Genomic DNA, 277,198 nt, shown 5'->3' on the forward strand with positions numbered 1-277,198 from the left:
CCTGTTTTGGCAAGTTCCAGCTAATAACCTTGGCTGTTAATACAAACCTCAGAGATATTTGCCTTACTCTGAAAATAAACCCACAAGGCTCTAAATATCACCACTGGAGAACTGCAAATTAGCATTTTAAATGTATTTTTTCTCTTCTCATCATGGAAATTCCCTTTCCTGGGTTTCAGGGTTTGTGTGTGCCAAGGAAATGTGTTCCTTGTTAATCACAAAAGGTGAGGAAACCATAATCCAGTGTATTTCCAATGTGTGTGGGGAGTTTTTATAATTCTGACTGAGATAAAGTTTTCCATGAAGGACAAAGTTCTACCCATCAGAGAGAATGAAAATGAAGGGAATCCATTTCGTGGATGACACTGTGTGATTTTTTGTGATTTCCAGAAGAAAGACTTGAGGAAGGAGCCTTGTACCAACTCTGCAAAGGTGCAGTACCAACATTACCCACTGTAATTAATAAAACAAGCAATAATTAAGTGCAGCTCTGTAGCTAACACTGACATTTCTATCAAAAGCAGACAAATTTAATATTTTTATCAATAGAGTTTTAAGGACCTCCCTACAGAGAAGCTCTGTACATTTGCACATTCTCAGAGCTGCAGATACAATTCTTCATCACGGGAATCTAAATGCCCACCCACAGTCACACCAGAAACCTTCCCCAAGCTCAGCTCCTCACTCCACTTCTTGGTAATGCTTTAATCTCAGAGAAAAGAGCAGAGCAGTGAGATGGAAACGCTCAAGGGGGGTTGCATGAAACCACATGGAGATATTCCCATTTAGCTCCTGGGTCAGCTCATCCCCCAGGCCCAATTAGGAGCAAAGTTGCAAAAGTGCTCTGGGAGTGTCTCTGCTGTGTCTCAGAATCAGATCCAAATGCCAGCAGATGTTTTAACATTTGCAAAGGAGGGAAAGGAACACAGCCCCTTACAAAGCTGAGCCTCACTAAAGGGCTCCACTTTCAAGGAAGGAGTCATTGAAAAATGACTCCGAGAGCGTTATTGAAGTATAATTGACTAGAATCTTTGGGTTATTAAATTCACTTCTTCATTGAACACTGTGATTCATCTGGATGAAAGGAACTCTCATGCCATGGATCCTATCTGCACTTCTCTGAGCAGGTGTCTTTGACTGGCTCCAAGTGCCACCTTAAAGCTGTGGCAGAAAAGTCCCCTTTTCTCACAGTGCCTATTCCATCCCTCCCCTCAGGCAGGCAAAGAGTTAATGCTGGTGTCTGAGTTTCAACACATTTGGTTCTCTTACAGCACCTGCTGCTGAAGATCTCAGAGCAATCTGTGGGCATTCACCAGCTCAGGCTCGTGATTATCCAGGGCTTGTTTTTGCATGCCTGCTGAGCAGGGCTGTGAGAACACACCTGACTCCTGCAGGGGCTCTGGGACATGAGCCACAGCTTTGTCTTCCTTTGGCCCCTGGAATGGGATTTTTCTGTCTGTTCTTTCCTCCAGAGGGGCGCAGAAAGCAGCACCAGGAAGGGAAGCAGACTGGTCCCAGTACTGAGCAGATGTTTTAGTCCAGCCATGAGCACTCAGGATCCATTCCCTCCCCTCTGCCCTCTCCTCTGCTGTGGGCACCGTGTCCTGGAACCAGCTGACTCCTGGAAGTGGCTGCTGAAAGGCTGTGGAAAGATCTGGTTCCTTGGGACTACAAAGTCTGCTTGGCGTGTGCCAAAAGCCAAGCAGCAGTTTCAGGCCACTCTGTCCCCCCTGGCAGGCCGGGCATGTCCCACACGGTGCCAGCTGAAAACCGGAGCGGGGCAGTTCACACCCTCACAGAGCTTTTCTTATCCAACCTCTCACATTCTGTGCTGATCAAATTTTCTTACGTAGCAAAGGCTGTAACAGGCTTATGGCTGACCTAATGATCTAATCGAACTATTTTTAATGGGTGTAGCTCAGCCCCCGGGAGAGGGAGGGCGCAGGACTCCGTGCCCTCTGTGCCACCAGGACTGCACGGGCAGAGCTGTGGCCCCAGGACAGAGCCCCCAGCCTGAGGAATTCACAGACAAGGCACAGAAACACGGTCAGAAGTCACAGACAGAGCTGAGAGTGGAGCCCAGAGGAGCTGGAAGTGTGAAGGATGAATGCCCCAGGTCCCAGCTGCTGCCTGCCTTTTCAGCACTGAGAACTCTGCTGTGGACAGGGCAGGGCAGAAAAGCTGAGGTGAAGCTCATAAATCCAGTGTTTGTTCCTCTTCCCTTCAGCGACTCCATGGCATTATCCTGTCATTCTTGTGAGCATTTCAAAGGGAAGTTTCTGAACAACAAAGCTTTGCCACATCCCTGCTGCTGGGAAGGGCCACACCAACATCTGCCACGCACTCCCTGAGTAAAATTCAACTTTTGATTACAAGGTTTGTCCTCAAAACCAGCAGTCAGCTGCAGCTCTCAGCCATAGCTGCCTTATTAAATATGAAGTTTTTATTTTAAACACAGTACATTTTGTAACAGAAAAATCAATATAGAGTAACCCAGAGTACAGCAGACAACAGCTGGGAGAAGTAATCTGATGACAGAAAGTTGAGAAGAAGGATTTTGGCAGTTTTTTATTCAGCAAATCTCTCACTTGTTGTTTTTCATGGCACTGAGTTCTAAAGATCTGAGATTTCTCCCCAAAGCGTCACAAGATGAAGAAACCAAGAAACCACTTTTGACATTAAAGGCTATTATCTACAGAATAAATCATTACTTATATTTTGCTTTATAGGCTACTGTAAGAGGATGACTCTTCCCAGAGCTACGATGAGTTAACAATATCAGCGACCTCAGAGCCCTGAGCAAAGACTCAGGAAGATACTTCAACATCAGAGGACTAAAGGTAAAGTATTTCCTAAAGTAAATCCTTGTCTCTGCCTTCCCTGGGGCTGTGGGTGGGGGTGCTCAGTTCTGCTCAGGGCTGGGGCTCACAAGAAACTCTGCCTGGAAAAGTTACAGAGGTGGAACCGAGAAGATGAAGCCACAGATGTGCCCAGTGCAGAGTACAGAACAGCATCAAGATTTTGCTGATCTGTTACAGTTTTATTTTACTATCAGATTCTTAATTAGAAGCAAACTCTATGCCACCATTGAATATTGAATACCAATACTGAATAATGAATAGTACAAATAGACCAGGGATTTTTGGAACCAAGTTATTTGTCCTTAGGAGATGATTAGCTCTCTAAAATGATACGTGACTCACAAAATAAACTCCAATATATTTCTTTAACGGGCAAAAGGCTAACAGATCATTTTGTCCCGAAATGATTTTGTCTCCTGGAATGCTTTTTTCACCTCGTCCCACCAAGGATATTCTTTCTCAGATAATGCAGCTGTTTTTTACAGGTGTGCACTGCAGGGTCCTGTGGCCAGCGCCGGGTTAAGATCGTGATGTTCCCCCGGTGTCACCCGGCCGGCATTGCCGTCTAGTGCTGTCCCCACTGCTGTCCCCACTGCTGTCCCCACTGCTGTCCCCTCAGTGTCCCCGCACCGCCACCGCAGGGTCCCCGCACTGACAGGGCACTGTCACGCAGTCCCTGCACCGCCACCGCACAGTCCCCAACAGCCGCTGGCAGTCACTGCACTGTCCCCGCACCGCCACCGCCACTGCGCTGTCCCCGCACTGTCACAGCCCAGCCACCGACAGCCCCTGCACAGCCACCGCAGGGTCACCGCACTGGCCCCGCACCGCCACTGTCCCCACTGCCTTCCTCTGTCCCTCTGTCTCTCTGTCCCTCGGTCCCTCCGTCCCTCGGTCTCTCTGTCCCCCGGTCCCTCTGTCCCCTGGTCTCACTGTCTCTCTGTCCCTCAGTCCCTCTGTCCCTCTGTCTCTCTGTCCCTGTCCCTCTGTCCCTCTATCCCTCTATCCCTGTGTCCCTCTGTCCCTCTCTCTATCCCTCTGTCCCTCTGTCTCTCTGTCTCTCTGTCTCTCTGTCTCTCTATCCCTCTGTCTCTCTGTCTCTCCGTCCCTCTGTCCCTGTCCCTCTGTCTCTCTGTCCCTGTCCCTCCGCCTCCGGCGCGGCCGCTCCGGGGCCAGCGCAGAGCCCGCCCCGTGTCAGGCACGGCAGCAGCGCAGCTCCCCCGGCTCCGGGCAGGATTGCTGCTCTGCTGCTCTGCTGCTGCTCTGCTGCTGCTCTGCTGCTGCCGCTCTGCTGCTGCTGCCGCCGGCAGCGGCTCCGATGGGCAGTGCCGGAGCCCGGAGCAGCCCCGTGCGGGTGGCTCCGGCTGCCCCGGGCTGCCCGGGCCGGGCGGGCTCTCGGTGCCGGGGCTCTCCGTGCTCTCCGTGCCGGGGCTCTCCGTGCTCTCCGTGCCGGGGCTCTCCGTGCTCTCCGTGCCGGGGCTGCGGCTCCCCGGGACCATGAATTCTCCTGCTCGCACTGCCCGCGGCTCTGCAGCCACTTCGCGGGTCCAGAGATGACTTTGAGCTGACTCGCCGAGAGACACGACCCCAGCTTGCTATGGAGGATGAATTTTAAGATGAATACCTACCTTGGCCATACATCCAATACATCAATACCGGGATATTTCAAAGGCTCTGCACTAAATTATGGCAATTTTTCTGCAAACAACTCCAACGAGACAGGAAGCGACCTGGATTCACCTGCCTTGGCCACCAGCAGGGCGATCATTGTGGGGCTGATCCTCGGTGCCTTTATTCTCTTTGCTATCATAGGTAATATCCTGGTAATTCTCTCAGTGGCTTGCAACAGACATTTAAGAATCCCTACGAACTATTTCATCATTAACCTGGCCATAGCAGACCTGCTGCTGAGTTTCACTGTCCTGCCGTTCTCTGCCACGCTGGAAGTGCTTGGCTACTGGGTTCTGGGGAGGATATTCTGTGACATCTGGGCAGCAGTGGATGTGCTGTGCTGCACGGCCTCTATTCTGAGCCTGTGTGCGATTTCCATCGACAGATACATCGGGGTGCGGTACTCCCTGCAGTACCCCACGCTGGTCACCAGGAGAAGGGCGATTTTAGCTCTCCTGGGTGTCTGGGTCCTGTCCATGGTGATTTCCATCGGGCCTCTGCTGGGCTGGAAGGAGCCGGCCCCGCAGGACGACAGGGAGTGCCGGATCACCGAGGAGCCCTTCTACGCCCTCTTCTCCTCCCTGGGCTCCTTCTACATCCCTTTAATCGTCATCCTCGTCATGTACTGCCGGGTCTACGTCGTGGCCAAAAGGACTACCAGGAACCTGGAAGCTGGGGTGATGAAGGAAATGTCCAACTCCAAGGAGCTGACCTTACGGATTCACTACAAGCACGTTCACGAGGACTCCTTGAACAACACCAAATCCAAGGGTCACAACCCCAGGAACTCCTTAGCTTTCAAACTGTTAAAATTCTCCAGAGAAAAGAAGGCGGCCAAGACGTTGGGAATTGTGGTTGGCATGTTCATCCTGTGCTGGCTCCCTTTCTTCATTGTCCTGCCACTGGGTGAGTTGGGGGTGCGAGGGCAGGGGTCAGGGTGGGTTTGTTGGATCCCACAGAAATATCTTGGAAAGGAATCAGATGGATGAGAAGGAGATACTGTTGGGAGAGCTGCAGTGAGCAGATGAAAGGAAGGGAATGAAAGGAAGGGAAGTCCTGATGTGCAAAGAGTCACACTGGAACTTTGGGAAGTGTGCAGCTGCCCAAAGATGCTCACCCGCAGTCCTCAGGGCCCGTGTCACCCCAGGGGACATATCTCCAGGGTTCATATCTTAAATCCCCCTTTGATGAATTGAAGTAGGTGTCAGAAACATTACCAAAAAGCTTTACCCCAAATCCTAGATGAGACCAGAGAGCTGCAGTGTTGGGGGTTCAGGTCAGTGCCCCAGGTCTGGGATAAAACACAGTAGGATTTTGGCATTTTAAGGTGCCCTGACTGGAAATGAACTTGGTTAATTGTGAGGGGCAAAATTCCTCTGAGCTTTGAGAAGCCGAAAAGTTCTAGTAGTGAGTTCAAACATTACTGATGAAGTCCCAAAAGCAAAGGAGATCCCACAGATCCCAAGGAAGGAGCTCGCTGGTGTCAGCAGCTCTTCGTTCAGGCGTTTTGGACACTGCCATGGGAGCTTTTGGCAGCCACTTTGTTCACTTTCAACTTCCAAATATTGTTCAAGCATTGACATAGCCTTAACACATTGCTCAGTGTCCCCAGAGCTGTGAAATGTTCTTGTATTGTTTTTAATATTAGCACTACCTCTGAAGGGGAGTATCTCAAGACATTCAATTACTGAGCTCTCAGAAATATCTGTCCAAAATTAATTTCTCTGAGACAATCTGGCAGCCTAATTATAGAAAGAGGTGGATAAAGAAAGGGGAGAAAAAGCCTTTATTAATGTTCTGTATTTGTGTTTACTTAGTTACCAAACCAAAACATTTCTGATTGAGTGGTAAGCGAATATTTTTAGAGATTGTTGTAGAAAACTAAACTGAGTTCAGCAGCCTGGTCCTGGTGGAGTATTATAAAACTATAATTTCTGTGTATTATTAAGAAGCTTTACTGCTTCAGCTACTGCAGGGCAACTTTGTCATCTCTAGCTTATTATACTGAATTTTAAAATCTTTATGACTCAAGACTTGCATAAAGGTCACGTTAAGGATGTGAAAAATTTCCAAACAGAAGGAAAACCGTGAGTAAAGTTCTCTTTGGCTACTGAAGTTAAAGTCCTTGTGCTGGCTTTTGGAGGGAGTTAATAACATAAAACAAGCAAAAACACCCAGCTGTGGATAGAAATGTATTCCACCATATGTAGCAGTACGAGATTTGTAACAGTAGGTCATGATCCCCTGATAAAGCAGATGCCCTCTTTGATTTTGAATTATTGAAGGGAAAAAAGCAGCTGTGAACACAGCAGCTCATGTGTGTGGGTGGCTGGAGCCAGGGCTGACACCCCTCACCCAGCTCAGGTGTGGAGCAGCCCACCTGGGCTTGTCCCCAGCAAAAACACAGACACAGGGCAGGAACAATGGGACACACCAACCAGCTCCCATAAAAGTGTCAGCTTTCCCTTTGAGGAGTTGTTTCAAATCTCCTGGGCTCTCTGGGAGGTTTAGTGAGAGGCTGTTGAACCACCTGAGGGAGAACTGATTGCTTGCCAGGATAGGATTTTATCTCCTGTGTAAACTGTGCCAAGGCAGCAGTGGGTGACAGGCTGGAGCCTCCAGCACAGCACCAGGGCTGGCACAGGGGCTGGGGGACAAACCCAGAGCTGGGGGACAAAACCAGTGCTAGGGACCAAATCAGTGCTGGGGACAAAACCAGTGCTGGGGGACAAACCCAGAGCTGGGGACAAACCAGAACTGGGGGACAAACCCAGAGCTGGGGGACAAACCCAGATCTGGGGGACAAACCAGTGCTGGGGACAAACCCAGAGCTGGGGACAAACCAGAGCTGGGGGACAAACCCAGAGCTGGGGGACAAACCAGAACTGGGGGACAAACCCAGAGCTGGGGGACAAACCAGAGCTGGGGACAAACCCAGAGCTGGGGACAAACCAGAACTGGGGGACAAACCAGTGCTGGGGACAAACAAGAGCTGGGGGACAAACCCAGTTCTAGGGGACAAAGCAGAGCTGGGGACCCCAGCCCAGCCCAAGGTTGTGACCCCAACACCCCCAGTGTGGGGGCACTGGCACCCAGAGCTGAGGGCAGGAAGAGCTGCAAGGGTGAGCTCTTGGCAGTGCCATAAAACTGCTGGAATCCTGTTTCTGTCAGAAACCCTCTAGCTGAAAAAGGGGAAAGAGGGTGTCCACAGCACCCAGGATCCAAATACATTTCCACTGTGAGTATTTTCCCTTTGCTTTGCTGACTAGGAATAGGCTGTGTTTATCCCTTGTCCCTGATTTTATTTTTTAAATTTATGATGCAGTACTGTCCAACCCCTGTATTTTTATCTCCATGTATCAGTGCAGAGCCAATTGAGGATGTCAGGCATGATTCAAGCATTGCTCACTAGGACAGGTGGGAAAAGTCCCTTTCCTGATGTGCACAATGCAGCTGCTCTCAACTGCAGCAGAGGGGAAAGAATTCCTAAGGAGCTGTGAGCTGCACTCTTCATAGCAGGAATCTTTTGCTTTGTGTCTTGAAGACACAAAATTCAGTGAAATGCTATTAAAAACCCTTTAGAGAGCACCCAGTGGTATGAAATCAATTTCTGAGAGAGGCAAACTGTGGAATCCAAAAGGTGCTGATGTTTTCCAAGCTCTCCACTGGTCCCTGGGCTGTCCAGCTGAGACAGCTCCTCTTCCTGCAAGGACAGGCTTCTTCCTCAGCTTCTCCTTCTCACACCTCCTGCTTGCCCCAGTAACCCAAATCACACCCTCACATCTGCATCCTTGCTATTTCTGTTTCTATTTCTCTGCTCCTTGTTCCCCTCAGTAATTCCATGACTCTGCAAGAGGGTGCTGGCAAAGCAGCTCTGGATTTCTGTGGTTCCAAGCACAAAACATTTGCCAAGCTGGTAAATGTTATTTCTGCAGCACCACAGCCCCAGGTCTGAACAAATCTACTTAGATGTAGCAGAGTTTCCTTGGCATTCTCAGCAATTTCCCAGTGAGTTTCCCAGGCAAAATTATCCTTTTTGCAGTCTGGCATTTCAATGTATTCCACAGCTCCCCATTTGTTATTCCAGCCCAGAGTTATTCCATCAGGTGGCAGCTATGCCTGGGAACAGCTGTGGTGCTGAAAGCAGGCAGATTGCTTGGAAAAATGAAAAGAAAGATTTTTTCAAGCAAAAATCCCAAGGAAATCTCTGAATCCAGTGCAGATTGGAATTCCAGCCCTGACACCACAGGCACTGAGCAGCATTAAATTCTCAGCACTGAATTACCCCCAGACAGGTCTGGGGCACTGAGCTGTGCTGCCTTCAGCACCTGGGGATGCAGAACTGGGATCAGAGAGAATGGTGTGAGAAATCTGGGTTATTCCTGTATTGGATATTCTTTCCAGGCAGCAGTTGAACTGCAGAACATCCTGGCTGCACATTTATAAAAGCTCCCTGCCTGTGCAAACAGTCACCCTGCCACTCAGAATTGTTTGTGATTCAATATAAAAAATAAACTAAAGACATTTGTGTCTTTGAGACAACTTCTTGGGCCATAAATTCAGTGACTCAGCTTTGAAGAGTAAATATCTTGGTTTTTTTTAAATAAATGTTTCTTTTCATCCCTTTCATACAAATTCTTCCTTAGGCAGCAGGACTACATTACATATTCATTGCTGATAAATGATGAGTGAAAGAGTTTCTTTTTATTTAAAGGCTAGAGCCCTGCAGAACTAAGATAACACTCATTAAAACTCCCCCCTTTAAACAATGGAGTGACCAATTTTATGTCAATACCTTTGTTTAAAAGATGAATACAAAATTAAGGATTGTATAAGGAGAGGTTTAGTGTCACTCCTGTAAATTGAGATATCAGAGCACAGTTCCCAGACTTCTCCCAGACATTCCCAGAGGGAAAACTCACCAGGCACTTAACCAGGGCACTGCCCCAGCCTGCTGCATCATTCCAGTGGAGATCAGAGCAGGATCCACTGCCCAGTTCAGAGCCTGCTCCCACAAACCCTGCAAAGAAAAATAAAACTCTTGGAACTTAACTGACATGGGAGAGGTCCCAAGAGCCCCAGGATGAAGATACACCTGGTGGGACTGTCACTATGGATCAGGCTTTGGTAATCTCTCAGTAAGTAATAAAAAATAACATAAAATGTTCTGCACCTCGTAGGTCAGCCAACACGAAATTATTCTTAAAATAAAATGCTGTTTAAGTCTAGAATGTGGATTTATGTTACGTCAGGCCAGCCTCTGAGAATACCAAATTAGGCCCCTTGGTTTCCATGGGAAACCCTTCCAGGCTTTAGGTCTGGTGCCACTGGGCTCTGCTCTGTGCAGGGCTTTAGGCCTGGCTTATCTTCACCTCATTTGCCTCCTCTTCCCCTCCCTGACCAGTCCAGCTCTCTGGAATCGATGACCTCGAGTTAATAGTTACAGAATTCAGATAAATTAATGAGATGTGGCAATCTGGCAGGTCAATCCTGGTGCAAAGTTCAGTTGACAGGAGACAGCAGGAACTGGACAGTCAAACATCCGAGGCCATTCACTGAGCAGCACAGAGTGTTTTGGCACGTGGGGAGCACCAGGTTACTTTGGGATTATTTATTTTCCTACTGAAATAGCCTCCCTTAAGCCCTGGTTTAAACCTTTGCTTTGCAAAGGGTATCAATTACCAGTCACTTACAGATGTCTGGGGTTTAGGAAAAAGTTGTTATCAAAGTAGGGGAAACTGCACAAATTCCTGCGTAATTCCTCTGTAGGCTTTGGATTTGTTTGTCAGAGGAACAAGGAGAAATCCTACAGTGGTCAGTATCACAGAAACAAATACACAGAGCAATGCAGAAAAGAACACAGAGAAATCACCCAGTGCTGACTCCTCAGCCTCTGGGAAGGCAGCAGCTCCTGGGTCAGGTGGTCAGAGAGATACAAGGGAAAAAAAATCAGTACTGAGCCACTGGGCAGTGAGAGGAAATGTCCCAACTCTTGAAATCAAAGGCAGGAGGGAAGGGAGCCTCAGAGGAAATGTTGCTTTTAGCAGGGCAGTTGGATGTGAGGGGTTTGCAAACACTTGAGCTGCTCAGGTTGGAGGGCACAGGAGCAGCACTGAGGAAAGGGACACAAATCCAGGTGCTCCTAAAGCACCTGAGGCCAGAGCTCAGGGTCTCAGGTGCTTCAGGTGAAATACTGCCAGGAGCAAAGGAGGTTTTTCACATCTTTACTAAAACAATCCTGCATGACGCACTGCAAGGTTTGGAGCTGCTTTGATGGGCTTCCAGGTGAGCCCTAGGAGCTGGAAAACAAGAACCATCCATCTCTGAGGGACCAGAGACAAAACCTGTACTGGAAGCTCATCCAGCACCTCTGAAACAGAGCTCAGCTCCATGCTGGAGCTATTTCCCACCAGCCATGGCCAAGACAGATTGGCTCAGCTGTCAGGCAGAAGCAAGGAGGAGAGAAAACACCAGAGCATGTTCAGTAATTGCAGATATTTAAGTACAATAAATGAAATGTCAGCAGACTCAGATTAGCTTTTCTAGGCTCCCTCAATCAGCTAATCTCTTGCAAAACAAGGATAACCTTGGCTTGTGTGCTGTCTACTCAGGAGCTGCTGGAGTCTGTAACTCTTTTGGGCTAAATAATAGCAACAATAACGCTGTGTTTGTGTCCCTATGCACTGCCAGCTTTAGAGACTGAACAGGATTCTGACCAAAACTGATCTTGGTTTATCATATTTGTCTGAGGGCAGCACAGTTTAAACGCAGGTGAGTTCTCTCAGTGGTGTAAGTCACAAAGCTGGGCTGGGCTGGGCTGAGAGGTGGTGCCCAGGGCAGTAATTCTGTGTTTAAATCCAAGGCACTGTCCCTTCAAAAATCAAATGTAGCTGCTGTGCCTTGCAACTGCTTGTAATGCAAGGAGGTGGAGCAGCTCTGAGGTTTAGGAAAAGATCTCATGCCTATCTGTACTCCTTGAAGTCCTGGTTTTATTTTGGCCACTCCAGATAAGTTTCTAATTTTGGAGCCCTTCAAAAGCTCTCAAACTTGAGTCATTGTGAATGGAGTTCATGCAGTTCTCATTGCAGTGATTTATTCATCTGAAATATGAGGCATCTGCTACAGCTTGTCAGTCCCAGGACATAAATTCCTCACAACCAGGACACTTTGGAGCTCTCAGCAACCTGGGATGGTGGAAGGTGTCCTGTCCACAGCAGGGGTGGAACTGGCTGAGCTTAAAGTCCCTTTAAACCAAAACATTCCATGATTCCAGGATATTCATGATGTACCTATCACTACTCTGTGAATGACAGCTGCTGGACTTGAGGCCCCATGAGATTTGTATGCTACCATTGTTACTTATAATTTATCCAGTTTTCCTTTCATTTTCCGTATTGAATTTGATTCTGCTTATTTTGGATGCTCTTCCTGTTTCTCAAGATCATTTTCACTGTTTTCCAGCTGTTTTCCCTGTTATCCTAATCCTCTTCTCCAGCAGCCTCCCAGCTTGACCAACCCTTAGTTTTATAACCATCCTCTCCACTTCATCATCTACTGTTTGTAAACATCTACTGTTTGGTTTTTTTTTTCCTACATTAAATAAGTCCAGGGGAATGTAAACAAACACTGGATGCTGGAAGGGAAGAAATCAGGAGCTTCAGAAAAATCCAATTAGCTCTAAAGCCTTGGCACGCTGGCTTGGCTGAGCCCGTGGTGAGAAGGGCTGCAGGAAGCTTAAACAAAAGGCAACCACATCCTTTCAGCACATTCTAAACTCACAACTCTGCTCAGGGGCAGATTATTGCTCCCGCAGGGAGGATTGTGCTGGCTGTGCACACAGTGGATGTAACTCAGCCACCAGCAGCTTCCAGGAGTTGTGGCTCCTGCAGGAATCCCAGCAGGAACATGGAACTTCTCAGCCTGGAAAGTCTCGTGCTGGTCACAGCACAGATCTGATCAATCCCTTTTCCCAGGGAAAAGCTCCATCAAAAAGCAGATTCCTTGACAGCAAGGCTCATTTCTGCACAAGCTGACTCCTGGGAGACAGATGGAGATGGGGGTTGATGCTGGTGAAGTTTCCTGTGTTCCCTGTCTCAGGGCTCAGCTGTTACCATTTGGTGTTTTGCAGCGCTTTCCCTCACCAGAGCAATTTTTAAAACCTTGGCATTTTCTCTTGAAAAGCTCACATTTAACTCCAGTCAGAATGGCTCCAATCTGCACCAAAATGGAATCTCTGAAAGAAGAGTGGCCCTTGAATTGCCTTCCTAGGGTACCTTTACCCAATCACTAATTACCAATTCTCTCTTTCTATTTTATGGTGTGCAAACAAGGAGGTTTGGAAACACTCTTTTTCAACTTGTTATCAATAGAGAGAAGGAGCTTCATGTTTTGTGGCTCTTTAACCTTCAAACAATGGCAAAGGCATGCAGGATCTCCAGATTCCTAGCTGGAATATCCAGTGGCACACAGCAAAGCCCTTACATGACTCTGTTGCACCACTGTATTGCAATAAATCCAGATGTTGAATTTGTTCCAGGAAAATGGAAAGGAACTCAACACACTCCCCCCATAGGTGTTTTCATCTCAGCAAAACTGGATTTAGAAGATTTTGAAATGCAATTCCTTTGTAAGGCACAGAAAACAGCACCTGACAGCCCCAAATTCATCCCTAGTGACTTGTCCTGAACTCCAGGGAATTCACAGTACTCCTCTCCAATTATTATCTAATCTAAGTATCAAATTCAGAGCAGAACTGATCATTCTATGAGTAATTTATTATACTTAATTGATATCAAACCCACAATGCATTAAAAATGAATGTTTAATTAAAACCTTCAGTGAAGAGTTTTTCCTTAATTAAGAGTACAGCAATTAAGCCGTCCCACCCTGATATTTTAAGGACTTTTCCCAGATCCACTGAAGTCCTTATGAGCCTTTTCAAAGGGTTTCAAGGACTTCCCTGACTCCAGTGGACTCTGAATTTTAATGTCGCAGTGGTGCTCTGCCTCCATATTCTGCAGAATATGTGAGGAGAATTAATGTGGCAAATTGTTTCCCACAGTGTTCCCTAATTTCATTGAGGAGACTTGACTGACTTTCTCTGTAATAAAGCATTCATTATAAAGAACCAGTCAGAGCCTAAATGAAATTAGTTCTTCCTAAATAAAATACTTCTTCATTCCTTTTTATGATACTTGCTCTTGCTCAGTGTATCTCCAAGCTCAGCAGCTCCAGCAAGCCTGGGAACTGTGGGCAAAAAACAGATCCCTCCAAACTGATCCAGCTGATTTTCTGAACTATTTCCTGTTCTCCACTTGTGCTTTGCAACAATCTCGTTGGTGTCAGTGGTGCAGTGAGAGGAAGATTGTGGTGCTGTGATTAATAAATCACAGGGTTAGTGCCAAGAAATAAAAGTGAGCAGAAAATCCACATCCCTTGGAGTGGATGTTAAACGTGGAACACCAGGAGAGCAATCACTTGGAGCAGGGAAATCCCTCTGGCCACCCCACCAGGAATAAATCACTGAGGAGAGAGCCACATGCAAAGTTTCCAGGCATTTTAAAGAGCAATTTAAATCAGCACAGGGCAATATTTAATCTCCTTATCAGGCTGCAGTGGGGAAGTGATTGGAGATTAGAGCAGGAAATATCAGTCTGGTGTTCAAGTGTGTCCAGCAAGCTTTGCTTTAGCATTTTATCAAGGCATCAAAACAGCCCACACTTGTTTGCTCCTGACAGGTTAATGCAGCTAAATAAAAGCTATTGTAGATAATTAAAATAAATAAATTAAACTAAAGATCAGCATTTAGCTACAATAATAGAAAGGTTTTGAAACTGAGAAATTCAGGAGTAAATTCTTGTGTGATATAGATTAAGGAAGCACAGCTTGTTTATCTGCATTGGTTCCCAGTTTTCATCTCTAGACTTCCACTCATTTTATCTGGCCTGTAAAATTCCTTATTTGTTTATTTATTTTATTTATTTATAGCATTTTCTCTGTCCACATTTAATCTGACTAAAAATATTTCAATTTGGTAGAGGAATTTCTCACAGATTTTCAGCTGTTACAGTATCAGACAAAGGCAGAGCTTTCAATGCACCTCTGTGGATTCAAATTTGCACCTGAGAAAAAATAGAGACTCCTGAGCCACTTCATGAGGTTTGCTGGCCTTTAAGAGCTAAAAATCATTTATATTTTAAAGGAATTCCAGAAAACAACTTATCAGTTTGAGCTCCAGAAAGTTCCTTGTACATTATAGTGCTTTGTAGCTGTTTTGTAAAGCCACAGAACTTCTCTTTTCCCTAAACTGAAGGGAAATATTACCAATTATCACTTACAAAATAAACCCTGCAAAGGTTTTGCAGCTGAGCATGGGGAAGATTCAGCATCCTCCTCATCTTGGCTGCAGTTATAAACTTAGATCAGCTTTTCCTAAAGCTTTATAAGAATGTAATGGCTCATTCCATGGAATCCCAGGAATTGTCACTGAATCCTTCACCTGAGGCATTCAGGAGACACAGTTTTGGGAGCTGCACTGATTTGGTGTATGCTGGAAATTTTTCGAATGCATTTCATGGTTTCTCTGATGTTTGACACGTTGTGCTCTGTAATTCCTGCAGCATCCATCAGGACAGAGGCAGGACCTGCAGGACCTGCAGGATCTGCAGCAGCTGCACAGAAAAGGCTCTGGCCAAACCCTACAGATCATTGCCAGCAGCACAGCCCTGAGGGACAGGGGCTCACCCTACAGGAGTCCTGAAAAACCCTAAAGTGCAGAGTTGTGAGGAAATCCCTTTAAACTCTCCATTTAACCCTGAGTTCCTCAGCCCCAGGGCAGAGCCAGCCCTGGCACCATTCCCAAACTCTGCCAGGATGAAATCTGGGATCTGGAGCCATAGGACCCTTCATGCAGAGAGTGCAGCCCAGCCCTGGCACCATTCCCAAACTCTGCCAGGATAAAATCTGGGATCTGGAGCCATAGGACCCTTCATGCAGAGAGTGCAGCCCAGCCCTGGCACCATTCCCAAACTCTGCCAGGATAAAATCTGGGATCTGGAGCCATAGGACCCTTCATGCAGAGAGTGCAGCCCAGCCCTGGCACCATTCCCAAACTCTGCCAGGATAAAATCTGGGATCTGGAGCCATAGGACCCTTCATGCAGAGAGTGCAGCCCAGCCCTGGCACCATTCCCAAACTCTGCCAGGATAAAATCTGGGATCTGGAGCCATAGGACCCTTCATGCAGAGAGTGCAGCCCAGCCCTGGCACCATTCCCAAACTCTGCCAGGATGAAATCTGGGATTCTGGCTGCACAGAACCCTCCGTGCAGGGCGTGCAGCCCAGCCCTGGCCCCACACACGCTGTGCTGGCTGTGCTGGCACCCCAGAGCTGTTACCCAGGAGCAGAGGAAGTGCTCTTGCATAGTTTTGAGGCCCCAGGCACGACCTCTGCGTTGCTGTGAGATGGGAACGGTGCCCAGAATCACATCCCGCCCCTCCTGACAGCCACCACTGACTCAGCTGCTTTCACAGCCCAGCAAATCCGAAACCACTCCAGAGGAAAAGGTTCCTTCCCAGCCAGTCTGGGCTGACAGCTTCCATTTGAAATGCTCTGCACGCCTAACTCCAGTTCTTGACAGAGGAATTCTCTCCTTGGTCACAGAGCTGGATCCCCACTCCTTGGTCACAGAGCTGGATCCCCACTCCTTGGTCACAGAGTTGGATCCCCACTCCTTGGTCACAGAGGTGTTTTTTCCCAGATGGATAACAGATCCAGCTCTGCTTGCCATAAAAATCTCAGACATTCTTTTCTCCAGCCCCAGTTGCTAAATTTAGCTGATCAATTAGCACTGTAAGTACAGGAAGTGGATTCCCCAGTGTGAGCTTTTCATTTGGGCAGCCTCCTTAGGGAAATTGTTTGGTTGTGAAGGGAAGGGGAAGTATTCACAGAATGACCTCTTGGTTTGGGTTACACCATTTTTATGAATGCCTGAGATGTGGGAAGTTCCCCAATTAACTTCAGGTTTCGGGAGGTTTGTACTCTCACAGGAATCTGGGTAAATGGAGGGGCATTCAGGAGCTGCCAGAGGATGTATTAGAAGTTTTGAGGTGTCTCTGGAAATGCTCTTTCTGAGGGGCCTGGGAACACTTTTCTTTAAAAATGACCTTTGAAAGCTCCTTGAAGAAGGCACAGCCTTATTTCTTGTGTGCCTCGTGCAACAGCCTGGACAAGGGAGGGTTGATCTGTCCCCGGGATCAGATGTTCCTGCAGCAGGTGTGGGCCTAGAAACACAAGGACTGCTTCTTATTTTTTAATCCTTCATCAATGATGTGCTCCTTTCACTTTCAGATGGGAAATATTTCCTTATTAGCTTTAAAAATAACATTTTAGTACCAGAAGACCAACACTGAAAGCAACAAGCATAAAGGAGTTTCAAGACACAGATTGTAACAGTGATCTGATGAACATGTTCCCTTCCTAAAGGCAGACAAGCCCCTTATCTCAGATATTCTCTGCTTGTTTCCCCTGGACAGGATCCCTGTTTTCAGCTCTGAAGCCCCCTGAAACGATCTTCAAGGTGATTTTTTGGCTTGGCTACTTCAACAGCTGCTTGAATCCCATCATCTACCCCTGCTCCAGCAAGGAGTTCAAGAGGGCTTTCATCCAGATCCTGAGATGCCAGTGCCACCGGCGCAAGCAGCTGGGCTGGTGGCCCTACAGCTACAGAAACTGGAACCGCTGCTCCCTGGAGCACGCCCGGAGGGATTCCCTGGAAGACAGCGGCAGCTTCCTGAGCGGCAGCCAGAGGACTTTATCCTCGGCATCGCCCAGCCCCGGCTACGTGAGCAGGATCAGCCAGCCGCAGCTGGAGCTGTGCACGCTGCACGAGTGCAGGAACTGCAGCTCCCTGCTCAGCCCGGCCCGGGAGGGCGGCGGGCAGCAGGGCCACAGCCAGTTCTTCACCTTCCAGCCCCTGCCCGAGAGCAACGGGCACGGCCCCCAGGGCTCGGGGCGTGAGCCCACGGGCACGCCCTGAACGGCGGCGCTGCCCGCAGGGCGAGCCCCGCTGGAAGCGGCGGTTCCGAGCGCTCCGTGCCCTCCGGACACTGCCCTGCCTCACGCCAGGCCCGCGGGAAGCCGTGGAGCCGTGCTGGATCCTCGGGAGAGCTCGGGAAAGGAGCAGGGAGGGACAGGGGGCTTCGTGTCACAGCAGTGCCCAGGGCAGGGAATGCCCGTATTCCCCGTGAATTCCCAGAGAAACTTTGTGAGCGTGAGCAGAGGGCGGGGAGGGTGCTGCACACGCCCTGGGAAGGGCACGCGGGACCCCTCAGGTGTCCCCGGAGAGCTGAACAGCCACACACACCTGTATGGAGACAGCGTGAAATGGGGTGGGCAGGGGGGGCCCAGCTGTGCCAGGGATGGACGGGGGGTGGGGGGATGGATGGATGGATGGATGGATGATGGATGGATGGATGGATGATGGATGGATGGATGATGGATGGATGGATGGATGGATGGATGGATGATGGATGGATGGATGGATCCATGGATGGATGGATGGATGATGGATGGATGGATGGATGGATGGATCCATGGATGGATGGATGGATGATGGATGGATGGATGGATGGATGATGGATGGATGGATGGATCCATGGATGGATGGATGGATGATGGATGGATGGATGGATGGATGGATCCATGGATGGATGGATGGATGGATGATGGATGATGGATGGATGGATGGATGATGGATGGATGGATGGATGGATGGATGGATGGATGGATGGATGGATGAATGATGGATTGATGATGGATGGATCCATGGATGGACAGGTGATGGATGGATGGATGATGGATGGATGATGGATGGATGGATGGATGGATCCATGGATGGATCCATGGATGGATGGATGGATCAATGATGGATGATGGATGATGGATGGACAGGTGATGGATGGATGGATGGATGGATGATGGATGGATGATGGATGGATGGATGGATGGATGGATGGATGGATGATGGATGGGGGATGGATGGATGGATGGATGGATGGATGGATGGATGATGGATGGATGGATGATGGATGGATGGATGATGGATGGATGGATGATGGATGGATGGATGGATGGATGGGTGATGGATGGATGGATGGATGATGGATGGATGGATGGATGGATGGATGATGGATGGATGGATGGATGATGGATGGATGGATGGATGGATGATGGATGGATGGATGGATGATGGATGGATGGATGGATGGATGGATGGATGGATGATGGATGATGGATGGATGGATGGATGGATGGATGGATGGATGGATGATGGATGGATGGATGGATGGATGGATGGATGGATGATGGATGGATGGATGGATGGATGGATGGATGGATGATGGATGGATGGATGATGGATGGATGGATGATGGATGGATGGATGGATGATGGATGGATGGATGGATGATGGATGGATGGATGATGGATGGATGGATGATGGATGGATGGATGGATGGATGGATGGATGGATGGATGATGGATGGATGATGGATGGATGGATGATGGATGGATGGATGGATGGATGATGGATGGATGGATGGATGGATGGATGGATCCATGGATGGATCCATGGATCAATGATGGATGATGGATGGACAGGTGATGGATGGATGGATGGATGGATGGATGGATGGATGGATGGATGGATGGATGATGGATGGATGATGGATGGATGATGGATGGATGGATGGATGGATGGATGGATGATGGATGGATGATGGATGGATGGATGGATGGATGGATGGATGGATGATGGATGGATGATGGATGGATGATGGATGGATGGATGATGGATGGATGGATGCATGGGGGTGGATGGAGCAATGAGGAATGCACTGAGGTCATTCCTTTCCAGGTTGTCCCCGGCTCTGCCCATAATTCCTGATTATTCTGTACATTGCTGTACACTTGCACTTTAGAGATGGAAAACAATGATTAAAGTCATTTCTCAACAATTGAAACACTTGCTCCTGTTCCTGTAGGGCTGGAATTCAGCCATGATCCCTCATCAGGATTCTCACTACAAAATAAAACACTCATGGCCACTGAATTTGCCATTGTGGCTCGTGGGATGTCGTTGCTTCCCTCATCAACAACACACATAACTCTTCCATCAGGAATTAGTTACAGGAGTTCCTTCACCAGGATCTCTTTGTCAGTTTGAAAATTGGGGGAAAACTCCACATGGATCTGAAGGAGGGACTACAAAGGTTACAGAGGACAAAGTCTGATACGCCACCTTAAAATATGGAACTTTAGCAAGGCCACCTGACTTGTCCGGATGAGATCTATTCTGAATATCTTCATTTTTCCCACTGGAATCTTTTACAACCTCTACCAGGCAAAGCCAGCCTAACGAGGCTGTACAAATCACCCTCTTCCTTATGTTAGTCCTTCTTTTGATGCAATGTTTTCCTTTAAAGGAAAAACTATTTGGGCCAAGGCACACTCATAAGGCCTTGTGGGACAAACCCATTTTCTATTACAGCCAAAATGAATTTGCCAAGCAGAACATGCAGTGGCACATGGTGGTATCTTTTTTATGCTCATTCACAGACTGTCTGATGAATCCACTCTGTGGGCAAACAGATTTTCCTCTCTAAATGAATCGCTGCACTTTTGCACCAAAGGTGTTCATAAAACACTGCATTTCCCCAGGTTAAGCTGCCGTGTGGAGCTTCATCCCTGAGGAGGGGCTGCTCCAGAGCCACTCAGCAGAGAGGCACAGCTGGAATGGCTCAGGGAGCTTTGTCACAGCCCAGCTGTACAGAAATTAAACCCATTAGGCATCAGTGCACTCAGCTCTCAATGTGCTGCTTATTTGTGAGAAGAGTTATGGTAAAGCCAATCCAGCTGAATGAGGCTGGAGCTGGAGAGCATCCTGCATGCTTTGCTCTTTGGAAATGCAGCTTCCCATTATCTTTACAAATGTGATGTGGAGAGGAGAGGACATTGGTATTACAAAGTACAGTTCCAGTTTGGAAAATGTCATAATAGCAACTTTCTATTCAGCAGCTGAGCTCTGTGCTCTGGGCTTGTGTGCTTGACTTTCACCTCAGACAAATGAGCAGAGAATTGCCCGGCACAGGAGATAATCACAGCAGTTATGGGATGGAATTATTGGTGTGTGCTCACACCCAGTGTTCCTTATCCCACACACTGACCAGCTCATCCCCCTGGGAACGCACTGGATTCTGGCTTGACTCACTCCACAAGAGAGTTGCTCACCTTCTCCCCAGCTGCTCTCAGGCTCCCACATTCCCAAGGGCAGGACACGGAGCTCAGGGCTGGTGCATCACACAAACACCCCCTGCACCTGGGGAGGCAGAGGGAAACACCTCACAGCACGGGCACACACCACGCTGGGTTTATGGCAGTGGAACCCTGAAATGTTTGCACCCACTACGATTTTTTGGGGACTGAAAAGTTGCAGTTCCACCATCAGGTTTAACGATCCCAGGACAAGAGGTTTGTCTGCTTGGGTTGGAACTAAACTGAGGGGATAAACCGAGTGTCCCTGGGGAGAAAACAGGGCTGTGATGTCAATTTATGTCACTGTGACAGGGACAGCTCCCCCTGCACCCCTCTGCTCTCCTGCCTGGTTAAAGCAGAAAATTACATTACATTTTTACTCAGCTCTAATCTATGACCTGGCTTTTTCCCAGAATAGCCAAAATTCCACTGCCACATAAGTGGAAGGAGACAGGGAAAGTAAATCTGGGGCTGTTACTGAGAATTTCTTACAACAAAACACATTAAGCTGTGAAGAACACGCTCCCTGTCTAGCAATTCCCATAATCTTTATAGCACTCCAGCCAAGACATAGAGAAAAAGAGAATGGATATTCAAAATTAATAAGAATCCATCACTGTTTCTCTAATAAGTCAGCCTAAAAGCGGATGTAGTAAAACTTTAATTTATAGCTGTGATTAAAAAGCCTTTAATTGCCTATTTCACAATTTCCTTTCAAAACGTTCTTTGGGAAGCAGAATCATTTGATTCCACTGAGACTTGTGTGCAAATGTTTAATTCTGGTGAAGAACCTGAACTTTCTGTGACCTCCAGAAAACAGTAATTATTTTTCCCTTTGCCTGATTTGTTGAGCTTTGGTTTCTTCACTACGAAGATCAAAAAAAGCTGTCCAGAGAAGTAAATTTAACATGTGGCCTGGAGCCCGAGGTAGTTGTGCAACATTTGTCCCCTCTCCTGGGCGGCTGAGAGCCCAGTCCTGCTCTGCTGGACACGGGGGAGCTCCGGCCCTGCTGGCACCAAGCGGGACCAGTTTGACACGGAAAGGAGAGGGTTTGGAAAATCCAACACCGCCACCTATGGGGTTTCTGCGGCGGGGAGAGGCACAGATCCCCCGATCCGCTGGATTCCCTGGCTTTTACACGACACTAATCCAGCCTAAGGCAGCGGCGGGGGGTTGGATATCCTGCGGTCAATAATTGTAATCAATAAGGAAAAGGTGTTTTCCAGATCGCTGGGTTTTATCAACTCGAATTGTCACCTGGCTCACGGGCATCGTGTTGAACCTTCTGCTGCAGGCAGCAGTATTTAGGAATCTCTAGGGAACAAGGGCAAAGCCTCCCGAGTCTGTGGCTGTTTGCATCCAAGGGCGTTGTTCCATCCCCTGGCACAGGTCAAGCCTCCCTTTGGGCTCAGATTTGGAATGCCTCAACACCTCAATGTTGTATGAAACCAGAATGGGGTGTGGGGCTGAGCAAGAGGAGCATCATCCCAGAGTTCCAGGGGAAAACCCGAATGTTCCTGGGCTGTTTAAACATGAAGTGTTCATCGGGGAGAACAGGTCCTGGGGATCTCATGGGGGTGGACACGGCCAAGAGCTGGGGCCGCACCTGGATCGGGGACATTCCTGGGATCAGTGCAGGCTGGGGATGCACAGGTGGACAGTGAGGTGCTGGGGGAGAGCTGGACATGGGAACAGGAGCCCCCACGCCCTGGGCTGGTCCCCCAGCGCGGGCAGCAGGAAGGGCTTGGGACTGTGGCCCTCAGGGGAGCCCCAGCTGCAGAGCTGGCCCAGCCTGGGCCCCCAGCGCAGCGAGGGGCTGCAGCTGCCGGAGCCAGGCCGGGGTGAGCAGGGCATGGAGCAGCTCTGCTGGGGGGAAAGGCTGGGATCGCTCACCTGGCCAGGAGAAGCTTTGGGGGGAGCTCAGTGTGGCCTCACAGGGCCTGGAGGAGCTGCAGGAAACACGGAGAGAGAGGATTTACAGCAGTGCGGCCCTGGGGAGAAAGAGGCCACGGGTGGGACGAGGCACCTGCCCTCACCTGCCCTCACCTGTCCCCACCTGCCCTCACCTAGTCTCACTGCCCTCACCTGCCCACACCTGTCCCCACCTGCCCTCACCAGCCCACAGATGCCCTCACCTGCCCTCAACTGCCCTCAGATGCCCTCACCTGCCCTCACCTAGTCTCACTGCCCTCACCTAATCCCACCTGCCCTCACCTAGTCTCACTGCCTTCACCTAATCCCACCTGCCCTCACCTAGTCTCACTGCCCTCACCTAGTCTCACTGCCCTCACCTAGTCTCGCCTGTTCTCAGCTGCCCTCCGCTGCCCTCCCTCACCTGCCCTTTCCTGTTCTCACCTGCGCTCCCTGACCTCACACCAGAGAACCACAGTCCCCGGCATGCCCCGCGCGCACCCCCTCGCTCATTGGCTGTCGCTGCCGGAAGCGGCCCCCTCGTGCCGGGGCGTGGCGGAAGCCGGAAGCCGGAAGTGCGGCTGGCGCAGGTGAGTGCGGGCCCGGGGCTCGGGGGTCCGGGCCGGGCCCGGGGGGAGCCGGCGGAGCCGGGGGCGATGGCCCCGGTCTGCACCGACCCCTCCGCTCCGGGCAGCGCGGGGCGGGCCCTGCGAGCCGGGCGCGGCGCCCTGGGGGTGGTGGTGGGGCTGGAGGGGCCCGGGGGTCGCGCCGGGCGAGCCGTGCCGGGGGCGGGGTGTGGGCCGGGCCCGGGGACCTGAGCCCGGCAGGTCCCGCACTCACGGGCGCAGTGTCCCGGCCCCGTGTCTCTGCACGGGACGTGGAACCCGGGGAAGTTGCCCCCGTCCCGCGAGATCTGAGTTTCCCTTAGGGATGTCAGGAGCACTTTAAAGATTTGTAAATGTGGAGAAGAGACAGTAGATCGTTAAGTGCGTGTCGATGTGTATAAATATGCAAGGGGAGGGGGCAGAGCAGGGCCAGGCTCTGCCCCAGGCCCAGCAGTGGCCCTGGCCAGGAGGCAGAAGTGCTGCCCCGGGCAGTGCCAGCCCTGAGCAGAGCCCTGAGGGGCTGCAGTCTCCTCCCGGGGGCGTTCAGAGCTGCCTGGACACGCTGCTGTGCTGTGGTTGGGAGTGCAGGAGGTGGCCCCAGTGACCCTCTGTGGTCCCCTGCAGCCTCCCCCCACCCCCGGGCTGCTGGGATTTGTTTGCTGACGAGGCTGTTAGTGATGATTACTGAGTGCCACTCCTTCCCCATTCCCACAGCCCCCTCCCAGGAGTCCAGCATGGACGAATTTAAAGATGCAAGCCCACCTGTGGAGTCACTGAATCGCCTGGAGCTGTCAGATCAGAAAGCTCCAGAGACTGGCCCCAGAGATGCCCAGGATCCCACAGAGGAGTGTTTCCATGACTGTCACGACTCCTTTGAGGCCAAAGGAGCTGTGCTGGATGCTGAAGGGAACGTTCAGGATGACGGGAGTAGCTGCAGGAAGCAGACAGAGCTAGATGAAGAATACTTGCTAGAACTAGAGAAGGATATGCCAGAGGAGGAGAAACAGGTAATGCAGAGCACAGTGCTGGTGTGAGGTGATCTGTGTGCAATGATCTTTGTGCAGTGATCTGTGTGCAGTCAGTGTTGGTGTGAGGTGATCTGTGTGCAGGTGTGAGGTGATCTGTGTGCAATGATCTTTGTGCAGTGATCTGTGTGCAGTCAGTGTTGGTGTGAGGTGATCTGTGTGCAGGTGTGAGGTGATCTGTGTGCAATGATCTTTGTGCAGTGATCTGTGTGCAGGTGTGCAATGATCTGTGTGCAGTGATCTGTGTGCAGTGCAGGTGTGCAGTGATCTGTGTGCAATGATCTGTGTGCAGGTATGCAGTGATCTGTGTGCAGTGATCTGTGTGCAACGTTGGTGTGAGATGATCTGTGTGCAGGTGTGCAATGATCTGTGTGCAATGATCTGTGTGCAGTGCAGGTGTGCAATGATCTCTGTGCAGTGATCTCTGTGCAGTGATCTCTGTGCAGTGATCTCTGTGCAGTGATCTCTGTGCAATGATCTGTGTGCAGGTGTGCAATGATCTGTGTGCAGGTGTGCAATGATCTGTGTGCAGTGATCTGTGTGCAGTGCAGGTGTGCAATGATCTGTGTGCAGTGCAGGTGTGCAGTGATCTGTGTGCAGTGATCTGTGTGCAGTGATCTGTGTGCAATGATCTGTGTGCAATGATCTGTGTGCAGTGCAGGTGTGCAATGATCTGTGTGCAGTGCAGGTGTGCAGTGATCTCTCTGCAGTGATCTCTCTGCAGTGATCTTTGTGCAATGATCTGTGTGCAATGATCTGTGTACAGTCAGTGTTTGGAACGCTCTGGGGCTGCCACCTTTAAAGCCCTCGAGTGTCTGGTTTTACTGTTCCAAATTCCCTCTTTTAGGTGACAGTTGTTTGTGGCTTTCCTTGCTGCTCTTACTCCTCACGTTCCAGGGCAGATGCTGTGTGCCTTGAGCAGTGGGGGAGGTGGCTGTGGCTCAGAGATTACAGCCACAAAACTCTCCCTGTTCCTGCTCTTTACTGTCTGTGCATCCACTGGTTGCCCCTGAGTGCCTGCAAGGTGCTTCTCCAAAACTCAGCAGATTGCAGGGTGGTTTTCCTGAAAGGTTGTTTATGGGAATCCAGAGAGCAAGGGGTTCAGTTGGAACAGATCCCTGTGGGTTATTTTTAATCAAACAAAAACAGCTTTAATCAAACAAAAGCACATTAAATGTGGGGGGTTGTTTGCTTTCACTGCTGTCACATTGGACAAACTCATCCTGCAGCAGGGAGGAGACAAATGCAGTTTTTCACCTGTAGAACCAATCTTTGTGTTAATAGAGAAGTTCCTTGAGGTGGAGAAGCAATACTGGGGAAGGACAACATGGGGTAGAGTCTCCTTGGAGTAGGAGTGAGACTAAAAGTACTTCTGGTCTCTGCTGGAGCTGGTGAGAATCCCTTTGGATCTGTCTCAGTGTGGGCTCTAAATGGGCAGAATGATGCTGCCAGTGGTAATCCAGTAGTGAAGAATGGGGGTAGCAATGTCAGGAGGTGTTCTGGTGCATCCTTTGGAGGATTTTAGTGCAAGCCCCTGCCCAGGGCCAGGGGCATCTCTGGCACAGCCCCTCTGGCTCCCTGTGCTGCTGTTTAACTATCCTGGAAACTTCTGTTTAATTAGAATTTCCTTTACTGCAGAGCCCTGAGCATCCTGGACTCCCTCTGGGAAGTCAGGGTCTTGTTGCTGGTGTAGGAAGGAGTTTGTTTGAACTGGGGGTTTTTGCCCAAAACAGGGCATTCTCCAAATGCATCTCTCAGGTGCTGAGCAGAGGGCAAAAATCCTTCCTTGACCTCACACACAAAAATCATTTGATTGTCCTTGGGTTTTTTCCAGTCAGAGTGAACAGTCCCTTTTTTTCTCCTTGTGTTTATTCCTGTCCAGTGAGGAGCACTGTCATCATGAGTCACACTGGGGCTGCAGCACCAGCCTGGGACTTGAGAGCTTCAGAGAAAAACTGCTGAAAACTGGGGGGAAATTGTTCTGGAACAGAACTCTGAAAAGAGCAGCAAGCCTGGCAATTGGCTGTGTTAATTTTCCTGCTGCTCTTGGTTTGGGTGTATTTTTAGATAATCATCTCATTTTGCACATGGATCTTTGCCTGCTGTCAAATGACCAAAATAATTGGGAATGTTGAATCTTGGCGCTCAGCTTTGTGGAACTCCACTGAAAGGGGCTATGGGAGTGCAAAACAACAACTGCTTCAAACTGGGAAGGTTTCTTCAGAGAAAGGCTGGAGGCAGCTGCAGCTCTCATCTTTCTGCAGGTTTATTTCCAGTGGTGTTGAGCAATTCTGCCCTTCAGAGTGGTTTGTGATTTCAGCTAGCCAAACTGAGGGATTCTGTCTCTCACCAGCACCACAAGTACTGCATCAGCAGTTTTTTATGGTCCACGGAGAGATTTCTGAATTTTGCAGGTTTTCAAATGTAGTTTTTTTTTTCTCTAGCAAAATATTGCTGGTATGTGATAGAAGCAGAGCTGCAGAACTCTGAATGCAGAGCAGAATCAGGAGCTCAGACAGCTGTGACAGCCACTGCAGTCCCCCTGGACAGGCACTCCTCAATTGCTGCTCCAACTCTGCTCCTTCTACTTGCTACTGATGGCCGTGAATTTATTTTTCAAAGTGAAACATTCTGTATATTCTGATTATAAAAGACTCTGTTAAATCCTGCAGCTTTTAAGGAAAATCCTGCAGTCCCAGTCTGAAAACACTGCTTTACATTCATTTACTCAGAACTTTTAAAACCTTTTAAGCCTCCTTCCCATGACTCAAAAGGGTTTTGGTTTTTGTTGGGTTTTTGTTTGTTTGTTTGATTGTTTTGGGGTTTTTTTTGGTTTTGTTTTTTTTTTTTTTTTTTTTTTTGTTTTTTTTGAGAAGGGCAATGTGATTTTTTTTTTTTTTTTTTTTTTTTTTTTTTTTTTTTTTTATTGCAGCTGCAGCAAATAGGACAGAAACACTCAGAAGTGTTTTTTGGCTGCTGAGGTGGGGAGCAGCCTCTCAGCAGTCCTGGCTGGGTTCTTGTGAGCCCGTGCTGGCACACCTCAGGGGAGTGGAGCACTGAGGGTGGGGGTTCACAGGGATATCAAGCTGGGTTTTTAGATCCAGGGCAGTGCTGGTTAAAGGAGACATCAAACAGCAGCCTGGTGCTGGCACCTGGGGAGATGGATTTGATTTGGCTGTTTGTCTAAATCACAAAAGCTCCCCAGGGACTGGTGCTGCAGCACCAGCCATAAACTGTGGGCTCAGGGCACAAGGAGAGCTGGATGTGAGAGCCCTGCTCCACTCAGATTTATGGAGCTCCACCTCCTTAGGTTGGGGTTTTTGTTACCAAAACCCACTGCTGTGTTCAGCAGCTGGAGTAAGCCAGGCTCTGTGGAGTGATGTGCTCCAGGCTGTAGGAAAAGCCTCTCATTTTTTCTGGAGATGCAAAGGCAGATCCTGGGCCAGGCTCTGGGTGTTTCAGGTTCCAGCAGCTCAGAGTAAAACACTCACCTGTGCAGAGGCTGCTGAGAGCTCAGAGGGAAGGAGCCAGGGAGGGATTGTGTGTTTTCTCTAATTACATTTCAAGAGCCCCATACAGGGAGATTTTTAAGCAGCAGGAATTCCTTCCAGGGAGACTGCAGGGATACCCTCAGAAACCTTCTCTGCACGGAGAAGCAAAATAAGAACTTGCAGAGATATTAAGACACAAACCTGTAAGAAGTGTTCTCAAAACCAGAGCCTGGTTCCTTGCCTGGGCTTGCACCTCTGAGCTTTTTAAGGACTGAAATTCACCTTTGCAGGGTTTGGTTGTTGTTTCACAAGGCTGCTGCTGCTGCCTCAGCAGAGGCACTGAGCAGCAAATTGCTTTTGATGCATTCCAAGCAGATTTTTCTGGCTGCTTGTCAGTGGCAGTGATGGCTTTGACGTGGGGCTGCTCTGCAGAATTAATCTGAGGACAGCCAGCAGCTGTTGCAGGGTCATTGTCCAGCCTGCCCAGCCCTGCTCTGAGGGACACCCTTCAAAGAGGAGTTTATCCACTGCAGGACTGCCAGGCCCTCAGCTCCTCCATCGTGGCAGATGCTGTCCTGTCCTGTGGCAAGGACTTCAGCACCTGGCCTCTAATTTTGGATATGGAACCCTGTGTTCTGTGAGACACTGCAATAAATACCCAGTATTCCTCCTGAGCAGTTCCTTCTCTGGCCTCTCCATGTGCCCTGCACCTGCAGCTGGCTGGAATCACAATTCCTGTTCTGACAGCAGGAAATGTGTCACAAGACAAGCAAGAGGAGATTCTTGAGGAGTGTCTTGTGAGCAGCTTTGTAAGGATGTGGTAGAACTGAATTTAAGAAATAGGATTTTTGAGTGATGCCTGAGATTCTTGCTGGGCTAAAGAGTAAAATTTCCTTTTTTTAACCCCCTGTTTTCTGCAGGCTCTAGGATATGTTAGAGAACGTTGGCTTAGTGAAGACATTTCCTTTAAGCTGCCTCTTCCTCACCCTTTCTTCCCTGTGCCTGTGGTTGATCCCATTGTTTTCCTTAAGGGGAAGCTTCTGTATAGAATAAAACATCCTGTTACATGTTCTGAGTTAAAACCTGGAGAAGAACATCTGAGCAGTAAATCTGTATCTGCTGGAGTCATTAATTGCAAGAGCTGGTGAGAAGAATTTGAATAAAAGCTGGAATTAGAATCTCCCTGTGTGATTTATAATTCTTTGAGCTTTAAACAAACAAAACTCTTCTGCTGAGTGACAATTTCATAGGGAGAGGGAAAATTCTCCCCTCATGTCCCTTTGAGTGCTGCTGTCTGATTTGAGTCGTGTGTTCAGCTGTGCATTTCTGTGGCAGAGACTGCTGCTGTCACATCCAGGCCTTTCCCCTTGTGCTGATGGATTTGTGGGCAGCTCCTCTCCCTGCCTGAGGCTGCTCCTCTGGAGCACAGGGATGAGTGGCACTCCTGGCTGGGCTTAACTGGAGCTGTCAGGGAGGGCTGTGACCTCCTTCCCCGTGTCTGGCAGTGCTGCTCCCACTTCCATTTGGGAGGAGAAAGAGGAAAGTTGTTTTCCATGGAATCCCAGGGAGCAGGGACAGGCCAGGTCTATCCCTGGAACCTCCCAAGTGCAGCTTTGGGTGTTCTCAAGATATAAAAAAGGAGGTTTGGGGGTGACTCCAACCTTAAACTGAAATCAAAGCCTGGGATGCAGGATAGAGCAGTAGCTTCCCAAAACTGCAGGGGGAAGCAGACAGCTGCTAATGAGTGACTGAATGAGTGCTAATGAGCGAGACGTGGGACTGGAGGCTGAAAAATCCACTCCTGATCTGTTTAAAATTCCAGTTTCTGTGCCCCCCTCTGAACTGCAGGAATTTGGATGTCTCTGGTTTTGGTGACCTTCCCAAGGGACTGAGGGGCAGGTTCACTGGGAGTAGAACTGGAGCCAGGAACAGTTCCCAGCAAAGGGAAATCAAGGGATCAACCCCAGCACAGGAACAGCCAGAGGAAATGTTGTGGGCAGTGTCACAAACTGGGGCTGTTGTTCCTCAGCTCCCACTGGCTGTTCAAGGATTTCACTTCCAGCACTTCTGTTGCATTGCTCACTTCCCAAGGAAACAGGGAATATCTCAGTTGCTGTCTTCTCTAATAGCAGACTAATGCTTTTATCATTATTAAAATTGCATTTAATATCCAAATAAAATTTATTTAGAATTATATAGTTACAAATAAATCCTATAAAATTCTATTTTACGTAGTGCTTTTCTTGTTAACCCTGAGTGTTTTGGCAGAGCAGCCGAGGTGCAGGGGCTGTGTGGGATTTAGGTTTGTGCTTTATTGTCACAAGGCCAGGCTGTCCCTTGTCAAAACTTGAGATCATCTCCAGCAGCCCTGGCTTTGCCAGGCAGGTTTGGGTTAAATACTGATTTTTTCTGAATATGGGATTGGCATTCAGTATCCAAATTTAAGCATTTCCAATCAGGTCCTGTAGGAATCATCACCAGTTACATTCAGTTATTTCTTCTGAACTTCAAAAAATATTTAAACCACATCATAATCAGTGCCTGCCACGCAATTTGTCATCTTTGCATTACTAAAATTTGCAAAAAAAACCCAAACCTTCAGATTTTGCTGCCACTGAAGAGCAGAAAATGCTGCCCTGGGGAGTTGTGGCTGCCTGCAGGGCTGTGTGTGAGCAGCCCAGGATGGCTTTTCCTGGGATTCAGGCTGACCTCATTCCCTGCCAGGGCTGTTGTCATGGACCAGTTTGGGGTGACACTGCAAATCCCTCGGGGCTGATGGGTCCCAGAGAGCTGCAGGGAATTCACCAGGGCAGGGCTGGAGTGCTTTGGGGTTTTCCCTGGATTTGAAGAGGTTCTCCCAGCAGCAGTGCAGCTGAAATGGAAATCCTAAGAGTAGTCCTGTGTTAGGAATTTCTGTTCCAGGAATGTCTGGGTGGAGGAATAAATAATGCATTTATTTCACATCCAGCCTGCTTTGCAGGGCAGTGCCTTTAGCATGTGAGGGGCTCATCCATTTTTCATGCTCTTGCATCTTGTGGAAAAGCCAGAGGAATTGGCTTTGAGATGTTGCTTCTTGGTCAGTGATACCTGAAATGCAAATCCATCGATGTGCAGGAGGTTCCCTGCAGACTTCACCTTTTAAAAAATACTTTGGACACTCAGTTTGGAAGTGAAACTCATAACCAGGGATATGTTGAAAATGTTGGTCAGGCTTTCACAGAAATGCAAGTTTTGAACCATTGCTGCTTTGCAGGGAGCTGAATAAATTACAAAATCATACACAGAGCTCTTGAGAGTGCTGCTTTGTTGCTTTGTTGTTTTTCCTTTTACTCCTTTTTTAATATAAAGCTTATTCTTCTGAAGCTTTCTTGCTGCAAATCACTTTTTATATTAGCATTTAATGCATAATTAGGGTAAACGTGTAATATTTTTTTAATAATTTGGATAAAATGAAACAAAATATTGATGGTACAGGTGAAACTTTTCATCCAGCATCCCTTGGTTCCAGGGTTTCTGCCTCAGGACTGCTGTGAGCATGCTGTAGTTGTGTTGATAATAAAAATCCTTTCACTCTTGTGGAGCTGTAACTGAACCCTGTGCAGCAGAGAGTGCTCGTGGCACTGAAAGGCCACTTCTAAATAGGTCATGAGCAATGAAGTCAGTGGGGTTTGTGTTTCAGGCAGCCCTTCCCCACACTGAGGGCATCTGTGGAGATCTTTCCAGCAGGATCCCTGTCTCAGGCCTGCCCTGTGCTCAGATGGGGCTGCTTTGTTCTGTGCCACGAGAGGTTGGGATCATTGTCACCCTTTGTGCACTGCAGAATATTTAAAAATGCCTTTTTGCAGGAATTTCTGTCTGCTCCCTGGGAAATTGAGGTGTAGCAGTTCCACATTCCCTGTGCTGAGCAGCAGAGTTGTGCATTACACAGAGAATTTGGGATTTTCATGCAGCCTCAAGTGTGGAATTTGTATGTTCATGTTTAGAAAGCATCAAGTGTGTCCCTTGGGGTGTTGTGGAAGGGCTTGGGGGGGTTTGTCAGCTCCCCCTGAGCAAAGGCATTTCCTGAATAATTGGGCCTGGTTTGTGTGCCCTGTGTTTTGTGGGGTTCCTTTGAAATGTCAGCAGTAATTGCTACTGGAAAAGCTCTTTTATAGGCAGTAGGAACACATTTGATGGTCTGGGCATGTATCAAAGGGGTCAGATGAGATTCTGCTGTGGAATTTCGTGTCCTGACTCAGTGTCCTTCCACTGAGGCTGATCTGTTCTCCAGGTGCTGCCAATGGTCAGGTGAATCAATTCCCAAAGCCATAAAAGCAGGAGGGAGAGCCTGGGATTTTGAGCTGTTTGTCAGCTCCTTGGCATAGCTGGGAGCTGCAGCAGTGCTCCACACTCTGTACTATATTTAGCTGTTTCCAAGGAGATGTTCTGTGTGATATTGATAATTGCATTAATCCTTGATTCACACAATCTGCAGGAAAGGAAACTGCTCCTTTTCCTACTGTTGGCTTTTTAATTGCTCAGTGATCTGTCATCTACAGACACCTCCACTGAAGTCCTTTGTGTGCTGGGAGAAAAACCAGTGCTCCAGGGATGGTTTTTGTAGCACTCCTGAGCTCTGTGATGCTCCTGCCCTTCCCTGCTTTGTTTCAGGAGTGTCTGCAGTGTCAGGAGGTGGAAGGGATGGCTCGGTGACATCCTGAGTTTTCTGTGTCACAGGCTGAGAGCCTGAGCCTGGCCTCCCCTTGTGCCAGGACGTTCATGGTTGAGAACACAGCTCTGCTCACACGTGCAGTTCTCACTGCACAAAGAACCTGCTTCTGGGGGTTCACTTATCCCCCCTAAGAAATCTTTTAGGGCAGAAATCTTCCTCAGCCTGGACCTTTTCCTTGTGCATCTCTGAAAATAACTGGAATTGCTGAGGTGGAATTATTTCAAGCAAAACTTGTGAGACTTTACATTTAAAATATATTCTGCACAGTAGACCTGCAGTGAGTGAATTAAATGGAGTTGGAAAGGAGAAGCAAAGAGGCAGCTAAAAGCTGATGTGTTGGTTTAAAGCATGGAATTCTCCTGGGAAGCTCTCCCTGCATCCTGGTGGCTGTGGAGTGGAGCTTTTTAATTGCCTTGCTGTTGCACTCCAGTGTTTCATGGTATATAAAGTATTTCATGTTGCAGGGTCTACAAGCAGATCTTGGCAGAGTTAGAACTCTCCAGGTTATGTTTTATTCTGCTCCCCTTCCATCCTTTATTTGGAGCTGCAGCTGACCTAGTTGCTCATTTCAGTGAAATACTCTGAGACATTGTCTTTCCTTTTGTAGAAAAGAAGAAAGGAGAGCACGGGGCTGAAGGAGAAAGGAAATGAGCACTTCAAGAAAGGAGGTGGGTTGGTCATCTCTGAACACCCCGTGGATGTCAGAGAATCTCCCATTAGTGCTGAGCCAGTGGTGGTGCTGCAGGAAGCTCTGAGGAAGACCTCACACTGTCCTTGTTGAATTTTATCACCTCTTGCATTTTTCATCCAGCTCTAGAGGAGAGACAGAGATACAAGACCTCCTTTTGAGTTGTTTAAATCCCAAAGATTTGGATACTAAAGCAGGATTCCCATGAAAGCTGAGTGTTTACTTACAAAACCGTGAATTTTGGACTGCTTTTCAAGAGCCAGGGTTTCTTTTACTGATCAGAAAAGGCTTCCCTGGGGCTCTGAGTTGGGCTGATGGTTGTGCTTAGAATTGATGCAAGATTTGGGGCTCTGTAGCTGTCTTGTGCCTTTATACATTGATTTTAATGAACAAACAGAAGGGGGGAAGTGGTTTTGATTGAATCTGCTGTGGGTGGAGGATTCCCAGAGGAAGCAGGAATTGCAGGTTCCTACTTCCCTCAGTCTGCAGGACACAGGCAGGAATCTGTGTGCCCTGAGGAGCAGGCAGAGGCTGGAGGTGCCTCGTGGAATCCTGGGGATGATCTCCAGCTCTGGAAGGCATCAGAGAGGGCAGGAGGGAAGTGCTGAGCCCAGGAGAGGCACAGGCCTGGAGCGTTGCTGGAGTCTCACCCCTGGCCTCCCCTTGCCAAGCCCTCTGATCTTTCAGAGATGAAGATGATGTGGCCATAAAAGCTCCCTGCAGCTGCTCTGAGCAGTGCACTGACAGCCTTCAGCACTTCATCCAAAGGGATTCCACCTCTGCCCAGAGAGGAAACAGTGTCAGGGATGAGAATTACACCCACATCCTGCTGCACTTGTTGCATTCAGCTCAGGAGTATATTCCTGCTTTTATTAGCAAAATCAAGTAAATCTTAAACTAATTGATTGTATTTATGTACTCAGTAATGTTCTTTGAGAGCAGCTGCTGATTCTGGTGTCACATCACCAGATACTGAGAACTGTTTCCAAAGGAGCCTCAGCCAAGGGGTCAGTGATTGGAAATGAATGCTTTGGTTTGGGTTTTCCCTGTTGCTCTGCAGACTATGGAGAGGCAGAAGACTCCTACACCAAGGCTCTGCAGATCTGCCCAGCCTGCTTCCAGAAGGACAGGGCTGTTCTGTTCTCAAACAGAGCTGCTGCAAAAATGAAACAGGTGAGCGTTGCTTTCATTCTGTGTCACACTGGACCGAGGCTGGCACAAATGCAGTTGTGAAGTGATCAGAGCCCTCCAGGACCAGGCTGTGCCCCATCCCCACCTTGTCCCCAGCCCAGAGCACTGAGTGCCACCTCCAGCCCTTCCTGGGACACCCCCAGGGCTGGGGACATGAAGAAATATGACTTCAATGTAACAAAACTGTTTTGTGTTCTAGGACAAGACAGAGGCTGCCCTGAGTGACTGCACCAAAGGTACTTTTTCCTCTCTGTGCTGCTCTTGTGCCAGGTTTTTGTACATAAATTGTGTCATTTAGTGCCTTTACTGCAGAGCTGTAGTTTTGGGCATAAGGGTCTTTAAAGAATTGAACAGAAAACACCTGATTTGTATCACTTATTTTGTAAAATGTCTGTCAGACCTTTCCTATCTGCAGTAATTTACTTTCTGTTCTTTTGTGCCATAAGGCTGCAGTTTGTACTTGTTTTTAAGAGGAAAGGCCTTTCTGTGGAAACTGTTTCCCACACCTGTGATTTCAAACCCACTTCCACCTGCCATCCCCCCCAAATCCTGCTTTAATCCCAGGTTCCAAAGAGCTCTGAGGCTTTATAGGGTTAACAGCATTATCAAGTCCCTTTCCTGCACAGCTTTTGCTTTGTCACCAGGGCTTATGTTCCCCTGTTCCTGCCCTGCACAGTTCTGTCTCTGCACCTTCTGGTGGAATCAGTTCAGCTGTGCTTTGCTTTATTGCTTCCACCCACTCACCCACCCTCGAGTGTTTGTTAAACTCCCTGTGACAGCTGGGGAAAAAATCCAAATTACCAATCAGAGAACTAATCCAGTGGCTGTGTGCCAGCCCTGCCTGCTCAGAAATGGGAGCTGTGCTTGCTGAAAGGGCTCCTGGAGGGACCAAATCCTCCCTGGCCTCGCTCACTGGGGCTTTGCCTGGTTTTGGTGCTGCTGCTTTCTGAAAAACACCTTGAATTTTGCAGTGGCTCGGAGGGAATCAATGTGCTTTGAGCAGAGAGACTTCAGCTGCCAGGGCCTGACACTCCCCAGGGACTGGAGCACAGCAGAGCAATTCAGTCACCTGCAGCTTGCTGACTGTGCCATTGCCTTTGTCCTTGCCAGAAGATAAACTGGAATATTTACCTGGATAATCTGAGATTTAATTGTCCCCAGAACCATTTTAATGAGCTGGGAATTATAAAATGGACAGACCTCTTTCTGTGATGATAAATCCCTCACAGTCCCTCTTTCTGAGGTGAAATCTTTCATATTTTCCTCTTTCTCTGATGAAAAATCTTTCACATTCCCTGTTTCTGTGGTGAAATTTTTCCCTGTTTCTGTGGTGAAATCTTTCCCTCTTTCTGTGGTGAAATCTTTCACATTCCCAATTTCTGTGCTGAAATTTTTCACTGTTTCTGTGGTGAAATTTTTCCCTGTTTCTCTGGTGAAATCTTTCCCTATTTCTGTGGTGAAATCTTTCACATTCCCTGTTTCTGTGGTGAAAAATGGATGAAGGAATTCTTGAGGAATTACCATGTGGAGGTTGCTGCTGAGTTTAGCATTCAGTCTGAACTGCTACAGCAAAGAGCCCTGGCTGCCAAGGGAATGAGGAAAAGCTGAGATTCAGTCAGGATGCCCCTCTGCCAGCTCACAGGGCTGAAATCACTGTTTGTGCATTCCCAGCACAATCTGAACTGTTTGATATTAAATTCAAAAGAGCTCCAGAAATTCTCCTGGAGTTTGTCTCCACTTGAACTGAGATAAGCGTGGCAAGGCTGATTTTCCCTGCTGTGTGTGTCTGGAGGGATGTTTAACTTTAGCTGCAATCTAATAATAGCCACTTGCTAAACACACAAAAACTGAAATATCTTGCAGGTCCTTAAAGTTTCTGTAGCATCACTTAGAATCCCTGCATGGATAGGATTGCACATTTAAAGCTTTGTGATCATAAATCACTTCCATCTGTGAGAGACTGTGGACATTAAATGAAATATGATCATGAGACTGTCCCAGGCAGCTGCTTCTGAATTCCAGCTTAGCTTTAAGCTGTGCCTCTGCTTGATCCTGAGTTACATTCTAAGGACAACTTACAAATGTAATGCACACTTGAGAATCCATTTGAGAGCTGGGGAAATGTTTTAAGAACAATCCTGGGCTTTGCTTTTGTTTTGCAGCTGTGGAATTAGACCCTCACTATATCAGAGCTTTGCTGAGGAGAGCAGAACTCTACGAAAAAACAGAAAAATTAGATGAAGCTCTGGAAGATTATAAGGCAGTCCTAGAAAAAGACCCCTCAGTTCATCAAGCCAGAGAAGCTTGCATGGTAAGCTTAAGCCTTTCAGTGAACTTTGGCCTAACTTATTTATCATTATTTTAGTTCAGCTTCACACCAGTGAACCTGCAATGGATTCTGCCTCAGAAGGAAAAAGAAACTCACGTGCATCACCTGCAAATTTGTCTCTAAACCCACACTGGATCTGTTGTTACAAAAATCTTTTTGAAAGGCTTAATTGTTTTAAGTCTCCATTTGGGAAAATAAATCATTAGCAGTGATTCTGCCCCCCTTTTCCCCACACTGTGGTGTTGTAAGTGACAGATTAGGAACAGCTTTTATGGCATATTAGGCAAGAAACCTAGCCTGGAATGATTTCCTGGGGGACTGGATCAGTTGCACTGATGGCAGAAAATATTCTGCTTAACTGTGTGAGTGCTGTTGGTGGTGAGGGGTGATCCCATAAAACAGCTGAGCTCCCATAAAGGTCCTGCTGCCTCTGGAGCTGGGCTGGGGCTGCCCCTGGGCCAGGAACAGCTCCCCAGGGAATGGGCACAGCCCAGAGCTCCAGGAGGGTTTGGACACTGCTCCAGGGATGCCCAGGCTGGGATTGCTGGGGGTCTGTGCAGGGCCAGGAGCTGGGCTGGATGATCCTGGTGGTCTCTTCCCACCGAGGATAATCCAGGATTCTGAGTCAGACCCTCAGGGGTGGCTGGTTCTGTTCAGGCTGGTTGGAACCCCAACACTGTCCCTGGACCTCTGCAAAGCCAGGATTTTCTCTCAGTGGCTGTGCCCTGATGATCCCACAGCAGAGCCCTTGCCCAGCCCTAGAAGGGAATCTCCAGCAGTGCTGCTGCTCCTCTGGCCATCCTTCAGGCCCAGTTCAGAATGCTCAGTGTTTATTCCTGATCTCTGGGCAGTGCAGAGGGTGGGGGTTCACCCCCTCCTGCTCCCTGAGCTCCCTTGGCAGAGCCTTTGGCTGCAGAACCCTTTGGACAAAATCCCTTCAAATTACCCTGCCCTGGCATTTGGTCTGCTCTGCCTTGAGCTGGTCCTTGTCAGATGTGAGGGAAGAAGCAAACTATTGAGACTGAAGCTTAAAACTCCCTTCTTGAAAACCTGTTAAGGAAATCCTGACAGCTGTGATTTTACACTTTTCAAATATTTATCATAAATCTCTAAATTTCTTAATAAAACCCCCAAGTTTCAGCTGTTGACTCCACATACCTGGTTACATCTCTAACCTGGAGGAGGCTGAGAAGCTTTGCTCTGTTGTGAGGTAAAAGTGTCTCTGCTTTGCAGGAATATCACAGGATCTTTTCCCCCTCACTGGCAATGGAAATGATGCCTCAAGAAAATCTGCAAATGGGTTTCATTCACAGTTAAGCAAATCTTCCTCCTCCCTGCCCACAGGAATGATCTCACACTGCTCTAGGGAATGTCATGCCCCTGTTAAACAACAGATTAAAATATGAAATGCACAATAGTTCTTTGATTCCTGATTTGGTACCTGCTCCAATACTCGAGCACTGTTTGTATGTCAGGAGTGCAGAGCTGGGGTTCTGATTTCAATCCTCAGTTATTTTTGATTTTTTCAATGCCAGACTAAACAGTTTGGACTGATCATGTTTGTGCTCAAATCACCCCTATTGCTGCTTTCCCAGAAAGTTTCATTATATGGAAGCAATGGTTAGGTTTGGGTTTTCACAGGTGTGTAACTGTTGGGAGAATTTCAGCCTCCACTCAGTGTTTGAGGGATTTTAGGGGAGATGAAGTGATTTCCCAGAAGCAGCTGTACTTTGGGATAAGTATCACAGACACCAGATAAAAATGGGTGTCCAAAAGGGCATTCCTGGAGTGGGAGATGCTGAGGCTCTGCATTAGCAGTGTTCAGAGTCTGGAGTAGGAACTGCACACCAGGATTTGTGTCTGTCACTGCTGATGTCCAAAATGGGAGCATTAGTGAAAGCAGGGATCTGATTCCAGTTTTTCTCTCTCTCCACAGAGATTACCACAGCAAATTGAGGAGAGGAATGAAAAATTAAAAAAAGAAATGTTGGGTGAGTAGTGTGTACTTCCATAAAAACCCTCATGATCTACTAGAAAAAAACCTGCATTAATAGAATCTCTTGTATAAAATTTAAAGGAGCTAAATCTGAAAGGAAATATTTGTTCAGTGTTAAACAAAATTCCTGATCTCTTTGTAGTTCTCAATTGCTTGGTTTCACCTTCAGTAAATTGGAGACAAGGAATTCTCCCATGCAGAAAAAGCCATGAGTTCCATTTAAAGAGAGAAAACTTAAAACCTTCTAGAACAATTTCATATTGATGTATGTAAGAGCTGGGGAAGATTGTTTGACACAGCTCAACTGCTCAGCCCTTTCTCCCTGCAAATAAACCCTCAGAGCAAACATTCCCATGAAAGGGATAAACCAGGGCTTTCACTAAACCTGTGCCTAAAGGAACTCCCCCAGCTGGAATAACTGGGGATGTTTGATCTGGGGGCTGAAGGAATAAATGTGATTCTTTCTGTAGCACTTCCAGCCCAGAGACCTCCAAGTGTTCGTGTTTGTCTTGATTTATTCAGCATTTCACTGCCTTGATTTATTCAGCATTTCATTGCTGTTTGGTTGGAGGCTGAGTTGGATCTAGCCAGGGTTAGCACCAGGAGTGGAATTACAATTCCTAAGGCAGTGTTTGGTGGGAAGGGAAGGCAGTGTTTGGCTGTTCTGCAGAAAATCAGGTTAAACAAACTCAGCCTGTCTTTCACATTGATTCTTAATATATTTGGGAAGAAGAGACTGTTTCAGCTTATGCTGACGTTTTTCTGTAATTTCTTTCCTGCAGCCTCTGATTTGCTCTGGCTTTGTTCTGCTCTGACCTAGCAGTGTCAGTGAGGCTTTGCAGAGCTTTACAGGATCAGAGTCTGCTTCCCCCATTGTGCTGAGAACAAGCCCCAAATAAATCAGGTTAGGGGTGATGGGGCTATAAATAAATGACAAATGCAGAAAATCTCCGGAAGGATCAGGCCCATTGGTAGGACATGGCATGGGTTTCAGCACAAAGTAATATGAAAATAAGTCCTGATCTTTGCTGAACTCTAAAGGGCCTCACTAATCACAAGGGATTTGGCTGGAACAGTAAATCCAGCCCCTGCATTGCTGGGTTTTTTTCCCTGGATGTCAGACTAGGTGGGATCTCTTTTAACAGTGTTAATACTTTAAAAGTGGCAGTTGGGATTTCAAAACTGGGCTGGGCTTTTGGGAAGCACTTCAGACTGTTTCTGTCGGGATTCTGGAGAGAGAAATCCCTTCTCAGTGATGTCACACAAGGAGTTCAAACAGCTGGAGAGCCAGAGTGAGAGCAGGGTAGGACAACACAGAACCTGTGTTCACCCCCAGCCTCGTGTGTGACAGGGTTGTCACAGCTCTGGTTAAGTGACAGTGATGGTGGCAGTGGTGGCTGTGGCTGGCACACAAACTGAGGGGTTTCTGTAAAACATTCTCCTGAAGTGAAGTCAGGAGTGTGGGCAGCCCCTTCTCCCGAGTGCTCCAGGTTCCCTGAGTGCTGTTAAGGGAGGCAGTGGTGATGCCATGGAGGAAGGAAACACTTCCCAAGGTTTGCAGAGTGCTGCAGCTCTGTCTGAGGTCAGGAAAGCCCTGGAGAGGATGGATGGGAGTTCAGGAAGGAGTGGGAGAAGAGAAACTCGATGGAATGTGGTGGTTCCAAGATTCCTTTGGATTGTCTTGTTGTACAGTGAATTTGTTTGAAGCTGTTCCCACTTTTCCACCCTTTCTGATGGCATTTCCCACTGCCAGGATGGACCTGGCTCATGGCACTGTGGCTGGAGCTGGGTGACTGGGCTTGGGCAGTGCCAGGGGGACATTCCTGCCTTCCCAGGGGGCAGCTCAGGTGCCTGGGTTGTGTTCCAGACTTTTGGGCTCCAGCACAGCAGGTCTGAGGCATCCTGACAGTTCCAGGCCAGGCCTGCTCCAGGAGCACTTACTCCAAACTGAAATTAGGAACAGTGTCCCAGTTTGTGCTTTGGCTCCTTTGGATATTGAGCTGATCCTCAGTCAGTGAATTGGCCTGTCCTGGTTTTGCTGAGCTTTTATTCTTTCAACTCAAACAAGGCCTGGGTTGCCCAACCATCTCCCACTGTCATGAAACTGGAGCTGTGTACAAACAAAGCCAGATAAATGGAGTGCATCCTCCTCCTTCCCAAGTGTGTTTCCTGTTTCCCAGGGCTGCAGCTCATTTCTGTCAGAGGCTGAACCCCCTGTGCAGTGCTTGTGTGTAAATAATCCAGAGCACACATTCCTGGCTGGATTTTCCTTCTGGCCCATGTGACTGCTGAGGCTGATGTCACCAGAAAAATCCTGGTTTGTGGCCAGGCCAAGCCCACTGGTGCTGTGTGTCCCCAGGGATCTCTTTTTTGCAAGGCTGACATCTGTATCTCAGTTCTTGCCATGTTTTGATCAGCTCCTCTGCCACTGAAGTCAGGATGAAGGGACCTCTGAGTTCTCATCAAAGAGAGCTGGACTTGGAGCAGGAGCTTTCAAATCCAAGTGGCTTTTCCCTCTGTACCTCATGAGCATCCTCTGCCCCAGTGACTGAGGATGGGAGGTTTTGTGGGAGGTTTTGTGTTTCTCTCCTTAAAGCCAACGATTTGCAGTCTTGTTTAGAGACTTTTATAATTATTGTGATATCTGGGACCCCTCCTCTGGGGAGAGAGTGTGAGGAGAGGGGAGCTTTGGAATGGTTTTAGCAATTTGGGGGCCAGAGCTCCTCACCTGGGCCTTCCTGTCCAAAAGAGATTTTTCCATCTACCTGAGATCAGCAAAGACATTTATTAAGCTTTGTGCCTAAAGAATTATGGGGTTTGTTTGTTTTTTTTTTTTTTTTTTCAGCTATGTTGTGTTTGCAGCTGAGCTGCTAAACCCCAACCCTGCACAAGGTGATTTTAAGTAGTTAAATCAGAGCCAAATTACAGTTACAGTTCAGTCCTCATTTACCATTTAGGGAAGGGAGAAGGATTTGTCCTTGCTCTTTTAATTGCTTAAAAATGTTGGTAATACAAGAAGTTACACAGAGAAGAGACCTCATCAGGAAATTTGTCTTTTCTCCAAAAGAATTCTTTACACAAGCAAGATGGAGCTTTTCAACTTCCAAACCCCACATTAACACCAGCAACTAAGCCAGAATTATTGCCAAAAAGACTGAATAGCAATTAATTTTGGCTGTTACATCTTAATGTAAATTGTGAGTAATCTTTTCCTGCATCTGCCTCTTTCAATAGGGTGTTGAATTGCAGTTTAGGTGAGTAATGAATCACAGACTTCTGAGCCCTAAATTGATTTTTACAGATCTGTTTTCTTGTTAACCTCTGAATATTTGCTTTGATGAAAAACCTGAATGTGCTGGAGTTGCAGGTGGAAAATAAACAGGGTGTGTTTGAAAGAAAAAGAGCAAAATGTGTGAGAATAAGGGCAGAGGGAGGAGAGGCTTGGGGACAGGCAGTGTTGGAGGCTGGGCAGCCTCTGCAGCTGAGTCCCAGCTCCACGTGGTGCCTTTTCCTTCCTCCCAGCACAGGCTCTGAGGGAGCTTTTCTTTGGGAGGGGGTTGCAGTTCACTACAGCCCTTAATTTAGGGCTGAAAGGAGCTGTGGGAGGAGGAGACAGAGCTCCCCTACAATGCTGGCTCTGTGTGTGCCAGGACAGCAGCAGCAGCTCCGGGCTGGAGTGCCCGGAAAAGCCAAGGCTTTCTTCTGCCTCATTAACAATTAATTCAGTGTGGCTGCCCCAGAGCCTGCCTGGGGAGGGACAGAGCAGGAAGGTGAGCTGGGATGTGCTGCTGGAATTATCACAAAGCCCCAAATCCATGCTGTGCTGGGGAGCTGCTCCAGCTGCAGGGTGGATCCCGAGGCAGTCAGGGGCTGTTTATGGGTTTGGAAAAGAGCATCCAGCTCCCTGCAATTGGAAAAAACCTTTCCAGTGTCCTGCCAGGCAAGCTCTGCTCTCCTGCCCAGCTGCAGGGCTGGGGGGCTCCAGCCATGCCAGATTCTGCAGGATTCTCCACTGAGACACTGCTCACCCCAGACCTGAAGCTCAGCCCTGGCCAAATGTTTGTCCAGAAGTACCAAAAAACCTCTTCACATCACTCAGACAGATGTTACCAAAATGGTTTTATAGCCAAAACACTTTCAGGGTGCTGCATAAAGGGATGAATATCATAGTTAATTTATCTTCATCAGGTGTACTTTAAAAAAACCCTCAAATATACACAAAGAGGTTCATTCTACCTGAGCTGCTGCTGGACTGATTTTGGCCACACATCCCTGAACCACCTCATCTGTGAATTCCCATTTAAAAAATCAAGTTGAAGGAAATTTGTGTCTCCCCACCCATTTGCTTGGTGGGCCCAGGGGTAAGGTTATCTTTTTCCAGACACTGGGAAGAAATCCTTCCCTGGCAGGGTGGGCAGGCCCTGGCACAGGTGCCAGAGCAGCTGGGGCTGCCCCTGGATCCCTGGCAGTGCCCAAGGCCAGGCTGGACAGGGCTGGGAGCAGCCTGGGACAGTGGGAGGTGTCCCTGCCATGGCAGGGGTGGAATAGATGATTTGTAAGGTCCCTTCCAACCCAAACCATTCCAGAGTTCACTGCTCCAATGTGTCCTTGCCCCAGAAGCCCAGGTGAGGTGAGCACAGTGCCAGGGGGTTCTCAGGACTCCAACCCCTCCAGGCAGGAATAGCTGTGGCATTCCCAGGTGTTGTTCCAGGCCTTTGGCTGCTGCAGCTGCTCAGTGGATTTTCCATGGCAGCAATTGCTGTTGTCACACTCAGCTCCCAGCAAAACAAAACCCATTCCCTGAGGATCAGTGCAGGTGGGAGCTTTTGCCTGGAGAGGCAAACCTTGAGAAGGCTTCAACTTGTCCAAATTTCTGCTTTTCCTTTGGGAAATCTACAGTTCTGCATTGAAACCAGGAGGAAAAGAATGTTTTTCTATGAAAACTGACCATTTTCTTCCCTTGTGTTGTCATGCCAGGGGGTTGTGTTCAGCCAGCAGTGAAGTTCCTAGCTCACTTTATCTATTCTGTAATTTCTATATAGGATCTTTTTAAAGGATGTCCTTTTGTTGTCCTTCCCCTCTTACAGCTGTAGCAAGATCCATTTTCCAGAGTCAGGAATCACATGTGATCCATATACTGACAGGACTTCATTAACTCTCATACTCTCTGGATATTGAACAATGATTTTTAATTCCTGCTAGGAGCCTAAATAATAGAGATTTCCTCAGCATTTACCTGTGCTGGATAAATCAGCAGGGCTGGGCTGTAGTTGGGTGTAATTCCTTGGGAGTTTTGCTGTGCTCAGCTCTCACTGTGTTCTCTTGGAATGTCACTGCAGGCAAACTGAAGGATCTGGGCAATTTGGTCCTGCGCCCCTTTGGCCTGTCAACAGAGAACTTCCAGATCAAACAGGATTCATCCACTGGCTCCTACTCCATCAACTTTGTTCAAAACCCCAACAACAACAGATAACATGGATTCAGTGTGGCTCTGCACATCCCATGCCAGGATCCAGCAAACCAACACCCCTCCTCCCCCAGGGCAAGAGGAGACTCAGCAAACTCATCTCCCAGCTTGTGAAATTATTTGCAATGTGGGTGTAAAGCAACTCACTCAACTTCTCATAGTGATAACTGTGTCCAGTGTGTGATTTATTCTTTTTTTTTAATTTATTTTTTCCCCTTCCCTTGCGGTGTTTGGCTTTTCCAAGAGGCAGTTCCTTGGTTTGGCCCACTCAGAGCTGGCAGCAGCAGCTCAGGGGAATCCAAAGGCTGGAACAAAGGCTGGTGGTGTCCTGGGAATGGGGAGATGCAGCAGCAGCACTGCCCCACCTTAGCTGGGTGGGACTGGCCCCCCTGGACACAGCTCTGCCCTGGAATCATGGATCTCCTAATAAAGGCTTGGTACTTCTGCTCTTGGGCTTGTGAGGTTCTTGCCTGGGCTGAGCCCTCCCCGAGGGGGGGTTTGCTGTCAAAGGTCCCACAAATAACACCTGGCAGGACATCCATAGGAAGCAGTGGGTTTTTTGGCCCTGCTTGCAGCAGTGTTGTCATTTAACTTCATGCCACCCTTCCAGCAGTTTGTTTACTGGGTATTAATTTTTTCTGAAGGCAGCAATGACATTTTGTGCCTCCCTCTCCATCTGCACACCTTGTAAAGGTACCTCCAAATGAAATGTGATTGTCTGAGATCCATTCGTGTTGCAGGGATGCACGGGAGCTGATTGCAGAGGGTCTCCACAGTAACTGCACCTGGAGGACTTGGAAGTATTTCTAGAATGAGATGACTTCTGAGGTCCCTTCCAGCCCAAGCCAGGCCTTGATATAAATATAAATATAAGTATAAATATAAATATATGTGTATATATATTTGTATGTTCTGTTGTGGTTCATTCAGGTTTTGGAGAAGGTGCCTTTTGTAATTCCTGCTTTCCTGGGGTTTATCAGTGCTGAAGTGCTTACACTGGAGGCAGATTCTGCAGTTGTCTCCATGCAGATTTCAGTAGATGATTTAATTAAATAATTAGCAGTGGCTGCCTTGGCTATTGGGTGTCATCTCCAATTCATTTCAGGAAGTCTCTGTGTGTCTGAAATTCAGGAGCTTCAGCCTTTCACTGAAAGGAAAAGCCTTTCCAGGCACAGCAGGTTTGGTGCTTTAATGTCATTTTTGTCTCTGCAGCTGTGCAGAGGTTTTTTTGATTGTTAAAACTCTGTCCTGCTGCATTTTTAGTTTAGTTTTAGTTTAGAGCTGGGCTTGGAGTCAGATGAGCTGTGAAACCTCTGCGGCCTGAGCTGAGCTCTGCAGGGAAGGCTCAGTGGCTTGGGATTAGTAGAAATGTTAATAATCCTCCCTAAAACCTGGAGCAGTGCAGAGCAAAGGTGCCCAGGTGCTGCAGGGAGCCCTGGGCAGCACCAGCTGGCCCTGGTTCCACTCACCTGCAACATCCAGCACACCCCTGGCACGGACAAAACTGGAACCACTTTGGAACCACTCTGGATGCTTTAAATTTTAATTTTTTTTTTTTAATTAGTTAACATTTCCTTGCTCTGACCAGTGGGTTTCTGTCCCTGCCCACACTGTGTGCAGTGTCACTCACCCGTGGCTGGCTCTTGTGCCCAGTTACACCAGTGGCCTTTTCCAACCTGCTGCTTCAAGGACATGATTTCTCTTCCTTCCACTCTGTTCCTGCTTCACCCCTTTGAAGGCCTGGGGAGCTGCAAATATTCCTTCCCAGCTGGAGACTGGGGAATTTCTGGGAAACAGAAACACAACAAAGCTTTTGAATTTCCTACCTGCTGTGCAAACACATCATCAAATGATTGTGCAACTCCCCTGCAGGATGCCTGATGTGCACCTGGAGTTTTCCAATGAAGGGAAGGGCAAAGGAAGCAGGACTGCAGCTGATTAGTGTTTGTAATTTAATTGGATTGTGTGAAAGTCACTGGGAGTTGGGCATGCTGGTACTGAGAACTCAAACCTCCAGGTCATCCCTCCCTCCTCAGGGCCACTCTCCAGCTGGACCAGAAACCTCTGGCAGGTGTTATCTGCCACCACAGCAAGTTCTCCTCTAGGCAAAATTCCAGTTAATTGCCTGAAAGTCCTTTTGCATTGTCCAAATCCTGAACAAGTGCATGTGTCTTGCTTTTGATTTTTAAGTGTTTTTTTAATGTCTAAACTAGTCCTCACAGCTGCCACCAGTAAAATAACTGGTGCCTCCTCCTGGTGTTACTGGCCACAACCCAGGGAGTGCCAGGGAGCTTTGAGTCACACTTGTTGGATTTACAACCTCTAATAGGAAAAAACTGTTTTATGAAACACAATCTTTTAAATATAAATGCTCCTAACCCAAACAGTTCCTTGCTCAAGTGTTCCAACAGTTACTCACCCTCCTGGTAACCAGCATGTGCCTCCTTTCCAGCTGGAGTTGTCCATCCTCAGCTCCTGCCTTTGTTCCTCCTTCCTTTGCCTGCCAAACACAAAACCTTTCAGTAGCTGGCCTTTCCCCTGAGGTGTTTGCACAGAAATAAAGGCAATGTTGGTCCTGCCCATGAGCTGGGTTAGATCTCTCCCTACAAAGAACTTTCTCCAGTTGTGACACTTGTGGCTCAGACCTTCCATTTTTTGACACCAGAACTGACAGTGGGGTTTGACCCTGCTTTATGCAGAGCTTCCCACTCACTCCTCTGTTTGTCCCCTCAGAGACTTTAATCCTTTTGGCTGCAGATGGACTGAGGTTAGGAATCCACGGATTGCCAGGATGGTTTGGGCTGGAAGGGACATTGAAGCTCATCCAGTCCCACTCCCTGCCATGGGCAGAGACACCTTCCAGAGACCAGGGACACCTTCCAGAGACCCTGGAAGATGTTCCAGTTTCCTCCAAGCCCTATCCAACCTGGCCTCATTCCAAATCCTGCTCATGAGTCCCAAGGCCTGGCCCTCAGAGGAGCTGAACACCTGCAGTTCCCTCCATCCCACCAAAGATTTGGAGCATTTAACATCTCCTAAAAGATAGAAAAAGCAGCTCCCCAGTTCACATCTTCAGCTCTGTCTCCCAAAACCCCAGGCCCAGCAGGATCCAAAATCTCCCCCAGCTCATATCGTGTGACATTCAGGATTTGACAAAGCACCGAGCTTGGAAGTCCAGTCCTTGCCTCCTTGATTAGCACAAAACTTCCTGGGATCTACCTGCCCCTGGTTAGCACAGCCCCAGCCTGGGAGAGAGGAGAAGCTGCTGGTCACCAGTTCCTGGGCTTTAATTAGCTGTGTTATTCCCAGGGGATTACTGCTGCAGCCAAGAACCAATTACACCCCAGTGCCCCCTCTCCAACACGGGCAAAGATGTGCTGGGGCACATTTAATGTGCAGCATTCATAGGTTGCTCATTCACAAGCTTTCCCTGTTTGGATGAATCCCAACATTTTCTTGCTCAGCAAACTTTTTCCCACCCCGGGCAGGGCTGTGACTGCTGGGGGGGCTCTGGACAGTGCCTGGCACAGGAATTGTGGCACTAAGCCAGAGGCATCACTGCCTACCCTGACAAAGATTAAGGGCTCTAAGTCAACTGAAAATTAAAATAAACCCGTTTTTCCCTGATTCTGCACGTTCAGTGGGAATCTCCCAATTGGAAACCATCTGCAGCTGCAGCCTGGACTCCCCAGAACTGCGTATTTCTCCCCCGTTGTTTCTCAAGGAGACAATTTACAAATCCTGCATTCCCTAAATGGATGCAGCTGGATTAGGTTTGCCTTTCCCGGCCTGGCTGGGCCCAGTGCTCTGCTCCTGCTTCCCAGGACTCCCTGCCTGCTGTCCCTGGGCTCCGGGCAGTGTCCGGGAGGGCGTCAGGCTCCAGGAGCAGCTGCTGAGCAGGACTGAGCCCCGGGCAGCCACGGAGCCGGGAAGGATCCGGGAGGAGCCGTGCCTGCTCTGGGATAAGCACTCGCTGGCCGGTGTGGCTTTTGTTCCCGTCCCTGGCGAGTGCAGTGCAGCACCCCCTCCTGCAGACACTGCAGGGAACAGGGATGGCAGGCAGAAGGGGAAATGCTGGTATCTGGTCTGGGCGGTGGCTGCTGGAAGAGCTTCCCAAGTGTATTCCCGAGTGGTGCTGGCGAGTGCCCAGCAGGTCCCTGGAGAGGCAGCGGGGCCAGGGCTTTTCTAACTGTGTTTGTCCTATTTCCACAAGCTCCTCTGGCTGTGACCCTCCATCCTGGGGCACTTCTCTGTCTGAGGGAGGGAGAACTGCAGTATTTGGGAACTCAGGGAAAGGAGGAGGCTGGGAGCTCACGGATTTCCTGCCCATGGCTCCAGCCCTGAGCTGCCCTTGAAGTGGCAGTTCTCGCTGTGCCCCAACACATTTGTGTCCCTGCTCCCAGCTGGAATGCAGCTGAGGCCTTGGAACCTGGAGCCAGCAGCAGGTTTTCCAAGGCAAGATGCAGTGATGGCTCCTGACAGGATCCTGCAGTGTTAATGCAGAGGGGTGTGAAGTCCAACCCCCCCAGTTCTGCTCTCACAGCTCATACCCAATGCTGCCTTTTTAAAGGCAACCACAGCCAAGTGAGAGAATCACAGAAGCATCATCCCCATCCATCTGAGCAGTGTCAGTATTCCTGGGGTTTTATCCTTAGCATGGCCCAGTATCCATTCCTGAACACTCTGGGGCCCCCGGCCCCTTCCCCTGACAGCTCAGAGCCTTCAGTGTCTGGATGAACCCTCCAGCAGGAACAGCCTCACTTAATATTTAATGACCAAGACAACCACAGTCAGAAATTCCGGTCCCCAAGCTCTTAAGATGCAGAGCTCAGCTGAAAATCTGGATTTCAAAATTGGAACTACCCCTCCTGGGCTTGGAATATTTACCCCGAATACAGAACATGCCAAAAACCTCTGCAGGGGTGCCCAGTCTGCCGAGCTTGTGCTGCAAACCCAGCAAGGAAGGCAAAACAAAGAGCAGAGAGACACTCAAGGGAAAAGCAGGAGCAGAACCATAAAAGCAGGATATGGAATGTGAACAAACCCCACGGCATGACCAGCAGACAACAGGAGCCTTTTCCTGGCTCCCTGCTCTGCCTGCAGAACACGACAAGGAGAACAAATCCCAAGACAACTGGAGCAAGGACAAGGGAGGAGGACACAAAGCCACGGCAGTGAGGGGGAGCTGGTGCCAAGGGCTGGGTTCTGCCCAGGGGCTCGAGTTGGTGCCAGGGGCTGGATTCTGCCTGAGGGGCTCGAGTTGGTGCCAAGGGCCGGGTTCTGCCCAGGGGCTCGAGTTGGTGCCAGGGGCTGGATTCTGCCTGAGGGGCTCGAGTTGGTGCCAAGGGCCGGGTTCTGCCCAGGGGCTCGAGTTGGTGCCGAGGGCCGGGTTCTGCCCAGGGGCTCGAGTTGGTGCCAGGGGCTGGGTTCTGCCTGAGGGGCTCGAGTTGGTGCCGAGGGCTGGGTTCTGCCCAGGGGCTCGGCGCTGGCGCTGCTTCCCTTGGAGCAGAGGGATGAGCCCTTCCCCAGGTGCCGCAGGCTCAGCACCCAGCACACCTCCCCTGCCACGGAATCCTCCCAGCCTGGGCCGTTCCCAGCTTCCCACAAAGTCCTCAAGCACAGAAGGGCCTCTCCACGCAAACCCGGCACTGTCCGTGAGGCAGATGAGCCCAGGGACCCCGAGGGAATCGGGAGCCCCTCGAGCCCGGCCGGGCCTCACCCGAAATGCTCCCAAACAGCCGGGGTGTGACAGCGTGAGTTCCCAGTGCCACTGTCACCATTCCCTTCAGCAATGGCCCTGTTGGTCTCACCCTGCAAGATCTAAGCTCTGCCCCCTCACACTTGGGATGGGAATCTCTCCAAAGGCCTCGTGCCAGAGCTGCACTTTTGCCCGCATTAAGCGTCGCCCTTTTGATGCCCGGGGGCAGCAGCAAACGCCGTTCGAGGGGCCTTGTGTGGGCCCTGGGTCACCTTTATCCCTTTGCCAAGCGCTGGAGTGAGGATTAATCCATGGAGTAATTGCAGAGCTCTGAAATCTGCCCGGCCAACCTCTCTCGCGGCTCCGTCCGCACAGCGCTGCTGCCAAGTCCGTGTCACAAAGGAGAAGCCATTAGCGAGCAATTACACTCCAGCAGGATTTCCCCGCCTAATGAGGATCGCCGGCTCGAGAGGAACTGCTGAAGGCTGAGGGAATAATGAGAGAAAGGGGATGGGAGTTCCTGTAATCCCGACAGAATGAGAAACAACCATGAAGGAAAAGAAAACCATCTGCCGGAGCCGTGCTCGGGCCGCAGCCAGATGCGGGTGTTTGTCACAGCGCTCCCAAAGCACCCCAGGCTGAGCCAGCAGCACTTCACAGTAAATTCGATTTTGGGGAAAACCTCCTCATTATCCACAGCAGGTCACTGCAACAACCCCTTCCCAGCAGGGTTAGTACCTCTGGGTGACCCACCAGCTCCTGGCATCCTCTGTGCCATAAAACCACCCTGTGCCATAAAACCACCAATGCTTCCTGGAAATCTAAACTTCCTAGAAATCAAGTTAACTCGAGCAGCATATTTTTTCTTTAGCCCAGGAGCTCAACTCATCTTAGGGAATCTTTCTTTACAGTACCAAAATGCAAGTGGAAAAAAGGTGTATAAATGTTGCCTTCTATTTGATGGGAAAGGGCAGTTCCAGAGTCTGCCATTCCATAGAATCATGGAACCACGAAGGTTGAAAAAGAGCCTTTCAGATCATCAAGTCCAAGCACCAACCCAACACCACCAGGTATTCTGGAAAAATACTTGCTGGCATGGCCCTCCTTTGAGCGCAGTGGGATGGAGCTCTGGAACAGAAATTACCTCTCCAGCACCACCTGATCCCTGCTCCAGGGCAAGGAAACACAGCTGAGGACAAGGCAATTCCTCCCTGGATGGAGAAATCCCCTGTACACTTACCTGTGAGGGCAAGCCTTGTCTGAAACTGTGAGAACTCCATAAAAAACAGCCCAAGGACTGCAGGAGCCCCTTCCCACGGCATCCCCTCCTCCTCCTGGGACTGTGGAGCCACCAGGGCTTCCTTGGATCTGTCTCTACCACACCATCTTTTCTTACTAATTACAATTTTTCCTACTGCTTTGGGAAGCATCCAGCTGGCTGAGCATGGCTTGGGATCTTTCAGCCACTGTGGTGAAAGGTGAGGTTAGGTAGAGACTTGTCAACGTGATGGAATTCCAGCAGTGGACCAGCAACCTGAGTTTAATCTTTGTTTAATCCAGAAAAACCACTTCTGACATAAATCAAAGGCTTTGGGGTCAAGGACTAATAAAGCCAGAAAGTTAAAGACATCAAAACATTATTTCCCTTTAAAAGAGCACTGAAAAAAATCAAGGCTTTATTTGAATAAATGTTACACAACATTCTTTATCATTTTTACTTCTCAGCAAACCTTAAAGGGTGAATCAGATTTTCCTCATTCAAGTCTACAAAATGAAAGAGGCATAGTGACCATTCAATATACAGACAAGAAGGTAGCACGGAGCAAAGCTTAAATATTAAGCAACTAAAGCAAAAAAGTGAAAAGCAATACATTACTGTCACTCTCTCTCATTAGAATATCCCTGACAATTTCATTTCCAAATGAAAATGTGGTTTCCAACGCAATGCTGGGAAAAGCAAGGCAGACATGAGCTCCCTTGGATGCTATTTGCTCTTTACCCATATTCTCCAGTGCACACCTGCATCCCTTGGGTTAATCCCTCCTGGTTCAGCTGCTGTGCTCAGGGAGGGGAGGAGAGCCCTGGGGGATCCGGGGGCACAGCCAGGCACTACCGGCTTCCAAAACAACAGCAGGCACTCCTCAATGCCATGTGCAACAACCCTGCCACCACAGTCCCGGGCCTTTTTCCTGAGCAGAAACTGGTTTGTGCCATGTGGTTTGGTGGCTTTTCTGTTTGGTTTTTTAGGGGGGGGGTGCTGGGGACAATGTACCTGATTAGGCCAAGCCCCCATCCATTGTCAATCCAAGCGGAGGTGAAAGGCTGGCACGGACCCGGCACCAAGGCACCCCTTTCCTCATTCACATGTCTCAAGCTTTCAGTTCTAGTTCACATCCCAGGCCCTGAGCAGGACCAGACTGCTGGGCCTCTTCCACTGGTGAAAAGGAAAAGCACTGTAGAACAAATATTCATCCAAATTTAAAAAAAAAAAAAAAAAGTTTGTACTTAATGGTGAAATCGTTATGGCAAACGGTACAATTTGAATGCACTGCACAGCATTGTACAGCCTGTTTTAAAAAAGTAGGTAGTGAATATTCAATTTCTGCATTTATAAATAAAGAATTTAGCTCTGAAAAGCAGACACTGAAGCAGCACAAAGCACGAGCTGCCACACACTCAGTGTGTGAATCCCTGATGGGCCTGGCTGGGGTTTGGGGGCCTGTCCCAGCCTGTCACTTTCCCCCTCTCCGATTGTTTAACGAGTATAAACCTGTTGCCAATGACAGAGTTGTCCTAACTTCAAATTTTATGTGGTTCATTCAGGCTCCAGACACGAAGAAATTGTCTTTGTGCTGACCCAGAGGCCCCCTTGGAAAAGTCCCTCTGGTTTTAAACGATCCAGACAAAGACACTCTATTTTCTCCAATTGAATCAGGATATCAGTAAGGAGGAAAAGAGTCTCCTACAAGTCCTTTCATCTCTACAGAAACAGAAATTTGATTTTTAGTAGATTATGTGCACACTTTCATATCTTCAAAACAAATATTTATTTTCCTGGGTTACACAATAAATCCCCTGCTAAGAACTTTAAAGAAATGGTTCTGCCAAGACAGTGTGCACACAATGGAAATAATTAGTGACAAATAAATTAATATTTAATAACTCAAGATTTCAGCAGCGTGTCCAGCATTCCCAAGCTCCATTGAAGTCAGTCTTACCCAAGACCTTTCTGGGAGGGGAATAAAATGGATAAAAACCCAGTGGGTTTCTTTTTTTTTGATTTACAGCTTTTCAAAGAAGTCAACGCAACTCAGATCAACAACCATCAGAAACTCTAATAAAACCTTTGCTCTCTACTAGTTACCTATCTGAAAAATATTCATGTCAAAAGGAAAAAATAACCCATGATTTGAAATAGAAATGCCATCCCAATGAATCACTCTCCATTCATGATTCCCATCCTGTTATGGATTATAAGCAAAACGCTGCTCTCTGCCTTGTAGCCCCTCTCAAGGTTATTTCACAACCCTCAATTCCCTAAGTGTTACAATAGCATAAATAAAATGCAACCATATTCACACAGAAGGAGCTTTCCCATAAAACAGAGATCCATGGAGTTTGTGGTCACTGTCCTTTCCATCAGCTCTATGGGAAATGTTGGTCTCAATAGCAGGACTGTTCATATTTCACAATACAACTGGGTTCGGACATGCTTTGATCACAGATCACAGCTCTGCTAACACCTGCACTAAATACTAACTAAGCCTCAGAGAATGGAAAATTGCAATGCTAAAGTCAAGAATTAAAAGAAAAGTTCAAAAGTTACAGTCAACTTCCCAGGCAAATTGGCTCCGTCACTGGCACCTCTCAAAACATACAAACGTGACTGTCACATTACAAAAACCCCAGTTATCTGCAGTGAGTCTTCATCCTAATAATTCAAGTGGTTCCTTGCATGTAAGTGTCATAGAGTCTTTCGTCATTTCATGCGTCATTTATTGCAAAAAAGTTTTATAAAATATTTCCTAACATCTTTTGAAATTTTAAGGAAAATGTACATTAGGTACAGGTGCCCTAACGGTGCGAGGGGGAGCTTTAACATCTTTTACCCCCTTTCCCCTTCAAAAAAATGTTTACTACTTGGTGAAGATTTCAGAGGAAAAATAGGACAAGTCAGTCTCAGATTTCTCTCAGTCCTGATGAGCTGGTGCTCTTCGTGGCAGTGTAGTGAGGTTCCATAAAAACAGCGGGTCATTAGTGTCTCTGAGCTGAAAAGGGGAGAGAAAGGGAACATGGTTAAATGTCTTCCAGTACATATTGCAAAAGTAGGTAAAGCAAAAGCTGAGGTGGCCAGAAAAGTTACTGGCTCACCTGCTTTGTGCATCGTGTGCAGAAGACAAAAAATAGATTGACATTATCACAAGACAGACACCAGTGAGCAAACTCCTCCGGGGCTGGGGTTTGAGGAGGAGCCACCGAACCAATCTGTTACATCTCACCCCATTTCAGCATCCAGAGAGAACTCCAATTGTAAAGACATTTAAAGACAGCTCAGGAAGCAGGGAGATTAATTCACAAAATCTATACATTGATGGCAGTTCACAACACAAAGCTAAATCTGACCCTGCAGTGCCCTTCCACACACGGGAGCCGATGCCTGAGGGAGCATGAACTGTAAACCTGCTAATGGTGTTTCCTTCCCATGGCTGCCTGTGTTTTCCCATTTTCTCCAGAGAACAGGAATAAATTATGATAAAGCAGACAGGAACAGCCCAAGTACTGAGCCCTGCATGAACCAACACCAGTCAGCCACCAGTTCTTACTGAGAGGAGGGGGAAGCCCTGGCACAGTGTCCAGGGAAGCTGTGGCTGCTCCAAGGCCAGGTTGGACAAGGCTTGGGGCAACCTGGGCTAGTGGAAGGTGTCCCTGCCCATGGCAGGGGTGGGACTGGATGAGCTTCAAGGTCCCTCCCAACCCAAACCAGTCTGGGATTCTATGGAGATTGTGCTCCTCAGATAGAGTGACTGAAAACCTGACTGCATGGGTCAGCTCAGCTCAGTGCCACTGAATTCCCTGAGTGCAGCCACTGCCTGCTTATCACTCATTCCGTGGGGTCACTCACTCCAGGTGGGATCCATGGGTCACTCACTCCAGGTGGGATCCATGGGTCACTCACTCCAGGTGGGATCTGAGGTGTGTGGGACAGTGACAGCTCAGCCTGGCTGAGGGCACGGCTCTCCCGGGATCTCCAGTGAGCTCACAGGCTGGACTCTGCTTTGGAGCAGCTCCACTCAAGTGCTGGAGGTAGAATCACACAGAATCCCAGGATCCCACAGATCCCAGACTGGGAAAGCCTCCCCAGAGCCCTGAGTCCCAGCTGTGCCTGTTCCCCACCTTGTCCCCAGCCCAGAGCAGCGAGTGCCACCTCCAGCCCTTCCTGGGACACTCCAGGGATGGGGATCCAACCCTCCCTGGGCAGTTCCAGGGCCTGAGCACCCTTTCCATGGGGAAATTCCTGCTGCTGTCCACCCTGAGCCTGCCCTGGCCCAGCCTGAGGCCGTTCCCTCTCCTCCTGTCCCTGTTCCCTGGGAGCAGAGCCCGACCCCCCCGGCTGTCCCCTCCTGGCAGGAGCTGTGCAGAGCCAGAAGGGCCCCCCTGAGCCTCCTTTTCTCCAGGCTGAGCCCCTTCCCAGCTCCCTCAGTTCCTCCTGGGGCTCCAGCCCCTTCCCTATGGAGCCATGCTAAGGACTGCCCCAGAACAAGGTAAAAATGTGTGTCAAGGCAGGCACTGACACAACTCAGGCTTTTCCTGCCTGTCCCACTGAACTCAGCTCACACGACCTTTTCCTGGCAGCCAGCACTGCCGTGGGGATTCTGATTCTTCCACGTGAACATTTTCTCAATCCCTTTATTCACTGCTGTCCAGAGAGAAGCGCTGCCTTTGAAAGTCCTGGCTTTTATCTCCAAAGGAAAAGCAGAAGGACACCAGGCAGCCATGGAGGGGAAGACAAGGCACCCCAGAAGGACAAGGGAAGCAAAAATAGCAGCACATCCCATCAGGGATTAAACCTCAAGGCCAGGAGCCCAAATTTAAATAGTTACAGTAACATTCATGCACCTTCCTGGGGGATAATGTCTGTGTAAAACTATGGAACAGAAGGCACAAAACTCCTATTTTCCTGCTACAGATTCCATTTGTAGCCAGTGGAGAAGAGGGAAACCAGGCTGCTCTTCCAGATGATGAACTACTAAAAGCAAGAACTGTTTCCTGCCTTTACAGCCTCCAGCAGCAGGACCTCAGCCACCAGGAAAACAAAGAGCAGCAGCACATTCTTCCCTTTGTGTGCCTAATTCCCTGAAATATATGACACAGTATCAAGAATTCCTAAAATGTGGTCCAACCCAGTTTTTTCCATATAAATGTACAAGAAGAGATTATTCCTAAATCTCTCAACACTTGAAATAGCTCAAGACTTTTATTTTTCTATTAACTAAACTTTTAACTAAACTGACTACAATACTTTTAAAAATGGTTTTTGTGGTTTTAGTTCCTTTTCACCAGAGCTACTAAATACCCAAACTGGCACCATGTGCTTTAAAATCCTGAAGCACTGCAGAGGTGCAATTAAACCCCAGCATTTCCTAAAGCCAAACAAAAATCCTACACATTACTAAATAAAAAATTATGCTAAATTAGCATTTAAGCAAATATTTGCTTGGAATTGTATCTGCTTATTTTACTGACAAAGCAAGATCCCCTCTCCCCCTTTGTGCACCTGTTAAAGGATGGCAAGGACAATTCTGCCTCCTGGATTTGCTGTGGTTCTGTTACAGAATCTCAGTGCTGGCAACAAGCACTTGCCTCCCAAAGCACGGATTCCCAGCACATGCCTGGCATGTAGAAGAATATTCCTTATTCATATTGCATATTTGACATCCAAAACATCTCTAAACAATCATGAAAACTGACCTAGATTTGTTTTTTTTTCCTTAAGAACAACCTGATTTCAAGTTGCTGTTGCATAAATGGCATCAGCCAAGCAGGAGGCTGCACCCCGAGGCCCCTGGCAGAAGGGCAGTGCAGGTCTCAGATCAAACCTGGGTGACTCCAAGTGTGATTCCTGCAGGATGTCACCAGGACACAGAGGGCAGAATCCTCTGTTACAGACATACTTTTACAGATCTTCTGGTTTTCCAAAGTCAGCCTTGCTAATGACAAAGTGACAGGGCAGATCCACCACCTGTCCCCTCGCACTCCCGGCTGCACCGAGCCCAGCTCAGCCTGATCCATTGCTTTTCAAACCCTGCCATTACACAAACAGCACCCAGGGTTTCACTGTCACAGATGCAATCAATATTCCAGTGCTTGATTCCAATTCCCTGCCTCAGTTTAAGTGTTATTTCCTGTCCCAGCTGCAGCACAACAGAGCCCTGCTTCCCCTGTGCCTCTGCCCCGTCCCACGGGGATTCACACACCTGGAACAGCCTCACTTCCCACAGCCCTCCCTTCCTCCTCTGCACTGAGGAATGGAATCACTGGCACAGAAATGGAATTACAGCTGCTCAAAATGTGCCTGGTCCTGTTTGGGAAGTAACTTGTCAAACACAGCCCAAACAAACCCCAGAGATCCATTCCTTCTCCCACTGAAGGGGCAAAGCTTGCTCCAGGGGACCCTGATTTGTTCCCTGAGCCAATGCCTACCTGCAGGCTGCTGCTAAGTTCTCCCCTCAGGCCGTGGGCAGGCAGGAAGAGGAGATCAGACACCACATCCCATGGCACAAGCACAGGGAGTCACCTTTTCCAGGGTATTCCACCTTTTTTTTTTTTTTACCTTTTGCTCCCATGTGTGTCCCTCTTGGATGTGCAAGGTGGCCCAGGTTTTCTGAAGCCCTGGTCTGTCAGCACCACCCACTTTGCAGCTCCTGCTGTTCCCACCTCCTGCCAGCAACACCAATTGTTTTTTTCCTGGGGAAAACATGGAGCCAAGCTCTCCTCAGTGGCTGGTGCCTGGCACTAAGGTGCTGCTCCAGGGAATTATCCCAATCTGCCCCATCTGGGAGCAACAGCAAAGCTGTGCAGGGAAAAAGCAGGATGGCAAACCAGCCACCAACTCCCTGGCACCACAGCCCTGCCTGGGAACTGCTGCTCTGCCTTTCACACAAGGGCACTTGTGTCATTGTTAAATGTAAGAAAAAAAATCATTAATTAATTTAAATGACAGTCTGGATTGTGTCCACGTCCCAGGTAATAGAGAAGATTGAAATGTATGAGTAAATCACAGGGAATCATAAGCTGCTATTAGGGTCCAACAATTAAACCCCAATAATTAGAGGTATTTCTGACCTGGGAGGAATTGCTGCTGTTTGGTAAAACCCATCCAAACGACCACAAACAGCTCTTAGCACACGGGTCAGAGGTAGATGGGGTCAGACCAGACCAGGTGCCTGAAAATGCCAGGAGGGTGAGCAGGGAAGAGAAGGGAAAAGCCACGGTGCAAGGGGATGTTATTCACCTGAACAGCCCCACCATGAGCACACTGTTATTCACCTGAACAGTGGGAGGGAACTGTTTAAACTAAAATCCAAAGTGTCCCAGGGGGCAGCTGGGGGTTAAATGTTGACTGGGAACTGCCATGGTCACTAAAAAAGCCAGGGATCACACACAAGCTCTTTCCAGCAGGGATTAAGGAGAATTTGGCACTGGATACTCCCATCCCCATCTCTCAAACCTGATCTAATGGATCTTCAGGCAGCTACACAAGTTCCAAGTGTTAAATGTGGGTGATCCCTGATCACTCCATGGTCAGAAGCTTTGTCAGTTATGGAAAAATTCCCTTTTTAAACAGTCCTAGTCATTGTACCCAATGGATTAGGCCACCACACACTGCCATCCATCCCTTTAGGCTCGAGCTCACTGCACTTCCCTCCCAGCTCAGGCTTCAGCTCCAGATCACCGAGGGACCCCCTGCACTGCCTGAATTTGCTGGTCCTGCAGGCATTCACTGGAACACAATGATAAAGCAAAGGATGGACTGAAATAGCCTTTCCCTGATTATCAGTCTTTCCACAGCTCCTCAGCCAAGAAAGCTGCTCTGTTTTCTCACTGGACTCCACAGAACAGGCAGGAGGACAGATGATGATGCTGAGAATGAGCTACTGACATTTATTTTTTAAAATTCATGTTCCTATGCTACTCTTAACAGTTTTAGCAGATACGAAAGAAAATATCAGGATTTAAGAGTTAAATAGAACCAGGCCTAAGGGCTAGCAAAGCAAAGAGCAACACTTACCCTTCCTCACTTGTGCTACTCTTAATCCTAATCACTCAGAAACTTAGAATCCTAATCACAGTTAGAAACGATGTTTAAAAAACCCAAAGGTATTTTACACCATGCTGAAAAAAAAAAAAAAAAGTCTTTTCAGCCTTGCACAGACCTAAACCACCCAGGAACCCCACCCCAGGGTAGTTCTGTAGGAACACAGCAGTGTCTGAAAGAGAAACCGAATCATCAGAGATGATTATCTCACTGAAGTGTTGACACAAAGTTCCAGCTCTAATTAGAACAGTAACAAATATCTGTTCAATTTCCTGCATGACTCCACTTCAGACACACACAAGCATTTCCTGTTGCTTCCAGCTCTGCTCCTGAAGCCTCACACCTTCAAACACCTCTGGGGAAAGAGCTGTAAGCTTTGGAACAACTGCTCTCTCTCCCAAGGCATTTTACCTGAAGATCTTCAGAGAACAGAACACCTGTACTGAAACTCATCAAGTCCCATTCTCCCCTAAACTGACAGGCCATAAATACCCAACAACCACACAGGGGCACTTCCTTAATTAAAAAAAGGCACCATTTGCCATTTATCCCATTAAACTGATGGGAAAATAGGAGCCACCCTCTGTGCTGCTGTTTGCCTTCTGAAGGCAGAGTCACAGAAGGATTTAGGTTGGAAAAGACCTCCGAGGTCACCAAGTCCCCACCCTGTCCCCAGCCCAGAGCACTCAGTGCCACCTCCAGGGATGGGCACTCCAACCCTCCCTGGGCAGTTCCAACCCCAACCACCCTTTCCAGGAAGAAATTCTCCCTGACACCCCCCCTGAGCCTCCCTGGCCCAGCCTGAGCCCCTCTGTACCCACAGGAGTGCTCCAATGGATAAATCATGGACAGATCATGGGAAGTGCCAGCCCTGGAGCTGTGGCACTGCTGGCACCACAGGCACACAAAGTGGGGGTTTAGCAGTTTAGCTAGTGGGGTTTAGCAGTTTAGCTAGTGGGGTTTAGCAGTTTAGCTAGTGGGGTTTAGCTTACCTAAGCCTTGTCCCAGCCTCCAAGGCTCTTCTCACCCTGTGCTGCCTGAACCAGGCTCTGCCCCAGCCCATCCCCTGGAAACTGCTGCATCCACAGGAGCAGCTCCTTTGGAGTTAAAGGAAAGTCAGGGATGAGAATGAAGAGGAGATTTTCAACTTACTGCAACATGGTGTTGTAAAATACCAATTTAACAAAACAGATTACTCGTTTCTAGCCCTGTTCAGTCTGCAGCAATACAGCACATTCACTCTGAAACTGAGGAAAGACTTAAAACTCATCTGTTACAAATCAAAACTGACTTCAAATGCCTTCCATAAACAGCTCTTTTGAATATAAAACCACCTAAAGAAAGCCCTCCCATACCTCTTGCTCCCCAGTGAACACCTGAGCAAACTCTGCCTATGTAAGCTGCAGTGCTATTCTAATTTTATATAAATTAAGAGAACAAAGCTTCCAGGTCTTCTAAAGAAAAAAAATAACCATGCCAATATTGATTTTGCCACTGCTTGGCTTAGAAGAACTAACTTAAAACCAGTTCACTTGAGCTTCTAAACCTCAAGGAAGTGGTGCAGACATCTGACCCACCTCACATGGGTTCCTGACTCCAAAAAGCAGTTTGCTTTAATAACAAAATACAGCTTATTTACTTAAAGAAACTGTTTCTGTTTGCAGGAGAGAATACAGAGAAGTGAAACAGATTTTTTTTTTCCCAATTTTTTTTTTTTTTTTACAAAATTTATTGTGTGTTTATCACATTCAAAAAGCATTGACCAGAGGGGTTTTTTGGGAACTGTTAGAATGCCAAGGTAAAGCTGGTATATTTGGAAGCTTAATAAGCAATTAATGACTGTCATCTTGAGGAAAATTTGAACAGCCATGGGTTTGACACCTTAGACTTCCAATAGTTCTGTGGCCACAACAGAATAATTAAAAAAGGTAAAAAGAAACTGAATGCTTTAGCAAGACCATACAGTATCATGAACATACGAAATTAAATCTTAAAATAAAAATATTTTCAGGGTTCAATGATTAAATCTTTGCCCCCTTTTTCATGTCTGTTTAATTTCAGTCTGAGCTTAAATTTTTACATCTGTCACGATTGCCTACGTGGGCAATCCTGGAAAAACCAGGATGAAAACAGCTTTGGGATGAGCACCAGGAGACTCTTCACAAGGCATTGCAAGGCTGAAGCAGGAATGGGTTGGAGGAATTCACATGGTCAGGTAAGGACCAAAACTTACAGAAAAAAAAAAAAAGTCAAGTGCATTGCATGAAAATGCCCCAATAGTGAGCAAAAACCATGCAAGAAAAGCTGGAATGGCAGTGGAGAGCAGCTCTGACTGCTCTGAGATGGAAACTGAAACATTCCCCACTGTACAAGTGACATTATCCACAGTCTCTACTCAAATATATGGCCCAAAAGCTCATTTAGGGAGAAATTTAATCAACTTTCCAGAAAGCCCTCTACAGAGCTGGTTCTGAAACAAAAGGGACAGATAATTAATAATCTCCAAATTAAGACTGAAGTATACCAATAGTATTTACATCAAGCACTTCATCTTTAAGAATGCATAAAAAAGGACAATTTACTTTTTAAGGGTGTCCTCTAAATCCGGCATACAGATAAAATACTCTGACATCCTGGATTGGTTTCAAAGCTTTTTGAGAAACACACACAAATAATTCAGATTTAGTCAATTTTATTTACAGTTTGTTTTTTTTTTACATTTCAGAGCATTACACAATTACATATCTCATTTTTCTGACCTGCAAACAGATACCTTAAACGGAAATAGTTAAAAAAAAAAAAGAAAAAAAAAAAAAAAAAAAAAAAAAAAAAAAGTTAGATACATCCAAAATGCAACAATTACACATCTGACAATTCACAAAGTGTAATTTACTAGGACGTATCCTAAGAATTTAGGAACAACCAGTCAGGAGAAAATCTGACCAATTTCAGCAATTGAGTATTTACACATTCAAAACAAAGCCTCTCTTAAGCTAAACCTCCAGGCAAATGGCCTGAAAGATTTCTTCAGGAAGAAAGACCAGAATGATTCACACCTATGCAGCATTAACAGCCCTTGATCCCAAACACTGAGGCCTCCTCAGCTTTGTCTTAGAGCTACAGGCATCCCTCGACTTCTCCGACCCTGAAGTGATTTAGTTGTGCCCCCATGTGCATAGAAAGGTTGAGTGTTTAAGTGGTCACTACGATAAAACCCCATTTAATCTGGTCTTTAAGTCACTAAAACTCTTCTTCCTTACAACTCGGAGCACGTCTCCAATGCCATTTAAACCGGCCTGGCCAGACTAAATCCATTAGAGACTGGTTAAAAATAATCTTTAAAGACCATTTAGACAAGGCTTACAGTTCTACACTTCCCTGATGGGCCACCTAATAAAACAAAAAAGTCACAGCTACTACTTTCATCCCTCGTGTCAACCCTTGGCCACACAGAACTAGTTATATACTGGGTAGAAACTACTAAAAAATTCCCTGCAAATCAGCTGCCTTCCAGCTGAGGCTATGGCTCCTATGCATCGGGTGGTTTGGTTTGTTTTTTGTTTGTTTTTTTTTTGTTTTTTCTTTCTCTTTAAAAAAAAAAAAAAATCTCACTTGAAAAATACCTCAGCCCTCACTTTTAGGCTAATTTTGATTGCATGTTCGATTGGTTTGAACCGTCACGAACCGCTCCGCACGGCACGGGTGTCGCGTGAAAAGAGCAGTCAGTCAACCGAGTGCAACTTCTGCCTCTGCCGCCTCCCTCCTGGCAGTGCTCTCTAACCTGGCTACGGGGTTTGGTGGAGCCTCCAGGTTTCTTGCCTACCTTACTCTCCACGTTCACGTCTCAAACTGCGTCAGCAGGGCCCGCACCTCGGGCGTGAGCTGCTTGGCAGCCTTGGCTGCCTCAGTGACGGCCTTGCGGTACAGACCCTTTCTCTTCTTATTAAAGCGCAACTGGAAGCTTTCTAAAAAGGGGGAGAGCTGTGCAAGAGCAAGGAAAGACGTGGTGGTGGAGCCAAACCATGAGATACGAGCCTCCTGGCGCACCAGCAGCCCGGTATCCTTGCGGCTCACAGTTATGGTAAGGATACGGGCCGGCCACCAAGGGAAGCCATAAATCTTGGCCCAAACAATGTCCCCTACACATACGGTCCTGCCATCTGGTGTGACACATTTAGAGACGTTTTTGGAAAAGACTTCTGTTTTCAAGGAATTACTGAGCTTTTTCTCTTCCTTCGAAGAGGAGGAGGAGGAGGAAGAGGAGGAGGAGGAGGAAGGTGCATGCATGCTGCCTGGAGGAAAATCAAAGCTTTCAGTAGAGCTACACTCAGAGTTGGTGGATTTCAAATCATCTGTGCTATCACTACTACAAACTGATGCACTGGAAGAGTCAGATTTCTTTTGATTAAGGGTCATGTAAACCGTTATATTGCTTTTGCTGCCTCTCTTGCCCAGTGTCTGCTGTTCATCCTGATCAACAGTTACATGCACTTCACTCGTGTCCTGAACCTCACTGCTGGCCTCTTCGGGGCCTTCTGAGGGGCTCTGGGTTTCTGAAGGGGCCTCACCTGCTGAGCGGGTGGAGGAGCAGCGAGACTGGGGCTTAGTTGCCATCTTGCCACTCCGAATTTTCTCAAGTCCTGTCTTGAGGGAAGAGTCATTTTCTTCGTTGCGGTACCGCTGGGGCTTTAGGCGCAATCGGGGCGGGAGGGACCCTGAGCTGGTGTTCTGAAGACGCCGCGTGAAGTGGACCTTTGAATGTGCATTTTTGGAAGAGGAGGTTGCACTCTGCTTCTTTTGTGCCTTTTCTTTGGCCATTTTCAAGACTTCCCGAGCTTTTGCATGATCCATGTTTTTGCTCTGGAGAACTTTTTTTGTGTTTAACTGCGCTTTTGAAGTATTTGCTTGTGCGGAAACTTTAACTACTCTGCTTCTGCTGTGGGCAATATTTGAAACCTTGACCACAGCGTTCCTTTTCTGGCTTTCGTTTTGGCTTTTTCCATCCACCTTATGGTCAGTCTTAAGTTTTTTATTCACAGTAGTCACGCTCTCGTTTCTTCGCTTTTTACTATCCTCATATTTGGAAGAGTCACTTGCATTGCCACCTTTCTTGATCTCCTTTTTCTCTGCCACCACGCTGTTTTTGCACTTGTCACACAGGACCTGCCGGGGCCGTAGTTTGATGGCGTTCATGATCGAAGTGGGTTCCTCCCTGTACATTTTCCGCTTGGGCCGCTTGATTTTCCGGGGTGGAGGCTGAGGTATTGACTGGTTGTAGGTGTCCCTGATAAACAAAGGAGGAGGGTATGGAGCTCCCTCGTGAAAGAGAGGAGGTGGTTTAGAAGTCCAAAGGCTTTTAGCTATGCTGGGCTCTGAGGGCTGCGTGAGGGAGGAGTCATCAGGGACCGCGGCGTCGGCCTCACACTTCACCTGCGCCTCCTCTTGGAATGGTTTGCTTTGGAGCTGCATGGCTTCAGGTTTGTCCTTGTACTCCCTTTTAGGAAATATGGTCACAGGGATTCCATGGGGGCCAAACCTTAAAGAGAGAGGGGGGAAAAAAAAAAAATTTCAACGTTTGGAGGGAATTTTTGCGGCGTTTATCACCAAGCATTTGAAAACTTGTCTGCATTAGGTAGCCAGCATTTGAAAACCATGAATCCCAGAGAAATTAAAGCTTCATATCCAGCCTTATGGGAAGCTTTGAAAATGCAAGACACCAAAATGAAGTCGGTGGAGAACAAAAATTACACAACTTCACTTATTATCAGTTTCTCCTGTATCAACGCCCTGAAAATGTAACAAAACTATCCCCCAGAGAGCAGCAAATGAATTAACTTTATGCTTCTGGAAAATGCTCATAAACATCCCAACTGACCCCAACAACTCCCAGTCTACCCAAGCTCATTTTCCATACTAAGTCAGCTTTATGAAAAGGCATCTTCAGGAACTTCTCTTCCATTTTTAGCACAGCAGAAAAGGATGAACAGTCCAGATTTAACAGAGACAAATCTGGGCTGTCTAAACCCTTGCAGTGAACAGGGAGTGCCTCCATCCACAAAAGCTCAGCACCTGATGCTTTACAGGCCAAAACTTCCCAGCCCAGACTGAATTTCTCCCAGCAAAACTCTCCTTATTTCAACCCACTACAAACTATTCCTCACTGTTCCATGAGCAAACAAGATTTTAATCCTTTCACTCCTTTTCTCCAGGCTGGAATTGCTCTAGAGCAGGACAAGAGAGTAACTCCCCAAGATCTGTCCTCAGGTTTGTGTTGCACTGTGGCTGCTCAACAGCAGCATCCCCTCAGCTGATTAAACTGAACTTTATTTACTTTTATTTGTGTAAGTGCCTACATATTGCCTTCATTTCCTCAAAATTGGATTTGCAAAAGCCATCATGTGTTAGAAGGTTGTTTGCAGTGTCCCAAACAAAAGCCATCCCTTGTTTGTCCTTTTGCTTATCACAAGCTTCTCTCTGCATCCAAAGCTGCAATTGAAGCAAACGACCCACCCAAGATTAAATTATCCACCCAGTCTGCATTTCAGCAGCTGGTACAGACATTTTTCCAGCCTATGGTCTGGCATTAAACCACAAGGGACTCGCTCACAACTAAGTTTTACATTCCCTAAAGTCCCACAAGTCCATCAAGGGTAAAGAAGTTGCTTTTCCACAAATACTTTTCCCTCCACAAAGGATTGTAAGCAAGTCACTCAATTCCAAGTAGGGCTTTAAAAGAAACTATCAGCTGACAGTAATTAAATTAGCAATATTTTCAGTGTTACTGGCATCAAGAACTTCAGCTTCTAGAAGAAAATAAGATCCAGATCCAATCATTCACCACCTGATAAAGATTAAGAGGATTTGGTAAAAAGTTAATCTATGGTAAGAGCTGAAAACAAGACAGGGCAAGATCTCTGTTGTGCAAATTCCAACCCCAAAGAGCACAACAGCAGAACTAGACAGGAGTGGGATATCAAACCCCACACAGACAAACATCCCTTGCACTGCTCTCAGAGCCTCGGGAACTGCATTTCCAGCCCTCACAAGCCATTCCCAGAGCCAAGCCCTTCTCCCAGAGGGCATTTATGGGACTCTGTCAGGAAATCAGCATAATTAGCTGTCACTAGGAAGAGGTGGATGAAGAGGACTGCAAGGGTTTCCAGGAGGATCCCATTCAAGTATTCCATCTCTCTTTTCCCAGGTCTTCGTTCTATTGCCTCACCAGGAAGGTGTGCACGGTTTGCACTCCAAAGGGACAAAGGAGCTGATGGAAAGCTCAGCACATGCCCCACACCAGGAAATCAAAGACTCATTCTGCACCTTCCACTCCCCTTCCTTCAAGCACAAAACACAGGCCAGAACTGAAGAACAGGAAGCCACAAAGGGTAATTTTTATCCAAGATGCAAACCTGCTTTAGTAAGACACAAAACCAATCCAGAGTGAAGCCAGAGAATCCCTCACCAAAGGTACTGCTTAAAAAACAAACCAGACTCTCCCACCCCTGTCCACCTGCCCATTAATGAACTGGGGAAGTAAAGAACATTCATGGATACTGTGCCAGCTATGTACAGCACTATTCCTGTAAATGATGTGTTAATACAGAACATACAATTAGTCAGGACAATCCACCTGCAGGACAAAATGTATTTGGTAAGCCAAGAGACTGACCATTATTTCCAACAGCTCAGTGTATTGTGTCTTCTCTTTGCCTCACCCAAGAGCAGACTGTATCTACAAACAGTTTTTTATTATCTCTGTTTTCTCCCTGGCTAACCAAGTTCTCCAGTAACTTGGAAGAATGACACAAAAACAAAGATAAAACAATGGCAGAAAAGCTTGCAAATGAAACAGTAAAGGTTACAGGAAAGAACAAAGACAAAGAACAAGGTAAGAAAAGAGGGATTTTTTTTTCCTAAGAGAAGCAGCAGAATGAAGACGTGAGCTTAAACCTCTTCAGGACAAGGCATGACACAGCATCTAATTAGCTCTGCAGCAAGCACAAGTGTTTATTGCATGTACCAGAATTTCAAGGCCTATCTTCACACACCTGCTTGATGGACCTTGAAGAGAAATCATTCTCATACACCCACAGTAATTTTTGTCACACCAGATGCAAGGCTGAACTAGTTAGTTGTGTTAGTAGTTAGACAGAAAAGCTGCAAAAGCATTTGGTTCATCTGCCACTGAGATGAAGGAGGACTAAAAGGCATCTATAGAAAACAAAATTTAAAAACTCCAAGGCACACAGCTAGCTCAGTTGTATCATGACATTTACTGATCCCCCAGTCAGTCACTGGCTGGCACTAGATCAGCCCTGAACAGAATTTCAGTTACCACAGTGAGACTCCCAACATGCTCCTTTTGTCACACATTCCATGTTTAAGCTCTACAAGGAATTACCTTGTCTTTATTCCAACAACAAAATAATTTTTTTAATATACTGGTCCCGAACATCACCTTACCCCACAAGATTTCAAGAACAGGCTTTTCTGGGTGAAAGTAGAGATATACTGCAATTACTGTTTGCTTAAAATAAAACTCCCCTGGTGCCCAAGTTCCAGCTGCTCCCTGCCCAGCCCACTCCTGACTCGTGTAACACTTCTGCCTCAGACCATCACACCCCAAGGAATGGCACCATTCACTGGCAGGGCTCTAAAAAGGGAAGTGTTAGAAAAACCCAACTCAGAAATAGGTATTTCACCCTCAATCCGAGGCAGTGCTGGGAAGCAGCGCCCTGCTGCTTCCTACCTATGGAAATCAGAGCCAGCTCCCCTCCTGCAAAGGTGTCCCAGCTCTTATTTGCCTTGAAAATGCACCTCTAAGAGAGGATGGGCGTGATGGGGTACAAAACTCATTTCTCAGAGGTTTTCCAAGTAAGCAGGGCAATCAGCAGGATCTGATGGCACTTCTGCTGTAGGTGCTCTGCAAAATGTACATTTTCACTGGAGACAGAAATAGCAACGGGACATCAGGACCTTTACTGAACTAAGAGCCTGATCAATTCTGGCACTGCAATGATATTTACAATTTCAATTGACCAGGGTGTGCAGAGACAGAAATGGGGTAAAACCAGGGAGGCTTCATTTCCAGTTTGCCAGCTGCAAGTTAATTAATAGGCAGCCGTGGCATCCAAAAGCCAGTTTGGGTACCAAACCCAAAATTCCATCATTTAAAGCCAGAGAGTTTTGTATTACAGACATAGAAACTTAAGTACTTAAGGGAAGTAAAGCCACTTTTTTCAAGTCTAAATCCTGCAGCAGAATTACTACAATGAACGCACATTAGTGTTCCATTTATATGCAAAACAGAACAGTTAAAGAGTATTTTTTCAGCAATACCCGTAAGAGATAGGGAACAAATCCCATTTTAACTCATAACTGTATGTACATAAACAAAGTACATAAACAACACACCCTGGGGCAAAGTGTCTGACATTACTACCTAAAGTTTTAAGTTCTCAACTTTAGTCTCCAATGTCTGACTTCTCAACTAAAAGGGAGAGAAATGAAAAGCCCCTTGCTCTGCCAAAGGAGTGAAGCCACTGAGCAGGTTCAGAACTATTTCCCATTTGTCTCTGGACACATTGAACTCACATCAACAAAGCAGAGAAACGTGAGTTCAAGTGTTCAGTCTGTGGTAAAGGACTGATCAAAACCCATCTTCACCACCAAGGCAGTGCAGAAATCTCCTGGTACCTTTTCTGCTCTTGTACCCAAGATCAACCTTGGTGTTCTGCAAAAGCCAGGACAAGCAACAGCTGAAGCCATTTTTATTGCATGGATGGAGGTTCCAGGAGTATAATAATATGCTGAAAGAACTATGGATATGTATTTCATGCATCTAAACTGAGGGTTTAAATTATAACATTCCATGTAATACACAGTTAGATCATAGCTATTTGAACACAAAGTTTTGCAGAACTCCTCAAAATAACCTGCACTGAAAACACAGATTATGCAACAACCTATTTTTAATGAAGGATTTACTTGGTGTGATAAAGCACAAGATGGAATATATTGCTTTAAGTGCAGGCACCTTCCTGAAAAAAGCATTCCCAGAAGCCAAACAACCAGCTCCATGGTTTATTCACCTCCTGAGCAATGTAACACCAGGCTAAATAGGCTAGAAAATGCACATTTCACTGAGAGCTCTGAACCCATGGCAAAGGACTGCAGCGTGAGTGACTCTTTGGAACAGCACAACATAAAGAAAAGACAGGATGCTCTGAGTTTAGGCTCTCCATTAATAATTACCATTACCATAATTTTACTAATTTTTACACATCTATAAAGCTGAAGGCCTGTTTAACTGCAATATCTTTTAATTTTTACACCTGTTGCCATTATTAGCTGTCAGCTGCATTTGAAGTGGACATTTTGCTGACACAATTGCTGTGATCTGTTTTGAAGGATTATACCTTGAATATCCATATGCCAGACCCAGGACACGTGGAAGAGAATGATACAATTAAATTATGGATGAACTGAAGTGTCAAGATGGCCAAGATTCATCAGAAATCACCATAACAGAAAATAAATTGTCATAACAGAAAATAAACTGAATGCAGACTGAAAATTTCACCTCTGCCCTGCCTCGATACCTTGAACCAAGCCAAGCAACCCTCAGGAAGCCAGGACAGGCCATGCTGCTGGAATACAGAGAATTCCAGAAGGAAGGACAGGGCAACCATCATCTGTCACATCCCAGACCAACAAAGAACAGCTGGAGACCAGAGGTTCCTTCAGGAAAGGAGAGCTTGAGGCCCAATCCAGACCCCAGTTCTAACCCTACCCTCTAAGTGAGGCTCCATTTGACACCTTCAATAAAACCTCTCTGTCACAAGCTAAAGACACCTGAATTACTCTCTAAACCATGCTGTCATTACACCTGAGCTTCCCACGTTCTGGGATAATAAAAACAAATGTCAAAGAAGTGCTGAGGCTGCTCCTTAAATGCCAGAATTTCACCAAGCTCCTCTGGGCTCCTGAGGAACTCCAAAGAGGGCAGGTGACGAGGTGTGGGGACACCTTGGGAACTGAGTGCAAGTTTTAAAATAAAATAAAATAAACTGAAACACACAGCCCTGAGCCACAGACATTTATTTACTGTTGAGAATGTGCATCACAGAACATCAGGCCTCCCACAAACCCCAGTCCTTCCCCAGACAAGGATGAGCACCTGCTGTCCCTGGTTACTAAACAAGAGAGCAGGGAGAAATGTACCACGATTTTCAAGTGAGGCTTCTGCTGTTTCATTCTCTTGCAGTAGAAGCTGAATTAACAAACTGGGAAAAGCTCAGGATTCAAGAGTCAGTGCTGTACCTGAAAACTGCTTCTGGGATTGTAAGAATTGCAAATTGCCTATAAAAGTTTATTTTCACCATACAGCTCATGCACACCTTGGTGCAGGAAGTCCTTCCTTATCTTCCATAACCAAAGCCCAATAAAGAGATAATTTCAAACATATGTCTACTAGGAACACACTGCACATCTTCTGGGTATCTAACCAAGGCTCTTAGGTCACAAAAGAACTTTTTGCTCTCTCTCTCTCTCTCTCTCCCTCAAGAACTATTGTGAACACAAACAAGTCAGAAGGGAATTGCTTTAGAGAGAAGACACGACACCTGTCCTTCACATCTGCAGGATTAGAAGGAAAATTGTCAGTTAAATGATAAAGCAATAAAATGGCCAAGTCCTGACTGTTGGCAAAACAACAGAACATAAATTTAATCCCCTCTCCTCCCCTAATCTTTAGGAAGGTGAAAAAACTCACAGAGAAATAATTAGCCTTTCTCCAGACGAACAAACTAAAACCACAACTTCTTAATTCTGTATTTTAAGATTTACAAATGCTACACTTCTCAGGTATTTCCCTCCCACCTACTTCCTCCAGGTGCAGAGCAGGATTTACCCTGAGCCAGCAGGTGGGATGGACATCTCCTGTCCCCTGAGCACACAGGGAGTGAGCAATGCCAGCTACAGGCAGCTCACAGGGACTCTAAACCCCACAGAACCAGGATGGGCTGGGCTGGAAGGGACCTTAAATCCCATCCAGTGCCACTCTGCCATGGCAGGGACACCTTCCACTGTCCCAGGTGCTCCAAGCCCTGTCCAGCCTGGCCTTGGGCACTGCCAGGGATCCAGGGGCACCCGTGCCAGGCCTGCCCACCTTGCTAGGGAACAATTCCTGCCCAATATCCCATCCAGCCCTGCCTCTGGCAGTGGGATGCCATTCTCCTTGTCCTGCCACTCCAGTTCCTGATGCAGTTCCCTCTCCAGCCCCCCAGCACCCCCTTCAGACTCTGGCAGGTGCTGTGAGGTCTCCACACAACCTTCTCTTCTCCAGAATGAACATTCCCAGCTCTCCCAGCCCATCTCCATAGGGAGGATGCTCCTTCCAGCCCCCCTCAGCAGCTCCAGCTCCTCTCTGTGCTGGGCCCAGGGCTGGAGCAGCTCTGCAGGTGGGCTCTCACCTGAGCAGGGAAGGATCCCCCCGGTTCCTGCTGCCCATGCTGTGGGAGCAGCCCTGGATTTGTTGAGTTTTGCCCCAGCCATTCCTGCTCCGTTTCCTGTCTCTCCCTGCAGCACATCCACCCGAGGAACCCCAGCAGAACCTCACCCTTGCAGCAGGAAAGCACTGAGAAGGCAATGGCAGCAGCACTAATGAACTTTAACAGTAGGAACACATCCCTAATTTGTGCAGTGAGCCTTCAGAGTAACCAAAGCAGGGAGATGATCCTCTCCAGAGAGGATTTACTGCACAACAAATGGATCTGGCACTCAGCACGCGTGGGTTCCTGCTTTCTGCTGATTTTCAAAACTCCCTGGGCAGCAGGTACAGGACACTGCCATTGGGGCAGGCAGGGAAGTGCTTCCTTGCTCCAATAAATGTAGGAATAAAGCCCACTCCACACCCTGGGGCTCGTGGTACAAACTCCTAAAGGGATATCCCATTTACAGGGGGTGGGAGAGGGAATCAGCCCCTTCATGCAAATGTCACTGACTTCACATCAGAGTCACCAAGAATAAAATGCAAAGTCAGGGCATCATCCCAACAATGGAAAAAGAGATAAAACAGCCAAAAAACCCTTTAAAATCACAATAGAGGGGGATATTTTTGCTTTTCTTTCATTGTGGAGTTCAAGTAATTCAGAACATGACTTGAGAAGACAAAAAAGAAGACAGTGAACAGGTTTTTAAAACAGTCACTTAAACTTACTCTTCTTAGTCCTGTATGGAAGTAGCACCTTCACTGCTCTGGAGGGTGCAGAGGAGAAAGAGAAATTAAGATCCAAAAAGGAATAGGAATTATTTCCCTCTGATCACACAGTGAACACAGACACTTTTGGAAGCTACTGAATGAGTAAATTCTAATACAAATTGTCACTTTTACTTAGTAAGAACTGTCAGTCTTAAAATATTGATCCCTTTGGCATTAGGAAAATTGAGATTATTCCCATGCATTTGAATGAGACAGATTTCAGCAATCACCCATCTCCCATGCTGGAAATCCCACTGTTGTCATGTAAATGCATGGAATTTAGGTGATTTTCATTTAGTCCTGCCCTTCTTTTTTCTTTTTGGTCCACTGGAAAAACTTATGACAAGAATTCCAGGGCCTTCCACAGACACAGAAGGAAGTTTGTGAAAAAATGTTCATGTTCTGCAAGTCCAGGTGCTGCTACACCAAACACAAATAAACAGATATAAGGAAAAGCTAGACAATGTCACCTGTTAGTCACCACAGAAGTGATAAAATGGAATTGTTGGACATACAAGCATCACTTTTTTAAAATAATGCTTCCATTTCTTAGAGGTAGGAAGTTCTTGGACTATTTCTAGAGCTTGTTTCTCACTGCATTTCCTGCTCTGAGACACCTGATAAGAGACTCCTGTTATCTACCAACGTTTTGCTGTCACCAGCCCAATATTGCAGCCCTTCTGTCTCAAAACTCAGTTCTTCTTGCCCAGGCCCTCTGCAGAGCTCGGCCCTGAGAATTCAAATTTGCCCTCCTGGATTTCCATGTACAAGCACCTCTGAAAAAGGAATGGCTCCACTGCCAAGGGAACCCGGGAGGGCCAGCCCCAGCCTCCCTGGTCGGCTTTTCCACAGCTCCCCCTGCAAAGCTTTGTCCCAGGAGCTGGGCTTGGACCCAGGGAGGCTGGAGATGCTCCCAGCAAGGCACAGCAGCAGCAGCCAGCCTGCAAAGAGGCTTTTGCTGCAAAGGGCTGCAGATCTGCTGCCTGCCAGAGGCTCCTCAGTGCACAAGAGCCTGGGAAAACGTGGGATGTTTGTGGCCAGGGTGTGTTCAGGAGGACAGGATCCCTTTCAGGAGAAAAGGAGAAGCTGGAATTTTCCTGCACTCTTGGAAGCACAGGCTTTGTCACCCTCCTGCCCAGGGCAACCACGGCGTTCTGCTGGGACAACTTCAAACCTACAAAAGAATTCGTGTTACCCAGGATTACACCTCATTTGTGGCACCTCCTGCCCGGGTCTGAGATGCTGTTTCACCGCACAAGTGGCTGGAGTTTTGCTCAGCATTTCACACCTCATCAAGTGACAGACTGCAAACGTCACTCGCTGACATTATCCAAAACTTGGGGGTCAGACAAGGCCTTCTGTGGCAAACCCCAGCCTCAGAGTGAGGCCCAAGCCAGAAGTGCTGGTCCCCACAATCCTCCTCTTAGAGAGAACTGACAACATTCATATTCCAGAAGTTGCTGAACAGCTACTAACAACATAAACGGAGTGATAAAAGACATATGTCCACACACAGCTTAAATCTGGGGGAGAAAAGTGCTGCATATTTGGCATACCGATTATTTTAAATAATAACCTTGCTTAAATTTCACTTTTCTCTCATGAACTTGCAGAGTCCTTCCATGTCTAGAAAAAACCCACTAAGACGAAGAAGTATTTTCACCTGCTGATAGAACCTGGATTGTTTGTAAGATACCATGATTTCTCGTCTCCCAAGAGCTTCTCACTATTGAGAGGCAGTGAAAAAAAGCAACCCCCAAACCCTGCTGTCTGATAAGTCATTCAGAGATACGTTCAAATCCCTCCGTCCACAAGGATATTTAAAGAACCATGAAACTTCACCCCGTTCATTGCGCACAAGGAGCAATCAGTACCAATTAACAGCTGCAACAGCCTAGCTGGAAAACCATTATTGTGGAAAAACAGAATGTACTGAAAAAGAAGGTTACCTAGGCAATGCAGGCCGAAGGAACAGGGCAATCAGAGCTCTGATTCTGTACAAAGAGCGGAATAAACGCCACGCTCAGCGCTCGGGTGCAGCTCCCGGCACGCAGGGATGCTGCTGCAGCCCGGCCGAGCCCAAAGGCTGTGCCCATGTGCTCGCCCCTCTCCTGCCTCTCCCGTTCTCCCATTCCCCGGGCGGGAGGGGCCCTGCCCACCCCCGGCTGGAAGGGTCGAGGAGGAGGAAGAGGAGGAAGAGGAGGAAGACGATGCCCGGGAGCTGCGGCTCCGCTTCCCGGGGAGGACGCGGGGCAGGAGCGGCTTGGCCCGGGGCGGACTGGGGCCGAGGAGGGCTGGGATGGGATGGGATGGGATGGGATGGGATATGGGAGGGAAGGGAACCTGCAGAGCCCACGAGGCTCCCGGCGGGGCCGCCCCCATCCCGCCCCCGGCGGCTCCGGGAGCGCTCCCGGGCTCGGCGCTGGGTGGGGGCTCGGGCTCGGCTCCCCCCGAGCTCTCACCTTTTCGAGAGGTCCATGAGGACCCCGGAAAAAAGCTTCTCTCCCAGCCGGAACGAGACCACCAGGGCGTCCTCGATGATGTGGTCCAGGGTGACCCGCACCTCGGAGCCGGGCAGCAGCGCCGGCACCTCCGCCTCCCCTCCGCCCGGGGCCGCGGGCACCGCCGGCTCGGGCTCCACCGCGGCAGCGGCGGCGGCAGCATCCGGCTCCTCCTCCTCCGGCCGGGGCGGCTCCTCCCCGGGCCCCGCGGAGCCCCCGGCAGCCGGCGGGCAGGGCTGCGGCGGCTCCCGGGCCGGCTCGGGCGGCGGGCAGGGCTGCGGCGGCTCCGAGCAGCCCGGGCTGGGCGCTGCGCGGGGCTCGGCCCGCGGCGATTCCACCCCGGGGCTGCGCGGCGGCGGCGGCTCCTCCGTCCTTCCCGCGTCCGGCTCGCGAGTCCCGCCGGGGCTCCGGGCGCGCTGCACCGGCGGCGGCTCCTCGGCCTTGCCGCCGTCGGCCTCCTCGCCATCCGGCACCGCCGACTCCACGGCCTCGCTGACGGCGGGTAGAGGGTCCGCGCCGGCCTCGCTGCCCGGGATCGGCTCCATCTCGGGCTCGGCTTCGCCGGCCCCGCCGTCCCCCGGCACCGCCGCAGTCGCCGCCGCCTCCGCAGCCATGGCCGCCATTTTCTCCGCCGCCTCCCTCCAGCAGCGGGAGCGACGGCCACGGCCCGCGGGGAGGGAGAGCCCGCCCCCCGCGCCCGCAGACGGCGCCCTATTGGCGGGCGCGCCGCATTGCTGCGCTTCTATTGGACGGCTCACCTGTCCATCCAGCCCCGCGGGAACTTCTCGTTGGCCAGCGGGGGCTTCATTCAGTGCAGAGCCAGGAAGGGGAAGAGGGGGCGTGGTTTAACGCCTTAGAGGCCACAGGGGTGGGGCCGGTGGGGCTGCTCCGCCATCTGATTGGTGGAGGGAGGCGTCGCTCCCGAGGGAGGCCGGTGATTGGCGGTGCCGCGTGTCTGTCGCGGGGCGGGAAGCGCGCGGGGGAAGATGGCGAGGGCGGCCATGGGGGACGGGTCGCCCCTCAGGGGGGATCACGGCGCCCCTCAGTGTGGTCAGGTCCTGGAGCGGCTCCCCCGCGGGGCACAGCCCGGCGCTGCCTCCTGCGTTGTGCCGCGCGGGCAGGGGAGCGGCTGGTCCCCGCGCCGGGGAGCACTGAGGGGGTGACACTGGGGAGAGGAGAGATGACAGAATATGCCGAGTTGGGAGGGACCCACAGGATCGTCCAGTTCAACCCCGCACAGACCCCAAACAATCCCACCCTGGGCATCCCTGGAGCTCTGCTGGAGGCAGGGAGCTCCAAACCCTCCTGGAGCTCTGGGGAGCCTGGGCAGTGCCAGCACCCTCCGGGGAAGAACCTTTAGAACCTTTCCCAAAATCCAGCCTGACGTGCCCTGGCCCAGCCCCAGCCCTCCCCTGGCTGCTGTCCCTGGTCACCACAGGTCAATGGCTGACCCTCCTGTCGCCCTCACCTGACGAGGGGCGGGCAGAGGGACCTTTTGTGAGGTAAATCGGCGTTTTAAAGTGTTAAGCACCACGAATTAGGCACATCAGGTGGAAACGTGGGGTCGGAAGGGGAGGAAAGGAGTTGATGATTTCCTCTCAAGCCCCGTCCAGCCCGGGGCACCCCGGGCCGGGCAGCGCTCGGGTCCTGCCCCAAAGGACATCGAGCAGAGCCTGCTGCAAAAGCCACCCTTCGGGCAAGGGGGGCCACAAGGGAGCTGGCCTTGGCTACAGAGCAGAGGGGTTTTATCTTGTGATGCTATTTCCGTCCTGTGCGCTCAGGACACTCAGCCCCTGCTCCCTTCCCTGTGGTTGCTGAGCAGAGAACGGGGCCATAAATCCTGAGCCTACAAGAAATTCCCAACTAACACAGAAAGAAACTAAAACCACTCAGCCCTGGAGCTGATGGGATGCTCAGACCCAACAGCTGAGCCCAGCAGGCTCTTTGTTATGTTAAGCTCGGGTTTATGTAAAGGATGGGCATAAAATGGAAGATTTCTTGTAAGCCTGCTGGAACGCACCTTTTCAGCAGGTGTTGCTTGTGGAAGGCATTCAAATGCAAATTGTTGTGTTTTCCATCCCCTGGAGTCCCCAGCAATTCCTGTGCTCCGCGGGGAACAGAGTGGGTGTATATGGCTTGTTCTCTGCTTCACTGCAGTAACAGCAGATTATGTGCTTGACCCTACTGAGGGATCAAAATAAAACATAAACGGCTCCTTTGAATGTTGAAAGGTGCTGTGTGTGCTTTTAAAAAGAGGGAAATCAGGACATTTATAGCCCAGAATGATGCCACACAGAAATACTGTACCATAGGTAACTCTAAAATTCAACCTCACCAACACAGGCATGTGGATGCAGGATGGAACTCGTAAATTGAACAAAAAAGCCCTCACTATATAATTTTTTTCCATCCCAAATACCTTTGATCACCATTTAATTTCTATTTATTTCAAATCTAACCTGTAATCTCCTTAAGACAGGATTTGCCTTGCAGTGGCTGGTCTGCAGAGTGACTGCATAGTTGGAGTCTTTTTTTTTCTATCCTGGAACCTTTAGAAACTGCCAAAATAAAACTAATTAAGTTAATGAAACAGATTGCACTACCACACTCTCTGTAAATTAAAACAAGTCACTCTGTGTTCAGCAAGTGGCAGGAAGGACAGAAATGGAGAGAAAAAACTATAAATTACAGAGAGGAACGGAGACAATGAGAGGGAATAAAACAATTAAAATGAAGGCAGGAAAAATGCCGAGCTCCATAAAGATGTGTTGCAGTAAATTGCTGGGATGGGCAGCTGAGGAAGCTGAGCTTGGGTGGAGAGAGTGAGGGGATGTGGGAAAGCAGCAGATCCAGCTGGAGTTTGTGCACGGCAGCCACGGCGAGGGAATTGTTTGTGTGGGACATGAGGAACCTCTAAACTCAGCATTAGTGATATTGATTTGTTCTGTCATGAAACTCCACTCTGGAAGTGTGAACAGTCCCAGCAGGTCTGAGTAATAACTAAGTTATTGCTTCAGGTAATAACTAATGGGGTGTGGGTGTGGAGTTCTTAGATGCTGGACAGTGGGAACATCACTCTCTGGACATCCAGTTCCCTGGAAATGCAGTGCCATGAAAGAGCCACTGCCCAGTGCAGGGCTTTAAGGAGCAATATTCATAAATGGACAGTAACCAGGCTTCCAGGGAAGCCAAACCCGTGACTGCAGCTTCCCCCAGCTTCCTTGGAGCGAGGCTGTGTTAGCAGGCTCCACAAGGAGCTGCCCCTGGAATTGCCCAGTGGCTGGAATTCGTGGTGCTGCTGGTATCCCAGGGGCTGGAGAGGTCCAGGTTGCCTGAGCTGTCCTCGCTGCAGCTGGTCCATCTCAGTGTGGGCACACAGAGCTCTGGAGGAGCGCATGGATTTACAGGGACAGCTGGTCTTGCTGGGACAGCAGATCCCTGTCCTGATACCTGCACTGGGGTGGAGGAACTTGACAGAGGAGGTTCTCAGTCTGCACTTCCAGCAGCCCCAGTGAGGCTTTGGGACTCTCCGCATTCCAGGATGAGGTTTATATCCTCCCTGCAGCCTTTGCAGGCTCTGCTGCAGGGACACAGAGCTCTGCTGCCCTGCTCAATCCCAGCTGCAGTCGCAGTGGCTTCCTGAGCCTGCCACAGCGACAGCGGCTTCCTGTGACCCTGGGCTGGGCCACCAAACCTCCCCGAGTCAGGTTTAGTGTTCACAGCTTTACACACTGCTCATAAATCCTCCAGTCAGCATTTTCTAGGCATGATCTGCTGGTGGGGAATGTTCAAGGCTTTCTAAGTTAAAAAGTGTAACCAGTGAAAATCACTGTACGTGAGCAATGCAGAGGGATCCAGGCAAATCAACTGAATCTAAATCTGGGTCGTGGTTGTGTGCTGCAAACTCACTGCTCCTCTAACAGATTAGGAAAGTAATGCTCTTCCAACAGTTGTTAATGATATTTAAGCTGGATTGAAATTTGTTAGTGAATTATTACAGCAAGTTAGTTTGGGGTGAGAAAATCATCAGTCCTTCCTATAATGCTGGTAACTGATTTCTGTGGCCCTTATGAACAGAGCTCATTTTGTTGGGTTTAGGGATGACCATTAAAGGATTTGGGAAACCTCACTACAGTCTCATTTGCCCCAAAATTCTGCCCTGCAATCTGAAAAGTCAATTATGTGCTGCATTTCTCGTGAACAAGAGATGAAGTCAATAAGTGGGGCTTAATCTAATGTCCATATGGAGAATTGATTGAAACAGATTTCCAGAGTTGGGGTTGCTTTTAAAAAATGGTAATTGTGAGCCCTTGGGGTGAAGGACTGGCAGTGTCTCACTGCTGAGATCTCACTTGGTAATGGTAAGGAAATGGAGTCTGAAGGTACTTCCTGTTTTATCTCCTAATCTGACTGGTTTCTGCCTTCTTCTGCAGCCTGTGCAGCTGCAGGTGCTGGTGGCAGTCACACTGCATCTCCGTGGATCTCTCCATTCAGAGAAAAGGGGCATCATCCCTGGAGCCAGGACAGATGGGGAGGCCAAACTCAGCTGTGGGCAAGGCAGCTTGGTAATTAATAGAGGATTTGTCATTAAAGTCTTCTTTACAGAAATTACAGAAGTCTCTTTAGCCATAAATATGTCAGAGCAACTTTTTTGTTCCTTGTGGTGTTTCTGAGGTTATTCTACATCTGCAGTCAAGCTCTGTTCACATCAGGAGTGCCCAACTGGTGAGGTGTGACCTTTCCTCAGCTGTGGTCCCTGGAGATGAATCCTGCTTCAAATAGGAGTAACAGGAAGGGTGAAATACCTTAATTAGAGGAGTGGGAATCCTACACAGTCTGTTCTCATGGAGGGTAGCTGCTGACAGAGCTCAAGGAGACAGGACAATGGGGGAAATGGAATTGACTGGTGATCATTTGGATCCTTTGTACTTTGAGCTGAAGGAGCAGCTGCCAACTGCCTGTGTCACTGTGTCCTTCTCTTTGGCACTTACGTGGAGCCTCAGCTCTGCTGGCTGTGAAAAATGGACAGTAACATTTCATTCACACAGGAGTGATGTGGTTTAATTATAGTGAAGGTTTAAAAACAACTTGAGGATGAAGTGTTGTGTAAGTGCTGAATGTTATCCTTGACAATGACACAGGGACCAGAAAATTGGTCTTTCAGATGCATCAAGTTATTCCATAAATTACGAACTAATTTCTCTGCTAAAATGAAGAGTTACTGAGACATTCAGCTTTCTTGCTAATTGTTTGACTTTAACAATTGGATGGATTTCAGTAAATTGACTGGTGGAGACAAATGTGTTTTCCAGCTTGACATTATCTGACATACAATTGGAAATGGACTGGCTGCCAAGCCCTGCAGGTGGTCCCCAAAGGAGAACAAGTTTGTGGTGGGATTTTCTGGGGAGATTTCAAAAGGGCCTGTAACAGGCTGTGCCTCCTGAAGGCAGCTTGCCTTCATGGTTTACCTGAGGAAAACCAAGTAACTCTTGTCTCACATCCTTGTCTGCTTTTCCCTGCCACTCAGAACTTGTAGGTGTTGTACCTGGGTCTTGCTGGGAGTTCACAGTCTGTGATGGAGACACTGCAGAGCCTGGGGTTCCAGACTCCCCTGGTCCCTCTGCCCCTCCTGTGGTACTTTGGAAGCTGTTCCAAAGGCAGGGGTGGAGCATAAATGACAATGCAGTCAAGTTTTTAAGTCGTGCTTAAAAAGCAAAAGTATTGAAAGCTAAGCTTTACCATGCAGTTTGTTTTTCAGTCAAAACCCAAACAAACAAACCCAAAAAATAAGTCCCAGCTCTTCCTGAGGTCTGCAGCTCTCCTGGGAGGGGTGGGAGCAAAGAAGTGCTGTCATCACAGGCAAGTATTTTCAGCTTTCTGATTTTGAAAGTAGATCTTGGACTGTGTGTCCCTGCCTGCTTTGTGTATCTTTGCATTCTGGATAAAAATAATGAAGGGACCCTGGCAATGAATAAAAATGGCAAGTTTTTGTTATTACTTTAAAATATCACAGGGATTCAGGGGGAATATGTAGGGAAATTATCTCCCAGGTTGCCCTCAGTCAGTGTTTTACCTTGTGTTCTCTTACAGACCTTTGTTCTTGTCATTGTCTCATCTTCTGGTTTCTTGTGGACTTGGAACCTCTTGTGCCAAGTGTATTTCTAGCAAGAGATTTATCCCTGTAGTTTATGGATACCTAGTAGGCATCTTCTCTCACCCTTTCCTAATCCAATTCCAAGTAGGATCAATTTATGGAGTGCCCAGGCTCAGCCTGAATTCCTGTCAGAGCTCACCTGCAAATCTCAGCATGGTCCTTTGCAAGTCACTTCCTTTGGTAAAGTCAGATCAATTTTTAATTTCTCCTCCCAGGTAATCTTGTAATTTCTGACTCTGAGCAACATTTGCAAGGGGCTTGCACATCAAGGGAAAGAATTCTTCACACCAAGAGCTTTGTTGCCTTTCCAGGATTGTCAGTGGTCGGGAAATTGTGTTGCCCTCATTCTGAGACTCTCTTTAACTCAGGCCAGGGAAAAAACATCCCATCACCTCGAGAACAAAACAGGCTGTGGCTCTGATGCTGGAATCAATGAAGCCCTGGGATTTGTGGTGGCAGGGTGGGTGATTGGCAGCTGCTCCACAAAGGCATAGCAGAGATGATTGACATGAGAGATTGGATAAGGACACGTGGTAATCTGTGCAAAAAGATAGTAAATGTTGTTTGTCCAAGAGTTTTGGGGAGCGTAGAGTTGGAGTGCTGCAATCAGAATGGGAACTCTAAAAAATCCTTTTCCTTGGTCCTGTCACAGACAAGTCCATGAAATGACAAATGCCAGCAATGAGAACATTTCTGTCAGGGGTCATTCAGCTGTGGCTCTTACACATCTGTCCATTAGCAGCTCCTAAGGCAGAAGATGAATGCAATTAGAACCAATCTTGATGATTTGCAGAGCATTGTTTGTGCTTTTTACTGCATTCCCTGGGATCAGGGGCTGGATCTTGCCTTTGACCCTCTTTCTAGAGCTGGCCCAGTGAAACTCTCCCCACTCGCCCTTCAGCAAATAATAAAAAGAAAAATGCAAGCCTTCAACAGCCGTGTCACCACCCTCGTGAGGAAATGTTTTGGTGCAGCCAATATTTCTCTATTTTGCCCTAATCTAATCCTCCATGTGGGCTTATCACAGAGCAGGGCCCGAGCTGCAGTGCCCAGGATGTGCTGCTGGAGCTGGATAATACTTTATTTTTAACGGTTCTTTTCCCACTGCTGCTGAAACCACCGTGCTGAGCAGCACAAACTGCTGGCAAAAGATACCTCTGCCAGCTTAAATTTATTTCTGTTCACTGGAACAACTGGTTGGAAGTGTGTGGTTGTTTCTCTTGGGTGTAGGCAAGGTTAGGCATCCAAAACATTGAGAAATGCTCTAAAAAATGCATTTTCCAAGCACAGTTCATGCTAGTTTAGAAAATACAGAAATGAAACCACAGCAGAGGTACTTGATGCTGAAAAGGAAGCACCCAGTAATGACTGCTCTGCTGCAAGATTGTAGGCTTCCTCTGTTTAGACTCAGCCTAACTTCTGGAATAAAAAGGGATGGAAAACTCTAAGGGAAATAAATGAACTGTACCCATGTCATTGCATTTGTTCTGAGGAAAAAATGAGAATTACAGCTACTGTTTGCAAGCAGTCTGCCCTTCACCCGGGTTCATCCCTTGTGTTTGGAGATCTGCACTCTGGATAATTCATAGCAGAGCCCCTGGCACGGGGCATTGCTCTGCTGGCAGTGGCAGCTGGGGTTTACTGAGAGTTCCTTCTCCACCTCTGGTGCCTCAGTCTAAGACATATCTGAGGTGCTCTGTTCTGCTTTGGCAAAAATGTTCTGAAATCTGGAATTTCATGCTGCACCCTTCAAGGGACACATTTCTGTAGGAAATTCCCTTGGTGAATCACACAATGCAAGGTGAGGGACTGGGTCCCAAAAGAATTATCAGGATTGAATCAAGTTATCCCTTAATGAGAATGGAGAAGTCTCAGTCAGGATTCTGCATAAAAGCAGCCAAACACCTCCCCAGTGCAGGAAGGAACAGAGGAGGAAGGAGAAAATCTCTTGTCCTCTCTGAGATGAAGAAGGAAAGATGTAAAAATCAGTGCTGTTTAAAATTTGGTAAATAGAATAGAATCAGTCCTCACAAAGCATCCTCTGTACTCATCTGTGCTTGCAGGCACAGAACAGACTTGGCAACTATCTCCTGCATGAAATAGGAAAGGTTTAAATGCTTGTGCAAGCTCTTCAAACAAAACAGCTCTTTGCAGTTAGCACGCTGTTCTCTAGGACATTGTAGCTGGGAAATGTGAAACAGTTTCTCTGGGTGTTCACATGGGTTCCTAGCCATGCGTGAGTGGGGTTTGCAAATCTTTATCTCGGTGGTACAGGGAATTTTTTGTCATTGCAAAGGGTTTTCCTCTAGGGGATAAATTTAATATAAAAGGGATTCCTGATACTCTTGACATTTTCCCCTCAGAATCAAATCAAACTGGCTGGTGGATGCAGGCTTGGACCAGTGACAGAGCAGATGAATCCTCTTCTGCCTGCAGACTGGAGGCAGGAATACTTTGTCACATCAGTAGTTACAATTTGACTTTAGTTTTGCTTTTTCTCCACCAATCTCAATTTGGTTTGAATTTCTGAAGTCACCCGGGGTGAGTCAGACGTGGTCAGGCCAGAGGAAGTTCCTGAATCATTCCCAAATGAGGGAAAACATGAGTCAGTTTCGAGGGTAAAGCACGTTGGGATCCAAAGCACCACAGATCTTTCCAGGTTCGGGGGAGAGAAGGAGCCCGGGCTGGAGGTGTTGGACTGCAGGGCTCTGGTGGCTGCAGGACTGAGAGCTGTGGACGTGTTTTCCACAGGGAGGACACAACTCCTGGCACTCACGAGCATTCCTGCTGCAGCTGGAGCAGCCTGGGTGCACAGATTGCAATTAATGCCAGTGCTTCCCCCAGAGTCTGGGCAAATCTGTGCTCCTGGCAGGGAGCAGTCAGTGCTCAGCACCGAGGGAAAAGCTCTCCTGCAGGACTTCAGGCACCACAGTGACACTGCAGAAGTCCTGTTTTAATGTGCTTGGGTTTTGGATGGTGGTGCTTCCTGTCCACCAGCACAGGCAAAACACAGGACCCTGCAGAGCCAAGAGGAGCTGCTGCAGCACAGGGCAGGCTCTGGGACTGGGGCTACAAAACCAGGTGAAAAATCCTCTTATAAAGGCAGGACCTCAGTGATAATTTTAATTTGCAGCCAGGAATGTGCCAAGGCAAATCCCTTTCTTTGAGCTCCTTTCTCCTGATTCGCAGCACATTGCTGCTGCCTCATTACCCCCCTGGCCTCTGGTGGGGCAGTAAATCTGGAGGCCTAATGGTGCACAGGGCCCTTGGAGGACAGCCCTGCCTTTTCAAATATTCATTTCTATGCGGATCAGGGATGTCCCAGTCTGGCTGTAATCAGGGGAAGAGGGAAGGAGACAAATAATCACTGCACATGACTGTTTGGGGAGCAATTCCTGTCAAAAAAACAATCAGCAGCAGAGGTGGATGCGAGCTGGCCTTGCAGCCCCAAGCACAAGGAGTGATGGGGGCCTGTTTGATTCCCATAAACTCTGATTTGCTTCTTCCTTCCCCCCCAGCCAGCTGCTTCCCTCGGCTGGGCTGAAATGCCAGTTGTTCTCTGGGAGCAGGGAAAGGTGCCAGGCTGGGGGAGCTGCCCTTCTTTGTGCAGACCCTGCTGCAGGAGCACCAGCCCTGCCCTGCAGGGACAGGGCACCGAGCACAGCACCCTGCAGGGCACCTCAGCCCCGGGGATGTTCTTGTTTCTCCAGCTGGTGCCAGCTGGGGCAGGGATTGCAGGGCTGGAGCAGCAGCACAGCTCTCCTCCAGCTCAGAGCTTGGGTTTCTCCAGGTGGAACAGGCCTTTGGGCTATGAAATCAGTTTGCAGCAAATTTGCAGCCCCTGGGATTTGAGCTGATCCCAGACTGTTCTCACTCAGCTAAACAAGCAGCCAGCAGGAGTCATGGTCCCACTAATCCTGATTTAAAGGTGAATTAGAGCAGGGCTTGGATTCCGCATCTCCAGCCCATGTGTGCCATCCAGACCTCAGCAAAGTGTCCTGATGATGATTTTAACCCAGCTGTTGTGCTGTGTGTTGGCACAGGAACCCGGGGCTCAGGGTGACTGAGGTGTCAGCTCCCTGAACTGTGCCCTGTGCTCAGTCTGGGCTTTATTCAGAGGCACAGCTCCAGGCTGGGTTTTTCTTTATAGTATCAGGATAACAGCATTAGCAAGGGTGTGCCCATCCCTTCACCCCCAGTGGGTAAACTCTACATTTTTCCTTGAGGAGGGATATTTAAACATTCATATGATAATGAAGTAATGAACCCAACCATACAAAATTTATATAAACTCATATCTGGCCTTGTGTGAAAAAGTAATCCAGAGGCCACAGAACTGCAGGGCTGGCTCAGCCAGGCAGTGTCACAGAGAGCTTTCTCTTTAATTTTTTATTTGGATCCTCTCTGGATGTAGGTCACAATGACTTTAAAGAACAGGCACTGACCAGACAAAACCAAACCTCTCTGAACAAAGCCATTGTTGCAGGAGGAGGATTTTTTTTTCTCAAACAAGACCCTAAATCAGCACTGAAGGATTTTGCAAGTTCCCTGTGTCTGGCTCTGCTGGGATTGCCACTCCCAGGACAGGCAGAGCTGCAGCCCCGTGTGCTCTGCTGGGCTGGCTGCTGCTGGGGAGGGCTCGGAGCTGCTCCCTGGGCCTGTGTGCTGGGCTGAGCCATGGAACCATCCTGGCTGGGCCCCCCTGCCTCAGGAGCAGAGGAGGGTGGGGAGCCTCTCCTGCAGCTCCCACCCCTGCGAGCATCACTCCGTGGCCAAGGCCACTGCAGGGATTCATTCCCTGCTTCCCTGGGGGAATTCCTCCTTCATGCAGGGACACACAGCCCAAACACCTTCTCTGAGCTGCCCTCCAGCTCTGGGGAGGGAAAACAGATCCTGGGTTTGGCCCTGGCTCAGCCTTGTGCCAGCACAGAACAGCAGGGAGTACCAATAACCTGCAAGGGTTTATTTGGGAAGAGGAGGGGGAGGCAGCCAAAGGTTGGTGCTCAGGAGGTTCAAATGCTCTGGCCAAAGAGTCTTAGTGAGCCCTGGCTTGCAAACAATGCTGGGTGGCAACAGTGCAGATAAAAATCCCCCCAAAAACAGATATAAACAGGCCCTGAGTACAGATCACAGGTAGAAAAGCTCTGTAGAAATGCAGATTAAAACCCAACCCAACCCAAACCCATGGCTTCAAAATTCATGTTGTGCCCTGAAACTTTGCATCAGGGGGTTGGAAATGGAGGATCTTCAGGGTCCCAAATCAGTCTGTGATCCTGAGATCCTGAATTTTGTAAATGTGACAAAACTCCCAGTTCTGACGCAGGGAGAGCTGAGGTATTTTGGTTTCTTTACCTCTCCTGCCTTTTAGGACACGAGCTGCAGCTTTGGCCCTGGAATTCCCAGGGCAGGGATCAGCAGCACGGAGCTGGCACTGGATGGTGCTGTGGCCCAGCACAGGTGAGCTCACCTGGCTGCCAGACAAATCCTGCTGCTCCTGGAACCACCAGGGGAGCCACAGGGACAGCCAGGATCCTGCATTACTCCTGGGTGCAAATTCCCAGAAGCAGATTTTGCAAGAGCATTTTGTGCCCGAGGCAGCAGAATTTTGGGAAGTTGGCTCCCACCCAGTCACTGAGCTTTTAAGCACCCTGAGCGTGACCTGTGCATGTTACCAGTCTGAGCCACTGAAAAAGGCAAGTTCAGGTTAAAAATCCAGTTTTAAAAAATAAACCAGTTTCCAGATCACAGAATGTTCTGAGTTGGAAGGGACCCACAAGGATCATCAAGTCCAACTCTTAAGCCCATACAGGGACTGAACCCACAAACCTGGTGTTCTCAGCACCCTGCTCTGATCAGCTGAACCAATCTGGCACTTTTTAGGGCCTTCCTGGCCCCTGATGCTTTCCCGTTGTTTAGGAGGGAAACAGCTGTTTGGTACTTTGGAGTAAAGCAACATTTAGGTAGAAGTTCAGATTTTGAAGTGTTTTCCAGATTTTTCTTCCGATTCTGGAAGGAATCTTTAAGAGAAATGTGGCTTATTCCAGGGTTTGAGAAAATCACAGCTGTTACCAACCCAGTCTCATTTTCCCATTTTTCCATCAATGTTGTTTGATTAATAAGAGCCAGCTTAGTGCTGAGCAACTCAGGAATAAATCAAACTGTAGAAGAGGGACACCAGATGTAATAAAAGCAATTCCTGAAACAAGGAGATGCAAAGATCTGCTTGGTGTGGAGGTGGGGAAGGACTAGCACGTGAAATGTGTGTATTTTCTCTGCCACAGAAGTATATTTTCTTCTCCTGATAAATGTATCCAAGGCAATATAAACAATTTCAAAGAGCTGAAAGTATGCAGTGAGATGTTGCTGTGGATCACACACATCAAAGCAGAGCTGAGGCCCAGGAGAGGCTTTCTGTGCAAAGAAAACTGGCTTTTCTTGTATTTCAAGGAAAGAAATCCTTCTCTGCTTCTCAGACTCTGTCTGTCCCTGCACACTTGACTTGGATCAGCGTTTTCAGTGGGGCACTTACTAAACACTGCATTGGCATAAGAAAAATTCACACAAATATTGGTTTCTCCTGTGTGCCTTTGAGATTATTTCAGATCTAATCCCTCTTTGGTTGGTTCCTGGGGTGGTTCCTCCCCAGCTGCAGGCAGGTGCTGCTCCACCTGAGCCCTCTCCCAGGTGAGCTGCAGGGGAAGGGAGAGCAGGAAAAGCTTCAGAGGGTGACACAGAGAGGAGGGGACTTGGGAATACCAAAAGGTCAACTGCAAACCAGATGTGCCCTCAGAGAAAGAAAAGAGCAGTGTTTGAATTGAATGTTCCCTTTGACAGAGCTTGGGGAAGCAGAGCTGAGGGAATGCTCTGGAACAGCAGGACTGCTCTGGGTGGGAAGCCACAGCCCTGTGAGGAAATCCCAATTAGTTTCCCTGGAGGATAAGCTCCATTTGGAGCTGTGTTATCTGATGTGTCAGCAAGGCCAAGCACACAGATATTATCAAGTAATAATATCTTTACAACACAGCCCGTGAACTGTGTAGATAAAGGGGGTGGGTGGCTTTGGGGTTTGCTCAGAAAAGTCCAGAAGAGTTGCAATGATTCCTGTCTTCAGGGCTATCAGTTTATTAGAACTTTATTAGAACTTTATATATTTCTATATAAGAAATCCATAGAGAGAGAGGAGCTTTAACTCTGATTTTTTGACCAGAAGACTCTGCAGATAAAGCTGAATTATATCTTCCTTTTTAGCAACCTTTGAACTATTGTCTATATTAGACTAAAACCATTGGAGTTCAAAATATTCCACAGTGGCTCTTAATCCAAGGATGATACTTCAAAGGAATCTGAGCAGTTTTGTGGAAGCCAAATTGAGAGCAGCCAAAATTAGTCTTCCTGTGCCTTTTCAGGATACACAAATCCAAACTGGCTTAACAAAGTGCAAATCTTCTGTTGTACTTGTTAAAAATCGAGATAGCTTCCCATTCCTGCTGTCCATCCTCATCCCATTTAACTGGATATCAGTGGATTTAACCACTGATAACATTTACTACAGGACAACTCATTAAAGGGAAGAATCCTGGAGGAAGGAGGGAATTAAATTCCCAAGGAGTTGTGGTACCAGGTACATTCTCCCCAGGTTTAGTTTTCTGTCTCTGTAATTCCCAGCCCAGACCCCCTGAGGTTCCACTGGCAGGTCAGGAACACCAGTGGGATCCAAGCCCTTCCTACAGAGGCTCTGCCAGCCTGTGCAGCCTGGATGAATCCTTTGCTTGTCTTGTTTTTCTGGAAATTTCTTTTCTGGAGATCCAGACACACTGAAGATTCCCCTGATGGAGTGTTGTCACACAAAATAATTTAATTTTCTTTTAGGGAGTCCCCAAAAATACAAAATTTTAGGGAGATCTGTGCCTTCCTGCCCTGCAGGTGTTTCTGTCTCTGAATATCTGTGAGCTCCTGTTTTTCCTGGTTTTGTTAGCCAGGTCCACATCCCCTCTGGAGCAGGGACAGGCTCTGGGTTTTGTCACCTGTGGAGCTCGGCAGGTGCATTTCTGTGCAGTCTTTGAGCTCTGCCCAGCTGGGTAACATTTCAGCCCCACTCTGGTAATGAATTCTCTGCTCTTTAGGGCTGGAGAGCGGCAACACCTCGGACCAGACTAAACGGGCACTCAAGGAGGCCGAGTTTAACAGGGCTCCCCTGGAATTACCCAGCACATTAAGGCCAAATGAGCTCATCCTGAATTCATTAGCAATGATTACTCTGAGTGCCAGAGGAATTAATAATCATTAGCATTTCCTAAGCAGGGCTGCCGAAGAGCTGCCAGGTGCGGTGCTTCGGGGCTCCCCAGGCTTCCCCGGCCAGTTGCGTTCGAGGCAGTCATTAACTGCAGCTCCGTGGGCACTGCACAGTCCCACTGATATTTTCAATCCGCACTCCCAGTTCAGTTGCAATCCAGCTCTAAAAGCACTTCAAAGCCCGGCACTGCCTGGCTCAGTCGCTGCTGGAATTACCTCCCTTATCCTCGTTTTGTCTCCGAGTGAATCTCCCTGGCTCTCTGCAACTCTTCTGAAAGGTTAATAAACCTGGGAGGCTGCTGGGAGCCACCCAAGGGCAAGGGGACTCCACAGACAAAAGGAATGCAGAAACGCTGTGTTATTATTTTGTGCAAGCAAATTCTCAAAGTAAAGATATCCAAGGCTTTGATTTGGCTCCTTAAAGCTCCCTCTGTTCCCAGCAGCATTTGAAGACTCGGCTGCTTTGCATATCAGAGGCAGCTGACTTGGAGGCACAGGGAATTCACGCTCACTTTGGATGACCTTTTCCTTTGGGGATGAGCTTCCACAAGAGTTTTACTTCTCTGACAACTTACTCCTGTTCACTGTCTGCAAATGCCGCACACTTGGAATTTACATCATCCTGGTACATTCAAATACAGCTGAGCTTTTCTGCATAGCTGCTCCTTGTAACCAGCAGAATCAAGTCATGGGATTATGGAATCACCTGTCTATGTCTATATGGAGCTGTCAGCATTTTTGTATCTCATCATGGGACAGCTAGCAATATGATCTGATCTTTATGGATAGGGAGAATAAAAGCTCAAGTACCATTCATATAATCTGATTATTTCCTTCCTTTTACACAGGACTGGGTTGCTTTCCTTATCCAGTTTGATCTCTGTCCCAAGGTCCCTGTGGTGTTACTCTGCCAGTGGAATTGTCCCCTGCAAGTTTTATGTGAGCAGGAGAGTTTATGGCCTGAGTTCATGGACCTCCTTCCCAAGGTTGTGCAGGTCCCTCTGGAGCAGAGGGAGGCTTCCATGGCCGTGCCACCCCTGCCCTGCTCCCTGTGCCAATGCTGCTTTGCCTCAGCACTGGGGTCCAGCTGGGAAAGGAAGTTTCCTTTCGTTGGGTTCAGCAATCTTGGGATTAAGCTGAAGGAGTTTTAATTAACAAACTAAGCATCAAATATGTTTTCAGGATAGTCGAATCATTTTACAGCCACTTTTATATCAAAAGTGCAAAGGAAAGCCTGGTGGTGACACAAGTGTCCCCAGGTCTTTCTCTGCAGAGCTGAGAACTGGTGCGTGGTCCATTTTTATTTTACTTTATTCCATCCTGAATGCAAAACCAGTGAAATCTTAAAAGCAAAAAACACATCATTTTGTTTAAATCTGCATTAAAGGAAAGCTGAGCCCTTGGCCTTGACTCCTGCTGATCTCCAGGTTATTGGCAAGGATGCACAATTGCCTGATACCCTTGACTGTCCCACAGGTCGATGGCATCGATGGCATCGCTGTGACTCAGGGGCCATAAAGCTCCATTGCCACGGGGCGTGGGCCAGGTGGGCTGAGAGCTCGGGCTGGTCTATAAAGGCAGGGCTCAGCCCAGCTGATCCACTCTGCTCCCTCCAGCTGCTGCTCTGCTGCCCAGGCTCATCCCAAGGGAACAATGGCATTCTCAGGCAAATACGAGTTCGAGGGCGATGAGAACTACGATGCCTTTGTGCAGAAGATTGGTGAGTCTGGCTGGGGTCAGGCACGGGGCATGGATTGGATCAAATACTGGGGAAAGGCTGGGAGAGCTGAGATTGTCCAGCCTGGAGAGGAGAAACTTGGGGGTGACCCAGCTGTGGCCTCCCACTGCCTGAAGGGGCTGCAGGAAGGATGGAGAGAGACTTTACAGGAATGGAGTGACAGGACAAGGGGGAAACTTGCAGGGTGTAGGTTTAGATGGGATATTAGGAAGAAATTCCTCCCTGGCAGGGTGGGCAGGCCCTGGCACAGGGTGCCCAGAGCAGCTGTGGCTGCCCCTGGATCCCTGGAAGTGTCCAAGGCCAGGCTGGGCAGGGCTTGGAGCAGCCTGGGACAGTGAAAGGTGTCCCTGCTCATGACAGGGGGTTGGATGGTCTTTAAGCTCCCTCCCAACCCAAACTGTCCAAAGATTCCATGTGCATTTAGTTAAAGAGCAAGAGAAAATATAAAAACAGGTATGTGCAGCTAAATAGCAAAGGCCCAAGGTCCCACAGATGAAACTCCAAGCATTGCATATGTAGGTTAAGGAGAAGGGAATATTTTAGGTACTTTGTACATTTTTCTTGTGTATTGTTTCTTAAGGAAAAGAATGCAAGATTTGTTTTAGCAAACATATTAATGTACCAATATCAGTAATTTCAACTCAGAGCTTTGATATTGTAAAAAAATTAAAAATAAGAAATGAACAACAAATCAGATGCTCTGAGAACAAACACACCACTACCATCCTTCAGTTTCAATTCAACTTAGATTTGATAAACTCTGTGGTTTTATTGTTTAAGGTCTCCCCAGTGACAAGGTTGAAATGGGAAGGAACTGCAAGATTGTGACAGAGGTGGTGCAGAATGGGAATGACTTCACGTGGACACAGCACTTCCCGGGAGGCCGCACCACCACCAACACCTTCACCGTGGGCAAGGAGGCAGACATGGAGACCATGGGAGGGAAGAAGTTCAAGGTAAATTCATGGAGCTCTTCAGCTCCCCAGCCTCAGGTGGACTTGGATTTAGGGTGAAAAGCAAACTTGTGTCAGGCCTAGTGAAGGTGTCCCTGCCCATGGCAGGGGGTGGAACAGGAGGGGCTCTAAGGCCCTTTCCAGCCCAGACCATCCTGGGGCTCCCTGAGTCCATCATCACAGACTCCTGGGCTGCCTGCCAGGACCGTTTTCAGAGCTGTTAAAGAGTGATGTGCAGATCTGGAACCTGCAGGAACTGGAAGATGAACAAGTGTCTGTTTAACTTGAGAACATTCAAGAACTAAAGCCCATGGGTTTCAGCCCTGTGCAACACACAACCTCTGTCTCATAAACTTCCAGCACCAGCTGTGCAGGTGTTTACAGAATCTGGCAACAAAAATACCAGCAATCCCAGAAACATGAACCCTTTCTCTCTCACAGGCAACTGTCAAAATGGAAGATGGGAAACTTGTAGCTGATTTCCCCAACTACCGCCACACTGCAGAGATCTGTGGGGGGAAGCTGGTAGAGGTGAGTGCTCAAAGATCCGGGGTAGTTCATAAAAAAACAAAGAAAATCCCCAACATTTGAAGTTTAGGAAAAAATCTTAAGTGAAGGACAGGCTCTGAGCCATCCCCAGGGCTGTTCCCCTGGGACTCTGGAGCTCTGATTACATTGTCCAAGCAAAGTTTTGGGTTGTTCTTTCTTCCAGATTTCTACTTCTTCTGGTGTAGTCTACAAAAGGACCAGCAAAAAGATTGCCTAAGGCAGCAAGGCCAGTCTCTTCCAGTGCACTGAAAGCCAACAATAAAATAAATAAAATTAAGTTCTGTCTTTGTCTCTTTCTTGGTTTTACGAACATAATCATGTTAATGCTGACCTCATTCCTAAATATCTGACAGGGGTGGAACCAGATGAGATTTAAGGTCCCTCCCAACCCAAACCCTTCTGTGGCTCTGATTATCTGCTCTGAGGGACACCAGTGGTGCTCAGAGCACCACTTTGTGCCCCGAGAGGAGCCCTGAAGCTTAAAAACAAGACCTTTTAATCACTTCCTGTGCAGAGCAGATGCCTTTGCTGTTAGAGCTGCCTTTATGGGGCTGGGAGGGACTTTTACAACTGCAGCTGACAAATTCCTGACTCTGAACTGGCTGGCAAAGCCCAATTCCATTAACAAGGACTGTGCTGGGCTGTGGGGGAGGAGGCCCAGTGACAAAATCCCCAGCATCAGTGGCACTTCCCAGCTCAGCTTTAGGAAATGACTGTTGGTTTCCATGCTTTATTGTAACAATGCAATAACCAAAGCATTCTGCACCTGTATTTGAGTTACATGTCCATGGCAAGTTGGAATAATCATGGAATACATAACGGGTGGCTTTGGGATGGAGACATTCATGAGGCTGCTGAAAGCCTGGTACCCTGTGGAAAAGTCTAAATAGCCCATACAGGGTGCAATCAGCTGATAATCCCATAGGCAAAAGTGGAAACATCTGATAATCCCAGACATGTCCCACGTAAGGCCACACTTTGTTGGATTGAGGCCCATTTCCTATTTTTTTTCCCATAGTTTCTCCCCCTACACTTCATTGAGATAATCTTGGTCAGGATAAATCAAGAATCCAGTAAATAAGCTGTCTGTCCAGTAGGGATCATAAAAGAGCCCATTTTGCTCTGAGTAAAAGATTTGCAACCACACCTCATCCTCCTGCTTCAGCGCCAGGATGGTCGATCCAGAGGCCACGTCGTGGTTCCCAGTGTTGGCATCAAAAGTCTTGATCCGGTACTGGCCGTTGTGGACCAGGCCAATGGCCAGGTGCTTGTTGGCCAACGTGATGTCGTAGGTGAAGTAGTAAATCCCTGGGATGCTGCAGATGAACTTCCCACTGGAAGCGTTGTAATGTCCTCCCTCGTTCATCAGGATCCTGTCGAACTTGATGGGCAGCCTCTCCCTGGGGTAGCTGGTGGACACGGCCACGGAGAAGGCAGACCTGGCCTTGCTGCCAGCGCAGCTGCAGGGTCCCGGCAGCCCGGGCTCACCCTTGCTCCCTTTGGGCCCTTTCTTCCCCGGGGCCCCGCTTTTCCCGGGATTGCCCTTGAAACCCTTGGGCCCCCGGGGCCCTGCCTTGCCAATGGCTCCTGCTTTCCCCTTCGGGCCTGGCTTGCCAGGGTTTCCTGTTCTGCCCTGGGGACCTGGAAGACAAATGATCTTATCAGTTTTTCCTATCACTATTGAGGGAAAGAGGTGATACAGCGGGTGGAAGGGGGTTAAAGCATTGCAGCAGGGATTTCATTTAGGAGGAAGCCATTGCTGGTGTGAGAATCCCAATGAAATCCCACTGGGGTCTGGACATCTGTCCAGCCAGGGTAGGCAGGAGCTGGTGTGGTAACAGTGGAATTCTGTCCTTTTTAAGGACCAAAAGGCTGATTCCATTATCTGGCTCACTTGAGAAAAAGGAGGAATTACAGAACAAGCTTTACATGTTTGGATTTTACAGAGTGGGGCAGGTTTGTGAAGCTTTCAGAGCCTCACGTTGAGCAGGTGAGTACTTTTGATCTCATGTCTCTCTTTTTTCTTTGTCTTTTTCTTTTAAACATTTAGCATGAGACTGTATAAAAACAAGGTAAAAGTAAATCTAGATGTGGTTAAAAGCCCAGCCCAGCCCAGCTGGGGGATGAACCAGCAAACACCAGGGGCAGGGGCTGCCTTGGGATGGGAAGGGAGCTGGGCTGGCAGTGATTCTGGCTCGGTGGTATCTGATATGAGCAAAACCGTGAGGATTTATGCAGTGTCTCTTGACCTGCTGTTAGCAAGAGCAGATCGAAACGCAGCTGTGGCTGGAAATCTGCTCTCCAGACTCCCGGTGCGGGGAGGGAGGAGGGAGGCAGCCGCAGGCTGGGCTCGCTGGCGTTGCTGAGGCAGGAGTGCTCTCTAGCGTGGCAGAGGGAAATCTCTGCTGTGCACAGCGCTGCTCCTGCTGCCTCTGACTCCGGCAGACGCAGAGCACAGCCCCGCCTCAGCTCTGTTTGCTCTGCCCTGGGTCCGGCATGGCCAGCGCCTGTCCCGTCGCAGTGCTCCGGGCAGCCGATGCTGCCTTTTCTCACGTGGCTCTGGTTTTCCTGGGATCAGGAACCTGAGACCAGCTCCTTGCCTGCTCTGGAGAGCCCTGAGCAGCGCAGGGCAAACCTCACTGCGTCACACGCTGAAGCCAGCAGAAACTGCAGCTGCCAGGACAGGGCGTGAGTCTGGAGCCCCTCGGACCAGCGGGACCACTCGGAGGAGTTTCCCATGAGTGGAGCTGCGAAGGGGCTGTTGCCCCACAGCTTCCACCTTTCCACTGTCACGTTGAGCGCCTCTCTCTTACCTTCATCGCCGTGCTCGCCTTTGTCCCCGTCCTGGCCGTCCTTGCCATCCTTGCCTGGGAAGCCCATCCTGCCCACGGTGCCGGGAGTGCCGGGAGCGCCGGGGGGCCCGGGGGGCCCGGGGGGCCCGGGCAGGCTGCAGGCCAGCTGGGCACCCTCCTGCAGCTCCCGCTTGGCAAAGCCCCCCAGGATGTGGTTTGCCACGCAGGGCACAGTCCAGAGGAGCAGCACAGCGGAGATCATGGCACAGCCTGTGGGGAGCACACGGATAAGGGAGCAGCCTGTGGGCACCGCTGGCATGGGCTGGTGTAGGAACTTGCATGGAAATGGGAGATTATTTGGCTTGTCCTTGCAGGGTGGGGGAGCTGTTTGCTTTGGTGTGATGTGATTCCAAGGACTTGGCTCACGGAGTTTTCTAGGTCAGACCTATATTTTTATCAAACTTACTCTTCTCCAGGTCTGTATCTGTGGTCATCCCTCATTTTGTTTTGCTCCCTGAGCCTCTTTTCCCTCCAGACACCAGGAGCAACGGCAGAGGGGTGCAGAAAGCAGCTGCTTGGGAGCAGGGCAGTGGAAGAAGGAGAAGGAGCTTGGTGTGAACATCCCCAGCCCGTGGCTGGGTCACTGGGGTTTCTCCAAAGCACAAAGCCCATCATGTGATGCAGGGCAGGACTCAGAAGAGAGGCTAGGCAGGCTTTGGGCCAGGCCTTAGTGCCTTTTGCCTGTCAGATGAGCTGAGCCTCATCCCCTTCCCCACTGCAGCTCAGCTTTAGCAGCTCCCCAGTACTGTTATGTGCAACTCCTGCACTGCAAATAAGATGCTTAAAGCATGGGCTGATTCCCATGTTGGCCTTAGCTCTCATCCTGCTCTCAGCTCCTGAGGGGTGGAAATGCATATTTAGATGCTCCAAATCCAGCCAGCTGATCCTACATATTTATGCTCAGTGGGAGCCCCCAGTTCTGTGATATTATAATTAAGAACATGCAGAGGAGAGGGAAATGCAAACCAGATCCAGGGCTGGATTTGGCTGCTTGAGCCCTTTGGATCTTCAGCTCTGATTTGCTGCTGCTGAAAGGCATTGGTTTAATGGGCTTGTGAGATGGAAAACACCACCCAGTGTCCACGTGGAAAGCTGAATGAAGACTTCTGAGTTAATGGGAAGGGAAAAAAATGCCTGTGGAGTGGGAGATCACAAGGCAAGCTGCATCCCTGCTTCCCAGGAACCCCTCCAGCGGGGCAGAGAAGTGAGAGGTGTCTGGAGGTAGATGTGACTCACAAGCTGTGGCAGGGAAAAATGTCATTGTGGAGCATAACCTGGAGAAAAGCTGGGAATGCCTCATGTGGAGAAAAAAGGTGTGAGAAGGAGCAGGGGGTGGAAGGGCAGCTCCTCCTGTGACAATTTCTTACCATAATCCCTTCTGATACCTTGAGAAAACCCAGCTCGTTGACCTGATGGGATAAAAAGTGGCAAACAAAATCCCCCGAGGTTGGGGGGTCTGTGGGACCAGTACTTGGATAAGTGGGGAGTATCCAAGTAGCTGGGGCTGTGCTCTGGCACAGCTCCAGAGCTGGTGCTAATTAATGGCTCCACAAGAACACTTCATCCCATATCCCAGCAATATGTGTGGGATGCAAAGCACCACCACATCCACAAGAGCATCTATAAATAACCTCTTCAAGAAATCTTTTTGAAAGAGAACAAACCTCATGCTGTTCCACCTTAAAAGGAAAATTGTTCCTCGATGTAGAAGGTCCGAAGAGCTCCAAAAAGCAAATTGGAAGCAGATCAGCATCTCCCCTCTCCTTGGTGTGGGCAGCCAGCCCAGCACAGGAGGCTGTGCAGCAGAAGGGCTGATTTTCCAATTACATTTTAATTAATGGCTTTGTCACCAGGGTTAGAGACCTTTGGGCCATGACCAATGCCTGTTGTGCATTAAAGAAGTGTTTCTGTAAGAAAAGATCCTGCCTGGAAGAGTCAGGATCAGCTGTACTTTCTGCTGCTTCCAGGGCAGCTGGGCTGAAATCCCAGAGGAAAATCCCTGAGGGTTGCCAGACGCAGGGTTTGGTGGCACATGCAGTGGTTGGATGGTAATTTTTTGGCCACTGAAGCCACCCTGTGCCATGTGGTGGTGGGAATAGGAATCTGAGGGAATTGCTGCTTGGAGGGAGGCAGGAGCAGGATCAGGGACCCAGCAGTGAGCGATCACCGTGACTTTCTTCTCTATTTCCTTTCAGTATTCGAGGCTTTCTCAAATAAAACATCCATCTTTCTGTCTCACAATTTCCTAGTGTACCTCAAGGTGTCTTAATTAATCTTCAAGAGCATCATTATCCCCACGAGCCTAATTCTCAGCTCTGGAGGTTGCCCTGCAGCGTCCCCGGGGTGGAAGCAAAAGGAGCCCTTGGGTGGGAGGCTGATTTCGGTGAAATCAGGTGTGACAGCAGTGGCAGAACACCGGAAATGGTTAGATTTAACTGATAGGAGCCAGGGAAGCACTTACACCAACAGGGGTTTGATGTGTTCCCTGCTGCTGCACAAAGCAACGGCAAAGGAGGCAAAGCAGAGGATGCACCTTCTGTCCTGAACCTGCAGCGCTCTCTTGGCTTCAGGCACCGGGAATTCCTGTGCCAAACCTTCCCCAGCCTGGAGCAGAAACACCAGGAATTCCCGTGCCAAACCCTTCCTAACCCCGAGCTCAAGCCCGTCTCGGCAGCTGCCCAGTGCAGAGACAGGCTGAAGGAGGTGGGAGCTCCCAGCAAAGCTGGGAATGTTTCCTTCATGGTGTTATTTCTTTAACTGGCAACTGTTGCCTTTATGGATTCCTGTGAAGGGTTGGAAACCTGAGTGCTCAGTGACTTAGACCTTATTTGGGAAGTTTTCAAAGTTAACCTTAAGACGAAGGAGAGGCAGAGAAAGGAAAAGTGGATCTACTCACCAGCCTGATCTCAGTGAGATCCTGACAGGCGCTGGCAGCCCCCAGGGCTTCAGGCAGATGTTTTGCTGCAGATCCCAGCCCCGTCCTGCCACAGCAGGTCCTGGGAGGGCTGTGCAGGATTGACTCTGGTCCTTTTTATTCCTGTTTTACTCCTTCTCGTGCGTAGTTTGAGCTCCCTGCAGCAGCTCCACTTTGGCTCCACGTTGCCAAAGGCATATTTTTATTATTGTGTAATGGATCTGTGCCTCTTCCTCGGTCACGTGGCACGGGAAGAGATTTTTACGCACATGTGGCTGGAAAGCGCTTGATGCTTGGGGAGCTTTTCCCTTTCTCCCTCACAATCCTGGAGGAAAGGCTCAGGGGCTGCCTGGATCATTTCTGATTGATGCTGCCCCTCTCTGCTGTAGTCATTGCCCACATAAGCAGGGAATGGATAACGCTGATCCAACTGGGGAACAATTTTGACACTTTATCCTGGAGCATTAAAGGGAAGAAAATCTTGTCCTAGGGGTGGAAAGTCACTTGACTCACTCCAGGCTTGAATTTAAGGACCAAGTCATGAAGCAGCAGCTCTGCAAATGCAAATTTGTACCTCAGCACTTCTTCAGGCTGATGTGCACTACAAAATACAACTTTGTCTAAGGGATGGCAGGGCAGGAATGCTTCTGTCTTGGGAAAGGATTGGGATTTTGTTTTAAGCTTGGAAAGTAATTACAACCCCCCAACAATTGCTTTCAGGTGAGGCAGGAACAGCAGGAGCAGCAGCTGAGGCTGGAGCAGGATGCTCTGGGATTCTGCCAGGGCTGGTATTGACCAGACTCATCTTTGGTGGTGGGTTCCTGCTCTGGCCCTGCCAGGATCCCATACGGGCGTGTGCCTGGTGGCAGGGCTCCAAACCCTGCCCTGCAGCCAGTAAATCCTTTCTGCTCAGTGCAGAGCATCAGCTGATCAGGAGAACACTGGAATTGTCATTCCTGGCTCTGCCCAAATTCATCCTTCTCAGAGCTGTCGTGGTTTATTTTTAAGCTTTCCCCCATGCTTGCTTTTGGCGCTTGGTGGGAACGGATCTAACATAAAAATGAAGTCTGTGCAGAGTTGGCTTTGTGAGCTGGGGCCAGTTTAGATGCTCCTGGGAAGACTGGAAACATTTGGCTGAGGAAGCACAGGGCTGTTTTCGTGCTGTGCTGACAGTCCCACAGAGCTCCTGCAGAGCCAGCACCTCGGCCCCAGCTTCCTGACACTGAACAACCTCCAGGGGAACAGCCCCCCTTCCCAAACCCCTGCAATCATCAGCTTTGCATTTGCCTGGGAAAAGGGCTGTTCTAGAAAAGCTGGCTCACCTCTGGCACTGGGGTAAGCACAGCTGGGACAGACCCAGACACTGCTGCGAGGGCTGCTCTGGATGTTGGTCAGATAGAAAATCTCACTTTTAGCCTGTTTCCATTAAGTTTGTAAGAACCCAGATCTCGTGCTGGGCCCCTCTGCCTGGGTGTGGGCCAAAAGGCTCAAAGCATTTCGTGTGAAATAGGAAACCAGGTGAAAACTTCCTGGGGCTTTGCTGCCATGCCAGTGGGATGGGCCTGGGAAGCCACAGTGGTTTCCTCAGATGGTGTGGAAAAGGAACAGCTCCTCTGCTGATCCTGCTCCTACCCCATGGCACCTGTGCTTTGGGATGGGTGTGACATGGGCCAGGGACAAGAGGATGCTTGGATACACAGCAATCCTGGCAGGCAGCTCCAGGCAGGAGCAGGGAGTTCACAGTTCAGGTTTTGTGCTCAGGTCTGCAGCATGGGGAAGGCAGTGAGAGCCTGACCTAGTTCAGCAGCACGGGGAGAATCTGCTGGGAAGCTCCTGCAGATGGAAAATCTGTCTGTGCTGCACGGCCAGGCCAGGCTCCACCGGGGTCCCAGACAGCGCTGCTGAGAACACTTGGCAGCACAATTTGTTAAATAAACAAACTGCACAGAGAATCAGAGCAGCCTGAGACTCCTGCTCAGTGCTTTTTGTGTCAGTGAGACACTGCAGGGGACATTCAGCAGATCTTGTCCTCTCTGTGCTGCCTTTTAGAAGAAGCCTCTGTGCTGTGACTCCTGCGGTGTCCCCAGGGAAGGGGGCTGGCTCAGGGACAGGTGTGGGCTGGGGGTGCAGCCCCTGCTCAGGATGCTCTGCCTGGAGTGAGGGGGAACAACTCAGTGCCCTGCTTGAAAAGCTGCCAGTGAGTGGAGAAGGGGTTCACGCTGCTTTTGGGGTGAATAATGCTAAAACCAGCCTGACCCAAGGGTCCCAAAGTTAAACATCCTGAGAGCAAGGTGAAAATGTGGCAGATGATAAAGTGCCTGATAAAGGAACAAACAAGTGATGCTACTGACACCTCACCCAAAGCTGCTGAGCTGGCACAGCTGGCCCACACACATCTGCCTGACAGCCCAGGCCCACTGTTTAACAGAATTTAACTCTCCCTCTTGGAGAGTGTGTGGAGATTCCTCCCTGGCGTGGGGACAACCCTCAAGGCCACTCCTCAGGGCTGAGCCAAAGAGATTTGCCCACAGTCGTTGGTCTGGATGAGTAACACCATTCTCTAACTAATACTTTTTGCTATCTTTAGTACAATTGCCTCAAAAGAACTGCTTTAATATAAATGTTTCAATTTTGTTTCAAAAATAGTGCACTGTACTATACTAGTAGTTCTGGCTACCCATACTAGGTAGCAAATAATTCTGTTTAAGGCATTTCTAGTGGTATCACTAGCATGATAAATCATTTATTTCCATATAAATATATCTGGTTTGCCATCCTTAATGCTGCAGGACAAAGTCACCTAAAGATTCATTCACCCTTTGCACATGCTGTGGGGGAGAAGTGGGAGTGCCTAAAAGTGGGTAACCTTCAGTTCCCAGCCCAGCACAGGGCTGTGTCCCAGCCTGGAAGGATTTCCCCTTGTTTACCTTCTGAGCACTCACTGCTTTCATTGTTAGGCACTGACCTTGCAGCCACGACTTTGTAACCAAATAAAATGATTCAGCAAATGCCAGAAGAGCTGAAATTCACACCAAGGCTGGAGGCAGCTTAAAGCCCAGCAGTAACAATGGGAGTGTGCCTCATCAAAGATGAGTGTCAGTGCTTTGGGGTTTTGGAGAGATACTAATGGGAAGGAAGAAGCATTTTTCCACCCAACAGGCCTCCAGTCTTACTGTGGGATGGTGATTTGAGTAATTTTTATTGCCCTGCATAAAAGCAGTTTGAAAGTCTGTAAGCAGCCTACAGAGAGTGATTGTCCCTCTCCAAAAGCCCCCATAAAAATGAGTCAAAACCCTGTTTAAACTTAAAGGATGCCCTTGAGACCATTAGCTCTGCTTAGGAGCTGCAGCCCTGACCCATTAAGATAAAAATAAATAGAGCTTATTTTGGGAAGATGGAAGTGGGAACCAGCCCAATCACCAGTGAGCCACTGCCAGCACTGAGCAGATGCTGTGTAAAGCTTGGGGTTATTGCTTTTTGTTCCATATACCTTCTATTAATAATTCAAAGTAAATTCAGTAAATTCGGTAATTCAAAGTAAATTCAGCAACCTTTTTGACTCACCACATGTGGCCCCTGCCTTGATACCAAGTAAACATAGTTAGACAAGAAGGGATTTCTGAAAATGCCTTGTATTTCCCAACTACAAAAAACCTCCAGCCCCCTGCTCTGGAGTTTGCAGCACCAGACTTACACCTTAACTATAGCCAATAATAATGTAAAATAAACAAGACACCAACAAAATGAGAAACAATTTCTCTCCTCCTACCTTAAAGCCACAACTGAACCCCATGGCAGAAATCCTGTAAGAAGGACCAGAACTGTCATTTTATTTAGGAGCAATAAAAAAAAATTCTGAAAAAAATAACTCACAGCTGATGTACAGCAGGTAACCTCAAACCTCACCTCAGGCAGCAAACAGAGCAGGTAACACCAGCAGACTCAAATTTTCACAATTTTTGATTCTTCAGGGCTTTCTTTGCTCTCCAGCTTGTAAACAAGAGCTTGTCAGGCAGGAAAATACACCAGGGAAGCTGAAAGAGATAGTAACAAGCTTGGCAAACTCAGCTTTCCACTGCAGCACACCAAGGTGAAAGGGAGAACATCTGATACAACCCCTAAATTAAACTACCTGTAAGATGCTCTCAAAGCAGCCTCAAACCTTCTTCCTTAACAAACCCCACAACGTTATGCCCAGTGAGCAGCTGGGGGCTGCGTTGTTCAGCTCAGAGCTGGTGAAACTACTCCACCAGCACATGGAGAGAGGCCAAAGGCTAAGAGCAGTAATATTTAGCTTTATATATTCCTGCAAATAAACCAGGATTAATTAGACCAGGCAACACTAATGCCTCCCCAGCTCCCTCTGTGGGCTGGCACTCGCTCCCAGCCTGTAATTTCCCATGTGAAAAAGATTAATTCAGAATTAGTATCTCTTTATAATAAGCTCCCAAGGCCAAGGCTTAGCCCAACTGCACTGAACCTGTGGCTTCAGGGGCCAGCTGCAGATCTTTCTCTTTGCTTCCTAATCAGAAGGAAACCTCCCTCACATTCCACAGCTGCAACCTATATAAGGGATGGGGCTCAGGCACACTTGTTTTTCCTCGAATACTTGAGGGGAGGTAATTTTTTTTTTTTTTTTTTCTTTCCACCCGCAGCCCTCAAGAGCATGGAGAGCACTTGGAGGATTTGCGTTTGTTTGTACTGCTGCTTGCCCTGGCTCTCTGCTGGCACCCAGTGCTCGCCCCGCTCCAGGGGCCGGGGGGGCTCTGCGGAGGCCCCTGGGTTTTTGGCAGCCCCTGAGGATGCTGCCAGCCAGCTCAGCGCGGGGCTGCAGCTGCCCCAAGGCGAGGCACCGGCCCATGCCCTCCTGCCCCCGCTGCTCAAGGTGCTGCACGACCGCGGCCCCCGGGGCTGGCACAGCGAGGCGCCGCAGCTGCAGCCGGACTCCAGGGCCCTTCGGTACATGAAGAGGCTGTACAGGATGTCTGCCACCAGGGACGGCATCCCCAAGGCGCAGCGAGGCCGCCTCTATAACACGGTGCGGCTCTTCACCCCGTGCTGGGAGTGCGAGCACAGCCCCGCGCACCTGGGGAAAGGTAGGTGTGCGGCGCTGCTGGGAAGGGTACGCGGGGTTTCTGCGTGTTCTGCGCCGGCAGCACCAGATAAAAACACCTCCTTCCTTTAGAACTGCTGCTATTTTAGTCCTGGAGGCTCTTCTCCTGAACTGGGGGAGTTTTTCATAGCCTGCTTCTCTTTGAGCGGCATTAGGTACAGGCTTCACAGGCTGGGGAACACTGCACAAGCGGTACGTACAAGACATGCTGATGTTTCGGGCTGACTCATCTCCTCATGAGTCAGAAAAAGCCACAAGCAGATCTTAGTGAAGTAAGAAAAGTGGAAAAAATGTTGAGGCATAATGGGCAGCACATTTCCTTCCACAGACCGTCTTGGTTTTGCTTTTTTCAAAGAATTACAGCAGTGGTATGAGGCTTGTACCAAGCTGCTAGAACCCACTGCCAGAGACTCCTCTCCTTGCCTGGTACATTTGCTAGAGAAGAATCACGACCAAAACCTGAAGGGAAGAGTAGAGTTACTCACAAATCAGGCTCAGAACTGGGGTGGCTGGGCACACTGTAACTTATGGGGCTTCCATGGCTTGCTTAAATGTGGGCTGATCACAACAGCACCTAGAAATCGATGGCTGTTAATCCTGCTGAGGTGACCTGAGTTCTCCTGACTCGGGCTTTTCACTAGAAAGACAGATAAACACAAGCATTGTGCTGCTGCACAGGAACAGCCCTTTGAGGTGGAGTTTATGCTTTGTATCATCTAGAGTGTTTAGTTCCTGTTACTCCACGCCAGCACTGAAAAGACAACAGCTGACTTCCTCTTGTGCTGGTTCTTTTAAAGAAATTAATCCTAATAACTGTTAAAATCAGGGGTTTTCTTTGGTTTTTTAAAAATTTCTTCATTTTCAACTTGTATGTCCCTGACCAAAGTAGAAATTTCACATAGTAAATGTAAGGGAGGGCATTGAAATTGTTTTCTTATGCTGCTGAATAATTTTTACTTATCCACTACAACAGTATTTATGTCTAGGCGGAAAAATAAGACACACTAACACTACAGGAATCTGTTTCCCTTCCCAGGAGATGTTCACTCGGTGGATTTACTCTTCAACTTGGATCGTGTTACTGCTCTGGAGCACTTACTCAAATCTGTCTTGCTCTATTCCTTTGACACATCTGTTCCCGTTTCCTCTTCCATTACCTGCATATGCCATTTATCCCTTAAGGAACATGATTTTTCCAGCCAAGTCTGTCCCAGCATTTCCCACTCTCTAGCTTTTAGCCTGCACTTTGACGTTAGGAAACGCAAATGGGTGGAGATGGATGTGACTTCTTTCCTCCAGCCTCTGATTGCTATGAACAGGAGGAACGTCCATATGGCTCTGAACTTCACGTGTCTCATGGGTGACCCACAAGGGAGCACGAAACTGGGAAACGCTGTTAATGTGACACTGGTTCCCCCTTCCCTTCTGCTGTATCTGAATGACACCAGCGAGCAAGCTTATCACCGGGGCAGCTCACTGGGGCACGGGAGGCAAAGCAGCAGCCCGCTTGTGGATCCCCCAAAGGGTGACAAAGCACAAGGCAATCCCCAGGGTAAAAGGGCCTCTCGCCAGCGAAGGAACGAGAATCCCAAAGCGGCCCCAGCCGCCTCAGCTCGTAACCTGAGCGAGCACCTGAAGCAGTTTGTGTTCCCTCAGCACGAGTGCGAGCTGCACAACTTCCGCCTGAGCTTCAGCCAGCTGCGGTGGGACCGCTGGATCATCGCCCCGCACCGCTACAGCCCCCAGTTCTGCCGGGGCGACTGTCCCCGCGCCCTGGGCCACCGCTACGGCTCCCCGGTGCACACCATGGTGCAGACCCTCATCTACGAGCGGCTGGACCCCTCGGTGCCCAGGCCCTCGTGCGTGCCGGCCGCCTACAGCCCGCTCAGCGTGCTGACCATCGAGCCCGACGGCTCCATCGTCTACAAGGAGTACGAGGACATGATCGCCACCAAGTGCACCTGCCGCTAGCGGGACTGGGCTGTGGGCAGGGTTTGCACTCCCAAACGCAGATCTTCGCTTTGCATTCTCGAGGTGCTGTAGCTAAAGGTCCACTGAGAGGCGTCGCCGGAGCTCCGGGAGCTGGGAGTTGGCAAAAGGGGCTTCACATCAGAGCACCGGTTTTTGTACTCACTCAGCCTTTCTAGAATGTGCAATTAAATGTAAATAGCGTCTTTTTATCGGGAGAATTTTGCATTTAAAATGGGGGAAAGGTTTCAACTACTAATTGTCTATTTTTAAGCTGCTTTATTACGGATTTAAAAAAAAAAGAGAAATAAATGGCTATCACGCATACCCTGACATGCAGTGCCTGCTACTCTGCCTCTACAGAAACCTTGTGTGTGGCATCTCCAGCATTGACTAGGAAGGGGAGAAAGTCTTTAATGTTGGAATTATCTCCTCAGTTTTTCATTCTCTTTCCCCTACCACATTCCAGCTCTTCCAAGCAGGGTGACAAAACCCTTCCTCACAGTTCTAGAAAGAGTTAACAGGTTGTTTTTTGCTTTTCTTCTGTTGCACTCTTTGGGCTTTCTCAGCTAAAAGAAGGGTCAGAATTGAAGGGTAAGAATTTAAGGGCAGCTGTGGGTAATTTGTGAGCACTTAAATCAAAGCACTATTTTGGTAAAAATTGGCATCAGGTGATGCTTTCTTTGATTCAAGAACAAGGAACAGCTGTCCACGGGGTGAGGGCAGAGGATTGTCCACTAGAGCCACACTGACACTGGCTTCTGAAGCAGGAAGATTTGTTTAAAAAGCTTAATCCCCCAAAATGGCTTCTAAAAGCCTTAAAGGTGTTGATGAAAATGCTGTTCAGTGGGTTTAATATTCTGGAAGGTGGGGCCACAGCTTTGTTTCCTCTCACAATGAAACTGTAGGTAACAAGGGCCTCAACTCTAGATGCTTTCACACCAAATTTTTACTGTGATTGATTTATTATGATTTATTTTCTCCTCCTGGACTTGGGGCTCATACACAAAACCTCTCAGCTTTAGTGGGGATTTTTCTTGTTTGCTTGTTAATTAAAGGCTGTGGAGCAGCACTACCTTGTAAAACTTGTTCAGAACATCCTTTAACGTTGACTTGCTAATGGATTAATAAATAAATGCTGTAACTTTCTGCACTCAGCCACCCAACCAGCCCCTACCTGAGATCCTGAGCAATTCCAGAGGCTGGGAATTCAGCCTGGCAGGGCAGGGACTGCTGAGTGGTGTCACTGATGGTTCAAGTGGTCACTGAACCCACGGATGGGTGGGGTGTCTGGAGAGCTCCTGGAGCACAAATGTGCCTGAAAAGTGAGGCTCCTGCTCCAGGCTTCAGTCTCTGACTGCTGAAATCAAAGTGGTTGACACCAAAAGCTCAAAACGGAATCCTGGTGTCACGTAAAACCATCCTGGTGCCAGCACTGTGGGTGGTTGGGTCAGCTTGGATTGTATCACTCCTGCTCTTCCCTTCAAACTCTGGGGATTTGGCTCACCTGCCAGAAAAGAAAATAAATGGAACTGTTTCCTGAGACAAATCCTTCTAATTATGGTGAAATGTCTAATGTAGTCCAATAATCCTAATATATTCTCATATTCCATCAATGGGTAACATCTTTAATATAGCATAATAATTCCAGTAGTAATATATTAAATATGTGTAATATAGTGTAATAATACCAATAATGTTGAACCTATCTAATATATTCTAATAATAATTCCAAGAATGTTGAACATATTCAAACAAATCTAATATATTGTAATATGAGTTTAAATAATGCCAAATATGTCTAATATAGCATAATGATACAAATAAAGTTGAAAATGTCTAATACAGTCTAATAATTCTACTATAATTCCAGTCATGGTGAAAGTGTTTAATATTCTAACCATTCTCATCTATCCTAATAATAATTCCAATAATGTTAAATATGCCTAACAATTCTAGTACCTTCTAATAATTTCAATTATGTGGAAGATGATTAATTATATTATAGTAATTCTAATAATTATCCATTAATGTGGAAGCTGATATAGTATTATAATTCTAATATATGCTAATTATAATTGCAATAATGTTAACGATCTCTAATATATTATAATAATAATTTAAATAATTTGATGTAGAATATATTCTATAATTCGAATATTATGGAATATGTCTAATATAGTTTAAAAATTATAATAGGCTCTATTAATTACTCCAGTAATATTGAACATATCTAATGTAGTCTAATAGTAATTTCACTTATGTGGTAGGTGTGACATACATTCTAATAATAATTCCATTATATTTATTGGGGTGTGTGTGTGGCAGGATATTTAACCTTTAAAAGCCTTTTCCAGCGCAAACTCTTCCATAATTCCACGATTTTCTGCTTCAGACACTTCCACGGAACTCCACAACCGCCACACAAAAGTGGAGTTTTTCCTCAGACCATTATTTATTTTCCATCGGAACTCCACAATCGCCACACAAAAGTGGGCTTTTTCCTCAGACCTTTAGTTATTTTCCATCGGAACTCCACAATCGCCACACAAAAGTGGAGTTTTTCCTCAGACCATTATTTATTTTCCATCGGAACTCCACAATCGCCACACAAAAGTGGGCTTTTTCCTCAGACCATTATTTATTTTCCATCGGAACTCCACAATCGCCACACAAAAGTAGGGTTTTTCCTCAGACTTTTAGTTATTTTCCGTCGGAACTCCACAATCGCCACACAAAAGTTGTTTTTTTCCCCATTATTTATTTATTTCGGCGGGTTTCCCGCGCTGAGGCACCGCCCCCCCCCTCCCCTCACAGCGCAGGTGCCTCGCGTGACCCCCCCCACCTCCCCTCAGGGCAGGGCCCGCTTATGGCGCACATCATTTATTACAAATAGCCTGTTAAAAACACACTTCAGTGTAACCGTGATTTATCGCACGCATATTTCATCGCCTCTACCGTTTATTACAAACGGAAAGCGCCGCTCGCGGTGCCCCGGAAGGCGTCGCCGAGGCAGTTCCGGGGCGGGCGGGCGGCCGGCCATTGCGCGGTGACCGAGGGGACACCGCGGCCATGGGGAAGCACTTCGGGAACCTGGCGCGGGTGCGCCATGTCATCTCCTACAGCCTGTCGCCCTTCGAGCAGCAAGCCTTCCCCAATGTAATGTCCCACGGCGTCCCCAACGTGGCCCGCCGCTTCGCCTCCCAGGTGTTGAAGGTGGTGCCCCGTGAGTACAGAGGGGAAAATCCCTCTTTTTTGTACCCCCTTCTTAGTGTAAATCTGGGGAGGGGGAGCACTGGGGCGGGGTGGGGGTTGTGGGATGTTGTTGTGTCGCAGGAGGTAGGTGCTGTGCGCGGTGCAGTGTCCCCTCACTGCGATGTCCCCATATTGTGAATATTCCGTTCTCCCGTGTCCCCGTGTTGTGAAATCCCCTTATTCCAGTGTCGTGTCTTTCTGGAGGTGTCCCGTCATCGTATGCCACTTCACTGTGAATGCCCCCTTACTGCAGTGTCCCCTCACTGCATTATTCCCCTTAGAGCAGTGTTCCCTCGTTCCACTGTCCCGTTATGGAGTGTCCCTTTCTAGCAGTGTCCCCTCACCGTGCTGTCCCCTGACCGTGCCTGTCCTCTCTCCCTGCCAGCCCTGGCCCTCGGTTACCTCGTTTATTCCTGGGGGACGCAGGAGTTCGAGCGGCTCAAGAGGAAGAACCCGGCTGACTACGAGCACGACCAGTGACCAGGAGCAGTGACCAGTGACCACGAGCAGTGCCCACGTGGCTGCCGAGCTCCCCGGGGACCTGCTGTGCTTGTTCCCATGGCCGGAGGGGATTAACAGGGAGATAAGCCTTGGCTAATAAACTGTAACTTTGCCCCATGACTCTGTGTGAAATGCGTGTCTTGAGCTGTTTGAGGTGAGGAGCATCAAATCCCTTGTCTGGTTCTCTTTGTACAGGCAGATAATCGGGCTGAAGTTCCATGTGCTCGGATGTTTTATCTTAGAGCACTTCCAGCCTTCGTAATTCCTGTTTCTTTGAAATATTCCTCAGTATAAAGTGCAGCAAGGGCTGGTTTGAAATTGTTCCTTGTCCCCTTTATTTTTCCCATCATTGGCCGCTGCTTTTCCTCCAGCCTTGAGATCTGTGAAAAACAAACACTCCCTGGTTTGGTATTGATTAAAGCTGGATGGGCTGGCTGGTGGCTTGGGATTTTGGGTGGACCCTGACCTCTGGCTGGAGGCTCGCTCTTCACGGGAGCCCCGGGCAGAAGATGAAGGGGAACAGGTACAGGCTGCACCAGGAGAGGTTTCACCTCTGTGTAACGAAGGAATTTTTTCCAGTGAGAACAATCTGTCCCTGGAACAGCCTGGGGGTTTCAGGAGGTGACTGGACGAGGTGCCAGGTAACCTCCTTTGGGCTCTCTTCCTAAAAATGCCTGCACCAGCTGATCTGCCAAGGTCCCTTCCAACCTGGGCAGTTCTCTGATCGTGTGATTCTAATTACCTAGTTATGCTAATGTTAACTGGGTAATTAACTACACTGGTATCTGATCAGCGGTAAGAGGCTGCATCAGAACCTTCTTGAAAACTGCCAGGAGAAGCAAGACTGTTTAATGCCTGAAGATGATTAAAAAATCAGCTGCTGGTAATAAAGTTGACACAGGGTGACAAATTCACCCCGTGTCTCTGAGTATAGAAACACCTTCACTGTTGGAAGCTCAGAACACCTGGCTGGTTCCTTTCTCCTAATTTTTTTCCTCCCAATGTTCTCTGACTGCCTCCAGCTCCCACCCCATGCAGAGCAACACGTTGGTGTTGTTCCTGCTGTGCTATTCCAGGAGCTGTCCTGGGAGTTTATCTTATCTGCAGGGCAGGAATGACGTTTCATTCAGCTCAGGGCTGGTCTGTCAGGAAGACAATGATGCTCAGGCTCTCACTTCAGGAAGCTGGGGCGATGCAATTTTTATAGCTCAGTGCTGGAGTATTTTGGGGAGCAGAGCATGTGAGACTGAGCTCAGCCTCTTGTGTTTCCTCCAAGCACAGCCTGAGGTTGGCATGAGTAGCAATAAAATCAATCAACCAGTACTCCCAAGTTGTCCCAAAAATATTCCGTGCTTAGCTGCATTTTGGGTCACTGGTATTTTCTAGGCAGCTTAAAGCAAGTGGGGAGCAACAAACTGGCTGCTGTGGCTGTGAGCTGGCAGAGATGTATAGAGGCAGATTTATCCCAGAAGAGACCTCAAAGCCCACCCAGTGCCACCCCTGCCATGGCAGGGACACCTCCCACTGTCCCAGGCTGCTCCAAGCCTTGTCCAGCCTGGCCTTGGGCACTTGCAGGGATCCAGGGGCAGCCCCAGCTGCTCTGGGAAATGTGTGTCAGGGCCTCACAGGGATCAATTCCTTCCCAGTATCCCATCTAACCCTGCCCTCTGGCAGTATGAAGCCATTCCCCCTTGTCTGTCACTGTGTGCCCGTAGAAAAGTCCCTCTCCCTGAGATGTTCCATTGAGAACGCGGTGTCCTGCCCACGGTGCCTCCGAGAGCCGCAGAGCTGGCTGGCCTCAGCGACAGCCCCTGTGAAGCTGTGCCTCAGCAGCTCTGCTGCCGTGTGTTGTCCCAGCAGAGCCCGGGGCTCTCACGAGGTCCCTGCTCCTGCTCACAGACGGCTGAACTGTGCCTGGCCCAGGGGCCAGACTAATGCAAACAGAGGGGCAGCGGCACCGCGGCCACGCGCCGGCCCCGGGCAGGGTCAGTGCTGAGGGACAGGGACAGGGACAGCACCGAGCTGCTCCACCAGCAGCCTGTTGCTACCCTGCCCAGCCATCCCCTGCCCCTGCCCCATCCTGACCTTGCCCAGCTGTCCCAACCCTGCCCTGCCATCCCGTGACCGTGCCCACCCATCCCAGCCCTGCCTTGCCAACCTCCACCTCGGATGCAGGCCCCATTCCCAGCTGGGTTGGCTCCTGCCAGCCCTGTGGCAGTGGGAGTTCGACCCAGGGGCATTTCAGAATCTGAACAAGGGGCTTGAGAAGTTTTCACTCATTTATTTGTTCTCCTTTGGGCAATTATTAGAAGTGGTAACAAGCAACGTTTCGTGTTTCTTTTCTCACATCTCTGCTGTGGCGTCTTACCGGCCTGCAGGAATTGAGGGCATGAAAAGGACCAGCTCAGTTATACTCTTTTTTCCCCCCAGTTCCTTGCACAGAGCAGTTTGCTGCCTGGCAGGGACAGTCTGATGCTATTAGTGACCCAGAAGGACAGACAACAATTCTGATCTATCATCACAAAGTACCAGACTTCCCCAGCCAAAAAAGCTGAGAGAACAATGACTTACAGAGGCCTCTGCTGCTCTTCCAAATCTTGTGCTTCAAGGAAGAAGTCAGAAGTCCTGCTGCTTGTCCTTTGTGTTCTACACTAGTGCCTGATGGAAACAGCAGAAATCAGAACTGAGATGCATGAAAAGGAAGGACTCCATGGGAAAAACAACTGAGAATTTCCCAGCCAAATATAAAATAAATTTTTTAAGTTCAGCTACTTGTCTGCCATGATTTACTGTCCCATTTCCTTCCCTTCTTAAGATCCAAGAAGGTGAAATAATGAAAATTTTGCTTCCTCCTCCCAGAGAAGCAAAACAAGTAGGGCAGAGGAAGGTATGTACGAACCATCCTATGATGGGAATGATCAAATAGTGTTGTACACTGTGCTGGGAAGGTTTTTCTTTTAATCCCAATGAAATTTGGGCTAAGGGGTAATCATCTGACATCACAGCATTATCTTAATCTAAGTCACTTGCCCTCCACGCTGGCACTTGTGCCTTCATATTAAGCAATCAGAGAAATAGAGCCTGTGACATTCAGATCTGTATTTACAATTTAGCTAAAATAGTTCATTATACACTTATTACTTTATAAAGTAATTCAAACAGCGTGTTCCAAAACCCGCACACAGTGCCACAAGTTGGAATTCTCTACATCACTCTGCAATCTCAGACATCTTGACCTGACAGCTCCACAGGAGGTGCCAGACAGAACCACAGCGTGGTTTGGCTTGCAAAGGCCCTTAAAGCTCTTGCAGTTCCCCCCACCCTTCACTGGCCCAGGTTGCTCCAGGCCCCATCCAATGAGATCCACAAGATCCCACAGGTGAGGAGCCAGGAGACACTGGGACAAGCACAGGTGCGTAGGCAGAGGGGAGAGGAGATGAGAGGTACCAGCTCACATTTTCCTCTGCTGCTGCTGCTGCAATCTCACTCCACAATGGAAAAACTGAAGTTTCCTCTCAATGACATGAGCCCCTCCACCCCCATGGGAGCTGCTGGCACTTTTGGAAGCCTGATGGTGAGTGACACAGCTCGGGGCAGAGATGGCTCATCCATGAAACCACAGTCTGCACATGGAGCTCCTCAGCTCCAGACAAGCCCTGAGCAGCCTTTTCCATTATCTACCTAGAGATGATTATCTTTGACACCTTGGAAGGGCTGTGTGAGTTATCACACATTTTGCATTCCCAAACCCAGCTGGAAAGTGTTACACCTGCTTTTTGAGCACGGTGTGCCTGGAAATAAAGGTTAAGCAACTTCCTTATGGCTCTTTCATGTACCAAGAGTGAGAAACAAATCAAAAGTACAGCTCTCTGCTCCAAATCAGCTTGGTAAGACAACCCTTACCCCTGGTTGGCTAACTGAGAGCTACAGAAGTTAAATTAGGCTTTTGATCTTGACCACAATAATTTGGGCCACCCCTGCTTTGCTTACAAATAGACCATGGAGTTCTGGTAACATCTTAGGAGGGCTTTAAAAAAAGGAACAGCTGGCACAAGGGGTCAGCACAACTGACCAGACAAAGTACAAGTGGAAGGGGAGTAAATCATTAGCTCAAGATAGGCCTTGAACCAGATCACTGCAGCAGATGTAGACTTAGCAATTCCCTCTTGTTCCAAAGCGAACTTTGCTCCTGTAATAACTGGCAGGTGATGCAACGATAAGAGAATGAAGTCTATAAAAATGTAGCTGACAGCTTGGGAAGTCCTGACTGGAGCTCTTTTGTGCCTCCTCTGCCCACGGCTGCTCCAAGTGACAGCTCCCGCTGGGAAGATGCACTGGTGGAAAGTGATGGCAGTCCTTCTGCTCTGCTCACTGCTGCTCAGCCAGGTAAACTGAGATCATACCAAAATAAACTGTTTAGAGGGCTAATTCAAAGGACAGGCAGTCCATAAGAGCTGTTGTAATTTGGATGGACAACTGGCAGGAATTAAGAGGTGACAGCAGGGCTTTTTACAGGATTCAGCATCATAATATAAGAGTTACTGCCTAGTGAATACTGGGCTACTCTGAGCCATAGCTCAGCCAGTGATTCTGCCTTCACTCCCAAGAAGATTAAAACCATCATTAATTTGGGTAGGTATTTCTCTAAGGTTGGGCTGCAAGCCGTGCTTTACCCAGAGGGTGCTGCGATCTGAAAACCAGAAAGATTTCAAGGGCTTCACTTAAAAAGAAGACTGCTGGCCTCAGCAGCAGAGCACGGGAGTGCTGCAGCTGCCACGTGTGCTGAGGCTCCCCCTGCTCCGTTTCAGACCCACGGCGTGTCCCTGTCCCTGTCCCAGCCCCAGGCCCAGCCCCGCAGTCCCCGGCAGCGGCGGATGACGCCCTTCTGGAGAGGGGTGTCCCTGAGACCCATCGGAGCCTCGTGCAGGGACAACAGCGAGTGCCTCACCATGCTCTGCAGGTAACCACGCGCAGGGACTGCCTGGGCTGCTCCAAAGGGGATCCAGAGGTCGCTCTGTGCATAAAGATACCAGGAACAGCGATGGGGCAACACACAGACTCTTTAGTAAGCAGAACAAACAGAGCAGAGTCCAGGTCTCCCGAGTGCCAGCCCCAGCCCTTTCACTGCAGCCCCAAATAACCTGGCTGGGCAAAGAGAAGAGAGGGCTCCAGACAGCTTTTAGGCCATTTATAGACCTTCCCAGTAACCCTTCCTTTTAAAGCATGTACTAACGAAAAGTGAAAAATCCTGTATTAATATCTTGCCCTAACTTGATCACTTTAAGGTGATTATTTAAGCTCATAGTTTAGAAAGCAACTACAATATCAAAAGCTATTTAGTTCTCATTAGGCATGAGCAAATTGTCCAACAACATATAAATCGATTAGTTAAAATTATTACTTAATGACTGAAAGGTGATTTTGTGTGGTACCTGTTGTACACACACACCAGCACTCAGAGACAAGACAGAAAATAGTCATTTTCTACTATATGTAAATTGCACTAATGGATAAGTATATACTATTATTAATGAATATTATATAGTATATAAAATATGTAATAATATATAGATAATATATATATATCCTATTATTAATGAATATTTTATACCATATATAGTATATAGAATATATAATATATAGATAATATACTGTATGTATATCCTATTATTAATTAATATTATATACTATATACAGTATATATAACATATAATAATATATAAATCATATACTGTATGTATAGCCTCTTATTAATTAATATTATATACCATATATAGTATGTATAATATAGAATATATATAGATAATATACTATATGTATATTATCTTATTAATGATGAATATTATAATAAATAAGCTTATTTTATATTATAAATTATCCGGGTGGTTGGGCTGCTATGCTATGTTTGGAATTCTGATGGAAAGCAAAGACCAAAAAATGAATTAAGCCTGAATAGTTGAGGGGAATACAGAGTGCCTGAACCCAGCACTGCTGGCACAGGGGCACAAAATGTACCTGGGCCCCCTGGCTGAGCCTGCCAGGGCAGCCCCAGCCCTCAGTGCCTCATGATGGTTTTTTTTTTCCCCCCAGGAAAAATCGCTGCCTCCTCTCCACGGCCTCGGCGTGAGCTGGCCCCAAGCACAGCCTGCACTGTTACTGCTGACCCTGCTCCACACACTTGGGATGTATTTATTGACTGCTCAGGAGCTGCAAGGGCCTCGAGCAATCAGAGGATTTAATATTTCTGTCACATGTGCTGATGAAAGGACTTCAAGGAGCATCAGAGCATCTCCTCCCACAGCCACGCCTCTGGAGGCCTCTGGCCAAGCTCAATAAAAGGGCTCTGCATCTCCTGCTCGTTTGTTTTTTTTTGTAATGCTTCCTATTATTTATTTGAAGGTGTGAATTAAAATATATGCTCAGCAAAGCAGCTTGGTTTTCCTTGTATCTTGGGCAAATGGATGGTGAGCACAGAGCTGGGGCTCAGTTCCAGCCAGACTTTGGACATTTCTCCTTCCCCCTGGCAAGAGCTTAAAGTAGATCAGGCCCCATCTCCTCCCAGTCTAGCTCTTATCAGCCCTCTGATAAAGGCCTGTTGGAAAGAGGGAGCCAAACTGATAATACTGATAGCAATTCCAATATCCTAAATATATCCAGCAATAAGAGGAACGAGAACTATTTACTTTTAATTACTTCTAATCAAATTTACTTAAATACATGTCCTAGGCTGACTTTTGCCACTGACCTTCTCTCCTGTCTTAAAATGAATTGATCAAAATGATGTTTTGATGTGTTGGATGTTGACTTGGAGGCTGAAAGACAAAAAAAAAAAAAAAAAAATCAACAAGTCTGGACACACACACTGGATGCTACTTTTCTTTTGTTTCACAGAACAGTAGGATCAAGGGAAGAAAATTCTGCCTAAAAAGGCACTTCCAGGGAGGAGAAGGCCCCACAAAACAGATACAAGCACAGGGGGTTGGAAGTTTAATACAGAAAATCTATTTGATATTTATTAAACTTAGTTTCTCCAGTTACAGTTTTGCATTGTACAAAGCATTTTAATGACACAGTAGTTAAAAAGATCTTTACAAATTGAAATGTGATACCCTTTTCTCCAAATATTTTAATTGCCATAAATTTGTTTAAAAATACACATTAAACGCATGTTTCAGACACTAAACTTTCTATAATCTCAATACCACAAAATACATAGAATATACTATACAGATGTGGAAAAAATCTAGTTAGTATATAATACTTTGCTCACCATTAACAGCTTTATTACGTGAAATGCACATACTGACTTAGAAATCCTAATTTTGAGCCCCAAAGTACCCTTTGAAATTTCAAATGTATTGCAACAAATAAAATCACAGTTTGTTTCTATTTTTTCTGGTTTTGGTTGAAGACAGATGCCCAAATCTTTTGATAGAAAACAAAATGTAACACATGGACTTGTCATGTACAAAGCATAAAACAGAGACATCCCATTAGTTACTAACAGTACCTTTCTGTAGGATTAATCAGGGCTTCATTTATAAGTGACAGGTTAAAAGTTACCTCCCCTCCCCAGCCCTCCCCCAAAAGCAAAACCCCTTCTTCACCAAATAATAATTTCAAATAAGATAAAGGATTTTTAATAAATATATAAGCACTTTATCCTCCATATACAAAATTTTTTTAAAACAATTTAAAAGGGGGACCAGATACAAATGTCAGGAACTGTGCTTGGAAAGTCATGCCTGGTCCTTGGAGTAGAGTTTGGGATGTGGAATGCCAAGGCAGCGCCAGGAGCCGGTGCCGGGACGGGGCTGGAGACTGGAGGCAGGGAGGGCTGGCCCAGGAATGGGCACACAGCCACGGGCAGCTCAGCTCTCCCAGCAGGGACTGGAGCAGGGGAAGCAGGGGCACACCACGAGCCCAGCTCCCAGCTGGAAGGGCTCCCAGGGCACGCAGGGGCTGAGCCCGAGCTGCCCGGGGCCACCGCGGCCCCTTCCCTGGCCAGGGCCAGCCCAGCCCCGGGCACGGCGCCGCGGGCACGGCGCGGTCCCACGGACACTGCCTGCCCGGGAAGCCCCTCCTGGAACTGCTCTGCGTCGGGGTGAGCTGGAGAGCAGAGCTCTGCCTCCTCTCTCGTCCTTCAGGATGCCCAGCACTGACCTCACTGCTCGGGGACAGGGCATTTCCAGAACACTGACACATCACGGGGAGAAGTTTCAACCCTGACCCAAGGATTTGCCGTGAAGGTAAGAATTTGGAAGTTGTTTACTCCCCAATGGGTAATTCAAACTTGACTTGCTCAGGCCCTTGTGGATCTGCCTCAATGGAAACACTGCAGTGACAGCAAAGATCTGTTCAGAAAATGACATTAAATACAGCAAAGGTAGTTTCTCTCTCTTTCCAGCAGTTTGCCTTTTGGCCAAACTCCATAATTCTCTGCCTACGGCTTTATTTTACTTGCCCCAGGCAAGTGCTACATCATTCCCATAAATTCTGACTCTCTGTGTGTTGGGGCCATTCATAAATACATTTCAGGGCATTTTTTGTTACCACAGCAATCAAGCCTCAGCAATCTAAAGGAATATACATTGCACTCCTGGATAATATGCAATATTTATCACCAATAAGATGGTGACTCAGCACTCAATAAATAATATATCAATATAGTCAGTTGCACCATAATCTAAAAACAAGTATAACATATACTTTGGACAGACTGAGTCATATATATATACATATATATTAAAAGACACATACAATACAAATTGCATACTGCCATCGAAGCCAAGGAGAGCCATCCGTCTGCTCTGCTTTATGGCTGAGATTCAAATCAAAACAAAACTCTTGGGCTGGTTTACTCTGGGGTCCTGAAGATTTGTTTGGAATTATAAATGGTTTGCACCTTTATCACCTGGAACCTGCAAGTCTGAGAGCAAAGTCAAACAGCACAGATAGCTGAGCAAGCCTAGTCTGATTGAGCCATTTATAAGATTCACCAACTGGGGCCATGATCAGCAAGGGAATTAAAATTACAGCGTTGATATGTATTGATCCATACTCCCTGTCCAGGGAATCATTTGGGAAGCCAGGACTGGGGAGTCCCTCCTTAGTCACTCCTGTGACCTGCACTCCCCCTGTGGTGCTGGGAGCTGCCCAGGACAGGGACAGAGCCCTCCTGCTTTGGCAGAGGGATGGAAGCCTAGGACTTATTTGCTTTTTTTTTTTTTTTTTTTTTGGCTATAAAGTACAGAACTTTCCTCTTGGAAACAAGGGTCAATCCCAAATTAAGATATGCTTTTGGAATTGTGAGGTTTGAACTGGTCTGTTTGCACCAGCCCCAGCTGCACAAGGCATTTCCTACCCATCCCCTGCGGATCCCCCGCACGGACACAACGCCTGGGACAGCACTCCAGAGGACGTGCCACCATGGAGCTCACCCTTCAGCTGGGACACTTCCAACCAGCTCAGGTCCACATTTTGACACGATGCTAAAAAAGCCTTCTGGTTGTTTGAAGCCAATTTCTAAGATCCGCTGCTCTAGGGATAAGCAATGCGTTTTCAAGGGGCCAATTTTGGTGACACCAAAAGGTATTTGTGGGACTCTAGTTAAGGAAAAAAAATTCCCCGAGATGACACCATTCCTGCTGACAGCAATGGTGACTGTGCACAAAGGAGCAAGCCAAGAACAGCCACGCTGGCTAGTGCAGCACTACACACAAACCCACCCACGAATGCAACTTCTACCAAGGGATTTCTCAGCGTCAGAGGTGTGCGAGGCACTTCAGAGGAGGAAAGGAAACACAGCTGACAGTGTCCCATGCCCACGGCGGGGAGTTTGAGGGTACAGAGCTCTGTCTCCAACAGCAAAGACTAACAGAAAGGTGACCTTGCACAGTGATTCCATAAAAAGGATGCTCCGACAGACCTGAAGCGTCGAGTCAGGGAGAGCCCCAGGTCTGTTCCCCGTTCATCAATCCGGACGTAGCAAAGCTTTTCTGGAAGTACAAAACACGCTGGGACGCAAAGGAAGCTCTACGAAGATGCAGCTACCTTGTAGTAGGTTACTAATTTGCAAAACTTCTAAACTCTTAAAGCCCATAGGACATACTGCAGTACTAAGGAGCGTAGAATTCTATTCCTTCTCTCGAGGTTGCCGTGATTTTGGCACTTAACTACACCTACACAAAAAATTTAGTGCAATAATTTTCCTGAACATGCACATTCATATCTGGTACAGAATAAAGGGTTCAATGGGAGAGAAAACAAAGCAGCATTCCACAATCTCACTCCAAAGGGTTCAGAGTTGGACTCTGGGGAAGGAGACCACCACGATGAGTCAGTTTGTGTGACAGACACTGGGACTTTGAAAAAGGAAATGGAATTTTACCCAAGTACTGCAGAAGACCACTGCATACAGTATACCTGGTCCTGCTGTAAAACATCTTGTAAACAGTTCATAAAATCTTCATCTAAAAGTAAGGCATAAGGCACACCAGACATGTTGGGGGCACTAAGCAATACTGAAAGCAGTAGCATTTGAAACCTTTAACTCAGACAAGCACCTCACGTGGAAAGGTACTTTGGTTTGCACTCGGAGAGGGGCCACCTGCAGCTCCACCAACCCTCTGTGGCACCCAGCAGCCCCCTCGGGAGTGGACGTTACGTGACACGAACGGGACCTTCATTAGCACGGGGTAAAGCCAAGGTTGCCATCCATCCTGCACAGAACTGAGCTTCCTGCAGGAGCAGCTCTGCTCCCACCCCACGGCGGCTGCTGCACTGCCAGCCTGTAGTGTCCATCACCCAGCAGACCCTAAGAGGACAAAATGGACCTAGAGTTCTACTAAAGATTCCTGGTTTCTCAGTCAATGGAAAAGATGCAAATGACCATTCTGGTGGGAACTGAGCCACTCTTGGGTTTGGGAACCACGAAGCTCCCCAATTTCGTAACTGTCCAAAAGCGACAAGCACGGAAACAAAAGGTATTTGAAATGAAGAGATGCAAAAAAGCACGAGATTGTCCTTTTCCAAAGCCTTTCCTGTTTGCATCGCACCCATCGGACTGAAGGTCATTCCTACACCATTGCCTGGACGTTACATTAAATGCAAATTACTGTAATGTTTTGTGATTGTTATAGTGTTAATCGATGGCTTGAAGCTGCCTTGGAAACAATCCAAGGCAGATCCAGCTAAATATTTTTCCATATAAATTTCTTTATAATTCATTTAAATGAAGTATCTCAATACGTAGAAGAATATCTGGAACTTTTCTATTTAGTACAAATTCTGCAATAATAAATCTGTAGTTGTCATTTATTAGTCGACTCATAGGCATTAGGCATGAGAAGTATGGTGTCCCTACTCGTTAGAACCTATCAACCCTAGTTCCTTTTACAGGCTCTACCACCACAAGACATTACAGAGTAACAAAGCTCACAAAGTACTTAAATAAAGTGTCTAGGTTTAATTTCTAAGTACTCAAAAGGGGAAATTTAGGGAAGAAGAAATAGCTAAAACCAGCCCCAAAGGGGGCTTTTCAAAATTAAAATTAAAAAAAAAATTAAAATAAATAGGATTTAAACTGACTATTCATGTATTGTGACTGGAATTCCAATGATCTATCCATGACAGATCAGCAAAACTACAACTTTTACGTAGCAAATTTTCAAATATTTAAATAACTTAAACCGGGAATACTGGAGAAGTCCATGAACCAGCTGATTTGGGGTTAAAACACAAAACACAAATGAGGATGGGAGACATGGGAAAGCATTCCTTGCTCTTAGTGTCAACTAAGCAATGTGTTATGGCAGTCTTCCTTATTGACATGACACAGTGTTGTGGAGAGGAGTCAGAGGCAGCTGAAGAACGGGCTGGGCTGGGCTCCTCACTTGGCGTCCAGGCGCAGCCAGTGCAGGCCCTGCCGCGTGTAACGCACCAGCTCCGTCATGATGCTCGTGTTGAACACCAGGGGCCCCATCACCTTGTCCAGTTCTGCAAAGAACTCTGCAACAGCACAAACACAGGTTAAAGGAGCGCCTTCGCTAACCACACCCAACCCCAGCTCCCAGCAACAACGGCTGGGGTAGGAAAAAAGGGAATGAGGAGAGGTGGGGGAACGGGGGGAGGCGAGGAGAAAGGTCCTTGCTAATCCACGTCTTTACTCTTCTGCACAAGACTGGTTGGAAACCACGAAACCGTCACCAAATTTCTTGGTTTTCCCCTAAAAGTTGTATTTCACTAGTTGAAAATAATTAAACTACTGCCAAACTTCCTTAAGGAGTCTTCACTAAAGAATTCCAGAAAGGGAAATGCACCAAGTTCCTCTTCCTACACTGAACATTTTACAGGAAACACAACAAAGATCTTTATGCCACAACTCCGACACCACCTTGACAACCACAACACCCAGCCTGGGGTATCCCTGCAACCCAAGGTGTCACTTTCCCCCTGATTCTGCAGAGGTTCAGCACCCAGGGCACCATCAAGAGAATCAAAGCCTGGCAGTGTTCCAGGCCCCTCACCTTTCTGCTCTCTCGAGAGCTGTTCTGCTTGTTCCCAGATTTCAGTGGCATAGAGGAAGTTGGAGGTGACCTGGACGTAGCTGGCAGCCATCTGATGGATGCGCTGCGGGATCGTCACCGAGGACCCGCTCCCTGAAGGGTTGGCTGCCCCGGAAGAGTAATTTCCTGAATTCCCTGGAGACAGCTTTGGAGAGACTGGAGATGGCATCCCGACAGGTTTGCTGCTCACCCAGAGGGGAAGATGGCATTGGAAAGGCAGAAATGCACCAGCTTTAGACACACCATGCTCTGAGATGTCCCCTAAGATCCCTCTGCCCACACTCAGGGTGTGGGATGGGAAAACACTCCCACTTTAAACACCAAAAATCTGGATTTGCCCTACAACAAATGGAAATCTCGAGCTGGGAACTGCTGAGGATCCTCCAATGATTATTTATAGCTTACAAAACCTAATTACCAAACCTCAGCATCTCAGAATTCAATAAAATCCTAAATTAATTGTTTAAATGAACCTTAAAGAGTAGGAACGAAAAAATTACAGCTACCTGGTAACTCCACTGCCAGAATATTGCACTGTATAACATCACTGCAGATAACACAATGGAAATCTGAAGTGGCCCCCACCTTAAACTCATGGAATAATTTATCAAAGGTCCATTATTGGGTTTAAAGGAGCAGAAGTAATTGCTAAACTATGGAACAGAGTATCCTGTGAGTGCTTGTAACCTCTGGCCTTGCAGCACTAATAAAGCTCTTGTTTGGGGGGAGAATTATTAAATTAAATACCAAAACTCCCTGGGATAAATGGTTTGTGGGTTAGTGGCACACTGCTCCTTTTTTAGCCTGACAAACCCTGCAGAGCTGCAGCTCCTCCCTCCACCATGATAACCACAAAAAAAAATGGATCAAAATCCACACCCTTCAAATAACCACCCCAAAAGCTGCTCCCCGAGCCCCCTGGCACACAGGAAATGGAGAAAACACCCTTTAAATTGAGAAATAGAAGTAACAGATTTTGCCACTCACCTTCCCATACCAGGTGATGGTGCTTGAGAATTATTGTAGCAATTCTGTGTGGAGAAAAAGACACATTTCACCTGATTTGTCCTTATACTTTCACTAGTTACATTATGTCTGGTTGTTTAATTGGCTCTTTTTAATCAAGTTTTTCATAGTTGTATTTTCAAGTTATGTTCTCAATAGTATCATAGTAAACTATAATTTAGTGAAATAGCCTTTTTACTGATGGCCAAGGCACAAATTAAGGGGTTATTTTAGCAAAACAAACAAGTATTAGTCCTTTGCCCCTTATGGAAACATTTTTCGTTTTTTTCAACCCTTTAGCAGAAAGAATCTGTTATCACTGGCAGTGAACAATTAAAGATATCCCAAATCTGAGAGACTGGGGATGTGATGAGCCTGTTTCCTCTCAGCATTGAGAGCAGGAAGCTTCAGAATCAGCTGCACAGAAATTTAGATAAAATCAAGGGTAATTTCCCATGGCAAACAACCTTCTCCTTGAAGCCTACTACATTTATTAAAGAAGATCAAATGAAGAGAGTTGCCATGCCAGGACCAGCAGGGTTATGGTTATTAAAGCTCTGCCCAGCTTTAATACACCTTCAAGTCCAGTTCTAAACATGTGTTCACATGCAGCAGTCTCAAACTGGATTTGGGAACTTTAAGTGATGTAGAGCTTCCACATCATTCAGTTTTAATGTTCAGAAAATACAGATGCAATTACCTTCAGATGTTCAGTCAGAGTTTTTGAGTATTTCAATGCACTTTCCTTTTTCAGTTTGAAAAGCCTCAGGTACAGCAGAGCTTGGCACCGAAGGCTGCCCAAAGACAGGACAAATCAGTCACAATTCAAGTCAGGTTTATCTCAGCTCAGTGAATTTCAAAAATCTAATAGCTGTGGTCTTGATGTTCTCTCTGCCAACTCAGCTCTCAAGTTGTAACTCAACCAGAAAATCCACAACCACCTTGAAATTCTGAAGGGAATTCAGAACTGGAACAGCTCCGTGTGCCTGGAGCTGGAACTGAAACTCTCAGTGCTGCTGCTGGGCTTGGGGGACACCACCCAGTGAGTCCCTCTGCTCTCCCCTGAACCTCTGGTCCCCTACACCTTCTGCAGCCACTCAGGGCTCCTGCCAGTCCAAGTGTGATTTATCTCTGGCTCAGAGCTCAGGAGGCACCTCCTGCTCTCACCCTTCACTGCTGCAAAGCCTCGGCCCTTGCTGGCAACGTCCCCATTTACAGCAATCAGACAGAGATTAATGTTTGTGTACAGCCAAGTGGAAATCTCCTGTGTTTGCTTCAGAACACCCGAGAGCTGAGTGTAAACCAGCATTTAGTGCAGGTTACAGGTGTGAAATGCACGGGGGCACTGCAGGAAGTCCCAGCACACTCACCAAAGCACTGCCAGCCTTTTGTCCGCAGCCGTCGCATCCGGGGCCAAGTAATTCTTCAGCTTCATAGTGTATCTGCAGAGAAAGGCAGCAAATCAGCCCCAAAACAAAACCCACTTCCATTTATCATTCACAAAACACTCATGTTCTCATGGATTTCCAGTTTCAGCTGTCCCCACTGTTTTAGGAACACCTCTCAGCCCCGAATAAAGCATTGACTCAGCAGTAACCAGAATAATTCTGCTCCTTGTGGGTCACTCATTGGAAAGGGACTTGAAGCCTCAGCAGAAATCACCTCACCCTTCCTGGAAATGCTTTAAACCCAGCAACTGGAATGACTGGTCACTGCTCCAGTGTTACTGGGAATGACAACAGATCTCAAAACCTGGGGGCAAAACCTCTCAAAGCTCTGATTCCCAAAAGTCCCCCCACCCACCTGCCCCTGCAGGAGCTCAGCAAAGCTTACTTGATTAATTCCACAGTTTCTGAATACATAGGGAACGGGGACTTGGATTCCTGAGCGTTTTTCTCCAATGCATTCCCACACTCAATGAAGGACACGACAGCATCCAGGTAGTACACGGCCTTCTCGAACCTGTCCGACTGCGGGAGGGAGAACAGCTCAGGAACACAAACCAGACAAGTGCAGGGGAATTCCTGCACAGAGGGCAGGAGAATGGCAAAGGCAGCAAACCAGCCCCAGGATCAGGGGCACACACTGGGGGGGCACTGGAGATCCACTCACCAAAGCATCTGCATTGTGTTTCAGCTTCTTTGCTTCCTGCAAATAATGATCAGCGGAGTAAGTCCTGCAAGAGAGGACACGGGCTGAGGGACTGGAGCCACCCACTTACACAGCCTTTTGTAACTGCAGCTCCTTCATAGTGCCACATTTCAGGGCTTTTTCTGCTCTAACTCAAGCTACACTACGCTAAAACTGTTTAATGGAATCTGTTAATTTAGGTAACTAAAAATTGGTAAAAGTAGTTTTTAGTTAAGTCTCTAGTTTCAGGTAATTCCAACAGTATTTCAAGCAAGTTCTTAAGCAGAAAGTTATTTTACATTTGGTGCAAACATAATTTCATCTGTAAAGTGAATTTAAAGAAGTGCTTTCAGAGCAAGCTGACATCTGAATTGGCCCAACTGAAACCTCAAGTCTGCACAAGATGGTGAAATATTTGTCTTATTTTCTTTTCAAGGTATTTTCTTTGACAAAGAGCTTGTGTGTAACAGCTTCTGTGGAGTAAAATGCCAGCTCTGCTCTGTGGGAGCTGCTTGTGCTCGAGATCCAGAGCTCCACAGAGGGAAAGGGAATTTTCTGTCCTTACCTATCATCAAAAACGAGCTTTGCTCTCCTCGACTTCGCACTTTCTGTGGCCTGAGCAGAGGCAGGAGGGCAGCTGGAGGAATTGTTCAGGATCTTTTCCTGGAAGGGAAATCCATGCCATGATTACAAGAAGAGCATTTGTTGTGTAAATTCCCCCATGGCTTCCCCATTCCACCCAGGAAGGACAGCCTGCAGGAGCACTGGGGATAACTCAGCTCCCAGGATGCTCCCACAGGGCTGGGCTGGGGCTCCTCCTGCACAGGGGAGGGTGCAGCCTGCAGATACACCAGGGTCAGGAAATTCCTCCCTCCATCTCACCTGTCACTGCTTCTAAATCCTGTTTTTCTACTCTTACAGAGATGAGGAGGATTTGGAGGATTTCTATCAACAACACTCTCTCTGAATGCCTTTGCCTTGAAAAACTCACACAGGAGTAGTTACTCCTCTGAGAAAGACATGAGTAAAGGCACATCTGAAGTATAAAACAACAAACACACCACAAATTAACAGCTGGCTGGGGGACATTTATATTTTAAATTCTATCACATAGATTTTCCCAACCTAAATCTCTTACAAATCATTTTCTGCACCATCTCCATAACCATGTTTTCTCCCCTCCAACCAAGGAGAGCTCTGTAAATTGCTAAGCTGGAGTTAAAATAATCTTTCTACAATTGCCATAAAATGAGAGCCAGAGCTTCCCATCCCAGCACTGAGCCTGAACTGAGCTCGTGCTGTCCTCTGAAACCAGGACAAGTTCTGTATCTGCTCTGAGGAGACAAGAGCAGCCTCACAGTTCCATTTCCAGCTTTCCTGTGAGGTTCTTATTGACCACCTAAACAATGAACAGGCAGCACCAGCCCCAGGGGTGACTAAACCCATTCCTCCACTGACACAGGCATCTGGCAGGATAAGCATTTGTATTCCATGATCTCTCCAAGGTGTCCTCTCATTTGTGGCCTTCCAAGGCACTTGAGCTCTATGACAGGAAACAATGCACATCCCAAACTAATGGATGGTTTAAAGTGAACTGGAAATGGTTGTTTAGATCAAACTAAACAAAATACAAGAGGCAGGGACAGAACCAGCCCCTTACCTTGGCTTCCTTGGCACTGCTGGAGCCCTTCCCCTCTGTCTTCTTCTGCTTGGAAGAGGAGCTGCTCTTGCTGCCACTGCTGCTCTCCTTGCCCGGGTTGCTGCTGGATTTTAGGGATGAGGACTGACTGACTGTTCTCTTCCTGGAGCTGTGTTCCTGCTTGGAATCCTTCTGCGGGGCTGGGGCAGCAGGGGAGGGCAGTAAATCCTTCTCTTTAACAGCACTTGGCTTTGAAGACCTGGAAAAGAGGAACAAATTCAGGGTTTGGGTTTCTTCCTTAACAAACAAAACCAAAACAAACAAAAACAACCCCCAAAAAAACCCCAAAACTCTGATTTTTAAATCTCTAACTAAACACCTTTTTTGCCCCCAAGATTTTTACTGTCAGACCCAGCTTTGGAGAAAAGCAGAATAATCCTCTCAGTGAGTAGGTTTCTCCAAAGCCAGATTGAACTTGTTTTCACCATTTTATTTGTTCTGACCTGAAAGCACAGGCAAACCCAGACAAGTTCTAACCATAAAACCACACCCCTGCACCAGTTCTGTACAAAAACCACCCCAATCCCTCCCAATTTCAGCAGTGGGAGCCACTGCCAGCGCCAGGCTGTCTGTGCACACCAGCCAGCCAACAGCTCCAGGGAAAGATGCTCCAGATAAAGCTCTGGAACCCAGGCAAGGGGAAACTTCCCCAGCACAGCCTTTCAGGACACTCTCACTTGGCTGCTGAGGGATGCTGTTGGCTATTCCTGCCCTCCCACATTTATTATTTTTACACATTATTTCTAGAGAAATCATATTTCATTTAATTAAATGTCCTTCGGAGAACTGCACTGGCAATCAAGCAAACAACAGAAAAAATTCAAATACCAGGTAAAAATCAAACTATCCATTCATTCTACAGCTGTTTCCTAACAAACAGTAAGACACTGTTTAATTCAGAAGGGGCAAACAAAAGCTGTAGCATCCAAACTGCTGCAGCTTCTCACACCTCTGTCATTTGGCAATTACTCACTGGACAGGAATATTTTCCATGACACAATTCTACCAGTTTTCATTGCTTGAACTGAAGTTCAAAGTTGAAACTGAAGTTTCAAAATGCAGTGGAAAAAAACTTAATCTCGCCTGTGGATTAACACTGACCAAGGAATCAACCAAATAAAGGCATAACAGATGTTGCAAAAAGCATGGGGAATCCAGAAATAACATATCAAACAATGGGACTGATCTGCTCGTTCTGTACTGCTCTGCTTTGGTATCACACTTTTCTTGCACTAACAGATCAAGAAGATTGGAGGTAAATCCATGGATCCAAAGCTCAATGCCATCAGCTTCCCAAAGAAAGCCACTTCAGGAGTTTGTTCCCAGTTTAAAACTTGCTAAACAAAGAATTACCAGATGGGGTTAATTTAAAAGCACAGAGTTTGATTTCTAGACCAAATCCAAGCCCCACTGTGTATCAGAGAAAACCAGGAAGGAAATATTCCCTTCACAGGAGGGGTCACCTCATTTTGTTAAGGAACACAATTGTCCTTGGCCAGTGTTTTTGGGGATGGAAATTCATTTCCACCAATTGCTTGTAGAAGCTCTGCAGTAAATTTGTTTGAAGGGCAAGAAAAAAAGAAATGTTAGCAATTATGTGAGGAAATCTTGGGGTGGGAGAGAGGAGAAGAGGGGGAAGATGAGCAGCATTCTCTCCAGAGCCACCCAGACCCCCAGTGCAAGAAGAGCAGAGATACTCACTCCCTGCTGCTGGAATTCTTGTGTCCTGAGGGAGTTTTTTCTTCCAGTTTCGTTTTCTTGCTTTCACTGGCTCTGTTTTCATCCTCGTTCTGAGCAAAGCAAATGAGAAAAACATCCAGCAAAGATGCACATTTACACATCACTGAGAGTGGAGCATTTCACACTGAGAGCCATGGTTCAGCAGGTGTTCCACAGTTACTGCAGACCCCAAAACCATCCTTACAAATCCTTACCAGACCCTGGTATTGGAACAAAATGAAAATCCCAGTCTGGCTGCTAAATTACAACCTGATAAAAGCAGCAACAGCCAAGTTGATCATTTCAGCACAGATAAATTACAACCATGAAATCTCAGGAAAATTTGCCAAAGGCTTTGGCAAGATCAGGAGACAGATTTGATGTTGTGGGGTCTAAAGAGGGGTCTGATGAATGCCAGAAAAGGGTAAAAATCTAATCAGTCTATTAAAGTCAGCTCAGAGAAGTTGAAGACTAGGTATTGATATTAATTTAATCCTCAGGCCACAGGGTCTTGAAGGTAAATTTCTAAGATGTCTTCACTGAGCACTGGAGGGATCAATCCAGTGAATAAGAGGGAAAATGGGACCTCACAGAATAAATCATCTGGTAACAAACCCAAGATTGAAACCCCAAAGTTTTGGTTTTGTTACTGATGCTGCAGCCTGAGAATTGGGATCAAGGAAACCCAGGAAAGGTAGAAAATCAAGTGGTGGCACTTGGGTTTGGAGCACAAACTTAAAACTGCAGGGTGGGGAAAGGGGTTCTGTCCTCGCCCCACCCAGGTTTCCATCCTCTCAGGAAGCATCAGAGGGATCTGAGGCTTCACAACATTTAACCACCACTGTTTCCTGGGATAAAGCCTGAATGTAACTGGTCTCACCAAAGCTTTGTTGTTTGGATGTGAGAGCACAGATCTTTAATACTGTAATTCCAAATGTGTGCTTAAAGGCAAAACTGGCCAAAGAGAGAGAAGTCAGGGAATTCAGACCCACTGGAACATGTGAGTGCATTCCCAGGAACATCAGGAATTACACAGCAACACCTGCAAAAGTAATTGCTCACTGTACTGGGCAGAGTTATTCCCTTTTTACAAAAGAAGCTCATCTCTCACTTCATTTCCTCAGCCAGAGAAAACAGCAATCTCAGTCAGGAACAGCACAGGATAAATCTGTTTGCAGTTGCATGTCAGGGCTCCTGCACGACACTGACTTCAGCCAGTGATCAAGTTTACTTTGGTTGCTCAGTAGGAAATTGGTGGAACTGGAATGATCCATCTCCTCAAGTGACTCTGGGAATGACCTCCCACAATCCTGGGATTGCAGCCCCTGTCAGATCCCTTTGACATGGTCAAATGGAATTTTCAGAGGGACATCCAGAGCAGCACAGGGATTTTGAATCTCTGCCCCAGGGCCTCAGAGCTCTTGGAAACCAGACTCCCTGGATCCCTGAGCCCAGCTGACAGCCCCAGCTTTGCCCTTTATACAGGGTCCCTGTGCTGAGCTTCCAGAAAACAGTTTAAAATTACACCAGCATTGACTTCTCACGTTCCCCCCTCCAAGAGTATCCCTTCTGTTCAGTTCCCCCACTGACTCCTGTCATTTTACTGTCCCCCAGCCATTCCTGCTTATTGCTTCTAGCTGAAAAGATGAAATGCTTTTGGAAAACATGCAATATTATTACAGAGAGATGGCCCTGCACCCAGTAAAGCAGCACCTGAGATGTTTGCTGCTGCTGCCATGCCCCAGGCCCAGTCCTGCCCCATCCCTTTCTACTGGCAGTGGGCAATTCCATGGCTCAGGGAGCTGATCCAGCTGAAAACTGACTTTTGGGGTGGATTTCCCATTGGATCAGCTGCCTGAGCTGGCCTGCAGAGCACCAGGGGCTGTTCCAGGGAGGCAGCAGAGGGCTGGGTGCAGAGCTCAGAGGCACAGATCTGTGACCTCCCTGAGCTCTGGCTACAGGGCTGCCACCCCTACAGGTGTTTCTGCAAGAAAATCCCAACAGCCTCCTGCACCAGCCCAGGGATGCTCCAGGGGTTCTACGCATGGCAGCAAAGCCACACCTGCACAGCTCAGTCCCTGCCCTGAGGTGTCACCTGCATTCTGGGCTACTCAACGCTCTGAGGGCTGAGAGAACAGGGAGATCTCCCCAGAGTGCTGACCTGTTTGTGTTTCCTCTTGCCTTTGGTGGAGCTCTTGTCCGAGGGCTGTTTCTGGGCCTCCCGGGCGTGTTTCTCCGGAGCGCTCTTCTTCTCCGCCTTGGCTCCCTCGGCGTCCTTGTAAGGCTTCCCTGGTATCCTGGATAAGAGGCTCAGGTCAATCTTCACAATGAGTGGGTACCTTTCATCAGGATCACTCAGTGGGGACAGAAGCTCTTTCTCTTCCATAGGAGAGAACATTCTTTGCCGAAAAAAGCTGTCATCCTCCTCCATGGAAGATTTAACAGGAGTCCTATTGCTCTCAGAGTATTTGGGTGTTTGTGAGGAAGGAGGCAGACTCTCATTTTCATCTGAATCAGAGGATGAGGTATCTGTTTCGATGAATTCCCTGGATTTCTGGGCAGATTTGCTTGAAGCCTTGTATTTCTTTTTCTCTGTTGTAGGTCGAGGGGAAGACTTAGGCTCCTTCTTTATATTGGGTTTCCTGGAGCCTTTGGTGGCTGCCTTGTGCCTGTTTGAAGGGATATTTGTTGCCATGTCTACTGGGGTTTCACTTTCTATTTTAAGACCTCCTCTGGGCTCTTCCACAGATGTCTTTTCTGCTTTCTTGGGCTGTTTTTTCCCTACAGTCCTCCTCTGAGTCGAGCTGTCGCTCTGGGCAGGTGATTTCTGCCTCCCACGACCGCTCTCCGAGCCCTTCTGGGTGGGTTTGGAATCTCTCCCTGGTGTAGAAGAAATGGAGTCCTTGGATCCACCTTGCTCAGTGTACCCACTCCCTGTACCCTGATCCCGTCCCTCTTTCTTGTAGCCTTGGGAAGAAGGGATATTGCTGTCCACGGAAGAAGCTGGTGACACTTTATGGGAATTAACTTTGTTCAACCAGTTATCGAGCTGCCACTTGTTTGTGGGTGGTGGCTCTGGCTAAAAACAAAGTAAAAAAACAGAGTTAGATAAAATATTTCCCATTTCTTCCATCTTTTCCACGTGGCAGCTGTATGATGGTGCACACCAAAGCACAAGGTACACCCAAAACCTGAGATAAATAAATGAAACACAGGCCCAAATAACACAAATTTTCCCTTTGTCTGCTACCAACAGGCAATATTTGATGCCATGGTTTTTTAGGGTTCTGATACCATATCTAACTCTGGTGGTAAAAAACATCTCAAATCAAACATCAGACGTGGGCTTATCTAGAGAACTGTCACATGCACCACAGGAACTGCAGCAGAACAGCCCAGCCTGACAGCAAGCCCATGCTGCTCAGTGCTTTGTCTTGAACAGAGGGAGAATTTACTGAACTTTTGTGCTGTTAAATGCCAGGGTTAGAGCCCAGGCTGCCCTACCTCGGGGGATGCACTCTGGGATGGCTCGTTGGCCTCGCTGTCACTGGAGCTGCTCTCGCTCTCCGAGTCGGAGCCGGAGCTGCTCTCGGAGCCGCTGTGGCTGCTCGAGTCATCCCTGGAGTTGTCTGCTCCTTCACTGTTGTGCTGGGAAGGCTCAGAATTACTGCAACAGAAAGGAGGGAAACCAAGCATTACCCGAGGCACGGGTACATCCTTCAAAGCCTTTCATTGGGAGTAACAAAATGTAACATTTTAATCAACGTTCAGGAGAAAATTCAGCCTAGGTGAACACAGGAGACAAACAGCCTTTGGGTGTTGCCCCTTCCCAAAGTGGTATTTCATTTGCAGGAAATATTTAATATTATATTTATTACTATGGAACCACTGATTAAATTCTCATCACTTTTGCTTTAGCACAAGGCAAAGATGAATTTTGGAAAGGAGACCAAGCCAGAAGTGCTGACTGGGCTGGACTTCCCCACTGTGCTGCCTGTGCTGCAATCCCCCAGGAATTCCTACCTTCCAGGTGTGCTCCTTGGCACGGTCTTATCACAGTCCTGCAATTAAAAAAAACAGCATGAAGCTTCTAGAAGCTATTTTAGGCTGGTATATACAATTAAGTTGCAAAACATTGGTTTAGAGCCTTTAATTTAAAAAAAAGTCATTATTTGCAGTAGTTTATCTGCATTTTCCTTATACACAAAGAGAAGCAACATTATTTTCTCCAAGTTTTCAGCATGAATCTCTATATTCTGACTCCATTTGTGAGAGTTCCCATTTCTACCACTAATTAATATCCTGTTTCCACCTTTTTGAGTCAGATGATTCAGCATTTCACAATGATTCTCCTGAGATGCTCAGGGTAAGTGAAGTTCACCAACTCCAAGTTTTCCACGTGAAGAAAATCAAGTACCAGAAGTGGGAACAGGAATAGAAGAAACCCCAGAGCACAGACACAAGTTTTATTTTTATTTAAATAAAAATAAGTGTTAGTCTGGCAGAAGCTGCACGAAGTTAATCCTGAAAAGAGTAAAAAAGAGACTTTTTGATAAATGTGAAGGTGCAGCTGTACTCCCAGGGACTCCCTGTCACCCCAAACATCCCAGGGCACCAATGCACACAGATGTTCACACCATGAGCTCTGTAGCTGGGATGGCAGAACACAAAGGGGTTTATCTTTAATTAAGGAGCCATTCTATCAGTTTTAAAGTGCACTACTGTCATCTGATGTTCAGAGAAGGCCCATGTGAGATCAGTTAATAAAAATTTCTAGATAAAAGCCAACTGTTTCCACAAAACACAACATTTCAATTTGCTTGCACAAAATTTTCCCCAAGATTACGTTTAGGAATGCCTGAGGTTTGTCTAAAAACATTCCATGAGATTTCAGTTTCACAGACCTCCTGCTAAGCTGCCCAGTTTGCTGCTGGGCCACTGCTCCCTGCCCAGGGCTGCCCCAGGGATGAGTGCAGAGTTTTTTGGGAACTCATCTAAGGAACATACCTGCTCTCCATCGCTGTCTTCACTACTGCTAAGTTTTAAGTCATCTTTCAACATACTAAGGGAAAAGGGAGAAAGTGAGACAAGTTTTTTCCAAGTACTTTAATTACTTCCAAAGCATTCTGCTAGATTTCACCATGGCACTGTTTATCCTGCAGGGGCTGCGTGGGTGAGAGCCACCAGACAGCACTCACACATTTCATGGTTAAGAATGGTGAGTTGAGTCATTCTTCAAAGAATGAGGATTCAGGTACTTTGGCTCCTGAGTCCATTCTGTTAAATTCAGAAAGGAAATCTGACACAATTTACTGGTGTGGGAGGAGGTAACTTGTGTTATGTTCAACTCCTTACACACAATGGCCAAGAATTGTGTTTGAAATGGAGGAAAGAAAGCCAGCCCCAGTGGCTGCTTCCTGTCTCGTGGCAGCAGTGCAACTGTCCTAAGCCATCATTAATTACTGTTATCCAAAGCCATAATTACTGCTGGTAGTCACACACACACAATTTCACGTACTGAGAATACATAAGCACAATGAAAACACACAGCAGGGCCTTTGTGATTACTGGAAACATTTGATTATAAAAGGAAAACATCTTACTCTGTCTGGTTCGAGTCACATCTGTGGAAGGAAAATGAGAAAGAATTAAAAGCCTGACTCTCCTGAGTTTCCCATGAGCTGCTCTGCTGATGATCTGAGCAGGAACATCAACCTCGAGGAGCTCACTCCTGAGCTCCTGGCCATTGCTATCGTTTTACAAATGATGTATTTATCTCCTTTTCAAGGGTTTTCTTTACCAGATCATAATCACTTAAAAAAATATATATTTAAAGTTGCTTTGTCACAGTAAACATTTAAACTTCCTTCTCCTGCATCCCAGCTCAGCAGGTGTCCCATGCTGCCTCTTGCTCTCAGGGGTTCTCCCATTCCCAGCTTTGGCAATGGCACAGTTCTCTCTCAGCACCTCTCTGAACTGCCTGATTTTGGGACACTGACCCCAGGTTTGTATGAGTTGAAGGGGGCTTCTTTTGTTTTATTTCTTTCTCACAGGTCAGGTGCTTTTTCATCTTGCTAATTCTGTGGCAGAAGCACCAGGCTGCATCCTGTGAGTGCATCCCAGCAAAAGTTAACTGAGGAATGTCACTAACCCAGAGTCAGTTTTTATCAGCACACTATCAGCTGGTAAATATTTATTTTTATGGGCACACTTATTTGGAAACCATCCTTTATCTGCATATCATTGATTTTTGAATCTGAGAAAGGTGGACTACAGCCATGCAGAACATTCCAGTTGCCTCTGAGTTTTTCTGGGTTGCTGGGTCTGCAAAACGTTTGTCAGGGACTCAAAGGGAGAGCAAAACAAACCTCACAAGATCCCAGGCCCAGTTTTCTGTCTCCTCCAATCCAAAACCTTCCCTCATCCTGAATGTGTGCAACCTCCAGCTGCCAGCTCTGCAAGGCCTGTTAGGTCCCATCCCATGCTGATGCCCTTTCTGATTCCCAAGCCAATTCCAAGGTCTGAACTCCTGCTCCTCTCCTGGCAGCTGACAGGAAAGCAAAGGAGCAGAAAGGCAGCTCGGGGTATTTTTTACTCACTCCAGTGAGCAATATTTGGTTTGTTGTCCCAAAAAACCTTTTCCTGCCAGCCAAGGAGAGGGATGCTGGAGTGTCACTCACATCCTACTAAACAAACTTTTGTTTGTGCAATGTTTTCTCAGCAGCCACTTACGATTTGGATTGATGACCATTGGATGTTTTGGAGGAGGGATTGTATCGTTCTAGGAGGAGAAAAGAAGAAAAGCACAGCTGAAAACACAGGCACAGCAGAAGAAGTCCCCCCTAAGCTGCCACAAGGATGGCTAAAGCAAGGCCATGTGAGGGGACAGGAGGGAGCAGCACCCAGGTGACACCAGGTACCACCTCCCCTGGGCTGAGGGATGGAGCAGTGCAGAGACAAAGCACCAAATACAGCAAATCATTTAACCAAGAAAATAGAGAAAATCAATTAAATCATTGCTGTGTAAACCAATACACACTTGATTTGTTATTAAGGGTGTGGAAAACGGTTCTGCTCCTAGCAAGATGAAATTCTTGCCTTACACATGCAGGACATGGGACACAGATCCATCTGCTGAGCTCTGACTGCTCCAGCATCCCCACACAGCTTCTGATGGATGAGAACCTCCACACCCCAAACTCCAACTCACACACTAATTCTGACAGCAGGAACACACCCTGATAAAATCTGCTTCTCAGTTTGGGGCTTCTTCCCTTCCCTTTTCTTTCATTCTGGTAAATAACTGGGTGCAGCTCAACAAGAGCAGAGGCTGTTAAAAGCTCTCCAGAAAACCCAAACAGGCACAGGAAACTGGCTCTGTGTTTAATTAACCTTGGCTCTTCTTTTCCACACCTAAAGATCAGCTGCCCCTATAACGTGAGCCTACGGTTTAGCATTATGGAATTAAGCTTGAATTTGCTTCCTTAATTCCCCACTGTATCAGATGTTCAGATTAAGCTGCTTGTGAATATCTAAGAATAAACCATTCTTCTTTTACTATTTAAGCTGTTTAATCACTTCAAGAGGGAGTGGAAGGACTTTTGGAAGGTAACAGCACAAATTTAATTCAATTTTACCTGGTATTTACCTGAGTTTTATGTTCTTTTCAGCAATATTCCAAATAACGACAAAGAAATAAAAGCTACTTTTTTTTCTGAAGTCTAAAAGTGCAAGAAACTCAAGGATAATATCATGTGATTTAAGTTCTTGACCAGTTCTCTCTCTTGACTTTAAAATGTCAAAGTGAAAAAAAAAAAAAAAAAGTGAAACTGCCATGTGCTTTTTCTACTGAAATAAAAGCAAAAGCACTCTTCTGGTTTCTAACATGTCCCTAAGCAGGGGGAGGGGTTTTTTAATGTGTTTTGGTTTAGTACTCAGTTATTTTCAAATCAATCAACCATTGAGGCATTTTGTAAAGAATTGGATCAATTAAAATATATCTTTTCCCTCAAACACACCACCCTTCCACTCAGTGATAACCTCCAAGATCAGAACAAAAAATGCAAAAGAAAATCAAGCAACTGTTTAACAGCTTAAAACTTGAGAAAGCAGAGAAAATCTGAAGTCAGCCTCCATCCTGTGAGCAGTCTGGAAAACCTCATTTCCTAAAAGCTCTGACATCTTGGGAGATGCTGAGAACACCAAAAGACAACAAAAACATTCAACACATTCCAGGAAGTTTCATGTACTCACTCTGTTCTCCAGTGCCAAAACTGGACTGCTGAGACTCCTGGGGGAATAAAACATCACAAGTGGGTTTTCTTCAGTGGGAATTTAAGGTACTAAAAACCAGGCTGTAAGGAAGATATTCTTTCTACCTAATGGATGACACTTAAATCTCTGGAAAAGGTGAAAAAACAACAACAGGCAAAAAAAGGGGGGAGTCTTTCCTTAGGTCTGTCCCAGGTGAGACCTTCACACTCTTCCTCACCCACTTCCTGCTCTTCCCAAAGGCACATCAGGGCTGAAACTCCCAAATCCCTGTGTGACTTCCCTAAATCCCCTCCTCCTCTGTGTTTAGGAAGGAAAGGAACTGTTCAGGATGTTTGTTTATGCTCCCGACACACACACACACAAACTTTGCTGCTGTTTGAAGTTCTTCAGGCACACACAGCAATTGGAACAGGGAAAATCTCTCAACAAAAAATATTCCTCAGCCCCAAAGGAGCCGTAGGGACAAGGTGAGCTTTCAAATGGGATCAGCTCTGCACACTCTGCCCCAAAGGCTCCACGTGGGTCCCTGGCAAACCCAGCCTGGGTGGGCAGCACAGCATTCCAGCCTGCAACAGCCAGGCCTGGTAGAAAAGCCAGTAAAATGCTATTTTAGATTTACAGGATGGGCTGGGCTGGAAGGGACCTTAAATCCCACCCAGTGCCACCCCTGCCATGGCAGGGACACCTCCCACTGTCCCAGGCTGCTCCAAACCCCATCCAGCCTGGCCTTGGGCACTGCCAGGGATCCAGGGGCAGCCCCAGCTGCTCTGGGCACCCTGTGCCAGGGCCTGCCCACCCTGCCAGGGAACAATTCCTTCCCAACATCCTATAAAACCAGCCAGGAAAGAGGAAACTTTGCAGATTTTAGCACTTTTATCATCCTCAGTATTCCCATTTCAGAAACTCCAATTCTGACTCCCAAGACACAGCAGATTATGAACTTTTTTGAAATCCTAAACCATTGTTTTAACAAATACACAGAGGCTACTGAGCCACTGCAAGCTCCCTTCCAGGCTCGAGTGCCTTTTTAAAATAGGACCCTCCTGACCTCATTTCAAAATGAGGACAGCTGATGGCCCCAGAAAAATAAACTGAGTCCAATATTTGCAATTTCCAGTTGTACACACACATTTTACTTACATGCTCTGGCAATGGCAAACCAGAACTACCATTCAACAATGAATTCTATTTTTCCTGGTCCACCTGTGACCTGGTTTTCCCTCACACCAAGCCAGTGCCAGGCAGTGGTAACAGAGGCAATTTACAGAATGAAGTTTTTAAACACACAAAAGCTTTACACAGCAAAGCACCCTTGAGGTGTTTGCAATTTCCTTCAGCTTTGTATTTCAAAAATGGAACAATGCATTGAACAAGAATTCTGTGGATGGAGAACTTCATAGGGAGCTTTCCTTGGGAGGTGTTTCAAATGCTACTAATACTACTAATCTTTACTAACTGAAAGGAAGGGACAATAAAAACAATAATAAAAAAATAAGAAAGAATTCAAGAGCAAAGCAAAGCTGGAGAAAAGCCTTGTGAACAGCTACACTCCCTTCAAAATAAATCCATTTCTTATCATTTCACAGGTAGGAGGAGGCAGGTGGGAATCCCTGGTTACCTTTTGCCACTGGCAGCTCAGCCAAGCCAACAAACCAAGTGAAAAAAAGAAATAAAGACCTCAAACTCTGCATTTCCAAAGCCACAGCACTGGGGGAGCACAGGATGGGGAACTGGCACCCCTTCCAGCAGCACATGGACTGGGAACTCTGCAGAACACACCTGCCTAATTCCTCACTTGAGTCAACTTCCTATTTCAGAGGCAAAGCACTGGCTCTCAGCTAAGTGCACTTTAATGAGGTGTTATGGTTCAATGTGCAACTTTTTCCAACTCCCTTGCCATCTGCTGGATACATATTTCTTTAAGAAACTCAGAGACTGAAAAAAAAAAAGCTCTGCTTTCAACTCCCAGGTTATTGAGAGCAGCAGCTTCTAAAGGTCTGCTTGAGAAAGAAATCACAACCGACTGAGAGGAAGGAAACCCTTTAAAGCAAACTATAATGGACTGAGGTTACACAGGGAAGACACTGGAGCAGGAAACAAAAACTCTGACAAGAACACCTGGGGAGAGGAATTCTGTAGCTGGACAGGAGGCAGCAGGGCTGGGCTCCCATCCCACAGGCCTGGCCATTCCCAGGGGACACCTGAACCCTCAGGTCACATCTCCTTTCTGCTTCCCAGGAGGCAGCTCGTGTGTCCCAGCAGGGCATGGATGGCAGGAGGGCTCCTGCTGGCCCCAGCCCAGCCCCACCTCTGCAGAGGGACAGGCACAGCCACCCCCCCCTGGAAGCCAAGCCTTCCCTCCCAGCCAGCAGCTGGGCTGCTCAATGCATTCTATCAACACTGCCAGCATTTCTGGAGTGTCTGACTGTGAGCCCATGGACAAAATTATAGAGTGTTAGGTCACAGGATAACATTTTTTATCAAGACACAGCAATCTGCATTTTTCCATAGCATCCATAAAACTTTCCCTGACCTATTTTCATGGAGTTTTCTCTTCTGATCCAAAGACTTCCTGAGAACTATTAGATATATTTATAGCAATCAGAGAGGCCTCAGTCAGGAGGTTGGGTTCCTTCGAGTTACTCACTCCCTACACACAGGGAAACTGATCCCATCCCAAGAGTCTGACAAATAAAATCAAGTGGTCCACCAAGGGCAGCTTCATTTTATGTGAGCAGGAAGAACACACCAAGCTGTGCCCACAGGGGCAATGCTGTGAAACACTTCAGCAATAAATGGAGCACAGTATTACAGAGAAGGAGCTTTCCTCCAACAGAACTGCTCGATTAAAGCAAACCACTGTTGTGTTTTGTTTGGTGGATTCTGCTCTGGGCCTAGACTGCACAGGCCCATGGCTCACTAACTCCCTGGAATTCTGCAGAGCTGCTGCTGCCAAGAATGACAAGAGGGGAGAAGGCAGAGGAAATTATAGGCTTTGGATGCAGAGAGAGAATTTGACAGAGTTCCATGGCTAAGATGTGCAGGCACAAAATAAAAAAGCTGGCAAAAAGTCAAAAAGACTCAGAGCAGCCATAAATGGAATTTTTTACAAACTGGGTGAAGAGACACAATCCAGGTTGAGAGGTTCAAAAAGCCTCACAAGCCTCCTTTTTGTTCAGACACTGTGCAGTGTTACGTGGCCTCTGTGTCACAGCCACATGGATTTCTGCACACCTTCCTCTTCCCAAACTCAGTCAAATGCCAGGGAAACTAAAACCAAGCAGCCCCACAGCCAAGGGTGCTCACAATGCAAAGGGAAAATATCTCCCCAGAGGTTCAGGAACGAGCACTCAAAGCAGAGGAATAAGGACCTTTGTTGATGAGGAAAGGTGTGGAATTTCTTTCCTTACAAGAAAAGGTATGAATTATTTCCAGGCTGACAGTTTTATATAGCACACAAATAAACCCTGACTAAAAGTAATATTTGCAAGATTAATATTGATCTAATGCTAGGAAAACAGAAAACAGGATTTATTTCTAGGTATGCCTTTCCAAAGTAAAGCTGAGAACTGAATGGTAAATTCTGGGTCTTTTTTTATATTGAAGAGAAGCAAAATGCAGTGAGCCAGGGACAGGTCACACAGAGGTGGTGACAGCAGGACTGTCCTGGCTCTGGGATATCCAGCCAGGATGAGAACCTGGAACCAGGATGGACCAGTCTGGGGGAGGTTTGTGGATGTGCCTTCCAACAGGGACTGGAACCTTTGGCTGAAGGAAGGTCATGTCAAAGCATTCACACAAAAGGATGGGATTAGAGAAATGACAGTAGAAACCTTAGTGAGAAAGTCTTCTCAAAATTATTCCCTCAGATGTTCTGTTTTGGGGAGCAATTTGGATCAAACAGGAAATTAAGAGCCATTAAGTGGTGTCTAGAACAGCAGCTGGTCAGAGAGAGCACGGGCTGAATTATTACACAGGTAAATTTTAAAGACAAACAGGGCAATTTCTTCACTCTGAAATGCCAAGTTAGGGGTGGAGCACCCCAATTCACCCCAGAGAGATGTTGAGTCTGGAGAAAAATCACATTGTTGAGTTGAATCTTTTACTGGTAATCAGCAGCCCCAGGACCCAGACCATGAATTCCTGGGTGAGTCAGCTCCCCATGCTGGGTTTTACCCACAGCTGCCTCCCCTGGGTTCCAGGATCCTGCAGAGCTGCTCTTCCAGGCAAACAATTCCCAGTGCCCTGTGTGTGCCCTGGAACCCTGGAGCTGCCAGCCCCAGCCTCAGGGGAGGCAGCAGCACAATTCCTTCCTCAGAGGTGTCAGCTCCAGCAGCTCCCCTGGACACGTGCTCTGTGCTCTCAGCAGCAGCAGAGGTGGATTCATCTCTGGAATTAACTGCTTAAACCCTTCAGCAGTTCTTAACAACGCAGGAGGTTGGGAAGAGGATCTTTTGGAACAACTGATTTCTTCAGCATAACATGTGATTCTTAAAAGGTCTTAATTTTTTGTAATTGAAAATGCAAAAAAAATCTCACACAACTATTAATGGACTTCAAACTAAGAGGAAAATTCAGTTTATGCAGAAAAGTCCATTTAAATTTCTCAGCATTTACCATTCAGCCTCTGTTTTGCTACATGGAGGGAAACTCACTTGGTTCTACACAAAATGGTGCAGAGCACTTCCCTGTTAGGGAAAGGGCTCAAAGGCATTTCCAAGCTTCAAAAGTCTGAAAGTTTGAATTTATCCAACAAAAATAAAAAAGGTAAGTTGTATCACAGAGAACTTTGCAGACTGTCTGTGCAAAGCAAGGAAAACCAAGGACATTTTTCATAAGGCCACTGCTGACAGATGAAGTGAAGAAAAAGAGAGCCAAAGCACTGAAACAAACCCAGATTATACAGAACTGAATGCAGGAGTTCCAAAATCCTGATCTTTAACTGGATTTACTTTTTCAACAGCAACCACTGTTGGATTCAGCACTGACCTTTGTTGGAAAGGGGAATTTGGAGGGTTCAGTTTTGCAGGGGGTGTGGATGGCAGTCAGTGGAGGAGGCCAGGAGTGGGTCATCTCCTAAAACACAACAAAAACTGAAGTTATTAACAAAATAAATCAGATTTCAACTTGCAGTCTGGATTCTCTCAGTTTTCAGTTCATTGTTCACCCTTCACTAAGCTTTATATTCAAATCTTAATTTCCCAAACGTGCAACAAAAAATTTTGCATGTAAACCTGAATGTTAAATTGCTGCCCAGGAGGAGAGAGAGTTATGACATAATAACAAGCAGCAAGGCATAAATCAATCAACTGGGTTGGCCTGAAGATAAACTGCAGTGCAAGTCAGAGTCTGATCCTTTCAGAGTGTGTGGGAAGGAGAATCCTAGGAAAGGGAAGCCTGTAGAGCTTGAGGAAAAGGGGGAAATCAAATGCCTGCAGCTGGAAAGTGCCTCCTGCTCTCCCAGAGCATCCCCAAGGCCCCTGGAGGACTGAAGGTCACAGGAATAATAAGCCATGGAAATGCTCCAGAGGGACCTGATGACCCTTTTGTGAGAGCAGACATAGGCCAGGGCATCACAGGAGGGGCAAAAGGACTTGGGAAAATAACCCAGGTAGGAGAGAGGGAAGTGCTGCCATGGGGCAGCAAAGCATTCACTGTAATCTAAAATATCAGGATTAAAAACCGTAGTTTGGTGGAAGAAATGTAGTTCTGTTTATCAGGGAGGAGGAATGCAGTGAGGATCTCCAGGAGATGATGTGCACACACAGCACCCAGTGGCCAGCTCTGCTCCCAGTTTGGCCCAGTCCCCCTGTGCTGGAGAGCCCCTGTAACCACCTGCACTTGGACAGGCTCTAACACTGCAGGGTCCTTCCCCCTCCCTGGGAATGGCTGCATTTTCAACAACGTTGGGAACAAGAACACCAAGAACTTACTTTGAGGATTTCATCCACGCAGCTCACCTCACCAGAGGCTGATGCCTACAAACCAAAACTCAAAATTAACATCTCCCAAATTTTCCAGGGACTAGAAACAGTTAAAAACAAACTTCAATCCTTATTGTGACTCATATGGACTCTACACAGACACAAACAGCCCTTGCTAACTCTTTTCATCAATTTTAACATCAGATAGTTCCATGTTTTTATGGCATGAGTCACAGTTATGAAAAGCAAATACATGACATCCATAAAACTGTGATAATAATCTCACTTTTCACTTGACAGTTAAAGTGATCACAGGCAGGCAGTGATATTAAAAACTTGTAGAGAGGGGAAAGAGAATCACAGCCTTCAGTCATTTCCTGGAAGCAGCCCCAGGATAACATCTGAATTCAAGTGCAGGACCGTGAATGCACAGGAATGACAAACTGCATTCCCAAGTAAAACACTCATCACAGAGTGATCCCAGAAACACCAATAATTACCAAACTATGAATCCTCTGCATCCCTGGCTGCCACAAGCAGAAAGAAACAAAGCTACTTAAGGATTCACTGCATCAGCATTGATGTGGCAAGTCTTCACAAATAAAGTAACTCCTGATTTCCTTACCTGTGTGCTGGATCTTAATTTGCTATCTGTTGCAATCCCAGGAACAAGGGCTTTTCTCTGGCTACCATGATTCCAGCAGTTAGACAGGAGATGAAATGAGACTTTATTACTAGGAAAGGCACTCTCCTTGTAAGTGAGCTGGAGTCAGAGTCTGTGTCCTAATGATTCGGGAATTGCCAAACTCCTCCAAGTTGTTAACCTAACAGTATTTTATATCCAGCACAACTGATAAAAAGTTCTGCACCCTGTTCAATTTGGTGTGAAGCTATAATAATCACATCTGGTAATTGCTACTCACTTCAAAAGAAAATCTGATACAGGCAGATTGTATCAACAACTCTAAGTCAATTCAGCTCCCAGGAACAACAATGTATTTACCCAGCTTGTCAAAATATTTGTGGGTATCCTACAATTTCTCTAACTCCTGACTACAAAAATACTCCCTGAAAATTGGCCTCTTGGGGTTAAGTAAGCCTTTCTGAATGTCTCAGCCTTTATTTAATAAAAACCCCAGTATCCACACTGAAGAGCAGAAGACAAAAACAATTACTTTTGCATGCTCCCCACTGAAAATACAGCTTAGGTGAAGGTGCTTTGAGTAACAAAAACACAGTGTTTACTAAAAACTCCATTTGGGTTAGGCAAATTGGGATTCTGGAGACGCTGGAAAATCCCAGCCCAGGTGGATTTACATTTAAGAAGGCAGGAGACAGCCAGCAACTTACATCCAGTGGCTGAGAAGGAATTTTCAGCTTGGTCAGGTGCGCTTTGCTGCTGGGCTTCAGCTCGTTGACGCCGCTGCCGTGGGTCTGGCTGCTGTAGTGTTCCGAGGATAGCTTTGGTTCCATGGACTCCTGCCCATCCATGGGCCTGACGTAGGCAGTGGGTTTCTGTAACATTGAACTGGACTTGGACATCAGCGAGGGCGGGAAGGACTGGGTCGAGTGCTGCCCGCTGGCGAAGGAGGGCACGCGGGAGGGAGAGTCCCAGCTGGGCTCGGGGTCCCGGGGCGACTTGGAGCGCTGATGGTCCTTGCCGTGGTGGTCGCTGCCGTGGGCTCTGGAGTGGCCGGAGGCCAGCGAGGACACGGCCGGCGGCTTCCCGGGGCTGCCGGAGCGGCCCTTGGAGTGCTCCGAGCCGTGCTGGCCCTTCTTGCGGCCGCCGCCGCCGCCGTAGGAGTCGCGCTCGTGCCGGGCCCCGGCGCCGGCCGCGCCGCCCCCGGAGCGCTGCCCGTGGGCCCCCAGCCCCGCCGAGCGCTTCTGGGACTGGGCCGAGGTGCTGGGGGCCGGCCCCACCGGGGTCCATTTGCTGCTCTGGTGAGAGCCCGCGCCGTGCCGCTGCTCGCCGAAGAAGCCGGGCGTGGGTTTGTCATCGGGCGCCGCGGGAACCGAGGGCTTGGGGATGGCGACGATCTTCTGGAGCGGGCGGTCCCCGATGAGATCCGTCATCTCGTCATAGTTACCGAGCATGCTCTGGATGCGGCTCGACAGCTTGTCTTCTTTGCTGGTCTGGGACAACAAGCCACCAAAACCGGGATTTAGAACCAACTTCACACTGGTAACTACAGCACTCAACCTCAATTTCAGCTAGAATACGCCTCTCTCCTTGCCAGTGTTTCCAATTCTGAATTTTAGGTCTCAAAACAGCAATTTGACTCCCTGAAACATACTACAAGTTTGTAACAATACACATTTAACTCCCTAAAAGGTACAAGAAATTCAGCAGCAGGGACAGCTGAACCAGCAATAATCAAATAATGCACTGCTGAGCAGGATGCCAGTTCCAAAGCTGCAGATGCCTCCTGTCACCTTACAGACTGTAATTTCTCTAATACAGAATGCATCAGTCCTAAAAGGTTTTAATTAGCAGTAAAATAAAATAACTTAACCTCACCCCCGTAAGTCATTTTTAATTGGTATTTATATTGGCACAATGTTTGTTGCACACAGTTGAAAGGGTTCTTTGTTCTATAACCATTTTGTTTTCCAAAGCTGGGATCCTGGATCATTCCCTCATGCATCCCAACCAGCTCCAGTTAACTTCACACATGTGGAATTTGGTTATCGAGCACAGGAACAAAACAACCACCAGGTATTTCTCAATTTTCCTCCTGCAGGGAGAGAGTTTTCAGTCGTGTTTTACTTCTTGCAAACCAGCTGAAATTGCAGCAAGGGAAGGGTTCGCTTTCAAAGTGAGTTTTGAACTACGTAATTAACCTATTAAATAATATTTTATTAGTTATTCCAGAATTAGGCTATTTTTTCCAGTACTGTTCAGCAAAGCAACCTGGAAGGAAAGCCAGCACAGGCTGAAAGCTGTGCAGGACCACAAACAAAATCAACTCCTTTAAAACAAACTAAAACATCAGATACAAACTACTGGAGCATTAGTTAGAGCTGATAATTCATATCAAGCATAGTCATATCAAATGTTCCAGCATTTTGAATTAACCTCCTACTTAAACATTCTCTTCCTGAACTTATCCAGGTCTGGACTGTGTTGATGAAAGGTTAGAAAGTTTAGCAAGAGGCTAAAGCACCCCAAAAATGGCAATTTGGCATCACACAATGGACAGCTTAATTGTTTTCAGTCACTGTACAGAAGGTGAAGGAAGGAAAAAAATTTGATGGTTTTATTTTCCTTTTTCTCGCTCCCTATAAAGGCTCCTCCCCTTCCCAAGCATTATAAATCTGCCAGTGGAGCTGTGATTGTCCAGCTTTATTTTCAAGCCCTGCTTAAACACCCGGTTGCCCTAAGAGCTTTCGATCTAACAAGAACGCAGATAAAATTAGAACATGAACTTGCATGTGATTTCTGTTCTAAAACCTGCATTTTCCTGAGGTGCAGGAACTCACCACTTTGTACGGTTCAGCAAAGAGAGGAGAGTTGGGTGGGAAGGCTTCGTCACCCTGCTGAATTTCTTGATTTCGCCTTTCCCTTTCTTTCATACGCAGCACATTCCGGTCTTCACGGTTCATGTTGCTACGAGCAAAAAAACCAGTCCTGATCACACAGGGAAGCAGGAGGGATGTGAGGGCCCAGGGGAGGGATGAGAGTGCCCAAAGGAGGGATCTAAGTGCCCCCAAGCAGCCTCTGGCCCTGTTTGGCCATGGAATGATCACCGTTAAGAACCCACTGAGGGCCACAATTCCTCAGAACTGTCCAATTTCAGCCCCCTCAAAAAGGGCTGTAACCCCCAACCCACAGCTGGCTTCTAACAGGGAAACTTTATGTAGCAATAAAAAAAAATAAAATTGAAAAAAACCCCACCAGGTCCTCAGGCAAGCAGCTATTTCAAACCACTTCACCCGCTCGAATCATCTCGGTTCCAGCCCACGCCGAACATCTCCCATTCATTTCTAAAATACTTTTTCTCCCCCACATCCCCCAGATGTTCTGCCATCCCCCCACCCATTCAGTGCTTGACTTCTCCTGTAGATTAGGGTTATTTTTGGTGCTGACATACCTTTTTTTGGCACCCATTCTGCAACAGATTCTAACCTCAAGCTTTGATGTGGTTTTCAGGTCTCTCTCCCTCCCTGATTCCCAAGAGGCATTTGAACTCAAAGCAGTAATTTCAGGGAAGTTCTGGCAATAATGCACCTTTTGCCTTGAACCATATCCTCCTACTGCAAAAATGCAGATTAAGAACCTGCCAATCCCCCTTCTTAACAAACTTTCCTCTGCAGTTTGGTCTTGCTGCTTGTGTTTACAGAAATGCATCAAACTCTTGCAAAACACACACAAAAGTTGGAAAAAATTCCCTCTGAGCTTGACACAGCATTGGACATAAAGGAGTAAACAAAATGAGATGATAAATAAGGTGCCATTAACTCCTTGAACGCCAAACCCCAGAATGGTTTGGGTTGGGAGGGGCCTTAAATCCCACCCAGTGCCACCTCCCACTGTCCCAGGCTGCTCCAGCCCTGTCCAGCCTGGCCCTGGGCACTGCCAGGGATCCAGGGGCAGCCACAATATGTGCTAAACTCTGCACCAAGGGATTTAGAAATGTTCTTTACTGATCTGCACAAAGTACAGTTGGTGCATCCAGGAAAGAAAGCGATGCTTCACCACATAATTTGCAGTCTAAAATGAAAATGTTGGCTGCTTAGAAAATCATTATTTCATGTCTTTAGACTGCTGTCTGATTATTAAAAATAATAAATGACTTGCTAGAGCATGACTCTGAAAGCTGTGCAAAACCACCTATTGCATTCTCAACAGGAAAACTTCAACCCATCAGTCAGTTTTTAAAACATTACTCTTTGCACCTCAGTAACATTTTTGCCTCTTACCTTTCTTCCCCATTTGGCTTTACTCTGCCTACTGCCCCGAAAGCAGAGAAATCCCAGAGGCTGCCCAAAGCAGACCAAACCCAGCGTGGAAGTTGAGATCTTTGATGCTTTCTAAGGCACCAGGTTTGTTGTTATCTCCCTGCCTTGCAAACAAGGTACAAGCACTGGCATAACCCAACTCTGTGCTGATACCAAACCCATGAATACAACTTATATTTTACGTGAAAAATCACTTTTTTTTCTCCAGTTCTCCTGTAATCTGCTGAACTCTGTAACCACAGGTGGCCACCAGGGCTGAGAGAGGGACCTGTGCACTGGAATGTGGCCAGCAAACTCCTGGGATCATTCTGGCATCGATGACAAACGTGTTTTAGAAGTTTGAGGCTTGAAAAGCTCATTCTTGAGACTGCAGCCCAATTTGTTACATATGTAGGATTTCAACACAGATAAATATCAGCTTTAATTATAGACACTGATCAGTTAAAGCCAAGTGGAACAGTCTGAGTCCATGGCATTTAGCATTAAAGGCAAATTTTGAGGCAGGGAATAGGAATGCTCTGGCTCTGGGTGGTTCATTCCCCAATACACTAAGATCACGAATTACATACAGCTATATATCCAGAATATTATAATATTAATAAAGAATGCTACATCTCTGTTTTCCAAACAGAGGGTTAAATATTTACAAAGACCTTCACTATTTTTTACAAAGATAAGCATCATCTTTTAAAATTGCATCAACATTTCCTATGAAGGAAACGTCTTCCTTCTCAGAGCTGAAGAAAAACCAACATTTGTACCAACACTGCCACACAAAAGGAACATTACAACAAAGATTCACTTGAGATCTGAGTGGGGCAAACCCAGAGCTGATCTGGCTGTACCTGCCCAGGTCAATGTAAAATTAGTCATCAGAAAGACACCACTTAATGACACTTTTAACCACTCCTCCCCAGCCTTTTGTAATACAGTAAATGATAAACACCCTCATGGGGAGTCACCTTGACTGTATGGGGATTTCGTTTAGCTTTAACTCTTTTACATTTTTTATTAGAGCAAATAGTTTGACTGTGATACAAGTTAGACTTGTTGGTATCTAATCATCCAATCTCCACACAGAGCTATTTTAAGTGCCTATAATGTGTACAAGGCCATTAAAATCACACCAGCATGAAATGTGTAAATAGAGAAAGTTCGTGGGGCTTCCTCAGCTCTGTACTTCAGACAGCTTCCCACTCACACCCACATCTTCCACAGCCACAAGCCTACAGAAGGGAAATGTTCCCATGCTCAGGAGAAGAAAGGAGAGGTATTTGAAAGGCAGATGACCAAGGCCTGCCTGCTGATCAGCATCACTGGCAATTAACTCCAGCAGGCAGGAAACTGCAGGAGTTCTGTTCTCAGACCACCTGAAGTTGTAACAAACCTTTAGTATCCACTAAAAGGCACTGCTCCCACCACTCCTACCCCATCCTCTGGGAACAACAACAGCACCTCTGCTCCTCCCTGCACAGCCCTGGAAGTGGAAGATGAAGAACTTGTTGTCTTGTACCTGATGCTGCCAAGATAATCCTGCTAAAATTCCCCTTTTCCCAGGTGGCCTGAGGTAAAATGTGAAGGAAGAGCAGAGCCAGGCTGAGAGAGCCAGAACAATGTCCCTGCAGCAAGGGCCAAAGTCATCTTAGTTTCCACATCTGGGAAAAGAGAAGTTCAAAAATTAAAAAAAAAAAAACCCAGAGAACAGGCCTAAAGCACAGCAGAGTATTTCCATTTTTAGGAAGTTGAACTCTACTTGGTTTGAGTCACTCCTGCAGTGTGTCCCACTGTACTTTGAACAGTCCCTGTGTCTGGGACTTCCCTGCACCACCAACCTTTCACATCTCAGGCCTCTGCTCCAGCTCAAGAGGAAGAGCTGAAAGCAAGCAGGAAATCCAGCAGGGAATCCACAGAAACTCCTGGCCCAGCCTTGCCCTGTGTGTATTCCTGAAGCACCATTCCAGGCTGCTCCAGGCACATCAACACCAGCATCACCGCATCCCCCAGACCAGACACAGCTTTCCTTTCTCCTTCCAACCTCTCCCTAAATCCCATCTGGTATGTCTGTTCATCCCTAATGCAACATGGGCATGCCTTTGGTTTGAGAGATCATCACCTGGGGTGTGTAACCTGGGGTGTGAACTGGCAGTGCTGGTGCTGCCTTCTCCTGCTCCCCACCTCCCACTGCCTCAGCTCCGGGCAGGGGGCACATCCCAGCTCTGGGGCTTTTGGAGCACAACTCCAGACTAAAGATAAACCCCAACCAGCACACCCACGCTGCCTGAGTTTTCCTGGCAAAGCTGTTAAAAGAAAGAGGACCTGGGCCAAACCCTTCTCACCCCCCTGAACCACATCAGGCACCCCAGTCCTCGCTCCAGCTCAGCACCAGCAGCTTCTCTTCATCTTCCCAGACACCGTGAGGCAAAACCATCAAAGGCAGAGGCAGGGAACCCTCCACAGGCAGCTCATCCAAAGGGACCCGACCCCAGCACACCTCACCCAGCCACCAGTGCACCTTCAAAGCCTGCTTACAACACCTGCACTTCCTTCAAGACACCCTCATGTAACTCCAGGCCTTCTTCAATCTCAATTGGGATTCGTGAGCAAGAGGAATCAAACAGTTAATTGGTTAATTGGCTGCCCTGAAAGCCCAATTTTGTTTGACAACTTTTGGCGAAGGATAGGAAGGATAAACAGGCTGAGAGGGAACGTGCAGGATCCCAGCGCCGTGTGGGGCACGCCCAGCTGCGGGGCACACCCAGCTCCCATTATTTCATCCTTTTTTCTCAAAAGGAAGGGGAAAAAGAGCTGCAGAGGCTGCCTGTAACAAGGAATGATGTTTTCAGAAGGCATTTAAGAATACCTGAAGCTGCCTTAATGCTGCATCCAAAAACGCCTGTTGATTATTTTAAATATTCTTTTTACCACGGGCAAGGGGCATCTCAGGAGCTGGCACAGGACACTTCTCCCAGCTTGTGCATCAAGTAGGGCATCACCACAAATCCTGCCCTGAAATCATGTGCATGAGCCTAAAATGCTGCTCTGTCAGCTTTTAATAAAACACACTCCCAGAGGAGCTGTTTAAAAAGGGAGATATTGAAAAATAATTGCCCTGCAACAACAAAATCAACACAAAAACAACAACACACAAAGAGGAACATGACTTGGTGTCACCAAGAGCAACTTATAGAAGTGTACATAAAATCTTAATTCCCACGTTCTATGTGATGGTGAAGAAGAAAAACACAAAAAATATAACATTTCCTACTAAAACAATACAGGTTTGCCCAAAAAAGCACAAACAGGATGATTCCCCAGGAGAGGTTTAGAGGATAACTGTGACGGTGCAAATATAGAAGCAGCAGAGTCACTTTCAGAGTTTTATAACTGAAATAAGGAACACAACTGAAAACAAGAGTCTACACATAATTCAAGTAGTTTTTGTATGTGTCCAGACAGAGCAAAAAAAAAAAAACAACTTCTCAAAAGCATGAAGTTTTCTGTTTCTGTCCCTCCCCTTCTGACACAAAGGCTCCATGCCAAGGGAGGGGGGTTTGCTTTGGGATGGCTCCTGGTGCACTTGGGACCTGCTCTGCCAAAGGAAAGGCTGTGATACCACCAGGATCCCAAAATTCTATCCCAGGAACTCGGAATCACAGGGGGAGGCTGCACAGGTGAACACAGGAAACCCTGAGCCCTCATCTTGCTCAGCTGTTTTGATGAGAATGAACTTTTGCACAGCTCCATCTCCCTCTTTCCAAGGTTTCATTAGAGCTCTTGGGAATACAATTCAAATACAATTGCACTGGTAACATGATACAAATATAAATCAGATTCACCACTAACTGAAACATAAACGTTTCTCATTCCTGCAACACAAACACAAATTCTTTGTCCCACCCTTCACATCAGGAGTTCCTACTGCACATTCAACGGGGAGAACATAAAGAGCCCCAAGAGCTGTCTGGGAACACCTTTGTACATACTGAGGGTGGGAGAGCTTTAAATGAAAATAATAAAAAAGTGAGTTGGCCTAGGTCTGGTTAATGTTTGACAAGAACTCCCAGGGAGGGCAGAGCCAGCAGTTTGCTGCAGGCACTTCTCCTTCCCACTCAGCTCTGGAGCACCCAGAAATCCCCACCGAGCACGATGTGCCTGGACTTGTGCTGCTCCCCAGACAAAGCAGCACAAATCCTTCACCACCGTTAGCTGAGAGAATTCCACAGCACCTTCTGGGGGAGCACTGCCTTAATTCCAGCGTCTCAGACAAGTGATGGTGCAAGTAATTACATCCTGCTTTGGAGTTTTAGCTTCATCCCTCAAATATCAGGTTACCTGAGGATCAGTCAGCATCTTCCACCTGAGAAGCCAACACACAGCCATGGTGGATAAAAGAATTACAGTGATCATTTGTAACTCAACACTAACCACTGGAAAAGGACTTGGGGATCCTTTAGGAAGAGGCTCTGTAAGTGTAATATTTCATTTAACAAGTCCAGATGAGAACTGGGTGCATCATTCATCACACATGAGATTCAGCACACAGAAGCAAGGGAGAAATGGAGTTTGGGTTGGAAGAGACTTTAAAAATCATCCAGTTCCACATCCCCCGCCAAAGTAAGGTAAAAGTGAACCCCAGCAACTGGATTTTAGAAGCCAAGTCAAGGAGGACATTTCTAAATTCAGCACTTGCCGTGCAGCTCATTTAAAACCATTTTTAAGTCCATTTTAAAATCATACTATTAAAACAGCTTAAAATTGTTTATATCAGAGAATTTGCAAGACTGGTTTGATGCAATTCGCTCAAGGGACCTTAAAAATGCACAACCACACATGTTAAATGCCTCATTTTTGTGCAGAAGTACTACCCAGGAGGGAAAACGTCTGGTCCCCCCTTCCTGACGAACACAGAAATTAATTCCCAACTCTTTTCCTTCACAGGGAGCAGAGCTGCTCAAAGGACATCAGTCCCTCCTTTCTGTCCTGTCTCTTCAGGAATGGGAGAGGAACAGGAAAGCCCAGCAAGTGACAGCACAGAGCCCTGCTCCCTTCCTGCTCCCTCCTCGGCCAGGGAGCAGAGGGAGGGTCACTCCTCCAGCCACCGTCCCTCTCTCCCCAGGCTCCATCCCGGGGGACACCCCAGATCCCACAGTGCCAGCCCTGACTCAGAGGAGAGGAACCTCAGGGATTGACACCATGAGACCACAAAGCCACTAAAATTGTCCTTTTCTGCACCTAGCCCAAGGCCAGGTCAGGCCTCCAGGTCAGAAAAGGCACAGGAGCCTCAATGAGCTCCTGCCACAAGAACCAGCAGAGCCAGGAGAGGGAAGTGAAGCTGCTGCTGCTCAGCAAAGCTGAATTTCAGCTTTGCCTTCCCAAGCCTCGGCACTTCTATTTGCTTCATCCTGCAATATCTCCTCTGAGGAACAGGGGGCTTTCTTAACCAAGCAGTGAAATTCCTTACCCTGAGAAGCCACAGCTGAGGAGATGACCCCAGCAGCAGCCCAGCAGTGCAGACTGACAGACATCCACCTTTTCTTTCTTTTCTTTCTCAGTTAAATCTCTTCCCAGCCAACTTCAGCCCAATTCCATCTCCCACTCAGCCAAGGCCATCCTCCCCATGTTTTCCACTCTCCATCACTGGGAGAGTCTTTAATTCCCCCAGTGCAAAGATGGACCATCACAAATTCAGCATTTTTACATGCAATCCTTTCATGTCCACACAGGCTAACCAAAGCATATTCCAACACAGTTTCCCAACAAATTTCTGCCCTTTAATTGGGCAGAAACTTAATAACCCAATTCCTGTGCCTACATGTTCATCTTCTTAAACTTTGAAGCCAAGACAATTGGCATTTAGATTTTATTAAGCAATAGTTATTCAGACATCTAACATTAATCTGGCTATTATCATTCTGACTTCCTCCCAATAATTTACTTTCACAGAAGACATCATTACATTTGAGTGCTATGAACTCTGTGGCAGTAGGATTAAGAAAGTATTCACTTGACAGAAACTCTCAGATAAATCTGTTCTCTGTAAGATTTGAAACAGCAGACAAGGTTTTAATGAGGTGCCATCTAAACCAGCAGTGAAAAGGCAAAAGGGAAAATCACATTCAAGGTTCACATCCTTCTCCCATCTCAACTACAGAAAAAGAAAGGAGAGAAAAGTTTATCAGACACTTTACCCTGGTTCAACTGTCACTTCCTCCAGCCTCAGTGTAAGATCACGTCTGCACTGTCTCACAAGACATTTATCTCAGACATCCCATCGTGACCGAGGCTCACCCACTGTGCTGCATCCCCCACTCAACTGAACACCAGGGCTTGAGATAATAATTGTGCAACGTGCTTCTGAGGGACGGAGGAAGAGCAGGAGGATGCTGGGGAGCAGGTCAGCACAGCAACCAGAATTAAAAACTTCATTGTTCAATGATTTCACTCTCCCCAGAACCACGGGAAACCACTCGGGGTGAGCCACAGAACAACTGAGAGGCCCAAAGGGAAATCTGTGTCCAGGCTGTTCCCAGAACAACTGCAGGGGAAGCACCAAAACCACCGGGGTGGGTCCATGTCAGCAACAATATATTTTCTACATTATCATCTATTCATTATTATCAGTATCTTTTCAAAAGTGGTGGCTTGAACTCTCACAGAGCCAGTGCTCCCCACTGCAGCAGTTCTAGGATTGCTTTACAGATTTCACAAAATCCACAATTCTGAGTACCAGAGAAGTGAGGACACAAGTTTTCCCTCCCAGTTTTCAGCCCTAACTTGTACTCAAAGGGTTCACCAAACTCAGCATCATTTCCTACTTGTCTAAAATCTGTTGTCAGAACATGACAGCTTTGAGATCTGGGATGCTTCCTGGTACCTTCCAACTTTCTTTTAGAATTTCAACACGCTGAAGATGAGAGCACAGAGTAGTTAAAACTCTGGAAAAACCTAGGGAAGAGGGGCATTTAAGATTTGCAGGCAGAGCAAAAAAATTTGGAAGCGAGAGGAAGGGCCCAGAACTATCTACAGAGGGAAGCTGAAATGCAGCAGGAAAGGCACAGCTTTGATGTGCTGTGCTTCCAAACAAACACTGCTTAAAACGTTGCAAAGTTTTCACTTTTCATCCTGCCTACTAAATGTCACCTGTACTTTATAATCCCCCTGAGCAGACTGAGAAAAACATTCACATTTCTGTCCCTACTGAGTAACAGGGCATTTAGTGAGGTATCTTTTACCTCAGGAAAAGAGTTAATAAATGTTAATTTAGCTGTACAAACTCTCTTCATGTAAATGACATCATATTTTCCCAAAATAATGATGTTTGGGTTTTTTTCCCCTAAAGTTCTTACAACTTTTTGCACTTTTCTGGATGTGGCCCTAAACCAAAAGACAATAAACTACAAAACACAGAATTATACCAACACATTTTACTTCCAGCCAGGGAGACTCGGTGAGTTTTGCCACCAGAAGGAGAAATTCAGCTTTTTGCGGCACGAAGTTAAAGACAAACACAAGAACCATTGCAAAAGCTGAGTCAAAATTCATTTGGGTTTCAAAACCCTTCATGCAAGAGGCCACTTCACCCCGAGCTGGGTCAGAGCTGGAGCCTGGAAATGTCTCTGGAAGAGCCCAAACTGCCTCAAGTGGCACAGAAATTCCATGGTGGGAACTGCCACAGCTCCCAGGCTGTGCTGGGCACACCAGCTGCAGCTCAGCAGGCACTGATGGGCACCCCTAGCTGGGGTGAAGAATTCATGCAATTCTTCTAAGCACAAGTTCAAATTTATTTTTTTTTAAGGTATGATTCACTATTTATAGTGAGAGTCACACATAATAATTTTTTTTTTAAATTGAATAATGCAGTGAAATAAATTGTATGGCAAGGAATCAGCCCATTAAGAGCAGCTAATGAGATCCAAATCTCATAGTCTAAAATAGCAATGAAGATTAAACCACACCCATTTCTGACCATCTTGAGCTTCAATCTGTCAGCAAATCATGAATTTGAACATTCCTCTGAATAAATAAGAAAAAACAAACAAAAACATTTCTGAATGCCAGTTCAGCATGGACCTTGCTTCACGTGGCCAGGAAATAATGCAACTTTTTCCACTAAAAAAAAAAGAGAAAGCTGAAGAAAAAAAAAAAACTGAAGAAAAAACCCTAAGAAAGTCGTTTTTTAGGAAGTTATTAGTGATTAACAAATTTAAGGTGAATACTACTTGTTAAAACTCTCTCCTATTAAAACATATTTCTGGTAATTATTGGCTAAGAATGTGTCACAGTGCAAAGTCCTTACTTGTGTTTTTTGCTCATTAAATATAATTAGTGGAGCTCTTTCAGCACAAGCAATTGCTCCAGGAAAAACCTTTTCACCCTTTATCTTTTCAAGGCTGTTTCACACCAAACACCAGTTTCCACCATGGCAAATCAATGCTATAATATGATCTTAATTCATCCTATCAGCATCAGAAGGCTAAATTAAAGCTAAATTAATTAATTTTCAAATAAATTCATTAACTAGAAATCCCAAACTTCAGCAGGCAATTTAAACCAATATTCCATGTGGCCAGAGTGCTTTTCACCCACACCAGGGGGATTCCAGCAGCTCCACACCAGTAAGAGTCAGAGGAGAACTGGAAGGTTTAATGGGAAATGTCAAACAAACACAGCACCTCACTCCAAAATATAAAAACCTCCTCAAAGCACACAAACAAACTCTCAGGAAGCTCTGCTCCATAGAGGACAACTCAGAACATTAAAAAAAAAACCAAAAAAAAACAACACAGGAGAAATGGAAAATATCAGTACATCAATCCATTTAACTTCCTCTTGGCCAATCTTTGTGCTTCAAGGCCTCTTGAAATTACAAAAATACAATAATATTAGGAGATCTTTGTAAAATCAAGCATTTTTCACTCAGCAATTTCCATTAGGTTCATTTTATTTACACCAAAGCACAAGACAACTTGCTGAAGTTACAATATGCTCCTTCAAGTTCTTCAACCTGTTTCTCATATTCAATTGTCTGAAATTTCCATCTTAATGTTTTCAAATCTGGATTTTGACCAAACAATTTTAAAATTATCTTTAAATAAGAAAATGCTTATGTTAATTGTAATGCAACACTGGAAAGTTACATTGGCAGATCTTTCAAATTATTCTTTTTTCCACAGAAACTGTGGTTATTCCTCTACCCATGAAACGCAGAACATCACACAAAGCAAATTCCCATTTTGATGTAGCTTTTTTTGGTTTGCTGTTCTCCTTCCCTGTGGGGAAAACAGAATTATGGAATTGTTTAGGCTGGAAAAGCCTTCCAAGTTCCTCGAGTCCAACCATTCCCAGTGCCCCGAGTCAGAAATTGCCACCTCCACATTTAAAGCCAGGCAGGGATGGGGACTCCAGCCCTGCCCTGGGCAGCTGTGGGAGGCTGGACAGCCTTTTCCATGAAGGAATTTTCCCAATATCCAGCCTGAAGCTCTCCTGGCACAGCTTGAGGCTGTTTTCCCCTGTCCTGTGCCTTTGGGATTTCCTGAACACTTCCTGCTCCCATGAGTTCCTCTGCAGCCCAGCCATACAAAGGGAACTGGGGACTCTGATCTCTTCATCCTCCTCGCTTTAATGATTTGTGCACATCAAAGCCTGATTAAAACCATTTAAGCACTTCCATCACTGCAATCTCTTTAACGTCTTTTGGAAATTAAATTAAATGCAGAAACAAAAAAATCTCCATGTGAATGCACAAAGCTGGACAATTATGGTCAGGTTTGAGCTTTTATAGTCATGTCAGCAGGAATGGGGAAATACAAGGGAGCACACAGTTTTTAAAGCCTAATTTATATAAAAATACAGCAGATAACCAATATAAGTGTCCAATACTCATTTAAAATCAGACCCCTTCAACAGGATCACACCAGGGAAAGTGAACAATAGGAATTTCAAAGGAAAATGAAGTGAAAAACTGAATGACTGTTCAATGGCGTGAAATTTCCACAGGAACCAAGTGTTGAGGGAAATATCTACTCTGGAACAATTTACCTCCATGAAACTTAGAATCCCAGCTAGGGACAAGTGGAAACAGTTTCCTCTGTCTCAGGAGTTTAACTTGTAACTGATCACAAACACTGTTTTCCCAGTGTCTGGTTCTGCAAATTAAACACCCTTTATTTTTCTTCTTAAACTGGAAAATGTCTGTCAATAAAGTAAAGCATGACCCAACTGCAGTGAGGCACCAAGGCCTGCCCCCAGTTCCAGGAGGTGACAAAGTGACACCAAACCCTGGCTGCCCTCTCAGTTTACCACCAAAGGTTACAGAGTTGGAAAAGCTCAAAGGTTTGGGATCCGCTTTGGTTTGGGACCTTTTCTGACATTCCCAGCCCTGAGCCACCCCAGGAGCTGCAGGAGGAGCACAACCCCAACCCTCCCAGGGCTCATTTCTGCCCCTCCACGAGGAACCCACCGAGCTGAAAAGCTGAGGGAAGTTTCCAGCCCAAAGGACAAACAGCTTAAAGCTGCTTTTGGAAACTGCAAATAATGTGGGAACATCAATCCTTCAGAAACAACCACCCTGAGGAGAAGCACACTTATCCTGCCTCTGGTCTCCTACCTCTTCATGCTCCCTGGCACTGGGAATACTCAGAAACTGCTTTGGGGTTGTAGGGGAGCACATCTATCCACAGGGAGAGACATGGAATGATAAAACACCTCTCCTGGAAAAAATGATCACTACAGGATTACACATCAGTAAAAGTACACTCTATTTGCTTAATTATAAAACATGAAAGCAGCACGTTCAAGTAATTTATCGATAAATGTTGTGACGTGAATAAAAACTAAGATGAACTGTAAAAGAAAGAAACAAGCAGTAAAAGGGGGCTCTGAGCTGCCTCATGAGGTGCTGCTTTCCATAAAAAGATGAGCAGGAAGATTTCTCTTAATGAGCTGTTAACAGAACAAAATTAGTTCAAGACTTCAGGGCAAGAACTTCCCTTATTCCAGGTTTGTACAGTATGGAGTACAAGGAGATTTTTCTTCCTGCTGGTACCTGGTGCTACTGGCAGTTCATAACCCAGGTTTTACATTCAGCAGGAATTAATGAACCGAGTAAGAACAAGAGACAAGGCAACCCAAGGAAAACTCCAACACTGGGGAGAAAAGAGGGCTATGAAACACAGAGCTGCAGAAATCAACTTGGGAAGCAGTAAGAGTGTGAGAGCCTGGGGAGATGGCAGACACCGAAGGAGACACGAGGCCAAGGAGCTCCCAGCTCCAGGAAATGTGGAATTTTGGCCGGCACATCCGGGCTGGCCCGGCCCCAAGGATTGGTGCCACGCCGAGCTCTGAGCACAGGCCACCTCAGAGAGCACCAGCACTGCCCCACACTGGGAAGTGCTCATTCAGCTGGGCACCTAGTGCAAGCAGCTAAAGAGAATAAAGGAGGATTTGCTGCAGGACAGAGGCACAGGGAGAGCAGCACAGCTCCAGCACTCGGGGCTGGCTGCGCTCGGAGCGCCTCGGCCACAGGAAGGAGCAGGGGCTGTGCTGGATTTCCCAAGCAGGGGCAGCAGCCCTGTCATTTCACGAGCTGCAGAGCATCTCCTTACTCATTAGTGACTGCAGAGAAGGAACCATCCTGCCAGAGAAGAGTAACTGCCACACAAGTGCTTTCATCTTGAGTTTTGCAATTCTATGAACTTGATTGCTTATTTTCTTAGTTTAACACAGTTAGCAAGATATTTAACATTCATCTAACCCTGCTCTAGCTAAATGTAATCTGTTAAAGTTTCTTGACTCGTTTCCAGACACTCCCTCTTCATCCTACAGCCTCTCCATCTCCCCACAGCTCGGGGTGTTCTGTTCTCCCAGTTCAGAGAAGGTGACACCAACCTCATTTTGGTTTTGGTACACACTCTGAGGCAGACACTGAAGGTGAAGAAGGACAGGGGGGGTCTTGGTGAGAGGGGACTTTAAAGCCCCTCCAGTGCCACCCCTGCCATGGCAGGGACACCTCCCACTGTCCCAGGCTGCTCCAAGCCCTGTCCAGCCTGGCCTTGGGCACTGCCAGGGATCCAGGGGCAGCCCCAGCTTGCCAGGGAAGGATTCCTTCTGTGGATCTAATTTAATTTAAGTTTAGGTATCTAATCTCAAATGCAGTTATTTCTGAGCCTCTGCTGAAGATAACTGTGACAGAGTAGCAAGAGAAAGGAAATAGGAAAGGAGCAAACCACAGGTGAGTAACAAACTGAAATTATGTGGCCAAGAACAATTATTGCCACAGAAAAGAAACCTCAGTCACCAAAAACTCCAGACTATTCCTACGTGGTCGCACAGGGGGACTCCAAACACGACACTGCAACTCATACTCCTCCCAGCCCAGCACACGCCTCGCTGTGGCCTCTTGGAAGCTGCTCAAGGTCTCTCCGCGTGCCCAAATCTGCCCATGGCAGAGGTGCTGCTTTCCTGGCTCAGCTCTCCAGACTCAACTCTCAGTATTTCCGCCCCCAACGCTGCAAATTTCTGATGCTCTGGAGCAAAGGGTGAGAGCAGTGCCGATGACAGAACTCCCAAAGCGAGAGGAGGAGCAGGAAGGGAAGGGAGGGAGGCATGGGAGCGGTCACGAGCAGCTCTGGCACCTGTCCTAAGCCCTGGAAATGCAGTGAGGGGCACGGTGACAGCAGTTCCACCATCACCTGCTCACAGAGTGCCAGGCAGAAGATGCCAAGGGCTGCTGGCTCAGTCAGTAAGGTCACGACTGTCCTTAGTCACATCCGACACGGGAGCACCCACGCTGGAAAACACCGGGGCAGCACACACCCACCAGCAGCCACGGGAGCGACTGGTGGCAAATGCCACCCTGCCCTGGGCCAGCTGCAACCTCAGGACAGATTCCTGCTGCAGCTCTTTATCCACAAGGCCCCCAAGAAGCAAAGTCCATGGTTTGTGCAGACAGAAATGTGGCATCTTCTCTTTAAAGAACTGGGTCGTAACCCTGCAAAAGCATCTGCACATTCCAGCTGCCTAAAAAAACCATCCTAGAAATCCAAGCCATATTTCACTGGGGTTTTATCACGGGTTATCAAGCCCAGGTCACTAGAACTGGCAAGAATGCAAAGCACATAAATATGAATTATTTTTCTGGGTTGCTGTGTGGCTTCTCACACAAAAACTGACCCCAGGGGCTCAGTCTCACTCGCTCAGTGTTTGAGACAAGGAGAAAAGTCATAAAACAAGAACTGCAGAGATGTTTAGAGGAAATATCAGGGACATGAGACAGCTTTTGAGATCAGAGTTGAAATCCACTCTTTTGCTTCATTGCTGTTAAACTGCACTGGAATCCTGGGGGCACTTTTGGTTGCCACAATATAAAAAAGATAAAAAGCTGACAGCATCCAAAGAAGGGACGTGGGGATGGGGAAGGAGCTGCTGAGGGCATTGGGATTATTCTGCTGGAGAAGAGGAGCCTGAGGTCAGAGCTCATTGGGGGCTACAGCTCCAATCTCTGCTCCTGGGACAGGAGCCAGGGAAGGGCTGGAGCTGAGCCAGGCTGGATTTTGGGAAAGGTTCTTCCCCCAGAGGGTGCTGGCACTGCCCAGGCTCCCCAGGGAATGGGACACTGCTCCCAGGGATGCCCAGGCTGGGATTTTGGGGCTGGGCAGGGCTGGATGATCCCTTCCAGCTCAGGATATTCCAGGATTGTCTCACTCCTGGACACAGGAGAGTCTGCTCTCACACAGAGCTGCAAACACACTGTGCAGGAGGCAGCAAACGCCAAAAACTGACACACTAACAAAGCCAAGATATTAATAATGCCAAAAGAGAAATTCTCCCTTTTGCTCCTGACCAACAAGACCCAACCCAGTCCCAGTCCAACCACTGAGTAACTCCAGTGTGACACCGGGGCTGTCCCACACCTCGAGGCCGGGAGTTTAATCACGTTTTCCTCATTAGAGGAGCCATGAAAGGACCAATCAGCTGCACAGGCACTCCTGCAAAGCACTTCACTAGACCCTGTTTTGCAATAACCACCCCAGGCTGCAAATCCCCATTTGCCAGGGACCTGAGAGAAGAATTCAGTCGTTTTAAAGGAATGCCAGGAACTAGAAACGCACCTGAGAGATCAGCAGCTGGAAGGGAGCCCAGGTGACAAATAAACACACAGAGCAGAGCAGAACCAGCTCAGGGACACTGAGGCAGGGCCTGCTCAGTCCCACAGGGGCAGGTGGGGCCTGGCTGCCATCGCTGGAAACACGGGGATGTTTAAAACCACCAGCATTCCCGAGAAAATGATCAAACAAGGCTGAAGGAAGGCGAGAGGTGAGCTGGGGGCACAGCAGGCTCCACAGCCGCCCCTTTCCAGGCTCCTTTTCCATTTGGGCAGCACCTGCCCGGGCTCTGGGTGAGGTTTGGGCAGGAGCACTCAGCTCTCCCCACCTGCTCGCGTCCAGAAGAGAACCACACACACAGCACTGATGCACCGACACCGGGCTATGCACCTCCAACGCCTTCTCGCTTTGTTTTGTTCATTGGAAAAGGGGAAAAAAAAAAAAAAAAAAGGGGAAAAGTCAGCGCGGAGCGCAGGAACGCTGAGCGACTGCTCTTCTACAAAGTCCAGCGTGAGCCCACCGGGGAGGAGGCTTTACATAACAGCCGGCCGCCGGCTCCGGGGCTGCGGGGCCCGGCTCTGCCTCCCCCGAGCCTCGGCAGCCGCTGCCCGAGGGCGATTCCAGCAGCGGGACCCGCCCGGGCCCGGCACCCCCCGAGCCCCGCGGCCGTCCCGAGCAAGGGGGAAGGAACAAAGCCCTGACGTCAATTACCGGAACAGCGTTAAACCCATCACCGGGGCGGGCAGCGCGGCGGCGCCGAGCCCGGCCCGAATCGCGGTGCCGGGGAATGCCCCGGGCGGCGCCGGCCGGGAGGGACCCCCGCCCTCCGCACGGTGTCACCGCGGGGCGCGACGCGGGCAGACCCGCGCTGCCCGGCGGGAGAGAGATGCGCCCGCGCCGCCCGATCCCGCCGGTTCGGCCGCGGGGCCCGGCCGGGATGTCCCGGGAGTGCCCGGGGCGGGGGCGGCGCGGCCCCGCTGCCGGCGGGAGGCCCGGCCCGGGCCGCGCTCACCTGCGCTGGCCGCTCCGCTAGGCCCGGACCATCTCCTGGCTGCCGCCACCGGCGAACGCTGAGGCCCGAGGAGCCGCCGGAGTCACGGAGCGCCGGGGGGCGCGGGGCGGGCCCGGCCCGGGGGAATGGGGGGGGGGGGGGGGGGCGGCTCACAAGCGGGCGGCCGCTCCGTAGGGGTCCCGGCGGTCCATGGCGGGCCGGCGCCGGGCTGGCGGCTCGCAGGGCGCGGGCAGGACCGCGGCTCGGCCGGGGCTGCGCTGGGCCCGCTCCCGGTCCCGATCCCGATCCCGGCCCGGTCCCGCCTGGCGCTTCCCGGCGGCCCCCGCGCGCCGCCGCCGCCCCGATCACGTGACGCGCGGGGAAAACCACGTGACACCCCCCCGGGCGGGCGGGGAGAGCGCGCGCGCGTAAGGGGCGTGGCGAGGGCCCGGCCCCGCCTCCCTCGCGCGGCGGCGGGAGAGTCACGTGGGGCCGCGCGCGGGGAGCGCCCCCTGGCGGCGGGAGCGGGAGCGGGAGCGGGATCGGGAGCGGGAGCGGGAGCGGGAGCGGGATCAGGATTGGGATCGGGAGCGGGAGCGGGAGCGGGATTGGGATCGGGACCGGGAGCGGGAGGGGGACCGGGATTGGGATCGGGAGCGGGATTGGGAGCGGGAGCGGGAGCGGGACCGGGACCGGGACCGGGACCGGGACCGGGACCGGGAGCGGGATCGTGATTGGGAGCGGAATTGGGATCGGGACCGGGAGCGGGAGCGGGATCGGGAGTGGGAGCGGGAGCGGGATTGGGATCGGGATCGGGAGCGGGATCGGGAGCGGGATCGGGAGCGGGATCGGGACCGGGATTGGGATCGGGAGCGGGATCGGGACCGGGATTGGGATTGGGATTGGGATCGGGAGTGGGAGCGGGAGCGGGATTGGGATCGGGATCGGGATCGGGATCGTGATTGGGAGCGAGATTGGGATCGGAAGCGGGAGCGGGATCGGAAGCGGGAGCGGGATCGGGATTGGGATCGGGACCGGGATTGGGATCGGGAGCGGGGTCCGGGATCGGGACCGGGACCGGGAGTGGGATCGGGACCGGGATCGGGAGCGGGGTCGGGATTCGGACCGGGAGCGGGACCGGGCTCGGGAGCGGGAGCGGGATAGGGACCGGGAGCGGGAGCGGGAGAGCCGCGGCTGCTCGGCCCGGAGAGGAGCCGGGCGTGACCCCGCTGTGGCCTCGCACTGCCCGGACGGGCTGCAGGAAGCCGCGCAGAGAGAGGATCTCCCCGGGCTGGAGGCTCAGGACACACGGGATGGCGCAGGAATTGTTCCCTGGGAGGGCGGGCGGGCCCTGGCAGAGCTCACCCCGAGAGGCTGCGGCCGCTGCAGCCCTGGCAGCGCCCCAGGCCGGGCTGCACGGGGCTGGGAGCACCTGGGACAGGGGGGGGTGTCCCTGCCACGGCAGGGTGGCGCTGGGTGGGATTTAGGGTCCTTCCAACCCAAACCATCCCGGGACTCTGGGACACGCCCGGTGAACAAAGGAGGCTGTGGAGACCCAGCTCGGACTGCAGCCATTGTCCCAGCGGCTGCTGAGGGCACAGCCGGGACAAGCAGAACTGCACAAGGCCAAGCCTTTCGCTGGGAAAGCTCCCGTTTATCAAGGACTCCTCCCTAAGCAAACAAACGAACGCACAGACTGTCACCAGATGACACAAGGAAAAACGACGCACCACAGCTTTGGTCACGATGAAGAGACTCATTTATTTTTTCTGACTCCAATCTTTTATAGCTCTCAAAAGATGCCAGTGGGTTGGAGGGTGAACGTGCCACCTCTCCAAGGACACTGGACAAACTACCTGTACATCAAATTTCTCCTCCTCTATGAAAGAATGCAAAACAATAGGTTGTTTACAGAAAGTTGTGTGGGGAAAGTTCTCTACAAGAACGTAAACTCAGAAGGCTTTAGAAAACTCTTGATAACCAGGGCGACACAGAGACTGAGGCGGGCACTTGCACCCAGGGCACCCAACGCCTGCTGGGGAGGGGCGGCAGGGCTGTCCCCCCTTGTCCTGCTCCCCCTCTGCTTCTCCTCGAGGGGCGAGGGCTTTTCCTGAGGCTGTTTTCCTGCCAGGCTGCATCAGCTGCTCCCCCGCCATGAGCAGGGGCAGCTTTGCTTGGAGTGGGAGGGATTGAACTGGTTAACAGGGCTTTGAGAAAATTCCTAATCGGCCAGGAGAGCGGCAGATGTAGGAGGGCAAGGCTGGGGGGTTACTCTGTAGAATAGCAACACCTAGAGACAAAGTAACCAGAAAAGGCAAGAAGGTAAAAAACAAAAAAAAAAAACAAAAACAAAAACAAAAAAAAAAAAAAAAAAAAAAAAAACAAAAAAAAACCAAAAAAAACCAAAACAAAACAAAAAAAAAACCAAAAAAAAACCAAAACAAAAAAAAAAAAAACACAAAAAAACCCACAAAACCAACCCCCCCAAAAAAAACAAAAAAAAACAAAACAAAAAAAACCAAACAAACAAAAAAAAAAAAAAAAAAAAAAACAAAAAAAAAAAAACAAAAAAACCACAAAAAAACCCCACAAAACCAACCCCCCCCCAAAAAAACCAAAAAACAAAACAGAAAAAAAAAAAAAAAAAACAGCCAATACAAACATTGTATTTGAAACTAAACTTTTTTTAATTTGGATACAGAGGGACTTCTGGCTGGAGAAACTTCCCCGGGAGCAATCCTGCCCCTCTGTGAGGGAATGCCAGGGCAACTCCAGCTGAAACCTGCACACAAACACCACAAATATTTTAGATACTTGCAGTATGCCTCAACTTAGCAACTAGTGTTTAATAATTTTTTCACTTTCCCATTAAATGGCACATTCACTCCACAAGACTTGAACACTTTTTTGGTAGTTTTATTTATAGCCTGCAGCGTGTTCTGTAAAACACAGGAGTGGTCAGACAGACACACAACATGGGTATTTTCAAACATTTAAATAAACACAGTTTATTCCAAAGTAAGTCTACATACTACTCTTTCCATAAAAATATAAAAAATAGTTTAGTTACTGTATTTAACCTAAACCAAGATACTTGAAAATTCTTCCACAAGTGATGCCCCCTCCCCAAAAGGGCACTCCAACAGTAAGAAATTCAGGAGACTGCATCCCCAAATAAAATACTAACAGCAACTGCTTCAATCCACCAGAAAACCAAACAATTCCCACTCTGCATCCAGCAATCCCTGTTCTGCAGCGTGTTGGGATCTGCTTTTGTGGGGTTTGCACTCACTTGCTTCCCCAGGCCATTCCCACAATCAGAGAATGCCTGGATTGCTGCAGACTGCCACTCAGCAGCCTGGCAATCCTGTGTTTCACACATTCCTTGGGAAATGCTTGCCTCTGAGACCTTTCCTTCAAGGAGTCTCTTCCTTACTGAGCAGCCAGAGGAAACAGTGCCCAGTTCTGTTTGTTATTATTTCTCTGCTTTTGCTGACCACGTTATGGATGGGAATATTCTGATGGAGGTCTGCAGAACCCCCACTCCAGCCCTTGTCTCGCTGGGCTACACTGATTTTACAAAAAAAAAGGCACAAAGATGAAACTCCTAAAGCAGCACCAGCCCCGATTCACTGGGCTGCTGCTCCCAACACCAACCCTGTGTCTCAGCAAACACCTCCAACAGCAGCCAAGGACACGGGGGAGGGAAGGGCCCAGAGCCCGTGGGCAGGACAAGCACGACACTGGTCAGGGACAAATCAACACAGCTCAGCTGGGTGGTGCAGTGAAGACTCGACCTGGAAGCATCAGGAGAAGCCACTGGAACACAAGCTCAGCAGCACAGAACCCGTCTGTCACCGGCGAGATGGGAGGCTCAGGTTCGACAATGCCACAGCTCCACAGCAGCACTGAAAAACTTCTGCTTTTAACAGTTTAGAGGATTTTTCTCAATGGAAGTGAAACTGTCATTAACAGAGAAACAGCACATGATGCACAGCATAATCTGCAACAAAAAGCTTTTACTTTCCAGCATGTAAACATCCAGGTTACTGGACTTTAGCTCATATAAACAAATCTGATGATAGAACTTTTTTTTTTTTTTTTTTTTTAGGAACTAAAAAAGTAAAATCTTCCATAAAAGGATAAACCACAAAAATACTCTCTCAGTAAGTCTCACGTGCCATTTAATACCTTCCATGTCCTATGAACAACTACGCAGAACACTTAGAAATGTGAGCAGTAGAAATGCTGACCAGGGAGCGTTTGGCACCGTGTGCTCCAGCCCCCGGGAGGGCAGTGTCACTCACTCCCACCAGTCCTGCACCTCCCCAGCTATTTCTTCTTCTTCTTCTTTGGGGGCTCATCCTCAGAGCTGCTGTCTGTGCTGCTGCTGCTGCTGCTGCTGCTGCTGGAGGAGCTGGAATCCGACTCGAAGTCGGAGGAGGAGGAAGAGCTGCTGGAGGAGGGGGAGGAGGAGGAGGAGGAGTTGCTGTCCTCACTGTCACTGTCTGAGGAGGAGGAGGAGGAGGAGGTAGAGGAGTCCTCGCTGTCGGAGGAGTCGCTGGCTGAGCTGTCACTGCTGCTGCTGCTGGAACTGGTCACACTCTTGGACCTGAGAGAGAACAAAGAGCTGAGCACAGCCCTGCCAGAGCCCATCACACACAGAGAGTTCCCTCTGCTCTGCCACCATAATCCAAAGATCAAGCATTTGCCTTGAAAAGCTCCACACCTCACCAGCAAAATTTCAGGCCTCACCATCTGAGATGAATCCCTGTGCCCTCCCCTCCCTTCTCCACGCCTGGATGAGTGGATTTGGCTGTTTGGGCAATGGCAGAGTGGCCCCAGGACATGGCATAACCCAGCAGGACAGCAGAGAGGGGCAGGGAGGGAAAGCTGGCCAGGATCTCCTTCCTAGCCCTGAGCAGGGGCTTTGCTGGCCTGACTGCCCTGAACCAGCCAGGCCCAGCCCTGCCTCACCACTGCAACAGGGAAATTCTGCCACTGCAAGAGCCAGGGGAGGCTCCAGCAGTGATTTCACCAAGGTCAGAGCTGTTCCCAGCAAAAACTCTTCTTAGATTACTCCTGGCAAAAGAACCCAAAGTACCTGTCACTACAGGATGCCTGTGTTTTCCAGGTGGAGGAGAAGGGTGGAAGCAATCCAAGATTAAGACAGAATGATGAACACAGCAAAGAGGATTTGTGTATCCTCTGCATTTTTTTTTCATGTTCAGCCCTTCCTGGGGCCATTGTTCTCAAGATCAATGTCTCTGATTTAGGGAGGTGATACAAATTCTAAGAAAGTACAATTCAAGTCTCTCAGAGGTCTTTCCCTGAAGCACAAGACACTGATTCACTTCCCTTCCCACCAAAGTCAATCAAAGAGCATCCAAAAATGTAAATTATGATAATGCAGACTCTTGTTCCCATTAGAAAATTAATGCAGTGGTTTTTATCAGAGGGTTTGGTTCAATGTAACAGCTCAGGAAGTGCCTGTGTTAAGGTTATTGAAGAGTGTGAGGTTTTTTCATCATATCAGCCCTGTCAGCTGACAAATGTGGGTGTGGATTAAGCCACAAAGCACTGAAGTTTTTATTATACATCTGTAATCTGCTGTCTCTGTGTGCAGACACAACAACTGTTCCCCCATAAGGGCAGCTTAAACACTGACTTTTCTGGGGGAAAAACCAACACTAAGATGACAAAAATACAAAATATGGGAGTAACAGTTTCAATCTGAGCAGTTCCATGAGATGGGCAGGAATGAGAGGATCCCCTGAGTAACTCTGAACTTGCTTTTCCTGATCTCCTTTCACAGAATCCATAGCAGCAATCCATGGACATCCAGTGGTTAGGTTTATTCCAAAACTCCCTCCCAGAAACATCAGGATGCTGCACTTAAAGCTGCCTCTCCCAGAGGGAAGAGGCAGGAACTTGTTCTCAGGAGAGGCAACACGTGGGCTGCTGGTACTGACAGCAGGAGGATGGAGATGGGACAGGTAAAACTCAAAATACAATTCAGGAGTGTGACAGTGCAGAGCCTGTAGCTGGTAATCTAAGATTGTGGGGCTTATCTCACCTCTGGGAAAACAGAGAATTTGAAAGAAGGTACCATTCATCCTCCTCAGGACAAGTTTCCAAGAGTTCATCTCTGGTTCTGTGCCCCTGTGGGGGCCAAGTGCAGTTGGAGCCCGGGCTGGCACCCCAGGCTGGCACCCTGCTCTGCTCTGACACCCAACCCACAAGTGTGGGCACAGCCACAGCTGGGGCCTGAGGAGAGCAGGGAATGGGCAGGGAGTGAGCAGGAGTGGAGCGAGCAGGGAATTCAGGCATTCTGGGTGGGACACTGAGGCCAAGGAGCACCTGGAAGGTGGCTCTGTCACCTGAGGTCACAGGGCTCTGCAGCAGCTGCTCTGCCTCAGCCTGTTTTTCTGGTTAGGCTGAGCTCCCTCATTAGTGTTTATATCAAAACAAACACTCTGTGGAAAAGGTTCATGCTCCTCCTGCCAGAACCCAAATTTTAACAGCTTTATTTTAAATGTGGAACTTAGAAATATGCTGGATTCTCCACATTTAAGTCTTCCCATGTTATAATAAAAATCTAAATAGCAAACTGACTGGAAAGGAATTTATATTGATGGATTATTCTGGGCTTGCATAGAAGCAGGAGAATAATTCAAATTTACAAGAGTTTTAAAACTTCAAGGAAAAAGTGTCCAAACCATCCCCTCCCCATGAACCCTTTTGCTCTGTCCATTTCTGCACTGGTTTGGAGCTCAAATACTCTGTAAATAATTATATCAGCAAAGGCTGCAGGGTCTGAGGAAGCTGAGGCAGGAAGAGGCCTGAGCTGCCCAGCTCAAAACCAGTTAATTCATGATCTCACCAGCCCTGAGTAACTCCAGCAATAAACTGGCACTTCTGGGAAAGCAGCCTTCGCTAGAACACACTGAGACAGCCCATTCCAATAAAGCACATTCCACAGGACAGCCTGGAATAAAGAACACTTTAAAGATCTGCTCTGCCTTATTTACTGCCTGTCACACACAGCAAAGGCCTGGCCTTTAAACACCTCCTGAAAACTGGGTTAGATCAGACTGAGAGACACACAAGTGACACTAAAGGGGAAGAGATGCTGGGCTGTTACTGCACAGACATTCCCTGGTGTAAAACTCCCATTCCAGGAGTCTTACAGCCACAGTTCTGGCTGTTCCTCCTTCCCATTTGCTAAGAAAGCAAATTCCCAAGTAAACATTAATGCAAGGTAAAGTACAAACAATTTCAAAAGAGTTCCTGGCTCCAAGCAGGACATGGAGAGGGCCAGGGTCATTTTCTGGATTTTGCTTTAGTTTGGGATCAAGGGGGTTTTGTTTGTTTTGGGGATGGTTTTTTTTAAGATGTTTTATTTCATCCTTTAGACAAAGCTTGAGAGAAAGAGAATTGGCAGGAGAAGGGAATGAAGAGAGTAGAAGTCAGAGTAGGATGGGCAGGTGGAGCAATGAGAGACCAGACACCCCTGTGTCAGTCTTGTTTCAGAGACTCCTGGTGGACTCTGAGGCAGAAATGGGAAGCCTTTTATTCCTACTGCAGGATCATGCAGGGGGAGGAAACTTGGCAGGGAGAAAAACAGAGAATAAAATTTTGAGAGATTTTGGACAGGGAGGAGTAGAAATTCTCCACATGCCTGTCAGACAAAAGCTGTAACAGCCTCAAAGCAGGAAAAACAAAACTTATTTATAAAGCTACTTTTGCCACCCCCCTCCCAAAGTCCTGCTGGAACAGCCAGTGCAGGACCAGTCCCCACCAGTGCAGGACCAGTCCCCACCAGTGCAGGACCAGTCCCCACCAGTGCAGGACCAGTCCCCACCAGTGCAGGACCCTGTCCCCACGTACCTTTTTTTCTTGGTCTTCTTTTCTGCAGCACTTTCTCCAGCGCTAATTAAGGGGGAAAAAATAATGGCTTTGATTAATGCAATAGGAAAATTAAATACATAGCAGCACACTGAGGCTGAGTTTAATATTCAAAGGGCACTGGGCAGCTCAGGCCTGTGCAAAGCAGAGAAAACCCACCTATGAGCCAGGGTTCACCTCTAAAAATTCACCTCTAATTTTCTGTGCTGTTTATGCTCTGCTCTCCCCTTTGTCTCATTTTGTATGGACAGCAGCAGCTGGGGTGTGAAAGGCACAGGAGGACAGGATACAAAGAAGTTGTAACTATATTTAGCAATAATTGAATTGATTGAAATCAAGGGTAAAAGCTTGACTTAGCCTGTAGCTTTCACATTTCTTTCAAGTGCAAAAAGAAAGAGAAAAGTCCATTTATATTGATGTTTTCCAGCAGTGTGTCTGTCAGATTCCCAAATGTTCATCCCCTCACACAGTTTTAGTGGTGCCACGGAGGAAAGTTCTTTGTGTGTCATCAAAAAAATGAGATTTCTCCAATTTTTAGTTTTCACACACAAGGTATGAAAACATTATCAGCACACAAGAGTTCTCCACACTCCCCACGCTCTCCTGTGGCCAAGGGGAAGATTCACTGATACTCAGATTCCAACCTTTCCCATCCCTCTGCAGGGAACCAGGGGGTTCCCAGGTAAGAGGAGACCCTGTGAGAACAGAATTCAACCCCAAAGCACCTTTGAGGGGACAGGACCTTGCTCAGGGAGTGCCTCCCGCTCGTGTGTGAGGTGTGGGTTACTCAGGAGTTACTCCAGGAGCTCCTACTCTCAGGTCAGACTTGCTCTGGACATTCCCTCCATAATCTGAGCCATAAACCCAGCTCAGGGCTGGGCTCAGAGCTCCAGCATCTCCAGGAATGAGCATTCCCTCAGCTCCCTGCCCTGCTCTAGGCTGAATCAGAATCGTGGGGCCAACACGAGGCAAGCACGGGGAGCCTGGAACATCTGCATGCTGGAAAAGCCTGGATGAGGTTGTCAGAGGTAAATATTGACCTTTTTAGGCTGGGTTTGCCTTCTGGTTAATGATTCCTGCGTGGCTCTTTAATGGTGGTGACACAGGCTGTCCAAAGCAGACCTGTGGGAGACCCAACTTCTCCAAAGGCAAGGAGAACCTCCCAAAGCAAGTGACACAAAAAGCACAAGTGTGACCCAGGAAGTTATTTTTCCACAAAAAAAAAAAAAAAGCTTCACCCTTGGAAGTGTAGCCCTGGCAGCTGAGGAACAGGATCCCTCCTGGCACAGCTGAGGAGCTCAGGATGACAGAACCCCACTGCCCAGATTAACCACTGCTCCCACCTGGGGGTCACTCAGGCTCCCTTTCACAAGAGGATTTTTCCCAGCACATGCCTCTCACTGTTAGAGCCCCAAAGCTCCTTTTGTGCCAGGCTGGCCAGTCCTGTAACTCCCAGACAAAATGACCCCACACTCAGATTCAAGCCCAAGGACAGGACAAGGAATTTCACCCTCAATTCACCATCCTCCAGTGGTAATCTGCAGAATCCACCAGAAAAGGGGCAAAAAAGCAACAAGGAAATAATCTGAGCCTTGAACTCAAACTTAGCCTAAAAATCTTGAGACTCTGAAGAGACTTGGCCTCCAAATGGAGCCAAGTGTCAGAGTCACAGAATCCCAGAATAATGAGGTTGGAAGAGACCTCTAAGAGCATCAAGTCCAACCTATGCCTTAACACCTCAACTAGACTATAGCACCAAGTGCCACGTCCAGTCTTTTTTTAAGCACTGCTGATCTATCTACAGCACTGGGTGACTCTAATTAATTACTCTAATTACTTCCCAGTTACTCAGTGGATCAGAATTCATTTCAAAATCAATCCTCCCAAGCTAATGAGTCTCCAGTGCAGGCAGGGTTGCAGCTGTGACTCAGAGCTGCCAGCCTTCCCTGTACCACCAGGAGGAACAGGGAATGCTGTCCCCACCTCCCATCCTGCCAGGGGGATGAGGGCAAGGGCAGTGCCTGAGGACACGTGGCCAAAGCCTCAGGAATTCCAGGTGCAAGGAGTGGCACTGGGAGTGCCCCTGTGCCTCTGCAGCTCCCAAAACCAAACTGGAGTGGCAGCAAGGACCCTGACACATGGAGCTGCATGGAGAACCGAGGTGCTGCATTAGTTTTGCTTGTTAAAACAATTATTAACCTGGGGGGAAGAACTGAAATACTCCCAGGGCAAAGGGGAAAGGAAATCAGGTGCCACAGGCAGAGCCCTGTTTAGGTTTCTCTGCTCCTTCCACCTTCAGGGCTGTCACAAGAGGAAGTAATTGTGCAATTCAGTGAGCTGTTTTCACTTCATGCTTGGGTTAAAGCTGATAACCCAACTCTCCTTCACCTGCCTGAGCCCTGCAGCTCCCAGGGAGCAGCAGGAGCAGGGCTGGGCCAGGTTTAACTGCAGCTCTGAGCAGCAGATCTGGACACAGGGCAAGAATTGCTAGAAATAAATCTGCAGCTTTCACTGCCTGCACAGCACAGAAACATGAAATCAAACAACCAAGGAATTCAGGAAACTGCTCCACTACCAAAAAGGCTCCAACTGATTTAACTTTGGCTCAGTGCATGGCTTTTGTTTCAGACAGGCCAAAACAGTTTTAAAGGTATTTCAGATGAGCAGGTGTTGATGAAATTAAAATGCTGATTTGAATTCTCTGGGACCTGAGTGTACATATTTCACCTAACACACAAATCAGCTCTAACATTAAATCAAGCACACATTCCACAGTCTGGAGGAAAAGATCACAGAAAATGGTCTGGGACAACATCTTTTATTTCAATCACAAACCAGACATTTCATCTTGCCAGCCTTACCTCTGCTGCAGCAGGAGTTGCTTTTCTTTCTCCTTAAGGATTTTGGCCAGCTGAGCTGTCCTGGAAGGCCTGTGCAGGTATTTTCTCTTCCCTTTACATTCATATGTCCAGTGGCCAAACTCTAAACACTTCTGACACCTCACATGCTGCTTGTTTGCCTCCCTAGAAAAATGCACAATTGCTTAAGTAACTCATTCCAGGTCTGTTCTACCCAGTGAAAAAATATTTAGTTTTTTATCATGCAGCTTTAATCAAGTTATGATTAAACCAGATGTTTACAGGTGCTTCAGGTTTTCTTTTGAATCAGGACATGGGCAGTAACACCAAGCAGACACAGAATTCAGGCAGAGAGATCTTCATTTATTAAAACACTTGCACATGGGAACAATCACACTGCCCAGTTTGCTGCTATCCAACAGCTGCAGGTGCTTCTGGCTTCAGAGAAACACTGAAATTCTGGTTTAGAACAAAGAGCAGCAGCTTCATTTCCAGTTCCTGAAATTTAACACCCAAGTCCCAAACTGCCCAGCTCTCAGAGCCCAGGGCTCTCTGAGAGGCTCCCAGGAAATCCAAATGAGCTCCACCCAGGAGCTGGTAAAGCCTGGCACAAGATTTATCTCTGGGACAAGCAGACTCCTGCTCATTCTGTGCAGAGTGACTCCAGGCACTCCTCCCTGGCTGTCCCATCCCCAAACACCTGCAGCAGCAGGGACATTTCACACTCCAGTCCAGTTCTCACTCTGCTGCAATCCCATGGGCATTTCTAGAAGTCATGGAAGGGAAAACACTCCTGTTTTCATGCTGGAGCTCTTAAGCTGCTCTTCTGAAGCTCTGCAAAGCTGTTTTGCCTCCTCTCCCAGCTGCTCTCCTCCTTTACAAAGAAGGGAACTCACCCAGCCCAGGAGCTGCCCAAGGTCACAGCCAAAATTAGTCCTGAGCTCAGGGCTGTGCCACTTCAGCTCCCTGCCACTGCTGTCTCTTCCTGCCACCTTCAGTTTTTGTTCCAAGCACCAAAACATGATTTTTTCAAGGCCAGCCCATCTAAACTCTCTGAAATTGCAGCCTGGCTGATCTAGAAGCTCCGAAACTCATGTGTGAGATGAAGTGACAGATGAGCAGGGAGCATTCCCCCTCTCCCAGCCAGGCTGTGAACTGCTTCTCCCTCAGCTTCAGCCAGCACTCTCAGTGCCAGCTCCTGCAGGGAGCTGAACACTCAGCCCTTTTTCAGTGCAGAGCATTTGGCTTCATCCTGAGGCCTTAGAAATGCTCACCCTTAAAAATGCCCACCTTTAGAAATGCCCACCCTTAAAAATGCCCACCCTTAAAAATGCCCACCCTTAAAAATGCCCACCCTTAAAAATGCCCACCCTTAAAAATGCTCACCCTTAAAAATGCCCACCTTTAAAAATGCCCACCCTTAAAAATGCCCACCTTTAAAAATGCTTACCCTAACCCTAAAGCAGCAGGAAAATCTGGCTGAAGTCCCAGGCTGCAGAGCACAATGAACCTGGCCTGGGGCAGGAACCAGAACGCCCGGGGATGAGCTGCAGCTCGGGGGGCTTTGCTTTGCCTCTGCCTCGGCAGGTACAGCCAGCAGGCTGATGGCTCCCCCTCCTCTTCCTCAACACAACCCCACCCCCGTGCTTGTCCCTCAGCCCCTCCCCGAGCTGTGCCCACAGCAACAGCCCCACAACTGGGGGCTGCAGAATGCCCACCCCACACACGGCTGCACGGGACGTAACGGGTCAGGAGGAAGCCCTAAAGCCAAGAAAATTCACAATTCCAGCCCTGCACAGCAGCACTAACGGGTCTGGCACTGATGAAGAGCACAGAGCTGAGGGAAACTCAGAGCAGGGATCAGCGACCCCAGGCCTGGAGCAGAGGCACAGCTCAGCACACACCCGGCAAGCACAAAGACATCCAAGCTAAACGTGAGTCCTCAACCCCAATGAAATAGCAACTCAAAGGAACAAGTGTTCCGGGAGCACTTTGAATGCCCAAGTTACTTTCCCCTCGAAAATAGAAAAGAAATTATTCCTAAGTCACAAAGAAGTTGACCACATCCTGCACACTGTGATTGGGCAAAAACCCCACGGCCCAAAAACTGAAACAAGAGAAATAAATTAATTTAAGGGAAAAAACCAACACCAAACCAACAAAGAGCAGAAGAACCAACGTCAGCACCCCACAGGTGAGCGGGACACACATCTGCTGCACAAAAAAACCCCAAAAAAGTGGTTTCCTCGTTCCAGAGCTCTGCAATCAGATCCCTTCGGAGCTGAGGGAGTTCCTGGATTGCAACATCCCCGGCGGAGCGAGAGCCGCTCGCCTGGCGTTTCCTTGCCTTCGGACAGCTCCGCAAACTCACCGCAACAAAACGAACCTGAAGGTTATTGTTTCGTGTTCGAACTGGGGCAGGGAAATGACCCCGAGCGCTCCTCTCGAGCCCCGAGCGCTCCCCCCGAGCCCCGAGCGCTCCCCCCGAGCCCCGAGCGCTCCTCCCGAGCCCCGAGCGCTCCCCCCGAGCGCCGCTCCCGCTCCCAACGCTCCCCACGGCAGCAGCCAAGGCCAACAACTCCCTCAGCCTCTGCACCGCGGGACGCCCTGAGCGGAAAGGACCCACCACGACCCCCGAGTCCGAGCCCCGGCCGTGCACGGACACCCGAGGCCGCCGTCGTTCCGCCCCAGCCGCGTTTCGGGGCGGTTTCCCCTCAGTCGAGCTGCGCCCTCTCCCGGGACACAGCGAGGCGGCGCGGAGGCCGCAGAGCGCCGGGAAAACGCCGGGAAAACGCCGGGCACCGCGGCCCCAGCAGTGCCCGCCGCTCCTCAGCCCGAGCCCGCCCCGCGCGGCCCCCCCGGTCCCACTCACGCCTGTCTGCGGGCAATCAGCCGGTGCATGGGCGTCGCCATCTTAACGCCCGCGCCGGAAGTGAGGCTGCCCCGGGAACGGCGGGACTAGTGGCGGCCGCGGGGCATGCCGGGACATGCGGCCCTGCGGGCAGGGTGCGGCCGCCATAGACAGAGAGTCCTCCGTGGTCATAGCGAATTAGACCTCCAGGGTCATAGAGAGCGAGTCCTCCTGGACCATAGAGAAATAGTCCTCCGGCGGCCAGAGCGGCAGCGCCCGCGGGCCTGCACTCTCTATCGCCCCTGCCGCTCCCGCCATGTCATTGCAGCGCCCGGGCCCTTTTCGTGTCCCTGTCCCTGTCCCATCCCTGTCCCTGTTCCTGTCCCTTTTCATGTCCCTGTCCCTGTCCTATCCCTGTTCTGTCCCGGTCCCTTTTCGTGTCCCTGTCCCAGTTCCTGTCCCTGTCCTATCCCTGTTCCTGTTCCTGTCCCTTTTCATGTCCCTGTCCTATCCCTGTTCCTGTCCCTTTTCGTGTCCTGGTCCCTGTCCTGTCCCTATCCCTGTTCCTGTCCCTGTTCCCGTGCCTGTCCCAGTTCCTGTCCCTGTCCTATCCCTGTTCCTGTTCCTGTCCCTTTTCGTGTCCCTGTCCTGTCCCTATCCCTGTTCCTGTCCCTGTCCCTGTTTTGGATACTTTGCTGTTTGTTCGGTGGGCAGTCATCCAGCTCTGATGGTTTAATTTGGAAACCCATGATATCCAATTCTCTTTCAGGTTTGATGGAAAGCTATGAAGCCAGAAAAAAAGGAAGTTTGTCGTTTTAATATTTGTTTCCCTGCAAATTGCTGATCTAACGGAACTGGGTGACGTTGGCAGCACGGGGAGGTGGGATTTTGGAGAGCTGGGTTCTCTGTGGTGTGATTTATGTCAGAGCTTGGGGCAGCCTGCCTGCAGATCCCTGAGCAGAGGGGATCACAAAGCCCTTTCCTATTTGAATATCCCAGAATAGCCCGGTGAGCCTTCGGTCGGGTGACGTGTGAGGGCTATTTACAGCAGCCGAGGAAGAGCCTGTGACAGAGAGCAGCCAGGGATTATTTTAAGCCCGCATTCGTGGTCGTGTTTGGCTGGCATTAATGAATTCCAAGACTGGACTGGAATTGCAGTGAACTGTAAACTGAGGCTGGAGCTTCTGGGAGGACTCTGGGACGCAGCGTGCTGGTGGATTTCAGTGAAATCATAGATCTGTTTCTTCTGCAGATCACAGGAAAAGGAGGGTGCTGGGTGTGCCAGGCAAGGATTTATCTGTGGGTAAGTTTTAGGCAAGTCTGGGGGCGGCAGACTGGGGTCAGGAGTGCCCACGGCCCAGAGTGAGCCAAGCCCTGAATGAAGCCCAGGGCGGCTGCTCCGAGGAACGCAGAGTGTGACCAGGACTGGCTGCTGGGGCTGGCAGGGCCCCTCTCCCCCACCTCCCTCCCGTGCCCCGGGCACCAGCCCTGGCAAATCCCAGGGTCATGTGCCAGCCCGGGGTCACTCCGGGGCGCTGCCATCCCCTCTGCCACCCGGCTCTGCTCCCTGGCTCCCTCTGGAAAAGCCAAGTGAAAAACCTAAAAGGAAGCTGGGCTGCACAACATTCCCCACGTGGGACAGCAGCCAGGGCTGTTCCTTGGCACCTCGTGCTGCGCTCAGGGGATGCCTCAGAGGCTGCCTGGAGCAGAGAGTCACAGGAATAAAGTTGGGATTTATGGAAAAGCCTTCACAGGACACACCCTGGGCAGTGCAAGAGCCCGGCCGTGGCTCCACCCCACATGGACTCCTGCTCACCAGTTTTGACACTTTTATAAGTTTGGGTCCATTTCCCTGTTGGGGTTCAGTGTCCAATTCCAGCTCCAGGTGCTGCAGTCCCATCCTCCCAGGTTGCTCTCCTCCATTCCCTGCTGTTTGCACTTTTTGGGGCTGAAGCTGCAGCGGTGTCCTTGGTTGTGGGCTGGAAAAGGATTGTTGTGTGTGCCTGAGCTGTGAGGAGAGCTGCTGGCACTTGACATGAAGTTCAGAGCTCTGTACCAATGTACAGAGAACAGAGTGTGGAAAACACGAAAACTCAAACTGAAGGCATCACAAGGACGCCCGAGGTCAAACACTTCATTGATATCATGTCATTAGCACCGTGATGCAATTCCCGAGGCAATCCCCAGCCCAGTGCAGCTGCCAGAGCGGAATGGCTGAGGCAGGCAGTGGCCCTGGGGCAGGAGTCCCTCCTGCCTGCTCTGCCGAGTGTCTCTGGGTGTGTTCTGTGCCACTGAAACAAGGAGCAGCCCTGTAAGTACAGCGCCGGGCCCTTGGTAGCGCAGTTTGTGACACAAGCGGTTTTTGGCATGTTTCACCATGGAATTAAAAGTATTCCTAAACATTCGGTTTCCTGAAACTCGTACGTATCAAGGTTAGGTTTGTGTTAGGATGAATCCACCAATCCCTCGTGCTTTCATCCCAAAATGCTTCCCTTGGCAGAACCTTTCACACCGCCCAGGGGAGCAGCTCCACTGTCCACTGCCCCCTCCACTGCTGGGACCATGGAATGTCCCAGGAACTTCTAGGGATGTTGTTTTGTTTTTTTTTTTAATTGTTTAGCTCTTTAGGGATTCCTAATCCTTCAAAGGACTTTTCTCCCACAGGCCCACAGAGCACTTGGTGGCCAAACACTGCCCTGCAAAACACAATGTATTGTGTACTGTAATGTACTGTACTCATCCAAACTGCAGCAGAGGGCCCCAGTGAGATATAATAATATTAAAATAGTCTGTGATGATTATACACCAAGTGTACTGTAAATCCTACTGGACATAAAGCAATCAAATGCTGAATTTTATTGGGAGCTATTTGGTATCAAACCATCTTTTAACACAATCTCAAATTATGACACCTTGGATTTTCAACCTGGGATCATCAAAACCAGCCTTGGACCTTCTGCTGTAATTCAGGAATAATCAGAACATCCAATTCCAGAATGGTTTGGGTTGAAAGGACCCTAAAGGCCGTCTCGTTCCACCCCTGCCATGGGCAGGGCCACCTTCCACTGTCCCAGGGTGCTCCAAATCCCATCCAATCTGGCCTTGGACATTTCAAGCAATGTCTGAATCACAAAAGAGAAATTATAAGGAGGCGTTTAAGTCCTTTTCTGCAAAAACTGTGTTTCCAGAGACTGTACTTGTATTACCATTACATCTCATGGTGTGTGTGCTGTTCCCATCCACCACATCTGTCACCCTCAGGTCCTTACACCACAGGCAAGGAAGAAGTTTCACTAAACGGCTTTTCTGCGGCACCGGCCGCTTCGGACTAAGGGCAACAACTCAGCGTCCTCTGCAGTGCTGCCAAGCTGTGCCTTTATCGCCTTTTTCTGCCGTTCCTGGCGCAAGGAAAGAACTTTGGCAGAGGAGCAAAGGGAGACGGCCCCGAGCGCCCTCAGAGAGCCCGCCCTCAGCCGCGCCGCGCGCTCTCGCGAGATCTCGGCCGCCCTCAGCGCCGGCGCGGCCGCGGCCCGACGGGATCTTTCGAGAATTGCCGGTACCGCGCTCCCCCCTCAGCGCCGCCGCCATGTCCGTGGTGGGCATCGACCTGGGCTTCCAGAGCTGCTACGTGGCTGTGGCCCGCGCCGGCGGCATCGAGACTGTCGCCAACGAGTACAGCGACCGCTGCACGCCGTGAGTGAGCCCGGGAGGCGCGCTGAGGCGGCGGCAAGGCGCCCGCGGGGCCCGGCGTGGCGGGGCCGGGGAGGGAGGGAAGCGGCGGGGCCGGGAGGAGCGGAGGTATAAAGTGCTCATAGAGATGCGGTAAGACGCGGCAGACACGGAGGGGGCTTCGGGACACCCGCTCAGCTGCCTTTCGTAGAATCACAGAATTATAGGATGCTAAGGGGGTGGAAGGGACCTTAAAGCTCATCCAGTTCTACTTCTCTGCCATGGGCAGGGACACCTTCCACCATCCCACGTTGCTCCAAACCCCGTCCAGCCTGGCCTCGAACACTTCCAGGGATGGGGCAGCCACAATTTCTGTGGGCAGTCTGTGCCAGTGTCTCCTCACCCTCGCAGGGAAGAATTTCTACCCTACATCTAATTTAAATTTCCCTTCTTTCAGTCTGAAGCCGTGTTCTTTCAGCACCCCCTTGTGCTGTCAGTCCAGTTCCAGATGCAGAAACTCCGGCTTCCTTGTAGCCCCTTGAGACGCTGCAAGACGCTCCGAGGTGTCCGCACAGCCTTCTCATTTCCAGGCTGAACAGCCCCAGCTCTCCCAGCCTTTGGGTGCAGTACGGCCGGTTTGTCCCCCCCGAGGCGGGCTCTGCCCTGGGGATTAGAAGGACAGGGGCTGTGAGTGTAGAGAAAAGCATCCCTAGCTGCTGCAAGTGCCAGACCTTAATTCCCTGCGTGTTCATACGCCGTGTTCTGGTAGCACGGCTGTCATTCCCCTGCGGTCCCAGCACAGCAGGACCGGGCAGGGGAGGGCTGGGCTGGGCTGGTGCCGGGCTCTGTGTGAGCCCCATGGCTTGTCCTGGGATCAGAGCTTGGACAGCTGCTCAGCAGCCTGCAGTGCCAGGACAAGGGCAATGGCTTCAAAACTGACAGAGAGGAGGTTTGCATTGGATATTGGGAAGAAATCCTTCCCTGTGAGGGTGGGCAGGCCCTGGCACAGGCTGCCCAGAGAAGCTGTGGCTGCCCCTGCATCCCTGGGAGTGTCCAAGGCCAGGCTGGATGGGCCTTGGTGCTGCCTGGGGTGGTGGAAGGTGTCCCTGCCCATGGCAGGGGGACTGGATGAGCTTGAAGGTCCCTCCCAACCCACATCATTCCATAATTCCGTGATACAGTGTGGTCAGTATATTCTAGCCCTGCTTGTGTAATGATCCCTCCTAACACATTCTCAACAGGAGCGTGCATTGTCTCAGTTTATTAATGAGCTCCTAAGAAGGAAAGAGAGAACTGCTGTATAACTCTATGAATGAGTTGCAAAATGAAGGTGGGAAAAGAATTTGCATCAAGAATTGGGCATCAGACCTGGAGAGGAACTGTGGGGAAAGCTGTCCTAGAAGTGTTTCTGGAGCTTCCCCTCTGTTGCACTGTGGCTTTATTTAGGCAGATCCTGAAGTGGCTGTCTCGCTGAGACAGTTGCATCACTTTGATGTTTGGGGGTTTTTAGATCCCTCGCATCACTTCAGAAAGCCCAGAGTGACCTTGCTTCTCATTAGACAATACATCACTGTTTGCTTCCTCCTGTCTCTAAGCAATGAATAAATGGAGAAGAAAATTTTGAATTCAGCATGTGTGCCCGAGTATCTGGAGATCTCTTAAGTGTTCTCAATAATGTGGAAGTTTAAAGGTTAGATGTACTGGGAAAATATTGAATGTAGAGAGTATCAGAGCTGGGTTCTAATAGCTGTAGGTATTTGGCCCTCAGGGAGTTGAAGTTCTGCTGATAAATACATCTATATATTTGAGATGTGAGCACAAATCTCCCTTGTTGAAGGAGATGAGCTAAATGAAATATCTGACACAGTGCATCTCTTGGGAAATAATTCAGTTATGGAAGCCTGAAGTGAAACTGGAAAAAATGAGCATAATGCAAATGAGAGGGTTTTAGCAGGGCTTAATCTCCAGGTACTGTTCTGAGGGAATGCAGAAAACCATTCTGCAAGCAGACCCTTCTATTAAAAGAACTTCTGCATGGTTTTTGAGTGACTTGGAATCAGAAGCCTGGTTCAAAAAGTCAGTGCTGAGCAGTTGTTACAGTGGGGAAGTCATGCAGGGTGTAGTGGCAGGTTTCCTCAGGCACGGGCTCATGCTCAGGGTTAAACACTGTGTTTTGTATGTGTTATTGTAATAATTGGTATTATTAAAATAAACCCCACTGAGTGTATTGGTCTGAGTTCAGTGGCACTGATGACACTCCCACGGAATCTGCCTTCAGCTCTGGTACTTGGATTCTTCTGGAATGCTGTAAAATTTGAACTTTTACATCCCAAAGCTGTGCAAACTGTGTTTGTCTTTGGATGTGGAAAAGTGGTAGAGAGAAAGCTAGTGGAAACGGAGAGGGAAAAATAAGCTAGTTTCATTATTTCTGTAGGCATGAAGGGCCTTGAGTTAAATGAAATCATTGTGATTGACCTTCTGGAGCTGGTGCTGATGGTCAGTGCAGAGGGCCTCTGATGACCTTCACTGTGAATGTTGCTACTTAAAATGCACTGGTTAGTTTTAGCTCCCAGAAATCGTGTAATAGTGTAATTTGTATTTCATGAGTTTACTGGTTCTTGTGAACTGATTTGGGAAATGAGACTGGTTGAAAATTCTTTCCCTCCTTCTTCCTAGTTTCACTCACCTCTGTGAATGAAACTCACTACCAGGGCTTTCATCTAAATTAGTGCGTTTGTGTTGGTGAGGGGATCTTGGTTTGTGAATTCAGCAGTGAAGTAGCTGGATATTTTTTTTTTTGTCCAAGAGAAGGGCAACAATTCATGTCTTAATTCCTTTCAGGAGACCAGAGTAAATTAATAACCAGCTCCCTGCTCTGGGCTCATTAGGTTTTTAGCTCCTGTTCCATTGGTGTGGGCCTGAGGGTCTGCAGAGCACAAACTTAATGTCATTAATAGTTGTTTCAAACACTGCAGATTTATTCAGAAATGTTAATTCTGTTGTAGCACATGCTTTAGGGTAGGCCTTGGTGCATTTGTGAAGTTGTTAGTAAATTGGAAGAAGATACAAACCCAGTGCAATTCTATCACCCCAGCCTTCAGGTTGGTTTTGACAGTTTCTGCTTGCAATGCCCAATTCCAAACCTCAGGCTGAGCTGGAATGTTTCCTGTGGCAGCCCTGTGGCATCACCCTGCTGTAAAGCAGATTCTTAACCTGCTGCATGGAGAGCAGCTTAATTAGACTTAGTTGGCATGTTGTGTGAGCAGTAAAGATCTGCTTACCTAATGGCAGGGTTCCCCCCACCAAGTGGTATGAACAACTTGGATTAGAGGGCTGGATTCTGTTTTGTTAGGGCTCCTACAGTTTGTTAAATATGTAAATCAAGAGGCTTAATCGGCCAAGGAATTTCTCCTAAAAGGAGGATTTCTCTATTCAGAACTGCAGGCTGTCACAAGGCAGGGGGGAGTAAAACATAATTTCTCTTTTTGTGCTCCATGTTATTTCAGTGGGTACAGATGAAACTCTCAAAGACCAATCTTTCTCTGCAGATGGTTTCTTTCTGCCCTTGAAGGGTTTGCCTTAAACCTGGAAAGCTTAGTTAGCATCTGCCACAGACGTGTAGGAACAACTTCCTTAATACCTGATTTACCTCGTGTTTGTCTGCTGAGCAGTCGAATGTTTCCTGTGTTATTGGCTACCAGCATATCCCTGAGTGCATCACTACACGGGCAGTTACTGAGATAAGGCTGTCTGCCCAGTCAGTGCTTTGATGGAAGCTTGAAGGAGCATGGATGAGTTTGGGGTTAGTCTGTTCTGCAGGGAGGACCATTGTTGTTTTAAATGCAGTTATAGTGCTGGATTTTCCCAGAATCCACAGAACCTCCCATGCACAGATTGCAGCGAGTGACCAACGTTTTTAATGGAGCAAATCATATAAATTACAGTGATTTTCTAGACAGTATCAGTACTTTTTACCCAGAAGATGTGCAGTAGATGTACAGCTGTAGAGTCAGTGACTGAACTCACTCTTTTCCTTGCAGAGCCTGTATATCCTTTGGGCCCAAGAATCGCTCCATTGGTGCTGCAGCTAAAAGCCAGGTGAGTGTGGGGTTTGGGTAGAACAACTTCAGAGCAGCAGTGTGGGGTTTGTCACTGCAGATAACTGATGTCCCTGAGCTGCTGCCCTGGTGTCTCCTTAACCAATGAACAGCTGAGCTGCCCTCAGCTGTTCACCATGGGCTGCTGCTTTGTCATCTGGCAGAGAAACTCAGGGTTGATCCTTGCACATAATGAAGTGTACAAAATAAAGCTGTGCCTCTTAAGAAATTCTGATAACTACTAATTTTTTTTCAAGTTGCGAACCTAAATTCACAAGGGGTGCTTCACCCTGCCCTAGTTTGTTCCAGTTCTATGCTTTATGATGGCTTTTAATTATGTGACTCTGTTCTATAGAATTCCATTAAGTGCATGATGGGCAGAAAGGGGGCATATTTGAGTGTAAATAGATAGAGCTTTCTTGACCCTTTGTGGCTGAATTACAACCTAAATATCTCTCTTGGGTGTTCTTGCCCATAATCTGAGTTTCTGTTGCTGTAGGCAGGTAAATGTAATTTAAGGACTGAGAAGAAGTTAAGGTGATTTGTCCTACTTGTGGTATTTGGGTCCTGCTGTATCAGATTTTATGTTGCTGTGTAAGTAACTCCTATAAAAGATGATTTATTTTTTCAAGTCTTCTACAGGAAGTGACTAGTCAAACAGTTGTTTTTTCTTAGCCTAAAAAGCCTAGAGATTTGTGAAGATTCTTTATCTAAAATTCAAAAATGCCTGGACACAGCCATGTTCTTCAAAAACAGCACAACTGTACTAGAACCAAACACAGCTGTTTTTTCCTGGAATTGAGTCTGCTTAGCTTAACGAAATCCATTGGTGCAGAGCCCTGTAGAGATGAGTATGTCCTGCACAGACTAAACTTAGAGAACATCCAGCCCAAGTTACTTAGGAAGTAGACTCCTGCCTGAGCCCAAATCCCAGGTAATGCTCTGTGGAACAGTGCCTGTCTGCTCTCTCAGTGCCTGTGGTTTTCAGTGTGTGCCTCGCTCTGGTGTCAGTGACAGAATTCCCTTCACTTGTGCTACATGAAGCCAGCTGGGATGGGCTTTCACATCTCTGTGCTGATCTCTGCTGGTAATGAAAGTCAGTCTACCTTTTGTCAGATAAATCAAGGTGACAGTATCATTCCATGGGACCTCCTGACCTCCTAAAGCTTCATGAGCAGGTCCTTGAGTTGTTTTGTGAGAATATCTGTGTGTTGAGTGTCATGTGCATGTGATGAACCTGAGCTGGAGTTTACATCCATGTGCTTGTTATGTTTGGGCAATCACTGGTTGTAGAAAGGTAGGGGGTAGAGAACAGGTAAGTGGGAAAGAGATTTTGCTAACAGTTCTAAAGAGTTTCCTACACGTGCACTATGGAATTTGAGTGTGGTTGTAATCAATATTTTATAGCCTTGGCTCAGTTTTTAGTGTACATTTTATTTTCCATCTCAAATTTCTGTAGGTTCCCTGAGCAACCAGAGGGAAGCTGCCTCCCAGCACCTGCCCAGATTCTGTTAAGATACAAATGACAAAAATACTCTGGTGGGAGAAGCATGAGAACAAAACTCTGTCTTCTGTTTGAAATTCAGATGTTCCCCTGCCACGTTGTATTAAAGATTTCTTTTCCTCTAGGTTATTTCAAATGCAAAGAATACAGTACAAAGTTTTAAAAGATTTCATGGTCGTGCATTCTCAGATCCCTTTGTTCAAGCTGAAAAAGAAAGCCTTGCCTATGAACTTGTCCAGCTGCCAACAGGCTCAACTGGCATCAAGGTAAGTCTGGCATGTTTGAGAAAGAGCCAGAGGAGAAAACTGATAAAGTTTCCTTTTATTTCTCTGTTTTCAATCTGTTCGCTCTAGTTTGTGTTCTCTTTTGAATGGAAAGCCTTAACAGGGAAGGGAATAAAAGGCTGATAATGGAGATGGTGCATGGGTTCCTCTGCAGTGTAATGAGTGTGCACAATTTTTATTTGAAGGCCATGTATATGGAAGAAGAAAGAAACTTTACAATTGAGCAGGTGACAGGAATGCTTCTGACCAAATTAAAGGAGACTGCTGAGAATGCGCTTAAGAAGCCTGTGGTTGACTGTGTTGTTTCTGTAAGTATGGAATCCATCAAAACACACAGAACTAGTTACTGTCTGAACTGAAATGGCTGCAGCATTAAATTGAATCTGATTAAATTGGCCAGGAAACTTGAATGTCCAGGTATCTTTCTTTTCTGTTTAAACCAAATCTTACACCTTTTGGAAATTAGAGTTATATCATTAATGGTCTTAAATTGCTGCTAATTAGCAGCATAAATAATATTCGATTCCTATTTTCTGATGATGTGCTCCAGAAATGAGTGCCTTGTGATATGGAATAGAAAAATGTAATTATGTAATTTTTCTTCTTTTCCTCTATTGCAACTGAAATGAGCGCTGCATTTGAAGGAGGCCTGTGCTCCATGAGCTCACTGTCCACCCTTGTAACTCTTTCCTGAAGGTGTCTCCTGGAAATGTTAATATTGGCTCTCTGACCTCCTTGCAGGTTCCTTGTTTCTACACAGATGCAGAAAGGAGATCTGTGATGGATGCTACCCAGATTGCTGGTCTCAACTGTCTGAGACTAATCAATGAAACAACTGCAGGTAATTCCTTCCTGTCCCTCACTCAGTGTTGTAGTTTTAGTACATGAAAAGGCTTTATTCTGCCAGTGAGCCTTGCTTTCTAGAATTACAGCTGGTTTTATACACTTGGAATAGATGAGTTGATCAGAAAGTTTCTTAAAGTCTGGTTTGTCTTTTCATTGTATTAGAAAGGCATAAAGATATTTGGTGAATATCTGTTTTAATGCAGCTGAGGGAGGGGTGGTACTGTTTAATGTTCTTCTGTGTTTCTTTAGCATTGAGAATTCTGTTTATTCAGTGTCTGTAGCTTGAGGAGCACAATAAAATGCTAATGCTGATTCCTGATTACCACTTATTTCTTGATAATTACAAACCTCTATGTCCTAACTATACTTTTATTTCTGTAGTTGCACTTGCATATGGGATCTATAAGCAAGACCTGCCTGCCTTCGAAGAAAAGCCACGGAACGTTGTTTTTGTGGACATGGGGCATTCTGCATATCAAGTTTCTGTTTGTGCATTCAACAAAGGCAAACTGAAAGTAAACAAGCTGTTACACATCCATTTTGATTATCTGTAGAACATTCATCAGCACAGCCATGGACTGTGGCAGGCAAGCCTGCCTGACTTCACAGAGGGGCATCCACACAGCACAGTTCTTGTTCTTAAAATTGCACTTTGTCTGGAGCAAAAAGTAGGGCAGGGAACTAGAGAGCTTTTGAGCAGTGTGTGGAGGAAGCAAACATGCCTTAATCAGCAGACTGGCAAAGAATAAAAAACCTGGATTAAATGGTTTATTCAGAAGTTATCATATCTGACTGTGCTGCTTTCAGAAAAATACTCCAGTTCAGTCATGAGATCTGGTGTTGAAGCAGGAATTCCTGCAGTGGTGTAAGTGGCAGACATTGTTTCTGAACCCTCACTGTGGTGCTCATGTACAAGTGAAGAAACATTTCTGATTGCTTTAATCTGCCAGTGGAAGCTCAGCAGGTGACAGTGTACTTGTGAGTGTACATTGCCAAAGCATTGCTGTTTTGCAGCAAACACCTTTCTTACCAGCATTTTTATTATTATTAATTATTACAATCAGGACTTCACAGTTGCAATACCTTTCTCATGATTGGCTGTAGAAACAGATGCAGAATTTAAATTTTGAGGTAGTGAAATGCAGAGATATGTTCTGTCAACGTTTGTTTTCTCACAGTTTTATTTATGTGAGGAAATGTAACCTTTGTGTTTCTCTTGGATTTGTTTTATAAACTTGGAAGCCATGGCAGTGTGGAAAGGATGCTTTGGGTTCCAGAGTGTAGGTCTGTTAGCCAGTGTAGAGGCCAAAGCCATCTGAAGGGGTATTGAGGGTAATGATTTCTGTTCCTAAAGAAATAAATTCCTGGTGTGTTTACAGAGCAGAATGAGCTGAGGTGGGTGGGCTGCAGGTGTTCTTTGCAGATAATTCCTTCATCAAAAAGGAGCACCTGTTTTAAGAGTTAATATCATTTATTTTCTTCCTGTTTTATTTTTAGCTTGGTGTAAGCATGTTCCACCCTTAGGAGGCATCAAATATTAAACTGGGATATGACTCAAACTGACAGTGGCTAAGCAGAATTTGGAACAGAGATCTGCTCCCAGCACAGGCTATGGAGCAGATTGTGTTGCTAAGTCCTGCCCTATCTCCCTAAATTCCTTTTAAAGCAGTTGTCACCTCATTCCAGGAAGGCCGATTTCTTTGACTTAGAGTTGAACTATATTTGAAACAAAGCACTGCTTTGATGTGGACTGCTGATTGCTTTCATTGGGTAATGGCACATTGCACTCTTACTGAAGGGTTCCCTTCCTTTAAGGTTCTTGCTACAGCGTTTGATACAACCCTTGGAGGCAGAAAGTTTGATGAGGTGTTGGTGGAATACTTTTGTGAGGAGTTTGGGAAGAAATACAAACTTGACATCAAGTCCAAGATCCGAGCGCTGCTGAGGCTGTACCAGGAGTGTGAGAGGCTGAAGAAGCTGATGAGTGCCAATGCCTCTGACCTGCCCATGAACATAGAGTGCTTCATGAATGATATAGATGTGTCTGGAACCATGAACAGGTAACCTTGGCTCCTGTACAAAGGTAAACTTCAGAGTGCCCTTCAGGCAGTTAAAAACTTGGTATGAAATGTCAGCTCTTAGGGCTGCAGGGAGGTGAGAAATCAAAGAACAACATGTGCAGGAATGCTGCTGGAAATGCAAGTGTTTAGAGCCTGGTCAGTGGCCTTGAGTTAGGAGGGAGGGCTGGGAAGGTTGCAAGGATGCCAGGGTTACTGGAACCAGGTTTTGTCTGGGAGAACATACCAAAGTATAAAGCTGGGACTGGGGGAGAGAAAACCCTGCAGTACACAGTGAAAGTGGCATTCCTTCAGTTTGGGCATCCTGTTGTTTGCAATGTTGTTTATGGTGTGCTAGAGCTTTGTTTATGGCTTCTTCCAACAGGAGCAAGTTTTTGGAGATGTGTGAAGGACTCCTGGCAAGAGTGGAGCCGCCCCTTCGCAGCGTGCTGGAGCAAGCCAGTGAGTGGGGAGTGTGGGGGCGGTGGTGTGCTCTGCATGCAGACAGGAGCCAGCCAGAGTGCAGGCTGCCTTTGCATGTTGGACACAAGGCTTTACCACAAACAACAGTTTCCTGCTTACCAGCTACAAGATTAAAAAACTTTCTCTCTCAAGCTAAGAGCTGAAATTTTTACTGCTTAGAAACTTAGCCTAAAGTTGGTCTATTAAAACTTCTGGTTTATGATGTCGGTGTATTAATGTGAAAGAGAAACATATCATGCATTGTCTCACTCCTTTCTAGGGTTGAAGAAGGAGGATATTCATGCAGTAGAGATAGTTGGTGGTACCACAAGAATCCCTGCTGTCAAAGAGAAGATCAGTAAATTTTTTGGCAAAGAAGTCAGTACAACCCTGAATGCAGATGAGGCTGTGGCACGAGGCTGTGCACTGCAGGTAAAAAGTGCTGTTTGCTTTAGCTGTGAGAATATTAAGCAGCATCAATAGCTACTTGCTGAATGAAATGCTTGTTCACCTAAAGTCTGAACATTTGTAATGTGGCTTTTGTGCTCTTGCAGTGTGCAATTTTGTCCCCGGCTTTCAAAGTGAGAGAGTTTTCTATCACAGATTTGATACCGTACCCCATCTCTTTGCGATGGAATTCGCCAGCAGAGGAAGGCCTGAGGTAAAACCAGTACGATCTTCTTGCATGTTACAGCTTAAAATTACAGGTGATGATTAGAGTAAATAACAAACATCAAGAAATACCCTTAGAACTGGGTATTTCCAGGGTTAAATGCCCATTTAACACTTCCAGTTTTGACACTTCTGAAGTTAATGATGGCAGAAAACAAAACCGAGGTTGAGTGGCAGTTTGGCACTTCCTGCGTGGCTGTTGTGTTACTTAGCCTGAAGGATCAGGACAGTCTTGTCACTTCTTAAGGAAACTTTTTCCCTAAGAGTATCTAGAAATGTTTAGTTACCTTACCAGCTGTGTTGTCATACTGAACACAGGCTGTGTTTTCTCTTGCAGTGACTGTGAGGTCTTCCCCAAGAACCACCCTGCTCCCTTTTCCAAGGTCCTCACTTTCTACAGGAAGGAGCCCTTCACTCTGGAGGCCTACTACAGTTCCCCGAAGGAGCTGCCTTACCCAGACCCTGCTATAGGTTAGCACCATTTTGTACCTTTAACTAAGAGTCTTTTCTGGGTTTCAAGCCTTTTCTGTCTAATTAGGCTGGACATGCAGCCTACTGCAAATGCTCTCAGGACAACATTTCAAATGAATTTTCAGTAAAATAGGTGGAGTAGCATGAAGTTTATGGGCAAAAAGAGCATCCTAATACTGGGGCAAACATGGAAGGGGCACGCTGAGAGTTGTGCAGTCTTTTGCTCTGATAAAAGTAACACCAGGTTTGACATAAAGAATTCCCAATAGCTGTGCCCCAGCATTGCTGAGTAAAAAAACTGGATTGTCCAACTTGAGTGGGTTTTAACATTCCCTGAGCACATTGCAGTGAGCTGTGTCAGCAGCAGTTGGGGTTTGCTTTGCATTCAGAACTGAGGTTAATCAAAAGTGTTTGGTTTTTTTTCTGTCTATTTAGCTCACTTCTTGGTTCAGAAGGTCACTCCTCAAACAGATGGATCCAGTTCCAAAGTGAAAGTCAAAGTTAGAATAAATATCCATGGCATCTTCAGTGTTTCAAGCGCATCTCTGGTGGAGGTTCATAAATCTGATGAGAACGAGGAGCCAATGGAGACAGATCAGCACGCGAAGGAGGAAGAGGTAACAGACTCACTGCTCCCAGCTGCTCAGAATCCCCATGAAGCACAGCTGGACATGGGCTCAGGCTTGTGTAAGGATTTACTAGACATGCCCACAACTGAAATATGAGATTGAGTACTCATTGTAGTATGTTACACCAGTGATAGATCTCTTGAAATTAGGACTTGAGGTGTAGATCAAATTCTTACTGATGGAGCTGTGGCTTGCTGGAGCAAAGACTGGAGCTCATAATTTATTCCTGCAGTTTTCATTCTGTTTGTTTTGCCTAAAGAGTATTAGAGGTGTTACAGGATCAGCCTAGGAACTGAAGCAGTGATCTGCATTTGTTTAATGTGTGAAATTGGATCTCTCTGAATTTCAGAAGATGCAAGTAGACGAGGAGCAACAAAAGGCTGAAGAGCAACAGCAAACCCAGCCTGAAAATAAGGCAGAGTCTGAAGAAATGGAGGTAACAGGAGCATTTGAGACTTTATTTTCATGAGATTTGTGAGACTATGAGGAGTGTGAGCACGTCTGCTGCCTTTGTCATAGTTCTGGAAGCTGAACTTTTATTTCAATGCACTGGTGGTCTATTGTGATTAGAGCTTTAGAAAGGACACAAATGGCACTGATAACTGCAGACCTGTCAGGTGACCTGGTACTGATAAAATGGGGGAACTCTCCTGTTCAGGGAAGAAATAATCATCTAGTTTTCAATAACTTGAATACTAGAACAGTGTTCTGCCATGAGCACCCTCTCCCATGAATGTAGAGTGCCCAGAAAAGGTCAGTGGATGCATTAATTGCCTCAGGATTCAGCAGCTGCGGTGTCAGAATGGCAGGGAGTGTTTGGTTTTCTTGTTGAGGTGCTAACTCAGTTTTTCTGATGTGAACTTTGATTGCTCCCCTTGAACTGAGTGGTGATGCTGTTTTTACTGTGAATGTAATTATATTTTAATGCAGACTTGTCAGGCTGACTCGAAAGACAAGAAAGTGGATCAGCCACCTCAGGCCAAGAAGGCCAAAGTGAAGACGACCACAGTGGACCTTCCCATCGAGAACCAGCTGGTGTGGCAGATAGGGAAGGACATGCTCAACTTGTTCATTGAGAACGAGGTAAACTCTTCCTGCCCAAGCTAAAAATGTCACTTGTTGGTCTCCAGAATTGCTGTTGTTCGTTAAACGTGGTTAAGGATGGTAAGGAAAGGATTAAAAGGAATAAAACAAGCAGTTAGAAGTCTGAGGTGAACAACAGTGCCCCGTGGAGGCAGAATACATTCATTGCTCCTGGTCAGGGGAGCTGTCACTCTCAAAGGGCTGTTCTGCAGAAAACCTCCAGAAGGTGCAGGTGACCCGCAGGGTGGAGGAGGATTGTCCTGTGCTGTATTGGACATCACACCAAAACTGAAATCAGTTTTCAGCCATGGGCCGTGTTAGAACAGTTTTGCAAAATCTTGATCGGTTTGAGCTTCTGCTAACAAGGTGCCCTGGAAATAAATGTTAAATAATGAGCTTTTTAGCCAATTAATTTGATACCTTGTTCACAGGGTAAGATGATAATGCAGGATAAGCTGGAGAAGGAGAGGAATGATGCCAAGAATGCAGTGGAGGAGTATGTGTACGAAATGAGAGACAAACTCTGCGGTGTTTATGAGAAATTCGTCAGTGAGGATGTGAGTATTGCTGCTCGACTGTCCTGATACATTGTGGTACAATCAGCAGTTGGATTTAGTAACTCTTGACCTGTATCACATACTATACTTACATAAGTTACATATTCAGACTTTAAATTTGAAGAAATAATTGTAAGCTTTCTGGCTCTGATGATAATCTGCTAAATGTGGGCACCTGTATCTGAACTGGTTGCCTGAAAATCTCTTGGCATTATTAATCAGCTTTCCCTGTTGTACTGAAGGAGCTTGGTGTGTGATGAAGTTAACTCTGCTTTTAGGGATGACTCTCTGAACACCTGACTGCATCTCCATTGACTGCAGTGGAGCTTTGCCAGCCAGGTGTCTGCAGAGCCCAAACTGGGACATGCCAGGTGACATTTATGGCACCTTTGCTAAAGAAGAGTTTCCCTCTGTTCTCAGGCTTGCTTATGTAGTGACAATGAAAACGTGCAGGGGACAAAAAAGCCTTTGATGTGACAGTATTTGATCTGAACTGTGCCTGTCACACATGGTTCTTCCTTGGGCCTGGAATCCACCACAAAGCTCTACAGAAGAAAATTTAGTTCTTACTTTTCTCTAAAATAGGATAAAGAGTTCCAGGTGGAGTTCTTTATATTCTAAAAATACAACCCTTCCAGAAAGGTTCCAGGTACCATTTAATGCCATTTGTCACCTGCCTGTTTTGTGTGCATTGCTGCAGGATCGCAATAGCTTCACACTGAAGCTAGAAGATACAGAAAATTGGCTTTATGAAGATGGTGAAGACCAGCCCAAACAAATATACATTGATAAACTGGCAGAACTGAAGGTGAGTGGTTTTTACATTCCCATGGGAATTTACCTAAGCTGGAGAACTTTGTTCCAGTGAGGAGCTGTCTGGGGTCTGCTGGTTCTGAGGTAACAACAGCCTGCTGTGGATTGGTAGTGTGTGGGGAGTAGGTCTCCAACAGACCTGTAGCAGCAGGGCTGAGGGAGGCTCAGTCTTTCCTGTAAGTTGAGGGAAGAGTCAGAGTTCCGAGGAGTTCAGGAAAGTTGATGTATCCTGTCAAACCTTGAGGATCCCTCAGTGATGCTCCATCAGTTTTATACCTGTTGTGCTTTGTTTCAGACTCTGGGTCAGCCTATTCAGGCAAGATTCCAAGAATCAGAGGAAAGACCAAAAGCATTTGAGGACTTGGGGAAGCAAATCCAGCAGTACATGAAAGCTGTTCATGCATTCAAAGCAAAGGTATTTTCATACTTAATTTCTGAAAAATGCAAGGAAACTGTACAAATATTTTCTGAATTTTAGGTAACCTGCTTCAGACAAAATTCTGGTGTAACCTCCCAGTGAGCTTATGTGTTCTTGATGTTTAATAGATTTTCAGAAGTGGCCTTGGGCCTTGCACATCTCAGTCCCTTTTTAATCAGGTGTTGATTTCCTCATGGAGGCAAAATGCCAGCAGCAGGAGATCTTCAGTCTCTGGTTACCGAGCTGTGGGTGATCAGTTCTGTTGATTTGTTAACCACAACAGCTCTTGGCTAAATGGTCTTTTGGTATTTTGAAGCTAAGTTTTGAGGAAATCAGGATGCAGTTTGTGCTCAAACACTGACACAGCTGCTCCTGTTTGGGTGTTGCAGGATGAACTGTATGATCATCTTGATGAAGCAGACGTGGCAAAGGTGGAGAAGAGCACCAATGAAGCCATGGAGTGGATGAACAACAACCTCAACCTTCAGAACAAGAGGAGTCTTACTTTGGACCCAGTTATAAAAGCAAAAGACATACAGTCGAAAGCAAAAGTAAGCTTTTCTACGTAATTCACTGTAATTATGTGGATTTTTGTGTTTATTACTCTATCAGAAAACTCTGAGGTGAGAAATCTCAAAAGTACCAGGGAACATCAACCCTCAACTGGAGTATTCCCAACAGTGGTTTCAAAAGTTAAAGTTCAACTGTGGGAGATAAAGCCATTTCTAAGGATGTGCTATTTCTGTGTTTTCTAGGAATTGGCAAGTATTTGTAACCCCATAGTGAACAAACCCAAACCCAAGGTGGAGCTGCCGAAGGAGGAGCAGAAGCCGACGGAACCCAACGGACCATTGGACGGGCAGGGGGACACCGAGAGCGGGACCCAGCCCCCCGAGCAGGGCTCTGCCCCCACAGCCACCGACAAGAAGCTTCCAGAAATGGACATTGACTGAATTTCAGCACTTGTTTATATTATTGCAAACTACAATAAAGCTTTAAGTTGTCAACTTTGTACGTTCTGAATACAAACTGAAGCAAGTGAATCCCGCAGCACTCTTGGTAACTCTTGGAGAGGTTTGGGCAGGGCAGCAGGTCAGAAGGCGGAGGTGGCGAAGGACTCGCTCAGCTCAGCAGTGTTTGCCTTTATTGATTGTATTTAGAAGTTTTGGTAGTCTAACTAGACCTCTAGGAACAGCCATAAGCTGCTTCTCCATTTTTAATGTCCAGGCTGAGTCAATTCTCCCTTGAAGAAGGGAGACAGCAACTTCTGAAGTCTGATGTGCATCCTGCTCTTCCCATTCCCTGTGGATTGCAGCACTGGCACTACAGGGAGGGCAGGGGAGAGCCAAGGCAGAGTCTTCCATTGCTCTTGGTTTAGTGTGAATGCCTGCTCTGGACTCACTCTGATTTGCACTGGAACAGTTGATGGTTACAGGAGGTTTGCAGAGCAGGGGTGGCTCATCAGCACCTTTATTCCTTAGCCCAGACTGCAGATCAGACTCAGAATGTGCTCCTGGACAGGGGAGTGGGTTTCTCACAAACTCCCCAGCTAATTAGGCCCTGTAAACTCCTTGTCTTTAGTTAAATTAGCTGCTTGTAGAAAGAGTGAATACTTGTATTTCAGCTGCCTATGCTGATAGTTGATTCTGACTTGTTCCTAACTTTTTCTGGCAGGGGTATGCTTGCTTCCACGAGGCCTTCATTTGGAATGCTTGGTTTTTTTGTTTTGGTTTCTTTTTTTCCAGGAAAACCAAGAACTGATTGATATGTTGGTTTGTTTTGTTTTGTTTTTTTTTTTTCTATGAGCTTTATACAATGAATTGCTTCTAGTACTGATTGTCATTAAACTTGCAAAAATTAATTTGTATGTGTTAAAATCCAAAGCTGAAAAACACCCATTCAGTTATTGCAAGAAATAAATGCACTGGATTCTACTGGATCGCCTGCTGCAGCTGTTGATTCCAATGCAGAGAGAGCGGTGCCGGGGTGGAGGGAAGGGCTGCGTCCCTGGTTCTTGGGGTGTGCCAGGAGCTCTGCTCGGCTGCTCCGGGGCTTTGCGGCTTCCCGCGGGGTGTGGGCGGGTGTGAGTTTAATCCCCCTGTAATGAATCACAACCACGGAAAGCCCCGCGTTCGACGGGACCCATAGGGCTCAGTGGGTCCAGCTCCTGCCCCTGCACAGGCACCCCAGCGCTCCCGCCGTGCCCCTTCCCGCGGGAGCCCGCTCGGTGCCCGAGCACCGCTGCTGGAGGCGCCCGCTCGGTGCCGGCAGGGGCGGCAGGCGGGGCCCGCAGCGGCACCGAGCACCCCGGGCTGGGCCGGCCGGGCCCTCCCGGCCGCCGGGGGAGCTGCGGGGCCGGGCCGGCGCCTCCTCCGCCCGCCGGCGCTTCCCGTCCCTTCCATTCCCTTCCCTTCCCTTCCCGTGCTCTCCCTTCCCGTCCCTCCCCGCCGCCGCTCCGCGAGGGGCAGGGCCGGGTCCCCCTTCGCTGTCCCCGGCCCGCGCGGCCCGGCCGCGGCTGCCCCGGTGAGGAGCGGGTGAGGAGCGGGTGAGGCGGGGCCGGGCCGGGCGGTGGCAGCGGCCGGAGCCGCCATAGCCGCGGGGAGCTGGGCCTGGAGCGCGGGGGTCGGGCCCGGCCCCGCTGCTCCGTCACTGCTCCTGCGGCTGGAAATGAGCCCCAAGCCCTGGGCGAGCCGTCGGGCACGGGGGCACCGAGGGGACTCTGACCCCGAGCCCGTGGTGGGGGTGTTTGTCCGCGGCGGCCGCGGGCCTCGGCAGCGCCGTGCCCTGAGGGAGCAGCAGCGGCCGGCCCTGCGGGGATGGGCGCTCAGGGAGCGGCTCCCCGGCTCTGCCTCCGCGCCGCTCTGACTCGAAAGCCAACTCAGCAAACTGTCCCCAAATGTAGAGCTGAGTGCGTCTACAAGATGCCTGTGCAGGATTTGAACCTTTTTGTGGTATTTTCAATCACAAATGGGACTGTTTCCCTGTTTGCATTACAGCACTGGAGCTACTGTTACTAATTAATTTTCCTGTGTTTTTTGGGGGATCAGTTTTCTTCCATACATCAGTGAAATGTCCCTGTGTCACCTGTGCCATCTCCATATTTCGTTATTTCCCCCCTTACAGCTGTCTTTACCTAATAACACACAGTTTGCTTTCTGACTTTTCAATATTCTGTTGGGCATTTTAAAAAAATTTATAAAGCTACCAGTATTTTTTTTTTCAACCTGTACAATACCTAATTATATTTCACATTGTTTTAGATTGGTTACCTGGGTTTTTCTAAAGTTTACTATGCTATAAAATAGCTGCCTCAAACTGATAATTTGAATTGGATGAATTAACTTGGTTGATGTTGCAGAGTGGTGGCAACTCTACAGAAAAGTTAAATGTCTTCAGAGGACAAGGAGGCTCAGGAGGACGAGCTGCTGGCTCTGGCCAGCATCTACGATGAGGATGAGTTTAAGAGAGCAGAGTCTGCCCAAGGAGGAGAAACAAGAATTTGTCTGGAGTTGCCTCAAGACTTCAAAATTTTTGTGAGGGGTGAGTTGAGATGTTTTGTGTTATCCAAGGGAGGCTTTACCAAGCTCAGGTGGTTGTTGAGGAATGACCTGAGGGAGCAGTGACTGCACAGAGCTGTGGCTCACCCTCTGCTCTGCTCCTTGGGGATTGTGTTTGAGCAGTTTAATCCTCGTGCACAGGACGTCCTCAGTAAACTTCAAAATCACAGATGAGAAACAGCACTTCTTCAGAATAATTAAGTTTCTTTATTGGGGTTTTATTCCCCCAGTGATATGTGTTTCCAGGCTCCTGGTTTGTGCAGAATCTGACGTTTCACAGTGCTGCTGTTTAACTGCTTTAATCACAGACCTCCAACCCTTGACATTTTACTGCACTGAGAGTTTTGTTATTTAGGGTGGAACAAAAGTTTTAACCCCAGAAATATATCAAATTAACCGACATTGGGTGCTGTCAGAAGCAGCAGCAGTTGGTTCATTTTCATTTTTCTGCTATTTCTCCCACTGGCTCAGGCAGTTCCACAGAGAGCCTCCAGAGCAGTGGCTTCGAGTACTCCGTGTGCTTCCTGCCTCCCCTCGTGCTGAATTTCGAGCTCCCACCTGACTACCCATCGACCTCCCCGCCCGTGTTCACCCTCAGTGGGAAATGGCTCTCCCAGGCCCAGGTTTGCAGAGGATTTTTTACATTTTGACTGCTGAGTAAGTTAATAATTAACAGTTAAGCAAAGTAAAATAACCAAGCTCCTCGGTTGGCTCTTTGTCTCTTGCTGGTTTTCATTTGAGTACTATTCTGAAGAAAGAAAACTTGCATCTGTGAGAACTATTTTATTCAGCATGAAAACTGCTGAATCTGAAATCAGCGTTTGCACTGAGGACTGTGTGAGGGGAGGAGCCCAGTGAGGAGTTACAAACTTACTGAAATCGGGAATTCTTTGTTCTTTCCCAGCTCAGCGCTCTTTGCAAGCACTTGGACAACGTGTGGGAAGAGAACCGAGGCTGTGTGGTGCTCTTTGCCTGGATGCAGTTTCTGAAGGAGGAAACACTGAATTACCTGAATATCTCATCGCCATATGAGTTGAAAATGTGCCCTCAGGGGAAGGGGCAGGGCCGGACACCAGCGGGGCCCCTCGAGGCTGGGAAGGACTGTGGGGGTGCCACAGGCTCTGCCACAGCTGAGGCGGAAATCGTGGATGCCAGGGCTGTGCAGGATGTGGAGTCCTTGTCCAGTCTGGTCAGGGAGATCTTGGACTTCGACCAGGCCCAGAGGAGGAAGTGCTTTAACAGTAAGATGTACTCGTGCAGTATCTGCTTCTGTGAGAAGCTGGGCAGTGAGTGCATGCACTTCACCGAGTGCAGCCACGTGTACTGCAAGGCCTGCCTGAAGGACTACTTTGAAATCCAGATCAGGGATGGACAGGTGCACTGCCTCAACTGCCCCGAGCCCAAGTGTTCTTCTGTCGCCACTCCAGGCCAGGTAATTCCCATGCACAGGGGCTGGGAGCTCTGGAACCCGACCCGAGTTCAGGGCCTGGCTGTGGCCCTGCATGCTGGACATTGGCAGTCAGAGTCATTTAGGTCAGAAAAGACCTCCAAGGTCACCAAGTTCAGCCTTTGACCCAGTCTCACCATGCCACTAAACCGTGTCAGGAAGTGCCACTTCCTTGGACACTCCAGGGATGGGGATCCAACCCTCCCTGGGCAGTTCCAGTGCCTGAGCACCATTTCCATGGAGAAATTCCTGCTGATGTCCACCCTGAGCCTGCCCTGGCCCAGCCTGAGGCTATTACCTCTTGTCCTGTCCCTGTTCCCTGGGAGCAGATCCTTGACCCCCTGTGACCTTTTGGAGAATCTAAAGTGGATTCATCCCAGCTCTTGGTATGTTTTCAGTGACTTGCTGTTTGTTGCTGCAGCAGGCTCAGAATTACAGATGCAAGGCATCAGGGAATCCCACACTGGTTTGGGTTGGAAGGGACCACAAAGCTCATCCAGTGCCATGGCAAGGACACCTTTCACTGTCCCAGGCTGCTCCAAACCCATCCAGCCTGTCCTTGGGCACTGCCAGGGATCCAGGGGCAGCCCCAGCTGCTCTGGGCACCCTGTGCCAGTGCCTGGGTGCGTGTGGGTGAAGGTTTGTTGCCTGCATGGGCTGTGTTGGCAGGTGAAGGAGCTGGTTGGGGAGGAGCTGTTTGCCCGCTACGACCGCCTGCTGCTGCAGTCCAGCCTGGACCTGATGGCTGACGTGGTTTATTGCCCCCGGCCCAGCTGCCAGACCCCCGTGATGCAGGAGCCCGGCTGCACCATGGGCATCTGCTCCTGCTGCAACTACGCCTTCTGCACCGTCTGCAAGATGACTTACCATGGGGTGTCCCCCTGCAAGGTCACTGCAGGTGAGTCGCCTCCCCTGGGCCCCACAGTCACCCACACACAGCTAAATCTTGGGTGGAAAAGTCCCAAGTTGGGCCAGGGCTTTCTGAGCTTTCTGAAAGGTGCGCTCATTTGAAGGAGGGCAGTTGCTGGCAATTAAATATTCCTTTGGTGAGACTCCTCAGCTCAGGAGCTCCCTAAACTGCTGGTTGTCAAATGCTGAGAGGCTGTAGCAGGGGAAGAATTCCTTTATATTTTTATTTGTATTGTCAGAGTTAATTCTGGAATCAGGTGGAGGCTTCTCTCTCTGGCCTTAAAATACTGTGACAGAATTTCATTAAATATATAGTCAGAAAAAAACCCTCAATTTTCAGTTTATTTTACATTGTTCGAATTCCATCAACAGATCTCTTTTATAATAAAACAGGGTAAAACTGCTGAATTTTGAGGCAGAGTTTTGGTTTTAATATTATCATCTTATATATTTTAATAGTTTTCTTGCTTTTTAATTCATGACATTATTGTTCTTTGAGAATCTTTGTGCTGCAATTAGCTGGACTTCTATATCTGATATCTTACTAAAGCTGTTTGGTTTGGTTTGATTTTGCCCCCCAGAGAAATTAATGGATTTGAGGAATGAATATTTAGAAGCAGATGAGACAAATAAAAGATTTTTGGAACAACGCTATGGCAAGAGAGTGATTCAGAAAGCCCTGGAGGAGATGGAGAGTAAGGAATGGCTGGAAAAGAACTCCAAGTCTTGTCCTTGCTGTGGGACCCACATCGAGGTGAGTGAGGAAGGAAAGGCTGGGGAATCATGGAACAGAAAATAACTCACAAGGAGGCAGTTCTGGGTGTGTTGGAGTCTCTAGGGAGAGGAAATCTCTAGGAAATACCAAGAGAACTTTCCATTTCTGTGTGGAAAAGGAGGTGAGGTGATATTTGTGGATCCCAAGGACTGGAGTACAAACAGTGACTGGTGGTCAGGCTCCCACACTAAACACATCCAGGCTGACTCTGGACCTGTATGAATCCTTTTGTTTTCCTGGTGTTTCAGGCTACCTCTGGCTCACACTAGAGCTGGAAATCAATCCAGCTTCAGAAAACGACTAATTTCCAGTATTTTTAGTATTATAACCAATTAGCAGTGCTGGGATTCCAGCTCCCAGTGAAAATACCAGTGTGTGGTGGAGCCAGGGGGGATCGTGCTCACTGTGCTGTGGTTCTGGGGGCTGTTGGCAGAGAGGCACTGAGGCCTGCCACAGTGGGGCTCTGTTACCACCATTTCTTGGTTTTTCCCCCAGAAACTGGATGGCTGTAACAAGATGACGTGCACAGGGTGCATGCAGTATTTCTGCTGGCTCTGCATGGGCTCCCTGTCCCGGGCCAACCCCTACCGGCACTTCAACGACCCCTCCTCCCCCTGCTTCAACAGGTCGGTGCTTCAGGGGCCCCTCCACTGCTGCAACACCTATTGGCTACTTTTCCTTACAGCCTCTCCCAGATTCTTTCCTGAAATTTGTAGCTACAGTTTAAGACACAGTGTCTCCTCTCAAATATTTGCACTAACAGTAAAAATCAGGAGTGATTTCAGGATACGGTTTTGCTTTTGAAGAGCTTCGGGTTTAAAATTCTGGAGGAGTCTTCTGAGCCTATTCCTGATTTTTTTGGTCAGGTCATGACCTCAGCCTTTCTGTGCTGCCACAGCCTGCAGGGAAGTGCTTCCCTGCCAATGCTCAGGAGCAGTTCGAGGATTTGGGGAAGAGCTGCTTCAAGGAGCTGCAGATTTGCCTGACATTCCCCTGGGGATGAGCCAAGGGACAGAGGTGCTGCTGTGGGACAGGTGACAGGCAGGTCACACCAGGGGGACAATGGCAGCCTCTCTTGTCCCTTCCACAGGGCACAGGTGGTGGTTTGTGATACTGAAAAAAGCAAGGGAACTTGCTGTACTGTTGTTGCATTTAGGGTGATAATTTTTTTAACATATTTGACTTTTTTTTGTGCCCTGATATCGCTGATTTTCTGTCTTGCAGATTGTTTCAAGCCATGCACATCAACGATGGGGAGTTCTGGGAAGGGGAAGATGATGCTCAGTAGCTTCCTCCAGCACCAAAAGGTGAACAAACCAGAGACAGATGCTTTTTGTGTCCTTTGTTTGCTTTTCACTTCCATTGTGTGACAGAAGAGTGGTAACTGCACTGCAGGATGCTCACACCTCAGAGCCTCTTGCCAAAACCAAAGGAGACCTTTTCCCCATCCTGGGATCAGGATCATCATGGAATGCCCAAACAAACATGTCCATTATTAAAGTCAGAAACTGGAAAAACATTGGAAAAAATATATAAAGAGGTGCCCCTTTTTTAAAAGCCAACAGACAAAACTGAAGCCTGAAATCCTGGAAGTATTTTGGGGGTTTCCTTTAGGGACAGTGACCCTTGCCTCGTGAATATTGTGGGGTTTGGGGTGCTTTGGTGGAGCTGTAGTGCTCTCTCTGGAGCTGCTTGGAATGGGGGAGTTTTCTGATACAATACAGAAATTTCTTCTGTATTCAGCAACAAAGTTTGTTGCTCTTATGAGTTTCCTGATGTGCTTCTCTGAAAAGCAGCTCCTGGCTCTGTCACTGGTACTTTCTAATGACATTAAAGCTGATTATCCCCAACCCCTCTTGTTGGCTGCTGTGCCTGAGCCTTTGCATCCCTGAGAGCTTGGGCAGAAAATGACCAACAGCCTTTTCCAGGGATTCCTGTGAGGTTGGTGACTCCCTGTGTTGCTGTTGGATTCCCTCACGTTGCCTGTCCTTGTTTTGGCAGGGATGAGTGCCAAGGCAGTGAGCTGAGGATGTGACCAGTGAGAGGGTGAAAAGTATCAGGAAGAGATGAACTTGAATTCTTCAAGATACTGACAATTACCTTGTGTTCTCAGTTGATGAAGTAATTTATTTTTTATTAACTCTTCATATAAGAGATTTGATGGTTGATACTTTTGCTTCTGGACTAGATCCTTTATTTCCACTGGTTTTGCACTTCAAATTATTTCAGTAACCGAATTGTTTCCCCTAAAATCTCAGCAAGTGGTTTTGAGTATGAAGGTGATTACTGGAGGCAAACACTGATTTTTTTACAAGTTTTTCCACTTGCAGAACAGTCTAAAAGTTTATTTGGAAACTAAAGCTGCATGTGCTGTGTTCAAGAGCAGTAAGGCCTGGATGGAAAGCTCTGGAGCTGAGACTCCTCAGGAATTGTGTGTGATCACAGCTCACTCAGTTCAGACTGAGAGTTAATAAATTTATGCTGGGGTGTGTGGCCAAAACAAGTGGTGCTTCAGTTCCCTGTGCAGAGGAGGAGTCTGCACTGTTGGAACTGGCACAGAGATTAAAAACATGGAAGGAAGAGCAAATCTCACCTCAGCTGAATCTCTAGGTCAGTGTGTAGGCAAAGTGTACGTTGTGGGTGGTTTGAGTTGTTTTTCCTGCACCTTTCACGTGCACTAAATTCACTTTAAGATGGAAAATGCAGTGTCCCTGATTGTCTTCCTTCTGGCATGGATTTGGCAGCACAGGTGTGCCCAGGTGCTCCTGGGAATGGGACAGCCCAGAGCCCCCACCTGGAGCTGGCAGGGATGTGTTCTGCTCATGGGATTTAATGCATGCAGAGTGCCCTCCCACCCCGAGGGCATTTCCCTCAGAGGAACACCTGCCAGCAAACACTGGGCAAGGAAGGGCGAGCAGCAGGAGCTCTTCCCACCAAACTGCCTCCAGAACTGCTTTGCTACTGTGAGCACACTGAGACCGAGCACCAGATACAGCCAAATGTCACCATTTAAAAAAATTAAAAGACATTTAGTGAAGAAAGTTACATTACAGATCAACAACTTACAAAACTTCTGTATAAAGACAATAAATGTTGCCCAGTTTTCTTGCCCCTCGTGTGAGAGCATTGGACAGAAATCCCAGGAATCACATTTCAGAACTGGTGGGGTCTTGGCTGTTGTTCACCTGTGTGGGGTGTCTGTAATTAAACAGGGGCTGAAGCCAGTGGGAACAGAGTGCTTCCTTTGGGGCTGGTTTGGCATTTCCTCAGAGAAATGGAAAATCCTAGAGAAGAGAGAGCACCAGGCATAGCAAATCATAGCTGGGCCTGAACATGAACAAGGGCTTTGTGTGTGACAGCAGTGACATCCTCAGGTGCCTGAGCTGCACCATGGACCCCGTGTGGGGGATGCTGCTGGAGCCTCTTCTGCTGAGGAGTCTCAAGTCCTACAGTGGCTCAAAGCAGGGCTCAGCCAGGGCTTTATCCAGTCAGTTCCTGGCAAGCTCCTAAGGAGAGAGCCTGCACAGCCACGGGGAGCCTGTCCCACTGCTTTTCTGTTCCCACAGTGGGGTTTTATCCTCTCCAGCAAGAGCATCGTGTCTCCACTCCCACCCCACTGTCCCTTCTCTTCTTCCCCCCAGCTCCATCTTCTTGCTGCCTTCTCCTGGCTGTGGCTTTCCCTTTTCCAGCTGGACAATCCTCTTTTCCAGGATTCTAATGTAAGAGCGTTTCATGGAGGAGGAAGGAATAACAGAGACACTTGTCCTAATTCAAGGAATACACCCCAAAGTTATCACCCACTTGTTTCTGAAACATTGTGCTTTTCATTTATCCTCACATTTCAGTTCTGCAGCCTTCGGTCTGTGATTACAGTCAGTTCACAGAACAATTCATTCTTCATTTCCTTCAGAGAATGAGTTGGTGGCAAAAGTTTGTGGAACACAGAACACTGGATCCCATCCTCCTTTGGTTAATTAAGGCAGGTGTTTGGCATCTGTCTCTTCAATGGAGAGAAGGAACCATATTAGCTAATTTAAGAACAAATATGAGATCAGTTTCTGCCTTTTGTCCCAGCTGTTTTCAGCAGCTGGTTCAGCACTGCCCCAGCACATTAATCACTGTATGGCTTCTTGGGCTGGCTCCTCTCCGCTCCCATCTCCTTCATGCTGTACAAGGGCTCCACGAGCTTGTTGTGAACCAGCATTAAACCTGATGGAGAGAGTCAAAAGGCAGTTTAAGTAGACATAATAAAGGAAAGTTCTCCTTCATTGGATGCTAATGGAATTAGACATTACTGTTGTCCTTGTGCCTTTGCTTCCACAGCAAGCATTAAGCATTTATCTTCACATGTACTACTGTGGTATATTTAAGGAATATACTCCTTTGGGAGTTACTTATACAGCAACACCTCTGCAAAGCATGGCTCGTGGCTCCTAAAAATGTAACAGAACAGCTGCCTGGCCTGGTCAAACATTCACCTTTGAAATATTTCACTGTTTTGACTTTGAGCTCCAGCGTGGCGTCCTCGTCGCACACGAACACGGTGTTGGGGTGCTGCTGGAAGGCCGACACCGTCCACATGTGGTTGACGCCGTCCTCGATGGCTTTGTACAGAGCAAAGGCTTTGTGGGCTCCTGTGATCAGGATCATCACCTGCACCCCCAGACACAGAGAGGGGCAGTCAGGGCCTGGCACCGGGCTCAGGGAGAGCCCAACCACACCCTGCCAAGCTGAGAATGGGGACACCCCTGTCACCCTCCCCACAGCCACTTCTCTGTGCTGCTGCTGCTCTGGCTGCTTCAGCTCTCAACGAAATCACAGCCTGGTGGGTCACTGCAATGATCCTTTGGGCACCTGCACACTGAGATTTAACAAGTGTAGATCAAGAATAGACTCCAGTAAAAGTGGTCCCACACAGTTTTCATGACCTGTCACATCAACTCAAGCTGATTTCTGCTGTTACTCTCCAGGTGAGATTCCTAACCAAAGACACCCTCTTAAACCTTCCTGGCTCCCTGGGGGAACAGCTGCTGCAGGGTTACACAAACACAAGTGCCAGCAGAGACAGAGCAAGAGCCTCTCCATGGTGTTGCAGGATGCCAGAGGACAGGAGGATCAGGCATTCTGTGGCAGGAATACCCTACACCAGAGGACACGTGGCTGCTCTATAACAGGATAACCTTTGGCTGCTCCAGAGGGACTGCAGGAAGCAACTTCTTATTTCCTCACCTCTCTGGCATCCATGACAGTGCCTACTCCAACTGTCAAAGCCATGGTGGGCACCTTGGAGAGGTCACCATCAAAGAACCTGGCATTGGCCAGGATGGTGTCCATGGCCAAGGTCTTCACTCGTGTCCTGGACACCAGACTGGATCCTGGCTCGTTGAAGGCGATGTGACCGTCGGGGCCGATACCTGGACAGGGACAGCGTCAGCACAGGCTCAGCTGTGGCAGCAGAGCCAGCAGCTCTCCCAGGAGAAGCACAGGCAGTGCTCCCGGGAACACAGAGCTGAGAAAAAACCCTGCAGTTCCTCTGCTCCAGCTCAGATTTGTGTCTGCCAGGAACAACAGCAAGGGCCCCCTCAGGAGCCACCAGACAATGTCCTGATTGCGCTGGGACAACAGAGCAAAGGAGGTGGCAGAACCTTATGGCAAACTGATGGGAAGAGCTGGTGTGGGAAAAGCTACTCCCAGCAGTTTCCTGTTGCCACTGACAATTGATAAATACCTCATATTTGTACAGTTCTAGCCCTTCCCGTTTCTCCTGCTAACACTTCCTGAACAATTCACTGACTGCACTGAAAGCCCTAAAGCTGGGAGTGTAGGTGGGGAGACAAGGCTGCCAGGACACTGCAGTGCCCAGGGCCATGGACCATGGGGTGGATTTCACTGCAAATGCACTGAAAGTGAACAATCCTGGCAATAAATGAGAGCTGGGGAGGACAGGCACAGCTCTGGGACAGGCTTTAGAGGCTGCTGCTCTCGGGTTCTCACCTCCAACAAAGAGCTCGATGCCTCCAGCTGCTTTGATTTTCTCCTCAAATGCATCACACTCTGCCTGGAGATCAGGGGCGTTTCCATCCAAGATGTGGACGTTTTCTGGTGAGATGTCAATGTGCTTGAAGAAGTTATTCCACATGAAGGAATGGTAACTTTCTGGGTGATCCCTCGGGAGGCCTGGTAACAGAACACGCAGGACTGAGGCCAAGTGGAACAGTATCACCCATAACAAAGCACTTCACACCCCTGCACTGGCTTTGGGGACAGAGCACTGCTCTCTCTGTCCTTTGTCAAACTCTCAGCTTTCAGAGTTGTTTTTATTTCCCTAAATACTAGAATTAAACTCAGCTCCTGTAAGACACAAGCCCATATTAATACACAACAGATGTTCAAAAAGCAGGTGTGTGCTGTGCCTCATCTCTCAGTACCTTTTTGGCCCTTTTCCCATTTCATATTAGTAAGAATTACTAAAAACTGTGCAGAAGTCTGGGAAATAATAATTACTGTATAATTATTGCATATTTGCCCCCTTAAATGCTGTAAACCCACACTGGACTGCTTATTCCCTAATGCTGCTTGATTGGGATTATTCACAGAAAAAAAAAAAAACCTTCTTGACCAGGATAAAATTAGCAGTAGCAAATATTTAGCTTGTATGTTTTTCACCTTTGGATCTATTTCTTCTGAGGAGACTGTTTCACCATGACTTCAGAAATGGCATAACTTTGCTATCTCAGCAGGAGATACCAGAGGGCACTCAGGGAACACAGTGGTCTTTGTAAGGGACCTTTATAATCCCAGAGCAAAGGTGGAAGGCAATGCTGCACGCTGAGCCTGCAGTGATAAGCTGCTCCTTGCCTGGTCAGTACCTGAGTGCAGCTAACACACAGCAGTGTCTGTGAGAGTGTGTGCAATACCGGGCAACACCCAGCATCCAGTTTTGTCCATACGTTTTCAAACCTGTGGAAACATTTCAAATTTCTTCCATAGGTTTTCAAATTATCCCCCCTTGCTCATTCCCTGGAGGTGTTGAAGGAAAGACTGGATGTGGCACTCAGAGCCATGGTTCAGCTGACACCAGGTGTGGGGTCAGGCTGGATGACCTCAGAGCTCTTCTCCGTGCTAACTGATGCTGTAACTCTGTGAAATGTTGGTGCTGTAACTCCGAAATGTTGGTGCTGTAACTCCAAAATGTTGGTGCTGTAACTCTGTGAAATGTTGGTGCTGTAACTCTAAAATGTTGGTGCTGTAACTCTGTGAAATGTTGGTGCTGTAACTCCGAAATGTTGGTGCTGTAACTTTGTGAAATGTTGGTGCTGTAACTCTGAAATGTTGGTGCTGTAACTTTGTGAAATGTTGGTGCTGTAACTCTGAAATGTTGGTGCTGTAACTTTGTGAAATGTTGGTGCTGTAACTCCGAAATGTTGGTGCTGTAACTCTGTGAAATGTTGGTGCTGTAACTCTGTGAAATGTTGTCCATCTTACCTGCACAGGTGGATTTCGGGCACCGCCAGGCTCTGCCGGGATAAGGGCCCAGCAGCTCCCGGGCAGGGACAAAGGCGACAGGACAGGTGGCTGCGGCACTCACCCACGTACTCGTCCATGTTGAAGGTCTTCACGTACTTGAAGGAGAGGTCCCCGTTGCGGTAATACTCCACCAGTTTGCTGTAGCAGCCCAGCGGGGTGCTGCCTGCGGGGAGCGGCCGCCTCAGCCGGGGCAGGGCCCGCGCTCGGCCCCGGCCCGGCCGCCCCCCGGCACCCACCTGTGGGCAGCCCCAGCGTGAAGAAGCGCCCGGGGCCGGGCCCGAACTGCACGATGCGGTTGCGGATGTATTTGGCCGCCCACTCGCTGGCCTGCGAGTAATTCTCCAGGATGATGAGCTTCATGCTGGGGCCGCCCGGGACCGCCTTCGCCGGGGATCGCCGCTGCCTCCCGGACCGCCTCTGCCCGCGATCGCCGCCGCCTCCGCGGATCGCCTCTGTCCGGAACCTCCGCTTCCTCCCGGCTCGCCCTGCCCGGGATCACTTCCGCGGGTGGGCGGGGAGCGCCGGGCCCGGCCCCGCCGAGCTGGGGCTGGCGGAGCGCGGCGGGAGCGAGGCGCTGCGGCTGCCCCGCGCTGCTCGGGGAGCGTCCCCGCACGGCCAGGCACAGCTGTGGGAAGCAATGCTTCCTCCAGCTACACTGAGACGGCCGGAAATATCCCGATGTGGTTCTGCTGGAGTGTCACCATCGCAGCACGGATCCGCCTGACTCTGTCCGATGTGGTTCTGCTGGAGTGTCACCATCGCAGCAGGGATCCACCCGACTTGTCCTTCAGCTTTTCAGCCCTAAAGCGAATCTCCCAGCCTTGTTCCACCAAAACGAGCTGTTCTCACGCTTGAACTGTTCTGTAGGGACTCACTCTGGGCCATGTTGGGGTCGTTCTGCGGGATGCAGAGACCATGATCTCTGTGTGTCCTTGCTCCTGGCACATGGTATCCCCAAAACACCTTCCTGCTGTTGCTCCAGCTGCCTTCAAGCTCTCATGAAAATGTGCCCGACCTCTCCTTGCACAGGCTTGGCTCATTGTTGGGATACAAAGCTCTTACTTCAAAGTTAGACTGATTTTCAATTTCATCAGAAGAAACAATGAGCTACAAATTGCTTTGCTGGGATGCAGGCCATGCAGTTACTTCTCATTTTAATAATTTAAATGAGCTGGCTAGAACCAGTGCTCCCGGCATTGTCTCTTCCTGGAGAGGCCTTGGTTTGCGTCGGGACGGGAATGATGGGTGTGGCGGGCTGTGGGCAGACACGGGAAGAGTTTTAGGCCACAGAGACTAAATAAATTCCGTGGCCGTGTGTTTCCCTGAGCAGTGTCAGCCCACGGGCAGGTGTCTCGGTGGCCGCTGTTGGGTGAGCTGCTGGCAGCAGCGACATTCCCGGCTCTCCCGCAGGGCAGGGCAGCCTGGGCTCTGGTTCTGTGGGACACAGCTCCTCACTTGTGCCATCGGGGCCGTTTCGGTGCGACAGACCCGTGGCAGGAATCACGGCAGCGGAGGGTTCAGAGGCACAGCACCGAGGTGCTGGGCCGAGCGGGGGCTGTGCCCCGCTGGGATGGGGGGCATGGGGACCTGGCCGAGGTCTGGACCCTTCCCATCCTGGAGCTGCTTCAGTCCTTTCTCCAGGATGCTGCCGGCACGAAGGACACCTGGTGAGCGCACACCTGACCTGCACACACACCCTGGGAGCTCTCCCATCACCCCTACTGTGGCACAAGTGCAGATTCTGTGTGCAAAGCCAAAACTGCTGCAGGGCTCGGCACGGAGAGAGCACCGGCACCGCCACTCCCCAAAGAGCCCTCAGCGGCTCGCTCGGCGTTACCAAGGAAACGCGGCCAGCGCTCGGAAATTTCGGAAGAGCAAATACTGGAGGCACAGCCCGCATAGGAACTGATGGCAGGAGACACCAAGGACTTCCCTCGGCGGTGAGCTCTAGGGCAACAACCGGGGTGACCTGCGGGTTGTGGGCTTTGTCTGCCCTCAGAGCGGCCTGCGGACAGCCTCACCTCATCCCCTGCCTCCACCTCACCTGCCCTGCCTCTCCTGGGACGAGTGGAGAGCTGCTGCCTTTGGCGTCGGCCTTGCAGCCCCCGCAGAGCTGCTCACACAGCGCCGTTGTGGGGATGGGGTCGGTGAAATCCACGTGTTGGAGGGCTCTGACTGCACAGGTGTGGCTTTCATCTCCCCTGCGAGTGGCTTGGGCAGCTGCAGTGCACAAAGATGCAGGAGGAGCCGACAGCTCCCCGTAAAAGCAAAACATGTTTTGGTGAAAGCAAAAACTGCAGCAGAGCCAGGCAGGTGCCCCCGCGCTGCCCACACCCAGCACATCCTGTGGATCCACACGCTCCATCCACCCTGTGCTCCTCCGAGCTGCTCCGGGCTGGGCTGTGCGTGTGACTCGCATGCTGGGTATTTTTAGGTATGATAATTTCTGCCCGTTATTGTTCCTGCATTTACAGCGAGCTGTTCCCGTGCTGAAGAACTTCCTGGTGTCTGAACAGGCTGATTTTCCTTCCTTGCAAAAGCAGCAGATGGAAGGAAACAAACACTTCTCTTCAGGAGAAGTTGAAGTTTAATAGGGGAGCTCTAACAAACACAGCATTTTCTTTTGCCCCATCTTGAAGGGATCAGAATCAGCAGTGCTCAGAGACCAGGGCTTTTGCTCTTGGGAACTGCTTGGGAGCACTGGGATTCTTTTCCTGAAACAGCAACAATTTAAAAATTATCTCCATGAAGAATCTTCTCTCCAAATCCTGTAATTAAAGAGTCTTTTTAATATCCACCATCAGTCACCTCTTCCTGCTCCAGCATGTTCCATTTACCTTCCGACCCCAATTTATAAGAAAAGGAGAAATAATAGATCTGGAGGAGAGCCGCTCTTTCCTGCAAGCCCCACGCACATCCCAGCTCTCCCAGCAGCACCCAAGTCCTAGTTAGGATTTTCTGGGGTCACAACAAGCCGATGTGTAGGGCAATAAATGAACAGGCAGCTCTGGAGAGCACCCATGCCAGTCCCTTCCTATTTTGCAGGTGATAAATGTTCCCATGACAAAGCTGTCAGGACCTCACTCCTCACCAGGTTCAAAACTGCCAGCCTAAGCAGTAAGGGATTTAACTTGAATAGCAAGGTTAAATTAACCATTGGTTAATTGGGATTTCTCCAGTAGGGTGAAGAAACAGTGGTGCAACAAAGGGCATTGGTGAAATCAGTGAGCTGGGGCCCCTGAGGTCAGGCTGGACTGAGCTGGCTGCGCTACGTGGAGGCAATTTGGAGCTCAGCTCTGCTTGCCCCGTGCACCATCCAGCACAGCTCACTACATCCCTCCATATCTGCCTCAGTTCTGCTGCTGGCCTTCAGAGGAAGAGAACTCCCATTGGGAAATTCTTCCAATTCAATGCCACTGTTGTTTTCATTCCTCCTCCTCACAATACTCGTGGCTTTTTGGGCCATCATTTTCCACACCAGTGAACAAGGCACTGCTTCCACCCGGCTGTGGGACGTGTGGCTGGGCTTGCTGGGGCTCTCCTCGTTCCAGCAGACCCCATGTGACCGAGTGGCTTTTGTTGTTGCAATAAACACCAAAATTGCAGCTGCCTGCGTGTCCAGAACCCCGCAGGGAGCCCACACCTGCAGAACCTGCTGCTTCCGAGGCAGTGGGGCAGCTTCCCTGGGCAGGGGCTGTCGCAGAGCCACAGAAGGGTTTGGGTGGGAAGGGACCTGAAGATCATCCACTTTCACCCCCTGCCATGAGCATTCCACCATCCCAGGTGGCTCCAAGCCTGATCCAACTTGGCCTTAGACACTTCCAGGGATGGGCCAGCCACAGTTTCGCTTTTTTTGGGCAAAAAGATCAAAGATGATTCAAATACAAGATGATCCCAAGCACAAAAAGTCTTTGCGGCCAAGTGATATTTTGGGGAGGAGCATCTGTTAGACAGCATTTATTAATCCTTAACAAATCTCTCCAGCTTTATTGTACAACTCTAATTCAGGATGTTGTTCCACAGTGGGAAATGGCATCTATGTATATTCAAACCCTGTGAATCCAATTCTTGCACATGGAGTGTCTCTGCCTCCAGGGACACAGGAGTACTTTTGAGTTGATGACAAAATGTTTCTGTCATGTGAACATTTTGATTTTTTTTTAATTGGGTAATTTAGCACTAAAAGGTTAGAAGAAAGATCTAGCTTTAATGTCCTACTCAGTTCTTACTAGTTTAGCTTACACGCCCTGCTTTTGAAGTTTATTATTTAGCTTTTAGTGTTCAATATTTATTACAAAGTGCACATTAAAAGTGTTCCCTTTATTGCTCAGTTGTACACAGTAATTAAAGGAACACATGTACAGCTCCAAGATTTCAGAGGACTCACTCCACTACTTGTCATACTTTCAATTGCTTTCAAATACTTTCACAGCACATCCCGTACGGAAGTCACTAAAATCAATGACTTCAAGCTTCAAGTGTCTCCTGGGAGAAAAGACATTTTGTACTGGAGAAAAAGACAAAAAACACAGAGGCCTGAAGTGATTTGCCTCAAACCACTTGGGAAATGAAAGCAGAACCAGTCATGTGCTGTAACCTCAGCATCATCTTTCTACTGAGCTTCCCCACCTTAGAAAACAAAAATAAATACAGGGAGAGAAGCTGGAAGAAATTGCCCTTACCCCTCTGGAGTCAGTCATGCTCAGACTAGATGGACTAATTGGGCCGTGATTTGCCTCCACTGGCCCCAAAATGGCTTTGGCACAAATGGTTTCACAATTTCTCCAGGATACGTTCCAGCATCTTCTCTGAGGACGTGCACAGGTTGGATCTTATTTTAGTCTCTGTGTTGTCCAAGTCAATCACTGTGCAGCTAATTACCACTGCTGCCACAGCCTTACTTAGGGGTGTAATCCCACCTCAGCAGCGAGTAAATCCACGCATGTCATCAGGACAGCTCCTCACTGCAGGGAAATGCTCAGTGCAAATGGAGAGTCTTGTGGAAAGGTGAAACCAGAGTCTGTCGGTGCCTGCAGCTCTTGTTCCAGCTCCTTCAAAGGCACGTGTGTTGCAAGATCCCTGCCTCATCCTTGTGTCTGCAGCATTTCTCAGGAGTCACTCTTTGAGGTTATTCATCGCTAAAATCCTTCACGGTTCCTGCCTCTCCTTCAGCATGAGAACTGGGATGTTCATTCATCTCACTAAGACATCGATGAACTCCCTACCCCTCAAAGGCAAAATACAGGGAGAAAAGAATCCAGGCTGATTATGGTAGGGATTAATGAGCATTGAGGCCTGTATTTATGACTGAGTGTGCAGTTCAAAACCATGTCCTCGGGCTTCAATGCTTGCAGCTCTCTGAATTTGCAGTTTGGAATCCCAGTGGGGCTGATTCAGCCTTCCTCATCCTAAAGCTGATATATTTAAATCTCATCCACCTTAGGGATTGATGCGGGTAATTTTGTGCAAGCCTGACTAGAGCTGAACCGCGCATGTAGAAAACAAATGTTACACAAGCTGAGAAGTGTTTTGGCCAATGTAACACTGAAGAACTCAGAATAAACCAACTTCTCTCACTGCGTGGTTTCCTACACGTGCTCTGTTTGGAAGGAAGGAGCTCAACACCATCTGCTCCCTGTGGATATGGAAGAGCTGATGGCCAACGCCTCTTGGTTGGTGCAGGAGCTGCTGGCCTGTTCCCTGCCCGTGTGGTGGGACAGGGATGGCTGGGGTCATGTGTGACCCAGGCTTGGTCAGTGTGGCTCAGACAGGGCTGGTTCCTCAATGCTGGCTCTGGTGGGTGCCTGCTGAGGCAGCACGGCTTTACATCAATTTCCCGACTCCTTAGGTTTCACTAACACATCCCATGGCAGCTTCCACTCTGAAATTTATTACTTGAGTTCCACAGTGTACATTATACGTAGTGCACGGAGCTTGTGGGGTGAATCCTGCAGCTGCGGCGGTGCCGGGGACGTGCTGCTGGCTCTCGGCATTCCCGCAGGCAGCGGCAGCCCGGGCCCTGCACACAGCCGGGCTGGCTCCGGGCTGGCTCCGGGCTGGCTCCGCTCACCCTCCAGCCCCAGTGGAGCTGTCCTGCTTGGAAGCCTGGGGATGCTGGTTGACGGCAGCTGAACAGGAACCAGCGTGTGCCCAGGAGGGCAAGAAGCCAACGGCACCTGGCCTGTCTCAGCAATAGCGTGGCAGCAGGAGCAGGGCAGGGACTGTCCCCTGTGCTGGCACTGGCGAAGCACCTCGAATGCTGCGTCCCGTTCTGGGCCCCTCATGGTGAGAGAGACATTGAGGGGCTGGAGTGTGTCCAGGGCAGGGAACGGAGCTGGGAAGGGGCTGGAGAGTTCCTGAGGGAGCTGGGAAGGGGCTCAGCCTGGAGAAAAGGAGGCTCAGGGGGGCCCTTCCGGCTCTGCACAGCTCCTGCCAGGAGGGGACAGCCGGGGGGGTCGGGCTCTGCTCCAGGGAACAGGGACAGGAGGAGAGGGAACGGCCTCAGGCTGGGCCAGGGCAGGCTCAGGGTGGACAGCAGCAGGAATTTCCCCATGGAAAGGATGCTCAGGCCCTGGAACTGCCCAGGGAGGGTTGGATCCCCATCCCTGGAGTGTCCCAGGAAGGGCTGGAGGTGGCACTCGCTGCTCTGGGCTGGGGACACGGTGGGCGTCGGTCACAGCCTGGCCTCGCCGCTGTTGCAGGTCTCTCCCAGCCTCGGTGGTTCCGTGATTCCGTGGCCCCTCCAGGAGCGCTGCTCGCGGCCCGGGGCGGCTCCGGCGGCGGGCGGGGCGGGAGGCGGCGCGGCCGAGCGTGACGGGGAGGGCGGGAGCGAGCGGAGCCCGCAGCGAGCAGCGACCGGGCCGCCGCCGCCTCCGCCTGCGCAGCGCCCGCACCGACCCCGCAGCGCCATGGCGGCCGCGGCCGCCGAGCCCAGCAGCGGCCGCTACCAGCAGGTGAGGGGCGGCGGGGCCGGGGCCGGGCGGCTCCCGGGGCGGCGGGGCCGGGAGCGGGGCCTGTGCTGGCGGCAGCGCCCGGGGCGGAGGCCGCGGGTCCCCGGGGAGGGGTCGGGCCGGGCTCGGCCGCGGAGCCGCTCCCCGCCGGGCCGGGGCTGGGTGTGCCCAGTGTTCGCCCAGTCCCGGGGCTGCTGTTCGCTCTGTCCTGGGCCCGGGTGTTTGCCCAGTCCCCGGGCCGGGTGTGTCCGGGGCCGGTGTTTGCCCAGTCCCGGGCCGACCTTGGCGCAGGGCGCTGACCCCGCCGGTCATTTCCCCCCAGGGCCAGGGAACGGTCTCGTTCCGCGTCGTGCCGAGGTCACCGTTAGGTTTCTTCCATCTTTTACCTGTGGACTCCCTCTAGGCCAAGGGCTGCCCTTAAAGAGCTCCCTCGGGAATTGGGGTCGTTCGTCTCTTGCTGCCTCCCGATTGTCTGCAGTGCCGGCCCCACGGAGAGGGCCGGGTGTCACCTCTCGGTGTGACCCAGTTCTGGCAGGCGCCTTTCTGATATCAGACACGGAGAATTCTTTACTTAGAGAAATGGAGAAATCCCTCAGAACAGCAGACAGCTCGCTCCTGCTGAACCGAGGCTCTCCCAAGAAATCGCTGTGTTGTGACTTTTCCTGGGTAGCATTCCCAGCGTGGGTAGGCTGGCGCTCGGCAGAGTTCGAGATACACCCTCCCTTGGGATGGAGTGCTTGTCTCGTCTGACAGCTGCAGGTCTCCGTGTTTTTACATACTGGAAATGTAGAAGTTAAGTAAAACTTAGGCTTTTTTTTTTTTTTTTTTTTTTGTTCAGTGTTAAACAGATGTGCTCACTTACAATGACAAATCTCTTTGCGTTGTTCTGGGACCTGCTAGGCACAGATAACCAGGTTTGTGCACTAATCGCCTTTCCTGGCAGAGTCCTGCTGGTGGTGTTGACCCCAACAAGTGTCTTCACAAATGCCTTTCCCAAGGGACGTGCAGCGTGTCCCATCACCTGGAGCAGTGGGGATGGGTGACACAGTCGCTGAAGGACCCCACTGCCCGCTGTGGTGTTACCTGGCTGATGCACACACTCCTGGTTTCCCCTGGGAGGAGTGTGTAAAGCTGTTGTTTGCCAGCTCAGTGTTGTGTGCTCACACCTCGGGCAGAGCCAGGGCAGACTCATCTGCGGAGATTAGGGAGCCAGGCTGTGCCAGAGGATTTGCACTGCTAAAGACAAGCACATAATGGAGGCCTGTGGAGCCACTGGTTAAACTGGAGTGAGAGGCAGATTCTCACATGTAAATGTATTTACTTTTGTGCAGCTGTTTAGGAATTGCTTCTCTTTCCTTGCCCTCTGCCAGAACCCAGGTGTTCCCGTTGTGAAGTGTGTTACCACTGAACTGGCTCCTAATGCTTGTGTTGCTTCAAAACCCTGCAAGCTGTGGAGATGCAGTTGGGATTTAGATAAAGAGAGGATGAGAGAGTGGGAGAGTCTCTGTAGCATTGCATGTGTCAATTTCCCCCCCGTATTTTGAAACTTATTGTGTGTAGGAATGTACAATAATGAATGTACCATGTGCCGAGGAAGAGAGACTGATAGTGAAGTGGTAACTGCAAGGGCTAGAGTGAATACAGGACCCAGTCAGTGGAGGTAGCCTGGAGAAATTCACAACATGCTCATTTAATCCTTTAAATGATTGGATTATGAGTCAGTGGAGGAATTTTTAAAGCTTGATGGTTTTGGGTGATGGGGTAATGCATTAATGGAATTGGTTATATAGGTGGGTGGTTCCTGTACAGGTAAATGTGATTGACTGTCCAAACATGCCAGGGACATGTAACCCTCACTCTGGGACGGGTTCCTGATGTATCCATGTGTATGTGGGAGCAGCACTGAGGTGTGGGCACTGTGGAACCTGTACAGTATTTGTAGGATTCCTCAATTGTGTGTACTTTCAGGAAAAAAGGTGAGAGTTAGTGACCATGATCGGAGCACAACAGAACTCCATACCCCAGTTTGAGACCTGTGTGTTTCCTCTCCTCTCCCAGCCCTTCCTCAGCCTTGCAGGTGGGATGTGGGAAGGTGGGAATGTGGGCTGTGCTCCATCAGCAGCCTCCTTCTTCCCTGCAAACTCCCAGCCCGTGTCCGTTCACCATCGCGGGCAGCGTGCAAGGGCCGTGCACTCATTTATTTTCCAAAGCCAACTTCCTAGCCCGTGGCTTTGTTCAGGCACGAGATAATCTGATAAAAAGTAGCCTGCAAAAAGTGATGTCTTTGGGCGATGTGAGTCTGAGCTCACGTACTGAGGAAGTGCAGCTCCGTGTAAAGTAAAACTGAAACTCTGGAGAAGGGATTTCAGCCTCCCCCATCCCTTCCATGGGGAGCAGGGCTGGGGCAGGCTCAGACTGCTGGATTTGGATCCTCCTCTGCAGGCCAGGTGCTGGGGCTGTGCTTGTGGAGGTGGGAATGGAGAGGTTTGGGAAGAAGGAGAGAGAGCTGCAGCCCGCCCTGGTGCTGTTATTCCGGGCACTGCTGTGTCCCCAAAAAGGGACACTGAGAGGCTCTTGTCATTTCAATCTGCCTTTGGGAAAGTTATACAGGGATGCTGTTGGGATTAGTGGGCTTAAAGCCTTTCCAGCATAACCCTGGATTGAGAGTTCAGTTGGCAGAACTGTATTTCATCCTTGGAATAGAAATTACCCTGAATTCTGGAAAAAATAGTCCAGCTTTAACAGGTTTATTTACACTCTGTGTTTTCCAGGCATGCTTTGCACTTGGAGCGTTCAAAAATACATGTGAGGTGTATGAGTAATGTAAACCCACCTAGGAAATGGTGGGAGTGTTAAATAATGAAGATGTATTCCTTTTTAAGTGTTGTGTCTTCCTGTTCCACTTGTTGAAGGTTTACATGGATCATGAATCATTCCACAAAGGGAGGTGTCGATGGGAAAAATAAGGAAGAAAGATTTTTCCATTTGTTTGTTTTTCGTTCTGTGAAAACTGTAGAAGAAATACATTACTGGAAATAGAATGGGAATAGAGTTTAAATCCATGAAGAACTGCAATGCTTCTTTAATTTCTGGGGAGGCTGGAGTGGAACAGGGAGGCAGATATCAGTTCCTGCCTTGTGTGTACCTTAAGCTTGTGTTTAATTTTTTGGCTGAAATGGGCACACAGCTTGAAACAAAAAATGAGACCATCCCAAATCTTTTCATGTCAGCAGTTAGAATCAGAAATGTCAGTGACTGTTTCCTCAGTGAGGTCCTTGCAGTGTGCAAGATGTGCTGGCTAAAGATAAGAATGGTAAGAAAAGTTGCGGGGTAGGTTGTTTGCATATTTATTTATATATTTTATTTTGCTTGTAAGCAGAATAGGAGATGCCATTGACATAAACCCAGTAAAATTAGAACAATTGCAGCGTGAAATTGTTTGTGCAGCCTCTGCTCTGAGGCTGTGCTGAAGCTGCCCCATGTCCAGTCTCAGCTGTGCTCAGGTGACCAAAATCTGGTTATTTTCCTCTGAAACATCCACCTCTGTAGGCCACAGTACCTGCCAGGTAAGTTTGCAAGGGTTTAGTGATTCTGTGTGAAAAAGTTATTATAGAATTTCAATACATTCTGTCCCTAAAATCAAAGGATGTGGGAAAGGCAGGGAAACAGCAGCAGTCCAGGGTCATCTCACAGCTTGTGTGGCAGGAGAAAATAGCTTTGCAGGCAAACTTTTAAATACAATATTATCTCAGGCATCAGGGTGGCGTTGAGCTCTGAGTTGGGCTTTTTTAGTAACTTTGCTCTCATGACTAAAATTCAGTGGTGCTCAGTAACCCCATTGGGAAGCAGCTGTAGGAGCAATCCCTGAGGGCTTTGGGTTGTTGAGTGCTCCCAGGAGATGAGCAACCTTTTTCTGTGGGTTTGGCATCATGACTTAGAAGTAACCATACAGAATGCAAGGATCAAAAGTTCTGTGTGTGTGTGAATTCTGATCCTTTGTCATGGGGACGAGTGAGCAAAATTCAGTATCAAGGGCTATCCAATCATTCTGTTCCTGCCTGTTGTGAAATATCCAAATTTGATCTATTGCTGGCACAATGGGATTTTTTTCCATGGAAGATATTTAGCCTTCTTCATATGACCATTTAAAAAATGTGATATTTAAAAATGTTTAGAAGTCTTACTGAAATACCCTAATGTCCAGAAGAATATTCATCTGATTCTAAATATTATGAGAAGGCCTTATGCTTTAAGTGTGGGAAATTTAATTACAGGCTATCCAAGATTAAAACCTAATTTTTCCATATTAAGACCTTGATTCTCTCAAGTCTAAGGCCAGTGTGTGGCACAGGTTTGTGCTGGCCCAAGTGCTTGTTTCCAGTCTGTCCAGACCAGTCTAACTCCCTGTTTGAACAGAAATGAGGGAATTAGGCCAGCTTGTTTCCCAGGACTGAGGAGCATTTCTGTGGTGTCAGGCCTTGGCTGCAGTGAGTCAGAGGACAACACCCTCATGAGCACAGGTTGTATTTCATGGACATAAAATTGGTTTTGATTTGTGTTTTTGCCTTTTGGTGGCTCACGGGGTCGTTGCCATGGCCCCCCTCAGCTGGATGTTGCTGCTGGCTCCGTGTGTGCTCACTGGGTGCCAGGGAGCTGCTCCAGCTGGGTTTGGGGAGTGGGGGCACAGTCTTCAGTGCTTTGTTAAAAGGGAGGAATATCTCAGAATCTCAAAGTCACTCAGTTTGGAAAAACCGAGTCCAAGTTGTGCCAGATCCCCACCTTGTCCCCAGCCCAGAGCACTGAGTGCCACCTCCAGGTGCCACCTCCAGGGATGGGCACTGCAAACCCCCCTGAGCAGCCTTTCCATGGAGAAATTTTCGGGTTGGCATGTGTAGGGAGGTCACTCCCGGGGCTGGGCTCTGCTCAGGGCTGGTTCCCCAGCACGAGGCTCGGGCAGGAGCATCAGCATCTCCCCAGGGAGGGTTGGCTTGGCACAGGTGCCACATGTGTCACCTGAGAGGTGCTCAACACACCTGTGCCAGTGCAGGGGCTGGGCCAGACACTCAGGGCTCTCACTGCTCCGGGGAAATGGAAGAGCCTACTGGAGAAAACAGTTATTTGCTCATCAGGGAGAGAGCTGCAGGGTGTGCGTTGGCTTGTCTGGTAGCTTATCATTATTCCTGCTGATTAATAAGCTGATATTAAGTTACAGGAATTTGCAACAACATGGAGCAAAAGTCAGGATTTTAAATCGGGGTGTGTTTAATTAAGTAAAGCGAAAGTCAGTAAAAATAACTCTGCTTTTCAGAGTTGGCAGTGACTTTAATTTACTTCCAAAAGGCTGAGGATATGTAATGATATGTGATCTATTGCTAAGGCCAAGCTTGTAGTAATGCTGGTTTGATGTAGTGATGCTGATTTAGTGTAAAGAATATTTACACGTGCAGCCTCAGAACTTGGCAAAGGAGAGTTAAAAAATAAAGATTCAAAACTATGAGAGCAGCCCATATGCTGAGTTTAGGAAATTTGGAAGAATTAACCAATGTATTTATTGGAAACGCTTTCTTCAAAGTAATGGAAATATTTACATGGAAATACTTCCAAACAGCTTGGAAGATTTCAACTTTTATGTTGCTGTGCTGTGTATTTATATGGGACGGGTCTTGGACAGGGCAAGTGGCAGCCAGAAGTGATGTCCTGCTCAGTGCCAGCCTTCTGATGCTGGGGGTTTTTCTGAAAATAAATATCCCTGGGTGTTCTCTCAGTTAACTTTCTGTTGTTTTAGCAGTCTGGTGAAAAAATCCCAGCCAAGCTGTTGTTCCAATAACTACACGCATGGCTGTAAAGACTGCCTTGTTTTTTTATGCCACGAAATCCAGAACCTTGCCTGAAAAGCTAAAAATCCATCAGTGAATCTAGGAAAGAATTATCCCACAGCCTCAGCAGAACAGACTGAAGTCAGACACTGCTTTTAACCAGGCTCTCTGGGTTCTGAAGGCTTGGGGGAATTCTCTGGGAGCCGAGTCCATACCTGGAGCTGTGCAGGGCAGGTGGGAGCCAGGGCCAGGCCAGGGCAGCAGTGCAGCCCTGCAAAGCCTGATGAGTCATTCTTCCTGTCACATGAACCCTCCCTGCTCTGCTAAAAGGCACTTAGTTGAATTTTAGATGCCTGGAATCATTAAAAAGGCTGGAAGGCATTTGTGTACCTTGTCCATTAGAAGAAAAATATGTTTTCTATAACTGTAACCTCCTACAGCCTCAAGCTCAACTTCAGAAAGTAGCTGCATTTTTTGTGTCATTATCCATTACCTGAATTGGGATGTTTGAAGGCAGCAGTGAATTCAGCTGCTTTCTCCCACGTGACATTGGTGGAAGGATATGTATTTCTTTTTACTATTGAAAGAAGCACCAGTGGTAGGAGTTAATATTCCACTCAGTATCTGTGTCCTCTTTGTTTCATTTCTTCCAGTCTTGTCACATGTGGTGCTTTCCTCCCCACTCCCTGGTGGCTGTGCTCTCAGACTCTACCTGCCTTCTTTCTTACAGGCATGAGGGGTTGAATTTCTGCCTCCTCCTGCTAGTAGACCAGGTCCTGTGCAGGCAGAGGGAGAAAAGAAGTGCTGAATTTTTGTGGATAGACTGACAATAAGCATGGTGGAGCATTTTCTGAGAATTCATAAACTACATAGCTGGGGGATTCATGGAATCACAGAGTGGGATGACCTTAAAGATCATCTTTTTAATATTTTTTTACCCCTGCCATGTTCAGGGATCCAGGGGCAGCTTCTCTGGGCAGAGATTGAATCAAGCAGTTTGACTCTATGTTTTCCTGTCCGTTCCATTGCCCCTGTTGCTCTGTGCAGGGTGGCTTGGGATTTCTGGAGTAATGCTGTCTTTTTATAAAAAAAATTAAAGCATATTCTAATAGGCAATTGCTTCTCAAGTTAGTTTGCATTTACTTGTAATGCTGAGCTCCGTGGGGTTTTATAAAATGAGGGGTTTTTGTCCTTGGAAAGGCTTTGAGAAGACAAAGGTGTGGTGGGAGTTGCTGCAGCTCCTCCTGTCCCTGCTCGGTGCCCTGGGGCTCAGTAAAGCTGCAGGTGAGGCAGGTCCTGCCACCTCCAGCCCCAGGGCCTCACACCCTGGGATTGTGTGCTCTGCCTCACATCTGGCCAGGGAGCAATGCTGGGGCTGTGTCCTGCTGACAGCTGTGCTGGGAGCTGCTCCCTGGAACACGGATTAAATTTTCATCCGGATCACTGATTTCTCCTTCTTCAAGGAGATGGTTCAGCGTTGTCATGTGAGGACTGCTTATCCACAAAGCTTGGGGCTGACCCAAGCACTCCTTTTCTTCCCCGCCTAGTCTGGAAAAAGTTCCTGGGCAGCAGAGTGAGCTTCAGCTGACGTGGAACTGGAGTGCAGGACCGTGGTGCTCTGCTGTTCTGCTGCACCTGGACTGGCAGGCAGCGCTCCTGATTTTGTTCTGGTGCTTTCCAGTGTAATTTCCTCCCTTTTCTCCCTCTCAGCTGACCCCTTGGACCTGCCAGCAGAACCACTCGTTGCCATCTGCTAAGCACAGTCAGGACTTTCACAGAGGATGTGGATGTAGAGTGATCTGGAGCAGACTATAGTTTGTGGCCTTCCACTGGCACAGAGCAGCTGTGGCTGCCCCTGGATCCCTGGCAGTGCCCAAGGCCAGGTTGGACACTGGGGCTTGGGGCAGCCTGGACAGTGAGAGGTTCCCCATGGCAGGGGGTAGAATGAGATGGGCTTTCAGGGATGGCCCAACCCAAACCATTCTGTGATCTTTGATGTTAAGCTGCAAAAGGAATAAAACTCCAAAGCACAGAACTTGGATATCCAAGATCTGCATTTAGATGAGTGAGCTGATTTATTTTCCCCTGATACAAATAAGATAAGAACATCCCCCTACGCCCCCACCCCTGTGTTAAAAGCTCAAGGAGAATGGCAGCATGTCTCTCCAAAGAAAAGAAAGCAAAATATCCTGGATGGCTTCAGGAGCAAATGTGTGGGATTGCAGGAGGGAGAGCTGGAGGAGACATTGTTTAGTGGTGATTTCAAACGAGGGCAGTGCCTCCTGCTCAGCCCAGTGCTTCAGTCTGGAGGTGCTTGTTTGAGGTGAGTTGTTCTGCAGAAAACCTCAGTGCCTTTGCTGCTGAGGTGATGGGAAATGGAAGGAAGGGGAACATGAGATGGCAGCTGTAACCTCCTTTCTGGCCTGGTACTGCTGCTTCCCTGATCAAAGCTGCCATGGCACACCTGCCTCGTGCGGGTGATGCTGGATGTGTGATAGCTCCTGGTTATTTATACAGAGTCTGTGGGAAGCACAGTGCACAAAATAAACCGGCTCCTTTTCAGTCATGCAGTGTGAAAGGTTGAAGGGAAATGGCAACATTTATACTTCTGTGCATCATTATGTAATGTATCCATGGAAAAAACCCTTCCTTAGCAAAGCCACAGGCAGCAATGGAGCCTTTTGTTGGGTATCTCGCTGTATTTCTTTGACTAAAAACAGATGCAACTGCAGCTTCCTCAGTGTGAGCTGAGGAAGTGCCAGGGAAATGGAAAGGTACTGGAAAGCTGTGTGCTGTGCTTTGCTGGAGTCCAGGTGTGTGAGGAGAGGGTTTAAAAACAGCATTGAAACAGGGATGGAAGATTGATCATTTCAAGTGGGAATGCTTCGGAGGGAAGCTGAGCAGCTGCTCTGTGTCCCGTGGTGCTGCAGAACAGTCTCCTTCCAGAAGGGTCTGTTGTGTGCAGTTAAAGCTGCAGGGGTGGTGCCCGAGCCCTGAGCAGCCCCCTGACCCCTGGTGTGTGGTTCTGTTCAGCTGCAGAATGAAGAGGAGCCGGGCGAGGCCGTGCCGGTGGTGAACGACGCGCCGCCGCCCTACAGCAGCATTTCTGCAGAGAGCACAGGTACTCTCACCTGGGCAAAGGGCTGGCATTGCTCTGCTGCCACTGACTGCTCTCCCCATCCACGGCTGGCTCTGCAGCACCTCCCCAAGCCACAAGGATCAGGATTGATCCACGCAGCCTGTCCGTACTTGTGGTTTAGGAGACGCAATTTGGCTGCACTCATCTGATGTCATCCCATCGAGGGGTGTTCAAGTTACAGTTCACAGTGTTCTCAGTAAATTGAAGAGAGTTAAAAATCAAAGTGCTGGGAGGATTTGTGGTTCCCCTCTTATTATCTGGCATTTGGATGATGCTGTGCCCCTTCCTGAAAAGATTCGTTACTTAAAAGGGTTTAAAGAATTCACTTTTCCTGCACTTTCCAATAGCTAAGCACTTGGCCATAAGGATGGGACTTTGAATCATCCTCCTGTCCTGTCACTAATAACTTTAATAACCACTTGGATCTGGAAACGTGACTGCTTCTGAGTATCCAAGTCAGCAGAGGCACAGCATGTGTTGTTTTAAGCAGAAGTACAGCCAGACATGTTCAGTGAGTGTGCTCTGAGTTGCTGGCTATCAGAGAAGGTGCTCCTGTGCTTTTCCCTTTCTGCTTTGGGATGGCAGGAGGCTGGGAGGGGAGGAAAGGTGGGGAGGGGACAGCCTTGAACAGCCTGGGGAATGGGGCTCATTGGGAGTCGCCTGGAGCACTGCTCGTTCCCAGCACGGAGCTGCTGAGGAAGTGCTGAGTTCCCTCCTGTGTAACTCCCGAGTGAGTTCCTCCCGTGTAACTCCTGCGTTCCCTCCTGTGTAACTCCTGAGTGAGTTCCCTCCTGTGTAACTCCTGTGTTCCCTCCTGTGTAACTCCTGTGTTCCCTCCTGTGTAACTCCTGAGTGAGTTCCCTCCTGTGTAACTCCTGTGTTCCCTCCTGTGTAACTCCTGAGTTCCCTCCTGTGTAACTCCCGAGTGAGTTCCCTCCTGTGTAACTCCTGAGTTCCCTCCTGTGTAACTCCCAAGTTCCCTCCTATGTAACTCCTGAGTTCCCTCCTGTGTAACTCCCGAGTGAGTTCCCTCCTGTGTAACTCCTGCATTCCCTCCTGTGTAACTCCCGAGTGAGTTCCCTCCTGTGTAACTCCCGAGTTCCCTCCCGTGTAACTCCTGAGTGAGTTCCCTCCTGTGTAACTCCTGCATTCCCTCCTGTGTAACTCCCGAGTTCCCTCCTGTGTAACTCCCGAGTTCCCTCCCGTGTAACTCCTGAGTGAGTTCCTTCCTGTGTAACTCCCGAGTGAGTTCCCTCCCGTGTAACTCCCGAGTTTCCTCCTGTGTAACTCCTGAGTGAGTTCCCTCCCGTGTAACTCCCGAGTTCCCTCCTGTGTAACTCTTTTTGTGCAGCTTACTTTGACTACAAGGATGAGTCAGGCTTCCCGAAGCCGCCGTCCTACAACGTGGCCACCACTCTGCCCAGCTACGACGAGGCCGAGAGGACCAAGGCCGAGGCCACCATTCCCTTGGTTCCTGGCAGGGTGAGTGTCCCTGCCATCCCTGCACTGCTGCGTGCAACTCCAGCTTCAACTCCTGCCCGTCATGTGTCATGACTTTTAAAATTTGTGTTGGTTTTTTTTTGTGTTTTTGAAGCTTCCTGGGGTGGTGGTATTCCACACTTCTGAGAGTCCTGTGGCTATTTTTTTTTTTTCCATTTTCCTCTGAGCGCTGTGATGATGTCAGACATCTCAGCAATGCCAGCATGTGCTAGCCAGATTAGCTTGGCAAGCTGACAGAGGGACTGTGCTGTATCCCTGTGCATGGACACTGGGGGTTTTGTTGGGTTTTTTTCTCATTTTTAAAAAAGATTTGGGATTAATTCTTCAGCTGTCCAGCATATCTACCCTTGATACTCCTGCTGCTTACTTAGTTGACTTTTCTGGAGGTCAGTGTAGCTGATACAAGGATGATAAAACCATTCTGTCAGAATTATATCTTTCTGTTTTTTCAATATTATCTCTTGTTCAGCCATTTCCTCCACCCCTGCTAGCATTAGAAGTCCTCTGCTCATTGCACTTCTTCACAGAAGCCAAATTCCTTGCTGAGATGATAATTTTTTGATGAGTTGAAGAATTCTTCACAGCGAGAACAAGAACATGCTGGATCTTGACTGTGTTAAAAATAAAGATACATTTCCTATTATATAGATAACATTTCATGCCCTGCACCATTTCAGGATGGGAAACAGGAATTTTCTTGTGCTTGCATTTGTAGCCTTTTGAGATTTAGGATTCCAGCCCTTTTTTTGAAGAGTCACACCCAGAAGTAGGGTTGCTGTGTGGACTGGACTGACCTAAATCCCCCGTGTGCTGCCTCCCTCTGCATTGCAGGATGATGACTTTGTGACACGGGATGACTTTGATGACACTGACCAGCTGAGGATAGGAAATGATGGCATTTTCATGCTGACTTTCTTCAGTAAGTACCTGATGGAATGAACTTTTTTTCCAGAATAGTTAGGGTCACATTTATGTTTATGTAGCACCGGGAAAAACATGTGTGCAAGGGGTTTATGTTTTTTTTTTTCTTGGAATATAAAGGTGTCTTGACCTGCTGCTTTTCTCCTGCTTTCTCAGTGGCATTCCTCTTCAACTGGATTGGATTTTTCCTGTCTTTCTGTCTGACTACTTCAGCTGCAGGACGATATGGGGCCATTTCTGGCTTTGGTCTCTCTCTTATTAAGTGGATCCTTATTGTCAGGGTGAGTTGTGTGGTGCAAAACCAAATACAGACACTGATACTGTTTTTTTTTCCCAGCAGGTTTTTATCTCATACTGAAGTTAGTGATAAATTTTGGTGGTTTTTTTTTTTTTTTTGTTTAAATAATGAAATAACTTTTGAGCTACTTATTCAGTAAGAACAGAGCTTTTTTCATAACTGTAATCTGTTTATATGCTGGAGTGACAATTGTAGTAAAAGAAAAGAAAGATTGCACACCCAGATATGCTTTGGGGATGCTCCGTCCCTGGAAGTGTCCAGGTTTAAGCTGGACAGGGATTCCTGGGATAGTGGAAGGTGTCCCTGTCTGTGGCAAAAGAGAGGAGCTGCAGGAGCCTTTCCAGCCCACTCTGGGATTCTGGGATTCATTCTGTGTCTGACAGAGGCACTGGCCTGATCAGAGTGTGGTTTGTGCTGAGCAGCAGCAACGCTCTGATCCTGGGAGAACATGAACCTCTGCAGCCTGCTGTGCCCTAGGCTCTCCTCTGGAAAGGAGGGGATTCTCTAAAATGCAGGATAGCTGCTGAGGAGAGGGAAGCAGGGCCGTGGGAGGAGGAGTGAGGTTTGGAGCAGCAGTGGGAGAAGGCCGTGGGTGCCCTCTGGTGCAGCCTCCCTGCGGCACAGGAGCGAGCTGCCATCCTGCTCCAGGCTTTTTGCTATTACATTTTTTGAGGGACTGGGAGAAAATCCATCAGGGGAATCTTTATTTGGGGCCTGTGAAATGGTGGCATTCCAGGCTGAAAGATGAATGTCAAGCAAAGCAGCTCGCTGGCTGTAAGTAGAAGTCGAGAGCGTTCATGTCAGAGCTGTCACTTCCCACCCTGTCTTTTGGGGCTGGGAGTTCTCATTTGTAAACACAGCATCTCTTCACTTTTCTGTAGACAGTTTCTGTGGTCATCTTGGTACAGAGGTGTTAAGGACTCTTTGCTGGATTAAGAGCACTTTTCTGTAGACAGTTTTTGTGGTCATCTTGGTACAGAGGTGTTAAGGACTCTTTGCTGGATTAAGAGGTGTGACAGAAGGAGGTGACATTAACTGTGGATTTGATTCAAATGCCAGTAACTAACTTATCTTTTGTTAGGTTTTTAAACTTGAATAGAACAAACCCAGAGGAATGATACTGTATTTATACTGAAACTGTGAACTTCAGTGCTCTCACAGTGCTGGTGCCTTTCATTTAATAGCAGTAATTTCCCAACTGGGAGTCTTGTCAGTGGATTCCACAGATGTGGACTTCTTTCCCAGCTGGTACACCATCCAACCTGACAGTGTAATGAATGTGCTGCACTGCTGCAAGCCTGCTCTGCCCTTTCAGAACCTGCAGCTATGCTTTATAAGCAGCCAGGACACAATTTAAAACAGGAATATTTGCCCAGTGTCCTTGTGCCTCACTGATTGCCAGAGTTCATAGCTGGGTGTTGAATCTGTCCCATTCCTCTTGTTGGAGCTGGTGCAGAAAAACTATAAAGAGCAGTTTGTGGAGGTAACTCATTCCTGCAGCTGGTGAAATGCAGCATTCCATGAGATCTCTTGTGTGCAGCCCTGATCTGGTTACTGCTGAAATTGGTGGGGATAGACATTGACTCACAAACTTCCACGTGCTCTAAACTGTATTTTTTTGGCTGTTTTTCAGTTCTCCACCTATTTTCCTGGTTACTTCGATGGCCAGTACTGGCTTTGGTGGGTCTTCCTTGTACTAGGTGAGTGTCTGTGGGGGGAAAGATGCCTAAAAACTCTGTAAAGTCAGTCAGGATTTTGTGAGCATTCCTTATATGTGTGTATAGATGTCCAGATGAAATGTGAGCCTCATACTCCTCTGACTGAACACATTCAGGTTTTAAAGGCACATGTAAACACTGTCCTTCTGTTGCCAGTTCTTTGTGGCAGCATCCTGACATCATCCAGAAGTTAAGAAGAGAATAATGCTTGTAACTGATGTTTTGTCTGCTCTTGCATCTTAAATGGAAGAATGGATTGTTGCCTTCCTCATTTTATTTTCTTTTTCCTGCTTTGAGAGTCACTGGATCTTGTTTGGAGTCGAAAGTTTTGTGGTTGCCCAAGGAAAGTTTGTTTTTGAAGTTACCTGAAATGGAAAGATGAGGTGTTACTGCTACCAAAAATAATTACTGTGTGTGATCAGCTGCTGTGCATCCCAGTGATGAGGTTCCTCTCCCTCTCCTTGAAGAAGCAACACCTGTGTTAACTGGACAAATGTGTCTCTCCCCTGCAGGTTTTCTGCTGTTTCTCAGAGGATTTATTAATTATGCAAAGGTTAGGAAGATGCCAGATACGTTTTCCACTCTTCCCAGAACCAGAGTTCTCTTTATTTACTAAAGGTAAATATTTTCTGCTTTCCTGAACTTGTTCTGCTTTGATTTTAACTCTTATTTAGTGACTTTTCTAGGCCACACTTTCCACTGCTTGAATATTTTTAGAACTCAGGGAAGCAGGGAACAGTTGTTTCTTGGTACCCCCTACCCAGCTCTTGAGTCTGCAGAGCCCAGACTGGCCTGATGGGAGGCAGAGGAGCACTGGACATTTCTCCCTGAGTTTTTGCTGTGAGGAATTGGATATTCATTTGATTCCCTGACTAGATACTGTGAGAACAAAACCCCTGCCCCTTGATACTGCAGTGTATTTGGCAAATGTGTCTTTGAGAATAAACCACATGCCTGAAACACGTGGTGTGTCCCAAACCCGAGGAGAGGTCACAAAATGTTGTTAGAGGGGCGTGCCACTGCCTTTGGCTTTTGTCCCAGAACGAGCAATTTGTCTGAATTCTGCTGTTAGAAACTGCTGCCAGGTTCCTGAAGAAATGACACCCTTGCACACCTTTGCTCTCCTCAGACCCTCCCTCACACCTGAGCTGTCCTGCCTGAGCATCTTGCAAAAACCTGAGTGCCTGGGAGTCTTTTGCTTCAGTGCTGAACCTCAGCCTGGCTGCCTTAATGGGGCTTTAAAGGAGGAGGCTTAAGTAGCTGAAGCCTTGTAGCATAATTTCCTGCTCACAGCAGATAATGGCCTGGCATTAACTGTCCCTCCCCGAGGGGAAGGAAATCCTGGAATAGGTTGCTTCCCAGCTGGGGAATGCAACATGATGCTCCCTTTAGAAATATCATAATAACACTCCATTTCCCCAGAGAGGCAATTGCAGCTGGGACAGTCAAAGAAACCAAACCAACCCCAGCTTTAAATTGGGGGTCATTAAATTGTTGAGATTTGAAAACCGAGCCTTGGGTTTCCAAATGCACTTCCCTTTTATTAGAAACTGCAAATTGCCCACGATTCTACTTCATTTCCAGGCTGTGAGGAGAACCTGCAGCACAGAGCAGCCTTTGTGCAGTGCTTTCCTCTGGTGATAGTGTGTAAAAATAGTTCAGCCAATTTCTTTACGTGTTTCAGTTCTGTTTAAGAAAGTTCTGGTTTGTGACCTCCTCCAGGGTCTGTAATGTCCTCCCAGATTCCTGCTGAGTCACCAGAGGGTTCATTTCCCCCACTTTATGGTCACAGAATGTGAGCATTTAAAGTCAACTTTATCTCTGTATTTTGTCTGACTGAACAATTTTTAAAAAAAATTTTGCTCCTTTACCAAAACTTTATTTTTTTATTTCCTAAATGAACTCTGTGGTTTCTTTTTGCATAGAATTCTCCTATGTTTGAAACTACAGTTTTAGAGACCTGGCTTCCCTCCTTGCTTGTGGAGGTGTAGAGTGTTTAAATTCTTATTTATGTGTCATTTTAGAGCATTTTCAAAAAGCACTTTCAGATATGCTGAGATAAATGTCCAGAATAATTCATAAATATTTCAACTGTGATACTTCCTCTGAAAAGAAATCTTTAATTCTGAATTCTGAGTGAAAAAAAAACACAAAAGACTTGGATTTTTAGTGTATTATTGTCCTTAGATGAGATTTCCTCTTCAGGGCATGATGCAAAGGGCACAGTGAGGGATTATTTTTATTTCAGAGCAGGGATCATTTTTAGAAAAGTAGGAGGGCAGTAATGAGTGCAAACCAGAAAATACAACCTGGTGAAATGAATCTGGTGAAAAGCTGGAGTTTACTATTCCAGCTGTGTGTGCAGTAATGGACACAATCCTGGTGTTATCCTGTAAAATACACCCAGATTCCTGAGCACTTTGCTGGAGTCACATCATTGTGTGCTGAGACACTTCATAAGCCCTTAGACATCCTGTGCTGTGTGAACAACATCCTCCTGTTATCCAAAATAACCCTCTGACTGCAGTGTCGGTGTTCAATATCCTTCTCCAGCAGATGTTTTCTGGCAAATGTCTTCCTGCATTAGTGAAATCCCCCCCAAGAAGCAGCAGGACACCTGCAGGAAGTGAATCAAGGCTCTGGAGCAGAAGAAAAAATAATCACCTGCTTTAAAATAAATAAATAAAAGTACTGTTGGAAAAAAGAAAAAAAAAAAAAAAGGAGAAGCATTTCTTTCGATTTGTTTTTAGGTGTAAAATTTTAATAATTAATGCAGAATTCTGTAATTGTTGACTCATTAGTGGCTAATGTTTGAAGCAGCTCTTGCAGGGAGTGCTGATGGAGCCGTTCAGCCGGGGTTTGTGGTGTTTGGGCAGCAGGAGCCGTCCCGGGGCCAGCAGGGGCCAGGCTTGCTTTAGTTCCTGCTCCAGCCTGGGAGCTGCCTGGGCTCTGCCTGGGCTGGGCAGAGTGTGACACCCTGGGCTGTGTGTGTGACACCCTGTGCTGTGCAGTGTGTGTGACACCCTGTGCTGTGCAGTGTGTGACACCCTGTGCTGTGCAGTGTGTGTGACACCCTGTGCTGGGCAGTGTGTGACACCCTGTGCTGTGCAGTGTGTGTGACACCCTGTGCTGTGCAGTGTGTGACACCCTGTGCTGTGCAGTGTGTGTGAAACCCTGTGCTGGGCAGTGTGTGACACCCTGTGCTGTGCAGTGTGTGACACCCTGTGCAGTGTGTGACACCCTGTGCTGTGTGTGACACCCTGTCCTGTACAGTCTGTGACACTGCATCCTGTGCAGTGTGTGACACCCTGTGCAGTGTGTGACACCCTGTGCTGTGCAGTGTGTGACACCCTGTGCTGTGCAGTGTGTGACACCCTGTGCTGTGCAGTGTGTGACACCCTGGGCTGTGTGTGTGACACCCTGTGCTGTGCAGTGTGTGACACCCTGGGCTGTGTGTGTGACACCCTGTGCTGTGTGTGACACCCTGTGCTGTGCAGTGTGTGACACCCTGGGCTGTGTGTGACACCCTGTGCTGGGCAGTGTGTGACACCCTGGGCTGTGTGTGACACCCTGTGCTGGGCAGTGTGTGTGACACCGTGTCCTGTACAGTCTGACACTCCATCCTGTGCAGTGTGTGTGACACCCTGTGCTGTGCAGTGTGTGACACCCTGTGCAGTGTGTGACACCCTGGGCTGTGTGTGACACCCTGTCCTGTACAGTCTGTGACACTGCATCCTGTGCAGTGTGTGACACCCTGTGCTGGGCAGTGTGTGCTCTGTGTCCTGTACAGCCCATGTAAGCCCACATCCTGTCCAGCCCACACGTGCCACATCCTGTCCAGCCTGTGTGCATCGTGTCCTGTACAAGCCATGGAACTCCATGTGCTCCGTGTCCTGTCCATCCTGTGTACTCCATGTACATCGTGTCCTGTCCACCCCTGTACTCTGTGTCCTGTCTGTCCATCCCAGTCCATCCCTGTTCCCGTGTCCTGTCTGTCCATCCCTGTCCATCCCTGTCCCCATGTCCTGTCCATCCCTGTCCCCGTGTCCTGTCTGTCCATCCCTGTCCCCCATGTCCTGTCCATCCCTGTCCCCATGTCCTGTCTGTCCATCCCAGTCCATCCCTGTCCCCGTGTCCTGTCTGTCCATCCCAGTCCCTCCCTGTCCCCATGTCCTGTCCCTCCCTGTCCCCATGTCCTGTCTGTCCATCCCAGTCCATCCCTGTCCCCGTGTCCTGTCTGTCCATCCCAGTCCATCCCTGTCCCCATGTCCTGTCTGTCCATCCCAGTCCCTCCCTGTCCCCGTGTGCTGTCTGTCCATCCCTGTCCCTCCCTGTCCCCGTGTCCTGTCTGGCAGCACAGAGTGACTGCAGCTGAGGTGACAGCACCTGGAAGCTGTGTCAGCAGGGGTGGCTGCACTCCTGCAGTCCCCCAGCACCCAGGGGCATGTGGAGGAAAAGGGGTCGCTGCAGTCTGGACTCTGAGGTGTCATTGGGAATTGAGAGGTGGCACAAGTATTAACTTTTAACAGTCTTTATTCTCGTGTTGTAGTATCCTTTCCTTTTGCACCACCAACTTTTTGGGCTCTCCGGTTTTCACGGAACAAGTCTGTAGTGTAAAACTAAAAGATCATGTTGCAACTTTGTATAAAAACCATCTTGCAAAACAAAGGTCTTGTTTTTTCTTTGGCTTGGGACTTTTGAGACAATTCCTAACATACCTGTAATTCTTGCTTTTATAATTTGTGTTAGCAGAGACTCTGATGCATTGGAAATGTAGATTTAATGTGCACTCCTGTGCTTTCTGCCAAGTGGTCATTCACTTTGGAGTTTTACAATGTTCAACCTGTAAATACAGCAGAACGTCAATAAATGTCACTTCTGTAGCAATTGTTGCTGTAGGACAATGTTTAATTGAGTTTTGATGTGTTATTCCTGGTTATCCATGACAAACACAGATTATCTGTGGGCATTCCATCTCTTTCCATGGAAGGTGTAACACAAATCTCCAAGGTGTCCATCTTTTTTGTAACCAAGCCTGTCAGGAAATGGTGATTCCATTTTGGGGGATTTGTTGGATTTTTTTGATACTTACACAACTTACCTGACCCATGAAAGTGGTTTTGGTTCACAGCTGAACTTCTCAAATGTACAGTCCCCAGGAACAAGCATTTGTGGCTGACAGAGATGGATAGAGGTTCCACAGATTCCTCTTTAAACAAGAATAAGTGAACACAGAATTAGGAATTTTATCCTACAAGGCAGAATCTGCAGCATTGGGGAACTCTGAATCACATTTGCCCAAACTTGGTCGATCAGCCTCGTGTTTGCTCTCCTGGCATCTGGGCCTTATTTGGGCTTGAATATCCAGAGAACTGGAATATTTGGCATTCCTGTTGCTCCTCCTGTGGGGGCCTGAAGCTGCAGACACCTCCAGCTCTGCATTCCTGCACAGACAGAGGCTCTGGGGGGGACAGGGTCTGGAGAAGCCACTGCTGCGTTTGGTGTGGGTTCACACCGACCCCAGGCTCAGATACTTGTGCTGGGTGTGTGACAGCTCAGCCACTTCACACAGTGGCAGGGCTGTGCTCACCTGCAGTGACCCAGTGAATACCTCTGGCCCTCCCCGACTGCCAGGCTGGGGATGGAGGCTTTGGGGCTGTGGAGGGCAGACACGACTGGAGCTGCTGTGCCATGGTGGGGAGAGAGCTCGGACTCCCCAGGGCTACTGACACGGCCAGGGAGTGGTAGGATGGGGGGAATGGCTTCCCCCTGCCAGAGGGCAGGGCTGGATGGGATATTGGGAAGGCATTCCTGGCTGTGGGGGTGGGCACAGGGTGCTGTGGCTCCGTGTGCCCAACCCGTGCCTGCAGGGCCTGAGGAAATTCCTTTTTACATTAAGTTTTCATAGCACCTACTCTTGTTTTCACTGCCTTGTGTTCAAAAGATGGCACAGCTTCCATGGGAGCAGAGAAGAAACCAAAGTGTCTGAAAATACACAAAATACTCCAAACCTGGAGGCAGCTGGGTTAAAGAACTATTTAAAACCCCGACACAGAACATTTACAAGGGCTGTTTTAGTGCTGATACCTGTTACTCATCACATAAAACACTTCACAGTGTGGTACTGGCGGGGTCCTTGTGTTCCCCCCTTGATTTGGTCCTGGGAATGCCCAAATCCATTCACTGCTCCAACTGGTTGCTCAGCTGGGCTGCCACCCCATCCTGCTCAGGGCTGGGTGCTGCTTACAAGGAGAACTTCCCCTTGGCTTTTTCTTCTTTGAGACTTTTGGGTAAAATGGACAAAAGCCAGGCAGGGGAGGAAATTATCAGAGTACAAGTATTAAGTCACTGTTTAAAGTAAAAAAATCAACCACAAGATATATCCTAGAAAGTAATTACAAATCATAGGACTTACATGGATACAAACCCTATTTTGCCAAGCTTAAACTGTGTTAATAAAGCCTCACATCAATGAATGTAACAATAAAGCAAAAGGCAGGGGTCTGTGCCAGGCTCTGGAGCATCAGGAAGGTCTGTGCTGGGTGCCATGGTGCCAGGGGATGAAACATGGTCCATGTGCCAAGTGGAGCGAAGAACAGGAGCGCTCTGGACTTGCTTTTAAAAAAAAACTCGACTTAATAGAAGCTCTGCCAAATAAAAAATTGCTGTTTCCAAAATATCCATCGCCCCTCAGTGAGCTCTAACGGGCCCCTGAGCTGTGACCTCGGGTGTTTTTCACTGGAGCTCCTGGGATCCCCCCTGGAGCATCCCTGGGGCACTGGGGGTGGCCTGAGGGGCAGTGGGTGAGGGCAGGGTGTCCCCAGCCCGCGGGAGTCACCTGGAGTGGCGTCACCTGGAGTGGTGTCACCTGGAGTGGTGTCACCTCTGGGCCTGGAGGCAGCACGAGGGGCTTGGTGGGCCAGAACGCCCCCGTGCCACGGTCACACAGCACAGGGACAAAGTAGTGGCAGCTGAGAGGAACCATGGGAAGAAAAGCCCATCTTCGACCAGATCCTGTGTTTGGTTTTGTTGTTGCTTTAACCAAAGTGGCCGGAGCGCCGTAATTAAAGGCTCAGTGGCTCTAATTGGAGTAGGTTTAAACTCGAGGTCAAAATCCCTTCTGGCACTTCCTCTGCCTAATAACCATCAACAGAAATCAAACAAATCCGAGCGGCTCCAGCCCCTAATCTGTGACCGGCAAAGGTCGTGCTGCTGATAAGGGAACTCAGACATGGAAACGCAGCCCTGTGGCCCCACAGTGCTGGGGGACAGCGGGGACAGTGCCACGGCCACGGGTGGCTGCTGGGGACCGGCTGATGCTGGGCAAGTCCCTGGCCGCGGGTGTCGGGTTGTCCCTGGTGCCCCATCCCAGCCAGGATGGGGCATCTTGGTGCCACCGCAGCCCACGGGACGGGAGCTCAGCATCGCGGTTTCACCGAAATTCCCATTTTTCTGTGGGCAGATGAAGGCACCGAGGCTGTGCTGGGGATGCAGGAGGAGATTTTCCAAGGCACAGCTGATCCCGGCGGGTGTTGTGCCCCCCCCGGCCACCCACGGCTGCCGCTTCCTGCCACCGCCGAAGGTCACTGCCCTCGCCACTTTAACTGCTTTGCTAATTATGCCCTAAGCCGGACCTTTAAAGTGATCTGGGAGGAGAAAAGGGGAAAAAAAAAAAAAAAAAAAAAAAAAAAAAGAAGAAGAAAGGAAAGCAAAGGGGTTGCAGATGTGCAGAGGCCAAGCTCGGCAGGGCCGTCCCCCCTGCCCATCCTCACCGCGACGCCTCCGGGAGCTTCTGCCTGCAGAAGATTTGCCTGCAGGTCGTGTCACTGGAATGGTTTTGGGGCGTTTGTTCCTGCTCCTCTCTCTGCCAGGCCCCGCACACCCCGTAGCAGCTGGGTTAAAGGGGTCCGAGTGTGTTTCGGTGCCCTGGCTTTCATCTGGAGGGTTTGTCCCGTGCCAAGGCAGGGTTTGCCCCGTGCCAAGGCAGGGTTTGTCCCGTGCCAAGGCAGGGTTTGCCCCGTGCCAAGGGAGGGTTTGCCCCGTGCCAAGGCAGGGTTTGTCCCGTGCCAAGGCAGGGTTTGCCCCGTGCCAAGGCAGGGTTTGCCCCGTGCCAAGGCAGGGTTTGCCCCGTGCCAAGGGAGGATTTGCCCCGTGCCAAGGGAGGGCTTGTCCCGTGCCAAGGCAGGGTTTGCCCCGTGCCAAGGCAGGGTTTGCCCTGTGCCAAGGGAGGGTTTGTCCCGTGCCAAGGCAGGGTTTGTCCCGTGCCAAGGCAGGGTTTGCCCCGTGCCAAGGGAGGATTTGCCCCGTGCCAAGGGAGGGTTTGTCCCGTGCCAAGGGAGGGTTTGCCCCGTGCCAAGGGAGGGTTTGCCCCGTGCCAAGGGAGGGCTTGTCCCGTGCCAAGGCAGGGTTTGTCCCGTGCCAAGGCAGGGTTTGCCCCGTGCCAAGGGAGGGCTTGTCCCGTGCCAAGGCAGGGTTTGTCCCGTGCCAAGGGAGGGTTTGCCCCGTGCCAAGGGAGGGTTTGCCCCGTGCCAAGGGAGGGTTTGCCCCGTGCCAAGGCAGCCCCCGAGCTGCGGCCGGGTGGAGGTGGGAGCGGCGCTGCCCCGAGGCTGCCGAGCTCTCCGGGATGGGATGGAGACACAGCTCCTGTGCAGCACCGTCCTGTCCCCAGCCAGCCCGGCCTGCCGCGGGTGTCCCGGCACGGAGGAGCCGAGGCCACCCTCCTGCTGCCTCCCGGCGTGCTGCCGGGGCTCTTGGGCAGCGCTGCCACGGCAGACGGCACTCCTGCCACCGGCTCTGCACTTCCAACAGGAGCACCGAGCAGCCAAAAAAAATCACAGAATCCCAGAATGATTTGGGAGGGACCTTAAAGCCCCTTCCATTCCTGCTACAGGACACCTTCCACTGTCCCGGGCGCCCCAAGCCCGTCCAGCCTGGCCTCGGGCAGTGCCAGGGATGGGGAGAGGGGAGCAGCTGCAGCCCCAGCGGAGCCCTCGGTGCTCCCAGGGCAGCTGTGATGTGTTCTCCCACTCCCTCCCACAGCTACGAGCGGGTGGCGGTGCCCAAAAGCCCCAGCCCAGGGCAGGTGTTTCTTGTTCTGGGGTCTCTGTGCCTGCAGCAGATCATGGGAGCTTTCTCTGGGGGAAAAAATCTATCTGCCCTGCACCCCAACCCTGCTCTGGGACCCCAAATGAGCTGAAACCTGCGCCAGCAGCATCCTTTGCCATGGAATGTGCTCCTGGTTTGCGTGAGGACTTGCCTGAGTTGCTGCTGGATTTCCCAGCTCACCGAGGTAAGTGAGAGCAGCACAAAGTCCTCCTGCTGGCACAGAGCAGGGATTTGTCCCTTTGGCTGGGGAAGCTCTTGATGGAGCTGGCCAGGTCCCTTCTCAGACCGACCCTTGGCTTCAGGATTAGACCTGGGGCTGGCCACAGAGCCTGGAAGGGTAAATTCTCTTCCAGTTCCCTGAGGGGAGAGATGAGGGGTTGGATCTTGCACTGATTAAGTAAAGTTGGGATTGGGAAGCAAAGCTCCTGGTGCCAGGGTGGCTTGGTGGGTGGGCAGGGGTTACCCAGCCCTAAAGGGGCTGCTCAGTCCCAAAAGCCCCACAGGGGCAGCTGCTCAGCTTGGGCAGGTGTTTCAGTTTTAAATGTCTCCTGGGGAGTGGTTTCTCATGACATAGGATGCAGAACTCTCTGCGGGGACTTCTGGATGAGTCCCTTGGGCTTGATTCCTGCAATGTGTGGGTGTTTGTGTCGGTGTCTTTTGTTGGTTTTAGTCTGTTTGGAGCAAAATAGCTCCTAAATTTATGGAGGAATTTTGCAGCCCTCTCAATCTGCGTCTCAAAGGACATCAAGTGCCCCCAAAGCACTCGGGATAAACCTGGGGCTGGGATGTGGGGACAGGTGTGAGGACAGAGCCCCTTGTCCTTGGCACTGCTGGTTTGTGACGGGCTTTGACCACACCCGGATCTGTCACCCCAACCCTCCCAGCTGGAAATGGAGAGGAAGAAGCACTTTACAGGCCTGAACTTCCTGAAGCTGCTGGGAATGACTCATCCATACGCTGGCAGAGCCTGAGCCAGCTGCCAGCAGGAGAGAGCAGGCAGGGCTGTGCCGGGAGGAGGAGGAGGAGGCAGGGAAAGGCTCTTCCTGCTGCTTTTCCCCTCGGCCAGCTCCTCTTTGGTCCAGCGTGTGCCCTCTGCACTGGGACAGGGCTCAAATCCCAGCAGGAGATTTGCAAGGAAAGAACCAAGGGGCTCTTTCAGCCCACCTCACCCAAAGCAGGCTCCAAAGTGCCAAGGGATGCAATTAAGGGAGCTGCTGTTTTTCAGAGATGCAATGCTTCTATTAAGCAACTGCTCCGGTTATGTCCCTGCTAATTGAAGTAAATTGCTTTCTGCTATCAAATTGGGAAGTTCCCCTTCCGATCCTAATGTGAGTTTAGAACATGATTTCCAGTCTTTAGTCTGCTTTTAGTGCTCTCCCTTTCATTAGTTCCCTGGATCCAGCTGATTCCTGCCAGCCTGCAGAGGTGGCATTTGGAGGACTCTGCTTCCTTTCGGAACCAAAGGGAGCAGGGGGGATTTCTTTGCTGTGTGTTGCTTTTCCTCTCCCCCAGCCTGTGTTCCTGGTGCATGGCTGAGGCAGAGCTTGGATAATTTTGAGGCTGGCTTCATCCAGGCAGTGGTCAGTGCTCCCAGTGTGGGCTGCTGCATCCCCACGGCCACAGGCTCTGCAGGAGGAGAAATATATTTAATCTGGTCCTGCAGTAAATTACTATTCTAGATTAGACATGAAGTGGGCATGAGTCACTCTATTTGCTGTGGTCACAGTTTTTCCTCTCATTAATCTTCTGTCCTGTTCTCACTCTGTGTTCTGCATGGGAGGGAAGATGGAGAATGGGAACGTCAAGGCTGTCCATGGCTCCTTGGACCCTGCACAACTGCTGGGATTTCTTATTTTAATTCTTTCCATTCTGTGGACTATCTCTGTGTTGTCCCAGGAGTTTTGCAATAGCTGTGTTGAAAACCAAGGCTGTATTTGCAAGCAAGCATAGACCACTTTAACTTAACCAGTGCAAAGCCGTGTTTTGTATTATGTAGAATCCCAGCCTGGTTTGGGTTGGAAGGGACCTTAAACTTCATCCCATCCCACCTCCTGCCATGGCAGGGACACCTCCCACTGTCCCAGGCTGCTCCCAGCCCATCCAGCCTGGCCTTGGGCACTGCCAGGGATCCAGGGGCAGCCACAGCTTCTCTGGCACCTGTGCCAGGGCCTGCCCACCCTCCCAGGGAACAATTCCTTCCTAACACCTAACCTAAATCTGCATTCTTTCCTCTCAGCTAGAGACCGTTCCCCTTTTCCCTGCCATTATTAAAACTGATTTCTTTTGGTTAAGTTTAAATTGATTTCTAACTGGCATAAAACTTAAGGGGGGGGAAAAAAAAGCACAACTGAAACAACCAAAACTCAAATAATGCCTTGGGAGGCAGGTGAGCTCTTGGTCCACGTTAGGAGCAGGTGGTGTGAATTGAGGAGTTAGGCTCGGTCCTGTTTCAAAGTCTAAAGCCAAATCCATCCTGGGACAAGCCCACTGCAGGCATTGGTGCTGCCCAGGCTCATCCCAGGTTTTCACTTTCGCTTGTGGGATGAGCAGATTTGGGTCGCTTGTGGTGGCTTGAATTCCTGTCTCTGTGGCCAAGAGTCAGCAGAGAGGAGCCAGTTGTACTCTGGGCTGCAGCTCTGTGCTGTGATGACATGATCAAAACATTAAGGATCCTGCTTCTTGGGGAAATGCAGGAATCCAAAACATCTGGGCAGTTTGTTTGTGTGTGTGTTGCCTTCCTTCGTGCCTTTGTTCAGCCTTTCCAATTACTGCTGCTAAGTATAAACTTAAAACAGGGACGAGGCTGAGCTTGTGGGGAACATATGGACAAATGGAAAATAAACAGCATGAGGAATTCCTGGCTAATGAGCTCTTGGATGATAAGATACTACAAAAAAAAAAAAAAAAAAAAAAAAAGCAAAAGAGGTCTGAGCTTTGCTTCTGTTGTAGCATGAGAAGAAAATTTCCCTAATGATGCCCAGCATCACTTTGATGCTGCACTGCAGCACCTCCTTTGTGGGCTGCTGGGGACACGATGCTCTGTGTCCACTCTGGATGCACCCCTGGGGTTCAGCCCAGCTGTACTGGGCTCACAGCTGGGTTTGGGCCATGGCCAGGGTCTGCAGCCACCAGCTCTGCGAGGGGATGGAGTCACTGCCTGTCCCCCCAGCTGGCTCCACGCTGCCTCTCCATGCCCAGCTCCTGGGCTCCCCACCTCGGCCCCCCTCGTTTCTCATGTGGTTCATTGCTCCAGCTGAACAACAGGAACGGGCTCCTTCATCCTGCAGTTCAAGGTTTGGGTCTTGTTCTTCCTGGCAGAAGAAGAGATGCTTCCCTTGCTCTTGAGGCCAGAGTTGCCCCACCAGCTTTGCAGTTTGGTGGCTGTGGGATGATTTTTGGTGCTGGGATTTGGGATTAGGAATTGCACTCTCTAACTCAGGACAAAGCCATGGAATCACTTAGGTTGGAAACTTCTGAGATCATCGAGTCCAGCCATTCCCCCAGCACTGCCAAGGCCAGCACTGGCCATGTCCCCAAGTGCCACATCCACGTGGTTTTTGAACACTTCAGGTGTTCATCCCTGCTGAGCTTTGGCACCTGGATCTGACACTCGGTGCCTCTGAAACTCCCTTGATGTTCTCGAGGGGGGAGACAGGAAGGGAGAACCGAGGCAGCAGGGATCAGGACAGGGTGGCACAGCACGTGGGAAGGGCAATCCACTGCAAATGTAAGTGAATAAAATAAATACAGATTCCTGTAACTGTAGAAAAGTAGATTGAATGCACAGGAGATAAGAACAGAAGTGTTTCTGAGGAGTTTCTGCCCGGGCAGGGCACTGTCAGACTGTGCTGGCTCTGGTGGGAGCTGGCCGTGGGTTTGGGCTGGGGGTGTTTATATTTCGAGCTGCTGATGTGATCCCCAATAGCCACATTCAAGACAAGCAGCAGTGGAGTGTTTCCTTCCAGAGGGCAGGAATGCAGTTGGAAATGCCTCTATCACATCCATCTCTCTGGCCAAAATGCTATTTAAGCATCAAACCACATGGACCCAAATGAGGTGGCAGGTTTCAGTTCAACTTGAAAACAATTAGTTAAAAGTTAAAGAAGCAAACACATTGTTTGTTACTGGTTTGTGCTTTTTTTTTTTTTTTTTCCTCCTTTTCTTTTTCCCAGGGGAAATTGGGATTCTTTAATTGGCTCAGCCGGAGCAAAAACCCCAGATCAAACAGCGAGTGAGCTGGAACAACAAAGGAATGTCCTGGCATTTCTTTTTCCAAGTTTAGAAATGGAAGTCAGGGCAGCCTTGGGATTTGTGGAAATTCCTCTGTGCATTGTTGGGAGGTAGAGGAAGTGGTTTCAAGTTGAGCTCCTGGACTGTGCCTCGCGGAGCGGGGCCAGTTTCCACTCGCCCGACTCCCGTTGTCCCGGCTCGGCCGGCGGCTGCTTCAGCAGCAAGATGATCCTCAAACATTCACCCCTGGCCACTGCAGGCACCGGGGGGCTCCCTGTGCCTCTGCCCCGGGCTCTGCCATGGCAGCCAGCCCAGCAAAATACATGGAAACATTTTTCCATTCCTGCCGGTGTTTCTTTCTTGCGGCTGCTTGGCACAATCGGAGTTGGAAAAGGTTTTCACTCCTCTATCAGCTTCTGGAAGAGCTGTTCCCGTTTCTATGCAAAGCTGTTCATGTAGAGATCATAATTTTAAGTTTTGATGCCTGTTTCCCACAGCCACCGGGGTAGTTTGATGACAAAAAAGCTTTCAAGACCCGCAGGCAGATCAATGAGAGGAGAACGCTCCTGGTTTAAAGCGTGTGCTGTTCACGTTCCTGTTACAGTAGAGAGGTTTTGTTGGTGGTTTTTTGGTAGTTTTTGGGTTTTCCTTGTTTCTTTGGCCAGCACATCCATGCAGCTGGAGGGGAGAGCCGGTTCTCCAGCCGGGAGGCAGGACATGAATGGGATGCGCCGTGCCTGGGGGAAGATGTCCCCGGCGGGCAGGAAGCGAGAGCTCCACCGGCTGCTGCCAAGAAAAACCTCTCCGGATCGTCCCCGGCGCTGCCGAGCCCGGAGGATTTTCACTCCGCTCTCCCTCCCGGCACAGGGGCTGCTCTGCAGCGAGGGCTGAGCACCTGCGCCAGGGCCGGGTGCTGCTCGGGGCTGTGGGAGCTGCCTGGTGCCTCTCGCTGCTGCTGGGGTGCTGCTCCCAAAAAGTGCCCTCAGCGGGGCACAGCAGCCGGCTGTGGGGCAGCGATGGAGCACACGGTGCGGTGGGATGGGCAGCCCGGGGTGGGGAAGGGATGTCCTGAGCCCCGCGGTGGGGACCCGGTTGGTTTCCAGGGTCCTGCTGCGGTGCTTTCAAAGGCAGCGATAGATTCTGGATGTGCTGAGCCAGCTGGGGCTGAAACTGCAGCATCTGGCAGCTGCCCACGGGGATGCCCCCATGGAGCAGCCCTGGCCGGTGCCTCACTGCCCTCCCCAAATATATATATATATATATCCCCCCTTTACATATGTATTTTTTCCATATGTGGTTGATTTTCTTTTTTTTTCTGATGTTTTAATGCAGTTTATTTCTTCAGTCACTGAAGTGCTTTGGATGTTAATAGGAAACAGTATCGCATTTTTGTGTGTTTTGGGTTATTTGTCTCGGCTTTTATTAGGCTTGTCTTGCAAGTCATCAGGCAAAAATGTAAAAGAAGAAATTGTGTGTGTGTGTGTGTTTGTACAGGGGACCGAACCCAAGAGCCATCAGTACACGATGCAGCGAATTGTTCTTTGTTTTCCAGGGAAATTGGGTGCCGGTATGAGGAAGCCCTGGGGGCGATGAGTGGTACCTATTGTTTTATTCATGGTCTCTGTCAGCGTTGCCTTCCCAGCCCTGCCACATGGGCTGGAGGTTCTGCACGGGCATGAGCAGATGCTGTGGGACAGCAGCACATCCACAGCAGGGTTTTTCCAGTGGGTTTTACAGAAATCTGAGACTCGGGGGCTGGTGGCTCCCAGCTGGGTGAGTGTCCACGGCTGCAGCACTGCCCAGTCTGGGTGCTGGGGCTGCCTCTGCAGTCACAGGAACCCACTGGGGAGCTTGGCAGTGCACATAGGAGTGAAAGAGACTTTGAGAAAGTTGTTCCCTCTGTGTCAGTAATGATTGATGCAATCTGAGCAGAAAATCCAGCTCCAGGCCCTCATCTCCTAGAGGCACTGTCCTGTCCTTGGTGCATCTTGGTGCCCAGGAGATGCTCTGCTCTTTCTGCAGCCATTTGCCGTGGTACAAAATAGCTGCAAACCCCTGTTCTGGTCCCACTCTCTATCTTTTGTAGTTCAGAATCATTTTTAGCCTTGTTTGCAGCAGGGTCCCTGCCTGTCCCCCAGCCCGGGGCAGCTCAGGCAGGTGCTGAAAGGGGCTGCTGAGATGTGTCCTGTAGTCAGTGCAAACATCAAATCAGAACACTCCCAGCTGGCATTTCAGGGTTTTTAACTCCCTCGTTCCTTCCAAAGGATGTAATCTTGGGGGTAGCCTTTTTGTTGTAGCATATTCATTACCATAATAATTTCATTTCCAGTGCTCGTGGTGCAGAAAGCAGGGAACCCAGAGGGAGCAGGAGCAGTGTTTCCAGAGCTGACCGATGGGATCGTGTGCGCTGAGCAGAAATGGCAGCAGAGTGTTGCTGAGCACTTCCAACTCATGGAATTGCTCCAGGCTGAGGGAGCTCCTGCTCTGCTCTGTCCTTCCTTAATGCTTGAGAAACCACTCAGGAAAAGGGCAAGGAAGGAGCTTTGACAGTAAATGACAACATTTTGTCTCCCTGGAGCTTTAGGCAGCGTTTGTCACATAAAGGTGCTGGGTAGGGTTCTGAGCTGCCCTTCCAAGGGTATTGGGATTTAGTATCAAACATCATTTTAGAGCGCAGAATCCCAGGCTGCTTTGTGTTGAACAGACCTTAAGGATCATCCGGTGCCACCCCTGCCATGGCAGGGACACCTCCCACTGTCCCAGGCTGCTCCAAGCCCCAGTGTCCAGCCTGACCTTGGAAACTCTCAGGGATGTGGCAGCCACAGCTTCTCTGGGCATCCTGTGCCAGGGCCTGCCCACCCTCCCAGGGAAGGATTTTTATTTATTATCCTTCAATCCTGTCTGTGTTTTTATCTCCACGTGGGAAGTTGGTACTGCAAGTCCCTGCATGTGCCCGTGTGTAGCCAGTGCTTTACTTGCAGCTTGGATGAGCTGCTCAGGGCTGGCCCTGGCTGGAGTGAGCCTGGGTGGCTTCTCTTGAAGCCATCTGAGATCCTGTTGTGTGAGGTTTTCGCATTAAAAAAATCCCTCAAAACTCTCTGTTCCAGTTGGTGCATTCCAGTTTTAGCTGGGATGCATGGGCTGAGCCTCCATCCCTCAGGGTACAGCAGGGCTTGCACAGGCTCTGTCTCACCAGGGGGTGATGGCCTTTCCTCCAGGGACACCTGGGTGCCTGAGGGTGGGACTGGCCCTGCTGCAAGCCTCCAGCAGCCTGGAGGGAAACCTGGGCTCTGAGGTGATCACAGCTCAGGGGTACTGCAGAATCACAGGAGGACGTGGGTTTGGGTTGGGAGGGACCTCAGAGCTCATCCAGTGCTACCCTGTGCCATGGACAGGGACACCCTCCACGGGATGAAGGTGTGATGCAGTGGTTGGCGTGTCCTGGCATGGTGGGGCAGCCTTGGGTGCACAGACATGCTGGGGGAGCTTTAAAACGCCAAGACGAAAAGGAATTGGATTTAAGAGAGAAAATCCTCATCTGCTGAAGGGCCAAACGAAGGAAGATGGGGAGAAGTTGTTTGTTAATAATAAAGAATGAGCTTTTATAAAGACCTCGTGTCCAAAGCTCTTTAACTTTTCCTGGCATTTCCCATCCATTCCATTGTTAAGCCCTTTGCTGTCTGAAAACAGCGCCGGGCCAGGGTGCTCGATGATCTCATCCCCAAGGCTTCTGCACTCGCCTCTGTTTACCCATCCCACAGCATTTGCTCCTCAGATTTGGTTTCCTACTTTGAAGAAAAAAAATAAGAAGGAAAAAGGGGAAAAAAAAATATAAATCTTTCATTTGTGCAGTGTCTCTCCCCGCCCCCGGCGCTGGGCTCCGAGGAAAACAGCACCTTGGTGGTTTTCAAGGAGAGGATGGACCACAGTGCATTCCCACAATTTATAAGAGGAGACAGGAAGGCCTCAGTGACTCATAAACACTAACAGATTCTGTGTGTGAGCTTCTCTTTGTTGTTTGTTATCCTTAATTTCATGGTTTTCCTTCTTTTGAGCGTGTTTGTGTATTTTAGACGATGCCATCATTTTGTCAGGACACTTTGTGTGTGGTTCCCACACAGGAGCAATGTTGTCTGCCTGATGGCTGGGCTCACAAAAATGAGACAGCAGCCAGTGGAAACGCTGGAGGGTTCTGTTTGGTGCCACATCCTGACATGAGGACCCTGGGACAGCGAGGCTGGGCGGGAGGGACCCTTCCCTGGCGTGTGCCAGCTGGTGCTCTGCACGGAGAGGGGTCAGGATCTCCTGCGTGGGAGCAGCTCCCAGGGCTGTGCTCAAAGCTCCCCAGTCCACTGACCCTAAATCTGTCACTCAAGTGGCACTGGGAGGGTCAGGCTGGCATGGCCAGCGTGACCTGGGCAGTGAACTGCCCTTCTGAGGGTGGCTGTGCCCCTCCCTGGCTCTCGGTGCTCCCAGCCGTGACTCTCTGAAAGTTGGGCACATCTCTGTGTGCAGGCTGTCCCAGCAGTTTTTCCTGGTTTAGTTAAAAATAATAATTTGTCAGAGGGCTGGGATGAGCTTCCTTGAGCAAGGAGATCTTTAGCTCTTTCTGTGGACGTTGGCTTCATCTTGCCTTTGTTTTCCCCTTGCCATCCCACCAAAACCTCCCCTCTTGTATGGCAGAGGGCATGAGTTGGCACCCACTCTTTGCCTCAGAGCTGGAGATGGTTAAATCCTGCTGGGAAGCCAACATGTTGTAAGGCACCTAGAAGCCCCTTCAGACAAGGCAGTTCATTCATGTAAGGTATTTTTAATTAGCCATGGAATGGTTTGGGTTGGAAGGGACCTTCAAGATCATCCATTTCCAACACCCCTGCCATGGGCAGGGTCACCTTCCCCTAGACCAGGTTGCTCCAAGCCTTGTCCAGCCTGGGCTTTCAGTTTAGTTAAGCCATGTGAGCATCAGCTGTTGGGATTGCTGAGCACTGATGGTTGGGAGTGCCAGGATGTTACAGTTTTGCAGCCCTGCACAGGGATCTCCAAGCCCTCTTCCTACTCCCCTCTGGATCTGGGGGCAATACCAGTGCAGCTGTTTAAATATGCTCAAAAATTCAGAAACACAAGTAAGCACTAAACTTTCCCAAGGTGGCTGAGTAATCGTGTTTGCTTTAGCATTTTAGTCCCCCAATTACCCAAGCCAAGGATATTGCCTCTTTAAACAGAGTTCAAAAAGCCCAAGAATTTTTTATAAATAGCTCACATCCTCTTGATAACAACCCGGCTGCTATTTATTGCCCACTTCCCCTCAGACAGACAGGTCAGAGGACTGAAAATCGCACTTCCCATGAAATCCAGAGGAACTGGGCTTTTCAGGTTCCTACAATTGTTTGTCATTCTGGGTTTCCTTTGCAGTTTGCAGCGTTCAGCCAGGCTCACCCTGCAAGGGAGGGATTGTTGGGATATACTGCTGCCTCCCTGGAGCCCTAAGCCCCATTTTCTGCTCCTGTCTTTGGGACCAGCAGAAAATCCCTTTGCTTCCCAGCGGCATGGGGTCCCTCCAAGCCATTTTTTTTTTAAACTCCACACTTCATTGAATCCTCTCTGGTCTTCTTTTACACTCCCACCTTCCCATTCAGTCCAAAGCTGTGTGGCCAGAGCTGTCTCCTGCTGAAGGCAGGTGGGAGCTGCTTGCTGATGCTTCCTTGCCTCTGTGGGGAGGGAGCTGCAGGCACAGAGGCACCGTGGCTGCAGAGGCTCCTCAGGAGCTGGGATTTGTCCTGTCCACAACTCGTGCTAACCCAATCCCACTGGCTATGCACCAGTCCTGTGCTTCAGTCACTGTGAAATCACAGAATCAAACAGGATGGTTTGGGCTGGAAAGGACTTGAAAAACCACCTCATTCTAGCCCACAATACAGCTGGAGGTTTCTTAGCAGTGGATAGACACCCATGTAAAGAAAAAAATAAATTTAGTTGTATTCCTAAGGATAATTTACAGGAATATCAGGAGAGCTGGTTTGTGCCAGCCTTGAAGCTGTTTGCCATGGGGCTGCTGCAGAGACATCCTCATCCTCAGACATGAAAAGTGATGAAAAATCAGCTTTGGTGGGACTCTAGATGTGTTAGATCATAGAACCTGTGTGTTGGAAGTGAGGATCTGTGCTGATGGCTCACCCTCTCCATGAAAAGCAATTAATTACTGTCACAACGAGGATGGAGTTTTAATTAATTCATTCATTCTTTAGCATCTCTTTGGACACGGCCACTTCCCTGAAGGGACAACGTGAACCTTTTCCTTGCCAGCTCAGAGCAGGGCATTTCTGGGTGGAGGCTTTTGCTGCTCCACACGTGGCTGAAGGCTCCAGTGCCATACCTGGAGCAAAGGGATGTGGTGCAGAATGTCCCAGTTTTGTGCTCTGAGAATGTTGTGTTTCTGATTAGGAGCACCCGGTTACATAACGGCATCATAATCACAAACATACCTGCTCTGAGCAGAACGGGGCTGGATGATTTATTCATAAGAGTTTCTTCATGCAGAAACTTCTCTTTATTCCCTGTTGTAAGGGAAGGAAAATGTCAATGGAAGCTGCAGTGGTATGGTGCTAATGGGAAGTACGTGGTTCAGTCTTCTCTCCCTTCAGGAACACTGAAGAGTAAATTTTTTAGGGTTTTATGGAGAAATTCCTGTGTCTTTGTGCTTGGGGGCACAAGCCTTGCTTGGGTTTGCAGAACCCAGCTAGCCTGGAAGGGAGCAGGCCGTGCTTGCCCTGCCCAGTCCCTCGCTGCTGGTGGAGGCTGGTGTGGCAAGAGCCTGGCAGAGTGATCAGAAACCTTAAACTTGAAATCCTGGCTGGTTCTTGGCTCTTTTCTGGGTTTAACAGGCTGTGGTGGGGTTGAACTCTGGTCCTGAGCCTTCATTTGCTGCTGGGGGGCTGCTGAGCCCACGTGAAATAAATGCAGCTGTTTACACCAGGGAGACACAAAGGTTTGTGATTTGGTTTCTATTTATTTGTTTTTATAAACACCTTTTGAGTACCTCCTCCAATCACACCTTTGGCTGATATTTCCCAACTTGCTGGCTGTTTTTCACTTGCCATTTATTTATTTTCTGCAGCAGCAGAAGCTTTGTTGTGTCCTAGTTGGTCATCCAGGGCTGGCTGTGATGGGCTCTGGTGGCCTGGGCATGGTCAGGAACTTCTGTGAAGCCTCTTCACCCCCCTTGTGCCTCAAAACCTGGTGTCCAGCTTGGACCCTGGCGTCTGTTTGGGGTGGCTCTGTCCCAGAGCCTGTGGAGGCTGTGTGGGAGCAAGAGGAGGGCTGAGACCCTGCTGAAAGGCTTTGCCTTGACCTCTGTAGCCAATTCCTCCTTCCCCTGGAAAGGGAAGTTTGCCCCGTGTGGGAACCCCGTCTGAGGGCATCCCTGAAGTTTTACGGCGCTCAGCAGGGGCCGGAGCGGGAGCCCAGGGATTCAGTGCTCCCACGGGAGGTTATTGTGGGGAGGAAGTAAAACAAAGTGCAAAGGCAATTTATCTCTGTCCTGGCCATTTGTCTGCCACTCACAGCGGGGCCAAGCTTCATCCCTGGGTGCTGTGTGCTGGTGTGGAGCCCTGTGAGGAGCAGCTCTGTGTCTGCCCAGGAGCGGGGCTCAGCCTCCATCACCCCATCCACACACCGCTAATCCCAGCGAGAGAAATGATTTATTCCTGGGAAAGGGCGCTGTGGGTGCTGTGTGTGCAGCACCTGTGGGTGCTGTCTGTGCAGCCCCCTGTGCTGCAGCAGCTCCTTGCCCTGCTCACCCAGAGTCAGAACTCTGCAGTGGTGGTGGGAGCCACGGGGACCCGTCACGACTCCGGGCGGGCCGCCGGGCTTCCACCGGCTGCGCGCAATCCCGGGAAGCTGCGCTGGCTTCTGTGAGTCCCACGCCGTGTGTGGCTGACCCGTGGCAGGTTTGGATCTTCACTGCTTGAGTTTGGATTCCGTGGCGCTGACCCCGCGTCCGGCGAAGCCACCGATGGTTGCGCCAATAGTTGCACTGATGGTTGCACCAACGTTTGCACCGACGGTTGCACCAATGGTTGCACCGACGGTTGCACCGGCGTGCTGCGCCTCACAAAGTTGGGTTGCTGTTTTCCCACGTTTCTGCCCCGCCCCGGGGCTGTGGCTGTGCTTTTGTGGCTTTGCACATTCCGTGTTCCCGTCCCGTGAGCCGCTGTGGCGGCAGGGCTCGGCGCTGCCGTCCGCAGATCGCGTCGGGTTCCACCGGTGTTGGAAGAAGCCGCCGGGGCTCCATTTTCTTCATGCAGAAAAGCCAATTCTTTATTCACATAACTCCTTTCAACACCTCGTGTGCAACACCAATTGGCTAATAGTTCTCTTACTACTTCATTTGTTGGTCAGAAGGTGATTTGTGTGCACGTTCTCAGATTCAGGTGTTTACATTCTTCCTTTGTGGCTTCCCATGGGACAAGATCTGTTGTTTATATAGGGCACCCCTATTTTTCTCCCCAAGGAATAGGTTGTTGTGCTCACAAACTTTTCATACCCAGGATTGTTTCATATGGGAACTTGCAAGTTATCTGCAGTTAGAAGAAGTGACAGACTAGCAGAGCAAGGCCTGGTTTCACAAGGCCTTTTCTTTTATTACATCTTTTACCTGTCTGCAACACTTACACCTTTGAGAAAATCTCATCGTGTTTATTAACTAGATATTTTAGAAAAATAGTCTTAAAAGTAATTAAAAATAAGGTTTTTATCTCATTTTGTAGAATCCCAGAATGTTTGGGTTGAAAGGGATCAAGGGATGCAACCTGCTCGAGCTGGTCACTCATTTCTGTAAGTTCATAGTTTCTGTTAGTTTCAGCCCATTCTCTCAGAATTAATACATTGATTTAGGGTATTTTTAGGGTGCTTTGATTCACTAGAAATTCCCTTTCAGGTCTGATAGCCAAGAGCTGGGCATGCTCCAGGGCCTGGGAAGTCTGCTCTACTCTTAGCTCTGTGCATCTCTTCACCATTCCATAGCCTGTGTTTGTGGAATTGGGGTTGGTTTCCTTTGAGAGCCAGTAACTGAAAATGATGTTAAAAAGGATTAAAAAAAAAAAGCTGATAATTCTGGTAGATTTAAAAAATATTGCTTTAACATCTACTGCTCAAATCAAGCAGAGTGCTCTGGTTCGCTTCCAGCAGAGAGACACGAGCGTCGTGTTGGTATTTTTAAAGCTTTATGTGCAAGACATCAGTTGGTGTTGCCAAACTCTGATTTAAATTTATACATCCTGGCTCAGCCTGTTTGTTTAAAAAAAAAAAAAAAGAAAAACCATCCCCAGCATAACAAATTCAGTATCTTTTCCCTATTGCAATTTTTTTGGCATCAGATGCCGTGATCTGCACAGTGTAGTTATTGTCTCTTTATCTGATCCATTGACTAATTCAACATTATTGTTTCAATAATATTATTTCAGGCCAGGTAACACACTCGGGTTACCTCTGTGATGACACAAAACATGGCACAGCTTCCAGTGAGTCACAGCTCCACAGTGTGTGCAAATAAATAACAGGAATGGTGAAAAATAACCCGGATCCTGTATTTTTAGCAGCCCGGTGTGATGCTGGTGACACACGAGGAGCTGGGGGCAGGAAGGGTGGTGGGTGCTGGTGGGTGGGAGCTCCAGGATGTGGCTCAGGGGCTGTGCAGGGTGAGCAGGGGCCCAAGGAGTTGGTTCTTGGCAGTTTCTTGTCCTTTTCCAAGGAGCTGGGAGAGTTCTGGGGGGGAGCTTGGGGTGGGCTGGCCAGCGCTGGAGGATGCTCACCCACGGCCCTGGTGGGGCCGTTCTGGTGTGGGCAGCACGGCTCTGCCCCTGGAAAGGAGAAGCAGGAGAGCTGGAAGTGGGTCTGAAACGCTGAGGGAGGCTCTGTGGGATGGGCTGGCACAACCCCTGTGTGTGGTGGGGCCGCTGACTTTGTGGCTGGCTCTCTTTGGTGTCCGTCCCCTGTCACACTGGGGGCTCAGCCCCGTGGAAGGAGCAGCCTGACTCCCAGGCTGGCACATCTGAGGGGTGCAGGGAAGGAGAGGATTGCTCCTACGAGTTCACAGAGCAGGCTGGTCCTCCTCACTGAGGTGCTGGCTCTTCCCACTGCAGGGGATTTGAGGGTAATTAATTGATGATGTGCCAGGCTGTGGGGCAGAGCAACGCCAGCATCACCCTGAGTTCCTTGGCAGGGCTGGAGAGCATCAAATAACCAATTCTGGGCTACTCTCTGCTTGTATTTTTAGAATTAATTGCTATAAACATTCTTGGGATTTTTTTTTTAAGAACCACAACAGCCATTTATATATTTAACAATATATATTTATATATATATATAATTTCTAGATCAGTACATTCATCAGTACTTGTTTTTCTTCACAAACAGAAGAACTCTTACAATAGTAGACTTTCTAAAATAAATACTATTAAAATAGAGCTTCAAAATAAATATTCTATACAAAGAAAAACCTTCTGTGGTAACTTTTCAGGGTGTACATGTGAGGGGGTGGTAAGAGGAGATGGGGAAATATTTCTCAGGGTGTCTGAGCGTGGGAGGGGAAGGGAATACCCAGAGCTGGGAAGGGCAAGGGCTCATCAGGGTGGCAAAGCCTGTGCCCAGGGAGCACCAAATCTGGGATCTGCTCCTGGCACCTGGTGGGCACAGGGCTGTGGTGAGGGGGTGTTTTTCTGTTGGGGCCACTCTGCTCCTGCTGGGAATGTGGTGTGGCATCGCCAGCACCCTCAGGTCCCCCCTTCTTGCTGTCTGGGCTGTTTTGTGAGGGCAGGGGCAAACCCTGCCACGAGCCTGCTGCAGCAATTAGCAGAGCTGCAGCAATTAGCAGTGCAGGGGCCCTGCCATCCTCATCCTCCTCCTCCTCCAGAGCATGGCACCTGTCCCAGGGGCAGCTGCCCCCCAGCCTCCGTGGCTGCCCCACCTCGGCGCCGTGCCCGGAGAGGTCTGTGCTCGTTAGCAGCTGTCCCTTCCTTAGCAGGGGGCTGTGACCGTGGGAGGATGGCAGAGCTGGAGGGCTGTGACCAGGTGACACGGCACCGTGCCCCTGGTACCTCTCTGGGGTGGCAGGAGACCCGAGTACCTTCAAAGGGAGCGGGGGGATGGAATTGTTGGGATGGGGAAGAGCGGGAATAGCGACGTTATTGACGGGAGCTGCTCCCTCTGGCACAGCCCTGGCTGGGGCCAAGCCCGGCCCTTTCCCAGCTCCAGACAGGGCTCAGCACCTTCCTGCCATGCCTTGGGCTGGGAGTGCTGGAGCAGAGTCCAGCGGCCGTGCTGGGAGCCGAGGGGAGGAGGGAGGGTCACTCTGCTACACTGAGCACTGCTCTAACACATCCACAAGGCTTGACAGGCTCCAGCACGGCATCATCGGCTTACAGGGCTTAGCTATTCAAACAAACCAACAGAGAACTAGTTTACAGCTATGTACAATGAGAGGAAACCCGGCTGGGGGTGCTGGGGGTGTGTACACGAGTGCAGACTGGCACAGTGGCGACCATTCCAGCGGTGCCTTTGCTCACAGGACCATGCAGCCAAGCCATGGGCTCTGCCAGTGCGGGTTTTCAGCACAGATTCCCCAGGAACAGAGGGTCAGAAAGGCAAAGCAGCCGTGGGTGGAGGCCATTTGGACATGTGTGGTCCCAGCAGAGGAGGGCAGCAGGTAAATGCCTCTCCTGCTGGCCTTTTCTAGCTTGCTTGCATCTTAGGAAAATGATTTCTCTTATTAAATACAGTATCTTATACATTCAACCAGCAGTTCAGCTAGTTTGGGGTTGGTTTTCCTTTTATATTTTCTCCTCCAATATGTGCAAGATAACAAATACAGCTCTGGATCCCCACCTGCTTCCTGGTGCCCACATACAGTTACCATGAGGCTACCCTGTAGGAACTGGTATCTGATAACAGGCATTACATCCTTTTTTTTTTTTCTATGATTCAGCATGTACAAGCTAGCAAATGTTATAAATAGAAAAACTGGTTTTCTTTTTTTTTTTTTTTTTTAACTCCCCCATTCAATAAATATCTACAATTCAATTGAGCTAAACCCCAAGTCATCCAGCTGAGCTGAATTCTGAGACCCAAAGGCACCAGAGTCCCATCAGGACGCTGCTGCCAGCCCCTACCCGTGGCTGCATCACAACCAGGCCAACAGGATTCCTGGAAATGCTACATGAGCTCTGCCTATTGCTTATCTAATTAGAGATGACATTTCACTGTCACTGCTGTGCACTTACTGAGGAAATCTCCTCTAATTAAAAACACCAAGAGAGACTAGGTCAGTTTTCTGCATGCAACAAGTACCTACCGACTCATTAGAGTGTTGCATGTTTGGACCAAGATTCTTGTTTAGCACCTTGTGGTTGTCAAGAGAGAGGAGCATCCTTGGGGAAGGCAGAACCAGCCCCAGGACCAGGGCACGGGCAGAGCCAATATTTGCACGCTGAAAACCACAGGCCCATTGGTTAACTACACTCTCCTCCTTCCCCTGGCCTTCCCTAGCGTGTGTTAACACTAAAATAAACACTAAAAGCATTCATTACATATAAAAAGACACGTTTGTACAGAAGAGGCAAAAGTCAAACAGCAGCAATAGGACTGGGGGAATGTGCTGTACTTCAAGCAAATGTGCCATTCAACCCCAAGACAAAAATCTTAATATCTAATGAGCAAAGAAGAGCCTGTTCCAGGAGGGGAGGTACTGGGTTGAGATCCCTAGAAAAATACATCTATGTGCATCGTACACTTAGGTTTGTGTGACTTCTTACCAGAGGTTTTAGAGGAACAAACCCCGCCCGTCTGCGCGCTGTGGCTTGAGTTACCTCCCCTTTGCTCTGGCACCGGGGAGCGACGGGGCCTGGGGGAAACGGGGTCGGCCACCTTCCTCCTGGAGAGGGGCTGTTCTCTTGAGGGAAAATTCATATTCCATCGAGTGAAACCTGGTGCCACGGAGCAGCTCACGGGCAGGAGGACCCGGTGTTGATACAACTGCCTGAACACATCCTGCTGCAATTCCTCCTGGGAGGAGCAGCCCTGCTACCATCTTGCTTTAGAAAGAGGGTCCAAACCAGTGGGGCCAGGTGGGATACACCCAAAGGGCAGAAGACCCTTCAACAAATGAAATGTAGCTTCACTTCTGGTCCAAAAATCTTTGAGGGACACAGGAAGCTTTTGAGAAACGCGTACTTTGTGTGCAACCAGCCCTTGGAGTGGTGTCTAGGAGGGAAAGAGGGTGGAGGGAGTTCCCCCATCACCTTCAACAGGCTGCTGGGAGCGAGCTGGGGTTTGGAAGGAGACAGGAAGCAAGTAGCCCGCCCTGAATCTGAATTCAAAGCAGCTTTTTGCAGCTGGGAATGGGGATTGGTTGTGAGGCGGTGCCTGCCAAGCGAGCAGTTAATGGTTCCTGTGGTGTGCAGGCCTGGTGAGCAGCCGTCCATCCAAGCTGGGAGCTTTTCAGCAGCTGTACTTCGTGATGTACATGGGTTTGCAGCCTTCACTCTGCATTATTAACATTCCTCCTTTGGCCCCATCCATTTCAACTGCGACCAGTTCCAAAAACCCTGAATAACCCAAAGTGCTTCAGTTTGTGGAAATAGTTGCTTCCGCTTTCTCCGAAGGCAAGAGGCTGACGCTCTCCTCAGAACACAGGTTGTTAAAAAGAGCCAACACCACCCTGCTCCGCGGAGCACCCTCCCAACTCCGTCCTCCCAAACTATTAAAAGGGCTTTTCTGCCCCTTTGCTCTCGGGCAATGCCTTGCAAATGACACTGTTTGTGTTTTTGCATCTGCATCCAGGCCGGCTCACTTGGTCGTAGCATCTCTGGGACAGCTTGACGCAGCCGGTGGCCGGCAGGTAGCAGAGCAGGCAGGGCAGCACCAGGGACAGGGCGCTCATGAAGGACCAGCGGGCGCAGCAGTTGGAGTGGGAGCAGGAGCAGGGGTGGTCGGCACACGTGCCCTCGTCGTCCTCGTTGGTGCAGTGGTAGAAGACGCCCTTGACCAGGCACATGCAGGTGGAGTAGTTGACCAGGTTCTGCGCCGAGCACAGACACTCCTGGTTGCACACCCAGCACGAGGGCAGAGTCCGGGGCAGGGCACACTCCTTGCACTTGCATTTCCCGCAGGCCTCGCACAGCAGGAAGTGCTTGTCCAGCTCCTGAGACACGGGGCCCTTCAGGTCCAGGGGTTTGCAGTTGATGGCCTTGGGCTGGATGCGAACGGCGCGGGGGGACGACTGCTCTGCCACGGGCACCGGGGCCATGTGGTCCAGGAGCCTTTGGTCTGAGGATGTGCTGCTGCTGCTGCTGATGGAGCTGGGGCGCCCGCTGAAGGAGATCCAGGGGTGGGTGACATCCTGCTCACAGCGCTGCGGGTGCTGGCCGGCCAAGCCCGGCTCGTGGGGGGCTCGGGGGCGCTTCTGGGCCGGCGGCTGGGAGGCGCTGGGGTTGTCGGTGTAGTCGTTCTCCACGTGGCTGGTCTTCATCTGGTCGATGGGCAGGATGGTCAGCGGGTGCTGCAGCCGCCCGTAGGGGATCCGACTGTCCAGCAAGGGCTGCACCATCGCAGAGTTGGGGACAACGGTGATGTTGTGGGGAATCCGCGGCTCCATTGAGAAATCAGGCTGACTGCTGGGGGGAAATCTGCGCTTAAGTGTCCTGGGAGAAGGGAAGGAGAAAGAAAAGGGATGGGGGAGAGGGAGAGAGAGAGCGCATTGTTATTGTGGTATCCTGCAATCCCGGCCCAAAAGGGCTCCTTGCTGAGGCTGGTTGTTATGCTGAAGGTCTCATAAGGTAAACTTGTGTCCGAGAAGGCAGAGCACTGGGGTACAAAGTGCCTCACTCCTCCTTTGCTACCGTGTCCCTCTCCCTGACCCTGGCCATCTATAGCTCTTCCAGCCCTGGGAGGGCTGTGGTCACTGCAGGCTCCTGAAGAGCCCACTCATGGTTTTACAGAGGGAAAGCAAATCTTGGGGCTACTGGTGTACATTTACATGTGGTTTTGTCAGCAAATTTCCTGAAATGATTTCTCTAAACTTTGGAGGTTTTCCCCAGTTGACCCTGATCCCTAAAAAGCCTGATGCAGGACTGTGGCTTGTGGAAGCACTGGCCTGGTACAAAGGTGCTTTTGAGCATGGGGCTGAGCACCTGTCCTTGCTAACCAAGGATCTGCCTGTGGGAGGATGGATGGATTTTGGTGAGGAAGTGTCCCCTCTCCATCAGGAGCCGCTGGTTCCAGAGGCTCCTTTATCCCTCCCAGGGGAGGTGGAAGTGCTTGCTCAGCACCTTGTCTGGAGGCAAACCAGGGTGGGAGCCAAGGGTGCAGCTCCCAGGAGAGCACCCACATGGCTCAGGCTGGATCCATCACCTCACACAGGTAATGAGACACTCGTGCAGCCTGCTAAGTGCACTAATATTCAGCTGAAGTGCTGTTTACCAGCCGCCCTGGCTGAGCCGTCAGTGCCGCAGTTTCTAATTTCATTGAAAGAGTGCAATTTATCCTGGAGTCAGTCCAAAGATTCAGCAGTGGCGTAGGACAAGAAACCACAGGAAGTAACTAAACTTAAATCAAAGAACGGAAACGACTCAGTTCAAATTTAGAAAGTGCACATTGTTTTCTAGTAGATGTGCCATTTCCTCAAGGGGTGACCTTTATTCATAAATAATATAATGCTGGAGATCAGTTGAAAGAAGGGGTGAGTAAAGCTTTGGTCACAGGAGGGGAAAAGCTGCTGGTATCAAGAAAAAGGAAGTAGTGAACAGCTTAAGGCATTGCCAGTTGTTTGTGTTCAACAAATAAATTAACCTTCTCCAACAGCGTGAAAGATTTGGTCTTGGCAGCGCTGGTTTAACAGCTGGGCTTGATGATCCTAAAGGTCTTTTCCAACCTAAATGATTCTGTGATTCTATGACTTTTAATATCACAGCAGTGGGAAAAAGGAAAAATCTGCATCCAGCTACAACCAAATAACGCAGGAGAAGTGCGCGTGCACTTCTGCGAGAGCACATCTCCCCTAAAACGAACACCGCAAGAATCGGAGCAAGAACTGATCCCGCAGGCTTGGAAGAAGAAAGGGAAGCCCGTTTTTACCCCCTGAGAAATGCCACCAGAGTCCACTCTTGCGTTTGCTTTGATGGATCACTTGGCATTCGGGGTTGGAGAAGTGCCAGTTCTCCCGGGACCAGCAGGAGGGCGGGCTGAGGCCGGAGCGGCAGCGCGTGGGCAGGACGGCACATGCCGGGCCCCCCGTGTCCCCCGCGCCACGCCAGCAGGAAGAAAGGCTTTATTAGCAGTCATATCATTATTGTCACGCAGCCCTTATGCTGCCTCTCTTCCCCAGTTAAAATTCTCTGCTGGGGCTTAGCCATTCATTTGGATTTTTTTTTTTTTTTTTTTTTTAAATTTCATTATTCATAGCTCATTGACATCCTGACTGGAGGAACGAGAGGGTTTATAAAGCATCTCTTGCTAGTTACTGTATGTAAAAAACAAAGAGAAGCAATGACTCTGACAACTATGGTGTGTGCAGAGGGAAAAGAACTTGATTTTCTTTTGTGCATCAGCATCCAGTGTCATGATATAAAAAGTATTCGCTGCAAGTCAGAGTTTAGCAAAATCATCAGTTCCATATCGGCTGCGTGTTACATTTGCAGGGAGACTTTGATTCCACTGGGTTTTTTTGTTGTTTTTGTTTTTTTTTTTTTTTAAGGAGAGAGATGCAGCTGTTTTGGTTGCCAAGAGTAAGTGCAGCAGAGCTGATCTTCGATGGAAGGTAATGGAGGAAATGGTGGCAGTGCTGCAGGGCCTTGCAGCCTGCCTGCTCCTCCTCACCCTGCCAGCCCTGCCTCTGTGGCCTCTCCAGGGCTCCTTACTCACTCCCACTTGTTACCAACTCTCTGGAATCTGCTCCATTCACCAGATTTCCGCTGGATCCATGGAGAACTACTTGTTCTAAGGTGCCCTGTGCGGCAGCACCTTCAAATAAATGGAGAACCACTTGTTTTAGGGTGCTGCCTTGTGTGGCAGCACGTGTGTGGAGCAGAGGTGCTCAGCCCAGGCAGTGAGCTGGTGCTGCCTGTCCCCAGGGTGGCACCTCTGCCTGCCCAGGGTGGCACACCAAGGGTGTTCTGCATCGTGGGAGCCCCTGGAGATGGCACGCAGGCTTTGCATTAACTCTGCCGTGGTCCGGGGCCAGTGATGCCATCACACAGAAATGGTGTCAGCAGATTAATTTGGGGAAGGATTAGAGCCAGGCCACTCCTCAAACAGCCCCGTGCACAGACAGGGCCTCATGCAGGCAGATGTTAAAGATGGCTTATCTGAGATAGTGCTAATCAAGATTTCAGTTAATTACCACAGAAAGGAGAGGGACCCTGGACTAAACACCACACGTCAGGAGAGTTAAGGATAGAAGTTTTTCATCCTCTCTTTTCACTGTAGTACAGTTTCAAATTGTCTTTTTAATAGACAAACTATTTCTGCAGGACAAGGGGAAGGGAAGCCTGACAGACCCTGCAGATATCTGGGCACAGGATCTACTTGGATAAAACCTGTGGAGGGAAAAGAGCCAAACAACACCCAGCTCTCCCCATTCCCAGACCCCTGCTCTGCCCACAATGTCTTTCTGGCTCAATCAAGATCACCTTTAAACCAGCACAGATGTGCACCCTGACAGGTTTTGGTGCTTGGACACGTGGTCCTTCACTTTCTGCCCTGCCCTCTCTCCCCTCAGCAGAGGGTTTCTGCAGCTAACTGCTCTCCCCTTTCATGCTGCCCTTAGCAGACGAATGTTTCTGACATTTATGGAATTTTCCAAGGACCATGACTACACTGCTGCTGCTGGCCTTGTCACCAGAAGTTCCAGCAGCGCAGCGAGATCGCTGGTGACAGATCCAGGTCAAACACCTCGAGTGCTGAACTCGGAGTGGGCTGGGTGCTGTCTGTCCTGCCAGGAGGCTCCTCTCCCCTGGGCTCTGCCCAGATGCCAGCGTTCCATGGTGCAGCTGCTCCAGGGCGTGTCTGTGTGTGTGGGCACCTTTCCCTCGGCTCTCTGTGCTCCGTGTCCCAGGGCAGGGCAGGTGCCAGGGAAGGGCCCTGGGCAGCTGTGCAGGCACACAGTGCTCCAGCTGTCCTGGCAGAGAGCAACCCAGCCGAGTCCTGGGTTAGGGATTGGTGCTGGGGCACAAGGAAATCGTAAGCCAGACTGGCCCTGTGGAGTGTCACAGGCTGGGACGTGCCTGCCTGGACACCTGGTGGGGCCTTGTGACTTCCCTGGATGATCCTGCAAGACACCACAACTGGACCTTTTCTGGTTGATGTGTACCCAGAGGCAGGGCAGCATTTCCTCCACCTCCCCCCAGAGCCCACCACACACGTGGGCTGTTTGCTCACGAGGATAACATTGCCTTCAGCAGCAACGCTGGAACCTTATAAACTGAATTGAAAAAGCTTATCCCAGCCAGATCCCAAATCAAAATGAATGTTTGGGGTAACCCAGCAGAACTTAAGACCTTGAAAGAGGACAAGAGCTGAGGGGTGCAACCCTAGGGATCTTTGTTGTCCACTGCACTAATCCTGACTGTTAATTGCATTTCCATTGAGGAAAAAAAGCCATGCAGCACACAAAATTAATTAATTTTTGATCACAGGTAATTACAGATGTATTACAGCATTAACACAGGCACAAATTCACTGTTGGAACTGCACAGATAATTTTCTTAAAGTAGAAAACAGGAAGAAAAAATTCATGACTGTTCTTACATAGGGAATTTTTCATTCTTTAGCAGCCAACAATGAGGTTCTTTTCAAGGCAGCAAACTCCCATGCAGAGAAAAATTTCTCTTCCCCCATGACTGTACAGTCACTCACCACATACAATTTTCAAGTCAAAATATACTTCCTTCCAAGGGAGTAAAATTGGACTCAAAAGTCAAGTTCATACACGTGTTGCAGTGTTTGTTCCATCTCTTCATCAAGATATGGCCAATTTAAAATTACTGTTGTACTGGGTAATTGCAAGTCCTAAAGTTGTAGGAAACCAACTGTTATTGTCAAGTGTTTTGGTATTATTTCAGACTCAGAAGTTTTGTAGGGTTTTGAAATCAGATGAAATGAAAACAAAAGGCATTTTATGTTTTAGTAGGATTTTGGATTTTCCTACACCATTTTGTCCTTGTTGGCAATTCCATGAGAAAGTCACATAAACCCTCAGGAAAACTCATTCTCATTAACGTTTTCAGAACAAGTTTGAAAGAATAAGGGTCTAATATCTTTATTTTCAGAGTGGAGTCGGACAACAATTCTTCCAGTAACTGAAAAACAAAATGGATCTTGACTTAAAAATCCAGTGAGTGCAGAAACATAAAATGTTCATAACTATCTGAGTCACCCACTGGTTAATAATTTTAATAAGTCCTTTCTCACATGTTTAACAATATCCTAGATGTTTGTGGTAATAAAAGAATAACAACAGTAAGGGACATAAGTCCAGAGGAGGGTCCCATGTGGAAGCAATCCTGGGCAACCTGGGACTGCCACGTCCCCAGTGCAGCCAGCAGGAAAATGGGAAAAGCTTCCATGAGCTCCTCCTCTGCAGCCAGCACCAGGTACAAGGTCCCCCAGTTTTGCCCAACCCTTTTTGGACACGAGATCCTTCCGTGGAAATGTCTAAAGGGAATTCAAATGCCACAGAAAACCAAAAAGCCCCAGATGTGCTGCTTGGGCTGTGTTTGCTGAGAGCCCCCAGGGTGGGCAGGGAAGTGATGCAGCCACCAAACCCCTTCTGTCTTTGTCAGCTGTGTGCTCCAGATCAGGGGCCACTTATCTCTCTCTAATTAATTACACCTTAATTACACCTCATGAGCAGCCTGTCCCTTCTGTTGTGTCTGACAGCACCGGTGGCAGGAGGAGCCCTTTGCCTCAGCAAACCAAGATTTCTCCTGGGGTTGCTGGCACTGGATTGTCCCCTCCATGTCCTGTGACATCACTGGTGGCTCCTTTCTGGAGCCTGGACTGTGCCCTGGAGCATCAGGGAGCTGCTGAACCTGGCAGTGGTGCCGTGCTGCCCTTTGCCAGGGGCTGCTGGCCACCTCCAGGACCATTTTATATCTATATCTGTATCTATATCTATATCTTAGAAGTGAAAATGGTTGTAATGGTGCTGGGGGCATGGAGAGCACTGGTGCACAAAAAGCCACCTCCTTATATTAGAATTGTTGAGGTTGGAGAAGACCTTTAGGATCGTCAAGTCCAACTGTAAACGCAATAAAGCAAATTTGATGCTCCAACACGAATTTTCAATCACAGGTTTCCAGGAGTTTCCCAACTGTTGAAGCATCACAAGCTTCTGTGAAGAAGGGATGGAGAAATGGCCATGGACTGATGAGAGGCTGAGCCCTGCCCTGGGACGGGGTAAGAGCTGAGCTGCTCATTTGGGGATCTGCTTTGGGTCAGGCCAGACAACTCTGAATCTTGGCACCAACAGAGGGATCACACCTTCTCCTGCTCACTGGTACTACACCTGGGCTAGACTAAGTTTTAGGAAGAAATCCCTCCCTGTGAGGGTGGGCAGGCCCTGGCACAGGTGCCCAGAGCAGCTGTGGCTGCCCCTGGATCCCTGGCAGTGCCCAAGGCCAGGCTGGAAGGGCTGGGAGCAGCCTGGGACAGTGAGAGGTGTCCCTGCCATGGCAGGGGTGGAATGGGATGAGCTTTAGGATCCCTTCCATCCCAAACCATTCTGTGACTCCATTACCAGTGCAAAAGTTGAATTAGTCTCTGGAAGAGTTGTGAGAGTCACTCATTGACACTGACAGCAACAGCTGCAGTAAATGCACTGCAGAAATTGGTTTATTTTCTTTGCTGTCTGGGACACACGAATTTCTGAAAATACTGAAATAGTGCAAGAGGAAGAACACAAGAAAAGCATAGAATATTTAGTCTTAATACAGGAAATGATCATAATTGAAAGTACTGGAAGCAGTATCATGCCAGGGGTGGGCAGAAACGTTCCCAGGCCTGTGCAAGGCAGCACAGCTCAGAGTCGATGGCAACCAGTGCCAAATCTGATCTGTCACCACCAGTCTGTCTCCTCTGGTGGTTTGGTTAAAAAGCATTTTTTTGGTTAAAAAGCACTCCTCTAGAAGGGTTGGGCAGAACTGCACCTGAGCATCGGGCAGGGCAGGCACTGAGGGGACAGGGCAGGCACTGAGGGGACAGGGCAGGCACTGAGGGGACAGGGCAGGCACTGAGGGGACAGGGCAGGCACTGAGGGGACAGGGCAGGCACTGAGGGGACAGGGCAGGGTCCCACCCCAGTGATCAATAAAGGATTTGCTCCCCAGGGCCCAGTAGAGGAGGAGCTGGAGGCAAGGGAACAAATTCTGCCCCTGCCTTTGTTTGGGATTAAGGACATCCTCTTGTCCAGGCCTGCCAGCAGTGACATGGGACACACTGCTCCTGGTGCGAGCCAAAGGCTTCAATTAAAGCCTTTAATGAGGAAGACTACACTCAGAGGTAGTTAAAGGAGACCTTGCAGCAAGCACATGTTTTTAATGTGGGATTAAGAATAATTCATAAGGTTGGAGTTCATTAAGGCTGAGTTCAGCTGTCTGGATTTTGAGTCGAGCTGTAAATGCTTCAAAAAAAAGGAAAAAAATGCTTTTTTCCCCTAAAGTGTGTATTAATATTAACAAAATATTGGCATTCATTCTTTTTGTTCCCCTCCTTAGCAGCCTTATCTAGCTAAGGCCAGCTAGAATCTTCTCTACAAGTAATAAGGCAGGAAAAAAATTAGAAAGCTTATTAGGGAAACCTGCCATTTTTAAAACGAGACACTAAATTCTTGCCAGAGCGTGGAAATTCAGGAGCTGGGAAATGAGACCTGTAGACTTCCAAGAAGCTGTCTCTGTCCAGCTCAAGTCTGTTCCTATGGTGCGAGTGAATAAAGCACATTTTGGCCCTCTAGCATTCAGATCTCTGGGGACTTGGATTTCTCAGTCAAAGCCTTTTACTGGACAAAAACATTTATTTTAAGGTCAGAAAACTAAGCTCAGATATGATCTATTAAGCTAATGGTGCTAAATGATAACCTTATTGGAAGGATTGTAGATTTTCTTCAGGAAATACATTGTATTGCATAGAAAAAGGATAAAAAAACCAACACTTGTGCAACTGTTTGCCTATAAAAACACAGTTTTTACTACTGGGCTGAGCTGGAAAGTTATATAGCAATATGATGAATGAGGTTTTTTTCTTTCACATTTAATTTTATGAAAACTGTCAGAACTGGTAATTAATTATTGCTGTAGTGTTGTAAGGGATGGGAATTTTATTTCACCGAAGTCTGAGAACAGAATTTTTTTCTTGGGGGGGTAGGAGTTGCTTTTTGAGATGTTGCATTCCCCAGTACGATTTGGGAATTAGTCATGATTCCAGGAAAACAGCTTTTGTTTTGCTGTTTCAGGAGGAGAACAAATAATTTCTCCCCTGCACATACCTCAGAGAGAATTTCAAAAGGACTGCAGTATTCAGAAATGGTCCTTTTAATTTTATAATCCCAATATAGAGTCCCTTCCAGCAAGGGAAAACACAGAAGCCCATGGAAAAGGGCACATTTATCAACGAGACATCCCCAGTGGGGTTCCAATAACTGAGAACAACCCCTCCTCCTGCTATCATTCATTTTTATATGGACAAGGGGGAAGCCAGTCATCAGGATCATTGTGATTCCGTGCACAAATTGGGGCTTTTTTCTTTAACCCAAAATAAAGGCAGAGAGGGGAAGCTTTAATATGGGGAAAGCTGAGTTCCTCTTCACCTAATTAAACAGCAATTTCTTGCCATACTGTCCCCTTGGCACGGTATGGAGGAAAGGCAGCAGCTAAGAAGAAGAAGCAGGAGAAGTTTTAAAGAATCTAGAACGTGCCTTTTCCACTCTGGATAATGCAGGGATGCTTTTCCTTCTCTCTTTCGTTCTCTCCTCCACCCTTTAAAGAAAAACTTGGGGCTACAAAGGACTTAAATGAAGAAATCAGACCCTTGGTAACTGGAGGTGAAAGAGGGAAGCCTTTCCCCCCGTGATATTCCTTTGCACTGCCATTTCCAAGCTCTGCATTGCCAGTCCTGCTTTCCTCTGAGACCTCTGTGCCTTTTATATGCCCCTTTCTGCTTTTTCCATTGCCCTCCTGATAATGAATTTTCAGAACATGTCGTCTCCAGGCTTGTCTTTCTCCTGTGACGCCAGGACTGGTACCAGAAAATAAAATCCTGGCTTATCTTTGCTACGCAGTTGGTAGAAAGGAGCAGCCAGCTCAGGTTTTTCCTCCATACATAAAATACTTCATATATTAGATGAAGTTATTCCAGGTACACATTTTTATTACTCATCTAGCCTTTAAAATACAGCATCCATCCAGATTTAAAACAAGTGTACAGCAAGACAGGGAAGAACAGCGATGGAATAAGGCACTGAGGCCAAAAAAAATGAAAAAAAGGCTTGTATGAAATAAAATGCTGAAGAGCAAAGGTCATGCAGGAAAGGTCTGACACATGAGCGGCTGATTTCTGAAGTGTCCTATTATGGAGACAGCTAAAAACTACTTGACACTCACAAGACAGGGCTTTGGAAAAGAGAGGAAATGCGGATAATCCATTCCAAAGCAAGAAAGATCCAATTCTGACTTGTCAGCCCAGGTGACCATGTATTTATGCTCCTTTTCGGGGAAGGAAGGAGGGATGGAGGAGAAGACATCCCATCAGCAGAAAAAAAGCCACTTATTCTGCTGTAAAAGCCTGCAAAGAAGCCCGACCCAAGTGTGCTGAAACCTGCCTGCCATATATGTACAGCAAATGCAGATGTTGATGGGAGAACACAGAAAAGAGGTATAAATCAGAGACGCAGGGACACAAATGGAAATTCTGCAAGAAACAGGATATTTCTCCAGAATGCCAAGTCTCCTCTAGGCTGGGAAGCACCAGGCAGCTCTCCACTGTACATAATTATGGCTAATCACTGTTAGAAAAGTCATCGCCAGAAATATGCTCACGATCAGCGATCTGCAAGGAGCAGCCCAACACATCTAGAACGAGCGCAGGATTTTCCCTCGGGGAGCCAGGCTTGGCTTTTTTCTACTTAAAACATTTACCAATTGCTCGCAAGCACCGATCTCGCACTTACTTTAAATAATTCAGCTAGGACCATCTCTCCATGGGCGAGTTAATCCCAAATGCGAGGCGGACGGGGGGGGCCGGACCCGGGAGAATCCTGGCAGGAGCGGCAGGAGCTGCGGGCAGGGACCTGCGAGCGCGGCGCTGTCAGCGGCGGCCGCGGCGCTGCGCCCGCCTGCCTGCCTGGGAAAATGGCTATTTTATGAATGGGAGGGCAGCGGCCGCTCCTGCGCATGCGCCGCCGCCCGACTCTATGAATGGGTGGGCACCGCGGCGGCAATGCGCATGCTCCGCTGCCTTTTATGAATGGGGGCTGGAGGGGAGCGCGGATGCGGCTCCCGGGTTTTTTTTTTGGTTTTTTTTTTTTTTTTTTTTTTTTCTTCTTCCCCCCCCCCCCCCGCTTTTTTTTTTTTTTTTTTTTTTTTTTTATGATTGAAGGGCAGCGGCGGCTGCGCATGCACCGCGCCCCCCGCCCGGGGCTGGAGGTAACAGCGGGGGTGGGGGGCACCCGACCGCCGGGGGGGCACCGCCGAGCCCACTCCCCTGCGGGCCCGATCCCGGGGAGCGGCCGGGAGGGTGCCCCCGGCCCCTCGGGCATCCCCAGCCGTCCCCCGGGCGGCCGCATCCCGCCGGGAGCGGGGCGAGGGGCGGCAGCGCGGGCAGCGCCTCTCGCCGGGAGCCGGTGGGGGGGGGTCCAGGGGCACGTTCGGCTGAAGGTTCTGGCGGTCCCCGCTTTTGGGGTGTGTGACCATGAGTGAAACGATGGGAACGGCTCTCCGTTAGCGCTCGGCTTCGTTTGCCGGCGCTGAGAGCCACGGCTCGTTCCGTTCACCGCAGCATCGTCACACACCCGCGTCCGTCCCCTGCGCCTGTACCCGGGTGAAAATGCGAGCACAACCCCGCCCGAGTGATGGATGTGCAACCTGTGGGTCTGTTTCACGGCTCTCCTCTCCTGAGGAGGAGAGGAGGTGGGGAAGAGCTGCGGGCTCCCCGCACCCACCCAGCGCCAGCCGCTGCTCCCGTTTCATGGACGTGAGGCCACTGATGCGCTGCTCTCAGCTCCGCAGTTCTGCCCCTGTTCAGCTTTTTGGGGAGCCTCTCCCAGCGCTCCGCAGGCAGGTCCTGGGCCCGGCCTTGCCAGCCATCCTTAGCAAAGCGCTGCCGCTCTGCTCCGTGCCGGGCTTCGCCGAGAGCCCTGCCCGGAGCTCTGAGCGTCCTCCCGAGCTCCAGTTCCGCTCGGCAGAGGCAGAATCTCCGCTCCCAGCTGGCGCGGAAGCGGCTGCAGGTGGGGCCTCGGGCCCTGCGGTCCCCCAGGAGCCTCCCAGACAGGTTGCTGTCCCGAAAATGCATTAATGATGTATTTTAATATCTGTGAGGAGTCATCTGCAGAGTACAAACCAAGGCCCTGCTCATTTCCTGCCGTATTGATGGCGTGTATATTTCAAAGCTTGCACAACACTGAAAAAAAAAACCAAACCCGTTGTTTATTTATTTAGTGCTAATACAAACAATGTATGTTACCGCAGATACAAAACCAGGGAGATTTCTTTCTCCAGGAAGGATTTCTCCCTCCAAGAGCTGTGCTCCGAGGCTGATCATTTTCTTAGGTGTGTTTGTCTCCGAGGGCAGACACGTTTCCGAGTGGGAGCCCTGTTATGGGTCATGGGCAAATGCAATTTAACAAGGAAAGGACCGAAGATGGAGACTCCCTAAAGAGCAGTTTTCCCAGAAGGTTGCATAAAATCTTACTGGCCTTCAAATCTATCAGTTGGGTGCTTTTGAAAAGAAATAGAAGGTGGTTGGTAAAAGTGTTGCTTTGTTACTGGTTGTGTTCTTTGCAGTGAAGTACTGCTGGAAGGACAGGCAGGCAGAGAAATTCAATTTCTATGATTTTGGAAATTGGCAAATAAAGAGATAATGGAAGAAAATGTGATTTTAAAAAAGCTTGTATAGAAGAAAAGATAAAAAAAATATCATCGTGCTGTATTTCATGCTGGAAACCAGCCCAAAGCTGAGAGACTCAAATTCCTGAGCACAAAAAAAAAAAAAAAAAATCTCTGATCCCATCATTTTACAACACTGGCACAGGATAAATTCTGCACCTTGATTTGAGTGCTGCTGGTGTTCTGTAAGGCAGCAGTGGGAGAGTCAAGCGCCTCTGAATTCAGGGCTTTTATCTCTGAATGCCGAGTTCTGTGTTCCGGGGCCGCGGGCACAATACCCGGGGGAAGTCCTTTGTTGCAGTGCGCTGAGCATCTCCCCGCGAGCCCCCGGCCCCTGCAGGGCTGCTCTGTGCTGGCTCAGGCTGCAATCCCGCAGCAGCCCCAGGCACTGCCCTGCCAGCCCCTGCCCTCCTGAAACCCCCCAGCAATAAAACTGGGAAGAGGAAACAAAAATTATTATCCAGGTGTGAAGGAGTGAGGAGGAAATGGGGTCTGGCTGTGTGGTTCTCGGGAGAGAAAACGGGGAATATTGCTGGCATGGCTGTGGATTGATGAAACCTTTTCAAGCAGAGAGTTATGAGACTGTAAATCTTGGAGCTAATTCACCTCTTCCTTAAGACGTATTGAAAACATGATTTGACTAATTCTCCCCTATGGACAAAGGTGATCTTAGCCTGGTTGCTATGCTCAGGCACACAAGGCTTTGGGTTTGGAATTGTGCGTGGATTTGGAATTGTGCGTGGATTTGGAATTGTGCGTGGGTTTGGAATTGTGTGTGGGTTTGGAATTGTGCGTGGATTTGGAATTGTGCGTGGATTTGGAATTGTGCGTGGGTTTGGAATTGTGTGTGGGTTTGGAATTGTGTGTGGGTTCCTCCAAGCTGCCGTTCCCGTTTGTACCAGTGGGCTCTGCTCTGGCTCAGGATCCAGAAGCTGAGCTGGGGGTCACTGAGGCAAAAGCCCAGGGTGAGGGTGGTGGATGCTCTGCACTCTGGAGATCCTGGCTCCTCTGGAGTCCCTCTGCAAACAGAGGGAGCTGGAGCTGCCTGTGCTGCTGGGCTGGGCTGAGCAGGGGAGGGATGGTGGTGCTCTGCTCGCCTCTGCTGATGCTCTGCTTCCCAAATCTCCTCATGCTGCTGTGAAAAGCAGGTTGGGCCTGTGGGGAGGAGACTCCTCGTCGGGAGGGCTCTGGGGCTGCTGCAGTGCCAGGGAGGAGCATTGTGTTATCATTGTGGGATTCTGGAAGCTGAGGCTTTAAGGGAAATACCACTTATCCCAGGACATGTAATAAGTTTATACACGTTGGCAGTGCTGCTGATACTGAACTCTGCACTCCTTCCTCGTGCAGGAAATTAATTGCTCGCTCATTTCATGCCCATTTAAACCCTGAAATGGCTGCAGATTTTTGATCGTGATTTTTTTCCTCTGGGACGAATTGTGGTGCTGCCACACTTCCTTTGCCTCTGAAGTTCTTTAATTTAGTTCTTGTACGTCCTGGGAGCAGCCTGCCTGGCCTGGGAGAGCTGGGTCTGTGTGAGTGCTGGCAGTCACCGGCGGCCGGGCTCCCCTTGGAGCAGCTCGCACTGGAACGTGGTTCTCCAGCTCTGCCTCTGCTGTGTGGGCTGGCAGAGCTCCAGGCAGGGCGTGTGTGTCTTGGCCCAAAGCTGGCGGTTTAAGGAAATGCATGGTTCCTAATCTGCCATCAGAAAAAAGCAAATATGCAGGCAATTTAGGAAAGTGAAAGTGCAACCCCCTGGGGAACGCGTAACTCGGGCTTCAGAGGCGTTCTGAACGTGGAGCCGTGTTCTGCCTTAAGTCCTGGGCCACTTGGCACTCCGCTATCTTTAAGCTGGATCAGGAGCAGATGTGTAGACTTTATCTGCTGAGGTTTTCGTGCTCCTCCAAATCCCTTCTGGCTGGCGTCGAGCCTTACAGTGACTGGGGTGAGGAAGGAGCTCGCTCCCTGTCTCAGCTGATCCTGCCTCTGGAATTCTCTGCTTTGCTGGCAGTGGGTGCAGGTTGTTGTGGAGGAGGTGGTTTGTAACCTCGCCTGGCCTCTCAGAACCAAAGGATGCCCACATGGGTGGCTTTGCCATCTCTTGGTGATAGAAGGAGAAGAACCTTTTCCTTCTCGTTATTTACTTCACCATTGCCATGCGTGTTATAAGGATGGAAACTTTAGACTAAATTTTCCTATTGAAAATGAAAACTGAGAATTTCAGACCGTATCACCTCTTAGAAATAATTGATGAAACCTGGAAAACTGAATGCTTCTCTTTTAATCCACTGAGACAATATGCCCCTTGCATGGAAATGCATGGCTCCAAAATCCATCTGGGGCAGCATCCTACATTCCTGATTTTGATGCTTGTGGTGCCTCCAGCCATAGGCAGAGTAGGAAGGATGAGTCCTACTGATAAGTATTGGTGGATTGTGCCAAATATTTGTCATATGTAAGTCAGAGAAATTGTTTGGATGTTTCTATAGGAATTCTCCTCCCCTGGTGCATTGCAACCAGCAGTTACTGTGCTGCTCTGTCATGGAGATGAGGGAGAGGGGGTTGGTGTGGATCACAGAACTGTTGGGAAAACAGTGGGATCGTGGGCTCTTGGGCACAGCCTGAAGTGGGAACGAGACGCCAAACAGAAAGCAGGTGCCACAAAAGAGGTGCCAGCCAGGAAGCAGCAGTGCCTGCTCAGCTGTGGAGGTGCTGGGTGCAGCTCCCACAGGGTGAGATTGGCAGAATCTGGGAGGATGGGAGCTGATGGAGCCTGTGGCTCCCTGGGAAACACCATCTCCCAGAGCTTCCCTCTGGATGGCAGTGGGAAGTAAGAGAGAAGCCTGGTGCTGTAACCAGGAGGGGGTGGGTGGATGCCTGGGTGTCACCTGACTGGATTTCGTGTGGGTGGGAGGCAGTGCTGGGCTCACCCGTGCAGGGACACTCGGGAAGGAAGTGCTCCCCAGCTTGATCTCGCTGCCTTGAGGTGCCCTGGCACGCAGCAGGGGCCTCTCCCTGGCAGCCAGGCCCCTGGCACGGGCAGCACGTCCCCTCCTGTTATGAAATCACCTCATAAACTCTGCAAACTGCCCTGGGGGTGACTAAGAATCCTTATCTCTGTTCCCAGTGAAGCTCTCGCAGCCGCCGCTTCTGCGGCACAGATGAAAGGTCTGGGCTTCCTCCTCCCTTATCAGGCACCTGTTGTTGTATCCAGACATTACTCACATCCTTGGAGCCACATCTTGTTTTGCATAATTAACACCAACTGCTTCGTTTCCTTCCTTCCCTTGCAGTTCTGCTCTGTGGCCTTACCTGCCTGTGGAGCCTTCGGGGTTATTTTGGGTTTTAACACAAGCAATGGGAATTTGGGAGCACCAGCTCGGGGACGATGAGGGGATCTTAGCCAGGTAGAGGGGATGCTCTTTAGTCCTGAACTGCTGCTGCAGCCACGGTCTGTGGTGGGGAATTCTGTACCAATCCCTTATGAGTGGTACGACAAATCCTGAAGCAAACCTAAACACAAGTCTGTGCAGCAAATTTGGACTTGGAAAATGGCAAATCACAGAATCCTGGAATGCTTTGGGTGGGGAGGAACCTTAAAGCCCATCTTGTTCCACCCCTGCCATGGCAGGGACACCTTCCACTGTCCCAGGCTGCTCCAAGCCCTGTCCAGCCTGGCCTTGGAGATATAAGGGGTTTTTTGAGGGTTTGGGTGTTACACTTGTTCATTTTTTGCAATTATATCTGACTTTTCTGGCAACTTTAATTCCATCTGAATGCTCCATCTTTTGGTCTTTTTGGAGTTTTGCTGCTTTGAAGATGTTTTCTCACTAATGTTTGCTGTGTGCTGGCTGTGTCATCATCTCACAAGCTGAACTCAGTATTTCAGAGCAATTTGCACTGGCGTAAAAAATTCCACGGAGATAAATTTCAAATTAATGAAGCTGGGACCTGACCAGGGTTGGGATTTTGGACTGGCTGCTCTGCAGAACTGTGCTTTGCACAGGTAGAGCCCCTCAGGCAGAGAGAGAGAGCAGCTCCAGCCTGGTTGTGATGGATGAGCAGGGTTCTGAGGCTGCTGGGATCCCTCCTGCTGCCCAGCTGGCAGAGCAGCAGCGCTCCTTATCAGGCAGAGCCTCTCAATCTGAGATAAGGATTTTCCCATCATGGGCTCCAGGTCTGAAACTGGACCTGCTGCTCAATCTTCTTGGAAGGGCTGGGGGTTCTTTCCCAAGCTGTAGGACCGAGCCATTTGATATTATTTCAGGGAGGGAAATATTTCAGCTGTTTTTGATTGACTCGATCATCTCAAGGACCATCAATTGTGCATATGTCCATATTTTTTTTCCTGAATATTTATTTACGGTTCAGGTCAATAGTCTCCAGAAACACAATTCTGCTTACAAACGAAATTCCTGGGCTGCATTCCCAGGCGTTCCCATGTGACTGGAGCATTTTTAGCAGCTAACTCAACAAATGCAAACATATTTTCAGGGCAGGGGAAGCGTTGCTACCCACATTCTCTGGATGTGACAAGGCAGAGGTACCTGGGGAGCAGCCCTGTCTGGGGACCCTGGCAGCTCTGCCAGGGCAGGCACAGGGACTTTGGCCATCTGCAGCTTCATAATGCAAAAGGAACTGGCCCCCCTGGCCCCGGGAGTGGCCAATGCCCTGGGTGGAGGCAGGTGGTCCCCTGGCAGGGCACAGCCCCTCTCTGCCTGTCTGCAACAGCTGGGAATTGTCTTTCCTATGGACTTCCAGGCTCAGGAGAGGTGGATATCTGTTTTTTTAAATGCCAGGGAAGAAGTGATGCCAGCAGGCAGCACCTGCTGGCTCAGGGCTCTCAGCAGCCGTCACTTCACCTGTGACTAGGAAATGAATTTTCACAGGGAGGAAATGGTGTTCCCTGGCCAGCAAAGCAGCACTGGGGAAAAGTCCTGACCTTAAAGGCTGTGCTGACCATGCAGCAGTGCTTTACAGGTCTTGTGGTGTCTGTACTGCTACAGCAGCTCAGGCTGAGCCTGAAAAATCCGAGCATTGGGATTGATCTCACTTCTGCAGTCCATGGCCAGAGCTACAAATTATTGACAGCAGCCTGAAGAAATGCTGCATCCATGCCTGAAACCCTCGCTAATACCCAGCTACATTTTGGTCAGAAAATCCTCAAATTCCTTCCTAAAAAGCCACATAACTTTTCACTGCATAATGTAATTAATGAACAGCAAACACTTAAATATCAACTGATTTTTTTGCTGAAGTGACCAAACTGAAGTGACCATACTGAAGTGATCAAAAGCAGACAGCAAATCCATCTTTATTTTGGCAGGAATAAGGTCTGTGTCTTCCACCTGAGACAGACAGGGATACTGATGAGTAACAGCCATGCTGTATTAATTTGTCAGCATAAAAGCTCAAATAAATGACTGTTTTATTCTTGTTTTTCCTTCTTCTGTAGAATTGAACTTTCCCCAAAACCAAATTGCATCAAAACAATCTCAGAGGTCTCTTCAATTAAATAATCTAGTCAGCTTTCAAACATTCTTTGTGTCCAATTAGCTTTGATTTGCTGGGGAAGATGTTGGGGCTGTTTCTTTAAAAAGAGCTGAAGTCCTGCAATGCCAGTGGATAAATCCCTGGAGCTGAGGGAGGTTTGATCACCAAGGCACTGCCAGTGTCCTTTTCCTCTTGCATCTCTGGCCTGAAGTTTATGAAACCTGGAGCAAAAAGGCACAGGTTTAATCCCGGTGTAGCTGCTGCAGTAGTTAAAGGTATTCCTGTGGAGCAATTTCTGTTATTTCTGAGGTTAAGGTTTAAAGTGCAAGGACTCCACTGAGAAGATGTCTGTGGGCTGCAGTGGCAGGGGCTGTGCTGGTGGGAAACAACTGGCTTGGGGTTTTTATCCTATAAACTCACTCGGGACTGTAGCTCTCTGCTGGCTCCCCAGGATGGGGGATGATTAATTAACTGCATATTTTAACCAGAGCTCCTCTGGGCCCTGGGACATTGATCTGGTTTGTGTGGCTCCTGTCTCCAGCCCCACGCCGTCGTTTTTAACTGGGTTTGGTTTTTGGGGGATCTGTAACGCACATCGCAATGGAAACGCTGAAATCTAGCATTTCATTCGTGATTTATAACTGCTAAAATAAATTGCAAATGAAAATATTCCTCCAAGTCCCTTCGGGAAGGTGCCATTCCTTGAGGAGCTGGTGTGAGTTTGTTCCAGGCTAAGGTTTGGGGTGAGCGTCCCAGGGGGTTGATGGTGGCTGTGGGGCCCTGCTGGAGCTTGTGGGGGGCTTGCACCTCACCCCAAGTGCAAGTGGATGAGGGGGGTCTGTCTCTCCCTGCAAAATCAGCTCTGATTCCCCTGCTTTTCCATCCCTCGTGTTTACTCCTCCACAGGGTGCAGCAGGAGAACAAAATCAACCCAACCCTTCCCTCTTTGAAGTATCACTGGGTATTACAGAGTCACATAATTGTATATAATTACCACATTCTAACACTTAAATATTTTCCTGACTAATTTCCTCCTGTCTCTGCTTTGAAAATACCCAGATTATATCCATTAAAAATTTACAGACTGGAGAATATGCAATTTGAAAGGAAATTTTTTTTTTTTTTTTTGCACTTAAACCCCACTTTTCTCTGTGGCCTTAACCTGTTGCCTTTGACAGAATTACTGGGGTTTAGTGTTCTGTTGTGGTTTAGTTTTTTCTTTAAAAGCCCCCCAGCCCACAGCCCCCTCATGCTGTATATCAGGATGTTATGACAGCTCTGCTGGGCCGAGTCCAGCAGTTGATGCTCTGTCAAAATACCCATCATTTCCTGTAGTTTTGCCTAATTAATGGTGCAGTAATGTGGAAACTTAGAACAGCACCAGAAGGAAAAGTAAATGTTAAATGATTTGCCTTTAATGGATCTCAGAAGTTTGGTTTTTTTTTTTAAATTTTTTTTTTTCTTTGTTCCTCATGAGATCTTTTTTGGGCACCTTCTTCCTCTCTGCTGTTCCTGGTTCCCTTCAGAGTTTTCTTCCTTCCTACGAGTGGGGGATTTCTCAGTGTCAGGGGCTCGCAGCACAAAGGACACTCACAGCACCTGCGAGGGGATTCATTTCCTCAGCACCTTAATTAGCCCTGGCTGCTGATGAACAAAAGCAGATAGTGTTTGAAATTAATGTGACTCATTCCAGTTCAGCTGATAGCACCCTTTTGTTCCTGTCCCTCCTTAGCTTTCTGATCTTTGAACGGGATCCAGAGAGTTTGGGTAAAGCATCCCCAGAGCCTCCTTTTCCTGGCGGGGTGGGGAGGGGAGGCTGGGTGGTTGGAGCAGGTGGAAAGGTGGGCATGGAATGACAGGACAAGGGAATTCCCACTGCCAGAGGGCAGGGCTAGATGGGATACAGGGAGAAAATCCCTCCCTGGCAGGGTGGGCAGGCCCTGGATCCCTGGCAGTGCCCAAGGGCAGGATGGACACTGGGGCTTGGAGCAGCCTGGCACGGTGGAAGGTGTCCCTGCCGTGGCAGGGGTGGGGATGGATGAGATTTCAGGTCCCTTCCAGCCCAAATCTGGGATTCTCTTTCATTTATCTTAAAATGGGAAGTAAGTAAACCCCAGCCAACGAGCAGGATCTCAGTGACTAAGCAAAGCTCTGTGCAGCCCAAGGGGTTCCTCACCTGGGCGCCCTGCAGAGCCACGCTGGGGCCAGGGGAGCCTCCCCAGCCCAGGGTGAAGGGCACCAGCTCTGCCAGGAGGATGCTGGCCTGGGCTGCCTGATCCTGCTCTACGGTGTTTTGGTTCGCTGAAAAATATTTTGTTGTGAGAAACCCCAGATGGATGTGAATGTTCTCAGGGGTGGAGGGAACAAGTGGAGGGAGAAAGTTAGTCATCGTCCTGGCAGGCGGGAGCCAGCGAGGACAGGCACTGGATGATGCACAGGGCAAAAATAGCCCGAGTTCCAAATGGAATGGGATGTGACGGCCGAGTTCCTCCAAGGGAAAATACTCCCGAGTCCTCGGGCACGTCTGCGCTGGCGTCTCGGTGCAAAGCAGGGCAGGGGCTTTGCTTATCTGGGCGACAAATGGAAAAGGCTTGGGAAACGGAAAACTAGGGAGGAGAAACTGGTGTGAATTCTTGGTCCAGAATTCCGGGAAATTTGAGATTTTTATTTCAGCCCAGTCTAAAACGCCGCTTTTTCAGTTCTTAAGCAAAGTCCTCCGTCTGTCTAATGGATGGGAACACTTCCCAAGACCATCAAGTTGGGTCCAGTATCCCTTGACAGGGTTAATGTTAGAAGGGAAAAGTTATTTGTACTAATTTTGACCTGTTTATCCTTTGGTTTCGTGAATTTCTTGTCATTAAAGCATGTGTTGAAAGAGACTTGAGATTTCACCTCAAAACTTGTCTCAGTTATCGAAGTAATTAGAACCAGAATGGATAAAGTTTGGAAATGACCCTGAATTTTCATAATCAAATCAAATCTTGGCCCCCAGAATTGTCAGGAATGTTAAATTCTGATATCTGGTCTGCAAATTGATATCCCTGACAGGAGCTTGGCAGCCAAAGGGGCAGGGAACCCTCACAATTTTTTGTCCTATCTCAACAAGTTCAGTGATGAACTTGTGTATGAGTATATTCAAGTGATATGAGTGATGAAATTACATGGATTTGTCCTACTCGTCCGACCCTGGGGGTGTTTTAGGCAGGAGGCCCTGGTCCAGCTCTGTGGGCTCTTCTGAAGGGCTCTGAGGCTGGAAACTCCAAAGGAAAAGGTTTTGCTGTCTTCAGGAGTTTTAGGGAGATTTGTAGAGCAGTGGAACAACGGGTTGAACGGAACCCCCACCTTAGTCCACTTTTCCTGGATTCCCCATCCCAGGCACTTTACTGCTCCAGCCACATTTTTTTCTCAAAAATATTCTTTAGAGGTTGTCATGACTCCCTTTTCTGTCCCAGGCTCTCTTATTAAGCCTGAAGTAACTTTAGCACCTTTGACAAGTCACTTTTGCTTTGTCCAGCAGGAAAGCAGTGAGATTATTTAAGGACAAGCGTAACGAGGGACTGCACACTGTGCCTGTCTCTGTAAGTGGTGGGGTGTCTTTCCTTGCTCCTGTTTCATTGTCTTGGTGCTTTTCAGCAGGGAAGGTCTGATGTCAGTGCTGCAGGATCCCCAAGGTGCCCCCTGTTCTCTTGGGCATTTGTGAGCGGTGTGTTCCGGACGTGGCTTCTCCCTCTTTGAGGTTTCTGTGCCTCAGGGGTTGGATGGACTGCTCTGATGGAACAGTGTGTATCTCCAGTGGAAGTGTT

At 48.6% G+C, this 277,198-nt stretch overlaps 15 protein-coding genes and 1 long non-coding RNA gene across 41 annotated transcripts; 9 read left to right on the forward strand and 7 right to left on the reverse strand.

Annotated features, from left to right (window-relative positions):
• Positions 1-3,950: 3,950 nt before the first annotated feature.
• ADRA1B (adrenoceptor alpha 1B) lies at positions 3,951-17,942 on the forward strand. The gene is made up of 2 exons (XM_053956997.1): positions 3,951-5,438; positions 17,065-17,942. The coding sequence occupies exons 1-2, from the start codon at positions 4,466-4,468 to the stop codon at positions 17,565-17,567; spliced, it is 1,476 nt and encodes a 491-aa protein (XP_053812972.1). The 5' UTR covers positions 3,951-4,465; the 3' UTR covers positions 17,568-17,942.
• On the reverse strand, positions 5,460-23,238 carry LOC128795898 (uncharacterized). Its single transcript, XR_008433659.1, has 5 exons — positions 23,199-23,238; positions 22,737-22,792; positions 20,819-20,906; positions 9,455-9,552; positions 5,460-6,274 (listed from the first exon to the last, which is right to left on the reverse strand). It is a non-coding gene; the product is annotated as an uncharacterized LOC128795898 (long non-coding RNA).
• Positions 23,239-23,270: 32 nt separating this feature from the next.
• TTC1 (tetratricopeptide repeat domain 1) lies at positions 23,271-44,703 on the forward strand. Of its 2 annotated transcripts, none has more exons than XM_053956999.1 (8): positions 23,271-23,344; positions 24,074-24,366; positions 33,194-33,254; positions 34,335-34,447; positions 34,665-34,701; positions 36,628-36,776; positions 38,731-38,785; positions 44,130-44,703. In XM_053956999.1, exons 2-8 carry the CDS (start codon positions 24,094-24,096, stop codon positions 44,261-44,263), a joined length of 822 nt encoding a protein of 273 aa, XP_053812974.1. In that variant the 5' UTR covers positions 23,271-23,344; positions 24,074-24,093; the 3' UTR covers positions 44,264-44,703. The 2 variants fall into 2 exon arrangements, with proteins under 2 accessions (XP_053812974.1, XP_053812973.1); XM_053956998.1 differs by lacking the exon at positions 23,271-23,344 and adding an exon at positions 23,575-23,740.
• Positions 44,704-44,985: 282 nt separating this feature from the next.
• Positions 44,986-75,657, reverse strand: PWWP2A (PWWP domain containing 2A). 6 transcript variants are annotated; one of them, XR_008433657.1, is made up of 5 exons: positions 74,995-75,657; positions 63,840-64,807; positions 46,677-46,757; positions 45,888-46,043; positions 44,986-45,050 (listed from the first exon to the last, which is right to left on the reverse strand). XR_008433657.1 is itself a non-coding variant. In XM_053956996.1 (3 exons), the coding sequence occupies exons 1-3, from the start codon at positions 75,654-75,656 to the stop codon at positions 54,210-54,212; spliced, it is 1,644 nt and encodes a 547-aa protein (XP_053812971.1). In that variant the 5' UTR covers position 75,657; the 3' UTR covers positions 51,096-54,209. The 6 variants fall into 6 exon arrangements, 5 of the variants coding, with proteins under 5 accessions (XP_053812971.1, XP_053812969.1, XP_053812970.1 ...); XM_053956996.1 differs by lacking the exons at positions 44,986-45,050; positions 45,888-46,043; positions 46,677-46,757 and adding an exon at positions 51,096-54,223; XM_053956994.1 differs by lacking the exons at positions 44,986-45,050; positions 45,888-46,043; positions 46,677-46,757 and adding an exon at positions 51,096-54,223 and having other exon boundaries at positions 63,095-64,807.
• A 13,946-nt stretch (positions 75,658-89,603) lies between these two features.
• Positions 89,604-93,141, forward strand: FABP6 (fatty acid binding protein 6). Of its 2 annotated transcripts, XM_053956735.1 has the most exons (4): positions 89,604-91,202; positions 92,001-92,176; positions 92,615-92,704; positions 92,886-93,141. In XM_053956735.1, exons 1-4 carry the CDS (start codon positions 91,136-91,138, stop codon positions 92,937-92,939), a joined length of 387 nt encoding a protein of 128 aa, XP_053812710.1. In that variant the 5' UTR covers positions 89,604-91,135; the 3' UTR covers positions 92,940-93,141. The 2 variants fall into 2 exon arrangements, with proteins under 2 accessions (XP_053812710.1, XP_053812709.1); XM_053956734.1 differs by having other exon boundaries at positions 92,615-93,141.
• Positions 93,142-93,436: 295 nt separating this feature from the next.
• On the reverse strand, positions 93,437-106,835 carry C1QTNF2 (C1q and TNF related 2). 8 transcript variants are annotated; one of them, XM_053956726.1, is made up of 6 exons: positions 106,747-106,835; positions 102,395-102,522; positions 102,258-102,291; positions 98,471-99,042; positions 95,536-95,784; positions 93,437-94,363 (listed from the first exon to the last, which is right to left on the reverse strand). In XM_053956726.1, the coding sequence occupies exons 5-6, from the start codon at positions 95,774-95,776 to the stop codon at positions 93,750-93,752; spliced, it is 855 nt and encodes a 284-aa protein (XP_053812701.1). In that variant the 5' UTR covers positions 95,777-95,784; positions 98,471-99,042; positions 102,258-102,291; positions 102,395-102,522; positions 106,747-106,835; the 3' UTR covers positions 93,437-93,749. The 8 variants fall into 8 exon arrangements, with proteins under 8 accessions (XP_053812701.1, XP_053812702.1, XP_053812700.1 ...); XM_053956727.1 differs by lacking the exon at positions 106,747-106,835 and adding an exon at positions 104,087-104,105; XM_053956725.1 differs by lacking the exon at positions 106,747-106,835 and adding an exon at positions 102,621-102,756.
• On the forward strand, positions 103,009-107,412 carry GDF9 (growth differentiation factor 9). Its single transcript, XM_053956724.1, has 2 exons — positions 103,009-103,584; positions 104,638-107,412. Exons 1-2 carry the CDS (start codon positions 103,155-103,157, stop codon positions 105,570-105,572), a joined length of 1,365 nt encoding a protein of 454 aa, XP_053812699.1. The 5' UTR covers positions 103,009-103,154; the 3' UTR covers positions 105,573-107,412.
• A 1,002-nt stretch (positions 107,413-108,414) lies between these two features.
• LOC128795690 (cytochrome b-c1 complex subunit 8) lies at positions 108,415-109,445 on the forward strand. The gene is made up of 2 exons (XM_053956683.1): positions 108,415-108,795; positions 109,210-109,445. The coding sequence occupies exons 1-2, from the start codon at positions 108,642-108,644 to the stop codon at positions 109,302-109,304; spliced, it is 249 nt and encodes an 82-aa protein (XP_053812658.1). The 5' UTR covers positions 108,415-108,641; the 3' UTR covers positions 109,305-109,445.
• A 2,083-nt stretch (positions 109,446-111,528) lies between these two features.
• On the reverse strand, positions 111,529-162,819 carry AFF4 (ALF transcription elongation factor 4). 6 transcript variants are annotated; one of them, XR_008433566.1, is made up of 26 exons: positions 162,716-162,819; positions 162,032-162,109; positions 146,123-146,249; positions 143,993-144,775; positions 142,652-142,696; positions 141,708-141,794; positions 136,698-136,734; positions 135,177-135,225; positions 134,048-134,068; positions 133,452-133,506; positions 132,468-132,505; positions 131,949-132,111; positions 130,606-131,523; positions 128,427-128,515; positions 126,687-126,924; positions 125,592-125,689; positions 125,009-125,072; positions 124,730-124,866; positions 124,267-124,338; positions 123,597-123,690; positions 122,879-122,922; positions 121,853-122,073; positions 116,071-116,137; positions 114,274-114,339; positions 111,897-111,983; positions 111,529-111,697 (listed from the first exon to the last, which is right to left on the reverse strand). XR_008433566.1 is itself a non-coding variant. In XM_053956275.1 (24 exons), exons 2-24 carry the CDS (start codon positions 146,243-146,245, stop codon positions 111,977-111,979), a joined length of 3,516 nt encoding a protein of 1,171 aa, XP_053812250.1. In that variant the 5' UTR covers positions 146,246-146,249; positions 162,716-162,819; the 3' UTR covers positions 111,529-111,976. The 6 variants fall into 6 exon arrangements, 2 of the variants coding, with proteins under 2 accessions (XP_053812250.1, XP_053812252.1); XR_008433565.1 differs by lacking the exon at positions 162,032-162,109; XR_008433567.1 differs by lacking the exons at positions 162,032-162,109; positions 162,716-162,819 and adding an exon at positions 161,710-162,015.
• LEAP2 (liver enriched antimicrobial peptide 2) lies at positions 113,390-115,752 on the forward strand. The gene is made up of 3 exons (XM_053956290.1): positions 113,390-113,711; positions 114,134-114,285; positions 115,416-115,752. The coding sequence occupies exons 1-3, from the start codon at positions 113,655-113,657 to the stop codon at positions 115,450-115,452; spliced, it is 246 nt and encodes an 81-aa protein (XP_053812265.1). The 5' UTR covers positions 113,390-113,654; the 3' UTR covers positions 115,453-115,752.
• Positions 162,820-165,589: 2,770 nt separating the features above from the next.
• Positions 165,590-178,645, reverse strand: ZCCHC10 (zinc finger CCHC-type containing 10). The gene is made up of 4 exons (XM_053956289.1): positions 176,333-178,645; positions 173,464-173,625; positions 170,585-170,626; positions 165,590-167,306 (listed from the first exon to the last, which is right to left on the reverse strand). Exons 1-4 carry the CDS (start codon positions 176,371-176,373, stop codon positions 167,027-167,029), a joined length of 525 nt encoding a protein of 174 aa, XP_053812264.1. The 5' UTR covers positions 176,374-178,645; the 3' UTR covers positions 165,590-167,026.
• Positions 178,646-179,844: 1,199 nt separating this feature from the next.
• Positions 179,845-195,807, forward strand: HSPA4 (heat shock protein family A (Hsp70) member 4). Of its 2 annotated transcripts, none has more exons than XM_053956278.1 (19): positions 179,845-180,004; positions 184,021-184,078; positions 185,707-185,847; positions 186,051-186,173; positions 186,607-186,706; positions 187,093-187,226; positions 188,527-188,771; positions 189,154-189,230; positions 189,511-189,662; positions 189,785-189,891; positions 190,240-190,373; positions 190,809-190,990; positions 191,352-191,438; positions 191,933-192,085; positions 192,517-192,642; positions 193,343-193,450; positions 193,751-193,870; positions 194,263-194,424; positions 194,629-195,807. In XM_053956278.1, the coding sequence occupies exons 1-19, from the start codon at positions 179,898-179,900 to the stop codon at positions 194,824-194,826; spliced, it is 2,514 nt and encodes an 837-aa protein (XP_053812253.1). In that variant the 5' UTR covers positions 179,845-179,897; the 3' UTR covers positions 194,827-195,807. The 2 variants fall into 2 exon arrangements, with proteins under 2 accessions (XP_053812253.1, XP_053812254.1); XM_053956279.1 differs by lacking the exon at positions 179,845-180,004 and adding an exon at positions 180,101-180,133.
• A 377-nt stretch (positions 195,808-196,184) lies between these two features.
• On the forward strand, positions 196,185-202,731 carry RNF14 (ring finger protein 14). Of its 3 annotated transcripts, XM_053956281.1 has the most exons (9): positions 196,185-196,396; positions 197,232-197,413; positions 197,902-198,053; positions 198,335-198,862; positions 199,547-199,775; positions 200,368-200,540; positions 201,057-201,187; positions 201,786-201,868; positions 202,563-202,731. In XM_053956281.1, the coding sequence occupies exons 2-8, from the start codon at positions 197,260-197,262 to the stop codon at positions 201,847-201,849; spliced, it is 1,431 nt and encodes a 476-aa protein (XP_053812256.1). In that variant the 5' UTR covers positions 196,185-196,396; positions 197,232-197,259; the 3' UTR covers positions 201,850-201,868; positions 202,563-202,731. The 3 variants fall into 3 exon arrangements, with proteins under 3 accessions (XP_053812256.1, XP_053812257.1, XP_053812255.1); XM_053956282.1 differs by lacking the exon at positions 202,563-202,731 and having other exon boundaries at positions 196,186-196,407; positions 201,786-202,416; XM_053956280.1 differs by lacking the exon at positions 202,563-202,731 and having other exon boundaries at positions 196,186-196,396; positions 201,786-202,416.
• An 820-nt stretch (positions 202,732-203,551) lies between these two features.
• On the reverse strand, positions 203,552-209,038 carry GNPDA1 (glucosamine-6-phosphate deaminase 1). The gene is made up of 6 exons (XM_053956287.1): positions 208,325-209,038; positions 208,150-208,251; positions 206,556-206,738; positions 205,791-205,975; positions 205,040-205,214; positions 203,552-204,770 (listed from the first exon to the last, which is right to left on the reverse strand). The coding sequence occupies exons 1-6, from the start codon at positions 208,446-208,448 to the stop codon at positions 204,673-204,675; spliced, it is 867 nt and encodes a 288-aa protein (XP_053812262.1). The 5' UTR covers positions 208,449-209,038; the 3' UTR covers positions 203,552-204,672.
• A 5,317-nt stretch (positions 209,039-214,355) lies between these two features.
• Positions 214,356-233,317, forward strand: NDFIP1 (Nedd4 family interacting protein 1). 4 transcript variants are annotated; one of them, XM_053956285.1, is made up of 9 exons: positions 214,356-214,373; positions 214,790-215,041; positions 223,888-223,975; positions 225,345-225,475; positions 226,325-226,412; positions 226,571-226,695; positions 228,346-228,412; positions 228,943-229,048; positions 230,984-233,317. In XM_053956285.1, exons 1-8 carry the CDS (start codon positions 214,371-214,373, stop codon positions 229,044-229,046), a joined length of 858 nt encoding a protein of 285 aa, XP_053812260.1. In that variant the 5' UTR covers positions 214,356-214,370; the 3' UTR covers positions 229,047-229,048; positions 230,984-233,317. The 4 variants fall into 4 exon arrangements, with proteins under 4 accessions (XP_053812260.1, XP_053812258.1, XP_053812259.1 ...); XM_053956283.1 differs by lacking the exon at positions 214,356-214,373 and having other exon boundaries at positions 214,633-215,041; XM_053956284.1 differs by lacking the exon at positions 214,356-214,373 and having other exon boundaries at positions 214,633-215,041; positions 230,987-233,317.
• An 18,822-nt stretch (positions 233,318-252,139) lies between these two features.
• On the reverse strand, positions 252,140-266,058 carry SPRY4 (sprouty RTK signaling antagonist 4). The gene is made up of 2 exons (XM_053957027.1): positions 265,973-266,058; positions 252,140-256,458 (listed from the first exon to the last, which is right to left on the reverse strand). Exon 2 carries the CDS (start codon positions 256,410-256,412, stop codon positions 255,519-255,521), a length of 894 nt encoding a protein of 297 aa, XP_053813002.1. The 5' UTR covers positions 256,413-256,458; positions 265,973-266,058; the 3' UTR covers positions 252,140-255,518.
• Positions 266,059-277,198: the final 11,140 nt, after the last annotated feature.

Source organism: Vidua chalybeata, chromosome 15, assembly GCF_026979565.1.
Source record: "Vidua chalybeata isolate OUT-0048 chromosome 15, bVidCha1 merged haplotype, whole genome shotgun sequence".
Lineage (NCBI taxonomy): Eukaryota > Metazoa > Chordata > Aves > Passeriformes > Viduidae > Vidua > Vidua chalybeata.

Coding starts and splice junctions, on each gene's coding strand:
- C1QTNF2 (XM_053956726.1), bottom strand. CDS start 95,776: ATGATCTCCGCTGTGCTGCTCCTCTGGACTGTGCCCTGCGTGGCAAAC. Junction 94,364..95,535: donor AGGCGAGCACGGCGATGAAG/GTAAGAGAGAGG, acceptor TTTGTCTTCCAG/GTCCCCAGGGCAGAACAGGA.
- RNF14 (XM_053956281.1), top strand. CDS start 197,260: ATGTCTTCAGAGGACAAGGAGGCTCAGGAGGACGAGCTGCTGGCTCTG. Junction 197,414..197,901: donor CTTCAAAATTTTTGTGAGGG/GTGAGTTGAGAT, acceptor CCACTGGCTCAG/GCAGTTCCACAGAGAGCCTC. Junction 201,188..201,785: donor TCCTCCCCCTGCTTCAACAG/GTCGGTGCTTCA, acceptor TCTGTCTTGCAG/ATTGTTTCAAGCCATGCACA.
- SPRY4 (XM_053957027.1), bottom strand. CDS start 256,412: ATGGAGCCGCGGATTCCCCACAACATCACCGTTGTCCCCAACTCTGCG.
- GDF9 (XM_053956724.1), top strand. CDS start 103,155: ATGGAGAGCACTTGGAGGATTTGCGTTTGTTTGTACTGCTGCTTGCCC. Junction 103,585..104,637: donor CCCCGCGCACCTGGGGAAAG/GTAGGTGTGCGG, acceptor TTCCCTTCCCAG/GAGATGTTCACTCGGTGGAT.
- ZCCHC10 (XM_053956289.1), bottom strand. CDS start 176,373: ATGGCGACGCCCATGCACCGGCTGATTGCCCGCAGACAGGC. Junction 170,627..173,463: donor CAACTCCTGCTGCAGCAGAG/GTAAGGCTGGCA, acceptor CCCCTTAATTAG/CGCTGGAGAAAGTGCTGCAG. Junction 167,307..170,584: donor AAGAAGACCAAGAAAAAAAG/GTACGTGGGGAC, acceptor GTTCTCTCTCAG/GTCCAAGAGTGTGACCAGTT.
- PWWP2A (XM_053956994.1), bottom strand. CDS start 75,656: ATGGCGGCCATGGCTGCGGAGGCGGCGGCGACTGCGGCGGTGCCGGGG. Junction 64,808..74,994: donor CTCATGGACCTCTCGAAAAG/GTGAGAGCTCGG, acceptor TCTCTCTTTAAG/GTTTGGCCCCCATGGAATCC.
- AFF4 (XM_053956275.1), bottom strand. CDS start 146,245: ATGAACCGTGAAGACCGGAATGTGCTGCGTATGAAAGAAAGGGAAAGG. Junction 135,226..136,697: donor TTTTGGCACTGGAGAACAGA/GTGAGTACATGA, acceptor TTCTCCTCCTAG/AACGATACAATCCCTCCTCC. Junction 126,925..128,426: donor AAGAATTCCAGCAGCAGGGA/GTGAGTATCTCT, acceptor CCTCTTTTCCAG/GTCTTCAAAGCCAAGTGCTG.
- HSPA4 (XM_053956278.1), top strand. CDS start 179,898: ATGTCCGTGGTGGGCATCGACCTGGGCTTCCAGAGCTGCTACGTGGCT. Junction 188,772..189,153: donor GTGTCTGGAACCATGAACAG/GTAACCTTGGCT, acceptor TTCTTCCAACAG/GAGCAAGTTTTTGGAGATGT. Junction 190,374..190,808: donor TTACCCAGACCCTGCTATAG/GTTAGCACCATT, acceptor CTGTCTATTTAG/CTCACTTCTTGGTTCAGAAG.
- GNPDA1 (XM_053956287.1), bottom strand. CDS start 208,448: ATGAAGCTCATCATCCTGGAGAATTACTCGCAGGCCAGCGAGTGGGCG. Junction 208,252..208,324: donor CACGCTGGGGCTGCCCACAG/GTGGGTGCCGGG, acceptor CGCTCCCCGCAG/GCAGCACCCCGCTGGGCTGC. Junction 205,976..206,555: donor CATCGAGCTCTTTGTTGGAG/GTGAGAACCCGA, acceptor GTCCCTGTCCAG/GTATCGGCCCCGACGGTCAC.
- LEAP2 (XM_053956290.1), top strand. CDS start 113,655: ATGCACTGGTGGAAAGTGATGGCAGTCCTTCTGCTCTGCTCACTGCTG. Junction 113,712..114,133: donor GCTCACTGCTGCTCAGCCAG/GTAAACTGAGAT, acceptor GCTCCGTTTCAG/ACCCACGGCGTGTCCCTGTC. Junction 114,286..115,415: donor TGCCTCACCATGCTCTGCAG/GTAACCACGCGC, acceptor TTTTCCCCCCAG/GAAAAATCGCTGCCTCCTCT.
- FABP6 (XM_053956734.1), top strand. CDS start 91,136: ATGGCATTCTCAGGCAAATACGAGTTCGAGGGCGATGAGAACTACGAT. Junction 91,203..92,000: donor TGCCTTTGTGCAGAAGATTG/GTGAGTCTGGCT, acceptor TTATTGTTTAAG/GTCTCCCCAGTGACAAGGTT. Junction 92,177..92,614: donor TGGGAGGGAAGAAGTTCAAG/GTAAATTCATGG, acceptor TCTCTCTCACAG/GCAACTGTCAAAATGGAAGA.
- ADRA1B (XM_053956997.1), top strand. CDS start 4,466: ATGAATTTTAAGATGAATACCTACCTTGGCCATACATCCAATACATCA. Junction 5,439..17,064: donor CTTCATTGTCCTGCCACTGG/GTGAGTTGGGGG, acceptor TCCCCTGGACAG/GATCCCTGTTTTCAGCTCTG.
- NDFIP1 (XM_053956283.1), top strand. CDS start 214,640: ATGGAAAGGATGCTCAGGCCCTGGAACTGCCCAGGGAGGGTTGGATCC. Junction 215,042..223,887: donor GCAGCGGCCGCTACCAGCAG/GTGAGGGGCGGC, acceptor GGTTCTGTTCAG/CTGCAGAATGAAGAGGAGCC. Junction 228,413..228,942: donor GTGGGTCTTCCTTGTACTAG/GTGAGTGTCTGT, acceptor TCTCCCCTGCAG/GTTTTCTGCTGTTTCTCAGA.
- LOC128795690 (XM_053956683.1), top strand. CDS start 108,642: ATGGGGAAGCACTTCGGGAACCTGGCGCGGGTGCGCCATGTCATCTCC. Junction 108,796..109,209: donor GGTGTTGAAGGTGGTGCCCC/GTGAGTACAGAG, acceptor TCTCCCTGCCAG/CCCTGGCCCTCGGTTACCTC.
- TTC1 (XM_053956998.1), top strand. CDS start 23,713: ATGTGGAGAAGAGACAGTAGATCGTTAA. Junction 33,255..34,334: donor TGAGCACTTCAAGAAAGGAG/GTGGGTTGGTCA, acceptor GTTGCTCTGCAG/ACTATGGAGAGGCAGAAGAC. Junction 38,786..44,129: donor ATTAAAAAAAGAAATGTTGG/GTGAGTAGTGTG, acceptor ATGTCACTGCAG/GCAAACTGAAGGATCTGGGC.